Raw genomic sequence first — 288,358 nt, 5'->3', positions numbered from 1 at the left:
TGTACTGTTTTTCCATTTGAGCTAAAATCTCAAATACTCATTTTCCAGCTGAGTGAGTTTGGGTACAACTGGGAGATTCATTGTTAGAATATTGATATCACAGTGTGAGACCAGGATGTGAGCTGTAATGTGCAGTTTCATGTGATATTGCCCACATGTATTGTCCTGCTTTTAAATATTGCACTAACGTTAAGTGATACATTTGTCAGTTGTAGCTGAGTGTAATGAAGAATGAATGCCTCTACTTGCTTGGCCTGTATCTCACTTCTAAGGATAGCCTTAGATTAGTTTACATAGTATGAAAGCGGTACCAATCCTCAAAATGTTATCACAGTATCATCTTTGGTTTGATTTGGTCCATACAAACTACCAATTTAAGTGCATGCCTGTGAAGAAGTCTTCCCTTCTCCCATCATGACCCTGTTTATATCAGTGGAGATAATTTCAGTCTACAGCCGTTTGTTATTATAATGAGTCATACTCAGTAGCTTTCATTTTTTCCTCAGTCTGATGCTATGTTGTGTCCTTAAATGCCAGGGTCAGTGCAGACATACGATGACGCTTATGTCAAAATGGGTTTTAAATTAGATTTTCGTGGCACAATCTCCCTACCCAATTGCTGGGACCTCGGGTGGCGTTGTTATTAGAACATCAGCTGGCCTGTGCTTTGTAACACGCTGACTCGCTGATAATCCACTCCCCTCTCTGATGCCCTCCCTGTGTCATGGGCTCTGCATTAACACAGAGCGCTGATTGAATTCCTCTCCTGAATATTCCCGAAACCTGTCTCTCCACTCCCTCCCCCTCCCTCGGTGTATATAGCTGTATACCTTTATATTCCCCTTGCAAAACACACACACACCCGCACACAGACCTGTACTGAATATTTCCATGGAGTGTATGCTAATGTGGCATTAATTTGATGGCTTCCACTTGAGACAGTAACCAAACAGAACCTCATGTATCTGCTCATCTGTCTGTCTGTCCATACGCTGCACCTACCACCACGACACCCCCCCCCCTTCTCTACCAGACTCTGGTCTTGAGGATTAACCCCGCCCTCTGCACAGTGGCCTGCCTTGATTATGTCCAGGGATAAGAGCTGGCTTAATTGTAATCACTGGAGCTGTCCTGAGGAGCGTCAACACAAGAGCACGGATGAGCCCAGTCCGCACACTGGAGGTGGATCTACTATACTAACTGTATAGTTCTACCATACAGTAGAACATGGACATTTCCCTACCTGCTCACTAACTGAATATCTCTTCTGTTTCAATCCCATTTGTCTATTTTCTGTTTGTTGTTAAGGAGGAAACCACATGTACCTATCTATCCATTTAAGCATGGCGCAACCTATGTGATATACAGTAGCATCATTTTGAACTGTATTTAGCAATTCCGATCAAAGTTAGGTGACACATCAACTCTAAGGGTGCTCCTCCTAGATTTAATGGGATCGTCTGATGCTCCTTAGTGACAATGTTGCCACACTTTGGTCAAGTTGTGTCTCACTGACTGACAATAACAAACTATTTTGAATTCATTGGCATATTTTACAGTAGCAGCTCTTCAGGATGTGTCTGCAGCGTTTTCTCGCCAATAATTTGTGTCTTTGTTCTTATTTGATGTTTGCACTGGAGCTTAAAAAGTGTTAGGCACCTGAACAGTGGCAGGCATTTGTTTACTATAGAAGGAGGTTACTGCTTCACAAAGAAAGGTTTGGGGAAGTTGACAAGATAGTAAAATGCTTAACTATTTCTCAGCAGCGTCTGTTGTGAGAATTTGTGTAAACTGGGGTCACCATGCCGAGGTCTTTGCCTTCCCCCACCATCTGGCAAACAGAGCACTGAAGTCACATGCCCCTTCTCTTCGTGCTGAGCCCACACTGAGAGGATAACAGTGCTTTTCCCTATTCCAGTTGAGACTCTGTCTGTTTACAGTTGATTCATGAAGGTTTTTGAATCCCCCTCTCAGTCAAGTGCAGTCTTGGTAGGTACTGGACTTTGCCAAATTTGTGTTTTAGTGATTTTCCTATTAAATAGAATAGGATAGAATCTCTGTGCTCATCCCTAGAGTGGAGAGCATCCATCTTGGTGATCAGGATTACATCTGTGCTTTTTTCTTTCTGGTTTCATTGGATGCAAATAACCAAAAAGGACATCATGGGACGGTGGTCTGCAGTGAGATGCAGTGTGGGAAACCACTGTCCTCTTGAACTTTCTTCTGAGTGCAGGGCCGGCCCTCAGGAGAGTACAGCTTGATGTCTGTTCCACTGAAAAGGACATCTTTATGCCAAAAATCCTCCAATGAAGATTTTCAGGGGAACAAATAAATTGAGAAAACCCTCATGTTAAAGGCAGTCTAGCGGAACAGGTTGGCCATCTGGCATTTTAGTCATGTCAGAGCTGAGGTCAAATCTCAGGCGACCTGTCCTTGGTGCACCACACCATCAGAGCCAATTACTGCCATCTTAGAATCCCCCTCGAATGTACTTTGTTCCATTTTTCCTGTATAGTATAGATGTTAATACCAGGAGGTGGTCACAGTGACTGGTTCAGTAGGTGTAACATTATATGTATCTATTGTGTTTATGTTTTGTATGTTATCACCCACTAAGTTCAATATTTTGAGATGCGCTTCACTCTGTGAAGATGTGTCTGTGTCAGACTGAGCGCTTTTAGAGTTCTAGACTCTGTTTCACAACAGAGTCAACAACGACATGTAAGTCTTTCTGTCAGGATGTCGTAAGGGAGCCCAGATGCAGCAGCAGTTGTTTTCCACCGTGATACTTTACAGGGATGATCAGTGGTCACACCCAAGGCACCCTGTGTCTGTCAGATCGTGCTGTTGTCGGGTTGATGTCATGTTGTCTGTAACCGGCATAAGTCACTTAATAAACAAAACCCCAGAGTAATTGGCCATAATCAGTCATTTCAGTTTCATCTAATTCAAATAAGAAATAGAAGATCACCTTACTTCCTCTCGGTACATTTTATTGAGCTTTAAAAATGGACATTGCGAATCTTGTTGTCACTATCAAAATCTACAGGCACACTGCCAGCTGACAGCATGGGTTTCCTGAAACTGTACTGCAAAGGACTCACAGAGAAGCAGCCAGCAACAGTTTTAGTATAGAGTTATAGTTGTAAATGTATGCAGATATGTGTGAACCTAGCTGTTACGTTCTTTCCTCTGACTGCATTAACGCCCGCTTTCCTGCTGTGCTGAGCAAAGTTATTTAGTTTTTCTGAGCGTTCACAGGAGGTCTAATTGAGGTTTGGAAGGTACGAGAGAACACGTTAATCAGTTTGGGGGATTTAACTGAAAAATCATAGCACAAATACTCAGAGCAATTACATCCTTAAGAGAATAATAAGATCAACATATTTCTTTTTTAAATGAGTAGTGAGTAATGCCTTACTTTTGATGGGCCACAAAGACGGCTATTAGTTCATTATAGGCCCTTGTTTTCACAGTAATAACCTGAACATCCATCACTCCTTGAAATGATCTGCACATTGTAGAAGCATTGATTTTACACTCGAGGGTTGTTGCATTGTGGGATATGCAAGTACCTTAAATAAATGATTTGACATTTTAGGAAATGCATTCATTTGTTTTCTGACTGAAAGTTAAATGAGAATATTAATACTTCTGTCAAATCTGTCGTGCAGCTGCATTGTGCAGCACGTTATGTTAGCTTAGCATAAGGACTAGAAACGGGTTGCGAAAAAGCTAGCCGGACTAATGCTAAGCTAAGCTAACCTAAGCTAATCATCTCTTTTATCAGGTGAAAATGAGACAGATATCAGTCTTTTCATCTACTTCTTGGAGGGATAGTAAATAGGATAAGTGCATTTCCCAAAATGTCAAACTACTCCTTTAAATCAAAGTAAACAGACTGAGAGAAATAGTAATCGGGTTGCGTTTTGAATAAGTGCAAATGACATTAACACTGAATTTTGACCCTCCTATACATTAATTGAGAAATCAGTGATGAGTACTATTTAAATTTTTGCATCCAAGTGGAAAAAGACTACAGATTCTGTGTCCATTTCCATGTTTGTCTCTGTGGCCAAGCACCAACGTGACAGCTAATTTATGCGGAGGTCATGCGAGATGGCCTCATGAAGAGGCTGTCAAATAAAGACAGGAAAATGTTTTTCTCCCCTACTTAAGAGCTGGCAACAAATATAAAGGGACACTGTCAGAACATGAATGTGGCGGAGGAGATGCCAGCGAATTCATCAATGCTGGGCTTTATGTGTGGGAGGGTTTTTGATGTGCAGGGCTCGCGCTGCAGCGGTCTTCTGTGGAGGGTGAAAGCCAGGAGCTTTGCCCAGCTGGGACTGGATGGTGGTCGATGCAAGCTGTCTTTCCTGCCTCCTATAGCAGAACATTCTTCTAGGACTAGAGGAGAAATGAGTAGAGAGTGGAAAATAATAGTATACCATCCCAGTGCAAAGGATTCTGGCGACTGGAGGAGACTCGATTCAGGGTTGTGACAACTTAATTGGGAACCTGTCTTTTTGGTGCTTTTTGGGCGCTGGCTCATTAATAAAGCATGTTTTCCCTCTTCCTATCCCTCCCTCTATTTGAAGTGTAGATTTCTCTGATGCAGAGCTCTGTGTACCGTGGAGGAACACTGCAAATGAGGGTCTCTGTGCCACCCAGTGTTGTGGTAGTGATGAAATCAATTCTGGCTGCTGCAGAGCTTTGCAGCATAGAGGGCAGTGCTGCAGTGTGTATGAGGCTCCTTCAGCCGTGGAACTGGATGTACTGCACTAACATACATGCTGCACTCACTCTCTCTCTCTCTCTCTCTCTCTCACACACACACTCACACAAATACAAATTTCATAAGCAAACGCATCATCAATGGGACCAATCAAGCTTACTCAGCACTAGCATCCACAAACCGTAATTAGCCTAAATTTAATAGCTGATAATTCTCTGACAAGAAAAGCTTGGATGAGCCTTTTTGTGCCCTATTTTGACAAGTGTATTGAATAAATTCAACCACTTCACATGCCCTCTGTTGTTGCCATGCTACAACTTATCATCATCATATTTGCGGGGAACACTGTAATCCTCTTATCCCCACTGCAAACTACAATCCATACAGGCCCTCACCAAGCTCCTGTTGCGTGAGCCTCTGTGTGGAGGTGTCAGGCGTACATTACCTCTGCTCTTCAGCAAGTTCGCAGTACTACACAGCATCATGGGAGCCCACAGGCACCACCATGGCATGATATGATGTGGATCGATCTGCGCAAGCCAAATGCACATCTCCTCCATAGCTCTGTGGAAATCTGAGCCCCAGTGATTGAGCTGCCCCTGCATACAGCCTCCTCCTCCATCTGAGCTCTTTGATAGTGCTGCAGGCCCGCGGGTGGCTGCTGTTGGATGGGCGAGGGGTGTTCACTCTGCTGATACAAGTCAGCCACACAGACCCGGCAGGAGGCCTCAGCTACTGGAAGTCCATAGGGAAGGAGGGAGGGAGCAGGAATGAATGGAGGAGAATAGAGAGAGCACTTGGCTATACTGGAGCTAGGATTGATTTAATCATTCAGAGCCGGGGATAGTGTAGCGTGTGCGTGTGCGCGCACTTGTGTGTGTATGTGTATATGTTAGAGGAGTATGAAGGTGGGAAAGCTGGCTCTGGGAAATAAAGGTTCACTAATAATGATAAGAGAGGCAGTCAGCAGTCTCTGCCTCTGTGGTAATCGAACCTCTAACCTTGGCAGAGTTGGTGCTGTGATCCCTCCGCTCTAAAGCAATTCACTGGCTGTAAGCTTTAACTATGGATGAACTCCACTGTACATTGAGATCTGAGCAGCAAATCCCTTTCACTAGTCTAACCTGTTATACATTAAGGAAGTCCAGTGAGGAGAAGGAATAGTTTAGAGGTCAGCTCCCTCTTAGGCACCGAAGCATCATGCAGACAGAGTCATTCCTATGACTAAGACTATTTATTTAGAACTTCCATTCTTCTAATGTCATAATATTGCCTTATTGTATTAGTTTGACAGTACTATGATTATTTGACTGCTCATGATTCTTACCTTGGTGGACTTCACTCTAGCAATGTTGACAGACCTCTGCAATTACTTTAGTGATTACAGTGTCATCATAAATGATTAACAAATGATAGATGATTTCTTTTGGCCAGTGGAACAAGCTGTAAACACAGCATTTGATTTATTATCACCTGGCCAACGTGTTGGCAAACAATTACCCGTTGATACATCCAGCAGACACACAGCAACATTAGCATTCATTTGGAGTCGCGATTCTGGCAAAGTGATGAATGTAAACAGACCAAAACCAAATAGTAATTTGCTGGCCATAAAACCAAAACAATTATCCAAAAGGCGGAAAAACACTTGATGTGACTTGTGGTGTGACTACAGAGTGAGGCGGAAATTCTCTGTGGGTTTGTTTCTACCAGCAGCCGCTTTGACAAAGTGGGTTTACCTTCCACCACTTCATGGCTAATAAAATAAAATAACCCCTGGAAGAGATTAAAATGTCTAACTGAAACAAACATTACAGCAAATTATGTTACATTGCAAGAACACTAAGTTTAATTTCTTTTAAGCTGTATGAGACAATGCAAGCTACATAATAAAGAGTCCACAGCCCTGACTTATACTTATCCTCTACATATTGATATCAATACAGTAAGTCATAACGCCATCAACACCCCATCCCCCCTTTTTCTTCACTGAATCACCTCAAACAGATGCTGGCACCATGAATGACAGTACATTGAGCAAAGGGAATCATGCTCTGCGGGAGTGAGTGGTTGGGAAGGGGCGGGTGGATGCAGGGGCTGATGGGATTGAATAGTAACTGATCCCTTGGTGTTGCTGGCATGGCATGGCAGAGGATGAAGGCATCCCCCACAGGGATCTAGTTAGCCCAAAACATTTGTCATGGTGTATGATGTAATGGGCTTTGTTAAAGGCTTGTGTGTGTTGATTTATTTGTGTGTGTGCACTGACATACTGTTATGGCATATGCCCAAGCTCCCCCTCTTTAGGCTGTGAGATCTCATCACTTTGTGTGCTGGATCTGGCTGAATTCATTTAAATTTCTAGCAGCATTTCTACTGTATCTCATATCCTCATGTTACTTATCACATGAGCCATGGAAGGAGATTATTTTAATTATGTATCTGCTCCTAACAATCTATGAGAAGTGAGCAGAATCTGTTCAGACCTGTCACTTAGTGCAAATCATCACGGGCTGGATGAGCAGAGTTGTCTGTAGATTTCACTACATAACGAGGAAATCCCATTTCTCATATACACTGGCTTCGATGAGATCTCTCTCACTCTGTGTTTGTGTGTTTTGAGATTGACTAAAGTAGGAAGATCTGTGGTGTTAGAGACCCACAAAATCTGTGTGACGAGAGGCATCTGAAACTTAAGTATTCAGATACACATGTAATCATAACTGGACTTAAAAGCTATACAATAGAACAGGACATGTTTTTTTTCAGTGGACTATCAAGGAGTACTAATCATCGAGTGCTTAATCATCTGTCAGCTAATTGTTTTGTTTTTTATGGCCAGAAATGTACTGTTTTGGCCTGTTTTCCTATATCACTTTGAATTCTAATGGTGCTGTGGGTCTGCTGGATGTGATAATAGGCTAACTGTTCGCTAACACATTAGCCATAAAAACTTTGTAAGGTGATAATAAGCCAGTGTTGTGTTTACAGCCTGTTACGCCAGAAAGCTGCACCAGGCTTTCTGAGACTGACACGAAATTTGATTCAATCAGGGGAGCTGATATGAATTGAGGCCACGATAAGGCTACTTTCCCCACTTTCCATCCCTTTAAATTACATAACTAAAAGAAAAAAAAAAAATCAAACAACCTTTTTATAAACTGTTAAAGATACCTTATTTTCCACTAATAGGATTTAAAAGTCTTTTTGACTTCATAAGAAACATTTTCTCTCACGAACGAGACAACATTTACTTTTCAAATAAGCTGTCAAAAAAATTAATTACCACTCTTTGGAACTTGCGAGTTTTCCAGTAACAGTTGATGGTTAAAATCAAAAGAAGTGTAAGACTTTCTTTTGAATGAGTGAAAACTACTTGCACAGCCTATCCATCAAACTAATGTGTCCCTTCCAATATTCTCAGATGTCTCAAATAGTTTTCTTTTTTGAAGTGTTACCCATTATTTTCATTATGTTTCAGATATGCATGACACTTTCAAGTTGAGCTCTCTTTAACAAAGTAATTTAAAAAAAAATATGACAAAAGAATGAATAAGGCTTTTCCTAACTTTTGTGCACTCCTTATTTTTTCTTCTTATTGGATAGTAATCTTTACTGAGATCTTCAATTTTTGACCTTTTCAAAACTTGAAAGAGCAGAGATTAGAATAAAGAGGAGAAATCGTGATTTTCATGCAAATGCACCCGTGTTTGACCTTGGGGAATGCATTAATTTAAGCTCCACAGCCCCAATGTAATAATCCTACCCCATATGCTGGGATTTTACCCACTTCTATCACAAACATACACTTAGCTTCATCACTATTAAACCCCCAGATCTGACTCTGCCAGCACTGTTTAATATGCAGAAAGAATCTGAAAATAATTAAACTCTACGACAAGTAATACGACCCCTATTACCTCATTCTAGCTGTGGTAGCAGCGCGGACAAGAATAGTGCACTGCACTGTAAAGCCTGGGCACTGCAAATGTCAGGATCTTTGCAGAATCACAGCATGTTTTCCCTAATAAGGATTATGCACTCAGGCACACAAGGTGTAAACAGCTCATCAGAAAAAAGAGAAGAAACCTGTTCTCTTGATGCACTGCTCCAATGTGTAGCTTTTGTTTGTCCGTCTCTTATTGGCTTGCAGAAAATATAGCCGGAATACAAGATGGTGTAGATTAAGTTAATTCTCTGAAATTACAGTGCAGTCAGCTGTTTAAACAAGTTTCTAAATATGGATTAATCCTTTAGACTGTCTGTGTAAAATGTTTCAGGCAAGAATGGTCACAGCCTGAAATGGCCTCAAATAATCTCCTGTCTCTATATAATAGTGTATGTTAATCTGTTGTTTTCTGCTGCTCTCTGACTGTACTACATTGCCCACAAATAAGCAATACTCATTGCACCAGGGGGATTTAGGATGTATTTTACAGCACTGCAAATCAATTGGTTGACCGCAGGCAACACAGATATCCGAGTGCAGTTTGACACCAATTCCAAATGCCATGCCATCCTCTTGCATGTTTCTCCCCTTTTGTAACTAGTCCCGCTGGGTCTGCACTCTGCTTTCAGCTGTTCGGGACAGGATATGAATATTCTTAGCAGTTTGTTTGCATACACAGCAAAGCAGAGCAGAGCAAAGCAAACCTCCCAAAAAGCTTCCTGTTAATCGTGACATTTGGTAAAAGATGCTGAGAGGCAATCAGTTGTCAGAGGGCTCACTGTGTAAGGAGATGGCCCACATTGCACACCCATGTTGTGCCTCCACCTAGGGACCCATCTCTCCGCACGAGTGATTGACAGGGCCTCAGCACCGTAACTGCCAAGCCATGTTCCATATTTGTGATGAAAAATCGCCCCCGTCCTTCTCCCCCTCATCTCCTCCTCCTTCTTGTTCCATCCTAATCTGCTCTTATGGGTCTCAGCCCGTGGCGTCTTAAACCCCTCCGTCTCCAACAGCTGCTGAGGACAGGGAGGTATAGAGAGATTAAATGAGTCTTTGCAGCCCCCTGAAGGAATCCCACATGCCTCTCTGCCTCTAGCCTCTGCTAGTGTCTTTGATCCACTGTGTTTGCAACCCAGTCGATTCCCACTGGGTGCAAGGAGGTTCCTACACATGCCAACCTATATACAGACCTCTTTGACTTCATGGTGGCTGGTGAGCTTATTAGTGTTGTTTAGTTCAAGGCAGATAAAAGACTCAGCGGCTTTCAAATTCATGGTGCTGGAGCAAACCAGTGCACTGGGAGCTTCTTGCTTGTGCTCCAGATTTCATAAGAGTTTTGGCACCCTTTTTCACGATGTAATATGCTCCCTTTCTCTTGCATGCGTTCTGCTGTTCATCGAGCCTTTTTTTGAAACCAGTCCACTGTTGGCCATCTCTGACACTCACTTTTGACTTCTGTGCATATACACGTTTTCCATATGAACATGAAAATGAATATGAAGCTCTGTCAATATCAACAGGAGTCAAAGTATGTTACCATATTATTGTGTTATGTGACACATTTGTAATATCTGGTGGCAACATGATTGAGTCTGGCAAGCAGATAATATAACACTGCAATCAATCGCCAGTCTGCTCGTCTGCAGAGATGATATTTAAGTCACGAGATGCAAGACATTTCTACATAGAAGCAGAGCAAAGCCTCACTAGCTGGCACATGATGGAAATTGAAGCAGTGCATGTGAAATCTCAGGGCTGCTGTAACCCTGGTAACGTTCAGAGAGAATTTGGAGGATGGTTGATAGATTATTCTCAGTGAGCATCCACTGAGCTAATACAGTCTGTCCCTCAAGTGTGTGCAACTTTCACATTTGGTCCCCGTACAAGCCTCCTGTGGATTTTAATTTCAGTTTACCAGTACTGATGTGAGCCTAGATACTGAGGAAAGATTATGTGGTAATTTAGTAGTCAGTGTGTTGCAAACTGTCACAGCTAATAAACCTTCTAATATGTAATATGTGATATTTTTTCTTCCCCTCTAATATTGTTATCTCTCTCATTTTAGCCTCCCTGGCTGCCCGACTACTTTGATTTGTTGAAGTTTAATCTTTTATCTCTGAATTGATGTTTTTATTGTAAGTAACACACCTGGATGTACCTGTGTGCAGCAAAATAGCGCTCTGCCACTGTGCATGTTGCATGACCCCCCAGTTATGTCTGGGGTATCAGAAATATCATATCTGCTGTAGTTTCATATAGGGTTCAGTACCATGGCATGCTTTTTTCCTCTTTACATTTTTACACAACTATGTAAACAAAAGCCCATCAAAACCCCCTTAGTATGAAGCATGCAGATCTTTATCAGTTCATAACATTTGTGTGGTCCATGATGCTATGAATGAGGCTTTGTCATGGTAGCTACTGCTCTAGTCAAAATAGTAAGTTCAGTCATTTTAATGAAAGTGTTAGCATGGATTTGCATGCAACCTCAGCTTTAGCATTATGTTTGGGATAACTGCATTGAGGACTGCTGTATAAAATAAACCTTAACTGACTGATTTGGGTCATGTATGAACTTGTTGTATTAGGGAGTAGTTAGCATCAGTGAAATATGTTTACTGATGCATTGTTACATTACACCCTCTTAAATAAATCCAAATGCCATTTTTCAAATAATGTCTACAGTTTTAAAAGCTGAACAAAAAGTAACAACACCACTGCCCTTTTAATCTTTCTTTGGTAACAGAATATGATATATTGATTGTCAGCATGAGTGTGAAACAATGCCATCATTTGCTGTACGTTTGTGCCAAATAAGATGTTAGGCTGGAGTAGAGATCTTTTCATGTTCGAGACAGTTTGACAGCTCTTTTATTTATTAGGAGCAGACATGCTGCTTTGTAGTCCTGAGGATTACATGGAGGTGAGGCTTCCCTCCGCGCTCTGCACTCTCCTTGACACCATATCCTGTGAGTTAGCAGGCCACCGGAGCCACTGACCCAGGGGTGCTTCCTACTTTCTGCCTGGTTTCCCTGGTTGCCAGTCCTCAGACTCCAGAGCACCATTCGCTTGCACCATCATGACCATCATTACATTGAGTGCAAAAATACATTAGCTCTCACTAGGAACCACTAAGCTCACAGCCATCTGCTGCTTCCAAGGGATTAATTAAATGATTCTGCCTGGCCTATTACCTTGTTATACGTTTTGTCATTTGCTTGGAGAGGATACCAAAATTTCAGTGTGCCACAGGCTTTTTTCTGTATATTCGTTTTACTATAGGTTCTATTTATGTGGGAGGATTTAGTTTATGGCCATTTTACTTGGGCTCCTGGAGGGTAATGAATATAGGGTGCCTAGGAAAGCATTACTGAATGATAGGGAATGTGATTCATAAGGGGCAGCCATTTATTATAGTTTGCTGTTATGACTGAGACCTTATGGAAGTCAGTAGCAATCATGTTTTTTTCATTTGAGTACATTACACGCTCCATGATGTCTCTGTGTGGTCTGCACTTTGTTCCATCACACTGAGGACTATAATCAGTCATCGTTATGTTTAGCAGCCATGTTCTGCCAAGACTCAGTGTAAGATTGCATTATCCCCACACCAGTGCATGTCTACAACTTGATAGATGTTATACGGGAGCGAAACTAATACCGCAAATTAGTTTTAGGTGCACACTAGGCTGTCACACCTACAATTTGTTTCTTTGGTCAGTAGTTTACTTTTTAGGTTCACACGGCACAATTTCAAGTAAAGCAGTAAGAAAGGTCACAGCACAAAGCAAACACTGGTAGCTAGCTAGAGCTTTGATAAATCAGGCAGTGTAGAGTTTTAGGCACCAGGAGAGAGACAAAAAGCAAATTCCCTAAAAACTAAAGGGATTGTTTGACATTTTGGGAAATTCATTCATTCATTTTCTTGCTGAGGGTGAGATGAGAACATGGACACACCTCTAGTATCTGTCCATTCAATATGAGACAGGAGCTAGCAGCCAGTTAACTTAGTGTACAATGCCAGTCAATGGTTTTTCTTTAACTTTTATTATTTTTCTATATTGTAGATGAATATTGAAGACATCCGAACTATAGAGGAACACACGGGATTATGTAGTAAACAAAGAAGTGTTAAACAAACCAGAATGTGTTTTATATTTTAGATTCTTCAAAGTAGCCACCTTTTTCTTTGACAGCCTTGCACACTCTTGGCGTTCTCTCAGTCAGCCTCAAGAGGTCGTCACCTGGAACGGTTTTCCAACAGCAGAGGTAACTCGTGGTCTTCCTTTCCCGGGGCGGTCCTCGTCAGAGCCAGTTTCATCATAGCGTTTGATGTTTTTGGCGACTGCACATGAGGATGCATTCAAGTTCTTGAAATCTTCCAGACTGACTGACCTTCATGTCTTAAAGTTATGATGGACTGTTGTTTCTCTTTACTTAGTTGAGTGGTTCTTGCCATAATATGGATTCGAATAGGGCTATTGACAATAGAGCTGTATACCAACCCTACCCCTCAAACACATTAAGAAGCCAAGAAATCCCACAAATGAACTGTTGCCGAGACACACGTGTTGATTGAAATCCATTCCAGGTGACTTCTACATGACGCTGACTGAGAGGATGCCAAGAGTGAGCTAAGCTGTCATCAAAGCACAAGTCGACTACTTTGAAAAATGTCAAATGTAAAACATATTCTGTTTTGTTTGTTTTTTGTTTACTACATAATTCTGTCTTCCATCATAATTTTGATGTGTTCCATTTAATCTACAATGTAAAAGTAATTAAGAATAAAGAAAGACCACTGAATGAGAAGTTGTGTCTAAACTTTTGATTAGTACTGTAGTCACAGCAGGAAGCAGGGGAAACAGCCCAGTTCCTTCTGAAGATAACAGATCTGCTTACCAGCGGCATAAAGCTCACTAATTATTGCAGTATATCTTGTCTGTTTAATCTGCATTAAAAAATGCAGTGTGGGAATGACAATTTGCCAGCTGTTTGCTTCTGCTTTCAGTCGTTACGCTAAGCTAACGGATCACTGTCTCTAGCTTCATATTCAAGTGACAATCCTCTCAAGAAAGGATTATTTTCCAAAATGTGGAAGTATTCGTCTAAGGTACATGTGGTGGACTTCACTGGAATAGGAGTAACAGTCGAGACTGTGGTTTGTCGTGGTTCTGAACATCCTCTGGCTTTTAGATCTACATCTTTGTCTCTAGGTCCATGAAGGTTCATGTTAATGGAATTATTATATAGTTCTTTATTACTATATTGTGCTAGGATGTCGGTTTGGAGTGCACTCACTTTGAACAGGACTTATATCAACTCTCCAGGAATTTTACTGCAATTATTCCATGGACCGTGTTTACACATGATCAAAAAAAGCAGAACTAAAAGACATCTCCAGAGGTTGCATAAGCTGCTTCAAACAGTGTTTACCTGAAAAGACAACCGTCTATCTGCCTCAGTAATATTAACAAGACATGAGGCTGGACGGATGGAGGAGGAAGGCTGATAGTGATGCGCACAGCAGAGAGAATTCTGGTGGATTCAATCTCAAAGCACCTGGGGAACATGGGCATTATTCAAATGACTTACAGGGCTGTGATAAGAGAACTTAAAGGGTTTCCAATTAACACAGACCCTTTCTTTTGGAAATCTTGTGATCAGATAATTCTGTTCTTTGTGACAGCAGCCTTTTGGTCAAAATGAAGATGCTGATTTCCGAGACAAGGTCCGTTTTATATTTGTTGCACCCTCCATGATTGTGGGTGTTCTTGAAGCAAATGGAACAGAGATTGGCACCAGTCCTGTAGAACATAATGGTTTTATTTTGAGCACATCATTCCTTTTACATTTAAACGACTCAGAAAATGGTCAGACCAAAGGGAAAGAAATACCCTTCTGGGGAGATGTTTATTGAGGAGTGAAGAAACACAATTTTACAGTGATGGAGCTCAGTATTTAGATCCACTGCATCAGAATGCAAGCGTGCAATTCTAATTTAGGCTTAATTTGATTTGCATTCGTTTGGAAGTCCCAATGCTCCCAAGTGACTGTGTCACTGAGCTGCTATATAGACAGACGATGCTCCCAGCCTGCTCCTGTAGACCTCATAAGAACCATTATCCCCTCAAGAAAATTAGTTGACTTATTAGCTGATTGGTTCATTGATTGATTGTGTATTAATAGTGCCAGTATTCTGGGAATTGCATCCGTTTTAAACAGTTATGCATCTCTGTAATTTATGTCCAGTGCCACCATTTAGCACAACACTGTCATGCAGGAAACTGGAGATGTGTGGCTTTGTTATTAACCAGAAGCATTACCCTAACCCTTACCTTACTTATGTTTTTTTTTTTATTTGCCTTATACTAACCATACATTAACAGGAATTTATTTTATACTTCCTTCACTGTTACCATAGTGTAGTTTCCATGTGGAAATGTGCTCGAGAGTGAGAATTTTCTCACCCCAATCAATGGTTTTGCGGAATCTTTTATTACATGCTGTTGATAGAAGCTTTAGAGTAAGTGTGGAACTCAGGTCGGTCATGTACACACACGTACAGCATCACTCTGTGTTCGTATGTGTCAGTGTGTGTGTGTGAAGTTAGAGCTCCTGTCCAAGTGTTAGAGATTAATCAGTTTAGTGAAAAGAGAGCTAATTATACCTGGGACCTGCTCTCAATGCCCAGATCACTGTCTCTCTCTCTCTCTCTCTCTCTCTCTCTCTCTCTCTCTCTCTCTCTCTCTCAGACACACACACACACACACACACAGGCTCTCACACACACTGTACATATAAATACAGAGTAATTAAATAGCTAATTGAGACCTCAAAGCCTGCTTTCATGCACGAATGGACCCACACTGGACGTCAGTGTTGCGGTGTGAGTCACATGGAAAGCAGTAATGCCCGCCACCATCGGGGCCCCTCTGTATGTGCATGGCAATATTGCGATATAGGTTCAAGCCATATAAAGAGTATGGTTTCATTTGATTGAATATTGCTTCAAGACACCTGTTTAAACTCTCCAATTTAAAAGAGAGGCAATTTGTATAAACATCGTAACTGGCAGAGAGGATGAAAACCAAAGAAAGGTGTGAGACAACTCTACCACTCACTTGTTGTATTTATGGGATTTTATTCCCTTCGGGTTGCCTTGGTCGATTCCTCAGTTTGGGTATGGCTTACTCCATATGCTTGTTTAGTCTGTCATGATGGGAGTCTGGCCTTTAAACTCCCTGGAGGCCCTGTGGCCATATGTGCTCTGTGCTCAGGCCTCCGTAGTTGGACTGTGTTCTCTTGCATTGGCTAACAAACACTCAAAAAACAGATATCAAGCTCCCCAATAAAATCACAGTGAAGAGGTGCTACTTGCGTATTTGGCTTTCCCTTTAACTATTCTCTTCGGCGAAACATTGAAGTCAATAGAATATTCATGAAGTACAGTAGAATCCTGTATACTCCTGTATCACTCAGAATAGGGGATAGACGCTCACAAAATGTATGTAAGTGTAGGTATTTCTTATACTGGGAGCCAGATTCAGTGTGTGCAAATACTCCTTCCTTTTTTTCAGTATTGGGCTATGTGTTTCTGTGTGACCTCTGTAATCCTAAAGCTGTTGACCAATCCCCAGCGTGGCTCAAAGCCCACTCCTTTGCCCCAGCCCCTGTTGACAAGTCGTTTAACAACACTGAGTCCAACCACGGTCCCCTGTTTGCCCGCCAGCCATCGATGTGGCCTGTCTGGAAATATCGAGGTCAGGCTAAGCCACTCTACAGCGGTTTCTAGGGCACGACACATATCAGAACTGCGATAGAGTTGAAATCTAGTTCAAACAGCAGCTGGGGGAGGTAGGGGAGGTGCGTGACGTCAGTTAAGTCCCCCAAATACAAATGCTACCACCTCCCTCCACCCCGCCCACTTCATAACCAGCGTGTAGGCACAAATGGCTCAGCCAGGTGGGGTCATTTTCTCCAACATGCCGGTCAGCTGGACATGCAGGAGGCTGCGTGAAGTTACTGTGGATAAGTGGTTAAGCTGCACTATGGGATTGAACCTTCCACAATGCTGTTTGACAGCACCCTACAAGTGTGTGCAAATGAAAGCGAGCAGCCAGGCTGAACCCTCTTCAGATCCACATATGGACAAGTGGTGCCGTGCCTCTATGCATTAGCCACTCAGATTGTTCGTCGATTAAAGCTCCTTATGTGCCTGCCCACATTTTGATCCTACACTAACACAGCAGTTTTTAAATAACACAGAATCTTGTTTTTTCATGAGCAGGAGTTCTTACGCCGTCAGCTTTTTTTTTTTTTTTATGGTAACAGAAAGTGTTATGTAAGGACCTTAACTGCAAGGAGAAATGGTCTTCTCCCTCACTACTATTGCTATTTTTATGAGGAAATGAAATGGCTAGACACTTGTAAAATGCCTAAATGTTCCTCCTAGCTGAAGGTGAAAATACAGAACGCACCATGGTGTCTCCCTCTCTTTTGTGTGGCAGGCGTTAAGGGACAGCAGCTCACAGGTTATCACTCCGTGAAAGGCTACAAATCAGTTCTTGTCATGACAGCAGATTCCTCATTTTTTCCAAGTACAGCTCTGCTATAAAATGAGAATCTCTAATCTGTTCCTCCTCCCCTCCTCCTTCAAAGCTTCAAACATAATAATCTGACAGAGAATCGGGGTGATAGTTTTTTCCCTTTCTCATACAGTATGTGGATTTTTGGATTTGTGGATTTGTGATATAACTACAGTCTGGGTACAACGTAGGACACTGACAAAGCAGATCTGTCTAGATATCGGGTGTAGTGATTATCTCACAGTATTTGGGTGTAGTGAGTGTGCCAGCTGTAGTAACATACAGGACTGGATCAATTTTAGATGGTGATCATTAAAAAGAAAAAAATAAATCAATGTGTTTGCTTCAGGACACAGATGTGTGTAATGTTATTGTATGCTATTATACGGTTTCATTCATAGGGCAGTCCTCTGTCTATTCAGTGTCATCTGTCCTTTACTCAGCAGCAGATATGCTGAGGTTGCTATAACACTGTGAGAATGAAGGGGAGAGACAGTTTCACACCTCCACCGTGCCTCTCATGTCCCCCGTGCCTGTCATCTCTCCTTGAGTTTCTCCGTCCTTTACTCTTTACTCTCTCTTTGTCTCATGCTTGATTGTTGCCATAGCCACACTATCAGCTGTGGAGAAGCTTCCAGCGTATGGGAGGTGATCGCTTTTAGAATTATCTCGCTAAGATGAAATCTTGCTGCACATGGATTTTCTCCTTAACACAGTGTGAGGATTTGCTCTCCTGTACAGTAGCTTCTATCCCCCATTTCCTATTCCACACTATCAGTCTTACTGTAGATTCTCTTAGGTTCTTCTATCGCACTCCATTTTCTCCATCTCTTTTTGTCAGCCCTCTCTCAGTGGAGATTTTGATGTTCTGGAAGGTGTTAGGTTCAGCAGGTATTTTGTGGGGTAACTTCCTCATCAAGGTTAGCTGATACGCTTTGATGGGAGGTGCTTTCATGTCGAGCTTAGCTGGTTGAAAAAAAGCAGGATCAGATGTGCCCAACACATGAAAGAAACATTTTAAGCTTTTAAAAGGTGCTTGAGATATTTTGGACAGTCTTTTTTGTGGGCAATATGTTCCACTTTCCTTTAATAATCTTGAACTCTTTCCTGAGTAATTTCCTCTCTTGCGGAGGTCTGTTGATTATAGTGTTTCTGCTCGGCTTAGAGCACAGGCCAAACTGACAGGTGTAGGAGTGTTAGGAAAGCCTTGGCGGAGTTAATTTGGATTAACTGCTTTGCCGCCGAATAGGAGGTGTTTTCACAGTGGGCTTTATCTTCAACGCAGCTCTTACCGCAGGATTCAGCCCTCCCTATCTGAGAAAACACCAGAGCTGATGGCTGGGGTCCGACGGGTACCTCCTGCCGCTGCTGCTTATTACGCTTCTGCCCCAAACTGGCACATGTCAACGTGTGATGTTGTACAGCTGTGACAGTAACACGGTCATTGATGGGGAGTAGTCATAGCAGCGTGCTCCGTGACTGACAGGCTAAATGGGCAGGACTGACACCACCTGAATTAATCTTTACGGTGTATACAGGGTGTCTACACGGTGCATTATCATTTATTTGCATGCTCTCATATATTTAAATACTTAAACTTGCTCGCCAAGAAATCTCCTGCCACTCAGATGTAGCAGGACGTAATTGAAGGTTTTTAATTTGTGCCTTTAATTTTTTTTTGTGTGGGACCAGGTAAAGCCTCGACAGCTCTTTTGGCCTTGAACATCCATCCATCCATAGCTAATGATTGCAGAGTGAGTGAGGCTCGCAGCAGCCACTGACTCACCTCGCCTCTCTGTACTCCCATGAAATGCCCACAGTTACTTTCACCTGCATTCCCGTAGGCCATGTGCCTGTTTGAATTTGGTGAGGCATGGGACTGTTTATGGGCGGCTATTTTAGGAGGTGCCACCCTGAATTCATCATACTTCGTGATACTTCAACTACTAGACTGGTGCTGATACGTGCAAAGACAGTAACATGCTAAAATACCATTTTACAATCAGTTAAACCTGTATTGATTCATGATTTTGGCCTCTTGGGGACAGAACAAGCCCAAAACACATTTATATAATGTTTCCTTATAAAGTTGATATAATGGTGGTGGATTTGTTAGCAAACAGTCGCCTATTTACACATCCAGCAGACAGACAGCAGCATTAGCATTCTTCTTGAGCCATGCTTTTGGCCATCTGATGAATCCTAATATTCACTCTCTTTTTAGTTTTGGTCTCCACCCACTCCTGAGGGACACATCTGGCTCTGTAGCAGATAAATGTTCCACCGTGTTCACCAGCAAGTCGTTAACTTTGCTGCTGTCTGCTGCCGTGCAGGTAGCTTACAATGTATTTGTCTTTTATGTAGATTTTCATTCTAAGGGTGGGTGCAGATAAAATGTGAGGCAAATTTCAGACACAGCATGATGGCATTTGAATCCTTTGGATGGATGACATAAACTCGCCCTGGGCTGCACAAACTGTGCTGAAGATGAGTCCTTGCAATTTGAACATGTTTTGAGCAAAAACCTCACGTTGGGGGCTTTATGAATCCAGTATTTCTTCATGAATAACCAGAAACTAGCGGGAAATAGAGACAACAGGAAAATAACTGAATGAAGCTCTGAGATCAGTTAGAGACTGACCTGCCACACAAACACACACAGGCACGCAGCAGCCATACACCTTAACTTACAGCTACAGCTACACCTTAACTTGCAGCTACAGTCTTTACAGTCAGCGCATTGGCTGGTCAGCTGCCTACTGCGTCTGTGAACGAGGTTCATGAGAGCGGTAGGAATGAAATAGAACTGTAAATGTCAGGCCATAACACCCACGAAATGAACTGACATTAAAATGCTCCAGAGCTGAGGGGAAATACAGACTTGTGTGGTGTTTATCCCTGCAAGCAATGCCATTGACATTAGACAAAGTCAATCCATTGTTAACATAATAATATTGATTAGCACAGCTTGACGGTTAAGGGCTTTCCTCGGACAAGTGTGACACTGATTGATACAATACGTCATACATTTGATACTGGCTGTAACATTTAATTAGAGAAGCACCACTCTGTTTTAAAGGCCGATATCAATAACAGCCAAAGCTGCTCATTCCATTTAGTGCTCAACTCAAATGGTCACATGGTTTACTAGCAATTATGCGTGAAACCAAAAGACAGTGATTCATATAGTTGTGACTCACCTGTCTGAATCTGAATGAGTTATTCTCCGCAGAACTGCTCTGCCCACCTGCTCATGTGTACACTGAAACAGTGGGGCCCTGAGAACCAGCTTTACACACTCAAGACATCTGGCAGCTTAACAGGTTCAAAGCCATATCAGCTGTATACTGTGCATGTAAAGCTAAATTGTCTTAACATAAGTGACCCAATAATGCTTTGTCACTAATGTTTTTTCTCACACTGAATTGGCTCCAGTTTTACATCAGGGCAACATGGGCTAACAGGTTGCAAATCATTCAGCCAGCATTCGTGTTGGAAAACGTGCATTCATGATCTCTACCATCTGGAGGATCTTAGTCACAAGCAGAGTTCATCATTTGTAAATATGTAATTCATGTATATAACAGGTGGTCATCGGCTGATCTCTTATGTGAACTGTGTTTAGTTTAACATAGAAATAGAGAGAAAGTCTAGATATCCAGAGATGAAGGTGTCAGAGAAGGCAGGTAGGAAAACAAAAGGCAAGGAAAAGGAAAGTTGTGTAACATTATCCTTCCACAGGTTCTGTTAAATGTGCTAACCCTCACAGATTTGACTTTCCATTTGAATCTTTAGAAGCAATTAAAGCATGGTAAATGGGAGGATCATTGATGGCTTAAAAGTATTCCAGAGTTGCTGATAAAGAGTAGTGATCATTTTCCATAACTTTTATGTTAAGTGATGCAGGTCTGTGATGAGCGTGTCCTTTGAGGAAATATGTGCAGATGTTGCAGAGAAATGGCTGTAATCTGTCTGGGTTTAAAGTGATTCTGCAGCAGAGATGTGGGGTCTTTGAAATACAGAATAAATGTTGAGAATGGGATGAAACTTATGTGCCAACGGATGATTGCGACATTGTAGATGAAGCTTCGGTACCTTCGGTAGATCTGAGGTGTTGATTAAAACGTCAGTTTGATTTCATACTTTCAATCTCAAATCTAGAAAGGACAGACACAATCCAAATATGAACATTATGAAAGGTATGGAAAGGTTTTTTTGGCCAAGAGGTAGTAAAATATTTGCGGGATGACTGTTGGGACCCCTTCAAAGTAGATATTTTAGGCCAAAGTGTTGTTTTAGCCACTGGATACTCTTTCATTGTTGAACTTGGAACATGCCTCTGCGTGTTTCTGGAAGAAAAATACAGTAAATAAGATGTATGTTTTTCTAGAAGCTATGTAGTGTAGGCTCTGGTACTCTGGTGCTGTAGAGAGGCATTACATTGAAGGTACTGGCATGTCATTAGGAATGTCTACATCTAGACGATATCTCGAAATGATATCCGAAAAGGAATGTTGATACAGTTTGTGGTTACGATTCTTCTACATTTGAAAAAAACGAAACAAAAAATGTTCACTGTATTTCATCCTGGATGATGGTAATGAAGACGAGGCAGCAATAAACATGTCATCTAACACCAGTGATGCCTTTCTCTCTGAGCTGTGTGATGTACAATGATACTCCTGCATATGTTCAGCTATTGAAATACTACTGAAACTCTCTTTGTGGGGGATAATTAAGCATTAAATGAAAGGCTCCCTCCAGTCCAATCACTGTGTCTGTTTTTTGAAAAACACACCTTTATGAAAGGATGACATGTCAGGATCTCTGAATGACTGTATTGAGAAATAACACAAAAATGGCTCAACAGATAAGAAAACATGAAGCTTAAATTACCTTAGCTTGGAAAATGGGACATTGCAGCAGCAGTCGTAACATGATACAACAAAAAATGGCTATAAATATATTAAATGTGGGGTACATTTTACAGTTACTTAGTTTTTCTCCTATTGGCCTACTTAAAGTGTCCCCCCCTCTGCCTTAGTGGGTCACGTTCCCATCCAAGTACTTGTCATTCATCGTGATGAGTTGTGTTTTGAGCCAGTGTTTGAGGTAACCTGTAAAAATAACACACTGAAGCTGCAATAAAAAGTAAATCAATGCTCATAATTGTATTTCCAAATAGACTCCATGCTTCTTTCTTTACTTTCACCACTGTTGTTGCTATGGCTTCCCCACCTTAAAGGATTAGTGCTGATATTCTGTATTTTTATTATTGTCAACAAATCCCATGAAAAGACCAAAAGCCATGTATTATATCTTATATCTCTGTGCTATAGAGCTCCATTGTTGTCCAAAAACTATTAAAAACACATCACTGAGCCACACTTTTACACTGCTGTTCCTTTATTACAATGAGTGCAGGCACTGTAGTCTATTTTAAGTTGATTGTACTTCTAGTACACCGCCCTGCTGCTGTATGTACTCACAAAAGCACTAGATGTGAGTATCGCTGTCTTAAAACTATAGTACACAGCGGTACAATAGTACAATATTTCCTTGAAAATGGAGGGTATTCATGACCTGTCTTGTAACATTAATGTCTTCAGTTGAAACAAATGGGGCCGAATGCTACAGACAGAGTAACAGAGTCAGAAAACACTGAGAAACCAACTACAACATTGTTAGTTTTGATCTTTTCATTTATTAGTCACAACCGATAAAGGTATAAAAACATCTTAAATGTCATATTAATACGAAATGTCAAAAAGACTATACAAATGTAAAACGTCATTAACATGACAGTTACTCAGAACTGTGAATGTCCACGGTGTGTGGTAGGTACTCAACTGTTGTAGTGTCACCTTGTTAAAAGGCACTGCAAAATATTCAGGTTCATGTGCATTCTTAGAGTAATCAAACAATGTGTTCCTCTCTTTGTGAGTTATTTTCTTTTGTAGTTGCACTCCTCTGCGGATGTGGACATTCAGTGTGTGTTTGTGTGTGTATGTTTGTGGGTGAGTGAATGAGAGAATTGCTGAGGGAGTGTGTGATTGAGCGAGCTAGTCGATGAGCAAATGAGTGAGTGAGCAAACGTCTGAGCAAGTGACTTTGTCAAGTGTGTGGGTGAAAGACTGAGCAAACGAGACCGTGTTTGCATGAGTGTGTGAGTGATTCATTATTATTGATACAGTGTGTTTTCTCTCAGTGTTACTGTCAGCGCTGCTGCAATGTGTTTAATGTTGTCTGGCAGCCAAAGGTCTCCAATCCAGTATATTAGAGCGTGCTGTTGCAGGAACTGGTACAACAGTCTGAGTTGCTGCTCTGCCCGCAGCCCTTAGCCTTGCTGCAGTGATCTCTGTTCCTCCTCTCCCATGAGACATACTCGGCCTTTCTCTGGCCTCTGCTAGATCTTTACCATGCATGGCAGGGCAGGAGGAGCAGCAGCCAGGGCAGGTCCTCGTTCTATTACTTGACTCCTGCAAGTCTAATGGGGAAGTTTATGCAGCCTTCCTGACACTGGCGGAGGGCATTTGCTTCATTTCTGTGCAGTTTGATATGTAAAGTGGTCTAGAGGGGTGCCAAAGTGCCAACGTATATTACAGCTGTGCAGGGAGAACACAGCATAACTGTAGTCTTTTGGTGTTTCTCACTTAAATCACTCACCATACTATGTTACATATTATAATTAAGATGTAATTACTTTTATGTATGTTCACATATATTTCCATACCTTACTATTATGTGAATTGCAGTAGGGTCACATTACACTTTACAAACTTTTCTCATCCAAATTTCAATGCAATGAATTTTCCTTTCTCATTAGCAATGAATTCTTCTCATTCTTTGCTCCATCGTCTTGTCACCCAGCACTGAACTGTTCAAAGATTTGGCTGTTTGATCACCAGGCTGTATGGTGATTGAGCCCAAACTGAAATATTGATGGCCTGCCATGTCGCTTTGTGTCTCGCTGTAGCTCTCAGTTTTCAAATGAGGCTTTCATTGTATTTATGTAATACTAGAACAGTGGCTCTTTAAAACAGGCCTGTCTGGAACAGGCCGATTGCTCGGACTCCTAACTATAAATAAGAAAGAGCACCGAAGCTCAAAGCTCTCCATACATCATTGGTAGTATGTTGTAGATGGTTTCTAATACAGCCATAGAGTTTGAGCTGTACCCAGCATCCTTTTTAGTGGTGTAACAACAGTTGATAGGGATCCCCTCTCAGTACACTACACAAGGTGTACTTCTAGCAGTATGAACACACTACTAATAAATATGCCTCATAGAGCTCAAGAGCTCGCCTTTGACGCTACTCTTCCTTCAGTCCTTAGCGGTACACCTGCCAAGTGTGAAGTCGATCAGATCAGGTTGTCGAGAAAAGTGAAGGACATACGCAGGCTGACAGAGACTCCCTCCATTTAAGTTTGATTAGGATGTACACTGCAAGCATCAGTGTTATACAACGTAATATGGATTTTGTGTCTTTGTGAAGTTTCTGAAATCAATATATCTTAGATCTGAGATGAGAATTTAGCTTCTGGAGTAATTCGCAGTTTAGCAGAACGGATAGTTAGATGTTGTGGTTGAGATTTGAGATTTACTTGGACACCATAAAAACATCCCATTTGGTCTGGAGGAGTGACTTAAGTTTTAGAATAACACTGAAGTAGAAGCAATAGTCATGTTCCAGCTTTTTTCACCATCACTAAGACCATGTCCATTGACATTACTAGCTTTAGTGTTTTTTCCATGAAAGAAACATCACATTTTCTCTAAAAACCACAACTTGCCCAGCTTTGACATGGTAATTAATGTTTTCAGAGATGGAGAACTTATATATTCCTTTCATCTTCTGAGGTCTTTGCAGGATCACTTCATAGCATGTTCGGTAAGATCAGGGGAAGACCTCTGAGTAGCTGGAAGGATTCATGCATAGCCTCCCTCCAGAGCTACATGCTTCCTAGATCTCCAGGAGTCTCTTTGGTGCAGCAGAGAAGCCGGTCGACTTAGAAATATGAACCGCAGCCTCCTCTGGTTCTTTAAATCTCAGTCAGTATACACAGGCCCATTTGTTTGGGCACTCTTAATAAAATCTATTACCAGACCAGTCCTGTGTGTTTTCACCTTTTTTATGGTTTGTATTCTCAGCATGGGACAGTGAGGACAAAGCAAAGATAAATAATGCCTGTCTTTGTGCTATATTGAACTTGGTACGCAGAATCACAGAATTTGAAACTGGAGATACTGTAACCATGTGTGTTGGGGGTTGAGAATATATTCCACAAGCATAAAAAATGATGTGAGCACATGTCACATGCCTCACATTCCACAGGAGCAAAGTACGTTGTACTACACTGAGAAATCCTCCTTATTTTCCACCCTGCTGGAGCAATGCTTAATGACTGTAAAACATTACCAAGATAATTGGTGTTAAAAAACGCCTGAGCTCCAACATTAGCACCTCTCTGTTTCTTCCATCCATGATGCAGCAACAAAAGGAGAAGGAATCAGAGCTGCTTCTCTGCCAGTGTGTTGGAATGTGTTCACACCCATAGAGGGCAGCTGTGCTCTCCACAATCTAACCTCTCTGACTAATAGAGCAACAGACAGAGAGAAAGACGGAGACAACACAAGTTATTCGAAAAGGTGGCGTGTGTTTCCTGTGTGACTGGCCTGGCTTACTCATAGTGTTCTGAAAGAGTCAATATTTTTTGTCTTGTTTATGGCTTCAGAGGGGGTGTGGAGCAGTATGCTAGTCCCTAATGAAGTCAGGCATCTGCCAGAGACAATACAAGGGCTTGTTTTGATGCTGAGCTCTATTATACTTACTTTGAATCTCCCTCTGCCCCCCTCTATCTGCATCTCTCTCACTTGAAAAGCTTATTAAAAGTCTGACTCATCAAAGCCATGACTGAGTTCACAATGTAGAGGAGCAACCAGTGCTCACTACTGTCTTAAATGACTGTGGGTAATGAATCATAACACAGTGAATGGTCGGCCCCTGACACTGAGGCATTCAATGCAGGCTGAAGAAAAATGGCAGCTCCTTGCAGAGTGTGGCTACAGCTGTGCTGTTTTTCTTTGGCAATACAGTTGGTTCAGGAAAACGACTCTTATAGTGCAATATGTTTTTGTCAAGTGGCAGAGAAAGGGAGAGGCAGAGCGAGAGCTGGCATGAAATCAGCTCTCTGTAGTCAGGGCTCTTGCTGACACTGGACTGTAATAAACCAAACAATATCACATTAACACTCAAGGTCCAACATTAATGGGCCCAGCTTTGGCCAGCAGATGATATTGAACACAGGCACACTCACACATGTTAGCACACACATACCAATGTAAGTGCCCACTGTCTTTCCACTGACTATTTAATTCCGCGGCTGATAATTATAACTGTTATCTGTTGCCTCTGAAAAATTATTGAGCTTGTCAGCACCCATTAATTTACTCTGTATCATAAATTAAGTGGCACGGACTGTGTTTTATCCCCCCACTTGCAGAAGTAAATGGAGGCAGTTTTTCCAGAGGCTAAGTCTGCATTACTGTACAGTACATCACACACGACAGACTTTTGTTCTGCTTTTCCGTTGTTTAAAAGCCGGGAGAAAATGAGTCGGAGATAAATTAGCCACAGTCGAATGTGTGCAGCTCCAAAATGGAGTGAGGATGTGTCATCTAAGCTGAATGTTGAAGCTGTGGGTTTACATGTACAGTTGCACTCAAAATTATTCAACCCCCATTACAAATTAAGTGTATTGGCAAAATTAACAAACTTTTAACTGTGTTCAATGAATATAGCAAACAAGAACAATTGAATTAGCTCAACACAACTGATATTACAGGTGTTTTCTTCAAATTCAACACAAAATGCCACTTTTAATGACTACGGCTGTCTCAAAAAATTCAACCTCCTGAATAGAATCCCAAATAAGAGCACTCATTTGCAAATCAGATGTAGTAGTACACCTGGTATAACTAATCAAGATCCTTATTAGTTGCATCAGGCTAGGGGTTTGTTCGCAGGGACATTTGGCTGCATGTTAGAAATAAGGGTAAGTCAAGAGAATTGTCCAAAAAGTTAAGAGAGGAGATCATTGCCCTGTAAGGATACAAAAAGATAGCAAAGGCAGTGAGTCCTCCTAGAGATACTGTTGGAAGCATGTTTAAAGCTAAAGGAACACTGGCTACACTACCTGGACGTGGCAGAAAGAGGAAGCTGCCACCAGATTTCTGAGGATGCAGGTGGCCAAAAACACTGAAGTGACTACAAAAGACCTGCAGCAAGACTTGGTGGCAGCAGACACTGAGGTTTCAGTTTCTACAGTCAGGCGCATACTAAATGCTGAGGGCCTCCATACCTGAACTTCAAGACGTACACTATTACTGACCCCAAAGAACTAGACTAGTCGGCTCCAATATGCTTGAAACCGTATAAATAACCCACAGATGTTTGCGGATTCTGTGGAGCGATGAAACAAAAGTGGAACTTTTCGGATTGCGTATAGTGAAGCATGGTGGTGGCTCTGTGATACTCTGGGGCTGCTTTAATTCTTCTGGCACTGGAAAACTAGCGTTTTGATGACAAGATGGATTCAATCAAGTATCAGCAAATCCTAGGAGAAAAGGTTAGGCCGTCTGTGAGGAAGCTGAAGCTTTGGCGTCATTGCACCTTCCAAGAGGACAATTATCCCAAACATACCTCAAAGTCCACCAAGGCTTGTCCTCAGAAAAAATACTGGAAGATACGAGTGTGGCCGTCACAGTCGCCTGACTTGAATCGAGTAGAAAATCTCTGGTGGATTTGAAGAGGGCGATTGCAGCATGCAAACCCAAGTCAGAGATTGGAGGCTGTTGTTCATGAGGAATGGGCTCCTCAGGAACACTGTCAGAACCTGGTGTCTGTCTATGCATGACATTTGCAGCAGGTCATAACAGTAAAAGGGTGCTTACTAAGTACTAAAAATGCTTGTCAAGAAGGGGTTGAATAATTTTGACACCGCAGTAGTCATTAAAAGTGGCATATTGTGTTGAAACCAACCTCCATTGAAAATGAGGTGTATTGGCAAAATTTACAAACTTTCAACTGTGTTCAATGAACAGCTCAAACAAGAACAATTGTAAATTTTGCCAATACACCTAATTTTCAGTGCAACTGTAAATGAAGAAGCAATTCACTTCTTAACCATACATTTATAGTGCAAGAAGCTCCAGAGACCTAAAACTGTCTGCTTTACGATCTATGTCCTCATGTTATGGTAACTGTGGTAGCCTTTCTTTGCCATGTGTTGGAGCAGAAAAGTTGCAGACCAAAACCTAAGCTGCAGCAACCATTCATCAGCAAACCATTTCATACTGCCGTCACCATATGTTCCACCTGTTGCTGCAATGTGACTGGTGCTTGAGCTAAAATGAATCATGTACTTCAAATCAGCCAGTGAACAGCAGCAGAACCAACAGGATAGAAAAGACATGATTTATTGGCTTCCATTGTGTATTGTACTAAGGCAGCACATTGTGCATCCACATCCGTCTCCGAGAGTAGCTGTCAACCAAAATGCCAATGCTCACTTCCTGTAAATGCTGAATGTCTCAGGTGGGGAGGGGACAACAATAACGACCTCTTTGTGCCCTGTTTATCTCAGAGTTTAGCACATCAGGACAACTCAAGTTCCAGGCAAAGTGTTATTAGCACACAATATTCAAGTCTGTTTACTTGCCGTGACACCCGCCTCAGGGCGGTCAGACGTCAGCCACTGAAAAGCACCCATTGAGCTCAAAGGAATCCAGCAACTTGCTCAGTTTTCAATTACATTTTAGCAGGATGGATTGAGTGTAAGAAGTGGAGTGAGAGTGTAAGTGTGACGGGTGAGAGGTGGGGTCCACCCTGTGCAAGTCATAACTTATCATTGGGGTGGCAATTTGGAGTATCCACTTACCCTTCAACTAACTTGAATGCCTTTGGGCTGTGAATAGAAAACCATAGCACTCAAACGCAGACCTGGGGAGAGCATGCAAACTTAACACAGAAAAACCATAGATACAAATGTCTACTACTGAGCCACAGCGTCACCCTACTCTGTTTGCATGTAAGCAGCAAAACTGAAGACTTCCCAACATTCCCCTTGATAGAGCAAAACAAAATATTCTGATTTATGAGAGGAAAATTTGTTTGGAAAAACTCAACAGCCATGAAAGGTGTTTTATACTTAGTTGTGTGCATATCTTATCACATCATATCATATGAATCATCATCATATATTAGGAAAGTGGCTTGAAGTTGAATGACTGATGAATAATTGTGGTCCATTTATTATTATTTATAAAGATAAGCCTCATTTGTTCAGTTGTCATTGTGATAAATGTTCTACATTCATTTATAGTCACAAGCCAAATAACTACCACCTTCTAACTCTGGCCATCTGGCCCTCACATTTTGTTCCCAGGATTGTGCATCATTTCATTCAATAAAGAGTTACTGAAGAGGGAAGGAAAACTGAGTTAATGAGCTCGGACATTTTATTGAAAAGACATATTTGAACCATCAACCTCTGTCACAGAACAGCAAAATGTTCTTTTGGGGGACAGTTTGTACTCTAACAGAGGAGCCTGAACAAAAGTAAAAGGTGCAACAAAGGTAATAACCTATGAAAGCTTCCACCATTTGCACTCTGAGGCTTGTCTTCAAAGGTCAGCACTGTCAAGACGGCTTGCTGTTGGTCAACGGCACAAATTTGAGGGTCAAAGTTCACCAAAGTTGAATGAGACCTGAAAAAATGTACATGGATTTAGTTTGCCCATGCAAGATAATGCACAAATTGTGGCATTTCCATGGGAACGCATGGATTTTCCTGTGAAATTTCACCATTTGAAATGCTGATGTGACCTGGCCTTAACTCTATAATTTTGTGCAATCTAATTGCTCAGGCCTTTAGAGCATCTTAGTTGCTGAATATCTAACAACTCAACAGATTTCCTTTGTGTGCCTCGTTTAGGTTGACAGGTAGTGAACAGTCATGTAGGCTTTGGATGGATAAACAACCACAACTCTTGTTTCCAGAGAGGAGAGCGATGATGCTGTTTGACAGCAGCACAGACAGCCTGCCACACAACTCCCTCATGAGGGACAATGTGGAAGTCCACTACTGCTCCCCAAATCCCTATCAACACTTCCTCTACCTCTCTCTACACACTTTCATATCCTTCTTGTCCGTCTCTACTTTTTCCCACCATTGTTTCCTTTCTATTTCTCCCTTCCACTATCCCTGCTTCCACCACTATATGCTCTTTTCCCACCCTCTCTCATTTTAAATTCCCTCTTCTGGCAGCCTGCAGACACCATTTAAATTGGATGGAGCTTGTGTGGCTGATACAACACCAACAGAAAGTGAAAGTCATGATATTTATTTCTCTGCCTGCAAACAGACAAGAGTGTCACATCCTGGCAATGGGGGGGGGGATGTTGGACTGTTAAACAAGTGTTTTTGTGTGCCAGTGTGTGGGCCCTTTATCCAAACTTGTGAGGCTCATTATCAGAGCAACGTTCTCATTTCCCAAAAAAGGTTTGACAGCTATTGCATTGAGACATCGTCTACTATACATTACTCTACAGTGTGGCTCATTTTGTTACCCAGTAAATAGTCATTGTTGAAGGACTAAAACTTCACTTTGAGCCGCTTGGCCCATTTTGTATATACTTCTGCCATCTTTCTGCTCCTGATCTGTTATTGTCTTCTCTTTGTGCTTCCATCTCAACAGTATTCAGCCTGTGCTCCGCCACAAAAAACATTATTGTATCATTTGATGAGCAGAGCAGCCTTTGTCAGTTTATCCACCTGCTGCAGAACAGAGCTGATATGATTCTGCACAATATGGTTCACCTTTATATAATAGTTTGGGCTGTTTAAGCAGCTTTAAGCTGGGAAGCTGCCACTCTGAGTACCAATCTCCTCCGTCGGGTTGCAGCACCTCTACCTCTGCACGGGTATTTACTGCTGCTGGATGGGTCCCAGTCTCAGGTATATGGCTGGAGGCTTAAATAGATGCCAGAGAGCTCTGCACTTGCACTTTCTATTGGGAGAATTTCTATTAGTGTAACTTTGTTGGGTGAGAAAGGAGAGGTGAGGTGAAAAGGGGACCGTGGAAATAAATAGAATGTGCAAAGTATTTTGGCCATGATATTGAGTTGCAGACTCTTTTGTGCAATTTTAATCTAACTCATGTTCCCACCTTGTGTGACAAGTATAGATTTTCCGAATAAGAAGGGAAAAGGCATATTTATTCATTTGACTCGGAACTCCTGAACTCCACCTAAGTATTCAAACCTCAAATCAGCTGGGGTGGCATGTAAATTAAACACTGACTCTTACATGTAGGAAGGAAGTGTGTGAAAACAGTACAGTAGATTTCTGTTTGCATTTTTGATTGCCACGGATTGGGGGGTCAGGGCGGGGAAGAGATTCCATGGAGCATTAAGTCCGTCTGAATGGTTTCCCTCTGTCACAGCACGCTGCGCTCCAGTTTTCATAACAGCGTTGAATCACCATTTCCATTTCTCTAATTCTTTCCATCTTGTGTTGAAGGCAGCAGTCTTGGCAACTATTGTTCGACACATTCCCCCTGCAAGAGGAAGCTGTGTGTGTGTGTGTGTGTGTGGAGGGGGGGGGGGGTGACTGGCTAATCCATAAACCATAATATGAGACTGCTGCTTTAATGCTATATCAAGTGGAAGTGTCCACATTTCCCTTTGTCTGTATCCATTTTCCAGCCTATCAGAGGTGCTAGTGGAGGTTAAACGGAATCCCTGACGGGACTCTTTTGTTTTAGCTCCTTTTGGATTGAATCAAAAAAGTAAAAGCATTATTTTTCAGATTTACAATCCTGCATTTTGTGTTTTTATCACGTGTTGGGATTTGTGAGACCCAAGAGTCAGAAAATTATGCATATGAAACCATGTTAATTTAAGAACAGAAAAATGGAATGAGTTTTTTGAGGATTTTCTGCAACAGCAGCAATAAGCTTCTTATTAATCTGCGCACCCAAGATAAATGAATATTTTATGTCTGAAGATGGAGCAGGAGACAATAGGTCATAAAGTCAAACATAGACGCACCTGTATAAAATCTGTTCCATAGTTTGAAGAAATTGGATCTGCAGTCTACAGAGAGTCATTTTTACATCGAAAGGATTCACGCCAGAAACTTTTTCACTTCAAAACCACTGAATCCAGCCTTTGAGGCACTTTTACTAGTTTCCATTATGCCTCTGCTGAATTATTTCTTGAGGAAAATCAATTCTATCAAGGTGAGCCCTGGAAGAAGTGCTTTAGTATTAACATTCATACGAATATCAATCAGCCAGCCTCTCTGGGTGGGTGAAAAGACAAGGGAACAAAAGTTCTGATGGGTTTTCCTTTCTCCCCAGAGAGGCTTTAATTCGGGTTGTTTCTCCTCACTGAAATCCAGTAAGACCCCCTCCACCCTCACTCCCCCACCCTCACTATCCCTTGATCCCATTAGCAGTGAACTCATGGGACCTCTGATCAACCATGCAAGGTCACTGAGTCATTGACAAAAGACACCGGCTAAAGCGTTCTTGGCTGCAAAAGTCTGGTAGTCTTTAGATAAATGATGGCATTAAGTTTTGGAGCCTCATTTAGAGGCATATAATGCAGACTTAAATCAATAGTTCAACATTTAGAGTTAGATGAGACGATAGATACAACTCATACCATGTCAGTGAGCTAAATATAGAGCGAGAGCTAAGCTAAGCTTGACTAGGACGAGAAAAAGGCAAAAAACAAATAACCCTCTGACTCACAACCTCTGGTTTTTAATGAATGAAGCCATTTATAGTATGTTCACAAGTGAGGTGGTTGGCAGATTTTCCAGCTAGTTGTTCCCCCCCAGTCTTAATGCTAAGCTAAGCTAATGGGCTTCTGGCTGTAGCTTAAGATTTATTGTATATTTAGAGCCAAAAGAGCAATATCAATCCTCTCATCTAACTCGGGGCAAAAAGGTGTAGTCCAAAAAATGCTGAACTATTGCTTTAATGTGATATCATTATAAAAATGATTAAAGCAGACATTAAGTAGGCTAGTTTAGTTTATGCTAAAATGAAAGCTGATAAATATCACTTTAAACTGAACAATGTTCATTTACATAATTTACAACTCTGGCAGGGATTTAGTCATTAGGCCTCTAACAGTGTGCATGTGGGAACATGAGCCTTCTGTACAGAGTCACATCTGTTAACTGCCTCCCTCCTCCTGTCTCTGCGTGTGAGGAATAGCGTCATTGATAAAGAAGCCAGATCTCTGTGCAAATGACTTCCACGTTATGTCATCTGTCAGTAATAATTAACCTCCAGCCACTAAGGCTGAAGGGGTCTGAAGCCAAGAGCTGCAGACGGTGTGGATGACGAAGTGTTGCAGAAAGGCTAGAGAAGTAGAATCTGGGAAAATCAATGCAGTGAGTATGGAAGATGAGAGGGCCCACCAGTTAAATCCCGTAGTAAGTTCAAGTTATTGTTTAAAAATGACCACTGATCCTTTGTGTGATGGAGCAAGGTTTCAGGTGAAACAACCATGAATTCCTCCACTGTGCAGTGTGTTATTAGCTGTACACTATCTCTCCACTACCACCACCACTTACGACATGATTTCCTATGGTAACAGAGAACATGCTCCCTGGGACTTTATACCTGTGTTTATTTGTCAGCTCTGTCAGTGATATGCTTTTGCAGTAAAAGCCTTGTTGATGGATCTTGATCTGAAATTTCTACTATTAAACGATAAGTGTTTCTTAGCCACAGCTATGATACTAATGAAAAAAGAAGCTCGTCTCACAAGATGTGGAGTCTGTCTCAGTTTAGTCAATTGAGATTTTGTACTCTGTTATCATCATTGACGTAAGATTCACCATCTCCCGAAAGGAACCCCCATGCAGCCAGCCAAACTGTATATCCAGGGCCCATATGGTCCTGCCTGCCCTCCCTCCTCCCCTCTTGACCGAGCCTGTGTTCACAGCAGGCGATCAGACACACACAGCAGGTTTGGGGCCAAGGGTTGGACTGAGTCTGTGTACTTATACTGTATGTACAGGAATTCGTGGTATGGCTGCAACTACTGATTATTTTCATTATTTCTGAGCCTGCTAGATCTTGTTTTGTAAGTTTACTATCATATAAGGTGAAATAAGGCAGCATATCCTTGTGTTTGCAGAGTATTATGCGACCCGTGTTTGGTATGTTCCTTGAAAAATGAGTGGGTCTGAAAGAGTACCGAATCAAATTAGTGGCTCATCTGAGTTTGTGCTGTGCACCGTTCTGCACCTTTTTACCCTAACTGGCACTCTTGCCTCTACGTCACCTTTCTCAAATACGCTGTATGTTAGAACAAAGTCTAGATTTTCTGTCAGACCAGCAGGGGCTGCCTGGATGTTTCTGCCTTGTCGCTTTCCAGGTGCCCACCAGACTGTGACTGAGGCTCAGGCTTGGGAGTGGAGGCTCTGCGTGTGTGTGTGTGTGAGTGAGGGCAATGGTTCAGGCTACTGGAGATGTAGTGGCAGGCAGGGCAGGCTGGCTCCTCCGACCCCTCAGAGCTCCATCTGGACCATGGGGGGCTGTGGGAGTGCAGGCCCTTAGTGGAGGAGCAAATTGCTTTTTAATCAATCAAATTCCCAGTAAAAGCCACTCCCAGCACCCACATGCCTACTTTCCACTCTATTTATGGAAGCTCTCTGCCTCTGACTACTATATATGTGCTGTGTGTGTGAGAGGAAGGAAGAGAGAGACGGTGGAAGAGACAGTGAGGGTGAATTTTGTTGACCATTTCAAGTCAAAAACAGAATCATGTTTTCCTCTCTTCTCTTAAGTCTAGTCCTGTGTGTGTATGTATTTTTGCTCATTAAAATCAGGACTACAAGGACCTTGTAATACTCATGTGGTTACAGATAATATGATGGCTGATAGCAAACTGTTTTGATAGCAAGCTGTTCTTTTGTATCTGCAGAAAGCTGTGATTCCAGGGCAGTGAAACATGAGCATCAGACAGTTCTCCATTAACAACAAAGAAGAAAACCCTCCCCACCATTAAACACCACCGAGCTACAGTCAAACATGTCATGTGCTTTTATAGAACGCAACAATGCTGTAATGTGATTGTTTTCCCGGCTCCAGTTTCTTGCATTTATTTTGAGTCCAACGCCCAGTGTTGAGTCTCGCGCTAACATGTGCTACTGTGCAGCGTGCATGGGTAATGAATAATGACTCAGCCCAATGTTGCTGCTGATTGTTGGATCCATTTTCCGAGATGCCGTTGTTTCTAACTAATCTGCCCCTCGGGGCTCTTGAAAAGGAAGTTTAAGTCTGTATTAGCTTGCTCTGTAGAACAATTTTTTTTGTTCTTTCCATAAAGAATTGAATCACTCCCTTTGTGAAAACCAAAAAAGGCTTCAGCTGTAATGGTGTCACATAAAAGATCCTGCAGAATTAGCAATACCAGTGAATGAGGCCGCAGCTTGCAAGCACTCCTGTCACTTTTTTCTTTGCAGGCCTCCCAGGAATTATAAATGCCGTCACATACTCAACAAGACAGGTTTTTCCCATCTGCTGAAAATTAGCTTTTGGGTATGCTTTTCTTTCTCTGCAGTGCACCAGAAAACGTATAACTATTTAATATGACTTTGTAGAAGCGGCAAAGACAACCTCAATTAGAGGATAGGGCAGTTATGAAATCTCTGTCATGATTATTTGGAACCTTATCTACTTTTTTAAGTCAGCTTTGAGAACTCCATGCACAGCAAAGTCAGACAGCACAATCATATACAGAAATGCACAGCGTTCTGTGTTTCTGTATTTGGTTTAGATTGTGTTTGCAGCCTTTTTTCTTATGCTCTATATCTGTTGTCACATTGATGATTGGTGGAGTTCTTTTGTTTAGTGTAGTTGCAGTGCGCGGCGGGGCTCCCAGAGCTACCGTAGTGTTTCCTCTCACCGTTGTGGATGTCTGCAACATCTGGCCTCCCTGGATTCTCAACATGTGACAGGAGTGTGACCTGTCACATGTTAGCTGTTCTGCTCAGCTAGCACAGTTATAGGAGCGGGAGATAGAGCTCAGTTAGGACAGACAGAGGAAGGATGGAGAGGTATGACACGCACTCAGCGGGAGCCTCTGTATTCTCTCTGTCAGTCCAGCCCCCTAACCAAACAGGACACGAGTCTCAGCGCCCCACGCTGTGGTCTGGCTCTGCTGCTGCTCTCATGTACCATTCTGAGCTTTTATTTAGATAGTTCTCTGTTGTTCAACAGTCCTCCTCTCCATGTGTGGATTTCAAAGGTGCTCCAGCATCACCTATTCAGACTAGTGGCAGACTGATACAGTCAGTGTTTGTCTTTCATTATAAATCTGATAGCTGCCAGTCAATACTGTCAACCTTTAATATGCTGGAGCTTCTTCTTTGCTTGTCAGTATGTTGATGGTATTATTAATGTAATATATATGGCTAGAGAAAGTCCATGGAAGGGTTTTTTTCTCAGAAGTTTCAGGTTGTCAGTCTGTAAGATAGCGTTTCTGCAGCAAGCAAGACTTCCTATTATTCTGTATATCCAGCTATATATATATACACACACACACACACACACACACACGCTATATTGGGTGTAAAAATGATAATTAGCCATTGACCAGGACAAGTTTGCAGGAAAAAGCTGTGAGTCCAGAAAGGTACTGGTCCTGCTTCCCTTTAGACAGAGCCAGGCTGGCTGGTTTCCCCTGTTTCTAGTGTTTGTGCTAAGCTAAATTAGCTTCATACTGAGTTTACTGTTGATCCACAGTGGGGAAATTCTAAAGCAAGCAGTTTAGGTTATAGATAGAAGATTGGTATCAGTCTTATCTAACTCTCAGCAAGAAAGAAAATGAATTTATTTCCCAAAATGTCAAACCTTTCCTTTTAATGCATCTATTTACTCGAATTACACAGACGTCTAAAATGTTTTTCACTCTGTTTTTCAGGTGTAGCATCTCAAGTGTTGCAGCTCTGATGTGATAAATGTCAACCTGTCCTGATATTTGTATGGGTCTTTCTCCTCAACCAAAGGTGAGTTCACCTTCTTTTGTGTTACGGTGTACAGTTACCAGTGGGTTTATATAACAGGTGCTGTACTAACAGTCGTTTCAAGTACTAATCTCATCTGCAAGTCCTCAGAAAGCTGTAAGAGACAGCACATCAAGTCAGAGTCAAAATGATGGATTGCAGAGATGACATGTGGTTTGATGACATGGGCTCATAAAACTTTACAGTGTGGACTAGGTGACTTTGATGTCATGTTTTACTACAGTAGGTCCAAAAGTGTCGTCCGTTTATAGGTGAATTTCAAAACACTTCAGATGCAGTTGATTTTTAGCATGGATTATCTGAGTAACTGATACCTCTTTTGGCACAATGGATCCCAGTCTGCCATAGAGAGAAAAGTGAATGAGATGATCCTTTGTGCTGCCCCATTTACGAGTCCCCATTTACATTCATAAATCAAAGAATTTTAAAGCAATAGACACGATCTCTGCCGTTACATTTTACTCTGGGATACACAGATCCTCTTTATGTGTCCTTTATATGATCTTTTCTACAGCTTTCTGGGGTTGCCCTTGCTTTCGCTGTCTTCCAGTATTGATGTACCTCTTCTTGTCAAAGAGGTAAAGTTTCTTTGCCACCTGGCAAACAACTCAGGCCTTGATGTTGGTTGCCTGGGAGCTGCAAACTAAGGTTGAACCTATTTGTGGAAGCTCTGCTCCCCCCCTCCAAGAAAAGATTAGTTCAGCAAAACAGTCAGCCTTTTCTTTGGATAGTTTGACAAAAGAAGCCTCTTTAGCCGCTGATTTACGAGAACGCTGAGTCGGGACAGCATGTTGTTCCTTTTTGCTAGTGAGGTTTATCTTGTTTCATTTGCGTAGTTTGGCTGACAAAAAGTAAATCCCGACTCCCGGTCATGTTTTGTTTCTGCCTTGGTGTTGAACTTTTTGTTTAATGGCACTGAGCTACTGTGCTGCCTTTTCCTGAGGGAGCAGTACATCACCAGATCTGCGTCTATGCACCTATGCAGCCAGGAGTTACAGCCTGGCCTCCGATGAGATATCAGCTTTAAGACTTGACATGAGAGGAAGATTTAAAGACTTGCAAAAAAAAAAAATCACACACAACGGTGAAGACGGCCTGGCTCTGACATGCAGTTATTGAAGGCACCGGGACAGGAGATTAACCCACCTCCACCACCTCCCTCAGGCAATGATTCTCCCCCTTCTCTTCCATCCCCCTGAGGGGCAGGACTGCTGTGACAGAGCCACTGGGTGATACCTCACTATCTACTGCTTCACTGCCTGCTAGCATTTTACAATGTATGACTAAAAGCACAAATATTGTTAGCTTACTTTTATGATTACATATTTCATTTCCTATCTCTCCAAAGCCCTAAACAACCCTTCCTTTGTGATTCATCAACGTGGGAATAAGTGGTCATCTGTGTACAGCAGATTGGTTATAAGAAAGGTCAAACCACAAACACACACTGACTTTCTCCTTAAGCACCCTGCAGTTCAACACGGAGTCATTTCTGTGAATGATGTTTGAATTAGAGCTTGTGCAAATAATTTATCAAAGCAATTTTTATTCCTTTCTGGAGACAGTTTATATTATTCCAAATAGAGTTCACACAAGCAAAGTAAGTATTAAGATTGCAAAGCACATCTTACATGGTTTCATATAAGATATGATTTCAGCAACATCTTCTGTTTAATCTCAAAACCAAAGATGAAACAGAGCAATCACTTTCTTCTGTCCATAATTATTATTAGAAGCCCAGCGCCTTCATGACCCCAGGTCAGCAATGTTACTTTTTTACAGTTGCACCGTGACCTTTAACCTGCTGTTCCTTCTGTTACTAGCAGGCATCACACAGCTGCTGTTTGCATTTGAGTGCCGTAAGTGTGATCACAGCTGATTGGAATCTTACCCAGGGAGATTTTTCTCTTTAAATACCACGTTCAGTGTGACCTTTCTCTGTAAAACTTCAGCAACTGCCCTTCAGATATATATGTAATGGTCATATTAGCTTTCACTACACCTACAGAACATTTTAGGGTACAACTGCTCCAGCTTCTAAACCTAACTGAGTAAATGCTAGTAAGAGAAGGTTAAGTGCACTCAAGTGCAGCTATCCATCCACGAGCCCCACCTGTTGAATCAAGGTAGTTTTATCCTTGAATCCTTGGCCCTCCAAAATGGCATTGGTTTAATTAACTCTCTGGAGCCTCACAAAGAAAAGCCATTTTAATAGAGAGGGAATGCGTATTAATCTACTGGCAGGGGACCAATTATGGTTGACTGTCACTGTGCATGCATTAGTTATGTGGACTCATATGACCTCTTCAAACCTAAGCTCAGCGATTAAACTCTCATGTTCTTAGGTTTTATGTAGTTAGACTTCAAAACATGCATGCAGCAGCTCTTTCATGTTGTAAATTCAGTGTAGGTTTATTATACACATAGCATGGCAGCACAGTGTAAAACTATATTCTAATTCATTCTTTGTTTTTAACCAAGTTTAACAACAGAAGAACAGAAAGTTTAAAAGTTGGACCATAGCTTGACAATGTGTTTACTTGACTGGAAATGCCTGAATTCCAAACATTTGCTGGTCTCAAATGTGATGATTTGCTGCTCTTATTATGTCTGATTGTATCTGACTTTGGGGTTTTGGACTTGAGTAAAATAGGCATGTGAATACCCGTGAATGGGCTTTTGGAAAGTAATTTTGACATTTTATAAACAAAATGATTAATTGAGAAAATAATTAGCAGATTAATTGATGAAAATGATGAATGAAAATAATTGGTAGTTGCAGCTGTACATATTAATGTCTTCTGTATGAACATGTTAGTGTTGTCACTTATTGAAATACCCTTTGCCATTAGAAAAATGCAGTTTTAACTTCCGCTTTGGCTTCAGTTTTCGGGACCTAGAACCTAGAATGGTGTCTGTCTCACGATGTCAAGGGGCCATTAAAGACATTTTCTGATATACTTACATTGTGAAAAAGTCGACTGTAAGAATCAGAATTTGATCCATTTGGTCAGATAACATTAATAAAGCCTAGAAGAGATTCACGCTTCTATCGACTCCACGGAGCTCACACTGCATGTCCGGTACGTTTCATCCATTAATTTCCGTACAGTGGGAAGTGGCTTTTTGGTTTCATGCACCACTGAGCAACTTTCATAGGAATGAACAGAGGCCAGCCTCCAACACTGTATCCAGGTCTCTATATACAGCCAAAGGTGGTCAGCCAACTCTATCACTGACCAGTACATGTAAAATTTTCCTCTCCGTGTACATACGTTTATGCTCCTGTATTTGTTGTATAGTTTTTAATGTGAGATAAACCTGAGCCAATAGATAGCAGCACCGTAATAGAGGCATCATTCACCCAACACAAGTCAACTCAGAGTCAAACCTGAGACACTAACGAGGGACACTAACAAGTCTTGCTTGCGAGCCAGTGACTAGCTAGCAAGACTGTCTCAGGTCTCACTGCTTATACTACTTTGGATAAAAGTGTTCACCAAAAAGGGATGTTCTTCCTTTGTTTTTACAAGTAAACGATAAGCTTTGTAATGATATCCGTTTGCTGTGTATCTTGTTATCAGGGAAGGAAAGGGAAGAAGTAGAGATGATGATAATGTAATCCATGTGTTGGTATGTGATGACCTTGTGTGCTGATTGCAGTCCTTGTCTCTCTTTATTGCAATCTGTATACTTGATTGGATGGATCTTGTGCTGACTGGTTCCTTATTTTGTTGTTGTTATTTAAAATCTAATAAAATATTGTTCAGAGAAAAGTGTTCACCAAATAGCATACATCACAAATGAGCTCAGCTCTGACTTCTTCAGCTGAATGCAAAGGAAAATGATACTTCTCTTGACTGTGGTGTTGAATGTGCAGAGTCACACAGACTGTCTCGAAGGGCCAACAGGCCAGTAGCCATGGACTCCAGCTTTAATGTACTCTATTCTCCCACCTTTCAGAAGACATCTATGTTTTGTCTCCATTTGAGGGAAGAATGACTGCTGGCTCCTGGCCCAGTTATCCGCCATGGCCTGTTTTCCAAATAATTAAGATAAAAGAGAATACGATTACTTATTTAAAGCTCACTCAGGCTTATTTTGGTCCCCTTTCTGCTTCTTTCCCATTACATTTTTTAAATGATTCTTAAAAACAAGTCCATAAGAAAACTGCTGACCCAAGTGACATTTAGGCCATGTCGCCCTTGAAATGAATTCTTGTCACCCAGTCCCTAAGCTTCACGAAGTGTGCAAATAGTGTTTATTGCTCTCTTTGATTCATTCGATGTCGGAATGAGTTTGAGGCCTCTGTTTATCATTTTAAACACAGAGGGCATATTAATAGGCTTGTGAAAACGCCTTTAATAAGTTAATGTACACCAAGTGAGAAGAGCTTTTTTTATGACTGGATCTGGCACCATGAATTGGTTGAGACAGAGGGTGAAATGGGTTTGCAGCTGTGCAGTCAACTCCAGTCCACAGTCACATTTGCAATCTTTCAAGGGAATTAGAGGTTATAATGATAAAGCCTTCAAGTTCTTCCTGTGTGAATTTACTATAATAATTTTCCTAACCATACTCATAACATGCAATTTCCAACATTTCATCTGCAGCAAAGCACTTACGGTGGAAAAAGAGTTTTTCAGCTTCCTTAGAATATTGCATGTTTAACTTCAGATAAAAAGCGAGTGGAGCTGCAGGTGTAGCTGATGTCAAACTGCTATTTGCAGAGGCTCCAGACGTGTATGTGTACAGCATAGTAGCATGACAAATCTGAACGCTCACCTGTTGAGGCGGCACGGTGACAACCATGTGGTTGGTGAGAAATCGGAAGGTTGGATGCTAGTGCTAGCACAATCAAGAACGTGTGTGTGTGTTTTTAAGCTACTTTCATGCCCTTTTAAATTGCCCCTTGGGGACAAATAAAGTATTCTGAATCTGAATCAAGACAAAGATGTGGTTCTTAAAACTTCTTCCAGCCACAACTGAGCCACAAATCGACAATCGATTATGGCATCTACACCTGGTTTTATTGGGACTTTTAGTAGCAGTTTAGTTGAAAGCGATGTCTTTTGCAACATGATAAATACTCAAGGTTTAAAATATCAAGCAGACAAAACTTCACTGACAAATACGTGCCTACGTTTTATACCATAGTAAAGACCAAAGCTAAACAAAAGCCTTGTAATTCAGAAGGAGTGGCAGTAACGACAGACGTCTGGACCTCTTGCACCATGGACTCTTATGTGACTATCAGAGTGCACCACATCACTCCCGGCTACAAGGGACATGGCGATTGGAGAGATCATGAGGTACAAAGAGCAGATTCCTTTGCCCCTGAATGAAAACCCACCACAATGCTGGAAAGCACAGACGGACTTACCACTGCTGTGATGTATTGTAAAGAAAATACCTCTGTATACCAGCCATCAGTGTGGCATCAGAGTGTTCAGCACTGCAGGAGATATTATCTCTGCACAACACATTGAACTATTTAGGACACTGCATAGTGCGGAGAAAATATTAATATCACCAGGCCTTGAACTATTTTAAATAGTTCACTGCATATTTTTTCATATTTCATACAGCATGGCAGTTTTTGTTTGTGTCAACACAATGACATGTTACTCTGACATGATTTTTCCATGTTTTCTGTACAAATAGATTCAGATTACATCGAATTGTATTGTATTGTTTTTAATCGTATCGTAGCCCATATATCTAGATGTGCATCAGATTGGCACAGAGATGCACACTCCTAATAAATATGGTCCCGTTCTGTCTCACATTAGTAGGAGTACAGAAAAGCTTTGGGACCAATTGTCCTTTTTCAGTGGAGTTGTTTGTATAGCATTGAGGCATATGTTTACAGCTGCTCACAGTAATAATTATATCCTCCAGAGTAGTGGGGGGAGAGTGCACTTAGTTCCAGTGTGTACAGCTTCATGGGGCACGATTGTGGGTGTTATTAAATGGTCACGAATAATGTTGCCACCTCAGGAGGACTGTTGTCTTCAGTTTGTGACATTGCCACACTCCTTTTTAATTTTTTTTTACTGTGTTGCACTGAAGAGTGCCAGGGCCAGTGTTTCCCCTGAGCTTTTCTTCTGTAGTATTGGGATGGAAAGTTTGGATTCTTGGTCTGCTGGCAGAAAAGGTCACCGTTCACCCTGACTGTGTTTCTAATTTCATCTTTCTTCAGGGCTTGTTATATGTCTACAGACACTCTTGCCAATACTAACAGTAATGATAACAAAACAACTCAAAGCAGACATTTTATTTAGGTTAAACAGCTGATACTGTCACTACACGTTTCAGACTGCTCAATGAATTTTGTAAACTTTTGTCAGCCTCTGTCACCAGGTGACAGCTGATAGAGGTGGCAGGCTGATGGCTTTGAATGGAAAATGCATCTCATTGTTGCAATATTTCAGAAAAAGAAAAACCACAAACATTGCAGAGTCTCTTGATCTAGTGAGGCTGGTAAACAATGCTTATTGACAGAGTTGTGAATAAAGTTTGGGCTGTATACATAGGGCATCTGAGTTTTTGCATAAATATACTATATATTCAGAAGATCTAGTGTCTGATATATCTTGATGGTGCACAGGAAATTTGTACATGTTGATACCAAATATTTGGAACCAGGAGGGTCCTGTGCTTTTAACTTGTGCTGACTGTTGATGGTCTGGGCATCATAATATTAAGACACAAGAGCTAACTTCACTATTTGGCTTCCCATTACCACTCCACTGGTACTAGCTGCCATTTCTCACTGGAATTCCATGACACATCATTGTGGAGTGTGCAATACAAAAAGTTTAGGAAAAACTTTTTCTAAAAAGGAATTTTTCTTGTTTCCAGCAAATTGCTCCATTTCTAGATACTGAAAATGTCAATAACACACTGTTAAGACATTATGGCAATGTGCCCCCCCCCCCCCCCTCCTATGTGCAACAGGAAGCCCGTCTATGGAGTACAGCAGTGCACTAATGATATAAAATGTCAGCAGTACACATTTTTATAAAGTTTAATAAATATATGAACTTGTTTTTATGAAATTACAAAATCTAAACTCTATTTGATATTTTCCAGATGTTGCTGTTGACAGCTGTTAATTACGACACCATTCAGTACAAGAATCAGTATTAAAAGACCAAACTCCATCAAAGCAATGATGTTTTTCACACACTGGCAAATATTATTTGCGTCATATACATTGGTTGCTATGTTATTTGTGATAATAATTAGTGCTGTGGCAGAGGCTGCTGTTTATATCCAGTGTGTGCATGTGATGGTGGGTAGTGTAGTGCAGTGCTGCCCTTGCTGTGGTGTTTTGAGACTGTATTTGGATGCGTGGCAGTGATGCAGCAGAGGGGGGCAGCGGCAGAGAACCGGCGAGCGTGACTAATCCGGGGATCTCCTCTGGTGTGTGTACTGCTGGCCGTCCTTCACGCCTCACGCCTCTCGATGGGGACCACACACCCACGGCCTCACACACTGATGGAGAGGCGGCGAGATGTGTCGCATAGATCTCATATATTATCACCATATATAGTGTAGTTTAAACTTTCATCAAGGGGCCCAGCAGGCTTATTCTTGTTTTCGTTACCATGCACTCCATTTTGCATCTTTTGTTTTGACTCCATGTTGGCAACAGCTGTGGTATGATGTTTCTGTCCGTCCATCCGTCCATTCATCCGTCCCATTCTCGTGAACATGATATCTCAGGGGATCTCAATTGAGGGAATCTCATCCACTTAGACTCAAGGAGGAACTGATTAGGATTTGCTGGGTAAAGGTCAAAGGTCACAACTCAAAAATGTATACACTAATTATGCTAACTTTTCACACAAATGTTTAATAGGATAAAATGATAAAGTGATCATTTTTTATATCCAAAAGGTCAACATCACTGTGACGTTATGATGTCACAATGAATGCCTTTCTGGCCAATCAATGCCATAACTCTGGAACAGAAGAGGAGACTGTGATTAAATTTCACATTTGGTTGGATACTGAATTGGTGTCACTGATCTCAAGTCTGGAAAGACATGGACATGGAACTGAGATACTCACCTGTCGGGTCTTTTGCTCGACCAGGTGTTCCATAAAACACAATTGACACTGTTTTTAGGGTGATGGGAAGCTGGTGAGGGATCATGTTAGATCTTGCTGTTAGTGTGCAGTGCCCTTCAGGGGAATCTCCTCACTGACAGGGGAGGAAGTACTGGCTGGTGAGTCCATTATCAACACAAATATTATTTTTCAAGAATATTTGACATTATTTCGAAGGATTCAAATTTAAAACAGATTTTTAATGCATCATTCTTTGGATTCATGAAAAAGTCTTTAACCTCTTTTCACTGCACAGCCTCCAGATAATATGAAGTCACTGTTATAGCTACAGCCCTTTAGAGACCTGCTAATTGTGTTTCAATTTCGCTTGTCATTACAAAAACGACAAAAATGATAAATGCGACCTCTGAACAAAGCTTCACCTTCTTACTTGCCGAAGGATAGAGATTGGGAATGTACAGTTCCTCTGTATTAATAGGATTTCTTTATCATTATTCAGTTACAACCAGGGAAAATCAGGTCGTCTTCTTCTGACTGCCTCCCAACCGGCTGGAGCTCCTCCAACTTATGCACTGGTCTCGGACTGCCCATATATTCATTGGTTGTATGTAAAATGAAAAAAAAAAAGAAAAAGGGGGAAAAACACTGCAATCCAACTGAACCAAGTCTTTTCACCCAAACTGTTTTTGTTGCCAGAGGCATTTAGTTGCACAGAGACAAAAAAAGACAGATAACAAAGATCCAAAGCTTAGTTCAAATCCAGCATGTCAGTCACAGCTGATATGCAAAATCTTTTGAGTTGAAAGACGTTTTTGTGTGCTACTATTATTTTGCTAACATATAGATTATGATAAACAATAACTACAATTGGACACCAACAATCACAAGTTACAAACCAGCAGATATACTTGTATACAGAAGGAGCGTTGATAACACAATGGTGTTTTTCTTCAGCAGAAATAGTTAATTTAAAAAATGAAACGTTTCATCTATAATATCAGAGATCAAACTGACTGAATTATGTTATGAATTATTTGATAACATGCCATTGTATTATGTATCAATCAATCACCGACATAATTTAGTGTATGAGGAATACTGAAGTACTGAAGGTGAACACACAGATGTCTGTGAAGTGTGAATGAATTTGTTGCTTTTTCTTGGGCAGCAAGGCTCCTTTTAAATCTTCTACCAGTAGGCCTAGCTCCATCTGTTTCTCTTTTTCACTGTTTCTTTGTAGACAGAACGACCCAGTGAAGCCAGGCCAGAATAAATCTCTGTGTGCTGACTCTGGCCGTGCTGGCTCCAGATTCAGCCTGCTACCTTCATCCTTCTTTTTATTGTAAATGTGAAACCCAAGTATCACTTTCTTCTCCAGCTGAACACTGTGTGCTTTCATCTCTCACAACAGCAGTGTTTCTTTTTCATGTGAGTGCGTTATAAATGCACTTTTTAATAGAATTTTGGTATCATTTGCTACTCCTGGATGCATGCGCTCAAGCATATATTCAATTTGTATGTGTGTGAATGCCTGTGCCTTTTGAAGGAAAGAAGGAAGGAAAGAAGGAAGGAAGGAAGGAAGGAAGAGTTTAACCTCCTGATCTCAGGCTGCAGAAACACCGCACTGGAATGTTAATTGGTGTGACTGGTCTGCCTCAAAGACACTTTTGATAAACAAAAGATCAGGATGTCTCACAGGCTCTCCCCTTTGAGACAAGGAAGAGGAAAAGTGTGTGTATGTGTGTGTGAGAGGAGGCATGGGGAGTGGTGTTTGCTGGAATCTCTTCCTTTCCTTTCCTTCCCTTTCCTGTCTGTCTCCCACACATCTCGTTACCTCATAACAAATAGAAAAACTGATATATTACAGAGCGTGAGGCGATTCGCAGAGACTCAAAGCGTGTGCATTATTAAGACAAGAGCAGCAAGGTTTCAGACACATGCTAATGAGAAGCCTTTTGGTGTTACAAATCTAAGCATCATTTGAATCCTTTCTTTCCCTCCTCTTCACCCCATCTTCTCATCTGCTCTTTCTTCCTTCCATCTTTTTATCCATTCCACAAGAGCAACACATTCAAGGACGCAGCGTTGGCGTGAAGCCGCACACATGCTGTTTATGGGAGGTGATGGTAGATTAGACAGCTTCTCCTCTCACATGTAACCTATGATAAAGAGATCATTTTCTGTTTACCTCCTCCTCCCTTACATATACACATTTCTATATATAAAACGATTTAGAGATCCACATGAATGTATGGATGGCACGTACATTCTGTATGTGGCACACACACACAACCCCACACAACCATCCCTTTGCATCCTGGCAACATGTGCTGTAGAAGAACAATATTCCATCTGTGTGATGTTGCATTCGTATTTGTGTGTATCAATATGTAACATTTAATCCCGTAGACACATTAGTGACTCTTGCATTGTGAATTGAAGCTTTAGAACAATTTAAGGGCAGTTTCAAAGACTGAAAATAGCAGAATATTACCTATATTCTGCTAGACTTTTTAGACTGGCCAGGAATGCTGTCAAAACGACGTTAAGGCACTAAAACGCTCCAGGATGATACAGTTACTACTACTGAATTATTCATGCATACTTGTGTAGAGTCTGATCAAAACATGCAGTTAGATTCAAGTTAAGAGCATCAAAACAAACTGCATCATATACATCATACCAGAAAAGGTTGATGTCAGCCAGCAGGTAGCCAGTACAGGGATGCCAGGATCTGAACAGTACTGTGTGTTGTCATCTCTTTTTCCTTGGTGGCTCAGTTTTGACTTAACTGGATAGAGATTTTTTTTGCACATGGCAGAGAGCAGGAGTTACAATAGTGAGCAAGGTTTTTTGCATAGAGGCAATCCTTGAAATGTTTCTAAGATGAACCAGATGAACCATGATTGCACCATATATTTGATGTGTTTATCTAGGTAGAAGCTGCAGTCAGAGATGACATCAAGATACTTGCAGCATGGAGTCACAGATGGAAACAGCAGCCAGGTTTCCATCCAAACGTGCGCAAATTTGAACAAAAGATAATGTCAATTTATACACGTTTGCATCAGCTGCAGAATAGGGGCAATTAAATGTGCCTAAAAGAGTGCCAGTCAAACCTCAAATGGTGGACAAAATGTAGAAAACATGGTAAAACAAAGCATTTATGTTTGTTTCAAGTTTTGATTCGAGGAAAGTTACAGTCTCCTCACCGCACCACACAGATCTAATATTTCCATATACCAACATTTTTCATCCCTCCTGTGGTGCCAAAAAATCAGTAGATATATAAGTCACATGTTTAATGCATGTCATGAATAATTCACTGAGCCTGTTTGTGTTGGACATTTTGCTTTTATAGATACATTTTTTTTGGAAAAATGTATATTTACATATAAGGTGATCTAAAAGAAACATGAAAATAGAAAAACAGGATTGGACCAAGCACAGAGTTTTGCAACACCCCACAGTGCAAACCTGCTGCGGCTGACCTGGTGTCAGCAGTACTTACACAGAAACGCTCATCCTTTAAGTAGTGCCTGAACCACTGAAGAGCAGTTGCATCAATATCTACACAGGTTTATAGATGGCCAATGAAATGCTATGATCAATACTATCACATGATTGTCACCCTTTGATTTAGAAAGACAGATTCAGTGACGGCCCGTATCAAGTCAGTCATAACTTTGAAGCAAAAATAACAAGATAATAAAAGTGTGAGTTCATTTCCAAGTCACTGTTGTCATGAATGTGACTGAAATGAGAGATATTCAATATTTATCTTAATTTACCTTCCATGACTTGTGCTAAATCGTTGCTAAGTTGGAGAATGTTGCTGCCCCATGATGTGTCAGCTGAATGCTTTAGATGCTTTCCGACAAAGCTGATCATAAAATGCTTTGGGAAGCTATTTTGAATATTGATGGCAAAATATGCAAACAACATTTGGACTTGGATTTTGGGAACTATATTTTTCTACTTTCTTTCTGAGTGTTGGATAAGAAGATTGATATTATTCTCCTGTAAATATAAGGATACAGCTGGCAGCAGTTAGCCCTTGTTCAGTCCAAAGCCAGTGGAACCTCCAGTGCTCACAAATTATCACATTATATGTCTTTTGTAAAATCTCTACAAAAATGCAAACAGTGTAAAAATGACAACTTGTGATTTTACCACCACAAGAATTATGTGTCAGACTTGGCTGGCAGCAGTAACTTCCTGGAGTCTCTACCTGTTGCCTGGCAACTTCGCAGTGACAACAGGACTCCATATAGTGTTTTAATTAGTGAGTGTTAGATGTGCTGCTAGGTGGATTTTGCTACCTTAGGACAGAGCCAGGCTAGCTGTGCCCAGTGCTAAACAAAGCTTACTGGCTGCTGGCTTAGCTTAATTTGTAATGGACAGACAGAGACACACACAGTTGTGTCGACCTTTTCATCAAGATTTTGCATTAAGAAAGCAAATAAGTTTATTCCCCTGAATGTCACACTATGTTGACAAGACAATATTAGGGCAGCATCAGTTAAAGTTCAACTGCAAGGAAATCTGCACGTGTGTATGTGCTTGGTTGTGCGTTTGTGCCGTGTCTTGTCACCCTCTCTGCTGTAATTGCAGGGAACAGAGAGGGAGCCCCTCTCAAGTACATGAGCTCTAATTTCAACAAGCTCAACACTGAAGTGATCTGCAGAAAATCCTCCATCATCTTCAGTGGAAACAACACAACAATGCAAATGAAGAGCACTTTGTGTATGAGGGGGGCACATATGGGTCAAGAGGGACACTGTCACAATGATGTATCACGTGACTCACTGCAATTTGGCTACGTACCTGACAACGCTGATGCAGATTTCTGTAAATTTACACTCACTGGCACCGCACTATACAGCTCCACAGCTGCAGTTGGAGGGTACAGAGTGGAGAGAGAATACTACAGTTTATTCCATCCCTCTGATAGAGTCTTCAGTTATTATCTACCATCTGATCTGTGGCTCCATACTTTTTCAACAGACAAGGGAGGATCAAATGTAACACCATGATGTTTCTAGGCAGCAGCTGATTTTGTTTGATTGCTGACGGGTGACAATTTCTCCCTTCACTGACTCCCAGTATGGGCACACAGCAAGACCTCCGGGCTCCAGAGAGACCACACATGGAGGCGGAAAGGGGAGGTGGAGGTCGGCAGAGTCTCAGCCTCACAGTCATTGATCTCTGACATCCTTTTCAGGTGGCTTGAAGGCTGCCTGTTGGGCCAAGAGTCATATCAGACCATCAGACACTGTACAATTTAGGGCTGTTCCAGGTGAAAGTTGACAATTAGGAGAGAATAATTTCCATAGCTTATTTCCTTCTTTTGGTCAAGCTCTGAAAAAATACAATCTTAGTTTGGAACATGGGGTTTCCATTAAAGATGTATAGTCTCCCATCCTGATGACATCATTAGGTTATTTTGTCAGATTGGACAAAGCTCATCCAAAGTCATGAAGACATTTTTAAACTGTTTTCACAGGGGGAGTAGTAGATCAAGTGAATTTAACTTTATGTGAAAAATCGGTGGAGTGTCCCTTTAACGGTACCTTTAGAAACAGAAAAGGAATTCCCATAGACAACCAATGTAGTGATGCATCATGTTATTTCCGAGGTGGTGGCATCCAATAGATGTAGAAGGGCCAGCTGTTATTTTTATAGGTCTAATCCGCAGCCAGCTGATAAAGAACAGTTAGAGAAGAGAAACTGAGAGGCTGTTCTGAGTGAAATAGAGTGAAGTAAGGCTGAGGCCCTCTGACTAACGGACCCCTCTCTCAGTCTCTCGTTCTCTGACTGAGGGAAGCAGAATCGGGCCAGGGTTGACTGCTCCGTCTGTTCCCCCTCACCTTCATTGTCCTCGCTTTGTTCTCTCGCTAAACGTCGCTGACGGCATCACCGCTCACATAGATCCACCCTCTGTTCTGCGCGTCCCCAAAGACCCAGAGTGGCCACTGAATGACCGTAGCGTCAAAAGAAGAGGAAAACAAAGTTCGGAAGTATTAGTGTTACTTCCCCTGATCTCCTGGGATACAGAGGGAGAATCAATAGTTTTTCATTAACCTGTCTTCCTCCCTGTAAACGAGTAGCCTCGGGTGGCAGTAAATGCTCTAGTGATAGTCTTGCGGGGTGATATCTCTCTCTTTCACACTCACACACATTTTACCTGACACGCAAGCACTCTCTTTCTCTAGCAATTCAACTCACTTTTATCGACATGTTTTTCAGAAAAAGTAGTGTCCTGTATAGAAAAAAAAAATCTGAAGAGAGTGAATTTTCAATATTCTAACCACACTGCGATCTCATAAAGCCATACATACATACATACATACATACACGCTGACAAGCTGGTTGGTTTTACTTGCATTTACAGCCCTTCTCTTACCACAAAGATGCATCATATAATCACATTTGAATCAAAGTCTATTCATTTATTCAGAACACCTAAACATTTTCTTTGAATTTATCTCAGTGACGCTGAATGTGCTAAACTAAAAATCTGTATCTGTGTCAGTCTCATGATTACAAGCCAAAGTTGATGGGAATATTGGTGACATATCCATATAAACCCTATGTGAGTCTATGCCTGTGTATCTGTAATAATGTAAAAACTTGAAACACAAGCCTGAAACAGACTGGTGTTAGCAGCATCTTTATGCAGCTCTGTGCATGGCTTTCTCATTTAGTCCATTTTTTTCTCTTACTGACAGATCAACAGTATCTCACATCTCTGTCTCTCAACACAATGTAGCCACTGTTTGGGAATGACCTTGCTCCTTGCATAGTGCCAGCCTCCCTTCTGTAACAGATTAATCTCTCTTTTCCCATGTGTGCCTGCTCACTGTGTCCCATGTGTTGCGAACACAAGGTGATACTGTGCAGCTTTATATTCTCTAATGTTGTTTGTTTCGCTCAAGGCTCTCTTAGACTCAGAGTTAACAGCCCACTAGTTCGAGAACAACATCTGTCACACCTGAATGCGGGGAAGCGGTATGTTTTGCTCACGCACACCTGCCTGTTGCGGCTGGCATCATCAACAAGTGCTGTGGTGATTGAGGTGCAGCAGGACGGGTTTTACTGGGGTGTGTATGACCACGGCTGCTTCTGCCTTGTAAGCATGTCTCTGCTGGTGCAACAAACATTTGAAGTGCTGAACAGGAAGGCCAGCCAGATTCCCTCGACTGTTTCATAAAACCGAGGAAACAAACAAAAAAAAAAAAGTCTCACCGTGATGAGAAGCCAAACGTGGAAGCAATGTAGAGGCTGAATCATTTCTCACAGAGAACAACTGGTGAAATAATGAGTTCAAATTATCCAAGATGGAGAACTGATTCAGAGGAGGTGATTATCGCAGCCAATGAAGGCTGAAATTGAGCAAATGATTAGGAATGAATGCATTATTAATGCTTATACAAGTGTGTGCAATACAGGGAGTTATGCTGCTTGTACAAAACGTCAGTCTCAGACCACAATGGCAACCACCATAACAAGAGATCACGAAACATGCTTTGACATGGCGCTCACAATGCAGTCGTGTAAGGATCTACACCAACTCATCTAGCATTCAAAATCTATACCCCAAACTTTCAATATTTTGCCATCTGACTAGATTTTCAGAATACAAAAGCACCTCCGAATGGGGTTGGTGACCTGCCAAAGTGACTGGTAGAGCAGACAGATTTACCGGCCGCATCCAAAATTTATCAGCATTTGGCTGGTGGTAATTTGCTGCCCTGAAGGGGAGATGAAGGCGGGATGGCTGCCATGGCATCGCCTGGATCCAGATGGCCCAAGACAGAAGGGGATGGATGCAAGCACTTTATCAGCAGCCTATGTTCCATAAGCCACTCAAAGGCTCAAGTACAAACAAAGGCAACTATATGTAGGATTGCCAATGTTTCACCATTCATTTCACTCTATGCTCTGGTCCCTGTATGACAATGGAATACTGCCTGTTGAATGGTTGTACATAGTATTACATCCTTTGACTGCTGCCTGTACTGGGGACAGAACTTTACTTTAGAGGTAAACGCTTGATGTTATTCTGGGGGCATTTCTTGAGCAATAAAATAAAACACTGGCAGGCAACACTAGGTAGAAACTAATTTGTACCACTAATTTGTACCGCTGTTTAAATGAATCACATGCTTCACTTACTTCTCACTGGAGGAATCTGGGAATATTGTGTACAGATGAGTTTGGAGCCCACCACATCTACTGCTCTGTGGTCCACCTTTTATCCACAATATTTGTTTCATTATTTCATGTTGATACAGTTGTATGTGTTTGGCTAACATGATTTCTACCACTAGTTGCACGGAGCCAAGATTTCCTCAAGCCTCAGGCTGTGATTTATGATTTTTTTTTTTAAATGGCTTCATTGCTCACTAAAAACACTGGAAAGAATTTCACAGTCATAGCCTTCCAACGCATTACCCACAGTGACCCATCTGGCTCAGCTGTCGAATTTCTTTATGCATATTTGACATCTCAACAAATACATTTAGAACAGAGTGCAATGCAAAAAGGACCTTCTCATTATCTATGTGTTCTTTGTAATTCACAAGCATTTAAAGAATGGTCAAGGCAAAGCAGATTTATTTATGTAGAGCATTTTAATGGCTATTCAGAGTGCTTCACATAACACATAAAAGGGCATATAAGATGAAATAAAGCCTGAAGTAGAGAAATTAAATAGCACGGAACAAATATAGGCCAAAGTGCAACTTGAAGTTGGCAGAATTTTCTGTAAAAAAAAACAGTGAAAAAGACAGTTTTAAACATGCATTAATCAGATTTGGAGCAGGTGTCAGATCAGGTCGAAGTTTGTTCCAATCATATGAAACACAGGAGGAATACACAGAACAAAATGAGGAGATTTTAATGCAAAAAATAGTGAATTTTTACTCACTTCATTGATTCTTATAAAATAAGCAGTGAAGTGGGAGCAAAGAGCGCATGATGCTCATCAGATTATGCGATAAGATGAATCCCTGTCGTCCAGTCCGACTCTTTGAAGAGATTCATTATGACACAAAGCAAACACATTGCACTTGTTGTTTAAAACACTTGTTTTAGTCTTGAGTGCCTGTTCATTTCTGACATTGTCATGTCATCTGTGGTGGAGGTACTCAGATTTTCTACTTAAAAGCAATTATCACACCATCAAAATATTCAAGTAATGTTTTGCACTCAAAATCTTACCTAAGTAGGAGTGCCAACGTATTATCAGCTATGTGTACTGAAGTATCAAAAGTAAAAGTGTTATTTAGCCAAACTTCTGCAGTCAGTGGAGTTTTATATATTATTAGATAATTAGGCTCATTTTAATTTTATGCTGTCGGGTAGTTTATACAAATACAGACAATATATATACTGATCACATGTTTTGTTTGTAACATCTGAAAAGTAACTATTAACTATAGCTGTAAAATGAATAGTTAGACATTTTAGGAAACACACTTACTTGCTTTTACCAAGAATTAGATGGGCAGACTGATACTGCTCTCATTACTGTGTGTTAGGTGTAAAGCTGGAGCCAAGAGATAGTCAGCTTACTTTAGCATACAGATTGGAAGTGGGGGAAACAGCTACCCTGGATCTGTCCGGTGGTAACCTCCCCATTGTTTCTCCCGTTTTGTAACTTAAACAGTCTCCTGGCTGCAGCTCTGCCACACAGGCTGATTTCTGTGCTAATACTAAGCTAAGTGAACTGTCTCCTGGCTGACAGTTAGCTGAGCTCCTGGCTGTATTCAAGCTTGGCCGTAGCGCAGATATGAGATATGGTATTAATCTTCGTATTTTGTCTCAGCAAGACAGCAAATATACCGTATTTCATATTTCCCAAAATGCCTGAACAATTTCTTTAAATAAATATAGAGGATTAAAAGTACAACATTTCCCAATTTTGCATAGAGTAGAAGTAGCCTAATGTAAAGTACCGCAAAATTGTCCTTCAGGATAGTACTTCAGTAAATGTATTTATGTCCTTGTATGCCAGTATTAGCTGCAGCTGTAATCATCCTCACACTACGTCCTGAATGTTTACAGTGCCTGGTGATTAAAGTGACTCATGTTTCTATTTTAGATTTGTCATTTAATACAATCGTGGAGACCCAAGGAGTCTCCTTGTTTTAGGATATGTTGCCAGTAGGAGGGAGAGAGCGGTATGACTCAGCGGGACATCCTTAGGGACACATGCAGCATGAACTTGCCTTGCAGCTCCCTGTGAGGTGAAGCCAGCGTGAACCAGACTGCTTATCAGTATGGGTAATCTTCAGTCATGCACCATACTGCTCTGTGTGGTGTCGTGCCCTGGAGGTTGCCCCAAAATAAGACGCCCGAGTGTGGAAAACAAGCAAGGGCGTCTGCACTACTAAAACTTTAGAATGCCAGATTCAACCTTGCATGACTGATGCTGAGAAGCTGAAGGAGAACTGCATCCTCCGTCAATTCACATACCCTCTGTGATCTTAATGCTAATTAGGAGTTCTTTGTTTGCATCAACTTACATTTGGGATTCACACAGTCTGAGGAGTCTGTTGCAGATTCAACTGTCAGCACTCTGATCAAAGTGATTAGCATGAGGCCTCCTGTCTATGTATACACACTCTCACTCCTTTCCAGCTAAGATATGAGCCTAATTTGTGTTTTGTTTTGGTGAAACTCTACAACTGCTGACTCTGAACCAGCTGAAGAGCCTCACAGTAACGAATGATTCTAGCTGTTGGGTTTCAGCCCTGATAAGGATGCCGTACACGCATCATTTTGAAATCGGATAGCCATGTCCTTAGTTTGCCGATATTTCCCCAGACACTTCTGTAATTGCCATTCCCAAAATGCTCTTTGATTCCTGTTACCGTGTCGGGCAGCTGTGTGCTATTGACTCCATGTCAGGAATCATTCGGCTCATTTACTCTGCAAAACAATACAATCCCATATTCCAGAGTAAATTGTCTGCCTGTTGTTTTTGAAGGCATTAAGCATATCTATCTTCGTTCAGACATGATGGTGGAAAGAAGATGAAAGCTATCCATTTTAAAATCTGTTCGAACTTTATCTTTGTCATCAGAGGCATAACTCCGCTCCCGTGATTGGATTTGTCTTGTCTGTGAGTCTTGAATGATGTGTTATCTCTGCTCTGTTAGACCTATTTCACTTCCATTTGCACCACAAAGAAGCCTGTTCTTACTAATCAATACCGTACATTGTGTGTGTAATCACATTTGCTGTAAAACATTGCCAAAGCGTTGAAGAAGAACTTTTCAAATCCAAATGTGGCAACAAATGGCCTCCTTAAGATTCTGTCAGTATTCACTACGCAACATAAATGTAAATGTTTGATGCTTTGTGTTTTGTTTCGTGGGATTTAGACCCTTATTAAAAAGTTTTCACAGGTGTTGCTGGGATTCGTGCTGCCGTTGCTCATTCTCAAGACACACCGTCCACAAGCCCGTGGCTGGTTATCCTTGTTTATGAATGAGGGCGGACAGGCACTAGTTCAATCAATGCCACTTGTGTCTCGGCTCATTTCTTTCTCCTCCACCTCCTCTTCCCCCTCCTGCGGGTTTTCTCCTCTGTCCTCCTGCATGTGCAGGATAACAGTAGCTTGGCTTATATACGCAGAGTAAGCAAGCTATTGGTGAAGGTTTCATTTGGATTATGCTGTTTACACAAATCTTTGATACCGTGTGATTGGGTCTCACAGTGGCCATAAATAAACCAGTTATTGGAGTTTTGCCGTCCACCCTTCCCCCTGCTGACTGGTTACCTGCAATACACAGAAAATAAGTGATCGTCTTTATCCTCTTTGAGACATGCACTGTCATCTGTAAACATTCTGGCAATTTTACTTTTTGGCTTCAGTCCAGAGTCATTTTTCATAACAGTCACTAAGGCAATCTTTAAACTGCTTTAGACTGATTCCACTATATTTCTAAAAGCCTTCTGTCTGTCTGAGCATTTACAGCAATTTAGAGCCGTGTTACTAGATAATCTCAGTTGTTTACTTGCTCATTTTAACAGTCGAGTGTCATAAAATTTAGCCCCTTTCAGTGTAACGTGTGTGTGTGTGTGTGTGTGTGTTTGGTGCCAGGGCTCCAACACAGTCCTTCAGAAAGAGCAGTGGTACATTTCATTCCAGGGGTCTGACCCCAGAGGGGAGCCGAGGCAGTGCGGGGTCAATCGAGATGTACCGCCTCAGCTGCACAATCTGACAGACCTAATGAAGCTATTTGTAATGGGATTCTCTCCCTTCAGCTCCAGCGCTGTTATTAGTGGCCAAGCAAGCTCGCTGCAGCAGGGCTGAGGCCAGCTCATCAGTACACTGTTCTCCCACTGTCTTCTGCTGCTGAATAAATGATCACATTAGGCTCAGTGCATTGTAGCTGTAGCAATAAGAGTGTTTGGTACAATACCAGATCGATTATATGTAAAGGACGTAGCTGTCAGTGTTACAATCAACACATCTTTTGCTCTAGTTTGGGACAAGATGCACATGTTCTTACTTCTTTACTTCAAAATACATCTGCATGTAAATAACACCATATGATTTATCCAGGTAGGTCACACAAAACCATGTAGATGTCTCTTACAGGAATAGTTTTCCTTTTTGTATAACATACACATTTGCTTCCTTTTTCAGTATTCGATGAGAGGACTGATAGCACTCTCTTGTCTGCACAGTAAACATGAAGTAACGGCGAGCAGGCGATTAGGTTAGCGAGCATAACCTAGATCATCAAGAATCAACTTCAGCAATAAATCATTTTACTACAGAGACTGCAAGAACTGTGACTGGTCAGCACAGGCTGCTGTTTACTCCTATAAGTTTCTGAAGCCAGGAGACTGTTGATAGTGAAGACAAAATGAAGCAAGACTCATTTATCTGCTTCTTTTCTGTAATGCATGTCCAGCAAAGTCATCTCCACTGCGAACCTTCTGCTCTCTGCTGTCTCCACTCTTCCACAGCAGTGGTCTCGTAGTCAGATGAACCCTCTCATCGTCCCTCTGTATCACAAAGTGCAGGAAAGCAATGCAAACCCAATTAATGTGTGTTGAATAATTAAAACGCAATATGGCCTGATTTCACCTACCTCATTTTATGATGTTATGGTAATAATAACGTGGGAAACCACCGAAGGATGAATCCAAACCTTCCAAGTACAGTGTAAACAAATATCAGAAAAGGCTGTTCCCTCTCTGTCATTCTTCCTGCACTGGCTGTACTAATAACCAGACTGTGGGTACTAATTCTAAAGTAATTCTCAGATCAATGTGTCCTTTGAAAGGGTGTTTTATCCAATTGAAGAACATAATTCAATATTTAATAGCTTTAAATTACCTGAGATGCCTTGGAAGTATTGATTCACATTAACATATCAACAACCTCCAACTTCTAACAGGTAGTCTGTGATATTAATGTTTGTGTGGATTGAGCCAGGACATTGCCAGTGTTTTTTTTTCCTGCGAGGTCTGTGCTCCATGAGGCTCTGCTCATCTCTTAGATATTAATTGCAGCTCCCAATTCGTCTGCTTGCTCCACCCCATTGCAGCAGAGGAAGCACTGCTTAATCACCCGGATAGTGCTAAGAGAATCTTCCGGGCTTTGCACAGATTAAGAGGACATTACTTAGAAACGAGAGAGAGAAAATGTTCTATGGATTTTTAAAGACTCACTGGAGAGCCTCAATCTTATGGTCTTATATTTTGGCGATTTTCCATTCGCCTTTATTTCTCCACTAACAGCCGTTGTATATTCTGACACCTATGAGCTGGCCCAGAGAAGGTGCACTAGTGTTTTTTAGCTTCGGTGCCTTGCTCAAAGGAGTCGTTGAGACAGGAGTTTTGCAGGAAAAATCTTTCACCTCACATGGTTGAGAACTCCGAGCATTATGGCAAAGCTGGAGTACAGTAAGATGTTTTTGACCTCCAGCACTGACAAATTCCCTGAAACACGTTTTCTTGTTTCCTGGACATTTTTTCCACGTCGATTTGTTTAGTGTTGATTTAGGATGAATTTCTGTCACGCACTGATGCTTCTTCTTTTTCCAGAGTGCTCAAGGTTACTTCAGGTCTCTCCCATCAGTGTCAGTGCGTGTTGGCAGCAGAAATTGCGCCTGCCTGCTTCTCTTCCTCGCTGTTATTGACTTCTGTTTGTCTCTCTCCCCTCTTTAATGTTGAGTTTTTTTGTCAGCGTTGATACCTGTTTGTCACATGATGCCTATCGCGCGGCAGCGGCCAGTTTTCTATCCGGCCCAATAAAGCTGTAAACAGCAGCCAGTGGGCACAACAAAGGAAGGATGCAAATCTTTACAAAGGGTGTTTTTTTGGATGCCTCACTCCTGACTCTGGTAAACACGAACAACAATAGCCCCTTTGTAAACAAAAAGGCTGGTAGTAGCTCTTTACCAAAAAAGACAGCATTTTTTTCCAGAGTAGGTAATCAGTCATTTGGGTAAACAAGACATTATTTGTCTCTCATTGTGCAGTCTTTACAATGATGTTGAATTATAGCCATAAAACTCTGGGCAACTCTAAGTGGCATAGACTGTGAGACCTTTTCAAACCTAATATGGACTGCAAGTAGGCAAGACACAGTGATCTCACTGACCTCATAGATTCAATAGGAGATGAGGACATTATTGTTTTTCTTTTTCTTTTTGTAGCTGGAGGTTTAAGAAAAACCTGTAGTATAACACTCAGAATCAGAACCCACATCACCTTTGTTTGACAGCAGTGACATTTAGATTCTGCTGAATATAGGTTAGATTGATTTGAGGTGTGACTCTACAAACACACTCAAAGGTAAAAAGGGGGCGCGTGCAGGGTTTTGGTCTGAGACTTTTTTTATCAATAGTGAAGGCGCAGAGCCGAGCCGAGCAGGCAGGGCTGTGCTGAACAGTGAGGAGTGATGGATTTAGGCTCTCCGAATTGGAGAGTGACGGCACAGAGACAGTTTGCGTTAGCCGTCCATCAGCCCCGCTCTTTCTCATCAGCCTTCCTACTTCCTGCCACCGGCCCAGCCTGCACATTGGGAAAGAATATCGATACAAGATAAATGAGATCGTCTTTGCCGTTCTTCACACTTTGCACCTCTCCCTCTATCCACCTTCCACCTCTCCAAACTGTCTCCTACGTTGCTACCTCATAGAAGCTCGAATGTAATTCACACAAATGAGATATAACTTGTTTATCAGGAAACTTTAGAGCTGCTTCAGGCAGATTTAGTTAAAAACTACAGGACCAAACTTCCTAACTGTATATGAAGCAGTTAAAACTGGCTCCACTGATATTAATAGTACTATAATGCAACTCTCACAAGGGCCATTTTCTGAGGCACAGTTGCTTTCACTTTTTATACTTAACATAAATTGTGCTTCTATACCTCTGTACTTTTTTGTACTTTTACAAGGAATAGTTCAACATTTTGGGGAGTTGGGGAAGTTTGGGAACTTTCTTGCTGAGAGTTACAGTACATGATAAGATTGATAACACTGATGTCTGTACGGTAAATAGGAAGCTCCATCTACCAGCCAGTTAGCATTGCTTAGTGTTAGGGACCAAGCAGCAAGAGCAGGGACACAAGAGTAATTTTCAAACTTCAAGGCTTTATTTAGCCAAATTAAACAATCAATAGAAAAATCAAGGTTGCAAAAGGTTAAAATACATTTAAAAAAAAAAAGAAAGAAATAAAATAAAGAAAAAGTATCAACAGAAGGTCTAACTATGGGCCCCTTAAATAAACTGAGGTAAACAAACCAATATTGCAACAGAAATCTGAACTGAACAAACCTGAACCAGTGAATGACACAAAAGAAGGGGTATATATACACATAGGCTAGCCTACAGACAAACGAGGGGGGGGGGATTCCAACTCCTTACCATTAAACACCCAAAATAAACCCAACTGCCATTTAAAGATATAACACAAATAATACCACTATATACTAAAACTACCCAAAACCCAAAGAAACATCCATACTACATAATACAATACAACAACATGCTACTTTCTGGAAACTTCTGCAACTCAGAGCACCCCTGCCCAGCACTGGGAGTTGACACCTTCCACTTCCTGTGCTCCAGCATAAAAGGGTGCCTTAAACTCCGCCTCCCCCTTTTGCCAGGAACTCAGCAGCATGTGGAGAAACAAAGAGAAGGTAAAATGTATTAACTCAAAACCAGCTTGATAAATTTATGATAACTAAATGTTAACCAAAATTCGTGCACTCAAGTTGGAGAACAATATATTATTATTAACATTACTACATGGTGCCAAATGCTGATGGGTCCATCACACTTAGCATAACCCACCTCTTGGTATAAAACCCAAAGTGTTAAAAACAATATATAAACTGGCAGATTGGCACAGATTAGAAGATACAACATGTTATTAAGTGAGCAGTGTTAGTTCTCATAGGTGGGCAGGATTGTTACATCGCTACATTTACATAAGGAAGTAAGGAAGCAGAGGAACTTTTCCTCCACAACTGGCATTTGAGCACCTAAGAGTCCATCATGTGTGAAATGTCATCGTTTAACAAGGTTTCTTTTTCAGGAGGTCTTCATATAGGCTACCATACAGCTTGTGGTAATTGCAGTGCCGACGATATGAAAATAATGCAAAATGAAATCTGTTATATTGCCGATTTCTTTTTGAACCTTGGATGAGAGTTTTCATGGTTGCAGTGAATTACTTCCTGAAAATGGAAATATGCAGAAGTCAAATAATTGAATCCAAGGCTACGCAGATGTTTGCCTGGAAGTCTCATGAGTGGGTTTTTCTTCTGCAGTAATGCAAGGTGGTTGTGGGTTTACGGTGTAATCATCGTTGACTATAAAACAGACAAGGGCCCCTTGTGAGATGCTGTAGCCGTTACTTTGGTATGTTCTTCTAGTCTCCAGTGGCCAGTTCAGCTTTGGTTGAGCCAGCCACTTCAGGAAATTGGGCCTTATACTGTTTCTAAAAATAGCCGCCTTATTTCACCAGAAATGTGGCGGTGGCCAGTTTCATTTGGCCGAATCCCGAGGGAAAGGGCAGTCGTTCAAATGAGGAGTGATCGTGTTCTTAGTCCAGAGCTTTCTGAAGTACTTTAGATGTAGATGTTATATCTTGAGATGTAATAACCCCTCCATTTTTTGGGGACAGAAGTTAATTATCAAGGCTGACTTCAGGACGAGAGGTGTCACTGCCAGCGTGCTGACCTTCATGCTACAGGCCCCCTCTACACACCAATGTGGGTTCAAGACTCACCTCACGTGAATGGCTTTGTTGTTGTTGCATTTTTTCACCAGTTGACTGCAATTAGATTTAGGATTGTCAACAATTAATCAGTTGTTCTTCCCTGGAGTTTTCATCCGCTTGCTACTGCTAACAATATGTCCTTCTTAATTACACAGTAATCAGCATAAACAAAGTGGTTATTGCTGTGTAATGAGCTGTGGCTCATAGCGAAAAAACAAGAAAAGGAGGCAAAGTGGGAAGCATCTTGGTCACCTTTCATTTATTGTTGTTAGCAAGGATGTAGTGCATCACTTAGACACACTCAGAGTCATTTCCATGTTTAAAATATCTTTCATCAAACATTTCAGGCTGACATAAATGTTAATAGCTTAAAGCCTTTGTGTATCTGATCTGAGGTCTTATCAGTCAGGGTTCATTGAGGGAAATGTCTGTAAATGAATGCTTTTCTGAAGGTGTAATCCATTTTTATCCATATCAGTGTATGTATGATGATTTCAGTTCAAAGTTTAACCACGTTTATATATATATATATATATATATATATTCAATTGTAAGACTGTGACTTCTTGGTGTGACGGTGCTTCTCGTTGCCACTGCTGCAAATAGAGGCAGCTGATAACATCCCAGAATAATGTTTCATCTCCACACAGCTTTTGACACCCCCAGCACACACACACACACACACACACACACACACACACATCCTCCTTCCCCACCATCTCACCATCCCTCTCTCCTGCTTCTCATTCTCTGATACTTCAGATAAAGTCTTCTGCTATCTTTGTAGATACCGATGAGAGGCGAGTGTTTCGCCAGGCTGCGGTGATGCACATTACATAATTGACGAGTGCAGAGTTGAGGCTGCCCGTCATGCGCAAATCCCAGCACGGATCTTTTATTCAAAGCAGCAGTGCATAAAAAAACTCCTCCTTGCCAGGTTCTGTCGTTCCATCAGGGAGACTGATCCTCCATATGTTTCATAGGTTGCTGAGGGTGATGGAGTTGAATTCACAATCACCCTCCCTGGGGAGGACCTGTACTCTCTCTCTCTCTCTCTCTCTCGCTCTCTTTCTCACTCACAAACGCACACTCCTAAAAGAGTTCCAAAAATCTATACTCTGTGGTTTAATCAATTGTCACCTGGATCTTATCAGATTATCTGATATGTCAAAGTGTTATCATTCAAGGGCTTTACGTTACCTACCATTCATCAAACTGTGACAGGATTTGTTTGGCTTGGTACTATTAATCATTTTGATGAAAAGGTGTCAGCTTTTTCCACCAAGGTTGGACGACTTCATTTGTACTGTACTTTTAACAGCAGATTGTTATGCTCTTTATGTGGGAAATTGTGATGACAGATCTCCTGTAAACAGAAAAGCAAGAAAGAGCAGAAAAGCAGAGACTCATAGAGTTCCAAGTATTACTACTATTGCTACTCACTATTCTTCTAACAATGACACATCAGTGCAAACTTACAGAAGGTAAAACATTACAAATTCCTACTTACTTCCCCTGGCCTGTCCAATTCTGAGTATCTGCCCCTCAGCTGACAGAATTATAACCCTGTGTCAGAGACGAGACGAGTTGACTCAAGCAGCAAACTGAGACGGTATCTGTGGTAACAGATTTCTCTCTGTGCCACAGGTCTTTTTAACCCTTCTGCTCTGACCAGGGCATCGGCACCTGCTGAGATGAGAGGCAGAAAGGTACCTCTGTATACAGCAGGTTTCTTTTACTGCTTTCTTTTCCAGGCAGAATGGACATGGACTGTGATGAATTGGCCCACAATAAAAAGAATTAGACAAGAAATCTGCTGTACCTATGGGGACATTTCAAAGGATTCTCAACCAGTACTTAGAGAAATGAATATCTATGGACTAGCTATGTAGAAAATTAACACTGTGCAACATCTTTACTGTAACTTCACTTGAAGAAGTCAAACTGTGTAAAGATGACATGTTTGAATACGCTTTCAACATCAGTAATCAACTTCTTCAGTTACTTATGGAGGTTTATTTTTAATTGTGAGATTGCAGATGGTTGATCAACGACCTCATCGACTGCACAGCAACATATGGATATGACTTTATATTGCAAGACAATTTAAGCATTTTTCATACTTGATCATTCTCCAGCTGGTCTCGCAACAGTAATCTCAGTGGCTGAGTTAAACCACAGTTGGTGGAGCTGAAGAAGTTATAAAGTCAACTGAGACCTAATTGACAAAGTTGAATAGCAAAGAGGGAAACAAGGCAATGCCCCTATCATTCCCTTTTAATGTATCAATATGGTGTTGATGATCTTGGAAAGTTAGCAGGCTAACTAACTAGATTACCTGGATAGTTACAGATTAGTAAAAGTAGTTTAATATTATATGGCAAGACCACATTCTATAAAAACCACCAGGCTACATGACTGACCCTCCATCTGCCTTTAGCTTCACATCACTCTCCATTACAAGTTAAGTGAAAATGAATGACCTTACTATCTATAACTAGTTAAATTTCCCTCACTTCCATGAAAATATCCAGATTATGGGCTTCAGCTGAACAATTTAACAAGCTAATGGGGTTCTACAGGCATTTTTTATAAACCACTGTTGCTAGTTTAATCAAGGGCTGTATGCACCATTGTGGGATATGATTTTACTCTGAACAGAAGTGGAGGCGTCTCCTGTTTTACTGTTTTCTCAGCAAGCTATTGGCGTAAATAATAGCAACACAGGGCAAAGTCACAAGGTCGAAGAGTGTAGCAGGGAGATCCAACACTGATGCACAAAGCAGGATGGTTCATGCATGTGTTGGGTTTATAATACCTAAGCCATCGTTATGTGATGATACCAAAGCCGTGGCGTGTTGATTGCATTACTGATCACAACCTGCCTGTAATGAATCTATAATGAATTCAACTTTCAAAGTAAACTGCTGAAATATGTAAGAGAACCTAAAACTGTGCACAGCCCAAAGAACAAACAAGCCAATCAATTTCTCCTCCTTCCCCTTATACCCTTCAAACTTCTCAGAGAGCTCTGTTACTTTGTTTTGGCAGGAAATCTTTCTCTTTTTGCCAGGGTATTTTTTTTGACCAGTCTCTCTTTATTTACATCTTGAGAGGCGGTAAATTCTGATGGGGCTGATCATTTCTTCCTGCCTTAAATTAAAGGAGCGTTTGCCAAGGTCGGCTCTCTAGGATGAGTGCACAGAATCCTAAAACCTGAAGCACTCTTTTTTTTTTTGAATGGACTAATGATGATGGACTATAATTGATGGACTATGTTGTCTTGTGGAATATGCAATTAGCTGCCGCTTTCTGCAGACACATCCTGCACGTGCAGGAGGAGCATTTGCACCGCAATACAATGTGTCTTAGCCCTGGTTTCAGTTGAACAATTACCCAGAAACACAGAGTCATCAGGGGATTCTGTTGGAGCACAGTGTGCCCCAAACAAGTTGCAAGTTTTTCTCTTTTATTCGAGGATATACTGAGAAGAAATAGGAGAGAGGAACAAAGTGAAAGAGAGATGAGAATGGATGACATGGAATTTGAGTCATGTGTAAATCTGAGGCACAACAATATCCATTCCACTGACTTGGATGTGTTCACATATCATGTTTGATAGATGTATGTGTGAAGTGTGGTTTCCCCCATTTCTAGTCTTCATGCTAAGCTAAGAGAGTAATATATTTCTCTAATATGGATATTTCCCAAAGTGTAAAAACCATTTCTTTAACTATGAGCGCATCGTCCTCTGACCTTGTACATCTAGTTTTAGGTGCCTAACTTACAAACCCCCCTTAAAGAGGTCAGAATGTAGTCATGTGAATCACTGATGTAATATGTTTTCATGTCTTTTGAAAGGCTGTTTTGTCATTTTGGTTGGAGGACTTATTGATGAAGCCACATACACAGTAGTCTTACATAATTTATGCTTCCACTTACATTTTAATTTTCATATTCACATTTAACATTTCATTTAGTTTCCCAAGCTATTCAGCAAGTCAGGTTGCTCACTGGATTCACAAATAACACATATACACAGCGGACATATGACATGACACCATTTTGCATGCACAGATGCACTCAAGCAGTGTCTGCTTACTCACTTGGTCATTCACACGTGACTGCAGTTCTTCAGTGTGCAGAGGCACTGACAGCTGAGGAAAGACCTTCATCAGTGTAGCATTCCCTAGACAGTCAGCCCTTCAGTCAGTCAGTCAGTCAGCTAGCTAACCCTCACTCTGCATTCATAATTAATCACAGAATTACACCGGGGCACTCTCAAAACGTTGTGGGTTGATGGGGGACAAGTCATGATAGAATATGCAATTGTCTGCATAATGCACAGCAGGTGAGGTATCGTATGCTGAGATGAAGCACAAATATTGCATGAGGGTTCTGCCGCTATTACTGTCAAGTGATGGTGGCAGTATCAGGGGCAGTGGTGAAGACTGTCATCACCTTCCACAGGACCGAGCAGAGCAGAGAAAATGTATCTGCTTGGGTGCTATGTAAATATATCTGATTGGGTGTGGGTATTGGTAGAATGAGACTCTGTAACTCTGTCTATATGAGGCAGGCCACAGCTATTTTATATCTGTTCATTCAGCAACTGAACAACAACAAAGTCTTGTTATCCAGAACTGCCCAACACGGGTGTTTGAAGCATTATGATCTCCAGTACTTGGGCAAGGTGTCAGCCCTGTGTCAGAATTGGCCATTAACCAACACCTCTTTAGCCACAGGAATCCTCGACCACCACCCAGAATAATCACAGTCTCCTACTATTGACCTTTGATCAGCTCCACAGGATCTGCTGGGAGGTTAAGTGCCATTAGCTGAGGGTGGTGGGAGCATCATTCATTCATTTATATTCATCACTGACCATCAATCTTCCCATTCCCAAACCTGTCACACCAAAGGATGAACTCACTTACAAGAGCATTGCATCACGTTAAGTAGGTTAAAATGTGTATTAATCAAAGTGCTACTGTGAGCTGTGACTGTGTGTCAAGATAATCTCCATTCAGGAGCGATGTGAGGACATGTCCAGAACCGGAGAGAGAGACAGAGAGAAACGAGGTGATAACTAATGCGGCCGGGCTTAGCTTCACCTTTGATGTTTGAACCAGAAATCCAAGGTGCTCAGAGCCTGTCTGTCCTTGAAGTGAGCGCACCCAGGAATCCCTGGAGAGGGAGAGATATTCTAATCCCAGAGCCAGCTAAAACCTGGAGAGGAAAGTTGACTTTGTGTCGATTTTTTTATTATTTTTTTTTTTAACTCTCTGTGGGTGTCTTCTGATCATAGTTAATGAAACATTGCATGGCTTCACCACTCACTGATGCATATTTGGCCTGGAGTCAGAGCTGCATCTGGAGACACTTATCATGTGGAGATTTGCCTATACATTAAAGTGTAAAGCAGCTTCTCGTTTTTCTTACTTTAAGCATGAATTCATACAGTCTAAACTAATGAATGGTCTACTGGCAATATTTGGGTAAGGAAACACTGTTATAAAAATGAGCTCCACTTCTATCTCTGCACAATAGTAAAATACATTTAAATGAACTGCTGATGAACTAATGAATTAATGAATTAAAATTTTTTAATAAAATAAATATTCCACTAAAATTAAATTTTGCTTGAAGTATTAGGCAATTTTGAAGGAACTATTACATCCTATGAAACCCATGGTCTTGTAATGAAAGATGGCCTGCGAGACTGCATGTGTAAGGGTGCGTTTGATTTCATCATCAGTGACATCTTCAAGGGTGCAGTGAATCCAGCAGTTTTGCTGCCAGGCTTTTGTTTTCTCAGCCATCAAAGGCAGCAGAGCCTCTGGACAGGTTGGTGTGTATGGCAGAATGATTCATCCCATGGTATGAAGCATCAAAACCAATTTGCACTGATGTATTGGACACTGCTCTTTTCGTTTCTGTGTGCCTGTGATGTCTATATTTCTGAGGTGGTGCAGTGTGAATACTAAGGTCAGGCTGACATATTGGTTTGTAGAAAGTATCGAGTAGGTGTTGCCTCATTATTAAGAATCAGAAATTGGTCAGACAATCTTCCACCTCAGATTAAGTGAAGAATTGATCAGTTGACTATTTCTTTATGTGAAGTTATGTGAAGTATTACTGTAGCACCACTAATAGCCACTGTATTTCTTCTTGCATATAACTGCATGTTTGCATAATTATTATCCTGGGTTTCCTTGTATAATGTTAGTTTCTGGAGACATATTGATTGAATGTTTTTATTTTTGGACATAAGCACCCATGTGAAAATGCCTGTCTGAAGATATATACGAAGTGACTTAATGGTTGACAGAGCAGAAGCAAGCCAAAGTCAAGCAATTCCAAAGATGGGGAATGTGCACAGTGAAGGCGTGTCAGGTTCATAAAGGTTCAGGACTTCACATAGATATTTTAGGGCTAGACCTATTTTAGCCTGGAGATAATTTTGAAATTATTTCTCAACTGGGAATGAATAAATAGTGTTTATGGTTATGCAAGATCCTTACTGCTGCATTTTGGATGAACTGCAAGAGAGAACTCTTGTTTACAGTGTCCAAACAGCATGAAAGAAAGCATGGAATACTTTCTCCAGATCAGAGGAAAGACAATATCTACAGGCCATGTAAAGAGAAAGCAGTAGTGGACCTAAAACCGAGCCTTGTGGCACATCACAGTTGATTGGCAGTAAAGGGTGACCTACAGCTGTTAAGAGGCTACTATGGTCGAGAATACAGCACTATCCGTATATTAAAATTGGAACCCATTGTAATTGTTCTATATATGTGTCTCTGCATTATGTAAGAGCCAATTATTTACAATGCATTGTCAGTGGGTTGGCTTAATACTTATTTTCCATGTCCTTGTTTTTTATCCACAGATCTCCCCAGGTGGATTGAACAAACGAGTCGAGTCTAACACAGCTACGTCTGTCCTCAGTCTACTTGTGGTCTGACGGCACTCACCGACATCAAAGGTACACCAGTCTCTCTTTCTCTCTCTCTCTCTCTCTCTCTACACCTCCAGCCTCCTTTAATCACTTTGTTCAGCTCATCATTGCAGTAATTACATTTCCTGACAGTTTTTTTTTGGTTTGCAAATCCAAGACTTCACTTTCTCTGTTATCTCTCCTCGAGGGAGCTTCACTTTACTTCACTTCACTTTGTCGCTGTGCTGCCTTGTATGATTGTATTTCAATACATTCAGCTTTTTCCTCCAGGAAATTTGCCTTGATTTCAATAATTCACCCAGTTGAATCAGCTCAGGTAAATGTCATTCGAAAAGCAGTTTTAGTTCTCTTGGCATATTTTAGTGAGCTTTAGAGCTGAACAGGAGAGGATGTTTGTTCTGATTCAGTTTCTAAAGACAGACTCAATTGTGTAATGGAGTGTTTGGAGTCTCACCTGTTATTAGATGCAACCTGTCACACCTAATTGCAATTTGGATGTCTTATGTGCTGCATGCCTTGGTTTTAAAACTTGGAGACACCCTTTTGTGCCTTTGAAGTAGGACAAAGAGAGTATTTGGGCTAATTGAAATGCTGTGCAATGCATAGTGTATTCAAAGTAACCTCTTTGTTGCATCTTTGATTATTTTTAGAAGAACCGACTTTCCTCTCACAAATATCCAGATACTACTTGACTCTGCACCTTGACCCTCTTTTCGTTGGCTGCTTGTAATGTAGGTACTAAAGCTTATTATATAGTTCCTGTTGAAAAATTGGGTTAAAACCTCAGACAATGATGCAATGTTAAATTTTGAAGAAGGGGTATTTAAGGCAGAGCTGTTTTTGGAAGCTTTGTTCAGCCCACATACAGCATTCTGTAGCATGTTTCTGACATTCATTTGCATGTAAAAGTAGTGTGTGTGTGTGTGTGTGTGTCTCAGTGTTTTCAAGCCTGACATCCTCCACATAGTAAGGCATTTCAAAGAAAAATGATGAAATAAAATATGGATAGTAAACAACAGCTGCATTTCTTTTCTTCTAGCTGTGAAAATGATCCACTACGGACTCCATGCACCTTGCTAAGCTTTGCTTATCCTGGCATCACTCAGCAATACCCCTCTGGGCATTAACCCTCGCTTTAATGTTCCTCAAAGCAACAATGACTAGAATCCTAGATTGGAGGGACTATATCATTGCTGGTGACAGTGCATTTCTTTTTTTTTAATAGTCATTTACTGTATCACTCCAGTGCTTCTTAGAATATTAGATATTTACTGGAAATGACAATCCTTTTCCAGTAAGCATTCATTACTTGGTGGGCCTGCTGAATATTGTGAGTTTTACTTATACTCTGTTGTAAAGCTGCTACTATGCATTAGTGTTTTATTTCCTTTAAAAAGCAGTTAAGTGATTAGTGAAACACATGCCTTCTTTCAAAGACAAATAAAAGCATGGCTTGGCTTTGTTACAAGGTTACACTCTTAAAAACATCTTGAAAAATGGCAGGACTTCATTATTACATTACATGCAATTGTCTTGTCTGTCATTGTGTGATGAATAAAAGCTTTGTTTTTCTTCGTAAATCAAACTGACTTTCATGTTTGCAAGTAGCTCTTTTAAAGAGTTGCAAAAGTCAAAAAAACTTGTTCCTGTTGGTGAGCAGAAATTCCCAGTACAGCACACTGTCATTATGATGAATCACATAACTGCCAGTCACTCTCCATAAGAGCTTTGACATATTGGACAGCTAAGACAAGGGGAATAATTGTCTTAAGAGCTGAAATTAATACCCCCTAATACTGCCAGTTTGCCTTTTTATTGTATGAATGTACTATCACCAACAGCAAACACAGGTAGATTGAAGACTGCTCAAACCTCCACATTCATGCACACACAGTAAGAGGAGGAGCAGGTGTATTTAAGTACCCAATTGTGCCACTGAGAGCTGCATCCTCAGATGGGCATCAGATGGGTTTAGACAAGGAATTAATTTGAGCTGCAATTACAGCCTCTGGAAAGGGGCAAATTGGCAGTGAGGGGAGAGGAAGGACCCCACCACCCACCTAGTCCCTAATCAGGTGAATGTTTCTAATTCAATATGGGCACTGATGGTCACACTCAATTATCCTCCTCTTTTACCTCCCAATCTGTTCCCCCATCCTCCTAATAACCCCCCACTCAACCCACGAGCAAAGACACGCGCCACACTGTACTCTGCTCGGGGCAACCTCCTCAGTGGCTTCGTCTGTGCTTTGATTCCAACGAAAGTTAAAGCAGTAGGTTACATTTTGGGAAATATGTTCATTTACTTTCATGGTGAGAGTTAGGTAAGACGTTTAATACCCCTCTCCTATGTGTCCTCTACAGTAAATATGAAGAGGCAGCCCCTTTAAGTGAATATTTGCACTGACATTAACATGGCTGAATTCCCGTTGAAGAAAACGCCACATAAAAAGACATACAGTACATTAGCTATTTACTGATAAAAAAACAATCCTAGGTTGATCATTGGTGCCCTAGAGGTGAAGCTTACCTATACTTTAATACTGGAGAGTTAATAGCTGCTTGTAGCTCTTGCAGAACGTTATTAATCCAATCTCACAGTAGATTATGATAAGTGAAATGGACAACCACCGCTCATGAATGCTCTTTGGAAAAGCCCAGACTCCATCTCTCAAGACTCTCATGTCCGATGTTTATTTGGACACAGCCATCGTCAGTTGGGTTTGATTTGGATCTCCTTTTCTGGCAAGTCTGTCATGTACCACTAACAATGACTTCACCAATGACCCGATGTGTTCTACTTCACACGAACTACAGTGATATCAGTTTATTAACATTAATGTCACGTTATGTGTCTTTTTTTATCAGTAAAATTTGTTGTTTCACATTATGGCAGGGACTTTGAAAATGGCAACCTGCAAACAGCCGAAGGAGAGGAGAATTCCGACTGAAATAGTCAGCCAGGCTGATACCCGCAGGCTGCTGGCGATAGCTTTATATTTAGCATACAGAGAAGAGAGTCAATCAAACTTTTGGCAATAAAGCCAGCTAGCTTATTTCCCAAAATGTTGAGCTATTGGTTTAAGATCAAACTATTGAAGATGTACAGTATGGCTATCTGCACTGGGTATCGCCTCATTTGACTCTCCTTAAAATCACAAAATACCCATGATGCCAATTCCTCAGTCTAATTACAGCTTCTCTACAGATGTAGGGTGGCTAAAATTGTATTTGGCATCTTTCCATATTTGGTTGTTCTAAAATAGCAACAAGATGCGAAAGCAATAAATCTAGTTGTATAATGTCAGTTGACTGCACACAGCAGACTCATAGCAGCCGGCCCAGTTTGTGATGCTTTTCACTAGAGGATACCAAAGGAACAACAGTCACAAAAGATTTTCGAAAGTTTCCATACATACCAAACAAGACTTTCATCTTGGCAATGGAGTAATCACCAAGCTTTCGGTTCAGGCAGATAGGGCATGATTCTCCCTTGCAGCCCTATTTTTGTAATTTAACGGTGGTGTCACATAGTAAGATAACCAGACCTCTAGCTGCTTGCTCATTTAAAAGTGTTCTTGAGAATAACATCACTTAAATTCTTGTGACTGTACTACAGAGAGGGGTTTAATGGTCAGAGTGTCTTGTCATTAGAAGATTTGTTTTGTGGGAGTCCAATGGACTTGATGAATAGGGTGCCAAGGATTTATTACCAGATTTTCCAGCAAGCCTTTGAAGTGAGCGAACGCTGCATCTTCTCTGCCGATCCACACTCAAAATTGTGGCCGTGTGTGTGTGGATATATTTATTACTGGGCTATTTTTAGAGCAGAGAGTTTGTGCTGAAGCGCACAATACTTGAAGAAAAGCCTTGCAGCAGCTGGTAGTGAGGTGGCACATGAACTCTAACTCGTGGAGTTTGAGCTTGTTTTTGTCTTTTGATTAAATATGTTTATGCCTTAAGAGTAGTCAAATCTAACACCTTCCCTTTGTGGAATAAATTAAACATTTTCCATTTCATTTTATCTCATCTCTTTGATTAGTGAACATCCTCTCCCCTCATAAACTTCCAACAGTGGCTGCCTCCAATGACACTCCTGCCCTTGGAGTTGTACTTTGATAAGTTTCCTTTAAATAAAGTTGGAACTAATTAGGGCGTGTGTAATTGAGGAAGGGGCTAAATGTGTAGGCCTGGGGTGTGTTTTTTTTCCCCTCTGAATCTGGCCATTAGCAAACGTGCTGAACCAAAGCTTTAAAAAAACAGGGCTGTCATGGTGGCAGAGGGGAATTCTTCAGATGCCCCTCCCTGTACTATTTTAAGTAGGCCCAGAAGTTGGTGCTTAATGATAAGCTGAGGGGCGTAGCTGACATGCCTGCCATATTATTCCCTTTATGACTCAGGAAGCAATGGCTATGTTGCCCCCCAACCCTCTAGGGGTGTGAATCATTAGAGTCCGTCATCAAGTATGTCCAATCAACATGGCTGAGGGTACCCTATTGCTGTCTGTTATCTCAAGTAGTTGATAGCTCTGAAGACAAGGATGCTATTTTTGCAAGTAGTCATTACCCAGCACTGTTTCCATTTTGAAACTGACTTACCAGCTGATGACAGTAAACTCATGCCAGCCAGGAATATTTTCGTGTTTCACAATGGCAGAGTTCTGATTTGAGAATGAAAAAAGTGGTTAAGTAATGACAGATCGTATTCCCGTATAGAGTAAAGAATGAAAAGGAACCTTTTCTTATATTCACATGGATGTGGAGCTTAACTTTGAAACCAGAGGCTCGTCGGCATGCATTGCTTTGTGAAGAATAGTGAGGAATGAGTCACGTCAGACGAGACTCCATCCAGATAAATAAATGATAAGCATGCAACATCAAAGAGGAATTGTGTGCTTCAAAGAGAATGAGAGTCTCAAACTCACTACGTCCAATAGTGAAGAATCAATCTTGTGTATGCACATGCTTAGACACACACACACACACACACACACACACTCTGTTTCTGTAATCCGACCTGTTTGAGATTCCAATGGTTTCAGCTGCATTGATCATCCCCTGCTGAGTGAAAGCATCCCTCCTCAGTCTTTGTCTGATTCAGTGGCAAGATCGGCTAGAAATCGTCCCAAATACCTTGATGTAATGACCCTCCTGACTCAGTGTCATTTCCTGGTTTTTATTAAGTACCTTCTTGTTTAATCGTCTGATTCCTGAATAAGTACTCACCATACAGTACATTTCTTTTTTAAAGCCTTATTCCTTATCACAATAGTTGACACATCTTGGACACAAGGATTCATCTCACCAGCATTACTTTGATTTTAAAACGATGCTGACTGACTTAAGCGTACCCCTGGATGACATGGTGGCCCTAGCCTTGTGTTGTGTTTCTTTGGTTGATTGCTGAACAAACTTGCCTTTCAATCTCAGGTTAAGCAATCAGGTCCAAGTCCTTACATATCTCTAAGATGTGTTTCTGGCAAAATAGTAGAAAGTAAAATGTTTTGTGAAGTAGACATGGCCAAGATTTAACCCCCTGAGGCAAAATGCACTCCTAGTCAGTTCTTCTGTGTGCAGTATGTAGTCTGAAAGTAACCATGTCAATTAAATGTAGATGTATTTTGTAATATCAACCATGTAAAACTAAGTTTTGATCCAAACCTTAACTATACTGTCGTGGCCATGCACAGATGCTACTGAAGAAAATGATTTGAAAAAATGCTGGCAATTACAAAATGTCAATGAATGCAGTCATTTATGTTTCAGAATCGTCTGATATCAAAGTTACATCTGGTGGTTTACAAAATTAGGTGACAATGCAGGATCCAGCAAAGGGCCCACATCATTTCTGTTGATTTTGTTTTCAGAGGTGAATATTCTCAAACAAATATTCAAGTAATGTAAAGGCTAACCTTGAAAGGTACGATGCAAAATGCACTTTGTAATGCCTTCTCTACATAAATATGTATCCCCAGTGTGCTGGGAGACCACCAAACTCTGAGAGCAGACCATCCTCTCCCCTCTTGCCTTGCTTCATCTTTCAGTGAACATGCGAAAATGCTCAGTTTAGATTCGGCACCCTTATGATGTCATAAGGGGATCTGTTGATCATGAGACCTCCTCCAGCCGCAGCAGCCATGTTTTGTTTAAGAAAAAGAATGTGTTTTTTGAACATTAAACCATGTAAACGCATTTACAAAATGAGCCGAATATGGGACCTTGAAAATCAAATGTAGGACTTTGAGTAATGAAGATTTATGAAAGCGGTTTACAGATGTACTTAGATGATAGTGTGCTTATTTTCTAATACTTTGTGCACCTGATTCATTAGATCTGTGTTCACCACATAGTTAAACACAATCAGCAGAAACAGAAGAAACATATGGTATTTGTTGCTTGTCGTTTCTGTTTTAACCTCTGGCTTTCTCTCTTTTGTCTTCCCTTTGTTTTTCCTTCCCCTTCCTCCCAGCTCTGCGTTCTTCTTGCTGTCTCATCCTTCTGCTTCTGTAAGAGTGGGGGATGTCTGTTTTCTAACACCTCTCAGCCTGCTTATCTACTAGGTCTGTATTGCTGTGCATTGGTATTGGTCCATTTGTTATTGTGCTGTCAACCCCCTTGATATCATGCCATCATCAGTTATGGATATCAGGGTGTGTGAGACAGTGATACCCAATGTGGCTTGCAACTGTTATCTATAAATCATGATTGTTCATGATAGACAGTATGCGTGTGTGATACCAGGCCCGAATGTCCGTATGGCTGGCTGTGGGAAGCTTGCATGTGTTGGATTTGTGCCTGCAACAATGCTCGTGTGTCAGAATGCATTATGGCTCTGTGCATGACTATAGCCAATGACATTCCTCCATGCTGGTTATTATTGTTCATTTGTAGGAATGAGATCATTCCTTTCCACCTCTAGGATGTCCAGAAAAGACAAGAATCTTTGTTTTTGTGAGTGTGGACTGTGCTCTTTCATTCCCTCTGCCGCACTTGGAATTGGTGGATCCATTTTGCTGCAGTGATGTTCCAGCAAAAGTGTTCTGAATTTTATATGTGGTGCCAGGATTGTGTTAATTACAAGAAAGAATTAAACTTCTGAAAGAAAAAGCATAATTGGCACCCAACAGAGCATGCTCATTAATGTCTTGTCTTCAAGTAGAGACTTCCTCATGTAGTCACCCTCTGTGGGGAGAATTTGAGCCTATCCCTTCAGGGAAACCAGTCTGACTTAACAGACAGACTTTCTGTACCATGACCCCCCCCCCCTCCGTCGTCCAGTGGGCCATCCTAATTGCACCATTTTGATGTGTGATGTTTGTCTTTTGTTCATGATAATTATTTAAATCATCAGTGTCCCATCTTGGTCAATAAAAAAGTCTTGTATTTGACCTTGAACTTGAGGAATGCGTGAGCCACTTCCCAAGCCCGCAGGGTCAGGGTGTCTTTAATGACCTGGTGCCCCCTCCCCCCTTCTCTTTCCTTCCTTCCTGACTTGGAAGATCTGTACAACTGTGACCAACATTGGACATGGAGGACTATGATGTTCGCTCGGCTGCCAGCATCCTGGCCTCAGTGAAAGAGCAGGAGGCGCGTTTTGAGCAGCTGACCCGAGCTCTTGAGGAGGAGCGTCGCAACGTCACCCTGCAACTAGAGCGCGCCAACCTGCCTCCCAACCCCCCTACCAGCCAACCACTTCCATGGCAGCAGGTGGTGATGCAGGTAAATGATGCCAGCATGCTGGCCAACCCCCCCATCACTTTTAACCACCAGTTTGCACTATCATGTGTCTGCCTCCTTGCCTACAACGTTCTCCCGCTCGCTCCTTTCATGTGAGCAAACTCATTCCACAGCCATGTTTGCTCATGGTCATTGCTTTTCATCAGTGGTGAAACTCAAAAATATCTCTGTTCAATTTGTATGTGATTTGGGGCACTTGTTCCCTTTATCTGTACCCACTGTCTTGGATGTTGTGCCGTAATGAGATGAGATTCAACCTCTCATTCTGTCTTCCTTCGCATCCTCCTTCTACGCCATTGCTCGCTATCCAGTCCTGTCTTCTTTCGCCCACTGGTCTTTGATATTGTCTGGTGGTGCTGCTGATTGGATGTGGCCTTTCGCCCGGCTCTGGCCAGCATCTGAGGGACATTAGAGTCCTGGCCAGCACTCCTGTCAATGCTGGCTGACTCTGCAGAAGCAAAAAATGTAAGATGTAGAAATGAGACGGCTGTAATCCCCTACTAATGTCAGCAGTCACAGCAACCCATTGATTTACACACTTCAAACTGTCAGCTGCAGCATTTACTGGAAAATATTACAACTACATACTATTGTTGAGGGTATTTTCAGCCCAGTCTATCTGTTCTCCTGTTATTAATCTTGGGCATAATTACTTCTTTGAAAAAACCCTTTCGGAGTGTACACATGTTTTACTAACTAGAATGTGATAGCACAATTTGACCTAGCATCACCTGTAGCCCTTAGATACATCACCTTTAATCTTGGTAAAGGAGGCTGTCTCATTTATTATTTATGTAGCAAGACTTGAAGAGATGAAACTGTTTTGGCTAAATTTGCCCGCATTTGTATTTGTCTGCAGTCACATTTTGTTAACAGTCGGTGTCAGTTTTCATTTTTAAAGGGCTTACCGCCAGTTTGGACTGATGAAGGAGTAATGAACATGATGCAGGAAAAGTATAGCAGGGTAAAGTAAACTTGTCATCCCCTCACCTATCGGAGAGTAATCCCCCCACCCTGGCTGTTTGCACACTGGGGGCCCAATTGAGTGTAAGGGGATACCGCTCACGCAATCATGCCTCACTTTCAGATGTCAGTGGATCACCAGACATTGGATCATCGGCTTTATCATGAACACCTATAAATGACAAAGCAAAGTGGATGTGGGGGTTCAGGTGGGGGGTTTGATCAGTGTCTGCTTTTGGGCAAACAGCCCATGAGGAAAAGTGTTCAGTCGTGAGCCAGAAGGTGCTGTGTCATTTGTAAGTGTGTGTGTGTGTGTGTGTGTTGCATCTGGAGACCCACTCCATTCATGATGAGGTGTGAGCAATGAGGAATGCATCAGGTTGTTTTCTCTCTCTCTCTATCTCCTCCTTGCTTAGTTTCCCCCACACACTCACACAGAATCTCCAGGCTGCATGATGGATTAAAATGGAGCATGGATCAGTAACTGAAGATTCAGATTCACAACCCCAGGGCCAGACGCTACGGGGCCAGCCATTAGTTAAAGTTGGGGTCAGAAAAGGAAAAGTAGACAGTCTGATTCATGAAATCAGATTCAAGTAGATGCCTAATGAGAGTGATAAGCCATTGATCTAGATAGCGTCCTTCTACATGGTGCTCAGATTGGCTCTAAACACCAGCGGGCAGCTAACACTTTTAACTGCCTTCATCATTTAGATCAGTATTGTCAGCATTTTAACATAGGCGAGCTTGAGAGAACGGGCCCAGTGGGTAGAAAATAAACATGAGAAAAATTATCTTCAGTTCACAGAAATTGGGGGAGATTACTTCGCACACATCAGCACAGCACCCTGTATTGGTCACATCAAATAGTTGCACTGAAACCCTCAACACTAGTTGCTTTTTTCATCAAGCCCCAAATCTCAGTTTGTTGAGTTTAACAGAGCAGACTCTTGAGTCCAGTACAGTCTACTACTATGGATTGTCATGAGGTTTTGTGCAGACATGCCCAGAGGATGAATCCTAACGACTTGATGATGATTCTCTTACTTAGTCGTAATCTGTCACAAATCCATTTAAATATCTCAATATTCATGGTTGCCAGACTATAAATTGTAATTGTTGAGTTTACTTTGACCATTATAAAGTCAGAATTTTAATTTTTTAAATACTTAGTTAATGACCAAATACCATGAAATTACCATCAGTGACAGCTTCACATTGTGTTGAATGATATTTACCAAATGGTATCATGCTAAGACGCTAAACTAAAATGATGAAAATGTTAAACCTTACCTGCTAAATGTCAGCCTGATATTATTGGCATTATGAGCATTTTAGTTGCAGGAGTTTAGCTCAGAGTAGCACTGTGCCAAAGTCCAGCCTCATAAAACCACTACAGTAGCATGGCTGTAGACTGTTGGCCTTGATGAACTTTTCGAGAGTTCCATGTTGTTTTCTTGGCTGGTGCTGCACATGGCTCGCTGTTTGCTATGATTTATATTTGTGGAGACAAAATAATCCCAAATAAAGATTTAGTCCCAACCATTAATGAGTCACCCTCTGACATTAACCCAAGCCATCCTGCTCAGCTGGAGGTGAACACATCTGAATAGGACTTAAGAATAGCATGTTTAAACATGCTCCAGATATAATTTTGTGATATTATGATTTCTGGCCCCGTATTATGTTAACACAGGGAATGAAAGGGTAGATCACCACACGATGCTTTGACCATTGTATCGGCACAATGAGTGTGGGAGAGATTCTTGTAAACAGCACTACCCTACTTTCTAAGACCTTGCTAATTGAATTCTGATCCTCATTCACTTCAATATAACACTTTATGAGTTGCCGCCAAGGAAAAGAATTAGATTGTTTACGCTGCGCCGTCATGTGGGAAACAGAAGAACAATGCTATCAGACACTCCATTAGCTTTCCTGATGTAATTATCGGTAGAGATTCAGTGACACGGACCGCCTTTGAATCTGCGCCCATTGACAGCCCCAACATGTGACCACTCACATGCTAAGATCCTACCCTTTCTTCATTTGATATTGCCCTTGCCTGTGGTAATTGATTTTTGCCTGAAGGAGCGTTATTGCTAAGGCTCTGAAAGGTCAAGTGGTGCATGGTGACAGTTCTATGTGTGGAGAAAGGCAGACAGCACTCAGACAACTATGTCTGTTCGGAGCTAAGGGAGAAGGTGACCTCATTTCATATACACCAGACGCCTAATCTATCTGCCCACTGCCGCTGCCCAGCACATGCACAGATCCCATCTCGTGCATACAATCACCCGGCTTCATTGAAAAGGAAAGTCAGGATAATTTCTTGCACTCTGGGTATCACTAAATGTTGGTGTTTGGTATTCAGATGCTATATTCAGTGGGCTTCTAGCATTGCAGAGGCATATCATCCCCTTGTGCAAATGTTGTGGGAAGTTTTCAAAGGCTTGCGAGCTTTAGAGAGAGGGAACAGTGCAGCCTTTGATCTGTGCTGCTGTCTGTGGTGAAGATGTACAGGCCCGGGCTCTGCGATGGCACTCCAGCACTCAACCAACAATCGCTCCAGTCGCCCTCCACCCACTTTCATCCGCACAGCCCCCCAGCCCTGTCTAGGAACAATGGACACAAAGGGCTGAGGGTGCTATAGCGACAGAAGATCTATCCCTCCACTGGCAGGGCCCGGGAGCCCCTGTACCCTCGTAAATCACCTGCCTAACAATGAGCCTTAGTTTGCCCCCCTTCCGCCCTCTATCTTTCCACATCTTCCTCCACCGTGCCATTAGGACCCCTTTCTCCTCCCATAAACACACTAATTACCTTGATGTGAAAGTGCCTCCTTTGTTTATTTCTGTATGCCACACTGTTCCCGTACCCTCCTACGCCACTTTCCTCTTATTTTATAGTCATATTTAAATTCTATCATGTTACTACTTGTTTGTAAAGAAGTAGCTGGTTCTTTGATTGATTGATTGATAATAAACAAATGTGCCAATAAATACATTTGTTTGGAAATAACAAAAAATGAATTATATTCAGGATCAATAGTAATCCTGGTATTGACAACATCTTGTGTGACTTGGCAGTAGAGAAGAAACGGCAGACACAGTTAACAGGAACTGTGAAGTAAAAGTAGGCACTTACAACTAATTTTATTTTCATCCGTCTTTAAACCAATGCAACATGGCCCATGGAGGGAAACTTATGCACATATCCAGGAAGAGTGGGAAAGCCAATAGAAAACAATTTAGACCATTTCTGACTTCTTCTTGCACCCCCCATTCTAGGGTGAATAGAAAAAACATATAAAACATACTTTTTTGTGACATGAACAGATACAGACACAGCATGCAGCTTTGCATTACATCCTTCCTCAATATGACATTCTTGAGCTGCAAATAATTCAATTCGTGTGACCCCTTGGCACGAAGTTTCATGTGACTCCTCATCACTGACGGCATAGTCTATATCTATATCAAATCTAACATTTGTGAGGGGTTCACTCAAAAAACAAGTTTTTCCTCTCCAATTATTTAATCTATAGAATTATCAGAGGCCCAAATAGAGGTGTCCAAAAGACAAACATAAATAATCTTTTTTCCTGTTTTCAACCCCCTTGTGAGGGCCCAGAACCCCAGGTAGGGAAACACAGCTTTGGAGGCAGGTGTAAATGAGACAGAGGAGTGGATTTTCCAATAATCTTGCAGTTGTTGGTTCAGTTCTCAGCCTCTTCTAACAGCATGCCAAGGTCTAAAGGACTCTAAAGGCTTCTTACTACGTTTCTTAAATTTAAGCTGAAATGTGCAGAGCGTGCCAACTATATTCCAGGTTATCTTTTATTCACCCCACTCCAACATTAGGAGTCAAGTTTAAGGAAATGGCCCATGAATCACACTGCTAACTGTTCAAGGTAGGAGGAAGTCCTTTCTGTGTCTCAGCTCGGCACAAGGGATGACGTGGAAGGACAGGGATCTTTACTCAAGGTTGGGGTTGTGCATATTCTTCTTGTTAAGATGAACATGGAGAGAGAGGTTTGAAGGGGAGGCAGCAGAAAAGCCTTTTGTACTGTGGTCTATTTATATTCCTCAGGGGTGGCTCAAACCTTCATCCTTCAAATCAGCACCAGCGCCAGTGGACTTAATACCTGTCCTGGTACACCCACCTGCTATTTGATCACAATCCATTAAACCATTATGCTCACTAAAAGCACTAAGAGGGGTATCTGAAAACTGCTTCCATTTCTTTTACCAGACATCCTCTCTGTGTACTTGCATAGGTGAACAGACAGGGTAAATATCTCTGAAGGGCACTGCCGCGGTCGGTTTGTGGATAGTCCGCATATGCACTTGAAGATGACCATGGTAGTCTAAACTTGTTGTTGGGCCCGGCCATTAAGTTCAGAGGCTAAATTGTAGCCCATGTGTTAAAAATAAAAGCCCTCTCCTTCACAGGACCCCAGTGCCGCCCGAGGAATGTGACCTCACCCTTCCCAGTGTCCAGCAGGATAACCAAACAAGGCTGACCCCTTTCACCTGAAAAAAAATCTAAATTGGAAACAGTCTCAGAAATTCATAGTTGGCTGGAGGTGCTCTTCAAAGTCTTGATTTAATTATCCTCATGGGTTTAACATACTGGTGCGACATTTTTACTACATGAACTACAAGCATGTAAATGGTCATCAAATGAGGAACAGAAGCAGCACGGAGCCTTGTTTTTAGAGGTTTGCAGGGGTACAGCCACACTTTACTGGACAGAGAATTCCAGCTGCCCTGGTGGAAAAAGGGACTTTAAGTTGAACATTTCATTTCAATTTCACCCCAGTGTGTTCTTTAATAAAGGTTCAGGTCTGTGTTCAAGTAAAGCAAGTCATTTCAGCAAGGCTCTCCACACACAGTATAAGCTGCAAAAGCATGCAAACATGTAAGCTGGCTCTGGGATCTAATGTTAATTAGGAAATACAAATGGGCATTTGTGCACGGTGTTTGTATACCAGAGTTGCATTCACAATTCAGAGAAGCTCAAACTTCGAATTTAAAAACACAGCTAAAGCAAATCAACTACCCCCCCCAACCAAAGCTAAATAGAAGATGAATCAACTCAGAAGGGGCAGCTATAACTCTCAGCTGGGTACTTTCCGTGGAATTGGCCTAAAATCTCAGTTCTATTTTATGCTAGCAGAGGCAAACCCCTTGGTATTTGTTAGTTCCAGTAAATCCTCGCCCCACCTGTGTGTATTGGAGGGATATGCAGCAATAGTAGTCTACTGGTGGTATACCATCACATCATAGAAATTAGAAACATCAGTGTGTTCAGTGAATGTGGAATTTGCAAACCTTTGCTGTTTTGTGTCTCAGCGTTGCAGACAGAAGGTAGGCTGCTCTTTATGTGTTGGACCGTTTCAAAAGGGTGAAGTGGAAAGAAATAATGATTTGCGTGTGAACTGACTCACACGGAGTGTCTGAGAGTGATTCTTGTTGTGTAGAGGTTGATGGTAATATCGCAGGAATGTGTGACAAGACGGGCATTACTTTTTACAGTCTTTCTTCAAGCTGATCGTTCCAGACTGAGCAAGGACACATGTACCAAATGCAGCCATGTTCAATGTATAGACACACATCACATTTTAACTTTATCTTTCTTTATGAATCACAACTACAAATGGAGCGGATCTTTATCATTTGTATCTATAATAAAACCCATGACACAACTATGATTGTCAGATAAAGAGGCTAGAAAATCTGCCAAGAAGCTGTGGATCATGAGCCAACATGTAAATATACTAAAAAATTGAATTTTACCTCTAAAAAGAGATATTTTGCCAGTTAATTGGCCCATCTGTCAACAATAAATCTCAAAAGGATAAAAAGAATCTCTCATGAAATTTGGCAGATAGGTGGGCATCAGGCCATGGAACAACTGATTAAATATTATCATTTTTAGATATAACCTTGAACAACCAGAAGGGACTGCATTCCAAATCCGAAGGGTATGTTCAGCTTATGTAAAAAGAAGTTGAGAATTAGCTGCATGTCAGCCTCAGACTGATTCAGATTCTGTTATTTGTGCATTCATTGTCCTAATTATGCATGACAAGATGAAAAACTAGGAAAAGCCTAATCCAGTTATAGTTGTATAACAAATCTTGCTGTGCAATTACAGTATTGCGACATAAAAACAGAAAATAGGACCTTTTTATCTGAAGGGATGTCATTTAAATAGTGCTTTATTTTCCTAAATGAAGGGAAAATTGCCTTTTTGCAAGACAAAAGCCCCAATAGATTGGATGCTAATCCTCTGCATCGCTGAGTAGCCATTTTTCAAGGGGAAAACAAAAAATCATAGTAAGAGTCATTAGATAAGGGCTTTTTTACAAGCTGTGCCATTGTTAGAATAAACAGCAGTCAGCCTGTAGCAAAGCAGATCATCTTGGCCCTGTAGACTCTCACACATGCATTATGTTCAACAGCGTCCCTACAGTGCACTGCACACTGCAGTGTGATTGTCCTAAAGGACTTAGAGCAGCAAAGTTGGTATTATTGTTAAAATCCTTTTTTTATGGACCTGTTTTGTGTATAGTTTGAAAGTTGAGCACTGTTTCCCAAGAAATGTAATCTTGGCAGAGCGAAAAACCTTTTGAAGTACTATTGAAAATTAGATGGCATTAAAGTGTCTTTTGAAACTGAAGATTATAAAACCATTTTTTGCAATGAAACGTCATATTTTTAAACTGCTAGTTGCTCTTCCCTTCCACTACTTTTTGTATCTGCCTCTGCGTCTCGGTCTTTCTGTTTTTCTATGCATCTGGCAACTTGAACGGGAGAGAAAAACATGATTTTAACAGATGTAGCTTCATTGGAGGTGTCTGGCTGTCAAAGTACACCTTGTTGCTGAACATGAACCTTTTTACCATCTGTTTCATATCGTACATCCTAACAGAGTATAGCTGACTTCTAGAGCTTTGATTACAACTCCTCGGTTATTCACACACCTTGTACATTTATCTTACAAGGCACATTCACAGGTTGGTTAGACCCAAGAGTGAATAGCTTTTGTCTGACAGTAGCGTGTATTCCTGCAGTATATATCACCAACCTGTTGATGTTGAACACATTCCAGGAATCATTTTCAAATAGAATATTGAATATACTTTTATGGATATGTAGTTTACTACAGCCTGACCTCTTTATTTTTACTTTATTTGGCAGTTTCCTACAATTACTATTAACTTTTGACTATTTGATGGATTACCATCATACATTCATGGTCCCCAGAGGATGTAGCCTAACGCCTTTGGTGATACTTGACATCTTGTGCCACTAGCAGGTCAAAGTTTTCATTTAGCCAGTCAAATATCTTAACATCTAATTGAATGACTATGCAGGCATTTTTAGTTCCCAGAGGATGAATTCCAATGAATTTGTAGTTGAATTCTGTAGATGAATTCTAATGACCTGACTTTATCTCTTGGAATTTCTAATGAGGTTGGAAATTGTAGGTTTCAGTGAAATGTCAACAATCGGTGAATGGACCATGGCCATATGGAACACAATTTCTCGTTCCCTTCAGGGTGAATTGTGATAACTGGGGCCATCCTTAAACTAGTGCCATCATCAGCTCCAAATTGTAATTTGTAACTGTCGAAAACTGGCAAAAAAAATAGGCACAGGTAAAACACGCACGTAGAGATTTTTAGAGAAAATAAAGAGGAATACGTCTTCTCTCATCTGCCCCCATGAGTATTCCAAAGCACTTAATGGATTTTTAAACAGGGTTATGAAACGTGCTCAGCGCATAAATGGCTTAAATGGAATGTGATATTGCAAATCACATGGGAGAAAGAAACGCACCACAATTAAAGTTACGAGAATTTTTTTTTCAAACCACTTTTTGGAGGTTGTGTTGGTTGGATGAATTCTTAATGGTACTGCTGAAAGTAAATAGATCTAAAGGTAATGGTGCATGGTGGGCCAGGTCCTTCATTAAGAACAAATGGAGCAGTAACGGAGATGAAATGCCAGGCTTGTGGAATGCAAAATCTCAGCCGTTTCCCCACCATTTGGGAATTCTCCTTTCTCTGTTGTCTTTTTTTTTAGTCCAGTCATTCTTTTTCCCTCCTCTGTAAGTCCAGACGTCTCTCAAAGTTATCCTTAGCTAAGCTTCCATCTACGTTATTAGATTAACATTCCCTCTCAGTCCTGGTCACAGTTAGATAGTTGAATGTGAATTCTTTCACGTACGTCCCACCCCTCCCTTATATCAAGTGCAGTGAGAGGAACGGGACAAAGAAGAAGAGAAAAAGAGCTGTGTGTGTGTGTGTGTATGGTGTAAAAATTTGCAGAGTGCTGGGTGCCTTGGCTTCAATAGGGGCAACTTTTGTTTGGTGTGTGAGCCCCTGTTCCCCCCTCCTCTTTCTCCTGGTTTCTCTCTTCTGTCTATGCCAACAAGGGGGAGGGGTTGAGCGCTTGACAGACAGACGCAGCTGGAGTGCTTAAAGGGAGCTGGTCCCACCCCACTAAGATGCCAGACATAGACCCAATGAGGGAGAGAGAGAGAGAGAGAGAGAGAGGGAGAGAGAGATACACTTCCAGCTCCTGCTGCTGTCTGGGAACCCTCCTTTCTATTAGCACACCTCCTCTTTCCCCCCTTTCACTCAGGCCTGGAGGTTTTTGTTCTCTCTCTCTCTGGCTAACTTTTTTTTGTTGAGTGAGTGTTTGTGTGTGTGTGTGTGTGCAAATGCGCACACTTTAGTTCAGCTCCATTCCTTTTCTTGAATTCCTGCTTTCGTTAGAGGGGGGGGGGGGGGGGATTCTGCAGGGGCCTACGTCTCTCTCCATTCCATACATACATACATACAGCATCTCGGCAAAGGAGAAAGAAGGATCCCCCCTTTTCAGCTGTCTAATCATCCTTGAATCTGCAAAATTACGCTGGATGTAGGGTGAATTTACTTTCAAAATAAAAGCATTAGTTACCACAAAAAAAGCCATACGCAACCCCTGCCAGTCACTCAGCGACTGTGTCCTGTCAAAGAAATACAAGCTTTCTGCTTTGGTCATGAATCCAAATCCCTCCGTCAGTTTGACATTCTCATATTATTGGAAGGAATGCCTGTTGGCACGTACGGCTCTACTACTGAAATAGTAATATACACCTAGTAACTCACTTTATCATAGGTGTGTGTGTCACCTGCAGACCTCCAATATATCCAGCAGAAAGTATGACTGTAACGGACATGCTTAATTTATACACTGAACTGTAGCATCAAACTGGCCCTTTATTTGAAGACGTTTGTGTAAGTTTGGCAACATAGGATGTACTTAACCACAGGTGGATTACGGGATGATGGGATGATGGGCCCCTGGGCACCGACACAGGTGTGCAGAAGCTGAGGGGATAAAAACTCAGTGAAAACGATTGATGATGGTTTCTTTCTTGTGACATCTTCACAGTAAATGTTTTGGCCATTCCTTCTGTTTTTCAGTACAACCTTTGAGGCTTTTGCTATTGATGTAAATGACTAAGTCCTTTGACTATGTCACAGAAAATGCAGTTTTAATTATAGCAACTTCCCACAAAGGCTTTGGTTTAGGCCCGTGCTTGGGAGGCAGACGCTGTATTCCACCATTGTTGCACTTGCACTATTAACTACTATTAACTGCTGCTGTATGATTTCGAAGCAGCCAAGCTTGGTTTGTTGCTTGATTTGTTCTGCTAGGTTAACATGGTCGAAGTGTTGGAACATGGAAAGTAACAGCAGCCTCAATACCTCATTGGACAAGTCTCAACCAGTGTTTTTTCTGTGGTCGTTTCAATCCTGCCATTGTTTTGTAGTTGCAAGGAGACGTGCAGCACATTCGTAAAGCTGCCTCTTGCGAGCGGTCATAACGGCGGCGCTTTTATTTTGAAAGGCAATCGGCCGCACGTCCTGTGTGTGCGCAGCTAACTGCTGGTGGCTTGACAGAGCCGAGCAGAGGATGGCTGCCTGCGTCTGAGCTGCTGCCTCTGCGCTCACAGAGGGAACACTCAGCGTAAATAGACCAGGAAAGCGCGAGGAGACGAGAGGAGGAGAGGAGGGAAAGGAGAACTTTTCCGAAAGGAGGAAGTAGTTGTCACACGTTTTCCCCGGGAGGTTTTCATTTCTTCGGGAACGAAAGGGGGGGACTTTGAACCATGCCTGCTGAAGTGAAACAGGTTAGTGTTGCTGTGTCTGTCGGTCTCCTCTCTTTCCTCCCATCGTATCTTCAGCCCCTCTGACTCTTCTTCTCTCTCTCTCCTCCTCATTGATTCCCCATTGTTTGGATTTTGTTGCGTGCCTCATCATTTTTATCCGGGAACGTCGCTTTTTTGTTTTTGATCCAGTTTAATACATGAGAGCAGAGAATCTCTGATTTATCGATGTCCTTCAGGAGGTGTGTGTGTGTGTGTGTGTGTGTGTGTGTGTGTGTGTGTGTGTGTGTGTGTGTGTGTGTGTGTGAGTGTGTGAGTGTGTGTGTGTGCACATATGGATGTGTGGTGTGTATGTGGTATGGCTGCATGTGTACAGGCTGATGCACGTCATCAGACACAGTAAGGACAATGTACTTCTACCACTTAGTGACCATTTCATTCTGTAAATAGTCAAGACCATGGGATATGTTTAGTGGTGTGTGTGTGTGTGTGTGTGTGTATCTATCTATGTGTGTGTGCTGAGGCAGCACTGTGACTTATGAGTTGCCTGACACATTCATGGGCTCAGATGTGTCAGTACCACCTATAGAATGACCGGTGTGATCATGGGACAAGCAGTGAAGTATGGAAAGTTTGTCCCTGATCATCGCCTGCGAGGCTCTGAATGAGCCCAGGCCAGGATTTATCGCCTATGGGCTATAGTGCCAATTGTGTGAGAGACATGGCATTAAACTCTTTTGTCTCTCGCTTGCACAGATACCGCAAGAATGTGCTTTTGTTAGCTCTTGTGAGTGTGATACTGTCTGTGTGGGCGTGTGCGTACCAGGGCATGATGTGCATACATTATTGGAAGTCTTCCCCGTGTTTGAAGCGCATCCACAGGCAGCCTACACCATCACAGCGCTCTTTTCGCCGCCGAGTTTGGCAGCACTCAGACGCACGATAAGGGAAGACAGACAGAAAGTGGAGGAAAAAAATCTGATTGAATAAGGTCAACTTCTCATCAGCGCCGTTCTCTTACGCTGGGCTGGGAGGGGTGGAGTTTCCAAACCCCTGTCTGGCAGACAAAAACATTCTGTCAGCCCTCTATGTTGCTCCGATAATAATACATTAACAGTTGCCCCAGTGGATGAGTTCCACCAGATGACTGGAGGAGCCTGTGCCAAAAACAGAAGCTGTTTCTCTCCCTCACACACTGTTTGTTCTTTTCATCCCTTGGTTTAGATAAGTTTGAGGGCTGCGCTCTAAGCACGAGCTGATGGAGCAAAACCAGGAAAATGCAATCTGCTGGAATCCTGGCTTGCATTATGTGAATGGGATGAAAGGCATGTGAACAATTTGAGAGTACGTCCTCTCAAGGTGCATCCCAAAATGGGTCAGGGAGGTGCGGGTTACCCCCCAAGCGTCCATGACCCCCGTAAGACTGAGATACTTGGCATACTTAAGGGCAGGCCGGCTTCATGGCGCGACCTTTTCAACTTGGCTGGACATTCCTCCGCTAGGGAGCACCTGCTTGGGCTGCAGGGAAAAGATGGTCCATGTGTGACCAAGTCACACTTCAGCCAAAATGTTATATGGATTGATTCCATGTAGTTGTTTTGGATGCCACTGTGTGTGCTCATGCTTAGTTACTGCTGTCGGGCCTTTAAGAACAGTTTGGAGCAGGAAGTGGGTTGTCATTTGAACCTCCTCTAGCTGCCACTTTTGGTCTATAATGTATTCTACATGTCCCCAGAGTGTTCAATAACTTAAAATAACTATATATACTCAATAAAATGTAGATGGCAGGCAGATAAGAGAGATGCTGGTCTGTCTTGACCTCATCTTAATGCTGCAGCAGAGCTTACGGTAAATGAGTTTTAGCCCACTGAAGATTACTGCATAGCCCTCAATTAGTGGGGGAGCCTGCACCAGACCATGTCTGAGTTAAATATAAACTGTCTTTTATTTTATTTTTACACCAGCATTGTAGCGCCCATGTCCTCAGAATTGAGTTTCAGAGGCCGTAGCATCTTCTGCTCATGAAAAATAGAAGAACCGATTTGTCGTAAAGGAGAAAGGAAAACATTATGAATAATCCAGTAGTCATCATCTTGCCAAGGTCTATCAAAAAAAAAAAATGGCTTAACTTCTCCTCCGCAAGCTAGAAGGACCTGTCTGAATAACAAAATAATTCATCAGTGATTCAGCCAGAGACTAAAGGAGGTCTTGTCTCCAGACTGCGGGTTACTGCCAGATTCCTGACAGCTAGCGGGGCTTTCAGCTGCACTACTGAGCGTTCCCCCCTCTCTGATGCTGTTTGATTTCTTACTGAAATTAAAAATCTGCCAAACTTGCCGCGTTTTTTTTCCGTGGGGGTGTTTTTGTATGACAGCTTTTCTGGTCCTTTCCTCTGGCTCCCATAATGTGACTGCAGAAGATGTGCAGATCAATATTTGAAGACATGTAGAGCATGAGGAGTGGCTTTGTTTGGGGAGCGGAGGTCACAGAAGAATAATGGCAGTGACCGGAAACATATGAACAGTCATTAGCTGTGGAGACTGCATCAGTGGTAGGGGTATTTACTGAGGGGGGGGTTGGGTGCAGGATGGGAGATGTGGAGGTCACGAGTGCCTGCTGTGTTTTGAAGGCGAGAGGGTATGGTCATATGGTGGTAGGTGCCTGGTGACTGGTGACACCAGATGGCCTTCCCATCACACAGCCTGGCCATACTCCCCATGTTTTCCATACCATTCCCATGGCTGCTCTCATCGCACGACCCATGACACAACATGGCTTGACATGTTACAGTATCTGCCACCCCGCCCACCTACTTCTTTCACTGGGTGCCCGTTTTTGGTTTTAAGTAACCTGAACTGAATTTACATGTGAACAGCTGAGACCATATATGAACCTCCACACGGCACCCTCAGCACCCGACATGTATATACGCCTCAGTCCAGCATGTACAGCAACAACATATGGAAGAGCTCAGTCAAATAGTTTGGAAATACTTGATTGTGAGTACCAAACGCATAACAAACTGTTTTATTATACATGGTGTCATAATTTGTCCTTCTCAATATCACATTTTTCATTACCTCTGTGTGCTTACGATGATTTTCTTATTTTCATCTGCTTACTACTATTCTTTAAAGCCATAGTAGGCACAAATGCCCACAGCTTCTTAGATACAAAGATTTTCTATATTTCTTTGGTTCCAATTTACCTTCGTAACTAGTAAATTATATAGAAAAAGATGAAATCAATTAGTGTTTCACCATTGTTTAACATGCAGTTTATTCTTTTGATTAAAACATTAATTGTTTTGTCCACGAACTAGTAAAAGAACCAGAAAATAGTAAAAATGCTCCTCACAATTTCCCAGAACCCATTGTCATATTTAATCTGCTTGGATTATCCAACCAACCGTCTTAAGCACAGTCTCAGTTAACAATCATAGAGGATGAAGAAAACCAGCAAATAGTGACGACAGATAAGCGTGAACCTGAGAATTTTGATTAAGAGATTTTTATCACAAAAAAAAAAGAATCCTCATGTTAATCAATACTAAAAATAGTCACAATCATGTCCCTATTTTATCATATATTGTGATAGACAGTTCCCGTTCTTCAATGCTACAATTATGAATCTTTTAAAAGACAGTTCGGTTTCCTTTATCTGAAATCTCCTGATGTAACATTATACCAAGCATCTGATCCACCAAGTGGATTTAAACAAGCACGTAAAAATATGTGAAAATCCTATTTGACCCCAGCAAGTATTACACATTACTTCACATAGTGCACTGCATGTTCTCACACCGTATCATGTGAACTCACCCTCAGGTTTTGGTTTTGGTTTGGTTTTGTTGTGTTCTGTGGAGCATTAGGGGTCTATGGCACTCAGCCCTTGACACTACAGATCGCCCCCTCCTCCCCTCTGCCTTGGCTTCCCCTCTATCTGTCCTAACCCATTTGGCTGGCTGACAGTGTGACCGATGCAGGCCTGCTCTAACTCACTCAGTGTCTGACCACTAGTGAAGACACTCTAATGCTCTCTCAGCTTTCATCATCACTCTGATGGAATTAAAAAAAGGTGAGTGGCAGTAAATTGGAAGACTGGAGGGGGGGGGGGCAACGAATGTTGGAGATGGATGCCTTCATACTGCTATGTTTGGAAACGGCATTGGGGAGAAGAAGTAGCACATTAATGAGATGGCAGCTTATTATCTTGCTGGAGCTGTTTTTATTCTTTCTTTTTTTCCCTATTCAGCTCTCCAGTGTGCCTGTTGTCAGAAACATGTGCAGGGTGCATACAGTGTGAATCCTGAGTGCATGCATATACTTCATGCACATCCTTGAAAACATTACATTGTTTTTTTTCCCCCTGGTTTACATTTTGTACAATGAACTTCTGATCACCTCTCAATGACAACGTGGTTGATTGAGAGTTTGTTGTGCTTTTTCTTGCTGCTAAATACATTACATTCTCCACAGAGTATAGACATGATATCAGCCCACTCTCCTCTCAGCACACACACACACACACACACACACACAGTGGAGGCTACAAGGCAACATCAATTGGATCCCCGGCTTATTTACTCAGTGTTTGTCTGCAGGCTACGGACAGGGTAGCCCTGTTTATAAGGGAGTGGGATTCATGGTTTCCCTGACTGTGTCCAATAAACACCTTTCTATCTGGGCTGCTGGAAGCCAGCAACAACAGACATGTTTTCGATCGGGTTGATAAGAAATACACTCGCCCAAAGAAAGCAGAGGCTCAGTGGCACATTGATAGAGGCTGGCCAGAAAGCTGCTGAAGTAGAACTCATAACACTTTAGATAATGTTGTGCTGGCGGCCACATCATAGCTGTAATTATTGTAGTGACAATATTTACATGATGATCTCATACCCTGATGGTGTTGTGATGGCATAATTGCAGCAGTTTGTTTATTACACAACTTGATGCTCTAATTTAAGAGACATAAACACCTCTCTCCTGTCTCCTGAAACCATGATCAGCCAGGTCTGATTATTAGTGATGACGTCAAACGATGGCAGAAGTGCTAATAATGGTGAAAATAGAGTTACTGAATAGATTATAAGCAGCTTTTTACAGGAGTGGACTGAAAGTCACCGAAGTAGAAAAGCACTCTTTCTCTTAATGACCCAATGTGCTGTCACAGTGACCTGCGTAGTGTGGGTCTGTTAGTGTGCGTGTGCAAATGTGGGTAGTGGATATATGCTTATGACTGTGTGTCTTTGCATGTGTTACTGCTGTAATTTGTTTTGCTGCAGGGACTGTGGTTAAAGTTGCACACATGACAGTTCTTTGGGCAACATCGTGGACAAATAAGGACCCCGGTGAGCCTTAAAGCCAGTGATTGATGACACCATAGGCCATTGGCCCTTTTCCAAGCATTGGTACCTTAGAGAAACAGCTTGCAGCATGAGTGTTGATGTATAGAGGTACTGTAGCTGACTTTGATGCCAATTGACAGTCAGACCTGATTGTAACTGTCACAGTATAATATTGATTAAGAAGAAAACATTTCTGCTAAGGGAAGAACACAATCATTCAAGTGCATTAGATGAACTGCAGGAACGGTACTCAAGATAGCCCATAGGTTTAGTGTATTATGTGATATGAACTGTATTTATCTTGGATGGAGCATAAGACCGTACAGTCTGAAATTCGTTACTCTTATTCGTTCCTCCCTTTTCCCTTTGTGTGCTCCATACTGGGAACACTGCTGCCACCCAGACCTTCATTTGGAGAGGGATCTGGTTCTGGGGCCTTTTCAAAAGAACTGGGGCTTCTTTGACAGTTATGTATAGTTCATATAAGCTCCACCCCCTTCGTCCTGCAGCTGGGGACCTCTTAGAGGGGCCCTGAGGGGGAAGGTCAAAGTCCTCATAAAGCTTCCCTCAACCAGAAACACAGGAACAAACACCCTACTTCTGCCTTTCTCCTTTTAACCCCCTCCAGTACCATCCACATTGTACAAGGCAGTACATACAGAACTGCTGTGGGGGCTGGGGGAGCGAGAGATGGCTCAGGCTCCTCTTGCGTGTTTAGTCTGGAACTTTCTTTTGAGGGATTAGCCCACTTCCTGCCGCTGGGCCGGCCGCTGGAAGCTGTCGGGAAGCCGGGTAGAGCATCGATCCTCCATCATCATACCATCTGTCTCACGCTGCCTTTTGGGATTAATGATTCCCTCTGACAGCTCTTTAGTAGAGCTCTATCAGTGCTGGCTGACCATTCAGATTACACTGACATGTGGCAGTGCGAGGAGCTCGCACAGGACATCTTTGATTTATTTAGTTTAACTGCTGTAAGGAATCATCACAGTTGTTGGGTTTTTGAAAACTGAGTGATGCTATAACAGATTTTTTTTGAAGGTTTGATGGGAGCTTCCAGCTACAGATATGTACAGTAACAGTGATGCATTTCAAATCAAAGTGCAGAAAAGTAATTTCAGTAAATCCACAAATTTGTGGCTCATAATTGCAATTGTTGATGACATTGGATCAGTGTAGATAATCCTAATGTTTCAACAGTGATAGACACGATTTTTTGATTTTAAATTGTGATCCTGTTCACTAGCTTATGTTGTATCTGAATAACTAGACCTAATAGATACATGTTTTGCTTACTCAGAGCTCAGTCACAAAGCCTGTGGGGAGCTTGACGTGAGGCTCGACCGTTACTGACTTGCTGGCAGTTGAAGTGCACTGATGAGGTCCGGCACTTCATTAGAATGCTGCTCTGAACCTCACAACACACAATGGTGGCTGTTACCGCTGATGGCTTGGGTCCAGGGAGAAAAATAAAAGAGAATGATAAAGGAGTAAGAGGGAAAGTCCAAACCACTGTAAACTGACAGGCCTTGGGGCCACAACGGCCCCTGCTACATGCAGCCTCCGCTGTAACAGCCACAGCTCCGGCTCCAACGCAGTCCGCACACAAACATTATGCTAACCAGTGGCAAGAGTTCAGCCAAACCAGGAACACAACCTCCTAAAATGGGAAAGATAAACGAGTTCCTGGCATTCTCAGCACTGCCGATTCTCCACGCAGTCAACGGTTTGTACAGTTCAATGGTTTCTACAATAGAGGCATCCAGACATTGGGCTGGCTGTCATATGCCATTACATTTGATGGCGCAGCATTGTTACTCATCTCCTCGTCTTCTCTTGATATGTACTCAGCCCATTCCCAGAGGAGCCACTGGTGAACAATGGAGTGATGCGCCTCCTCGCGCATTCCACAAGGCTCTATTGAGCTGTCTAATGAACCTCTACCGCATGCGTGGCCTGCACTGGCTGCTGGGGCTCCACAAAAATACCATCTCGCCCCATCACACCCCCTTATATTTAATTTGTTTGGAATGTGTAATAGGCTGTGAAGTGGAGCGTGGTGCAGTGTTGATTTGTGCCAACCAGGTCTGCGGATATGGAGGGACAGGTGCCAGCCATCCATGGAAGGTGCTGTACTTAACACTCTGCGCTGGGTTGGAGAGTGTACAATCCTGGCCCTGTGGTGTAGGGATTTAGAGCTGCCAGTATCCTGTTGCTCCAGCCAAGCAAGCTTTTAGTTTGGTAACATCGTAGCTGTGTGTTCTTTTTCTGAAGAGGGGGCAGCTCAAATTTGGAGGGAAAAGGTTGGGCCAGGATTCAATCATAGGTCAGTAAAGCCACAAGTAGACATGAAACACAGCCCAAGTTACTTTGTTTGTGCTGTAACTGAGTCCTGCACGACGAGAGGGAAATCAAGACAGCAAGACAAAATAATTTTCTCAATAATGGTCCCATTTTTGTGCAGCTATTATACTTTACTATCAGACCTAAATGATGAATTGATGTAATATTTTACATGTTGCAGCTTAAATTACATTTTTGCTTTATGAGTTAATAATATACTGGGAGAGTGTCAGTGTCTAAAAGGGAGAGCAGTCATGACCTGATGGCGCAGGTACATTACCTACTTATCCACTGCAGACCCCTTGTTTTCCATCATTATTTGTACTTGAACACGTTTCAAAAAGGCAGATAGTGACTCAAATAGCGCCAGCCTCTGTGTGCCTGCCGGTGTCTATGGTTTTAACTCTCTTCGTAGACTTTGTGGAGGAGAAAACAGTTCAGAAGATTAATTGTGCATGTACATTGCCTCTCTAACATACCCAGTCCCAAAGAATCGCAGCCTATGTTTTCCTAGCTGGACCTTTGGCTGCCATCACCATTGCGCTCACATGGGTATTTATTTCCCTACGGCTGTTCTAAGTTGCTGTTGGTTACCATGCTGCTTTCCTGGATCCTTAGAGATTCAAAGAGGGTCTCAATTTAACACCCTGGTTGGTCAGCATCTGTACGAAGGCATGTTTTTTCTTCTTTTTTACCTCCTCAGATTTAGGAGCTGTGGAAAAGAGTGCACTAAACCATGCAACGTTCTCAAAGTTAAGCAAACAAGGCCTGTTGACACAGACCTCCTTGAGTTCCCGAATTCTTTCCATCATACTCTAGTACAGTTAAGAGGGGCTTAATCCAATAAAGCCCACTCTTCACTTGTTTTGTGCACTGTCTCTCTTGAATCTGTCTCTGAGTGTGTGTGTGTGTGTGTGGGGGGGATTGAGTAAGTTCCTGTGAAGGAGTGGCCAGCTGCAGCCTCTGTTGTTCAGGCCACAAGGGAACACAGGGAGTGTTTTTGGGGTCATGGAGCAGCTACATTCCAGATTCAAATGCTCAGATGGGAGCACTCTTTCGTCAGTCTGCCCCAGGCCACCTCCACTGTTTTCCCTGTGTCACTTATCTGCAGTCCTTGACGCATAATGTCACTGGAGCCCTGGTGCTAATTAAGGCTACTGGTGTCTGTAATTGGCCAGCAGAACACGTATCAATGCTATCTTTGTGCAGTGCATAAGTGTCACTTACTGGTGAGCCAGAAGTCCCAGGAGACCAGACTGAGTGCTCTCTTTTCTTGATCCTTCATGTTCTCACACCGCTCATGTTGTGACTTTAAGAAGACCTTGTTATGGACTTGTACTGTTCATGGCGATGAGAGTGAAGTGCTTTACTACCTTGTGTAGTTATCTGCAGTAATGAACACAGGCGACAAGTAAACTGACTTTAGTCCTGTGGTCTTAAGCGAAAGACACACCAACAATGTCATATAACATTGTGCATAAATGCATGCAGATGCTGGCAGATAGGACACTAAGGTAACTTGACACACGTGTAAGCACCCACCCTGTACATTCCACGTCCTGTACACTGTACAAACTAGCCATTGCCCATTTCAATAGTCAGCACACAACAAACAAAGGGCCCTGCATTTTCTATCTCACAACACAGCCAACCCTGAAATCTACACACAGCAGTGGGCCCATGTCATCCTTTTAGCCCTGAGCCCAACCACACCCACAGATGAGGGCCTTATCTAGCAGTAGCTAATTCTCAACACAACCAGAGATGCCACAGGGATAGCTACCTCCAGCTGAAAAATCTATATGTTTATTGACATATACCCTAAGCCTCCCAACTGGATAACATGATTGTGAAAGTATTTTATTATTTGCGTGAGTGATGAATTAAACAGCTTTGGCATTGCCAAACAAACTAGGTGGCAAAAAAATGGTTTAGCATTCTCAATGCCCGAGTACGGGGGTCAGTTTTACTTTTTCACTCATGGTTTAATCCTGATATATTGATTAACATTGTGCGTTTCAGCCTTAAATAATTTATTACTGCTGCATTTTTGTAGTGCTACAGTTTTACAAGTGATGAATATGCAAATGTGTTCATGTTCTGCTATATTAGCGATGACAAATTGCCTGCATTCTCCAAAGAGTCCAGAATTATTCCAACCAGTCACACTGAAATATGGTCATCGCAGCGGGGGCAGAGAGCTGGATACTAAATCTGTGGGATGGCCTTCAAAGGGAAATCTATTGTGTCCCCAGCCACATTGTGGTGTGGAAATCACAGTGGGCACATGCACAGAGACCGATCTGAAATTACAGGCGTCCATCCATGCTCCGCAATCTGAGGCTTGCAGGCAGCAGGACTGGCATGATGTCTCCAGCCCTCTGACCCTGGAGCCCTGAAGCCACAAGCTGCTGCTGTTGCACCATACTCCAGTCTCTGTGGCAAACAAGCCTCCCGTCTTCTCTATCCGACATACACCAACAAACCTAATTAACTTACCCTCTCAGCTGAACACTCTGGTGCCAGTTCACGGCACCAAATCTGTCTGAGGTTTGTTTCTAAATCAAACTTAGGCATATGATGTTCGGCTTGCCCTGTTTTAGGTTTGAGGGGGGCAGAGGTGTGCAGTGTCTAGAGCAGGTGCTACAGAGCCTTGTCACTACAGATAACCTCTCCAGGGAAGAGATGAAATCTTTCAGTGCATCCAGTGATTGTAGTAGGGAAGCACAGGGGAGACTTTTTTTTTTTCCTCCAGGAAAAGTTGCCAGCAAAATAACACACAGGAACTTTGCATTGTTCTTGGGAAACTGCAGCCTTTATCCTAGCAAACTCTACATTTACTGCTTTACAGTTGAATTTGCTCTGCTTACACTCATTGTCGCTTTCCCTGTTGTCCGCTCTCTCTAACCTGCCTCACCATACACTTGCCATGCATCTTACACCTTGAATGTATCAGAAAGGTAGAGTGAATTGTGAGTAGAGCCACATATATTTTAGTGCAGATGTAACTGAATAACAGTAAAAAAGTATTCTGGAAAACAACTGCTCTTATAAGATAAATAGGATTTATTTGAAAAATTACTCAACTACATGCAACAGTATATGTAACGCATTACTACTACAGAGCCTGTGTGTGTCTGTGTTTTCGCCCACTGTGGATGCTGAGTGATTGTTACAGATGCTCCAATGTATGAGTTTCTGTGTACTGTGTATATTTCTCAGTATTTAGGAACTTTGCTAGAGGCAGCATTGCAGTGTTGTGCAGGGAGGTTCTGAAGTGGGTCAGCCTCTCTAACGCTGAAGCTCCAGTTTACTCTCAGAGGAGCGAGTGAGGGAAAACGTATAGCCAGAAGAAATCTGCCATTACCATCGCTGTGACTCGACACATTTCTGTCCCCTGTGGACGCAGAGAAGAAAAAAAATATGATACAAGATACCTGCATACTGGATTAATGCTCCCTTGGCGATGTATTCAGGAAGCTATCCATCTGTCTTTGCCATGCATATTAAAACATTGGATGAGTGTAGTCCTCCACTACTTCTCACTGGTGTCACAGTAGGTCCAATTTGTGCAGCCTTCCTTTCATTGGAATTAGATTATTAGTTTTGGGTTGCCTATGAGCATTTTTCATAATGAAGCAATTGTAAATTTGCAGCAGAGTCAATATGATTTTTTGTTTTTATGTGAATATTTTCTCTCTACAAGTTACATCTTTTTCGCTTGGGGTTTCAGCTTGGCTGCTTTGAATGATGAGCATTTGGCTGCTCATGGATCTTCCAGCCCTCCCTGGCAGGCAGAACTGCCTTAATTGTTGCATGCCTCTGGAACGTGCTCCGCTAATGGGGCTGTTGGAGTCCCAGTCAGCCAGCGCTGTGCTTTCTCTTTTCAATATCCCAGCCTGCACATGCAGGGCAGCCTTGATGATGCAACAAACTCCTTTGGTTTGGTGACACCTCTCAGGAGACTGTGGCCTGAAGGAATGATATCTCTTTCATGCCTCTTTCAGGCCGTCGATGTCAAACTGGGATCCAACATAGATTACATTATATTAATGTCTTCTGGGTCTGTTTTTGTGTCTGTTGCCTGGCTGGTGTTGTGAAACAGCAGCTATGATGAAATATGACAGCGATGCACTCCGACAGTTACACAGACTAATTTCTCAGACTGTGACTACCTAATTCAAGCTGGATGTGCAGAGAATCTGTTTTGATGTTACTTCAGAAAAGCCTCAACAGGAGGGCTTGTTTTGTTGATGCCATTACAGATGCTGTTATATTATACCAGCAAGGTAGCTCAGTAACACTCAATTATAGCTGCTAATCCTCTTCGACATCAATGAGCACTTACTCAGGTACAAGGGCCTCTATGGATTGTAGTCCGGGTGGGTCTCTTCCCGTAAAACTCTGGAGATTTGCACAATAGGAGATTATTGCTCATTCCCAGGATTCATTGGGGATTGAATAGGAAATGCCACCATCTTTTTATTTAAAAGTGTCCAAGGGGTGACTCATTATGTGTTGTCCCACAAGTCTATAGAGGTGATTTGGGAAACTGGAACAGCCATAATACCTCAAATGAGTCATGATCCATGTGACGTGCTCCTCCCCCTGGCCCTCTCCACCCTCCTTTACCTACTTTAAAGTTCAGGGCCCAGCGATGAAGCAGCCGATGAGAGGGGGGTTTAACCATTCGGACCAAAATGAGACTCATTTCACTACACTGGCCTTCTCTTTGCTCTTCTCTGTTGCTTAATCTTTATTTTGGCTCTAGAACAAGTACTAGAACTCCTGGCAAGGAACACAATCCTCTAATATGGGGAGATGTGAGCACCTTGTCACCATATGGGGCTCTGAATTCCACAGAATTGCTCTCTAATCTCCACAACATGTTAGGAATTTGAAGCCCTTGTTTTTCCAGGAGAAAATAACTGTCCGTTCACCACGTGGCTCCTCTTTTTGCGTGCAGTTTGGAAGTGGCATTTGAAGCACCCCTGTAGCACTTTGACTTTTGAAACACGCACATGCAAGCACATGGGAAATCTCTTGTGTCTGTGTTCTTGCTTATGGGACCTTCCTCTTTAGGTTTGTAGTTTCAACTATTTTCAGCTCCCTGTGTGTTGCATGTTGTAGTCACTGACTGGACAGAAACCGATGAGAAAACATGGTTAGTTATTCTCTTGCATAGACCCAAGAGGTCTAGAACGGGCACAAGTGGACGGAAACAGGGCAGAGGGAGTGCTGACAGGGTTTCTGATTTGTGGCCTTGGCTGATAAGGTGTCTCCTCTGATAAAGTAAAGTGGTTATGTGCCAGATATGATTGCCCTGTTTCTGTGATGTGATGCATTGCTGGGCAGCTTTGCTATTGTTCGCAGAGGTCCTTCACTGACTCGCTAAATGGCTGCTGGTGACTCAAGGCTGTCTGCTTCCCAGACTAACTGATGTCCTCATCTCTAGTTTGATTTTTCCTTTTCCCAGCTGGTGACTGGAGACTTTAAGTGGGATGGAACAAGTCAGAACAATTAATCCTTGATTAATACGTGATTGTACTTTATTTTGTTAGTGTTTTTACAATTTGTACATTAAAGCTAGAAAACAAGTTATAGTTAATGCTGATTAAACTGGGTTCTCTGAACCTTGTTAGCACCATGTACCATTATAGTTTCATTGTCAAGTTGGTGACATATGTGTTGTATTCAGGAAAACAAACATTACAGTGTTTCTTACCTAAGGAACAGTCCATGAATACAGCTCCTGTTTGTGGTGCAGCCTAGAGTCACCACAGATGACTGCAGTTTATGTGATACAGCGTCGCTCCTGAAGGGAGATTTGTGTGGGCATCAAATCTGGAAGAAATATTTCTCAGGGTTGTGTTTTTGAGGCGTTTAGGGCGGGAGTCTGTTAGGCTCTTATTACATGACACAGTGAGTTATGTGTAAACAGTGAGAGTCATCTTTTTTTTTTTTTTTACCAGTGTGTGAAGAATCATTTGTGGTGGAGTTGCATACAGTTTCTCTTTGGTTGGTCGAATCATAATCTGGAACAGGCTGTTCCCTGTATACATTCCTCAGGTTTAGCAGAGGTTTTCAGATATCATCCTTCTTCAGTCTTCACTTCACTGCATCACTGGCCTGAAAAAGTTGTTTTCATCACTTTGAGATATTGTCTGGTTCCTTCCTCAGGCCAGTGGACTAATGGGCTTTGGTCTGTGGAATCCACTACAGTGTTTTCTCCCTCATTGGGCCATTTGCTGAGGCCCCAGTGGGGCAGACAACAATAGGCTTCATATGAAATATTCACCATGACTGGGCCATTCCAGCGAGCAGTCGATCTGTTCACAACAGTTTAGTGGTTAGATAAAAATCTGCTCCGATTTGAAGAGAAAAACACAACTTCAGTGCTTCCAGGGATCCCAAATAAGATTGAGTGTTCATTTTGTTATTGGATGGTGCCTGCCTGCTATCTATCTAACCACTCTCTGGCACGCAGTGCTTATGGCTCTGTCTCGCCTCCCTTTGTCTCAGTCAGAATTTCAGCCTAATGAAATGAGGATGCATCCAGACCCCTGAATTACAATGAAACAATTGTTGCATATTTTATTCATTTGCTGAAATTGCTATGGCAGAGGGACCGGTCCCGCAGCTCTACCAGTTTTAGTGCGAGGGAGATGCTCTTCAGGGCTCAGGTGCTTGCAGCCTGGATACTGTGCAGATGTTCAAAATAATTGCAGTGAAATCTGAGGATGTCTCAGGGAGGAGAAATGGTTAGAGTCCCCTTCAATGTCAGAGTTGTCTTTCTCTGTCTCTGTGTTCCAAACTCTGCTGTCAAGCACAGACCTGAGTCCTGATTAAGGAACTGCCTGCATGGCTGAGCTGATTCAGACCGGAGAAGTCAGGTGTTGAGCCAGTGCACAAAAATGCTGCAAAAACACTGTGTGGCGGCTTTGATGAAAAACCCTCTTACTGATGTGGCTTTGAAGGGTTTAGACGAGAACTGACTTTTGAAGAAATCAGCTCTGTGTCACGTGAGGATATGTATTTGAAGACTTACAAGACTGGCTTGACCTATGTATTTTTTTTCCCCAAGACAGGATTTTGTATTGGGAGTAATTTTGTTCGCAGCACGGTAGAAATCATCTGTGACATCATCCTACAGATGCATTTGGGGGGTAGAAAAGAAATGAATGAGTTTGAGGAGAGCAACATGAGACGCTGTTTTTAACGCTGATGGTGCGGGACATACAACATGAATCTCATTACTTGCCAAAGCTAACTTAATGTAGTCTGTTTTAGCATTATCACTGCTACTAGCTGCTGCTTGTCATTGGAATTTCCTGTGGCATGACACCTAGTGACAGACAACCAATCTGACAGATTGATAGATGGTCTGTTGTGTGTAGTAAAAAAAGGATTTGGAAATGTGAGTTCCACATACATTTACCTCTAAACTGTAATTTGACTGCTTTTCAGCAAGTTACTTCATTGTCTAAACACAGAAAATGTCCAAATGCTAGCTATCACAACGCTGCAGCAATGAGTTTTTCCCCCCCTGCTGTGGTGACATCCACAAACATTTGCAAAGGGGAAAATAGTCTATGAATTAACCACAGTGATTTTTAATAAAAGGACAGTGATTTGTCTTTGTAGTTTCCCTTTTCAAGGCTTACATGCGCATCATGCATTCATATATGAATGTCACCTCAAGAATGCAGTATTTCAGAGGGCAGTGTTTTTTCCAACACAGTTTGTAATGTGTGCATGAAGTTCACCCCCCTGCTGAGGTAGAAAGGAAGAGGACAATGCTAAGGCCACAAAAGCACAGGATGTTAGCATGTATTGTCGTTCATGCTGTTGGTGTTGGTCCAGCCTTCCAACTCAGTTCTTACGCAGTGCTTTTGTAACCTCTGCAATCTTGTATGAAAAGCTGACTAGGACCTTTTGAGAAACTTGCATATCTGCCTCTTTTCTTGCAGTGTAAAGCTGACAAAAAGCCCTGTGGTTATACTCCGTTTTCCCAGAGAAAGATTTGCTTTCGATTGTGTGCCTGCTTTTCTTTTGCCAAAGCTGGCTTCTTACAGCTCTTTCTCAAGGAGGATTATTGGAAAAAGCTGTCACTGTCCAGTAATTTTTTTTATACTCTCAAATAAAAAGTGCTGTGGCAGTGGTATGTGTGTGTGTTCTTGTGTGCATGGCTGTGTGTGTGTGTGTGTGTGTGTTTGAGAGAGGAGAATATTGTTCCATTTGTCTGCTGCTAACAAAAATATCTTGTGAAAGAGAACTTTTCATTTGTTAGCCCATATATTTTGCCTTTGATTGAAAATTAAATTCTAAATGATTGGCCAGTCTGCCTTGCTCATCTCTGATATGAATGCCATTCTTCTGTGACCACAGCTACTAAATGTTTTTATAATTCTTATGCTAATCATAAGAAACAATGTCTTACAGGACAAAGTATTCTGGTGTGGCGTGATTCTTAGCTCGAGAAGTCTTGGTCTGGAAAATGGGCAGTGAAAGCAGCCTCAGTCTGCTTTGAGGAGCTCCTTATACGCTTTACACAACTGTATTACTCTTATTTTATTAGAAAATGTTAGTGTCAGATTTGGTAAATGCTGTGTAGGAAGATTTTCCAGCCAGTCTCCCTCTAACAATAAAGAATTTGTGAGTGTCTGAGTCTGTGCAGTAGCGCTGGATCTGGATCCAACATTGTAATGAGGTATTTTTGGGCTCCACTCACATACTACAGGACTCATTACACAGCAGCAAGTTGTTGAATGCAGCACCCCCGTCTCCTCCTCCTCCTCCTCCTCCCACACCCCACTTCTGACAAAACCTCTCCACACAGCCGGTCTGGCTGCAGTCATCTCACACCCTCCACTCTATTTTAAGCCTTCAGACAGAGGCCCGCTCCCCTTGAGTGGACCCCACTCTCTCTGTGTGGGCCAGAGCATGGGCCTCTGCTGACCCAAGACATTTACACGCACACACAAAGCAGATCCTGCCAGCTGGTGCAAAGGTAACGGCCGAGGTAACTTTTCCTCACTAAACCCCTGCCCTGGCTACGTGCTGAAAGTATGAGGACGATGCTCATTAAAGTTTGCTCTTACACTCTAGTTGACATGTTTGTCAGGGCTGTACCAGTGGGTCAGCACACACTAGCTCATTCCAGGGTTTACTCTCCTTATTCAGTCCATGAATTTTGACTGAAATGAAACTGCAACAGTCGTGAACTGCTAAACTTATTCAGAACATCACCAATTTTCTCTGACAGCAACAATGAATTATCTCATTCTATTCCTGCAGTTTTCCTTTTTTTTTTTGAGGCATAAAAAATATCTGCAATTGTAATAATGTGAATCCCACAGTTGGATAACATCTGCAGAGCTGTACTATTTAGCTCCTGTTTCCTTATGAATTCATCCTACCAGGGTGGGGTTGGATTCCACTGTGGGCAGACAGCAGGAAAGCAATGAGCACTCGTGCTTCCTTCCCGTCTGCATACAGTTTGCCAAGCTCCCACATTGCTCATAACACTCTGCCAGCAAGACGCCACTTACCATTTCAGTAAGATAAACAAGTACCAGGGGTTAAGGACATTGTCTGTCCACGCTCTGTGGACATTAGTATGAGCTGGCACAGCCTACTGGCTTGGTACAGCAACTGTTTCACATTCTCAGGGTTTTAAATTGGTGTACAGTGACTTTTAACAACAAGTTCTTAAGTAAATCTGATTTTTCCATCCACAAATACAGTACACTAGAATGAGTAACACACTGTATCCTGGTTTCAGGTTTCAGCAAAAAGTCTTTGAGCATCGATCCAGAGAAGTACCCATGTTTTGGTCAATTGAGAAAGGGAGATGAGGTTAAACTGATTTGGAGTGGCTGCACGGTATCAGAATTGTGGGTAATCAGATAGCTGGGGCACACCGGACATCCTCCGTCTGACAGAGACAAAAACACACAAGCTCCTCAGTGTTCCTGGTAATCACAGTTGTAGACAGCGAGGCGCAGGCGCTCAATCAGCTGCTGTTGCAGTCGCTTCATCTGGTATTGGACCAGCCTGAAGCACCACTCACTCAAGTGTGCAATGATGAGTGTTGTTATTTGCATAATGACTATTAGATTACCCATGTTCCCCTGGGTCCAAACAGTAGTGTTGTAGAATTATTACCAAGTGGAGTCTGGAGATCTCCAAAGGTCCTTGAGGAGGTTCCAGGGGTCCCCAGCAACATGAGCAATAGTTTAATGTTTTCATCACTTACTTCCTTCAGTCAGAGCAGTAGACATTTCAGCAAATTGGTCCGACACCGAGTTTGGGCTGAAGGTTTAATCAAATGTTATTTTCAATTAGAATTTTGGCTTTGAACAATTATGAAAACAAGATGATCATGATGAAACTATTATTGTCCATCCTGGACAGTGGTGTGCTGTCACCCATCCCCAAAAGCCCAAACTCACTCAGTGCTGAGGACATAGTGACTGCCTCACTAGACGCTTAGTGATTTTATTTCTTAGAAATGACTGGCAACAAATTTAGCATCTTATTCAGGCCATCAGGGGAAAAGCAAGAAATATGTGCAAATATATTATAATGTCATTTGCTCCCATGCACGCTGCTCAGAGTAATCCCAGTTCATGGCTCCTCTGCCAATAGCGCCGGGGTCTCTTCTCTTCTCTTGTGCTGTGTGCAAGTAGGTGTGGCGTGTGGGGCAGGCAGGGGAACGCAGCCCACAGCAGAAGCCGGAGTTCAGTTGTAGTGAATTTCTATGGTTACGGTAATGCTCCCACTCTGAAACTTTCTCTCTGGATCTGAATTAGACCGTTCCTATAGCTCCTGAATATGTAAAATAGTTTGTTTGGTTTTGTAAATATTGAAATAGTTTTGTAGAGTTATGTGTAGTGTTTGATCTTCTCTCTCCCTTTGTACATTTCAACGTCCAGTTACATGTCCCTGTAGTGAGTTAGTGATTATTTGGCTAAAGATTTCTCTACCTACCTTTTTAATGGCTTAAGATGATCTCTCTCTTACATTTAGTCTTTTTGTTTTTGTTATTATTTGTTTTTCAGATGAATTAGTCCATAAATGGATGATGTTTCTAAAGTCAATGAGTAAATAGTTAAATAGTCGTTATCACAATATTGACCAAAATAATAGTGATTATGATTTTGCCGTAATGGTCCTACACCGAATGTTTAACATAATAATAATAATAACGTTTTACCACTCTACATTTAGAATGTATGTTCATTTCTGCCACTGTACATTTGTAACATGGAGTTTAACCACCTCCAGTTCAATTTAGTGTACGTCACATGTGCCTGAAGTTGGAACTCATGCCTGAACTCGTGGCCTGTCTCTTCTGCTTCATCCACTGTTGATACTTTTGACGACAGAATGTTATCTGAGAGGGAAAGAGTTTCGGGAAAAAAAACGTATGTCTTTTATAGGATAATACTGGTTTATTACAAATTGGGTGTTGCGTTAATAGTTTTTGCCATCGTTTCTATAATTCTCACCAGAAAACACAAGCATTCAGACAGTCAGCTTAGCATCAACTTTATTTGAACTCTAAACTGGGAGTCACTGCATCCTAAATGTTGGTGATTGCACAGGAAAATTGTGCTATGAGGGCAGAAACTGCCAAAAATAACTTTATTTTGTAAAAAGTCAGAATTATCCTTAATGTAAATCCATAGCATGAGTAGGTCTAGGTCATATCTAGGAAAAAAAAAGATAGAGAGTAGCAGATTGTAGAGCTGTGTGGGTTTAGGATAAGGAGCAGCTCTGGCTGATGTCCCAAAGGGCTCTAAAGGGTTGGGCTGAGATTTCCTTCCTGTAGGGAGTCGTGTCTTCACAAGGGTTTGGATGATATCTGTCATCCGAACTAACGTGACCCATCTGTTAATAGGACAGTTTACAGTCTGTGGGCTGTCATCACCGCTCTTCCAGTTAACAGCTATTTTGGGTCAAGATCCTGTTTACTGGATCCCTAAATCTTCAGAAGTCAGCATTTCCTGTTGTGCAGAAAGCACTGAACAGCAGCCACTGATGCAGGGGAGGGGGTTGTTTCATCAAGGGGGGAGATGGATAGAGATGTTTGTGTGTGTGTTCGGTTGATTAAAGGCTGGGCGGGGGGTTAGCAGCCAGATGCAAGGCCTGCAGCTGGCTGGCTGAGTGGGAGGGGAGCTACATTGAAAAGCAGCGGTGCCAGCAAAGTGGGGCTTAGCCAGACACTGAGAGGAGATAATCCATATTTCATCTGCATCCTCCTCTTCCTCCCAACCACCTGCAGAGCAACAACACGGACCCAGTGCATCAATAGTGCATGACACAGAAATAAAATTTGAGAATTGCTAACACTTGAGTGGAAGAAAGAGGCGCCCTTTCATATCCAACACCTTGGGGAGCTCTTCAGAGCTCGGGAATGACTCTATTAGACAGTGAGATCCAAAGTTACCCCACCCGCCAAACAAAAGACAAATGCTCCACCCCCACTCGCCCACCCTTCTTCTGCAGCAGTGCAGCAGGCGCCTCTTCAGTTTGGATCCAGCCAAAAGGCTTTACTGTGCATTTATAATATGTGCTCTCTGGAGAACCCTCCTGATCATTCAAAATGCAGTTTTTCTGATATTTTTAATTTATCCAACAAATGTTTGGGATGAAAACCACACTTCATAGTGAATGAGCCACAGCTTCAAAGACCGTATTTATTTTAATACCATGGCTCTTGCTCAAAATGTACTCTATGCTTATTTAGCATGTGAAAAAAGGCACGGTGCTAAGACTATATTTCAGATACCTGCCTAGTTTTAAATATTCATGATCAGCTTGTAGCTTTGAAAGTAAGCTTAAAAGACTCACTTACTCGCTCAGCCTCACGCACACGCACACACAAATGCACACACAGTCACATCGCACCATAAAAAGGACCTTGTCTCTCAGCATTTTTACCCCCTGCTCAATATTCAGAGGAAATCAGGTAGACTTGTTTCCATTAGCTTGTAAATGAGCTGTTGTTTTTTTGTGGCGCTATTAATTTCTGATTAAAAAATCTTAACTGCAATACATTGTCATCTGTAGTTAACCAATGCAGATCCTATTCAGATGCAATTTAGCCCTGTTTACCTCTACCAGAGGCAGTGGAATAAATTATGTATAGATATGGTGGCCTTGTTTTTGCTCCCTCTCACTGAAGTTTATTGCTATTATGAACCTTGTCTTGAAAAATGCTATTTGTGCAAACTCACACTCTGTTTATCCACTTCCAGCATTGCGAGATGAAAGAGAGTTCTGTCTTTATTTTGAAGTGATGGTGGGGTCATGGTGTCTGTGTACTCCTGTTGACCCTCAGGTTTGTGGTAGTGTTCAACATTAAGCTCCAAACTGCTCAGACTCTGAGAGTCTGTATGGAGGGCAGCTCCACTCCTTTGTCATTATCTAACAGTAAATGACTGTCTGTCTATACGCTATCAGAGGCTTAAGACTGCTATTTTTGCTGTAACTGTTACTTAATTCATAGACAAAAATGGATAATAAAAATGATTCTTCAGGATTCTTGATTCTGAATCCTTCATTTTGAATTCTTGAATCGTTGGTCTCTCTCTTAGTTAAAGAGTTCGGTCTAGACCTGCTCTTTATGGAAAGCGTCTGGAGATAACACTGTTATGAATTGGCACTATATAAATATAAAGATTGATTGATTGATTAGCTACAGCCCTAACTGATATTGGTCTTCCCTTGAAGTGAAGTATGACAGGAGGTTACAAAATATGAACTTATCAATACTACAGCATATGTGCGTATGGTTAATTTTGTGCTTATCATGTAGTGGACTATATCTATAAGATAATTCATAAACAAAAATCCATGTTGGTCCTTTGTAGCAGTTTGAAAATATAGTTGCAGAGTGAGAGACACAGACAACAAATGCCAAGAGAGAAACATGAAACATGAATAAACAAAAGGTTAAGAAATAAATCTCTTTCATAATCTTTCAATGTTCCTTTTCGAAAATGTGTTTTTCCCAGAAGGAGCACTCAGAGTTAGAGGGCAATGCTCCTGTGAGGGTATCCTCCTATGCACACCTACTTACCTACTCACCCCTGCACAAGTACACACACATTTACTACACAAGGCCATTTGTGGAGAGTAATATCATATTTCTTTACATCTGATAGAGAGAGAATAATAAATAAAGTAACTGGGCCGTACCTCAGGCCTCCTGATAGATTTATCCAGCTGCACAATGGCTCCTTTATGAGACGCATATACATCCAGCTTCACCTTATCTCACGACCCATTGAAGGTTAGCGGTAAACTGGCAGGGATTTTCCCATCGGCCAGTTTTTGTCGCTTGTTCTCTGCCTCTGGCTCTGACGCCACGCCAGTGCCCTCAAAATGAGCCTAATCCTTTACCAGGCGGTTGGCACAAGGCCGTAAAAATATCCCCTGGGGGGGTTAATCGTGTTTGACTGAGTGCATATTTGAAAAGTGGTCGCAGTTATTGTGATGGACTGCATTAGCTTGGTGAGGTGTTATCTACGTGTGCAACGGCGTTTTTCAGAGCAGGGTTCTGGTGATAGCGCTCATGCCTTGGTGTTCCAGGCCTCCTCCTGAAACTTACGGGGCTCTCCTGTCAAGATGAGAAGTAGTTTAATTTGCTCCAAAGTATCCTAACTAGTTTCAGTCGCACCTCTATTTTTTCCCAAGGGGTAGTGTAGACATTTATATAATTTGAAAGTAAATAAGTAAAAGCACAATTTGCCAAACAAGTTCCTAAGGTCTGTTTTCAACACATGAAACAGTTTTAGAAGTCTTAAGAAATACAGCGCCGTTTTGATGACATCTTGCCCTTCCCTATACATCCCCTATACACCTCACCACCACAGTACAAGAGGGAGGCATTTAGTGTCGTTCCTAAAACAGTGAAAGCGCCCTGCTAAGCCTGTTATTAGTCCTCTATTATAACAGCCCAAGGGCTTTGCTGTTTTCTACACAAGGGAGACAGCCAGAGATGGAGGGGGGAGCAGGGATGGCGGTAAATTTCTGTTAAATGGTAGACCCTGCGGCTGCACATGCAGACGGTTTTCGGAAAAAGGGTGTCAGGGGGGACAATAAGTGTTGCACAGGACGTGGGAACATATGTCCCCTTTCCAATTCCTTAAATCTCCAGTAGACCTCACATGAACTGAGCTTCTGGCAAAGCCTGTCTCATAGGCTCCTCCACACCACCCCCCTTCCTCAAATCACCAGTCCTTTGACACAGTCATGCTGACAGTGATCCAGAGGGGATGAGGGGAGGGGCACCACAAACAACCCACCCACCGGGAACCCAGAGTTATGCCATCACGGCAAAGGCACCACCACCATGCACTCCGCCCACCAGCCATGGGTAGCTACTGTTAATCTGCCTCCACAGTGCTGAATTCTTGATTTCCCCCCTCTCTCTCATGGCCTCACCCACTGTCCAAACAATCAAACCCTGGCCACAAGCGCTGACCCCTCTACAACGCTTGTTCTCTTAGTTTTACTCTTCAGGCTCCATGTGGTTTCTCCTCCCTTTGTTTTTTATTTATCATCCTCCTCCTCCTCCTCCTCCTCTTTGTCTCTTGGGCTGAAAATGTGCACAGCTTATTTACCTCTTTGGTTGCTGAGTGCTGCCATGAACTCTATGTCCAGAGCGACTTTCTGCATGTTTGACTCCTAATCTGACTCCAGGCCTTGAAGTGTGAAGAAAACATATGTGGTATGTGACGCCATGTGTGCAAGTGTGTTTTTATGTACTGTGTATAATTGATGGCATATGTAAGAAATTACCCAAGGTTTCAAAATATCTCCCTTCCTATTTGAATGGAAATATCAGGTTTTTCAGAGATTAAGGTGGTGTTGAATGTTGCCGAGGGTCGATTGTGGGGTTTCCATCTGTCACTAGATAGTTGGTTCGCAGTAGGAAAATGTGTTTGCAATGCCCTGTCGGGAAGCAATCAAGCTCTAGCTGCAGGGTTTTTATTTGGCCGTATGCTTGATTGTGAGGCTCGGAGGTGGCCTCTGTCTTTGAGGGTCTGAGCCTGTCGAGCGGTCTGGCTAACCCGAGTTTTGTCTAGACACTGGTGCAAGGGAACAAAAGGGTGTGTCGACAGAGGGTGGTATGTGCGGGAGTAGACGGGGGCTTCATGGAAGAGGTGGAAAAGGCAGGACTCGGCTGGGAAATGATGGAGGCGTCTGAAACCAGGAGGCCAAGCGTGAAAGAGATGAGAGAGGGAGAGAAGCCCAGATTTGGCCCAGGATCAGTCGCCAGAGAAGGAGAGATTAAGGTCCCATCATTCCCAGCTGCATCATCAGGGCTTTGGCCTTCTCCCCTACAGTGTGTTTGTGTGCCTGTTTGTGTGTGTACTTCCCCGTTTACCCCAGCTGACTGGAGGATTTTGAAAACTGAAGCAGGCGCATAAATGCACAAAGACAACACACCCCAATAACAGGTCAGCTGGTCCTCTAATCATTCCAGGGAGCTGGGACCTCTGCCCCGGCTGTAACTGAGATGAGGCCTGCCTGGCTGGCCTTGGATATGAGTGAATGCCCCCCATTTTCCTTTTCACCCTGGGAGAGCATGCTGTTTTGGGCTTGAGCCATGCATTGTCAGCCTCTCTAGTTCCCCTTCCTCTACATGACTTCCCTTCAGCCTCTGTGTCATTCCACAAACAAGCCTTGTTTTGGCTTTGGATGTTTGGATCACACGGCCACGATTCACAGTTGTTTTTTTACGGGTCACCCAGTGCACTACGCTCTCACACGCTCCTTCTTTCTCTCTCATTCTCCATTTGAACTTCATCATGTGATCCTTGGCTGTGGAGAGCTGCCGAGAGGGCAGGTGGTAGAAACAGAAGGGGCTGATGGGAAATTGGACGGCCCAAGGTTAGCCAGGCGATCTTTGCTAGAGGATTAATTGTGTAAGAGCCATGTAATGATCGCTGGCATGTCTCCGGAGTGAAATCCTGTTAGTCACTGCACAGGGGTCAGACTAAGACTGAGCATGTCTTATATGGGTGCATGTGCATTAGGAAGGAAGGTGACTCTAATCAGGCTGGTATGCATGACCAGGTGGCGATCTGACAGGTTCTGTGGTCTCAACCTGAAAGTAACTACAGGCTCCCTCCTATCTGCGTTCAGACTGAGAGCTAGATATTTGATTTCTGCTCAATGAAGACATGAGAGGGAAAGCTGTCCTCATGTATAACTGCAATAATTGCAGGAAACAGGAAACTTTTGTGGTGCTGGAATTATTTCTCGTAGATCATTGCTTTCTCCTTCTCTTTTGATTCATCCAGTAGTTTAAGCTCAAATAAGAAATATTTAACTTTGTGAAGACCTACAGACTAGGGATAGAAATTGTGAGGGTTTTATTGACACCAGTGCCATCATCGATTCTGCTGGTCGGTCCAAATCTTTATCAGATCCCTTATTGATTCCTGATCAGTTTTCTGTGTGGTAAAAAAGTAGAAGTTTTTAGCATCATCAATCAATCCTCATTGTGTCTTGATTCTGAACACAGTGTAAACCTGTGATCATTTTCAGTGGATGAAATTAGGGCATATTTATAAAGCATTTGTTTTCATTTAGGTTTTCTCAGGCAGACAAACCTGCCAAGTCTGCCTGAATTGCTCTAATGTTTATAACATAAGATATTTACCCTCTGTAAAAGCCATGCTGTGCAGTTGGGAAGCAGTCACACCGATGTTTCAGCATTTTGCTGCTGTTAGCCTTTTCTGTTCAACCTACCACTTCACCTTTCCAGGAGTACCAGAGCTTTACATTGTTCTTGGGAAGCTGAAGCCTTTATTCTGAACAAACTGTACATTGACTGCTAAACTTTTCCACTGCTACGCTTGTAATCACTGCCACTTTCTCTACCGCTTGCTCTCTCTCACTTGCTCCACTTCCTCCACTCACTTGTACACCTTATGTAATTTCTCTCTACGTCCTCACTTGAAATTATCACACGTTATAACTAGCACTGTTGTCTTATGTCCTTGTGGAATGAAGCCACACTTCAGATATTTTCATTATATCCATCTTGACTCCTTTTTCAGATGCAAGACTTTGACATTGCTGTTTTGCAATGCAGCTGTCCACATTGTTAAAGGAATTGATAAGCTTGAAAGCGTACTATTCTGATTTATCGGACAATTTGGAGCCAGTTCTCAACTTTAAGTAGTTCTTGATTGCCATCCCTGCTAGGGGCTGGTCCTAATTATTACTCTATTCTACTCTCCACAGAGCTTGGTATTGAAGCTCAATACATTTTTGGTACAGAAAAGTGCACATGTAGCCTGTCAAGTACTGAATGTTGGTACTGAAACATTTGGCCAGATTCTTCTCATTCCTCACTCATTCTTGGGTTAAATAGTTCTTGATATAAATAATAATCTGCCAGTTTAGACTGTATTTTAACTCAGCTTGAATGGATTATTATATTAATATAATATATAGGTGGATGTTGGGTTGGAGGTGGAGCTAATGGCATGGCTGGACAAGACCACACAGCAGCAGCAGTGGCGACAGCAGTCACATTAAGTGACAGACATGCAGGGATGGTAAGAAAAGACTTAAGCTTAAGTACATTAAGTTTGGTTTAGGCAACATGTAACATTAGGGAACTATCTTTTGTTAAATGAATGGAAAATGAATGGAATTAGTGCTGAAAAAGTGCCCAACCCTTACTTTATGGCAGGAAATGATTTTTTAGCTTTTTTAGTATCAATGCCAGAATGCTTAAATAAGCATATGTAATTTTTTTTTTTGTCTTTTTGGAGCATTTTGTCCTCATAAGATAGTGACAGTGTAGACATAGACAGGAAACATGGTGGGGTAGAATATAGAGCGAAGGTCCCCAGCCAGAATGGAAATAGGAACATTGGTTACCTTAGATCTCCAAACATTTTTCGAAGGTTAAAAGATTAATTTTAAGAATGACTAATTTTCCTAACACCAACTGAAGGTTTCTTGTTGTAATTCTGCCCTGGGAAGCCATTTATTTGCCTATGCTCTCTCCTTTTCCACAATTTTGGTCTATCTCTCCATCCTCAGACAACACTGTGCAGCTTATTGAACACAGATGATGAATGGGTGTGGATTGATAGCAGATAGCAAGCCTTTGCTAATTGACACCACTGTATCACTTAATCTCCTGCCTTTGTATTCCTCCTACCCCTCCCTCTTTTCTTTTCTCAGCACAGCAATCCATTATGGTTCAGATTAGTCGCTCTTAAGGAGCTGTACGTCCCGGCGTGATCTATTGTAATGAAATATACTCCACAGGAGATTCCTCAAGGGCTCCTTTCAAGGGTATTGTTTTTTAGAGGCACTGATCGTGTCATACGTTGTTGAGTTGTGGAAGAGTGTGACTTCGTATGTCTCTTGACGTTTTTGGCCTGATAGACACAGTGCTTTAAGGTAGTTTAATATAATGTTGCAGGAGAAATGTCTCCTTAATCCATTGTATTATGTTGTGAAACTGTAATTCACTACTCTTGGAGGAGTGGCGCAGGATGAGAGAGAGCAAGAAGACCAACGGAAGAAGAAAATGTGCGTGTGTTGACACTGCAGTGAATTAGTATTGTGGTGGTTTGACTTGCTGGCATACAAACATTTTCATGGCATGCCGTTCAGTCCAGCCATAGTTGTCCCAGGGGGCCAGGTGTGTTGGGGTGCTGTGCTCAATGGATCCCTGGTTGTTTCTTAGCTGTAAGAGGCTTTTCCATTGTTTTTCTGATCCAGCTGATTGGCAATTTTAAACTACAATGATCGGATCATAAGTTCAAAGAGCCAACTTTGAGGTTAACACTATTCTTTCACTAGATTTGCTTGTGCTCAAACTTCCCACTCTTCCCTCTCCACATTCTCTCATGTAACCTTCTGCAGCTTTATCATTCATTTCTCTAAGATCAGCCATTAACTCACTGTGCTCCACTTCTCCCGCCCTTGACTAAAGGGTATGCTTTCCTGAGTATCCTCGACTCAGAATCAGCCTTGTATTCCCCTTGGACCGGCAGACAGCCGTGCTAGCCCATAGCCAGACGGCTTTTAATCATTTATTTAGGGGCTGTAATGTCGAGTTCAACTCCACTCTCTCCCTTAGTGCATGCAGAAACGAGAGGGAGTGAGCAAGGAGAGTGAACGAGAGACACCGCATTAAGCCTGGATCAAGACGCCAGTTTGTCAACGAGCCTCCAAGGATCCCTCCTTCCTCTCTGTCCACTATGTGTTTTAGACGAGTTCATGATGGTGCTGCTTTTATTACATATTGCTGTTTTGATGGCACCTCCTCTGGGTTCATACAGTGAGCCTTCAAATGAATGAAACATCATAGGAATGCAGTTAATTTGTCCATATTTCATTAGCAGAGAGCCGAATGTTTATAAAGTCTTCCTTACTAAGTCAGCTTAATCAGTGAACACTGATTGCTTCATCCTGCAGATGACCAGATAAATCATGACATACATACATGTTTGCATACATACAATTACATAGCTCAATTATCTTAGAAATCTTAAATGTATATACATAGTGAAATACTGTCTTTGGTAACAATGCTCAGTCTTTATGCAGTGTTAATAATGGGACACAGCGTTGAGAAGAAATGCTTCCATGCATTTCAATGGAAGAACGTGACTTGTAGCAGTGTGACAGGGTGGGGCAAGGGTGCAATGTTTCAAACTTCGACGCTACTGGATTACCTGTCAAATTACAACAGGCGGATGAAGAGTGACAAGGGACCAGACCTTGCATTTTTAGTGAGCTTTGTATTTGTGTGTCCAAAGCTTTATTTTGTTTCTTAAATTGATCGCAGCAATATGGCATTAACAACATTGTACATTTTTAGATTAGTTTTGTACACACACATACACTTTGCAAATAAGCTATTAACCAGTGTTTTCAGCACCGGGTGCCAAGTTAGAAAGGTAATTCCCATTTATAATTGAACAGAACAAGGATGTTGATTGGAGGCAACTAATCAGCACTGACCTTTTCTGAATACCATTAGAAGGCCCCAGCAGAGCCGTGCTGTTTAGCCTCAGGTCAGGTGTTTTCTCAGCACAGCAATGGTTGCATGTAAATAAATGTGTCTTTTTCTATGCAGATAGCCCTCCCAGTCATTAACCCTAATAATGTGGCTTTGAAACCTTTCTCCAAGTGTAATGACCCAACTCAGATCAGCTCAGAGTGCTAATTGACTCTTAAGTTACTGTATAGAGTAGAGCAGGTAAATAGAGAAAAATTTCATTTTCTTTGTGTTGCTGAAGGAGATTTTGCATCCATCCAAAACAATGGCACTGGTCTTTTCCCAGCAGTAAAGTGGAGTCTGGAGGGTTCTGGGATTAGGGGAAAAGATCCTCAGTGTAAAAAGTGCAAACTTTTGACTGATCAGCAAAAAGGACCAGAGATCAATGCGGACTATGTGGGTCTTTGAAGCCTGAGAGGTGTAGGCCAATCAATGAAGAGCTCTTCACTTGTTAGTGTCTTCCAAGACATGAAGAAAACAAGCCGTCTCCCTCCATAACGCGTTACTTTTACTGTTTCAACAAAGAACGAGACTAAAACTTTTCCCCCTGCTCTCTCCTTGGCCTTCACACTCTCTCCCTGCAGCTTAGTGTAATTGGTCGGACAAAAATAGTCTTACTTGGTTCAATTGTTTTTCTACGTGAGGTGAATTCATAAAAAGTTGAACTTAATGTTTGGGGGGGGGAGACACTGGGGAAGATTTTTTGTTTTCCATAGCTCTGATCTTTTATCTTTGGATTAAGATTAATGTGGATCAAAAAGTGTAAGACTGCATTTTGAACATACATTGGTTAGTGTTTTTTCACATTCCTGTATAAAATGACACTTCCAGATTGCAGTTGAAGGAATAGGAAGTGCACACAATAGAATTGGCATGCCAAACACCCTTAAGGACAGTTAGAGCTAAAATATACAGCCCTCCTGCTTCCTCTCTTTCCCCTTTAAAAGAGACTTGAGTTTCCCCTACTCCGTCCGACTCCAACTCTCCGCCCTCTTCATTACTTTTCATTTCCTCTCCCTCTCTTGGCTTCGTGCTGTTTTGGTTATCAATGATTGCCTCAAATGCCTTCCTTCCCCTCTCCATCACAAGAGCTGTAATTTTGTCACACTCATGGGCAGCAGCGGGCCATGCCAGGGCGTTGCACCTCTAACCACTTGCTTCATATCATTTTCCATCAACAGGAAATGCAGCAGGAAGCACATTTTTCTCACGCATTCACAGAGGGTCAGGTGGGATATGAGGGATATGAGATATGCTCACTTTCATCCTTTGCCCATTTTTCTTTAAATCCACGGCCTCTCAATGAAATATGAACCACAAACAGTCCTCCAGGCTTTTGCTTGCCTTGGAAGATGCTTTAACTGGTGAGGAGTTGCTAGCTGACTCAAGAGAACTTGTCTGAGCAGAACCAGGATTTTCCCCTACGTTAACAAGTGTTGTACTTCCTTAACCGTAATAATAGTTCTGCCATAATCCAATTCCTCTTGAAGTTTTAGGTGCCTAACCATAATCACACCCTTAGCAATTCTAAATGTGTCACATGCAGATATTGTATTACTGAATCATTTTGATACTACTACACACACATTGGTACTGAGTGTAGAAAAATGTTGATTTTCATGCTGCGCTTGTCACATTTCTGAACAAAACATTCAATATCATAATCACTTTTCGTTCTTCTCCTTGTCTCAGTATATTTTAGTGCCATTATTTACCACTGATTATTATTCATGTACTGTCTTTCACACTTGCCATCCCTCTAGTTGATGCTCAAGTGTTGCATTGCAAATTGCAGGTGGTATTATATCTAATACCTTCATTTGCAATGTTCTTATTTATGTTCCATTTTTCCCCGCTCATCTCTAACATAATTTGCAGCAGCAGCGGTCCAATTAAAGTTTCTTCTCATCGTATAGCTAATGGAAGATTACCTGGATGTTGTGCTGGTGTTTTTTTCCACGCTGTCTAATGACTGTGAAAATCTATCCTTTAACTCCTGATTCTCTGTCCCCCTGTTCATGCAGGAGCAGAGCCCCAGTAACGCCACATCCCTGGCTATGATGCAGGAGCCCCAGGAGGTGGTGGAGGAGACGGTCACCATAGAGGAGGACCCCGGAACCCCCACCTCCCACGTTTCGGTGGTCACCTCTGATGACGGAACCACACGGCGCACAGAAACCAAGGTAAGATGCAACAGCGCACTAAGAGTTACAGAGTAGCAGCAGAGGAGGCACTGATCCTTTAAAACGAGTGATGGAAATATGATGAATTAATACAAGAAAAAAAGCTAAATGTATATTTGTGGTCATTTCTAGGATGTTTATTAACCAAGTATTTCCATAATATAATGATACTAGACGCTATTAAATAATGTTCAACTTCTGAATGCTGCTAAGCAGTTGACAGACATAGAAAGTTAGCTGTGACCTGCAGATAAAACTGGTGATCCTTGTTTAATCTACTGCACAGAGCTGATATCCAGCCTGGTCCCTACTATTGCACGTGAGCAGGACATTTCAGAGCAGTTGCATTGCTGTGGCAAAGAGATCCCGTTGGGCTCATAGCTGCAACAAACCCAAAAGTCCTTTTGATCCATTTCACCATTGCTTCAAATTATGGTTATGAATTACCGCTTCCAAACATCACAGTTCTATACCTCCAGTCCCAGACATAGACCCTGAAGAACTCTAAATCCCATAATCCTACAGCTCAAAGTGGTTTCATCTCCCTCTCATGGCTTTATGTATTTGATTATTGTGTTATTATAAGCCAGCTCCCCTTGTATTCCCCTAGTTTGGTGCTTCTTTTGTTGATTCGTCCTCTACTGTGTTCTGTTGTTTTTCTGTAAGGACATGTCAACTAACGTGAAGGTGAGTGGACCTTTATACCAGTATGGCTTTTCCCACCGCGCCACCATTTTATTGCCCATACAGGCTACAACAGCAGTATGCAACACAGTCTGCTTCATCACAACCCAAATAATGCTGCAGTCTATACTCTAAAGTACTTTTCAGTTCACTGCTTGATGCTTCCTCCTTAGGGGATGAGACCCATTCTCTTTTTCATTATTTTTTGCATGATCTTCTGTCTCTCTTTCTTTAATTCGCTCTTATGAATTCTGTCTTACAACATCCCTCACTGACAATATTAGAAGATTAGAAGAAGTTAGAAAATACCACTGTGTAGGCCCAACAACATGTTATACATCTTCATCGTAGGAATGTTGATATAAGATAGAAAGTGTCTATAATTTGGTAAATATAATCTTAGAATTACATCCTGAGGATACACTAGAAATCCCTGCTTCAGGATTTAGAATTTCAATTACTATATATATATTTATATATATACACACACACATATATATATATACATATATATATATATTTTACGTGGCATCAGTAATGTGCAATTGCTTGAATCATAACATTTTCGTCTTGGTGTCACGTTGGGGTTTTGAAGAAAGAAAAAGAAAAGTGTGCACATGTTCATTGTGTTTTGGAAGACAGTCTGCATTTCACTTTTAAGTTTGATTTCATCGCTCTCTGTGCACAGTGAAGAATTCTCACCAGACCCCACACCAGATTTCCATTTGAGAAAATCCAGTGAATCTATGACAAGGAGAGGGTTGGAAGTGGTTCCTTTTCGCTTCTGCACTTTGAAAAATACCCTCAAAGATGAGCTCATATTGCAACATTGTGCTTGGGATTTGGAGATAAAGGTAGCTCCAGTTAGCTGCTGCTGCTGCTACTGCTGCTACTGCTGCTGTAGGCTTCCAGAGGCGTGGAGAGCGCTGTGTGGAGCTCCTACTCTAGGGACTATGAAGCTGTAATTAAAAAGCCCAGTCTAATCCCTCGTCAGGGAGGCCCATTGCCCTCCAGCCTGTTTACTGCGAGGGGATTGGCCACACACACTCACTCACTCACACTCACATGATTTTATGAATTCATACACAGAACTTGTTAGGGATAACACACACAAACGTGCAATAAAACACCACACTTATCAAGGGCTTTGCTGGTGAAGAAGGACGCGCTTTTAATGGGCCCGCACCCTGCTGGGAGGATGAATCGGATGTTTTCTGGAAGTCACTTTGAGGAGAAAAGCAGATTAATGGTCAGGGTGAACTTCTGGAAGCCAACTTAGCTGCAATGGCAAGTGGATCCAGACCCATCTGAGAGTTTACACAAAAAAAAAACCACTCCTCTTGTCTTCCTTGCTTCCCTTTGTCCTCTTTCCCTCTCTGAATCTCCTCTCTCTGACTCACTTTCATGTGTTGTTTTTCACCCTCTCTCCTTTTCTATTTCTCTTCATTTCGCAGCAACTCACAGCTTTCTAAATGTGCTTATCTGTTCTTTTGAACCAAAGTCTTGCCATACTGTATAATGTTAACACACTCCTTTTCACACTCACACACTCACTTTCCCTTGATGGTTATCCCTCATCTGACTGCCGGAAGATGAAACACAGAAGCTTCTGTCTTCCTTATTTGCAGGCAAAAAAAGTTTTTTCAGTTTCAGTGATTGAGTATCAGGAATATTGGTAGGTAAAAAAAAGACGCTAAGAAAGAGCTACTGTTTATGAGTATATCACTGAAAGGAGACTGGAGACATGTTGTATACTCAGGTGTGTTTTTGTGCTTTCAGTTAATGTAAGAAGTTCTTCACAGTTGGAAAACTAAAACTCAGTAGCCTCTCAGTAGCAACCCCCTGTTCTATTTATTTTTTCAATCAATTCAACTCAAAGTCGATTGTCCTGCACCCTGAGTGTGTGTGTGCACATGCACACACACTCAGTTAGATCCATGTTTCTCCTCCTGTCCTAGCATGCCATGCTTTCACTTGGCCATCATCCAACCCTCTTTTCCTGCTGGCTGACACTCTGAATGGAACACCAGTCATGTAGGAGGAAGAGCTCAGTTGCGCCAATAAAAGCAGCATTCCTCCTCTTTCCTCTGGATAAGAGCTAATGAGAGTTGAGGCAGACCACACAAACAAATAAAAACACTTTCACTACCGTGCACACACTGGGGAGCCAAGCACGTGTAGATAGGAGTTAGTTTATCAGGTACAGCTGAGAAACGTGTGAGACTGTCACTGTTGAGTGAAACAGAATAAATGGCAGACACATTTTGTTCATTATTTATAGACTCTTTTGACTTCAGGAAGCTGTTAATAAAAATAATTACAGGAGCACAGCAAGAACTATGAACTGTATCCTCTCTCCTTACCCAAATTGCATACAGCTATATGTAGCCCAAAAGGGAGCAAGCCATGTGATTTACAGAGCTAAAACAACAGGGTGGATGTACATCCATGCACAATAAAATCTGATGCTGTTTACTGAGAGCTCTATCCACCCATCCACCCATCTCCAGGTGACCAAAGTGGTCAAAACCATCACTCGCCGCACTTACCACCCAGTGATGGTGACGGACAACTTGTTAGTGGAGTCCAGGCCTGCCACCCGGACCCCAACCCCCGTCTCCATCTCGAACCCCACCCCATCTGAGACAGAACCAGTAAAGGACGCTAGACTCTGTGTGATTTTTGCTGTGTCCTCTCCTCCCCCTGCTTGCCTCCATGTTCTTCTAACACCATGTTTTAAAGAGGTCCAAATGTAGCCACTTAGACCTCCTAGCATAGCAGAGAAACTAGTCATTTCTACTTCCGTCATCTCTGTAGATTCTCTCTGATATCACAGACCTAACTTAACAATCTGAATTACTACCTTACCTCCTCCACTAACCCCTGACCACACAGTCCATTTAAGCTTTCAATAAAATGGGTGCAGCAGAGGTTGTGAAACCTCTTATAGTGCAGTAAAGTGGACAGTTTGACGCCTACTGCCTTTCCCTCCATTTTGAAGACTTTGGTAAACAGCTCAGGCCTGTGTCTAACTGCCTGTGGTTGTTTCAGCCGTGACTTTCCAAGCATGCACACATACAAATCTATAGTAGTTCTCCACCATTTTAACAATTCCCTTTCAGCCATGTTTACCCCACTTCAGCACATTTCAGACGCCCCTCTTGAAACGCAGGTCCCTCATCTCCCCTCATTTCCCCTTGCGTGGCGGTTTAACGCCTTGTGAACTTGAGCGTACATCAAAGAGTGTTTGAAAACTGTGTGATGGTTCCCTTTGCAGCCCTTGCAAATCACCTAAAAAGCTGTATTAGTACAAGGCAGCTGAGCATGTTAAGGCTGGGAAGCATTCACTGTGGTCTATTCTCAGCTCCGCTAGCAAGAATAGAATAAAATAAGATATGTTGATAAATAACAGGTGTTAAAATTACCAGGCATGACTGAAAGCTTTTTGACATTATCCTCCCATCTGGAAAGCTTGGGTTCACTTTTGAAGCTATATCTCTCAGGAAAATCAATAAGGCGTATCAAAAAAGTGAAGTAAAAATGATATTTAATAAATGGCATTTATCATGCCAACATAATCACTTCATGCAGGGGATGACATTCAGCCCTGGCGTCTACAGTCCCCTTGAGGCCACGATATGAACACCAGAACAGCCTACTTTGAGTTCTGTCATGGCGTATCGCTGCAAATCAAGAGAATGGAAGTGATCTTGTTATTCCAAGGTCATACATATGGTTTAACTAATGTGAATCAAGCAAATGAGCTCTTTATTTTTAACTGCAGAAAAGCAGGCAAAGCCAGGGAGGACTGGCATTAGACACAAATGTAAATTACTAAATAATTACTCAGAACATGGAAATGAACCTTGGTATTCCTGAAATAGGCTTTGTTATGTGGCTCACAGTCAGGGTGTAATCAAGAAACAAGGCCAGTGAAGATTTCTATTTGTTTCAGCCAAGTTAATGAGGATACCGTGTTGAACAACCAATATGCTGTTTGTGCTTTTGCTCTTGGCACCCTCCTCTTGCGAGGGTTAATGCTCCAATGTGGTTCTTGATATTGTTACAAGCCTTTCCTCGCTCCTGATTAAAATCCAAATCGTGGCATTGATGGGAAATTAAAGAAAGCATATTATAATTAAGAGGACTGGTGTTGAAAATTAAACCCATCAGATGTTGGAATGAGTGAAGTATTTTTTTTTTCTCTCACCAAGAAATTCAGACTGACTGCCTATGCTCGTCAAGTGGGAATGAACCTCTCTGCAACACCTTGTCAGGCACACCACGAACTGCATCAGACCTGCGCCCCTGCAGATGACGATTAATTTTCATCAACCTCATTAATTTTGAAGATGAATTTATAGCCGCGGACAAAATAGCCAATTATCAGCCACAGCAGAATTCACTGGGCAGCAAATTGGTTTCTGTATGGGCGGAGAGCCCAGGGAGGGAGGGGGGTTGATGTCTATAATTCTCCAGTCAGACAGCCTCAGAGACAGCAGAGTAGTTATTTAGCTATACAGTAGGAGGAAGTGAGCGTAAGTGATAGATACATACAGGTCTGGTTGTCACTGTCCAGCTTTAGTGCGATGCTACCCTGCTCCCTTGGGGACATAAAGGATTCAAGGTCCAGTGGAGCTGTAGCACTTCAAGATGGCTCTGTTACAGCACAATCCAAGAGACTGTCTACCAAACGCTGTATATGTGTATATGCAACATTCTGGGTTTAGCATTGGATAGTGTTCAGTTAGCATCCCGTTCCTCTAGAACAAAGGTTTCTCCCACAGGACAGCAAGTATATGTCTTTATTAATGCAAGTTTTGGATTGATAATCAGAAAAAAAGTCCCAACCAATTTCAGCATCTTCAAGAACCCATAATTTTATGAAACATAATTTTGTAGCGTTATAATGCACAATAGTCTCCATGGTTGAAAAAACTAAAAATTAAATGACTAAAACTACAACTGACTCCAAAGTTTGATTGAATTAACATATATGGATGAGTTTTCCTCAGCATTACTGTAGGTTTGAAATGCATGTTTTAATATGGACACTAAGTCACAACAGTTATACAGTCATTTATTTTAAACAGTTATCCTGTTTATTTGTCTGCGACTGTGTAGTCGAGACAAGCAGATATCTTTGTTTAGGGTACTGCATGGTTTTCTGTGTATGTACAGTCTGAGGATGACATGTCCACATGTCAGTTGGATCCAGATGAAAGTTTGTTTTGATATAGTTCTGTGAAGTCATGCCACTCTCTCTGACAGGCATATCTGTCCCCCTTTTCAGGTGACTAAGATGGTGAAGACGGTGACCACACGGACAGTGCGTCAGGTGCCCTTGGGCCCCGATGGCTTGCCCCTGCCTGAGGGATCGTCTCCACTAGGCAGCTACACTGACTCCATCGACAGGCGCTACTTGAAGAATGGAGGTGACCGCTTCATCACGCCTCAAGCAACCTCCACCCTGACACGCTCCTACAACAACTCCTACAACGATTCATATGGCGAGACACCTGAGAGCCAGTACATTCGCCACTATGGCCTGCACGATGGCTACACCGATTTGACAGACAACTACGGCAGCCTGTCACGTGGCGTCAACTTCCGGCCGCCACGCTACCCCTACTTGCCCAACAGCTACCGGCCAGAGAACAGCTACACGCTGCCTATTCGTAAGGACGACTATGGCCATGTGGCCCAGCCCCAGGTGCCTATGGGTAGCAGCACTGTGGATCTGAACCGCTCACAGCCAGAGCGGTTCCAGGCCGAGCCATATGGCCTGGAGGATGATCGCCGCAGCTTGGGCCCTGAAGAGGAAGAGCCATACGAGCTGGAGCCTGACTACTCAACTGCCAACCGACGCACTCTGCAGGGGGCCAACCGGGGTCGCACCCACCGGGAACCTCTTCGTGATGGGCCCAGAGTCAGGTGAGGAAAAATGCAAAAAAAATGCAAGAGAGTAGAGGCTTGCTTTTCTTTGTTCTACCTCAGAACAACGATAATACACAGATTGATTAATGTTTTTATTTATCATTACCTGGTGTTAAAACTTAGACCTGACAGATTGTGTTGAAGGATTCAGGCTACAGGAGCTTGCAAGATATAATGGTTTTGTGAAGGTGTGCAAGTTCATACAATATATGTTGTTCTTTTTACATTGGACATTGAGTTCCTGTTCATATGCATGAGCACAGACTTTGCTTTGACACGAGAGGAGATCAGGCCTGTTAAGATGAGAGAGAATAAAGAATGCTTGTCTTGTTCTTGCCATAAGAAAGACTACATTACACCGTGCGCAAGTAAACAGATGTCTCTTCTCCTTGAGCAACTTGCTTGGAGAAAGGAAGCAAGAAAAAACGAGTCTTTGATTGCCATTTTCCTGCAAATGGATAGTGAACAAGTGTTTTTGTCAAAGGTAAAGATGTGGGAACGATTTGAGACTTAACAAGAGAGGGAAGGGAGTATAGAGGGGAGGGACAGTAGGAGAGGGTGGTAGGCTTTTGTCAGTTCCTTTTTTGCACAACCTGCATTGAGGGGAGTAGAACCGCTGGCTTCAGTAGGCTGGAAAAAACGCCTGATAGCCTCCAACAATAAGTTCCCAAAATGGGCTCTTGTCTCCTAATAGCTTCCAATCATTTCATTGCTGCCCAAAGGGGGGGGGGGGGTGGGGGGTGGGGGGGGGGGTTGAAGTTGAGTTGGTGGGAAGTGCGGTTTAAAGACTTCTTTTTGAGCAGTGATCTGTAGCAGATATTTTTAAGTTCTCTGCACTTTTCTTTCAATCTAAGGGCAAAATGTTCTCTAATCTAAAAGAGTAGAGCTAAAGGGGTCGTCAGGTAGGAGAGAGCAAGACAGGAAAGATTGTGTATCTTAGTCTGTGTGTGTGCATTTTGTCATGATCAAAAGTGCACATGCCGAATCCAGGTTTGTCAGCCTCTTGACAGCAGAGTTTTGCTTTTGAACTCCTCTTAATTAAGCTTATGTACACACACACTCGTGCGTTTGCAACTAGCTGTATTTAAAGGCCCCTCAATTGATGTGCAAAGGGCACGAAAGAGCAGATGCCTAATCAGACTCTCTGTCTTTAGACACTTTTGACTTCACTCTGACACTAAGAGACGCAGTATCACTCCCTCTAACACATACACGCACACACACACACACACACATACACACACACACACACACACACACACACACACACACTCAATAAAAATCTACAGCTTCAGAAAATGAGTCACTCCCCCATCCGCCTAGTGAGAGGAGCTTGCTGTGACAGGCAATTTGTAGCCTGCCTTACATGTGTCACAACACAGCCCCAACAGCCACATACACCCTTCAGACACACATCCACACGTGCGCGCACACACACACACACACACAGACATGTACACACTGACAGCTGCTAACATGAATGCCCAAATACACACACATGTTTGAAGCCGCTCTTGGCTGTTTGGCTAATTGCAGCAGAAAATAAATCCCAAATATTTCCTTCTTCTTTCTTTCATTTTTCCTGCTCTTAAATCAGCCGACATGAAAACACCTTAACATCAGTCTACTATAAGTGTTTTTTTTCTCTTGGGAACGGTGACGATCAGCTCTCCCAGAGTGCCCACGCTCCTCTGTGCACTCATACTGCGATTAGTATTCTTCCAAGAAGGGAGAGGTGACTCCAAAGTGCCGTAATGAATCTGGGAATTAAAGCAGTTTAATTACAGCTTATCATTCTCAATAATGCCCTGACAAAAATGAAGATGTTTAGTACTAAAACAGCTCTGTGCATCAGCGGTGAGCGCTCATATTGTTCACACGTTGTGTGTTGTGAATGATAATGTATCATTTGTTGCTGGAGTTCCTTGGATCTGTGAGCATGCCTCACTCTTGGACTAAAGTTTCAACATTGCTGTACTGCACAGATGCAGCAGATGTAGCCGAGAATCCACAGGTTACCTGGAATAGGCCAGCTGGAGGGAAAATGTATGGGTTCAGGTTCAGGCGCTGGTTCAGATTCAGGTATATGAGGCTAGAACAGACAAGTGAATTGCACTGAAATACACATTTACATGATGTGGACAGCTGTGTTTTTTCTTTAATTGAAACCTGTTTTACAGTATCTACTCGCATCTACTCGAGTTTTCTCATTGGTCAGCTTTTCTTTCTTGGTATAAAAGCACTTTGAAACTTTGGTGCCAAAAGTGTTACATCAAAAAAAGTGAATAACCTGGACTGTATGTGAGTGCCTTGCTCGTGTAGCTACGGAGGGAGAGAAGGGCACGTTTTCCTATGTCGCTGCTCAGGTTTGCAGATAATGAACGTGTCTGTCTCCTCTCCCCCAACTGTCTGTCTATTCCCCCATCCCAACTCATATGTGAGTGTGTGTATGTGTCAATGAGCACCTTTCTGTGTGTGTGTGTGTGTGTGTGTGTGTGTGTTTCCTCGTGCCAGCGTGATTAATAGCTGCTTTTGAACTCAGGGGCATCTTTAAGGCAATCTCTAATGGTTCATATCTCCTTGGGCGACCCGCTTAGCTGCACCTGCCCACCTGCAGTCAGGGGTCAGCACACACACACACAGGCATACAAAGACACACATGCATACTTGAGCACACACACACTCATTCCTTAATTGAGTGGGGGGGGGGGTGTCTCTTTCAATCCAGTGGTGTCTGTAGGGAACAGCCCGTGGAAATGATCTGACACCAGCCAACCCAACCCCCTCTGCCCAGCTTCCCCCCTCCTCATCCTCGATCTTGCCAAGAGGCGTTCACTGAGAGTTAAATATTCCGTTTAATATCATACTTCCCCTCTGTCATGTTTGCGTTTTCTCCGAAGCATCCCCTAAATTATAGAAGAAACTTCTGAGCAACGTCACTCTGTTAATTGAAGGAAAACAAGCAGTGGTGACACTGGATAATGGCATCAACAGCCTGAGAAATGAGAGAGTGGCAGGACATAAACACTCCAGCTACACGGTTTGTTTACCTCCTTTCTTCTTTGTCCCACCAAGACTCTTGTGCATCATAAAACAATAATTGCCCATGATTCAAAAAGAGCAGTCCGCTTGGCAGGAACAGACAGTGAAACGTTCATAAATGCCAAAGAGATGTTATGTGTATATCCATATGAGATGCAAACATCTTCCTGCAAGTGTAATCCTTTTCAGTTGATCTCCTTTTATGGGCCTGCTGAAGAAGAGGGTCAAGACTGGCTGCGATAGAAGGATGATGAAAGTAACTGACAGAAGAATAGAAAGGATGTGCTGAAGATAATGGACATGCATGCGTTTCTTATCTACTCATCTCTATCTACCCATAACTACTGCATCTGTTCATCATGTCTTCTATTCTTTGTGTCTTTAAATTTAAACAAGCACACGTGCATCTGTAGACGAGGGCATTGATACACATAAATAGCCTGGACATTTAGCAGCTACATTAGCATGAGGAGAGTGATCTGCTGTAATCATGCTCGGAGCATCGCATCTTGCGGCAGAGAGCCCTTTCACATCCTATGAATATACCCCTCCCTGTACACACAATGGCGCCAATTTAAATGCAAATCCTGACATTCCCATCAGTCAGCCTCGCGACGCCTGCTTTACCAAAAGCCCCGCCGCATCGACCCAGATCTAAATGAGCCACGATCTGCACAACTGTACATCTCATCTGTGTGTTGAAGTGTGTGCGCGAGAGAAAGTGTGCGATAAACATAGTGTGACAGATAATGAGAGAGAGAGAGAGCGAGACTGTGCTTGAAAGAGATTGTGGTTATATATGCAGGTCTATGCAACGGTGATAATGCTGAGATTGTGTACTGCTCTTTCTTTAGGGGGGTTATTCCTGCCTCCCATTGCCTTGTCATGTTCAATATCCCACCGCAATCGAAAGCGGGATGATGGCCTCTGAATGTGGAAGTGTGAGTTTATATCTTGGTGTACGCAAGGAAGCATTTAGTAACCACCAGCACGTGCACACACTCTCAAAAATTTCCCTCTTTTTCCAGGCAGTCTCTCAGTGCAGCTCTGTGTTTTTGCCAAACCCCAGAGCTGCAGTCATTTTCCAAATGATGTGCTGTAATCAGGGTTGATTGGCCCCTCCTTCCATACTGTGGTCACAGGCTGCCTATAGAGGTCTGTGGCACTCCAACATGTTCCACAAGCTGGAAAAACTGCCTTTAAAGGAAGTGATTGTACACAAGATCCATGCTAGCTTAGGTAAGCTGTGTTCAAGTCAGTGTTTTCTGTTTTTCGTGTGGAAGAACACCCCTTTGAAAAGACAGTCACAGCTGTCCCATGACATCCAAAGCTCGTCCAGCAAAGCTTGCCATAACCATTCACCACCGTGCTTCTTTGAACTTGGTTCACGTTGCTCGCAGCATGTGGACACAGGGTCGTACTCGACTGCGGTGGTGCCTCTCTCCATCTCTATTAATCCTCTTTCCATCCATCTGAATAGGGGATTTAGTATCTCATTACATTGTTCGCCAAGAGTTTTTCACCCAGTTCATCTTGCATCGATTTCCCTGACAGGGAAATGCAACAAAGTCATGCCATAAAAGCCAATATGTTACTGTGTGGCTTGTGTAAAAGAAAAATCAACAGAGGAATACACCAGAGCCGAGGCGAGATGGCATGCAGGGCCCCCCTCCTTCTCCACTATGCCTGGGAAGAACTGTAAAAACACATAATTAACATAAAACTCATTAAAATTAGAGCTCGGTCTGGAATTCCCTGCCAACCACGAGCGTCGGCCACCATTTTGTTGCACCACCATACATCAAAGATGGTGAGAGGAGGCCAGCTGGATTATGTAACGAGGATAAACAAGTCTCAAGCTGTGGGGTGGGTGGGGGGATGATAAAGGCTGTGCATAAGTATATAACCCTAATTAAATTCCTTTCTCCATGTCATAACTTTTCCAACCAAACATTCTCCTACCCTTTTAGACAACTTACTGTAACGTGTTGTTTTGTGAAAGAAGTTTATAAAAATATTCGTAGTAACTTTTCTGTCAGTGTAAAGTGTGACTCCATCCTCCATCCTCAGAGTTGCAAGTGAAAAATCGTTCCTCTGATTAATGATTCTTAAGTAAAAATAAATAAGTAGCTAATCTGTAATTGGAATTCAGCGCTTATATTTTCACTCATGTTGTGTTAGAGAGTTGAGGAGGCTGCCTTTGGAGTAAAGAACACAGTAAAGATCATACACTGTACACTCTCAGAGGCTGGGGTAATAGAGATTCATTTAAGGGAATTCCCCACAAACCCCAAAACTTAACTCCACTCTTCCTCCCCCAGAGGACAACACTTACTTCCCTCTCCAAAAACGAGCCCCCAGCTCTAACAGTAGTAATGCTAATGAGGCTAATGCTAGCAGACAAGCCCCAGAGAGATGGTCATTAACATTTTAGCAGCTGCATGTTAGTGTTCAGCGCTATGAGCAAAGGGTGTCCTGGGGGCATCATAGGGGCTCATAGTCCTCCCTGGGGAGACAGCACAGCTCTTTCCTTTGTTCCCTGGGGGAAAAGACATCAAATCCCTTCTGTACCGTATATGGTGGCTTCATAAAAAAAAAACATCACAAGACTCTCCTTCAAAGCTCATTCTTTGGTGTTGCCTCTGTCTCAGTTTCTTTGTGAACTCCCTGTTTTTTCTTTGTGCAACATTTTCCTGTCTCTCAATCACTCTCTCTAAGACTTTATGAAGTGTGACATGTTTGTTGCTACACCTCGACAGAGAGGAATAATAAGCATAATGCTGCTTACTGTATAACTCTTACTGCACGAAATCGCCATCAGAGTCCCTCTGACAGACCTGTTAATATCAGATCCAAACCACAGATCACCATGTCTCCCCTTCACTCTCTGTCCTGCTTCCTTCCTCCATCACTTGCATCTTTTCACCTCTCATTCACCCTGTCCTCTGCTTTCCCTTTCCCCTTCATTAGTCAGAGGCTCTCACCTCAGTTGGCTTCTCTCAAAGTCTTTCCCCCGTCTGCCTAATTCTTCTCTCAGACAAATCTGTCTGAGTCACACCCTCCATTTACCTCGTCCATCTCCGTTGTCCTCACCGTCCTCTCTTCTTTCGTCTTCCAGAGGGTACCCAGATGACCCCATTGAGGCAGAGCTGATCGATGAGCGCCACCCTTATATCCATGGCATGTATTCAGCACCACTGGCCCAGCCGGAGAGGGGGAGCATGGCCAGCCTGGATCGCATGGGTGGCCGACGCTCACCATCTATTGACAGCATCCGTAAGGACCCGCGCTGGCGTGACCCAGACCTTCCCGAGGTTATTGCCATGCTGGGCCATCCCATTGATCCGGTCAAGTCCAACGCCGCTGCCTACCTGCAGCACCTGTGCTACGAAAATGACAAGATTAAGAAGGATGTGCGTCAGCTGAAGGGGATTCCTGTTCTGGTCGGGCTTCTGGATCACCCCAAATCCGAAGTCCACCGCAAGGCTTGTGGTGCCCTGCGCAACATCTCTTACGGCAAGGACAATGACAACAAGGTGGCCATCAAGAACTGTGATGGCATCCCTGCCCTCGTCCGCCTGCTGAGGAAGACCAACGACATGGAAGTTCGAGAGCTCATCACCGGTAGGAATAAACATTTATACTAAACACAGCAAGCAATAGATTCTCAGGATAATGTCTTGAGGCTCAAGCAGAATTCCTGAATTGTTGGGAAATGGTCTTGAAATAATGTTTGTTATGAATTAACGCTACATAAAGAAAGATTGATTGGTAAGTTGATTGAAGCAGAACGATCTACCAAAATGAGACAAGAAACCGTAACAGAATCTCTATTAAAACTGTTGACTAATTATTTAATCAGGCAAGAAACCACCTATTTAAATTCATGTGTGATTGATTTTGTAACAAGTTAAAACAGTCAAAGCAGATGGTTGTTGTCTGACTTCTTGTAAAGCCACTTTTCTCTCACGTCACCACATCAAAAACAGTTTCTGAATGTAGCAAGAATGAGCTCTATGTTTGGAGATGAAATGGTACATTAGATTAGACTACCGTGGAAGGAACGGCTAGCCAGTAATTATGGTTTATTGACTTTGAATTGCACAATATGATCAGATCATATATGATAAGCTTTCCCTATCATGATATATAATGTCAGGAATGTTATATATATTCTTCCAATATCTTTATTTGTCTTAACAGCATCTTCTAGTTTTACTGCAAAGCTTGTAATCAGAGTATTCATATATAATCTCATATGCATTCATATTTTCTGTCAAACTACATAAAAGATGTGCCATGTGGGTGGAATGAGTACCATGGGTATGTCTGATTGCATTCCTCAAGTTAGGCATCATTCACAATTGCCCTGCTGCAGGTAAAGGATTCCTATATAATGCAGAAACCACCTGCATGGCACTGTTGCAGCCAAGCCTGTTGGCTGTCTTCTCCACTAACTGTAGGATTCCTCTTTCTGCCGGCCTAATTAGTCTCAACTCTCTTTCACGTATGCAGTAAGTATTAAAGGGCTGCTTTGAAGCCTTTTAAGCTGATATGATAGTACCTAAGTATGCCAGTCCTCTCCAATCACTGGCTACATACTCCCCATCACTTACATATTCCATCCAGGAATATATGAGTTGGCTGCCATAATCCCATACTCTGCATAGTGATGCAGGGCTGAGTCATACTACATTAAGAAGTAGTTTTGTGTTTTCCACTATTCCACCATTTTTGCAGCAGTATTCACACTGTGCTATTCTATAATTTTAGACCCCTCACGGTATTTGATAGCTTTGTTTTCCAGGCATTTCATATGGAAAGATACAATAATTGCATCAAATTGTGTAGCTCCTGATGTACAAGTGAGGGGAGATAACAATGCATTCAAAGCTGTAATTGGTCATTCTTTTTGTTGTTGTAAAGGTAGATTTTGAGCAAATTGTCTTGGAGATGGCTCTTCTAACCACTTACTGTTTCACTGGGTAAAAATGTCGGTGAGCCAATTAGAACAAACATTGTGATATTTGATTTGTTTTGCCTTAATACTGTACTGTACTTAGAAAGAGACAGCAAGGACGTGGAAAGACTATCCATAGAAAAGCAGATGACAGATGAAAAGCCATTAGCTGCATTCTGTAATGAAATATGTTTTAATTCCTTTAAGAGGAGCTATTGATTCAAACACAGTGCTAGGTGTGTGTGTGTGTGTGTGTGTGTGTGTGTGTGTGTGTGTGTGTGTGTGTGTGTGTGTGTGTGTGTGTGTGTGTGTGTGTGTGTGTGTGTGTGTGTGTGTGTGTGAGTGTGTCTGTCTTTCCAAGTGCTCAGCTAATCCCCAACATGATTGGTTTGACCTGACACACTTTGGCTGGTATGCATGCTTTGCCATCGGAGAAGGGTCCTTTGTTTTCAGTGCACACGTGTGAAAAATGAGAACAACTTTAAAGTGAGACACTTGATCTTTGTAAAGTAACACCAGGACATCAAGGGGGTTACTTTTTAGGTAATTTTACAGTTTAGCAAAGAGAAATTGTTTTGGCAGCTGTCAATGGTTTCTATCTGCATATCAGGCTGTGTAGATGTTTGAGGCTGTGGCACTAAAGAGTGAATATCAATACAAGATATAGTGACAGTTTCACTCCAAAGATAATGATTGTGATGCTGGTCCTTAAAAAAAACCATGCTTGTTGAACTGTAGAGTGTTTGCATGCGTAAATGTGTGTGTGTGTAGCTTTCCTTTGCTGTGACAGAGATGTCGTGGTGAGCGATGACTGTGCCGCAGCAGAAATGATTGCCTTTACAGCAGCGTGTTGCTCCCCATCGTAGCTAAAAATAACCCTGCACCACAAGACAAGGAGGACAGAATAGAGGGAGGCTTTTTTTTTATTTTTTTGTCCTCTTTCACCCTCTCACTCATTATCCACCCTCCCTCGCTCAATCTAATTTTTTTTTTCTCCATTCATTATCTACACTCTAGCTGATTTTCTCTCCCTTGCTTTTTTCACCCTATCCTCTCTGTTTGTCTGTCTGTCTGTCTATGTCTCTGTCTCCAGCTTTAGGTTTCCATCACCGCTGCTCTGGCCCCAGTGAAAACAGACCAGTCACAATGCAAGCTCAGCTTTCAGCCTCAGTCCATGTGGCTAGAATTGGCTGTGTTTTTCTACAATTAAATATGGGTTTTAAATATAGGCCCCTTTTCTTAGTCCATGTGTTTTAAGAGTTTACTGTTGGACTTTTTGCTTCCCCTGTAAAACCACAGAGAGCTCTGTTTTTTTGCAGGGGGAAACAAGTGACGTGGAAGGAACCAAATGGTTTTATTTTCCAAGACACAAGACAGACAGACCAGTGGTTCATATTTTTAGAGCTTTGTACTGTTCAGAGTAATTCTATTTTCCCTCCCGGTAGGCTCTGGGCTGTTTGTGCCCTACAGCAATTCCCACCCTGGAAATATAGATTATTAAGCGAATTTGTCTCCTGTTTTTCCTGCAGGAGATGTCTGAGTTTTGTGGACTGACATTCAGGCAGGTGCTTGGTGTACGCCTTTGTAGAGAGAAAATGCGTATAGAGAAAGTTGGCAGGCCTTCAAGCTAGAAGAGAGATGTTGTCTAGACACATGTGTATACCCGTGCCAAGAGTCTGTTGGCTTTTTCTGAGTTTAACATAATATATACAGACCTGTTGAGTAGATGATTTGGTCTAAAGCACCTGAATGTTTTCTAAGTGCATTTCAGTTTTAACCCCTGAGGGCCTCAGAGGACCAAAACCTTACACAGTGATGAGCAACTGCGAAGGAAAAGCAACCAGCAAACAATGTTTTCTTAATTTGTTCATTTAAATGAAAATTCTCTTAAATCTGCATCAGTTATCTTTTTTGACCACTTGTGGCCAGTACAATGAGCTGTAAACACAGCATCGTCATGTTATTACCTAATTAAGATGTTCTGGCTGGTGTGTTAGCGAACAGTTGCCTGCGTACACATGCAGTCATTTGAACGTTAGCAGTCATTTGGAGCCGTGTTTGTGGCTGCCAGACGAAAGTAAGTCTAATAGTCATTCTCTGTGTAGCCCTGTCTGTGGTCTCCGCCATTTCCTGCAGGAAATATTTGGCTCTTTAGCTGCAAAATGTTCCACTATGTTCGCTGATTTGCTTTGTTTGGTGCAGGGCAGGTGGCGTACAGTGGGTTCATGAGAGCTTTGCTGAAAAGAGTTACCTGCTGCAGCTAGTAGTGGGGTTGTTAAGAGCAAGACTGAGCCAAAACAGTAAAGTTGTGCAGCATAAAGCCAAAACAGTGATCTAAAAGACAATAAAACACACCAGAGAGGGGAACTGCAATAGTCAGGTGATTGTTCTCTATGGGTTTGTGACTATGAGCACCCCCTTTCAAATCACAGAATAACTAAATATGTAACCAAGCAAACTATACGGTATCCATCACGCCCAGAGTGCCTGATTGTACCTGGACCACATCAGATTTTTAACAACAGGATAGTGTTGGCTCAATATGCTGGACATTTTATATGGTGTGTTCTTTGGTGTGCTGTTGTATATGACGCGCACGTTCAACTCATGGACGTGGTCCTTGTGATGATGCAGAATATAGTGAAGTCATTTCGTGGAGGAGCAACATACCTGTGGTTCCCCACTATGATCCACGAGACAACCCGCTGAGGTCGTCATTGCAACTGCTGTATATGAGCGTGTGTATCTATATGCGTGCATATTCCACTTTTTGCCAAGACCTCCCTACCTCATTTCATTAACTGCTCTCTGAGGATCGACATCAGTGCAAGCACACACACACACACATACACACACACACACACACACATAAATCTTCCATTTTAAGTGGATGTTTGCGATAGCAGACAAGTCCACGAGTCCACTTACTGAGGCCTCCTCCTTCTCTTCCTCCTCCCATGTCTCTCGCAGGCGCTCGCTCTTTTTTTCTAAACTGTGCCTCCCTCCTTCTTTCCCAATGAGAGTGTGATGGATGGCACAAGGGGTGAGGAGGAGAAGGACCGGAGGGAGGAGGAGGAGGAGAACGGTAATGGGCAGAACTAAGTTAATAGCCCAGCTAGAAGAGCAACATGCCTGCCAGTGGTGCCTGGAAAATGTAATCAGCTTTAGCCTCAGCTGCAGTCCCATTCCCAGTCCCTGGTCCGAGTCTGTCCAGCCCTCACATGAGGCTCTCAGAGAGAGCAAGAGGTAAAGGAAAGAAAGCAGAGTAAACAGAGCAACAGGAGCTAACATTCGGTTTATAGTCAACTCCCAGCTTGTCTCCTTTGCTCCTCATCTTGTCATGCACTTTGACAAATAAACACACACTAAACATTGTCACGTTTTTTAAAGTTTTGACAACCATCTGAAAATCCAAACTGTATGTCTGCGATAATAATTGATTGAAAAGGCAGGTAGTAATAATGCAAACATTCATCTTGCCTGGAGGCTGGATTGGATTGAAGACAAAGAAAACAAAGGCAAATAACAGGGAAAATCCCCCAGACAAAGTGAACAGTTGTTGCTACACACATATCAGATCACAATGGTTTTCTTTATAGGCCTTTTCTCCCTAGTTTTTTATTTAAGGAAACTGAAGCATAGCATATGTATACATACTTCATAGCTGAATGACTTCTGTTTGCAGGAATGTATCACACTATACAGTGGGGCAAAAAAGTATTTAGTCAGCCACCAATTGTGCAAGTTCTCCCACTTAAAAAGATGAGAGAGGCCTGTAATTTTCATCATAGGTACACTTCAACTATGAGAGACAGAATGAGAAAAAAAAAATCCAGAAAATCACATTGTCTGATTTTTAAAGAATTTATTTGCAAATTATGGTGGAAAATAAGTATTTGGTCAATAACAAAAGTTCATCTCAATACTTTGTTATATGCCCTTTGTTGGCAATGACAGAGGTCAAACGTTTTCTGTTAGTCTTCACAAGGTTTTCACACACTGTTGCTGGTATTTCGGCCCATTCCTCCATGCAGATCTCCTCTAGAGCAGTGATGTTTTGGGGCTGTCGCTGGGCAACACGGACTTTCAACTCCCTCCAAAGATTTTCTATAGGGTTGAGATCTGGAGACTGGCTAGGCCACTCCAGGACCTTGAAATGCTTCTTACGAAGCCACTCCTTCGTTGCCCGGGCGGTGTGTTTGGGATCCTCTTCTGGATCATCCAAATGCTCTCTAGCAAACTTCAGACGGGCCTGGACATGTACTGGCTTAAGCAGGGGGACACGTCTGGCACTGCAGGATTTGAGTCCCTGGCGGCGTAGTGTGTTACTGATGGTAGCCTTTGTTACTTTGGTCCCAGCTCTCTGCAGGTCATTCACTAGGTCCCCCCGTGTGGTTCTGGGATTTTTGCTCACCGTTCTTGTGATCATTTTGAGCCCACGTTGTGAGATCTTGCATGGAGCCCCAGATGGAGGGAGATTATCAGTGGTCTTGTATGTCTTCAATTTTCTAATAATTGCTCCCACAGTTGATTTCTTCACACCAAGCTGCTTACCTATTGCAGATTCAGTCTTCCCAGCCTGGTGCAGGTCTACAGTTTTGTTTCTGGTGTCCTTTGACAGCTCTTTGGTCTTGGCCATAGTGGAGTTTGGAGTGTGACTGCTTGAGGTTGTGGACAGGTGTCTTTTATACTGATAACCAGTTCAAACAGGTGCCATTGATACAGGTAACGAGTGGAGGACAGAGGAGCCTCTTAAAGAAGAAGTTACAGGTCTGTGAGAGCCAGAAATCTTGCTTGTTTGTAGGTGACCAAATACTTATTTTACCGAGGAATTTGCCAATTAATTCATTAAAAATCCTACAATGTGATTTCCTGGATCCTTTCCCCCCCGTTCTGTCTCTCATAGTTGAAGTGTACCTATGATGAAAACTACAGGCCTCTCTCATCTTTTTAAGTGGGAGAACTTGCACAATTAGTGGCTGACTAAATACTTTTTTGCCCCACTGTATCTTACAACTTGTTTTGTACATACATTTCATGACAAGCTGTTTTTTAGATGGTTTTTGCTTCATGACCAGCTCATCCAGACTGTTTACCCCTGTAGAACTTTTCTCAGCAGATAAACAACATTATTAAACCAGACAATAATAACATTTTAAAATGATGAAAGCAGTTTGACGTAGTTATGAAAGGTCATTGTCTTGGACTTTTATATCATAGCCCTGCTTGGAATCCTGACTATATACAGAAACAAACTGGGGGGTTCATAATTTACTGTTTGAACTTTTGACTCCTTTTTCCACTAAGTTTTCTGTGATTGACTGTATCTAGTGCTGATGCTTTTTAAAATCAGATGTTTATATGATCAAACTAATTAAACACAGTCCAGATAGAAAGATAGTCCTGGTGTAAAAAGAGCCTTTGACATCAAAATTGCATGGTATCTGCCTCAGAGACAGGACAGGAGGACATCCCCAACACACCCAACTCTGGCAAGCTGACAGAGGACAGCACATGGAATAAACCTGATTTAGAGTCACTGGCCTGAAACAGTGGCAGGATGTGGGATGGAGATCGTCACTTCCACAGCACTCTGTCATCTTAAATAACATTGCGTCTGTGGGCTGTATGCCTGTCGTGCTTGATGGATCACAGCCATGTCAAAGACAAGCCTTTCCCTACCTTCTAGCATATGTGATCAGTGAAGGGCTGGCTGGATCCACAGGCCTGAGCAGAGTTTACAGGAAGTGATGGTGAACAGTTGGAGGGGGTGGTACAGAAAGTTTGAATGGTTGGATGGTACTTTTTGCATCAAGGCTCAGCTATCTTTCTTTACTTTACTATACATTTTAATTTCAAAGTTTTATTTTTTTTGCTTATGTGCTTGCCAAGACAAGACTAGTCAAGATATACACTAGTATATTTTACATTTTACATACAGAAACACATTTCCAACCCTGTTGGAAGTGGGCTGTTCAATCAGTTTTGTGGTGATGTAGAAACAATAATAGAAACATTAATCTCATAGCAAGGTGTACACAAAAGGCTTTTACACCAACTTGACTGTTAAACTAAAGGATATGTTTTGTATTTTTTGGATAGATGTATTATTTGGTTCTTTCTCTTCAAGAGACATGCAAATATCTTCATCATGCATGTGTTAATGCTGTGCTACACCGCTCACACAAAGCTTCATGATGTCTTTGACTGCTACCAGATATAAATTATTAATGAGTAAACTAGTTTTAATGTGACACCCAAGGTGTCAAAATGAATTGGACCCCTGAATTTGTACAAAAAGAGGCAGAACATTATAGGCCTCATCAATTTAGGATTTACTATAGTACCGTTGTATTAGACTACTTAAGTTTTAGCTAGGTGTACCTGATAACCTGGCAGCTGAGTGTGAGGTTGGCCTGCATCACACTCAGGGTTTGTGTGTGAAAGCAGACTCTCACTTATTTTCACATATTTTTAGAATCTGTATGGCTTCAACTTTCTGAGGATAATGAAATAGACACATACATTCGCTCAGAATTATTAGGAAAAAGGAGGCTCCCTATAACTCCAGAACTTCCCTGACAATTATTACATTTTTAGGTTTTCTTCCAGTGTCAGTACATCCATGTGTGCATTGCAGACAGGAACTGCAGCTAATGTGGCATACATGTATTATAGTGTCAGACGTTGCAAACCCTGACTTTGGACTAACAAATCACTTGTTGTAAGTTGCTTAAGATAAGAACGTTAACTAAATCCCTGAATTTAGAATAAAAAAAGAAACAGGGCAATAAGCGAACAGAGACGAACACAGAGGGGCCATCTGCAGGATGGGCTAACAAAAACAGAAACTCAGACTCTGTGGAACATAGACCTCAAAGTTTTTTTGTCCCTTTTTGGTGTAACATTTTTGTCCTCCTCAAACCAGAGCCTGCCTCGCTCCAGAGCTTGTGTCTGTGTCTGAGTGAAAACCCATCTGATGCTGATGCTTTAACACAGTATTTTATATTTGTGGAGCTGGCTGTGCTGCCAAAAATGTTCTCCTCTCTGCTTTGTCTGCCTGCCTGCATCTATTATGTGAGCCCACAGGATGCACATACGAGTTTAATTTAGTTTACCTTTTTTGCAGTATGAAGAAGTATAAAATAGGCTGCCAGTTACAGAGGTGTGCAGGTAAATAAAAAATGGTCTCTCTCCTGCTTAAATTGTTTGAATGAGGAAATTAGATACCTATTGCCACATCGTGAAAATACTATAGAAATATCATTACAATATCAATAATATGTCCTCTCTAAATTCTATTGATTACACATATATATATGTATATATATATATATGTATATATAGTGGTAGTCAGCTAAGACCTCATGGGAAAATAATAAAACTGTTGGAGTGATTATTTTATACAGTCAGCATGGAGCAGTTGACATCATGACATCTGGCTAATGAACAACCAATTCAGTTTTTCTTTTTTTAAACATGATTTACTGCCAATTTAAACGTGGTTTTCACTGCATTCAACAGCTGCAATCAAAGTCTGCAGTACAGATGTTTGGGTGCTATACAGCTGTCGTTCTATTATATTAATCTTTTAATTTGTCTTTTATTCCTCCCTCCTCTGCTCCTTACAGGAACTCTGTGGAATCTGTCATCCTATGAACCCCTGAAGATGGTGATCATCAACCACGGCCTGCAGACCTTGACCAACGAGGTCATTATCCCCCACTCTGGGTGGGAGCATGAGCCAAATGAGGACTCTAAGCCCCGGGACGCAGAGTGGACCACCGTCTTCAAGAACACCTCAGGCTGTCTCAGGTAGGGTTAGCCCAAAAGTGGGTTACACATGGATCAAGCTGATGTTGATTCATTAAACAGAGTTTCTTAATTTAGTCATGGATTTTTGAGAGATGGAAGATTTTTTTCAAGCATCTTGAATATATCAGGAAAGAATATTAATGAAATGTTGTAGTCAAGTCAGAGTTGGTTGCTGGGAGATGGACATTATCTATTCTGATAATCTGTTAATCACTTCAGTCATTTTTCAAGCAAACATACCAAACGTGCCTATTCCAGCTAAATCTGAGGGTTTCATAATTTTCTCTATTATGTATGATAGTTGAGTGTATATCTTTGGGTTTTTGACTCCTGACTGGATACAACAAGTAATTTGAAGACTTCACTCTGAGCTTTGGAGAATTAAAATGGGCATATGGTCACTAAATTGATCATCCAAATAATTGAAGAAAATAATCTGCAGATTAAGCAATAATGAAAATACAAGTTAGCTGCAGCCCCACACTGAATGTACCCTGATAATAAACGTCTTAAGTAGGAATTGAAGAAAAAGCTTTGTTGGCTGGCTTACTTTTATTAGATGGATGAAATCCCAGAAGCTGCCTTTTGGAGCTCAGGCAGATTGAAATCTTTTGGACAAAACCAGTTTTAAATCAGGAAGGACACAGATAGGCAGGCTGTGGAGACAGATGGCAGATTTATTCGGGTTAAAGTCAGTTCGGGTTTACAACATGTGGACACACTTCAGAGATCATCCTGGATTTCACAGAGGGGATCCTTGGCATGCCCAGGGCCTTGAGAGTTTGTTTTTACTAAGATAGCAGGTGTAGATGAGGACAGGTGTGAAGTATATGTGACCGCACATGTGCTCTTGTTGACTGTGGACCAAGGTCAGATTTAAGTTCTTTTGGCACTAAGTGAGTATCTGTATGTATGTGAAGTATGTTGGATACCTGTCAACAGTATGACTGCTGGGTGACTTTGGTGTGTGGCTTTAGGACAACACAAAGCTATTAATGACATACCCCAAATATCGAACTCACTTTTGACCGTGCATTACCTCTTAAGAAGTCAATCTACGTCCATCTGTTTCTCTCTTGTCTCTTGTCATTCTAATGTGGGCAGCGTAACTTTGTTACCACTCCACCCCGAGGCCAACAAGTAATGTTAGTTGCAAAGTAAACAAGTTACAATTAAATTATCATACAAATGAAGTTAGTCCCCAGCTTGTTTGGGTTGAGTGAAGACAAATTAAGCCCACGGTGCAAATTGTTGCTTCATTAGCATTTTTGTGAATCAACATGCAAACATTAGTATTCAATGGGAAGAAAAACTTTTGAATGAGCGTATCATTAACCCTTATATATGAGCTGCAGTCATTCCGATCACTGAACTTGAAATGACTGCAGCTCATACAGCCCCATTGCTCTGCTTTGACTGTTGTCAGTGACTGCAACCAAAACCTTGAGTTGTGTTTAGGTCAGTCACCCAAAATGGTGCTACCTCCTCCATTTCCACAGTGACATACCTCACTGTTTAAGTGGTGAGACTCACATGGCCATGCTGCTGACCCTTTCTGGTCCATTTGCTTGAAGAACTGAAGCTGCTTTAGTCCTGGGAGGCTCCAGTCTGAGATAATAGCGTAGATGTGCCCTTACCTAAGCCCCTTACATACCCGTACTGTGGAAGAAAACATATCAGTTGTGGCCTTGATGGCCTTTGCAAGCCAGTCACATCGCTCACGGCTGATGAACAAAGCTACGGGATGATTGTTTGGCTTGAACCTGTTAGTCAGCAGGAAAGTGCTGCCACACGAGGAAATGCTGAATCCATTTTACCTTTGACATTCAGCCAAACACTGTCTACAATAATGTGAAAAGTAATGAAAATATATGTCAGACAGGGTTATACCTAAAAGTTTGTGGGGCTCACTGAAGCACTGAACAGTACATCAGACTGGAGGTGGAACAACTCAGTCAATTCAATCTCAATCATTTAATAAGTAAGTAATAAGTAAATTTCCAAGCAACAATAAGAAACATTCCCTAGTTCCAGCCTGCAAACTCTCAAGATTTGCTTGCTTCTTGACAAGCATTTTTAGTACTTAGTAAAGCACCCTTTTGCTGTTATGACCTGCTGCAAATGTCATGCATAGCCAGACACCAGGTTCTGACAGTGTTCCTGAGGAATCTTAGCCCATTCCTCATGAACAACAGCCTCCAGCTCTCTAATATTCTTGGGTTTGCATGCTGCAATCGCAGCAAATCCACCCCAGATTTTCTATGGGATTCAAGTCAAGTCAGCCTCAGATGTGCTTGAGCCAACACCTGATTTGTAAATGAGGACTCTTATGAGGGATTCTTTTCAGGGGGTTGAATAGTAGTCATTAAAAGTGGAATTTTGTGTTGAATTTGGACAAACCACTTGTAATTGTTCTTGTTTGAGCTGTTCATTGAACACAGCTGAAAGTTTGTACATTTTGCCAATACACCTGATTTGCACTGGGGGTTGAATCATTTTGAGTGCAACTGTAGCTAACATTTGAACCATGAAATGATTAATTGATTATAAAATAATCATTAGTTGCAGCTCTACATCAGAGATACTATATCTCAAAACATCCCTGTTTCCAAATTATGCACTAAACAGATTTTGTGAAAAAGAGCATCGGCTGAGCACCTGTAATTCACATTCAGCGCAATTTAAATGTGAGACAAAAATCAGGAGCACTTCAAAACCTGCACAACTTCAGTCAAACATCCTCCCTGCCTCAGTTTTTTAAATGCTGGCGTCAACTGTGGATGACAACTTGAGTGAAACAATGTTAAATTCCTGTTATTAACTTCCAAGTAGTTGTCACTCTCCAAGTATCTCCTCTCTTCTACCTTCCCTGCTGAATCTGTCATTTTGGCTTCAGACTCAAAATGACAGACTTTAGTAAATTGTGACAGACAGAGAGTGTGTATGTGGGTTAGCACGCCTCATGCCTGGCTGTGCTGTCTCCTCCTGGGCCGGCCAAACCCATCTAGACTATAATCCAGGGTAGAGCGTCTCCAGGAGTAGATGCTGCTGGTTGACATCCAGAACAATATAACATCCAAATCCAGCTCAGACAGAAAGCACCAGAATGTATTTCACACATTATTGCGTTGCATTAGCTCGTTTTCTGTGGCTGCATAAAGTGTGGAAACTTTAATTTTAGAACATTTTCTGCTGAGCTGATGAGCAGCATTAATGAATCAAGAGGGAATAAATGAAAGCACTCTGTTATAGCTGAGGAAAGTCATAGAGAAGTCATGGAATTTTACATCAGGACCACAGTGGGAATCCTCCTCTCACTGCCTCTTACTGTTTCTCATTGTCTTCCTTATTATTTCTTTCTGTCATCTGTCATAGTCTGTCTGTCTTTTTGTGCAGACGCATTGCATTGTTTTTTCATCTTTTTCTACACCATATCCAAACCTTGTCATCCCCGATGCCACATATCTCATTGCTGTCACATATCACAATATCTCCCCGTCGCTCTCACTCCTGCAACCCTCGACGTAGGCACTGCTGACAAGAATAGGTCTCCATGGTAACTGTGACCAAGCCCACAGTTGCCTAGACACAGGGTTTGTGCGCTGGGGAGAAGTGCTGATGTCAGGGAGAGTCTGTTTACTCACGCCAGCAGAGACGCAGCTTACACCTCAATAAAGCCAGGGATAGTTTTATTATAATGGTCTCTTCTGTCGATAAGGGGCCAGCTTATTTACAGTGTTTACGCTGTGGGCTCAGTAAAGGGGAAACTCTGTGTGTGTGTGTGTGTGTGGTAGTGTTGATGGTCTGTTAGGGTTACGTATCAAGAGCTTGTTCTTCTGAATTAGAACTGGTCCTGGTACAAAAATGGGAATAAAAGTGCTTTTCAATTCTACAATTAGCTGCCGGGGTTCCATGTGCATCAGTGCTTGCACTTGTTCAGTGTGCAACATATTTTAATGTGAGGAGAAGTCTGTGAAGCAGATGTAATGTTCATGATGTCCAACTCAAGTAAAAACGTGTTCACGAGCAAAAGCTCCACTCACCCATGACGAGACAGAGTGCTCATATTGGTCTTTTTAGCTTTGCTGGGAAGGGAATTTTGGTCTGTTGATGAAATGTGGCACAAATATCCAGGTTATCCAAGAGGATGAATGACTGCAGTTATGCAGTGACATCTAGTTCATTACATTCGTTTAACACCGGCATGTTGATGATCACTGGTTTTGTGCTTCTTGAGGGTGTTTCCCGAAAAAGTCAACCAGAGCTTTATAGGCCGGATTAACACAACAAAACTGGTGATCCAAAACGTGACACAAAAATGGAGAGAGGCATGGATGAGATCGAAGCAACTGTGCAGGTTAGGATGACTTACAGGAATTACAACTCATCATATTTCACTGATCAACATGACAACCTCCCAGCAGCTGCTGCAGCTTCTCTCTGAGATCTTTGAAATCTTTTCCACATGTCTGGCTGTTACAGACATTTGGCTCTGTTCTATTTAAGTGTCCAAGGAAGCCATGGCTGTGTGACAGTGAGCCAATATGCCAGGACCCTGAAACTGTAGCAGCTAAAAGGAATTTGGTCGTCATTAATCTTATTAATGAGTGAAATAGGTCTATGAAGTGAGTTTCTAGCTGCTGACATCTGCTGACTATAAATTTGAATTTGGCTTTTTAACATTTAACATAGTTTATGTATTTATAATTATATTCAAGATTGGCATCTTTAGATTTCTTTCCTTTATCAGGTAGTGACAGTGGAGGCAAACAGGAAACGGGAGGGAGGGGAATGACGTTCAACAAAGCTCTCCAACACTTCTGCTGTAACCACTCGAAGTTTTAATTTATTTTCTTGTTCCAATAGTACAAGATGAATTTGAACAAGGATTAAATAAAGAGCAGAGCCCAAAAGCTGAATCAGTAATGAAATCAGTATTGATAAAACCTAAAGGACACCTTCCTCCAGGATACACATATGGTCCTTCAGTGCGCCATTGACCTTGCAAGACGATAGCAGAGGTCAGCCATGTCTCCATCCATCTCCATCAGTCTCCATCAGTCCTGCTCCAGTCTTTTCATCCCAGCTGCTCTATTGTCCTCTGATGGCCACACGACTCTGAGTGACCTTCACACCCACACTTCATCTGATAAAGCAGACACACCAAAGACACGTCCAGATCACAGTGACAGGCTGTACAGACACAGACGGACCTCTGAATGCACACCTACTTATTCTTTCACCCTCCAATAATATAATACTCCTCACAGCTGTCACTGGTGCAGGTGTAACAAGACCAGAAAAGGCCAAATTTCCTGATTTGTGAAATGCCACCAAAATGGTATACATGAATAATTTCACGACCTGAATACTTTTAAAGAGAGGGCCTTTTATGAAATGGCACTGATATGTTGTGGTGTTGGCTTTTCTTACTGACATTAAAAAAGAACAACACGTGCACGGCACATAAAAACCAACCAAGTCTAAAAAAAACACATTTTTCACAGAGCTAACTATTTCCTGATTTATAAGACTTTGTGCTTTCAAGAGAAATGTATTCCTTTGGTTTCTGCACTTGGTTGTTGCAGAAAAGAGAATGTCCAGGTTTCTCTTTGAACTGCACTATCATTGTATTTTAACATTTTGTCATTGTATTCTCAAAATGTGAATAAACATAATTTAATTGGATTTAATTCTAATCTATCAATCCATCTGCTGTTAAAGGAGGGAGAAGTCAAGTGTTTAGAAAACAAATACACCAGTACTGCTGATATTATCCTGAAAAGAGCAAATAAGATAAATGACAAAGACTTTGCACAAACACACAAATACATGGATATCTTACACGCTGCCTCATCTAAACTACTATAAATGTGTGGATTATGAGATTTAGTCATGATTTGTGTGAATAAACATCTTATCCTCAGCAATCTTCCCTTAATGGGTGCTGGGACAGGCTAAGGGTGACACGAGGGCATGTGAATAGTTAGTCATTGATGAGCAGCTTGGCTCCTTGCATGGTATTAGTCTATGAATGGTGTGTGAAAGTGAATGTAGTGTTACAGCGCTTTGAGTGGTTGAATAGGGTAGAAAAGCACTACACACTCTAGTCCATTTATCCTTTACCAACTGTGACTCTGACACCAACTCTCATGGTGACACTAGAGGAAAAGTCAAGGGATCACCAAAGTCTTTTGACTTTCTATGCTTTCAGCAAAAATCAGTTTGACTTTTACAGTGGGGCAAAAAAGTATTTAGTCAGCCACCAATTGTGCAAGTTCTCCCACTTAAAAAGATGAGAGAGGCCTGTAATTCTCATCATAGGTACACTTCAACTATGAGAGACAGAATGGGGGGAAAGAATCCAGGAAATCACATTGTAGGATTTTTAATGAATTAATTGGTAAATTCCTCGGTAAAATAAGTATTCGGTCACCTACAAACAAGCAAGATTTCTGGCTCTCACAGACCTGTAACTTCTTCTTTAAGAGGCTCCTCTGTCCTCCACTCGTTACCTGTATTAATGGCACCTGTTTGAACTGGTTATCAGTATAAAAGACACCTGTCCACAACCTCAAACAGTCACACTCCAAACTCCACTATGGCCAAGACCAAAGAGCTGTCAAAGGACACCAGAAACAAAATTGTAGACCTGCACCAGGCTGGGAAGACTGAATCTGCAATAGGTAAGCAGCTTGGTGTGAAGAAATCAACTGTGGGAGCAATTATTAGAAAATGGAAGACATACAAGACCACTGATAATCTCCCTCCATCTGGGGCTCCACGCAAGATCTCACAACGTGGGGTCAAAATGATCACAAGAACGGTGAGCAAAAATCCCAGAACCACACGGGGGGACCTAGTGAATGACCTGCAGAGAGCTGGGACCAAAGTAACAAAGGCTACTATCAGTAATACACTACGCCGCCAGGGACTCAAATCCTGCACTGCAAAACATCACTGCTCTAGAGGAGATCTGCATGGAGGAATGGGCCAAAATACCAGCAACAGTGTGTGAAAACCTTGTGAAGACTTACAGAAAACGTTTGACCTCTGTCATTGCCAACAAAGGGCATATAACAAAGTATTGAGATGAACTTTTGTTATTGACCAAATACTTATTTTCCACCATAATTTGCAAATAAATTCTTTAAAAATCAGACAATGTGATTTTCTGGATTTTTTTTCTCATTCTGTCTCTCATAGTTGAAGTGTACCTATGATGAAAATTACAGGCCTCTCTCATCTTTTTAAGTGGGAGAACTTGCACAATTGGTGGCTGACTAAATACTTTTTTGCCCCACTGTATATACTTCGGCTTGAACCAAAGTTGTAAAGACTGAGACAACAACATTGCTGTCATAAATGTGCTGTCGGGGCTTGGGGACATGACTCCTCAAGGTTGCTGGTTGTTATAGCAACGCCATACATTTTCCAGCACGTGAGTTTTACTGGCATACAGCACGCAGAACCAGAGACAGTCAGAGCAAGGCATGCAAGGTCTCTCTGAACAGCACCAAAGGAAATGCTGCCATGAGCCCTCAACACAGACTCAGTCAACTGAGTGGGTTCACCAGAAGAGCTTAAAAAGCTGCCCTGGATGTTACTGGGCTCATGGCTTCTTATGTGCAGGGGAAGCTGGCTGTCCCGCACCGCACTGCCTCGTATGCAGGGAAAAGCGATTAGATGCAGAACGGAATCAATGCATGATGTCATGTGTGTGCCTTTGTCATTGAAGCACTGAAACAAAAGCTACATTTACTTTTAAACACAATCAGATTTATTTTATATGAATCTATATTTATATTAGTTTAAAACTGCACTTTTTTAAGTTGCTTAGAATATGACCACGATATTATGTCACCATTTGTTTTGTTAGTTTATTAAAATAAATTCTTATAGTAGAGGTCTGTTCCTTTACCTTATTATTAATTAACAGTGATGTCTTGATGTGTGATTGAATTAGAACTTTACTGTGCAGTAACACAACAACAGATGGTAAACCCCCGGATAGATCAATAATCATCAGTAGCTACAGACTTTAACCCCCACTAAAAACTAAATACCACACCACCAGATAACCTGTCCAGTGACAGCAGCACCTGCGCTGTCTGCACTGACAGATGCACGGTCTATAAACCTTCCACTGAGACAACTGTTCGCTGAAAGACTCCTGGAAATGAAACAGCTGACAATAAAACTCTTCTGTCTGTCTGCCCCGAAACACACTCCTGTCAAATAAATCTGAGGCGGACGCTCCTCTGGATCCGTTTACAGGGGAGATGGTGACCATTCTCTGACAGCTGAAGACGGATGGGTTTGGTTTATGAGCCGATCCAGATGGCCGGTGCTGTCTGCCTCGTCCCCACCAAAGATTAGTTTTAATTAGCACAGACTGCAGGATGGTTCTGTGGGTCTCCACTTCATAGGCAAATGGCAGAGATACTCATACACTGGCCAAGAAGCTGACAAGGTGTAGTGCAAGTGATGTGGTTGTACGTGTGTCTCTGGGTGTGTTTGGCAAATTTTATTCAGTATGTCGGCCAGTGGGTGGACGTGTACACCCACTGGCACACCACATGTAAATTAATGAGTGAGCACGTATTCTAATGAAAATATAGCACAATTAGGCTTTGCAGTTGTGTTTTTTTTTTTTTTTGTAAAAGCAAAGCATTTGTAGCAGCGTTTGATGTGATATGTGTGTCACTCCACACAGCACCATACAGCTCTCCGGCTATGCTTACCTCCACTAGGCTGCCACTCTTCCACAGGACTAACTGGGGGTCGGCTAATGGGATTATGTGGGTTTGAAGCCCTCATAAATGAAGTCCCCAGTGAGGAGCAGGGAGCCCCAGCTATCCCTTAACCCTCTTTAAAGCCTCGCCTTTCACAGTCAGTCAGACGGCTGCACTAAAACTGCAGGAGCTCTGCTGCTCTGCTTATAGAAGCTGTGCTCAGGGCGCTGGCTGATGTAACATGGATGGCATTTACCATTGGAGAAAAAATTGAGTTTATATTCATAATTTTCTTAAGATTATTCCTGAAGCAGTCTGGCTTTATTATGTTCTACTTTTGGGGCAGACAAGGAGGATAAAGGCCACTGGTCACATGCGAACCAAAGATCACATGGCTGGGTTCGACTCGTACTGGTTTGCTGATATTGGGCTTTTTCAGTACATCTTTTCCATACATCTGCCAGACATTGTCATCCGGTCTTTAATGGTGTTCAGGTTTTTGATTGATTCATACAAAGGTCTTTATCTTTTGTCTTGATGTTTTTATGACTGTTGTCCTGTTTTTAATTATGGCAAAGTAAGACTTCCTGTAAAATAGTAGTAACAATTTTACTACTAGAGGTTGTAGTAACACTAGAAGTAAATATAGTAAGTAGAGAATTGCTACCTCTTGCTTCAATTGTTTGTTTGGGGGGTTTATGTGTGTATACTGTATTTTATATACTCGCAAGAAATCCTTTTAAATGATCATTTTAAATAATACAATTCTCCCCACACAATCTTCCCAAAACTTGAATCGTCTGCCGCAGAATGGCTACAGAAAGTAAAGCTGCTGCAGCAGAAGAGCTTGTCTGCAGGTTTTATATAAAGTTCAGAGCAATTACATGTCCAACGGTCAATGTGGTTCATGCTCCTCTACATGCCTCCCTCATACCTACTGACAGTGTGTGTCTGACTTTTTTTCCTATAGAAATGTGAGCTCCGACGGGGCAGAGGCTCGGCGCAGACTGAGGGAATGCGAGGGATTGGTGGACGCCCTGCTGCACGCTCTCCAATCAGCTGTGGGGAAGAAAGACATGGACAACAAGGTAGGACACATATTAGTTAATGCAACTGGACAGTATGTGGCCTCAGTTGTCCTCCACTTTGTGTCTAGTAGTCAGGGAGATCCTTATTGAAGTACCACACAGGTGTACTTGTAGATGATAACTTCTCTGTCTGTCTCTCCTTGTAGTCTGTGGAGAACTGTGTTTGTATCATGAGGAACCTGTCCTACCACGTCCACAAAGAGGTGCCAGGGGCCGAAAAGTTCCAGGACCCCTCGGCGCTACAGGCCCCTGGCTCAGCAGGACCACAGAGGAAGAAAAAGGACGACGCTGGCTGCTTCGGAGGAAAGAAAGCCAAAGGTGAGAAGGAGGAAGGAGGGAGACAGATGCAATTTGATTACCAGTAATTACCATCGTACATTTGAGAAATTCCATAATGAGATTTCTGCCTCTTCAAACACTCGTCAAGCTACCATTGCAAAATGAATCATACTAGAAAATTAAAGTATAATAAATAATAAAAATTGTGATTTTTATTGGACTAATAGGAAAAGTTCCTCACAAATGTAGAAATAATTGCTAGAAGCTGCATGTAACGTTTTGGTATTCCTAATTATTCTTTTCACCTTTTGCCTTTTAATTATTTTCTTCATAAAATCTGTAAGATGTAAAAAATAATTGGCAGAGAGCAGAGCTGTTATTCAAACAGCTGGATTGCAGAGATATGATTCTTTGCTTTGTTGTCATCCTGCTCTTTGTTGTATTTCAGTTCATTTCTGGTTTTGTATGAGCGCTGGGCTCACACAAATCCGCTTTGGCTATGACAACATGCTAGAAAATGTGACGAAATCTGTCACATCTATTGTGCATCTAGACTATGTATTTCAGATGTCTCCAATGCAATTCCCCTCTCTTGACATTCTCATGAAAATAGGGTTTCAATTTTACATAAATTAAACTTTTCGCTCGTTTGATGAATGAGCTAGAAAACAACAACAAACATGGAAGTATTTCTAGTCCATTGTTTAATCCTTTCATTTTATCAGTTACTTTATCACGTTCATTTGTTGTTCCAGATAATATTTGGTTTGTATACAGTATTCATAAAAAGACATGGCATACAGGGACACTTACCAGCTCAGATAAACAACAGATCAAGGCCACTCCAGTTCAGGCAGTTTGAATTCAGTACATTTACTATCACGTCTTCAGTACAAGGCTGTGATGACACATTTTTGTTCAACCACAATGGATGCGTATCATGGCACCGTCTGCGTCAGGAGCGTGCAGCCGTTATCGACTCTCCTTAACAGATGTGCCGTGTACACGCGTGTTGTTAGCCACATCCTAATCAGCATTCTCCCAGGCTGTTAGCTAAACGACACTGTTATCTCCCCGCTGTACAACAGTAATGGCTGCCATTAATCTGTCAGCCAATGAGGTGTGACCACCAGCCAGTGACCCTCGACTTCTAACGACTCACTGGAGAATCCTTTTGGTTCAGGGGTCAGGACAACACAGTAGCTTACATGTATCCAGAATTATAAAGACACCAATTAACGACGCAGATACTTTCACACATGCACACTCACACACATTGACTAATGAGACGTGTTTATCTGCTGCAGACCCTGAAGGTGTTCTTTCACAAAACGAGGCTTAGGTACAGAAACATTAAAACGCAGTTATAAAGGAGTGTGGAGGCGGTAGTTAAGCAACACTCGGAAAAAAAGCTTGGTAATTTGTTACCTAAAGTTGGTTGAGTTTGGCCACTTATTCAGTTTAATGTCACATTCTGCATGAAATATATTATTGTGATCAACACGTGCACAGCAGCTCCAGCTTTGTTTTAACTTTAAGCAGTCTGTTATTTCCATCTCTTTGAGCTCATTCCTGTTCTTCCCATTCGATAATTTTAATGCAGCATTAATGTGTTTTATGTACACGTTTCACTTTGACTCCCCTGTGCTGCCACACTGTCTGACAGTGGAAGCTGATTTCTTTCTTCTTTTACATTCTTTTCTTTCTTTTTCTCTTTTTAGCTTGTCATCATATCTTTTCCTATTTTACTTTATGTTTCACACTTTTCTGGCTATTTCACTTTCTCCCTAAAAAGCCATTCCACTGATGCCAGCTCTGTGAACATGCTTCCCAGAGAACACCTATGGACTACTAATGGGTTCCCATCTTGCCTTTTTTCAGTCTCAAAAGCACTTCTCTTTTCTCTCTTCACTCTACTTCTTTCTTTATTTTGTTTTTCTCCTCCTTCCCCTTCGCTTTCTTACCTTCCCTGTCCAGTAAAAGATGTCTTCTTTTTGTGAAAAACTGTTCACATCTATTGCACAGCTACTTGACACACGCACACGCGTCTTTTTCACCATGCCTCTTCTCTCTTCTCCCTGCTTTGTGTTTTTTGGCATTGCTGCTGCTTCCTTGGCTAACTATAGAGGAATGGTTTAATCAAGGTGAGTGTTCCCCCTTCAACCCTTCTCACTTCAGCTCTCCTTCTACTCCCTCCTCCCTTCCCCCTGGCTGTAGAATATAGTTAGAAGTAGTTTCGGATGTCCTCCAGAATCCAGAGAAATTTCCAAGTACTTCAGAAAATTGGGCTGTTTCACTCATTCCACATGCTTTCCTTCACCATATCTACCCATACCTACAAGTATTATAGACTCCATCCCTCCCAGTCTTCACAGTCTGTTACAATTAGTAGTACCTTGGTCCTCAATGATAGGTGGAAGGTAAAAGAAGTATATGGTGAAACAGGTAAGTCCATCGTAGTCTCTCAAGGTGTAAAGTAGAGCTTGACTAATAAGATGAGTCAATGACATTGTAGTGAAAATTAAAACAAATTTTTTTTTGCCTTAATCTATGATTGAACCGAGGTGCAATGCCTGTTGGACTCCAGACAAAACTCATTTCAACATCTACATATCCAACTTGAGCCCTTTTTCTAAAATCTCTTTGTATTGAGCATAAATGTCATATGTCAAGCTCTGCTGCAGACCCTGTTAGTGTGTGTGTGTGTGTGTGTGTGTGTGTTTGTTTGTTTATATTGAAGCAACCAATATTCAAGTATTTCGCTACCCCTAAATTTTGGTGGTTTCCCTGCAAACATTTCAAGGTATTCATAGTATTACCCAAGAAACAGTTCTTTGCTAGGTACAATAGGAGTAGTTTGATATTCTGGGAAATACTGTTATTTACTTTCTTGACAAGAGTGAGAGTGGTAGTAATCTTCTAAGAGTTAGAAGATTGATACCACTCTCACATCTGTGCATTAACATTGAGCCAGACCCAGAAGTCAGCTTGAATTAGCTAAACTTCTATTAGTAGTGAAAACAGCAAACCTGGTTCTGTCCAATGTGTTTTTTTTTTTTAGAAAATATGCCTACCAGCACCTGTAATGCTCTTCAGTATGTGTACACAAGTGAACAATGTGTGAATTAGGGTGGTGCTGATAGGCAGATTTTGTTAGTTTAATACAGAGCCATGCTTGTTGTTTCCCCCTGCTTCCACCTAAGCTTGTCTGTAGCGCCGTAAAGCGACGTGACAGTGATATTATACTCTCAGTATTAGTGAAAAATGGATTTCCCAAAATGTCAAACTATTCCTTTGAGATACTTTCAGGCAGCATTGTTGGTGTTCTAGGTAGTTACCAATATGATTCAATTATTATAGCAAATTTTGCTAATAGAGCAAGCAGCGTTTATTTGGCCAGACTTCATAAGTTCATAAGAGTTTATTTTGCCACAGTGGATAGTCAAAAGTTTGAGCGGATGTTTCAGATGTTAAGACAAGTAAACCATTCAAATTTTTTAAGAAAAAAAGGAGAGGTTGTCCTTATTCTGAAAAGAACTTAGTCTGTGGACGACTTGTCCTTTCTGTCTGTACCTGTACCCAATTGGGGCTTGATGGGCACAATATCCACCTTTCGTGCATTTCATTTGTTATACTAAAATTAGTTCATGCACAGTTTTCTTTAGTTCATCTATCAATTGGTTTGCTCATCTTCTCAGTTTCACTGTTGCAATCGAAAGCACTAACTAGCTGACAGCTTATTTCAGTGAAACCACAACATTCTTTAAACCTGATTTAGGGAACAACTGCAGTGACTGGAAATTTCACTTCCATCTAGTTGAGGAATCAGCCATTTTGTCTCCGTGTCTCTGTACTGTCCCATGGGCATGTCCATGTGCATGTGAGATGACCATTAGCCAGCTGAGCTGCAAACACCCACACCCCTCCTGCTCCATTTCCTCTTCTCCACTGCATTATTCAAGGAGTGTATTCACTTAGGAATTACTGCTGTTACAGTGGGAAAGTTTAGTGTGTGTGTGTGTGTGTGTGTGTGTGTGTGTGTGTGTGTGTGTGTGTGTGTGTGTGTGTGTGTGTGTGTGTGTGCGTGTGCGTGTGCGTGCGTGTGCGTGTGTGTGTGTGTGTGTGGTCTTGCAATCATACATTTTTGGTTTTTATGGTTCATCTTTGTGAACATACTGGTGTTCAATAGAAAATAGTGGGGAATGTGTGTTTGAACATATCACGCTTTTAGTTCTCCACACTGTGTATACATGCAAACATTCATGCTTTGTGGGTGGATGTGTAGATCTGGATTAGACCGATATGTCATGCTGAAAACATGAACTTGGTTCAATTTGAAGACACTGAATCTAAGCTACTTGCAGCTTCAGTCTAAAAGTATTTTTATCAGCATTCCCCATATCGGTCTAACCCCGGTGTCAGCAACATTGTTTTTCATAATACAGTTGTCTTAGGATATGACACTGACATCGTCTTCCCTCCTCTCTACTCTACCCAGGCAGAAAAAACGGTGAGAATGACAAAAACTACGACACATTGGATCTGCCCAAGCGCGCAGAGCCATCAAAAGGTAGGCCTCGTCTGTCACAGCATCCCTCTGTGAACTCTTTCACTCCTGGGTGAGAGTAACCCGGAGAAAAGCAAGTCTGGAAATCGCTCATTTAGATGTGATCCTGCAGAGGAAGACTGGGAGGAAATAAGTCAGATCTTGAGTAGCAGTGCTGGTGAAGACAGGAGTGTGGATCGTCGGTTGGAGGCAGGTCAGGTGTGTTGGTCAAAAGAAGCGTGGGAGGCCTTTTGATGGAGAAAGAGGCGGTCTGGTAATTTAGCTTTGGTTGATGGTTTGTACTTTCACTTTGACAGTCAACTGTTATTAGCGTGTGAGAGCATCAACTCTGTGAGCCGTCTTTATGTTACATAATGCAGCGATGCACTGGGACACAAAGACAATACAAAAGCAGCCGGTTATTATATAAAGAGCTCTGTGAAGTTTGTAGCTAATGGGCATCCATTATTTTGTCTGTTGCATTGTACCATGTTATAATTCATTAGTGACTGAGCTTACGAGTGGGCGATAAGGACAACTTTTTTTTGTTAGTTGATGGTCATAAATTGGCTGCTTTCTTGATAATCAATTTATCATTTCAGCCATTTTTCAAGCAGAAATCCATCATCATCATATCTCTGACTTCTCAGTTGTAAGGATTTGCTGATCTGTATTGTTGCTTAAGTTTATAAATTGAATATGTTTGGGTTTTAGACTGTTGGTCAGACAAAACAAGACATTTGAAGATGTCACCTTGAGCTTGAGAAAGTTTTACCCAATTGTCTGATACTTTAAAGAGCAAATGATTAATCAGCTGGGTAGCTTGTTCTGGCAGAAACACTGGAAGCAGGTAGCCTTGTTCTGTTCAAAGCTCACAAAATCCACATACTAATGTGCACCTGCAGAAAGCACCTGCGGTTTAAGCCGCCCTCTTCATGTAGATTGATAATGACAGGTCAAGTAATGTGTAACGTCATTAGCGAAGTGGTGCATTTCATCACTCTATATTCATGTTATAAATATACAAATGTGATTTAGATAGTAATCTGCATGAGAAATGAAAAATAGAAAAAATGTGGTCATGATAATCATCCACTTAGGGATCAATTTGACCCAGACAGATGTGATCACTATAAGCAGTTTCCACTGTATTTCATTTACTTAATCCAGACAAAACAAAACTCAATTGGCAATTAACCATTTTACAGTGGGGATATGTGCTGAATTATTTAGAAAGAAGATGACTCCAAGAGATAGTTCGGCACTTGATCCCTTTTAAAACGGCTAATCATCGTCATGTTTATCTATTCAGTTTTTGTACAGATGAAATGTATAAGACATAAGCCTGCATTGGCTTCCTAATTACCATACAAACATTAGAGTGGTGTCAAAAGCATATTATCTTCATTATCTTTAGCTGCAGCCCCAGTTGGGATACGGATATACTGTATATCAAAAGGTAGCAAACTTTCCGGAAATGCAATTGACATAATCTTTGTATAATGGATAAACTAACAATACATGTGTTTGCCTAATGCAGAGAATCGAATCAAATCCCTGACAAAGCCAGGTACTTCCTCACATTCCCCATAAAGACGGCCAACTTTTTGATTTGGGTTAACCACCTTGGAAAGATTAGGCACATCTATCTTGGTATAAACAATACAGACAACCAGCCGGTTCATCTTTGTCGCCCAAGCCTACAAGCCTTAGGCAGTACTTCATCTGCAGCTTTGCACTTGCTTTGTAACGTATGATGTTACAGAAAATGTATGTCAGTAACACATGCAGAAAAAGTTGTTTTGATGTTATTGTTATTTGAAAATTTACATCCTCCTCTCCTCTCCTCTCCTCTCCTCTCCTCTCCTGATTTGTGTACCTCACTAGTATACTTTTCCTGCTTATCTACCATGTCTATAAATATCATCCTATAACATGTCATCAGTGATATGGTTGAGTTAACTTGGCAAACTCACCACGTGGAGGCTACAAGAGCAGAGTTTTTCCCCAGACTCTGAGACTGGTGTGTGACTAACTGTGTGTATGTGCACTCATTTTCTCTTTGCTTTAGCTTTTTGGCACTGACAAGCGGTTGTAACAGTCGTAAAAGCAAATTAGTATGCAGCACACACACGGGTGCATCCGTACGTTAGTAGAATACGTATTTGCTTGTGTGTGAGTCTGTATAATACCTTCCGCTTTGGAAAGGTGTGTGTGCAGCTGTCCATCTGTCTAGTGGTGTCTGTGGAATTTGCCTGTGCTTGTTACACACCCTCATGCGGTATTTACACATCAGCACCTTCATCAATGTCTAGTGGCAGGCACTCAAAGTCAATACCACTTCCTGTTTGACTGGTAATTAGCCACATTAACACGGCAAAATGGGCTCTCATTAAACTAGATCACAATTAATTGCTGCGCTTTTCAAAGTTAAGCCGATTTTGCCTTTTTTTATCACTCCTAAAGTAAAGGGAAGCAGATGAGCTCCAAGGATGATAATTAATATTTTCCACTCACTGGGTTTTCATGGGTAAAAGCCAAGCTGGCATGCTGCAACTGTGGATCTATAGCGGTTACAATTGTGGTGCGATTACGTTACACAATGTGCTAACAACACCCTTTGGAGTTTTGAATCCAGTGAAAGCAATTATCTTTATAGGCCTAAATGTCATGCACAGTTGAAATGTGTGTGTGGGTTTGTGTTGGAGAGAGGGCTCGCAGACGGACAAATCATAATTGACGTTTATTAGGTCAACACACAGGCGAGTAACAACGTTGAGGTGCATGGATAATAAGCTTAATCACCAGAGCAAAACCCACATTGACGTTTAAAGTGCATTTATCATTTTTTTGTTTTTGGGAAACATCGGAGGTGAAAGTGCTGGTCGACTGCGAGACCATAAAAGTCATCTGGGTGGCTTGTTTGTTTGTCTATGAAAATGTATGTTTGTATGAGTTCAGGCATGCCCGCCACCACCACCGCCACATCCCCTGGTCATCTAGGGAGAGTGTGCAGGAAGAGATAGAGAGAGCAGCTCCTATTCGATGGTGAAGGCTAAGGAAGATATGGGAGATTACATGTGTATCCAGCTCCTGATCTGATGTCAGACACAGAGAGGTCAATGCCTGGATGAGGCTGGACCTGCCAGTGGGCAATGATTAATGTTTTTGTTGGTGTGTGGATGTGTGTGTGTGTGTGTGTGTGAAAAGAAAAAGAAAGATGGAGAACAAGACAAGAGAATCAGGCCTGATGGGTATTTTAACAGTTTTGCTTTTTGTAGTACATTTTGAAGCTTGCAGCCAGTAGTTTCAAAGTTTCCAGTAGTTGCTTATTTCCAGATCCAGCAGATACAGAGTAACATGAGCATGTTTCTGGTCACCTGATGAATGTATGACCATTTACTCTTCTTTTGTTCTCCAACCACAACATCTGTCTCTTTAGCTGGTAAATGCTCCATTGTGATCACTCGGTGGTCCCTAACTTTGCCTGATGTTAACAGTAAATTTGAGGGGGGCCATAGAAGCAAAACACTGAGCTGAAAGAAGCTCAAATGCTCTGTTCAGCTGAGAGGAACTGCAGAGTTGGGTGACATTAATCTGTGGGTTCATCACTATGAGCAACCTCTCTAACATTACATGTAGTCAATCTAGTTTTTTCACCAAGTTAACTTGTCTCCAGTCTCACCAGTTTCTCAGTTTCGTTCTCCAATTTTCATTCTTGTGCCCACTTTGTCCATTCACTTACTCGACTAAGTGAGTTATTTTGTCCACGTATTTGCACCCGAAAAGGCACCTGCTGCAGACCCATACATCAGTAGAGAAGTTCAGTGTTACTGGCAGTGCATTATTCATGCTGCCCAGAACAGAGGTAGAAAAAGAGAGAGGGGTGGCTGTAACAAAAGTAATTAGGAAGTGTGAAAAGACGTATTTCATTAAAGAGCTGGTGAGTGCGGACACCCCTGAGATGATGAAACATTTTCCCAGCAGTTAATTGAAACCACAGCGTAAACCTTTCGATTGGAGAAAGGTCAGGTGTGGAGAGGAAGGAGAGGAAGACAGGAGAAGGTCTGTGGTGTGATGATTGAGTGTGTGCACGTTATTCTGCATGTGGAGGTTAAAAAAAGCTTCAGTTAAACCTAAAAGTTTTCCTTTTGTTGAGGTTTCCTCCAACCTGAGGAGGAGGTTCAGCGAGACCGTTGTTGGCTGCCCTGAGAGGAACACTTTGCCTCAAATTAATTATTCTTTACTTTTTATGCAGCCGCCAACTCTTCCTCCCCTTTTCACCTCCCCACTGTGTTGTCAGAGCAGTCATGATGCAGGAAAGTGAAAAGAGCCTCCCATCCTCTCTGAGAATGTGGGTGTTTTTCCAGTGAGCTCCAGCAGCTAAAATAAATGAGTACAAATCCTCAGATCTGAGCGAAAGTAAGACAGGAATCATTTGACCTTGGCACATGGGGAAGGCTGGCCTTGGCCTCTTTAGACGTGCGTACAGACAGTTCAGTGTAAAAGCTGTTTCACATGGGTTAAGATGACTTATTAAACGGTAGTTGAAATATTTCTGTCTGGACCAAAGTGGTGAACTGGCTAACTGACCTGCCAACTTCTCCATCCCTAGATCCTCGGTGCTAGCAATGGTTAAATAGAAATGAGTAGTGGGTAGAAATGTTCCTTTCTGACCATGTTAAGTTCATATATCAAACTACCCTTGATGTGGCATAATAGGGATGTCAGTCAAAAGTATGCATTCATTGTCAACTTTAAAAAGTCCACATCAGTGAACTTCTGATTGTCTTTTACCTTTGGCCATTTGGCCGCTAGCACATTTTTTTATACAAGGAGGTAATTGGAAACTTTTGGAGTGAAAGCCCTATCCCCTGGCAGAGGTTGTTCTCACCATGATGAATCTTTTTGTCAAAGTGCTCGTAGTTTTCAGTGAAGCTGATTGATCACAACTGCATTATGTAGTGCTAATTAGTCATATCTGACAATAAGGGCAATCTGACTAAGCAATAAAGGCCTCGTGTTTGAAAAGCCTCAGCGCTTTTCATGAGCTTGCCCTCTTGCTCTCGCTTTCTGCCTCGCTTACTAATTCTCATTTCTCTTGCACTCTGCCACTTCAGTGCTCTCTCCATCCCTGGGAGATTTATTGTGCTCCCCTTGCCTCGTAAACGCACACTGAGCAATTGAGAAAATGGCAGCGTTTACCAAGATGACAACTGTGTAACGTGTCTCACTGCTTTGTCTTGCAAGCTGAGCATTTAATTTGTGGAGAGGTCTTAGCGTTGACAAACAACACTAGTGCAAGCTGTTATGTATTGCATTGTATAACCTCTTTGATATCATCCCACTGGAGATCTCTATTTGTAGTATAATGAACACTGACTGTTTTGCTATCGGAGTCATCTCTGTCTCTGATGCGTTGCAGTGCTTGAAGTCTGAAAAGTCAGAGACTCAATTGAATTAAAGGAAATGGAGCTACTCGTTCATTGTTTGTTTCTGCTGTTGTCCCCACACATGGAGGAGAAATATTTCACTTAATGGCTCTGTGGCATGAATGTGATTCTTCTAAACCTCCCCGCAATATCTCTATGGTTCATAAGCCGCGGCACGAAAAACAATGGTTTCGCCTAAAGGCACGATGAACGTCCTGCCGCAGTGAGCAAATATGTTCAAGAAGATCCATTTTTTAAGATAAAGCGTCTTTGTGTCATTAACCGCTGCCAAGTCTGCTTCAGAGTAGCACAATTTAAACAGTAGGGAAAGTTTGGGCCTGTTCTACATCTACTTTACCCCACGCTAAAGTAGAGTGTTATAATAACTTAAGATCCATCCAGAATTCCAAGCAGTGGTCTTATGTAGGTGCTCTCCATTTTTATGGCTGTGGAATTTAACGCCCAGACAGATAACACTGACTCATGGACTTGCTGAGTTCTTGCACCCTGTTGACCACATTGGTGTATCTCTCACCCTTTTGTTCAGAATAAACACACCACCCAGTTGCTCCAGTTGCGGCTCTCCTTCACCCCCTGCTCCTTACTTCCTGCTGTCACATTTCACATTGAAGTGAGACCCACGAAAGACGATGGCTGTATCATGTACGTAGAGACACAGAGATTGAATGTCACATGTTCAGAGGGTGTACACGGACAGTAAGCATGCGTACAGACATAAAACACTTGTGCGGGCACATGCTCATGCACATTCACACCTACTTTCTCACTCTCAGCTTTTCTGCTATCTTGACACATAGTGTCCACTACACACAGGGTTGGATCCAGACTGTCTGGCACCTTATATCACTCTCCGTTCCTTTGTGGCCTTTGGCATAACGCCTTCCTTATGCCAAATATAAACTGCATTGCACCGCCTCTACATTTTTTTGCACTGGATGCCATCACATCCAGAGGGAAATCTATCCTCCTCCAAGAAAAGGAGACTAGTGTATAACAATGTGTAATGAGTGACTAATTAGTTTTATATTTGTCCCATTTCTGCCATAACCTTCCAGTGGAGAGGCAAAGCTAAATAGGATACAAACAAACCAAAACCAAAAAGAGGTATCGTATCCCTTCCTAGTCCTATTTCCTCTGAATATCAGGGTGCACCAAGTGGCAGCAGAGCATATTTGATGCCTGTGAGTCAAGGCACAGATGTTATATTATCTCATTCACTCTTACTTCATGCTCTTTGGGCAGATTGGATAGCAAATGTGATATCGAAATAGTCAAGAAGCATCGAGACAGAGTGAAATTAGATTGCTGAGATGCATTCTGGCCAGATGTTGAAAAGATGTGAATTCATCCATCATTTCAGGTTGCATAAGTAATGCAGCCTGTCAGCTGTAAACTATGTCAGCACTGTAAAGAGGCTGTGAAAGTAACTCCTTACAGGGTCTTGTCCCAGTCCTAATGGCAGCTAAAATTACACAAAAGCTAAACAGAGATCAGCCATCGTGACAGCAGGAGAGTGTCTCCAGCAATTTTGGTTGCACAGAGGGCATGAAGCGGATACGTAGCATTAGTCTGATCCTTGTTTAGTGAGACAGCACAGTGATCCACAGGGTTAAGAGAGCAGTATTGAGTGAGTGCCCATAATGGCCAGCAGAACTTCTGACCTAATTGTTGGCCACCTGTGTCAGTAATAAGTAACTTTATTTCCATATCACCTTTCATGAGCAGAGACGTCACAAGTCAAGTGCTTCACAAGATAAAATATACATACAGACATAAAACACACTAACACCATAAATCGAAAAAACAGAAGAAAGTGCACAAAGGCCAGTATAAACAGATGGGTTTTCAGCTGCTTTTTAAAAGTGACCACAGTGTCCACAGATCTTAAATCCAAAGGAATAGAGTTCCAAAGTTTCAGGGCAAAAAGCATGGTCCTTTAGTTTTAAGCCTCAACTGTGGAACAACTAGCACTCTGATCAGTGGATCTCAGACACCTGCTGGTGACTTAGGGTTTGGACCCAAGACCATCCATTATCTTAGAGACTTGACCAGGTTGAATAAAATTTAGGATTTCTGTTATGGTGAGTCGCTAGCTACCAAGCCAAACTGTATTTTTCTACTTCTGGCATTTTTTGGCAACAAATTCAGACACCACATTTTGGACTGGGGTAGGGCCAACCCAGATTTGCATCAAATGGTGGGAAAGCAAGTTGAAGGCAATCAAATCTGGCAAACAGAGATGGATATACAACAGACAGAACATTTTTCATGTTAACTCGTTTTGTATGAAATATGAATGCAGTAAAATAATTTTGAAAAAAGAGCGCATTTAATGTACACAACTGAAATTTCTCAAGTATACACCCTGCTGAGTCAGTACTTGGTAGAAGCATCTTTTGCAGCAACTACTGCTTCTGGTCTTTTTGGGTAGTTCTGCACAAGGTAGTCACCCTCGGGTTTGGAGATCTTGCCCCACTCCTCTTTGCAGAACTATTACAGCTTGGAGAGGTTTGTTGGTTTCTGCTGATGGACAGCAAGTCATTTTACAGATTTTCTATTTGATTTGATTTCTATTTGTACTTGAAGTTTAACATCATGTGTTTATAGTAACATGTTGAAAAGTCGCTTCAGATGCTAAACGTTCCACCCCTGCCTTACCACCTCAACTGATGTAAAAGCTGAATGCCACTCTGCTGCACCAGTTGTTAGAGCCTGGTCAGCTGGCCACTGCTAACCTGCCACTCCTCATACGCCAATCACTTTACCTCCTTTGTTGTTGATAATAAAACTAAGCACAACACTCAAAAAGGGCTAATTATGTGAACAGCCAGTGGCTCGCTGCTGACATTTTAGCTACTGCAAGCGCCCACCTTTCCTCCTCCCCAAGTCTCCACCGTCCTCTCATGAGCTGCTTCGTACAGTGATGAAAAGGAGTGATAATAAGGCAAGGAGGAGTAAAAAACAAATGAGGGGAGCGAGAGGTTTATTTAAGTGGGACCACCTTGTGTTTTGTTGGAAATACAAAGAGGTTTGCATAATAACGCTATTCCTAGGAGATCTTGTGGAGAGTGGCTGCTCTACACATCATTAGTGGAATGAAGTCCTTCCAAATTAGTTCTTGTTTTTATGTGTGTGTGTGTTGACGCATGGCAGCATTTATCCACCTGTTTTTGGCAAAGGATAGTGGGGTGCCTAATTCCCTGCACTTCCACTGTGGCAGTGCATAAACTAAACTGCTCTTCCACCTACTATGACAGCAGTGATCAACTGTTTCTCAACTTCTTTAAACTTTCCCTACCCCTAAAAAACTCTGTGCCCCCGATCGGTGTTCCTCCTCCTACGAGGCTCAGCGGGATTCTATAAGGTGCTGGGAATCCACAGTGGCCAGCAACGTGAAGCTCTTCAGATGATTAACCATGTCATTCGCCTCCCCCATCTCACCGAACCTGAGCATTTGGAGCAAAGTGATAATTTTGAAACAAAAACAATTCTAGGGAAGTAGGTGGAAGCGCAGTGAGATTTACTTGCCAATTGGAGCCATTGTTTGGCCCCGTTTGAGGCACAAGAGCTCTGCTTCCTGGTTCTGCGAGAGACGCTTTAATCTAATTAAAGGCAGATTAATGGCACGTTGACTGGCATCGCTGGAGCTACAACAGAGGCTTAGTGAGGGGGAAAAACTCCCCCCTCCAGTGCCACTGCCCTCTTACTGTTAAACAGTAAATGAAATATTGGTCATAAACAGTCTAGACTGTTGTAAATAGGAGCACCTAAATGCACCCTAAGGACTGCTGTCCTTGTATACAGGAGAGGGTCAGATGGAGCAGAGAAGAGTTCAGCACTGGCAGACGTCCAATCAAACTGTCCTTCTGCTGAGGTTTTACTCTGCACATAAAATCAGCCAGAGTTACACTCTATATTCGATGAGCGCAATGCTTCAGAAAATATTTTAGGGATTTAACTGATGTTTATATCGTATGCAGCGTACAATTTGTGCCCTCCTGGTAAGCAAATAAGCAAGAGACTGGAAAGGTCAAGGTCTCAGTGCTTTAACACTATTCCTGTGACTATGCATCAGCCATGAAAGAGAGGAGTGGCAGAGGTATAAACAGTGTAAAGAAAAAGATGTAAGCTTCTATTTATGTAAGGGAGCGAGAAGAGTGGGAAGAGGACGACATGAAACGCTTCTTTGGTAGTGAGTTTTTCAGCATCCATAGCCAATCTGTATGACTGGTCTATAATCACAAGTATTTTGGATTTTAATGTGCGTTTGATTCAACGATGGGTTCAATTAAGCCGGCGGGGGCAACTCGTCTCATCCTCACTGCCTTTCATTTGACTCTTATAAGCACATGCTAGCACAGGCGAGCACGCATACATGTGCCACACACACACTAATCCTATTTCATACATCTGTCCACAAACACAGTCACACACGCGCACGCACACACACTCAAACCCATTTACACGCACAAGTGCTCTGTTAAACTCTGACCATGAGGGTGGTATTATGTGGTTATTAGATATGGTGTTGTTTGTCAGGCTGTTGCAGAGACAGAGAATATTACCTGGGAACATTGACCACAGCATCAGCTATGTGTGTGCTGGTGTGAGAAGGAAAGCATAGACTGTCATCCTCCGAGGCAAGAGTTAAGAGTATCCATCACATTTCAACGTGCCATTTCACAGAGAGGGGGCAGGCGAGGCTAGAGGGAGCATTAAATGAGAGATGGGTGCTGACACCGACCCAGACACAGGAAATCCCTCCAACGTCAAGCACCATCACACCCACCATCACGCATTCCAGATGCAGCTCTAGCTGGAGACAGAGAATGCACTTGTTTAGGGGCGACTTGTCTGGCTGTGGTGCACCAGTTCAGGATTCCTTTTCCCTTTTAATAGGTTTGAATTAAAGGTGAAACCACCAAGAATGTATATTTTCTTGTATGTTGTTTTGTGTTATTGGGGCCCATGCTTTTCCATCATCATTCAGTAACTCACCACCTGTTCCTCAGTTTGTCACAAGAAGGCGTCGATGTATACCATCACTGTTGAATTATTGCCTCCAAAAATACTCACCCTCTGCTGGTGCTAGCAAAATGACACGTGCAAACACTGAGCAGCCAGAGCAACTTGAAGGTCACGTGCACCCACACAGGTCATTTCAATGAAAAGAGGAGTGAGCTGCAGTGGGAATTACCTGAGATCGCCAAACTGCATATATTAATAAGAATCATAATGCTGCAAAAAAATGCGAAACCTGTGTGGGTGTATGCACGGTATCACTGTGGTGCAGATGCTTTAGTGAAAGCTTTTACACCAATTAAAATACAGGGAGACAAAACAAATGTGGAGCACTAAACTAAGAGGACCTCCAGGGACAAAGAACAGAAACAAAGAGATGAAAAGAAACACAACAAAGCTCTACTGTGACACAAAGCCACAGACTCTTGTCTCATGCTATCACAGGTATTGGCACCAAATATTGACTACTGCTATCAGCAGCTTTAAACCAAAAATTCAGACATTAGTGCAACTCTAGCCTGTGTATGTGTGTGCTTGTGTATGTTTAAGCTTTATTCCTCATCCAGCTCATCCAGACTGCCGACCAGCCCCCCACACCCCACATCTGCCTCAGTCTAAGGCCTCTATCTTCAGTCCTCATTCCAGTCACTATCTCTGTTAACCACCCACATCACCCCACCCACCCGCTGGCCACACACTCACACTCACACACACACACACACACACACACACACACACACACACACACACACACACACACACACACGAACACACCAGCAGTCCACAGGATTATCTGGGCTTATTCCCGGAGGCTGGACACCCAACCTCCAAACCCCCATCCCAAACAGCTAAGTACATCATTTAGCTTGTGCTGCAGTGCATCAGTTTTTCTTTCGGTAGATTGTAGATGCCCCCCCCACTAGTGTCTTGTTGCCTTGACGTGATCCATGCATCTGTGTGGACCATTTACCAGATAGCTCTTACCTCCGTGCAACATTCATAGCTCTAATCCACTCAGTCACGATTCCCTCTTTCTCTCTATCCATCGTTTCCCCCTTTACTCCTTCTGCCTTTTCCTTTCCTATCCCTCTCCCACTATATTATTCCTTTCCTCCCTGCCCCCTGGTCCCCTGTTCCCTGTTCCTCCTCTCTTATTTTATCCCCCTCTCTTTCTTCATTCTCCTCTCCTATCGCAGCCTTGCATTGTCTTCTCTTTTCCCTCTACTCTCCCTACCTCTGTTTTTCATCCAGCCTGTTCCCCCCTTCCTTCTCCTCATCCTCCTCCTTATCTCCTCAGCTGATGCACATTTTTCATGTGAAATCCCTGTCAGATGTAGGTAGATGTAACATTTTGGGAATCAACTTGGAATTTGTGGTGAAAGCAAAACACTGACAACTTAAGTTTGTTTTTCAGCCTTACAGGCTCAGGTGAGTGACTTAAAACTGCCGAACAGGAAACATTGTCCATGGTCCCCCCACAGCTTTTCTCTGTGGGCCTAGCCCCTCTTTTTATTTTTATCTCTTTCCCTCTCTACCTATCCCTTCCCCTCTGTCTCTTTCTCACTGGCAGGCTCGTGCTATTGCCTGAGTTTCTAGTTTCGTTTGTGTCTGGGTGAGGACGTGACTTGCCTTTGTAAAGACAGCGGGCACTCAAGGTGATGCTGAGGCACATCCACTCTCACAAATGCATACGCACACGCCGAGGCATCCACACTAACATGCTCAAAAGCAGATACGCACGCCACTTTGCACTGAAGCACTTCAGCATCTGAGGGAGGTGTTGCTGCTAAGTGCAAACTTAGACAGAGCACAAGCAAGGCTTGGCCACTAATTTCAGCCCTCGGGCTAGCATTTTGGCCAGTTGCTGTGGTATTATGGGAATTGTAGGTAATGTTAGAAAACATCTCCATTTAAAGCTACTTTCGTTACCAATTTGACTCACCAGTCACTGTCTGCAGCACACCACCTGAAAATGAAGTGCATCACCTTGATGACCAAGTCGCAGTGTGCTGCAGATTAAAAAGCAGTCCTTTCCTTGCTTTGCTGCGGCTTGACCAACTGCCTCACAAGAATGTCGAATGAACAGATTTGTTAGTGGATGGAGGAGGGTTTCCATAGCAACCCAAGTACTAGCATTGGGTACTCTTTAATCTCTCCATATTTTCTACATCAGTAGGTAGAGCAGTTTTGGCATGTCTGCTGCATTTTGTCGGTGTGTCGATTGTGAGACCGACAGTCTGAGAGAAAAGAACAGCACACTGGTGGGAGAACAGGGACACGCAATACATTTTCTTGGCACAGCAACAGGCTCCTCTGTATCGGTTCTCCATCTGCAGCCAACTTAATAGCATTATCTAGACATATATCTGCAATGTGTGCATTCGTATGTGCGGGGTATGTAGGATGCAGAGTAGTCTGGCAGTTCCAGCTTCATGGCTGAGTGTATAAACTGCACAGTAGTGTAAGACAGGCTCTAAAGTTGGATTTACATCGTTTGGAATGGAACATAGCAATGGGAATGATTCCCATGTTAATGACTTTCGAGGGCTCACGTCAGACAACATACACTTGACTGATAAACACCAACACTTTTTTGGCCCAGGTCTCTGTGTTAGTGGGCATTCGGACTGAAATCAGTGCAGGGGGCTGTGTTGGTTGAAGCCTGTTGCTTCAGGTGAGACATGAAATTCGATTTGTGAGCCATGAACTTTAAGGCTTGCCAAACATCACAACATTTTGCAACAATGGAGAGTTAACAGGCAGCATTTATTTTATTTTTCATGTCATCAATAGCAAGGTAAGAAGTAGAAATACAGATCACGTTACAGAGTAATCCACTAGGGCCGTGTGTGCTCTCATGTACAGGTGCACTCAAAATGAATCAACCCCCATTACAAATTAGGTGTATTGGCAAAACTTACAAACTTTCAGCTGTGTTCAATGAACAACTCAAACAAGAACAAGTTAAATAGCTCAAAACAACTAACCTTTAGCTGTATGTTAATAGTCAACCTTGCCACATGATGGATACACTCTTAACGTGGTTATGTTGAGTATATAAGCTATACTTTTATATCACTTTTAACAGATTATAAAGTGCTTGGTAACAATGTTGTTTCAAGGGCTGTCACCAGCAGTCCATTTTGTTATCATTTCCCATTAAAAGCACCTGGATCTATTACATGCTGCTTTTACCTGTGCCAAACATGGCAGTAGCACCACTTGCTCACATCATAAAACAGAAAAAGAGCTTGTGCCTCACAAGTGCTCTCTGCGGCTGTGTGCACAGACAAACCATCTGTATTACCTGACAACTATGTCTACGGATAAGCCGATATTAACTTTGAAAGCCATTTGTTGAATTGTGGCAAATTGGTATGAAAGGCTTTTTCTTCCTTGCCGCTACTTGAAAAGTGACATATCTTGTCAATATGTTTTTCATCCGAAGGGAAATAATATCTCCATTGGACAGAGATTCTAATATAAACTAACACCTTCACCTCAGGCCCTGAAACACTATTACATTAGCAAGAGGGACAAACAACCAGAGCATTACCACTGTTGATCCACTGAGAGGTTGGATTGCTGCAGGCACATTCATGGGCGAACCACAGAAAACCTAATACAGCTATGGCTCAAGAGTGAGAGACCCGCTGGCTCCGTGTTTCTGTCCAAAGTTCAGGGGTTGTAGCAGGAGAGATGGAGAATTTCCAATGGACTTGGTTAAAAGACTGCTCGGACATTTCAGACAATTTAGTGTCCGTTTGTCAGCATGTTCTTGGTACCGTTGTTGACGTGTCCTCTCTGGATTAAAAGCCCACAGCAGGACTTTACTGGCCTGTCAGCACAGGAAAGGAGGAAACGGAGGAAGTACTCCCTGTCACTGTAGAAACAACTTGCTGAAAGGGTCCTATTGTGTTAAATGGTAGGAAACAAGCTTTCATGGACAGACTTCTGATAGTGCTGGAGCAGGACCCCTGTAGTGAAATGGCAAAGATGGAGGTAGGGAGTGACGGTGGGGTCTGTGCTGCATGTTCGCTTTGAGCCATCAGGGATATCCCCCCCCCCCCCCTTTCCGTCCACTCTCTCTTTCCCCAACTCCCTCTCCCTTCTCTTAAACCACCCCATGGCGCCAGGACATGTTTGTGGCTCAAAGCTGATGGGTAGCTGTCCAAGAGATGGGCCAGTTGCCACCCTCTGTGTCTCTTTGTCAACCTCTAACCAACTAAGGCCAAACCACCATGTGGATATGCTAATGTGGGGAGCCCTGGGGCTGCCCATAGAGATGCCAATCTGTGGCAGGGGCCAACCGGGAATGAGAGGAGAAAATGAAGCTTTGACTCCTGGACCATGTCAGTCTGAAGGGGTGACCGGGGGGTGAACGGCCTTTGCAGCCTGGCAGTGCACTCTGTTTTGGCTTCGCTCGGCTCCAAGTCTGTCAGGAGGGCTGTGGAAAGAAAGGGAATGCAAGCCTCTATCACATGTTCTTGCTCCGGCTTAGGATGAAGACACTTGTGTGTTTTAAATCAGCTGAATCAGACATGGGTTAAAGCGTGTTAAAACAACAGTGTTTATTTTCAATGTAACTTGGATGGAGTATACTGGAAAGAGAATTTAAAAGTCAAGTGTACTTTCCTGTGATATATATACGTGGTATTGAAAGGCATATATATATATATATATATATATATTTCTTACTGGAATAGCTTCATTTATTATGTGTTTCACAGGGGGAGGATGATGACCATGTGTTCTCTAAGTGTCTATCCTCTCTTTTTTTTTTTTTAACTCCGTCATCCATGTCTCTGTCTTTCTGTGACTCTGAAAGCCCCCTCTCTTACAGTACTGGACATTACCAGCATGTCAATTAACCTGAAGTCAGAAGCTTAAAGGTCAGAGGCTGTGAATTTTTGCAAAATTTCAGTGAACGAAGGATGACTACTTAAGAGGGAAAACCTGTTAGAGAAAAATTAGCAAGGACTTTTCTTACTCTGCTGTTTGTTTTCTATTTTTTTCCGTCTGCCGCTTTCTTTATCTTCCTCCATCTCTCCATTCCTTTCACAATGCTGTAAAACTCCCCTATGAGTTGTAGAAAGTGATATGTCATCATGTCCCCTGATTCGATGGAACTGCTGTGCACTGAAAATGGAGCAGTAAATGAACGGATCTGGTACAGCGCTTGTAGAAGGAGGAAGAGACCCTGTGCGTGTTGAAGGCAGACAGGATCGATGAACATCACTTTTTGACATGGTGTTTTGTGAATTGTGTGTGTGTACAGAGGTGTTTGCAGGGGTGTGTATGGAATTCTGCACAAATACAGCCAGCTATCCTAGAGTACAACAGATGGCTGAGAGAATTGCGTCAGTGAGGTGTTTGCTTGAGTGCGAGTGTCAGAGAGGAGTCCTCATCATGGTCACACGAGTGTGTATGTCCCTTCCTCACCCATCAGATAATCCATTATCATTTAACAGCCTGTCACACCGCTACACCTCACCTTTAATTGCAGCCAATGGTGAAGTTACATGAACCAAATCATTGCTATAGCTCTGCAATGAGCATCACTCAATGACTTCAACTTAACTTTGTCTCTAACCCAGTTTTCATGCACTGCAGCACCACAAAGTCCCTTCTCTTCAGTGCCCAGATACTAATTGAGCATCGCCTCGATTGCAGGAGTTGTCTCTGTCGTCTTCCCTTTGAAAAGTAACCTGCTGCTCCTCCCCTGTCACCTCATTTAGGGATGAGCATAGATCCCCCAAGCATTGTGTGTCTGTGTCTCTGTCTTTGTCTCTGTGTGTGTGTGTGTGTGTGTGTGTGTCTCTGTGTCTGTGTCTGTGCGTGTGTCTCTATGTGTGTGTCTCTGTGTGTGTGTCTGTGTCTCTGTGTGTGTGTGTGTGTGTGTGTGTGTGTGTGTGTCTCTGTGTCTGTGTGTGTGTGTGTGTGTGTGTGTGTGTCCGTCCCTCAGCACGGGACATGAAGCAGAGCTCAGCAGGGAGCAGACGGGAAATAAACAAATACTGGGCTCATCTCACTCAGAGTTGGCACAAACACTTGTTACACTATAATGTATTAATCCATAGATATTCTTTTCATTGACTTGATGTACGTGTATGTATGTTGAATGGTTGGAAGAGGTCACTGGCTCAGTTAACGTTCCACAAAGTCATGTGATCCAAACCTACAACACTTTCAATACAGGACTTTCACCTGTAACTAAGTATTTGAGTGAGTAAACGATCTGAATACTTCTTCCTTTACCGGTGCCTCAGACCATCCCATACCATAGTGTGCTTACATACACTCCAGACTGCACCACTGGATACATACCGTATTTAAGTAATCTCATCATGTTTGCAGTCTGTCACAGAATATAGGGCTGTGGTGGGCCCCGAGCAAAGCCAAGGTCACATCACTCTGACAGCTCATCTCCCCCTCTGAATTGTACTTCTGACTAACAAACTGACAACTAGCAGGCCAAAAGGCTAGCAGGAGATGACTGATGACAACAAAAACAACATCACAGTATACGATGCCAACAGAGCTCGACCTGGCTTGTGCTACTAAGAGAGACCTACGGCACTCTGTGCTGACATTAAGCCCCTGCTAAGGACATTGAGTGAAAACTCCGGCAGAGATATTCTCTGGCTCAACAGCAAGAAATTCTGCTTAGGATAAAGGAATTAGCTTAAAGGCCCAGTGAATTTGCTTCCACTCTCCTCCTTTGTTGAACAGTAACATGTCTTTTTTTTGTCTCGAATCCTTCATTTGTAAAATGCCAATTTCCTAAGTCACTTCAGTTGGTTGCCAGACCAAGACCACAGGAATTAGAAGATGGAGGAAATGTGGATTTGCAGATTATATTACAGAAAAATGCTGCCACAAAAGGCAGTCTAAGAGTGCAGGCGAACTTGGCAACAGAGCTTTCAACATGGCTGACGTTTTGTGCAGAGAGACTCTGCCTTGGAGATGAAGTGTCTGTCAACAGGACTGCCTGCAAGATGGTCTCCAGTTTGCTGAGTGTGCACCCAGTAGGCCCAGAAATGTGACGAGTGTGCAGAATGTTGCTGAGTGTCTGGTTTGCAGACCCTCCCCTCTTGCGTAGCCTGTGAGGAAACCTATTGATGTGATTCATGTTTTAGCACATGGCTACAACCCGGGTCTTGTGCGTGACGACTTCTGCCGCTCCTTTGAAAGTAAGCTCAATGTATTTCAAGCAGCACCTAAAGTAACATGCTCTCGACCTGGCAGTTTCTCCCACACACATTCTGGAGTGGGGCTTGGCATGATATTGGTGGGAAACGCCGCAGGGATGACAACCCTGCTTTTTTAGTGTTAACAACTATGTAGCTGTGTCTGGATCTGGCGGTCTCAGAGCGGGCTCAGGCTTCCGCTCTCTGCAAATTACGGGTGTGAGATGTGGATTTAGACGCATAAATGTGAGTTTGTTGGTTTCCGTTGTACCTTACAAGCGCACAAATGACACTCTTCCCTCTCTCACTGTTTTTTTCTTCTACTTAAAAATGTAAGTCAACAAAAAAAGGAAGCGTTACCTTAAGATGCCCTCTTAAGGGTATTGATTCATGCCTTAATACTTAGACCCAAAATATCACTTGAATTGCAAAAAAAAAATCTCTTTTTCTAGAGCTCAAAAATATACAGAGGGCCTTGTCAGCCCTTGTGCATCAATCAAATAGGGTTTCTATATATCCCTGCCCACATAATAAAGGGGTTTTCAAATAGAACTACTGGTCTCAGAAGAAACAGTGGGTTATATTTTCTTTAATTTGAGCCTGCAGGGCTGGAAGAAGGATTTGAAATTGCTTGTGTGCTGTTGTAGGGGATAGGAAGGAAGCTGCTGGTGAAGTGGTATTTCTGTAAAAGAAGATTTTAGCCTCTAGTCTCAAAGCATCAGCTAACTTGCGATCCTTCAGAAGTCTGTTAAGGCCTCAGTGAGTAAGAGCAGATCGCACTCCATGTTGAAGCACTGTAACCTTACTCCTGGCTTCGCGATGATTCATTACTCTAAAGACGTTTACTCTCCACTTTTGCCACAGATTAACAGACTGTAAATGTGACAACCAAACATGGATTTCACATCAGAGTGTTTTTTACGTGACTGCTTCTTAGAATTAATGTAAAATAAAACCCGAACATGTATGTGCCTCCAGGATCATCAAAATAGTAAAGAGGTTTTTTTTTCATCAAAATCTGACAAGATGTCTCCCCTCTGGGGTGGTGTGATGGATCCATAAAAGATGCAAGACTTTCCTCCAGAGATGTGAACAGCTCAAAATGACCTTGGCAGAAGATATATCCTCACTTAACTCTCTACCTATTACCTGAATCATTGCGTGTCTTGTTGATCCCTTGTAAAGCACTTAGTGTAGAACCTGTTTGTGCAAAATATGAAAAACCCCTTGGTGAATAAATTAGATTTGATGTGATTCGACACCCCTCTCTCTCCCTGTGCCTGCACTGTCTAATAGCTGATAATGTAATTACGTTTCCATCATAGGGAGGCCTAATGATTGACTGTAGTGGAATGCGCCATGTGCCAGTGAGATAAACCTCACTGTCAAATACTCTGTATTTAGTCAAGGCTGTTGGATCAATAATTTCTCATTCTTGTATTCTTCTTCTTGATAATATGAAAATCTACTCAATCATAATGCTTGTATCACTAAGAGTAAAGATACTACTGACTGAAGCTATAGTTTTCAGCTGTAACCAGGGGTACTGTGCATTTTGGTAAACCCAAGCTTCTATATCCTGTTTCCTTTCGCAAAGGAACTCCCCCTATGGTCCAAGATAAACCCCAGCACTGTACTGCCGATACCCACAGCCTAATTGGCCTGTCTGTCTTGCCAGAGAGTCTAACCAGTGTGTGTGTGTGTGGTTCTCTGTATTTCCCTGCAGGCTTTGAGCTGCTGTATCAGCCGGAAGTGGTGAGGCTCTACCTATCTCTGCTGACGGAGAGCCAGAACTACAACACCCTGGAGGCCGCTGCTGGAGCTCTGCAAAACCTCAGTGCTGGACAGTGGACTGTGAGTCCAGGGTCGGGGAGGGAACAACAAGCAGACACAGTGCTTTGTCTGTCTTTTAAACTTTTTTACTTCTGCATTGCAGTTTTGCAACTTTTGTCCTCATCATTGCCTTTTTAGTAGTGTCTGATGGCCTTAAAAGGAAAGAATACCTACCTCTAGAGGTGCTTAGAGTCACTTTAACAAGGGGTAGATGCACTGTCTCTGCAAACCATATCACAACTGTGTAAACTGAAATCTATCTCAAGACACAATTGAACTAACCAGCAGCGCAAACACAGTCTTTTTGATACTACCTTTCTCTGTCAGGTCCTCCCATCTCAGTGGGATTACATGACTCAGATAACATGTACACCAAACTTTCATCTCTGTTAATTGCTTCCCTCTGATGACGGATGACGTGAGAATCGCTCCAGCCAGAACCAGACATTTATTCCAATTAGAGCGTCTGAGGAGCTGCTGAGAGGCTGCCTGGCTTGCGGGCAGCAGTGAATTATCAACAGGGAAGGCTAGTTGTCAGTTGGCAGTTTACGCTCGACACCTCAGGCAAGAGCGGTCACTTATGTTTTTCAGCAGTCTGGCTTTATTCAGCCCACGGCAGCATTATCACGGCAGCGCTTCTCTTAACACCCATGTGTCAGACTGTAAACACATCCTTCAGTCCTCTGAATTCATCAGCAGCACCAAGCCTTTCTACCTCGACTGGGAAAAACACCTCAACTTTTTAGAGTTTTCTTTTTCATTAGTTTCATGAGTTAACATCCAGCCCCGACTCTTACATTTAATGTTAATAATTTAGTAGTAACAATATTCTGCTAAGGTAAACGTTTTGAGGAGAAATCCTTCGTTCCGTTGGTGTATTTTTCATGTTGAAGCTGATCAGGATGCCTGGCAAGGCTCAGGAACCTGTGGAGCCTCTGACCCATCACACTGTCACATCTGCTAGCTGGACAAAGCATGTCCCTGCTCCCTTGGAGGATATCAGAGCTTCTTCCTTAAATCCTCTTCGTTCTTTGCTACTGCTTAGTTCTGTACCACTGGACTGACCTGTTTTTGTTAAGGCTCTCTACTGCCACCTGGTGGTTCAGCTGTGTCCGTCCTCTGGTTAATTACATCTCTTGGGGTACTCGCGCTTAGAGGAGAAACCCTTTTATGTCAAACTTAATGTTTCATGTTACAAAAAATGAGAAGTAAAATCTACTGATGTTTAAATTAAGACAAATCATATCACATGTCCATTGGAAGTCCCACTGTGTAATGCTGTGAATTAGTCAAGCCCTAGGAGCTGTGCTGTGCCGTCTTGTATTTAGCTGGTGAGTGATTGAGTGTTTGTGCATGTGTGGATTGTTTGCGTGTGAGAGCATGAAGGCCTATATCAAAAATGCCCCCCCCCCTCCCTCGACTGGTGTCATGGGGGTGACCTGGACACCTCCAGTGGAGCTTTCCCAGTGGTCAAAAGAAAAGATGTGTTGTCATGTTGGGCAGCTCCCAGGTGGGAATCTGAAGGTCTGCCTGAATGTCAAACAGGATTGTGCTGATAGTGCGTGCACACTCAGCCTAATCTAGAGGTTAAAGGTTGAAATTATAAAAAGCAGTCACACAATGCCCTCTGTCTGTCCCCCAGTGGTCCAACTACATCCGAGCCACAGTGCGGAAGGAAAAAGGTCTTCCCATCCTGGTGGAGCTGCTGCGCTCCGACTCTGACAAGGTGGTCCGAGCAGTGGCCATCGCCCTGCGCAACCTGTCCATCGACCGCCGCAACAAGGACCTGATCGGTACAAATACTTCACACACCAAACTAAGATTTCATCAGAAAGCCTCTTTGTTTCGAACAGTAAATAAATAGTGGAGCGTTACTGTTTTTGCATGACCACTGCAACAATAACCCACATGTACACTGAGGCTGTCTGTATGTTCAAGTGTCAGATCATGTGGATATCTTCATAGGTTACTGTTTTTAGTTTAGTCCGTTTTTGTTAATATCCTCTACCAAAGACTACAAAAAAACACTGTCCATAGAAACGCTAAGTTTGAAAGACTTTCAGACTGCTGAAGTCTCAGCTAAACGTTAGAATGCACTTTTGCACAAGAAGGAATGCAGATTTTGTTCCCCATCTAAAATTGGAATCGCACTGGGATGATAACTCCTCAAGTCTGGACAGAGAGAATAATTGCATTGACAAGGCCTTTTCAATAACATACCTGACATAATTAGGTAACATTTTGAACTTCACCTTACAGGAAGTTATGCCATGCGGGACTTGGTGAGCAACCTGCCCAGCGGCCAGCAGCGGCCAGCCAAAAACCTGGAGGAGGACACTGTGGTCGCCATCCTCAACACCATCCATGAGATCGTCACTGAAAGCTCTGAAAACGCCCGCTCCCTCATCCAGGCCCAGGCCATTGAGAAGCTGGTCGCCATCAACAGGACCAGGTAAGATTATGTATAACTGTTTCTAGGTTGCGTGCATAAGATGGCAGGCTGTCCTATTTGGATTAGATGACAGCTAATACATAAAATACTTGTAGAGTATTTTATGTATTAATTAGGCTACTTTTACACATTAGCATGCTCACAACACTGGGAGAACTGTTCACCTTTTTATCTCACAATAATAAAGAATGCTTAGTTTTCCAATTACTGACTGTGTGCAGTAAATTGTAGCTGACTGCTGATTTCTTTTGTGTTTTTATCATCAATGCTATGCAAACAGAGTGTATTACAGACAGGGAACCAAACAGAAACTATATCTTCATACTTATGTAATCACGGCAGAAGTGTGGGTATGCCTTAGGGACACCATACATGTAATAATTACAATATGACCTTGAATGCAATTTGCATCGTCAACCTTTATATTAGTATTCATGGCGGATAATGTAATGTGTCTCTAATGGCCCAAGCTTGGCTGCCACAATACTATACTGTGACGAGCCTAAGCCCACAGCACATTCATTAAAATGCTTTTAGAATTGGACGGCATCGTTACAGGGGGGTGCCTCTGAAGCCGCTGCTTGTGCAAGTGAGTGAGTATAGTCGTTCCTCTAATGCCTGAGTTTCCCTCAACAAAGTGGAAATGAAAACCAACAGATAATAAAGCAGCTATTCAGCAGGTGTCTTACATTACCACAGTGTTAACCATTGCAAAAGTAGCGCGTCTGATTGAAAAACAAGAGCACTTTTCAAAGGGCTCGTCCTTGTGTGGTGAAGTATTGATCATGTGGAGAGTCATTCTCAGTAGCATGAATATACATAGAGTTTACTGAGACCAAATAGCTGTGTTTCCTCTCAGCCGCATGAGATTAGCTTTCTTTGAAGTGAGCCCCCCTCCCCCCCAACCCTCCCACCCACCCACATGTAATTAATACTGGTGGCTCAGAGGTAGCTAATGAAAGGAAATGTGCACTCATCTGGCTATGAATTAAAAACTAGACCCTGGAGCCACTCAGGGGACTCAGTGTCTTTGAATAAAGAGATTGATTGCGTGCTAGCCTATCCAGCCGTCACTGTTTGGAGGCTAGATGAGGTCTCTGACTTTAATTGTTATTTCTTCATGGGTTTCCGCCCTCTTGTGGCCCTTCAGCCAATCAGCTCGCGAAACCAAGGCGGCGTCCCACGTGCTGCAGACCGTCTGGAGTTATAAGGAACTGAGGAACGCTTTGACCAAGGACGGCTGGAACAAGAGCCACTTCCAGGTACACATGAGCTTGTCTGTAATCTTGTGGAAGTTAGTTTCACATAATCTTTAACCTAATTATTATTATTATTATTATTGCTGTTGTTGTATTATCAGGTTCTCAAAGAATACTATTTAAGCATTGAGACAGAAACTTTTAAGAAGAATCACTTTGCCATTTACAAAGTGATCCACTAAGAGAGTATCATCACAAAAGGTATTAGTAGCATCATAAGTCAATCTAGAGAGACACATTTCCATATAGCATGTCTATAAGCCAGGGTATTAAAACATAGAGGCATCACTAACTGGCACATGCAGTCCTTATATTAGACTGATGTACACAGACATTTGATGTTAAACATGTCAACTTCTATTTAGTTTGTCAGCCTGTAAAATAGCAAGAATCCTCACAATCCTGACATCGCATTAAGAAAGAGAAGGAATTGTCTCTGTTCTACATGTGTGTGCGTGAGCTGTATGATACTATGTTCACATGCTGGCTGCTCTGCCTCCTCTCAGCCCACGGTGGCCACCCCGAAAGCAACCAAGAATGGCAAGCCAGGCTACGATGACACCACACTTCCCCTGATGGAGAAGAACCAAGGTCAGCTCGTGTGTGTGTGTGTGTGTGTGTGTGCGTGTGTGTGATTATTGCTGTTTTCGCCTGTTTAGAGGACAAAGTGGGTGGGATACCTCAGAGTAGATCACAGGCGTCTTCAGCAAAATGACAATTTAATGCCAGTATTATCTGATTCATTTGTGATTTATCTTTTTATCTTTTATCTATTTAAGGCTGGTGATAGTCTTTTTTTTGTTATTTCCTAAAATAGTCCTGATAGCTTGTTTTTAGTAAATGCTACTTAAAGTGAAGCTAATAAGTAAAGAATGTATTTTTTGGGACTTTTTTCAGCCACTGAGGAATTTTTATCAAAGTAGTCCTGGCATGTAGTATCCCACCTGTATATTCCTCAAAGCAGGTTAAAAAAAATACCAACAGTAACTTGAAAGCAGCGTGTGATGGCATGTGAGGTTGTGTCTGTTTTTCTCATGGCTGTATTGAAGCGCTGTGCTTGCCACATTACTACTCTCATCCTCTGTGTGGTGAAGCTGTGGTGTTGTTGTGTGTTGCAACAATGCAGTCATAGGGGTGAAAAGATGAAGCACATAAAATGGGAGAGAGAGCACTGAACAGCACTTTGCTGCTGTGGAGTTGAAATCTTCAACCCTCAAAAAGTTTTGAGGAAAAATAAAGATGTTCTTTTTTTGAATGCTGAACTCTTTTCTATTTTCATTTTGGGTTTGAAATTGACGTAATAGGGTCATAAATAATGAAAATGTCCTCACCCATATGTGTGTATCCACAGTCAAAAAGCTGGGGTGGAGGTTTTCTGTAACAGGTGGGGGGCGGATTTGTGCAGTACATTGGCCCAGCAACAAACATCTCTTTGACAGAGGAGTCAATAGCATAGCAGCAGTTTAATGTCCTGATTTTTGGCCTTGTGCCCCATTTTTTTTTTTTTTTGCATCCATACATGCACATGAATCGCGGCACTCATGCCTGCCCACTCTCAGTTTTCATTATTCAGTCACTGGCCGAGAACCATTACCCTGAAAAGCAGCAGCGTTTTGGCTCAATTACTCAGTTTGTGTGTGTGCCTCTTTTGTACAAATGGCATATGAATGCTTTTCAGGCACCAGGAAATGTGGCAGTGGTGATATGATACCTATGGATGAGCTGGGCCCAGGTAAGAGCCAGACTGCATGATCGTCCCTAGCCAAAGGAGAGCTAGCTCTCCTCTAATCTCTCTCCAGTGTCCAATCGTGCCTACTTTGATTGGACTTCTCTTCTACTAGTTATTTAACTCTTGCCAACATGTTATTTTTAATCTGAAAATTCAAAAAACTGAACAGTTTGATCTTGGTATGATGGCTTTGGACCAGGCTTCAGTCATGACGCTCTTTGATGCTGTATGCTAGACCCCTCTCTTGACAAGATGTTTGTACAAACGTGGGCCTTCATTAGAAGCTCAACACCAAAAGATGTGGGTGGTTCTCCTCTTCAATAAATACACTCTCAATATATCGTAGGGCAAATTTCCTGTGCTGTTCTTTCAAAGTAAATAATCCTGCTGTTGTTCGAAATATAGAACTGCAACTATGATAGTCACTCTTTTATTAAGTTCTTGAAATCAAACATTTTCTGAATCATGTGGGTGGTACGTAGAGGAATAGTTTTTGTTATCTTTTTAGAGGTGCTTCAGGTATGTTTTTTTCACCCTCTTACCCAATGATAGCCTTATAGGGTATATAATGCTGGTTTCCCTCCAAGCCTCTGGGCCCATATTTATCAAGCATTAAGAATCCCTCCGAGGAATTGTGCTGAAAACACTTCTACTATAAAGTGGGACATGTCTGAAGCTTCCTACACTGACTTTCAACAAGGAGAAGGACTCCAGTGACCGTTTTGCAAGCTAATAAGCAGAACCTTATATTGCAGTTTTCTGACAGTTCAGGTTTGAAATATTTAAAAGTTGTGAAATTCAAAATGCATAAATTAGCAACATTTTCATTTGTAGGCTTGATGTGTCTTTAAAAAATAGCTCTGCAAACATTTTGATTTCATGGAAAATTTATGAATAGCAAAAATCCCTTGATGAGGTATACCAATAATTCATTTCCATAGGTAAACACTGGAAGCCACTCGTGCAGCTTAAGCAGTAAATGTATTTGCAGTTTAAAATGGAGATTTAACTGAAATATCCTGGACAGCTCATGATATTATGACCAGATTTTGCATGCATAATGTAGCACTGCTTTCTGAGTGAGGATATTGATTGGGGAGAGACTATTTGTGTAATCGCCAAGTGTTGAAAAATAACACAGATACGCAGATCTGTCATCTGCAAGTATCAACTATGTGAAGGAATTCATGAATCAATAGATAAATAACCCCATGAGTTTTATGAATGCACTTCAAACTGTGTGGTGGAGAAATGATGCTATTTGAGGAGCTGTAACTGAAACTGTTGCTTTAACAGACCCAATTCATCCCTGTCGCAAAGCTCCATTAAAAAGCTCCATTAAATTTTGTTTTTGCAGAGAAGACATGAGGTCAGTCAAAAAATGAGCCAATATTTAACACACCTCCAAAAAATCATCAGTGAATGTTTCTCCTCCCACAAAATGTGTGTTCGTGTCTCTACAGGTAAGTTTAAGATGTTGATAAAACACTTGAACTTCTAATGGTAAAAGTAGAGTTACAGTATGCACCACTCTTGAGTTTCTCCTCTGAGATGCTTGATAACTATGGGCCCTGAGCTGAGAGTATGTGAGGCTGCGTTTAAAGTTTAGAATAAGGCCACGGTCAAATACCGCTTGATGGTAAATAATGTGAGTGCCAGAAAGTTTAGACTAGCACAATTTAACAACATGGAGACATTGTTAGTCTACTTTTATGTGTCCAACAACTTTGTGGCACTCTCATAAGTGTTCCAGCACAAAGAACTTATCATCCCGTTACTCCACACAGGTTAAAACAAATAAGTTGTCGCTGTTTTTATGTAAGCGTGGACAGAGAGGAATTGACCATTGTTCTCTGGCCTCATTAGATGGTTACTCCACCATTGACCAGAGGGACAAGGACTGCAAATACAAGACACCCGACAGCTCAGTGGATCTGACAGAACGGGAGCCATTAAAGGTACGGGCAGACCTCCTCTGGCCTCCTGGGTTGTTGGAACATAGAGGATGAAATAATGATGGCTCACTGAAATGGTATCACGTGTCCTCTCCCTCTGTGTCTCTCTCTTTCTCTCTCTCTTCATGTTTTCTGTGGTGGGCCTCATTAGAAGCTCTTAATCCTATTGATTTCTTTAAACAGGCTGGAAGTTGTCATTCTCTGTTAATGTTGCCCGCCACAGTTCAGGGCTGTGGATGGCCTCAGATCTGCGAGCCACTAGTTAATTGAGTGTAAGCTTCTGGTGTCTGTAAAGTAATTAATCTGAGACTGATTAAAAGAACCGCCAACAAGCGCTCCTCGCGGAAACAACCCTTGCCTTGGCAATGAACAGACTGCTGCATTATCAAGTGGTCGCCTGCTGATTATACAGCCGCCAAAGTTTGTTTATTGTTGAGCTGATTGGCAATCCAGCCTCAAAGAGGACTCACAGGATAATGGCCTCAGAGGATGTTTCACACGTGTCAGATGACTCCCAAGTGGTCTTTGTTGTTAATTTTTGATCTACTTCAGTGCCAGATGAATAGGATTCTCCCTGTAGGGTTGTGAAATAAACACAACAAAGAGTCCAATAAAGTCACTTTAGCTTTATGTATGAGTTAAAAATAACTCTTTAAAATCTTTTTAAGAGTCAAGCTGGAAATTTAGTTTGGACAAGAGCCAGTAGTCCAGTAAACGGCCTATAGTGTTTGAATTTTAATCTGGACTACAGTACATTAGTTTGCAGTTGCTATGAAGTTCTTCATATTTACCAAAAATTGGGCATAGTGTCTCACTTTTATTAAGACAGGAGTGTAACAATGGTCATATGAAAAAAGCATCTTAAAGTGAGCCTATGTAACTTTGTCAGTGTCCATTGTGGCCACAAGTGACAGGTATGAGTCACTGGTAAATGTTAAAATGTGGTGTAATCGTAGTGCAAGAAAACAGGAGCATAATTCATGACTGACTGAGTAATGTCTGTTAAAAAGCAATATCTGCCTAAAGTGTGGTCACGTCAGCATACATTAGCTACCACAGTGGTCACACTAGACCAAGTAAGATGTAGCAGCAAACCCAGTGAGTTTACTGAATAAGGCAATATTAAGAGGAACACTGTGTGATTTATTTCTTCAAAAGTTACATAGTCTTGCTTTAATGATGAAAGCCGGGTCATTAGGTCTCTGTCGTCTCTGTCTATATCAGTAACACGTGAGAGACTGTAGCTCATATTGCTAGGATGCCTATCCTGTCTGAGTCATTGAACATTAATTGAACAACTAATTTTAAAATTCTATTGTTGTAACAATGGTAGTTCATTATTCGGACAAGGGTCAACTTTATCATTCAACATTGAAATCAACCTGACATGTGACAGTGAGCTCTTTTGTTAAAGTGGGAACTTAAAACCAGGCTGAGAAGTAGTGTTTGACCACCCGCTCTGGTTTAAAGTTTCAATTTTCTTGCTCCTCTGACCTTTGGCTTGTCAGAAAAGTGTTGTAACTTTAACCACACCCAACTGTGATGTCATGGTGCACTGGCCACACCCTGGAGTACACTTCTGCATCACTGCATCAACTTAAGAGGTTAAACTACTGGAGGTCTGCACAAGCAAAATGTTCCTCTAGTGTTGAGTTGTTCATACATTTTTATTTTCCGTTTAGATTTGTGATAACTGATGTCTTTTCTACACTGATATCATGTCAGAATAATTGTTTGTGTTGAGATAAAAAAAATGGACGCAACAAATGGACGTAAAATTGGCCTCAAATTTAGGGCTGAGAACGGTGTACTTTTTAAGAATGTTTGCATCTTCCTCTTCATACACAACTTATGAGTAGGTAAAACATGTAATATTATTATAAGGCATGTTTTAGGCTAATCAGGGAGGATTTTACTCCTCACACAAACCTGTTTCGTAACACCTGTTCTTAAATATTTTCATTCTTATAGTATAGTTTTAGTATCACTTGATATGTCACTGTTCAGAGGCTTTAACATCAAAACAAGTGCAAATGCATCCAGTTTAAAGACAGAATACAGCAGCCTTTTCAGCAGCAAAATATAGCAGCAAAAAACCTGCTATTGGCAGCCTCATTACTTAGCAATGACCTCAGGCTTCAATAATCCATTTTGGTCGACACCTACTCTTTATTATTTTTAGGTTAACTGCTAAGCCAGTTAGAGCTGAAGTTATACTGTCACATCTTGAAAGGGCAGACACTTTAACCAGCTCGGAAGCCACAGACAGGAGTAATCACAGCAAACAGTCGTGTTTGTCTTCAGAGTGCACAGGCATTACTCTAAAGCTGTCCTCTTAGTCTGCTGTCTGAACTTCCCAGAGGTGTTTTGCCTGCTTTGAATCCAACATGAAACCGCTCTCTCCCTCTTTCATTTGCATGGTTTGGTTTGCTGTTCTGTAATCACTTTGACTTCTTACCAAGCTTTCCTTAAGGCAGGGAACTAACACTAGCTTCTCTGATCGTGGATGCATGTGTGTGTGTGTGTGTGTGTGTGTGTGTGCGTGCGTGCGTGTGTGCGCGCACAAGCGTATATGTGAAATGTATTGACCTCTTTGTGTTTTTTTTTTTTTAACCCGTCCTCCTGTGGCAACAGAATGACACAAATAGGAAACACTATATCAGGAGTAACAGGCCTGCGGTCAGTCTGGTGGACGCTTGTGATGTTAAGCCCCAGCCTGTTGACTCCTGGGTCTAAATGCATGCATGGTAGGTCTGAAAAACAAAAGCACAACAAAAATGACAACCTTCACCTTTTGGGTTGGATTGCAGCATCCTTTTCATTCCCTGTTTGTTCATCATCTCCGCCTGTGTTCCTGCCACCCTCACACTGTATCATGTAGACCTGCTGTCACCCTGCACCCAGAGCGTTTGGCTGTAGAGGTCACTTTGTTCTTTTCATAGAAACGCACACAATTCACTTGAAGCTCAAGTCAATACCATTTTTATGGTTTAAAGGCTTTAGATTTTACGTAGGATTCCATAAATCAACACATACTGTTTGAATTCTTCATATCTACAGAGGCTCCTCTGTTCTTGTCTTCCTAAATGAGTTATAAATCTGCCCCCATGATTAGTGTCAACTGCATTATGTCCCTTGTGACAACAGAAAGCTTGACAGATTTAGCAACAGGAACTAAGAGGGGCGGGGTTTACAGGGTTTAACAGTCATTTAATATAATCACATTGCTTTCATGCATCCCATAATTGTTTTATCACCGTTATGTTACCACTCAAGGTGATCGACATAGCATTGTCAAAAAGGAAAAAAAACAAAACAACAACGTGACTTCGCAGCTCTGTAACACTCGTAGAAAGTAGACTGTTTACAATTCAGCTCCACCTGTCTGATTGAAATGTACGCTTAGCTTCACTCACTGCTTCCCCTGGCAGCCTTTGCTGAAATTGGTGGCAAATGATGAAGGGGAATCATTCTTCTTCTCTTCAGATGGATCCTCCAGGGGCTCAGTTATCCTTTAATGAAAAGCAGTAGGGAGAAAGAGGAGGATATGCGCAAACACACACACACACACACAGAATCTCTTCTGTCTACATTCACCGCTCACACTTCTTTGGTGAAAGTAAGATGACTTCATATAAATAGTTCATAGAAATTGATGATGGTTGCCAATGTATGTAATGCACACATATACAAATCCACGCATTGCTGACTTCCACATAATGTCTCAAAGGCAGAGATACACATGAATACAGTTACATGCAGTAGCTGATTTGAATGTTGTGTGTTAACATTCACAGCATGAATGATGAACTAAGTGTCTTCTTATGTAACGTAGACGATCATATGTCCTTGTTAAGTCACTGAAAGAAATCAGCCCCTCCTTGTGGTTGAGAAGATGTCTTTTTTTTCAAAGAGAGAATCTCTTTGTATTTGGGCAGAAAGCTCTGACCAGTTTCACTGAACAGAGCTGCAACTAAACGCACTAAAACCCAATGAAAGCTTTTCAGACACTTGCTTTTCTTCTCCTTTAGAAATATTATTTCCCCCTGCATCCAAGAGCAGCTGAATTTCGTCTTTGTTTCCAATTTTCTATGTCCATGCACCTTAGCTGGAGCAGCAGCCACACTTGTTACACAAGGAAAGAAATCTAAATGAGTCCTTAAACCTGTATATTTTATGTGCAGTGCATTAGTGACTGTTTGCCTTATGGTGGTTATGTGAATTCCCAAACTTACCCACTCTTTAATGTCCCACTAAATGACTACTACAAAGCTGCAAGCTGATCCGAGTGAGCTTCAGTAGTTGTCGTTATTGTCTCTCAGCACTGCGTCTCTCCTCCTGCCTTCACCTCATCGCTGCTGTCCTCTCATCCGACTTCACTGTCTTCCTCATAGTCATCTTCTCATTGCATCTCATCTTTGTCAGTGGCCACCCGTTCGATTCTTTCTTCTCCATCCATGTCATTATCATAGGAAAAACCTCACAGGGTGACTCTTGAGCCACAGTGGTATGATTTATGGTATTCATTGTAATTTTGCCGCTAATTTCTATTAAGAATGAACCATCAGGTGAGTAATTTTCCCTTCATTTAGCACATTATTTAGCTGGATTTCATCCAGCACATTAAGCATCTGTTTTTGCACCCTCTCACCTCCATTTGTCATCTGCTCTGATATGATTGAAGCATTTGTTGACAGTGATGTGATTTGTCGAGCACAGTGACAATGCCAACCTTTCTTTCTGACTGAAAAGCACATCCGGAGAGTTTCATTCTAAATTCACATCCGCTGACCACTGGCTAAATGTGGTTACTGCTCTGAAATGATACATTTTAGTCTGAAAGATTTAAGGAAAACGCTGCTGATTCATTTTTCTTATTGTCAACAAATCCCATGAAAAGACCCTAACCAACAATGGGTTGATCCTACTAAATACTGATAAAGCTTATTCCTCTTTGCCAAAGACGTCCACTTATAAGCATGCCAATTGTGTGTTAATCTGCAGCTGAAAATAGACTCCAATGAATGCGCTGTTTATTGCTGTTTGTGACTTTTTAGATATCGTGGGTGCACCAGTAATTCCGGTGCTAAAAGGATAATGCCAGTATTTTTAAACCTGGGCCCTATTTTTTACATGTTTTGGGTGCAAAATGACTGGTTGGAACAAAGGCTGTCAGTGTTAAAACAAACTAATTTAGTAGATGTACTTTGGCGGGTGAGGTTGCCCGGAATGATTACATTACAGCCTTTGTAGGAGTTATCCTTTAAGTTGCTTTCATTGCATTGATTTATTTTTTGGCCACTTGGGCGAAGCTTCAGAAGTTGTGAAAACAGCTCATGACACTATATCTTATAAAGTCGGGCAGACTCCACAACAAGCTGAACATCACATTTGATATATTACACCTATAGAAAGTTCCTACGGCTAATGTGCTAGCAAACAATTGTGTATTTATTTGCACATGTAGCTGAAACGGAGCAGCATTAACATTTAACTCTCCTTATAGGTTAACTTTGGTTCCCACTAACACCTGAAGGGAAATTGTGGCTCTTTAGCTGTTAAATTCTCCACCTTGTTCAGCAAGTTTCTAGCTTTGTTTCCAATTTCCTATGTCCATGCACCTTAGCTGGAAGGTTTCTGTCTTTGAATGGAATTTGTTGACAGTAACAAAAAACAGAACAAAGCCTTCCTTTAAATCCTTTAAATCACAATACAGCATTTCTGTTACCATTCGTCATGATGGATGTCATTTTTTTGTAGCAGTTCATGTATCATGTATTGTGCCTCCAAACTGTGCAGGTGATTCTTCTAATGTTCTTCTCTCATGTCCACGTTCTTCAGGCTTAATATAACGTCAGCGCGACGCCCCAGCTAGAGGAGGATCTCTCATATCACCACTGCCATTTCACACAGAGGGCATCTTTGGAGTTGGACTTTGTACAGAAAAGAGGATTTAAAAAAAAAAAAAATATCACAACAGATCACAACAGCAACTACCCAGCAGCAGCCAGCATTCTCATGCTTTTCAGAAAAAAGATTTAAAAAAGAATAAAAAGTGACTACTCCTACTACTTTCTCATATCTACATTCCCACTGGACATCATGTGAATTTTACAGTGTTGACTCTTTTTGAGCTCTACCGCTGACGAGGAAGAGACAGGCCAGTGCTGGTGAAGGAATGGACGTTATGACGGGCGGACAAAGGAAGGTGGAAGGAAGTGAATGGAAACGGAACGTATATTGGAAGGAAACCTGTAGGAGAAGAGATGGGAAATGGAGTTCTTTTCCATTTCAGTTTTCACATCTGGAACAAGTCCATGCCTCAATCTTGTGGGTTTTGGAGAGTTTTACTTGAGTTTGTCAGGCTTTGGTGTTTTGATGTGAACAGGTATGGACTGGTGTGTTTGAAGGTAACTGAATGTTTGTTTTCAGATTGGCGGGGAGGACACGAGAAAAGAAAAGTAAAAGGAGAGAGGCTGAGCCTGAGAAGAGCTGTAGTTTAGCGGAAAAGCACGTGCTCCCAGCAGCCTGCTCTCATAGACTTGTAAGTCTATTTATTTGGTTCACTGTGTTTTTTCAACAACAACAAAAAAGTGCACTGGGATGCTTTGAATCAAAAGGGGTTAACAGGCGACCGATGTCCATTTTATAACGTGAGGTGTCTGCAAGTTGCGGTGTGGAGGTAGGAAGGTGGCATAGCGTGTACACCAGATGGAGTTTCTGTTCACACTGCATCGCAAAAGTACGCTAAAGTGGAAACAAAACTTTCTGTTTATGAAAGGTCAACACGTGTGAGCTGAGTGGCATGTTGACCTTGAGCTGTGGTTACTCGTGTAACCACTCAGGTTGTAGCGACGCAGTTTCCTGGCTGGTTACTCTTTGTCAATGATGTGTATTAAAGAGGATATAAGGCATTTTGTTTATAAGTGATTTGTGTTTTTGAAAAGAGAGGCAGACGATTGTTCTCTTGTTGAAAGAATAGATCTAAAAGCATTTTTTATTTTTGTTGGGTTTTATATAAATGTATATTAGGATCAAAAGGAAAAAAATGGAAAAATGAAGGAAAAAAACGAAACAAAAATTACCGACTTCTTAGTTGTATATTAATATCACTTTGTTTGGAAAGCACATCTCATTTGATAAAGGCTCACCATGTTTGTAAACAAGAAATAACCACATAACTTCAATGTGTGTCAAATATTGTCGAGTTACGCCGACGATCACCTATTTATATTTTGTATTTGTCAAAAAAAAAAAAGTTACAGAAAACGTTTATCTGCAGTGTTCTTTCTAAAGGCGAGGAATCACATTTTGTCTGACAGCCCCTGCATCTTTGAAACAGGCACTCTGGAGGAGTCAAGGGGTCAGAGGTCAGACTAAGAGATGGCATTGTTAATAAAAGTCCCTTCATTTTTTTCCCCCCTGATGCATTCAGACCCAAGTTACCACCAACCCTGAACCCTCCTCCACTGGTGCATCCTAAAGAGAAATATTCAGTTGTTAGCATGAAGAAAAACTGTACAGATGTTTATATTCTATTCTTTCCAAGTGCCAGTTTTTTGTGGTGTCATTTGGATATTAACTAATTCATTCACGTGCAGGAAGACGAGTGGATCTGGATGTTCAAGGCAAAACAAGAGTTGCATCACACTGTACAAAACAAAACATCAAGTTTGGTCATATAGTATATATTTTTACAACAGTTAAGATGTAGAAAAGCAGAGAGATACAGAATCATATTGCCATTTTTTCTCTTGCTTAGTGAGACTGCACACAAAATCCAGAGATGAGATGTGCACAGTCTCCTTTCCAGTCACAGTCTGTCTCGTGATTCACTGTGGAGACAGAAAGAGAACCCAACCCAAGTTGGTATCACTCATGCGTCATCAAGGCGAACGGCATGTGCCTGCGTTGAAGTCTGATTTTTCTTTGTGACGTATGTGACTTTATAAAGCTTGCATATTTTACACAGTGTTTACAAAGATGTATGTTGTGGTAAAAATCAATAAACTACAAAAAAAACTTACCGTATAAATTTTAATTTCAGATGTTAAAAACGTTATAATAATACCCAGCATCCCTTTTGTGTGTCCTCAGAAGTGTGTGCTTTCATTGGACAATACTGAACCCTTACAACAAAGACCCACATAACTGCATATTCCTGACTGCGCGTTGCAGTGCCACTACCAAAGGATCTGGAGTTGTATTTACATGCATTAGTAAAGGGGGTCGTTGGTTTTGTGGATGTGCAGCACATTGTACATTGACAAAACAAAGAGCCATGCAACTGTGCGGTAAAATCAATGCAGGACACGGACACACATCGAATCAAACGAACCTACCTGTGTAGATATCACTGATTCAAGACCGTCAAAATAAAGTTAACTGTAACTCAGTAGCAGATGTGTTTGTACCTATCATGTGCCTTAACCTTTTCCATGGTAGATAAAGATAGGTGTGTTTATATAACTTTATTCCTCCCCTCTCAGCTGTCATCTCTCCATCCTGTCTGTTCACCTCTCCTCCCTTCTCCTCCCGTGTCACCCTCCCTTCGCTTTTTCCTCCACACAACTCACTCATTCATTCATCCTGCAAACCCCCTCCCCCAACCTCCCACCCCCCCAGTAGTTTAGACTGTTGGTAGGTTTCTGCCTTGTATTACGTTGTATTATAAACTTTTAAAAAGATAGAGTCATTCGAAAAAATGGTTTTGATTTCCTAGAGGAGTAAAGTTGTTAATGCTTTCGTAGCGAGCAGAAGCAATGCCACAGTGACAGAATGTATGTATGTTAATTTTACTAATACCCAGAGGCAAATATTACGCTTGTTAAACATAACGGAAAAAATACTGGTTTGTAGAGTTTAAATTTGGTGTGTTTTCAATAAATCATGCCTGGAAAGAAGGTGTTGCTCGGCTCTGTGTCTTATTTTACATTCAGTTATTCTTTTCCATTAAGACTCGAGGTCTAAAGCCATGATAGAAGCCCCGACAGGCTACAATGTTCATTACAGCCCACCCTAGAATTTTAAAGGGTCAGTTCACCCACATTACAAAATTGGAATTTCATTTTTGGGGCTTTCATTGACCAGTTTATACTGGAGCTACTTTTTTTTTTTTTTTACCAAGGAAATAGACCTTACAGAAAATGCTGACTGTGGCTTGTGCAGATTAATGCATATCTCAAAACCTTTACAAATAAACCAAAGCTATCCGCATGGAAGTTTACCACTAGAGGTAAGTGAGAAAATGCATCTTTTCAGAATGATCTCTGGAGGTATTGTGGGTGTGGGTTAAATAATCAACTTAGAAAATATGATGAAGCCATATGAGGTGGTGGGGTTGTGTCATAACCCCTCAGAGCCTCAGTAAAACAGATGTCCAGGATTCAAGGCTCGTTGTTGGAGAGCATCAGCACCACTGAACTATCTTGGAACAGGCCACCAAATGCACTCTCACTGCTGTCTGAATCTGTTGCTGCCTTATTTCTGTATTTTGGCATGACAGACTGAAGTGTATGATCGAAATAACTAGATTAACAAAACTGTATTTTCTGGAAAGTGTATTGAACTATCACAGTGCCTTTGTATCAAATTGTGAACATGTGATTTGGCATAATTGAAGGATCAATTAGCTTATTTGATTCTTTTCAACCACACTAGTCTATATTTGTACACTTGCTTTATATATTTACATTTAATATACATTACATGTAATATAAGGGAACAATGGGAAGTATTCTCATTACCAAGGTAACTGCTGTGTGTATGTTTCACATGTACAACATGGAGAATTTGCATAAACTCAGACTTCCCCCATTATATTAACTGAGATTAGATTTTTCAAATTAATATAAAACACATTATTTATGGGCACATTTTGTTCAATAACCTATTGGAGGAAAAAAGAGTCGGTTGTGTAAATGAGTAACGCACGAGTCATTTCTTCTCAGGCACTTCTCTAGGCACCACACACCCGGCCAAGGTCCTTTGATAACAACAACATGGCTGCCCTCTGTAGGGGCAGGCACCGGTGGAGGAGGACTAACTGTCTGCATGTTTTCACCAGAAACCTGACAGGTAGCAGTTTTTTGGTTCGAGTATTTTGTGTAGACACGGAGGGCGGAACAGGGTGAAGTTAACAGCCGCGAGCTTCGGTCGGAACACCGCTAGCTTACAAACCACTGTGATGTAACGTTACCTCTTGTGTAAGCTGCTGGTTATTTTTATCCTGTTAATTAATGTAAATGACTTTCACCTGGTGAAGTAAGAAGCAGACTAACGGTACACTTGATAACTGGGCTCCCTGGTTTTATGGGCCACGTTAACCTGGTTACTGCCCAGTTGTGTCCACAGCTGGACAAACAGACATGTCACAGGCATTACACAACTTTATGAAGCTGTGCTGATGAACTGCTGTTCGCTGTTGCACTGGTATGTTGATATATGAGAGATGATGATGATGATGATGATGATGATGATGATGAGGTGACGCAACATTAATGGGTTCATCACTGTACCATCATACCTTTTCACATCAACCCTACTGTGCCCACTGATCCTCCTCCTCTGTGCTCACACAGGGAAGTATGACTATGACCTGGTGGTTATTGGTGGTGGCTCAGGAGGCCTTGCCTGCTCCAAAGAAGGTGAGAGGAGTTTCTGAAAGTTCCTGTTACTCTGTGAAGTCTCTGCATGTAATAGTGTATCTTATAACACAGTGACTGTACATCCATACCTACAGCTGCACAGCTGGGGCAGAGGGTTGCTGTTTTAGATTATGTGGAGCCGTCTCTTAAAGGTAAAATACACACTTTTCTGAACCTGCTGTGCCAATTTATTACCAGAACACACAATTTGAAGTTTGAGGATGTAAAGCCACAGTTGGTAAGTCCCCTGAAAATGCTTTTTCCAAACAGGTACTAAGTGGGGTCTGGGTGGTACATGTGTTAATGTTGGTTGCATCCCTAAGAAGCTCATGCACCAGGCCGCTCTACTCGGCACTGCAGTGAAAGATGCCCAGAAGTACGGCTGGCAGATCTCAGGTCCAATCTGCCACGACTGGTAAGTCAATGGAAACCCTTCTATTTTTCTGGTTTGATCAGCTTACAGGAAAAGTATTAAGCAAAACAGATGAATGGTTGTTGATGAGCAGCTAAACGGTACCATCTGGTGGTGTAACTGAGTAGGACAAAGACATCGAAAATGAATTCTTTAGTGCATATGTGATTGATGCTATTACTTTTTAAAGGTACAAAAATAAGATTTCACTGTGTTAGTGATCACTGCATGTATTACATTTTGGGTGATCCTCTCCAAAAGTTATATTTCAAAATGCCAAAAGAAAAGTGCCAATACCAAAACTTTCAGTAGTGTGAAGAAACGAATTGGCTAAAATGAAAATGAATGTGGAAAGACATTATTATGCTTGTACACCAACACGCCCAGTGGCTCCTTGTGACCTCGGGCGCAGCTTGAGGCAGGTTTTCCTCTGTCAGTTTGGTGAGGAATGTGATGGACAGGTGTGTTTATAGTGTCACCTCTGCTGTGTTCTCCAGGGCCGCCATGGCAGACGCTGTTCAAAACCACGTCAGGTCTCTGAACTGGGGTCACAGAGTGCAGCTCCAGGACAAGTGAGTGACGCCTGCTCTGCTTGCTTTATTCAGACTTATTTATCTCAATGGTGATGTTTGATTTAATAATTGAATGTCTTCTAAAATCCTTAGGACCACGTACAATAAACACAATTTGTTGCCCGCCTATCACATCACTATCATCGCTGTCACTGTGTCATTGTTTACTTCATTTTCCATGATGAACTTGCATTTCATCCATGTTTATGGCTTGAAATATTGCTGAAGGCCGTACTGAAGGACTGAGAGTCAGCGGCCACAGGCTGATTGAGTAGCTGACCGGAGGGCAAACAGGTGTTAACCTCTGTGAACGTGCCCACGCTTAACCTTGGACTCAGCACATTAAACATTCTTCTAGTATGATTTAATTTCCTTATTAATTAACATGTAGTCTTGAGAGACTTTACTAACAGAGTTGTTAACCGCAGCGCAAAGCAGTGATTTCACACAAGTACATCAATTACAACTACGATAATAAGGGAGCACGAATGTTAAATGTTAAATTACTGTCCCATTTTTAATCAGTAATAATTAAGTTTGATTTTCATGCAGGCAATAATGTTCTATTGGTGTGGGTAGTAATTAACAGTTAATGCATGGATATATAAAATAGCAGCAGAGGGATTTGTGTGTGCAAGACTATCTTTGCTTTGTACATACTAGAATTAGCCAAGCTCATATTAGTTAACCAATTTGAAATGGTGGTTTCATCATCCATGTTGTACATTCATTGCCAATGTTATGTTGAATCTAAAATGAATTTAAATACATTTAAAACAATTTCAAAATCTGTTAAAAAAATAAGAATCCAACTAAATGAATAAATAGATAATCAAATAAATAAATAATGAATAAAATGCTTATTGTGCTGCCCCTGTAGACTAGAAATGTGGCTGTCAAATGTTTTTGGTTTGCTTCTTTTATCCAGATGCTCAGTTTGTATGATGCAGATCTGCATCCCCTCTCCTCCTGCTGGTAGAAAACAGAGAACATTACCACACACAAAACAAAGCCAGTAACGAACATTACACCACCTCTGTGTACTTTACAACTTGGCCCTGCCTCCTCTCTGTGCAGCTAAGTCATGGTTGTGTTGGTGTCTATTGAGGAAACCTTGCAGGACTTCCTTTGGGTTTCAGGGAGCAGACGGTGGGAATTAGCAGGAAACAAATGTGAGAAAGGATGAGCACATCTGATGCACCACCAGGAGCAACAAGCTGTTCATTCTCTGTTTTGCAGGAAGGTGAAGTATCTGAACATGAAAGGAAGCCTGGTGGATGAACACACTGTTAAAGCACTAACTAAAGCAGGGAAAGAGGTGGGCTGCTAATTCACATGGAGACATTTCATCATATATTCATTTAGTTTGATTTCAGTTATTTAGATTACAGTAAACATGTACTGTAAAATGTATGTACTTGTTCTTATGTCGCTGGTTTTATATCATACAAAAATCATGTGTGCTGTCATGTTTGCACACAGTTCCCTTATATACATATTTATAATCACTCCACTCTGCATTTTACTGTTTCCAGTTTTTTATTCTCTCAATAGTACAATTTAAGATTTGCATTTACATGATATGTTTCTTTCTGCTTCTTGATAAATTATTATATTCAAGTTCAAAATCAAAGGGATTCTTATCTATATGGACACCTTCACCTCTCCTGAGAGTGAGAGTGTTCCCACCATCACTGCAGTGCAGAATGCTGTGGAGACCCCCTGCTCTTATTTGACATGTCCTTGTTTTTTCGAAGGACATGAACAAAAGCAGTTATGTAGCATGTCTCTCCTCTCCCACATAGACCATCCTGACTGCCAAGAACATTGTGATCGCCACAGGTGGACGGCCCAAGTACCCCACAAACGTACGTAACATCGCTATCATCATTCCCCCAAGACGTCTCTCTGTTTCTCTGCCAGCATGTGATGTTCTGGTTGATTGGTTACCTGGTAGTCAAACAAATAAGAAAGAGATGCCCTACAGCAACAGTGGAGTCAAAACCACTAAAGTGTGCTGTGGAGGCCTCAGCAAACGAAGATGGCAGGTTTTAGAGAGCAAACTGTTTGTTGTGTTTGACATTACTGATAGATCTGTTACTGATAGATCCCTGGAGCGATGGAACACGGCATCACCAGTGACGACATCTTCTGGCTGAAAAAGTCGCCTGGGAAAACGTGAGAACACACTTCCTACACACACACACACACACACACACACACACACGTTACATTAGATTGCATTATTACACAGATATGAACTAGTCAGTGTCCTCTACAGCTGATTCATTGCTGTGACGATGGTCTTCATGCACTTTCAGCTATTCCACAAAAAGTCCAAGTCATTTTGCTGATTTCTTTTTTTTTTTGCATGAAATGAAAGGCAGTGAACATTAACACAAATATTTTGCTGCTGCTTTAGATCCAAGATGATAATGTCACCACTGAATGCACACATTATACATACAGAACTGCTGCCGTTGTCTCCTATACACCGAGCTACAATGGAAACAGAACCTCTAACCTCTGCAGTATTAATGCCTTGCTCTAACTCATCACGCTACCTTGCTTGTTGACATGACACATCCCACTGTCACGCACTGTAATCATTCATCAGTGACATGAAGTTTGTTTTTCTCCCTTCCTGTCAGCCTGTCTTCGCCTCATGATTCAGATTAGCATCGTGCATCCTGACCTTTACAGAACAAGCCCTTTAATCCAGCCATTTAGCCCCTGTCATCACCTGGTTAATTGGTCTTTCCCCGATGTTTCCTCTTGGCACCACGCACAGATGGTGACTAGTGGTTGTGGTATACCTGCGTTGTGGTTGTTGTTTGCTTCGTGGTGAAAGATAAGCGGAAATAGTTATTCCAATATTTGAGCTTCATAAGTTTTAGGCTGTCTGCACCTGGGGCATGGAGTTTTTAATTATATTCTTTTTTCCGTTTTGGCTTGTGATTCGTGCTTGTCTTTTTTGGCAGTGGGTATTCAGCAGTTAATTCATTTTTGGTGTTGTTTAAGAGCGTCAGTTTCTTCGTAATTTTAGTTCTAAAATGAGTGAATTTCCAGTGTTGTATGCTTCTAGTGATATCTGTTAATAGTAATATGTGTGCTATTCAGACTTTTGACCACTTGGTGGCAATACACAATCATTTATAGCCAACAAATCAGCATGAATGCACTGTAACCACTGTAGCATTCACCCAGTCAACAAAACACTTTTGTACATGAGACAGAATTATCCACTCAGAGAGAGCACTTGAGCACAGGAAGTCCTTTGATGTGAGAGTGTGATGGTTGGTGGGGTCGTCTACCTCCCCGCAGGCTGGAAAGGGTTAGCTGTGGGTCAGCATTAGCTTTAGCTGCCCCTATGAGGTACTGAAAAACACACACTAGCTGGATCCAGAGATGTTGTGCTGCCGAGCTGTCAGCTGTGCAGGTGAGGTCCGAGAGGCTCTTTCTCCAGGCGGGGCTCGTGTTGGAGGGGGTCCAGGCGACTGATGGCTGTCTAATGGGTCTTGGAGCATATACACACCTGTGTGACAGGCTCGGCCCTGGGGCCCAGAGCCGGCTGCCATCATCATGCTATCAGGAGAGAGCAGTGAGCACGTGCCAGCAGGACTGCAGTATGCAGTGTGAGGAGCTGACTCTGCGTTGTGCTTTATAGTGGACGAGGACAAAACTTCCCGGGTATATCTTTCAGCAGCTTATTGCAAAGCACCACAGATGGTTCCAGCATAACTTCCCAGCATTTGTACAGAAACCAAACATTCACAGGCTCTCTTCTGCACTCTGGGCCTGTGTAGTACCATGAGCAGCATGACAGAGTGCCACAGCAGCTGTCATGGTCTCAGCAGCACACAGCTCTGCCACACATACAGTGCTTAACAAATGTATTAGACCACCACCCAGTATAAGGTGTTTGCCTCCCCTGCCCTAAAAATATTGTTTTAATTTCTGTAATGGTTAACCCACCAGCATGTGCAAGCTCTTTAATCAAAATGATGTATTTGAAATGATGTAAAAGGAATCTGGAGTAGTGGAACTGATGGACTGGCCAAGTCAAAGTCCAGACTTGAATCCTGTCGAACAGATCTGGGATTTATTGAATTAAAAAATAGATCACACACACATTTAATCCAAAGCAAGTCTCTGGGAACAGCTAGGAACTATTTGGAGCTCAATAACAAAAGAGACGGTTGAAAAGTACATGAAAACAATCAGGGCCAAAGCAGGTCAAACTAAATATTACGATTTTTGGTTAAAATATGTGAATAAGGACTATTTAGTTGTTCCAGTTTGTTATTTGCCTAATAAATAATAATACAATGTTTACTTTGAAACAAGTTTTTGACAGATTTCTAAAATATTTGTGTTTTCTCGTTTTTATGACAGGTGGTCTGATACATTTGTTAAGCACTGTACCTCCCTCTTACTTGGCAGATTAATGCATCAAAATGAATTCCAGTCTGAAATGTAAAAATATGAGTACATTTACCTGACAATTACTGACAAAATAATTTAGTATCACACCAAAAGAAATGTGTAAAATATAAATCCTGTTAAATTCTCCTAGAAATATATTTGCTCTCATAAGAACATATTCAGAACTCTTCAGGAAGAGTAGAAAATAAAACAGCAGAAGTGTTTTTATGTACCTGTCAGTATGAAAGGATTTACAGGGACTTGCAATGTCCCGATCATAATGTAGTGCCATACATTGGTCTAGCAAATGCCTTTTATGAAAACCGTATACAGGTCAGTTAAGCATCTTCCAATTCAGATAAGTAACTGGATGTAACTAGATCATTGATCAGTGAATCACTTGCCTATCAGTGTTTGTCTTCTGAAAGCTTCATCAGTCCGACTGGTTCTTTTGTTTTTCTAGCAGTTGTGTCTGCCATGGTCTAAAAACAGGTTCAGAATCTTTTTTACTCAGATTACAATATTTAGGAATGACAATGTAAAAGTAGGTTCAGTGCAGCGATTTTTTTTCTTTATCTAAACATTCATGGACAGAATAAGTACATTAGTGATTGTGTTTAGGATTTAACAGTTAAAAAGTTGGTTTTAAGCTACCTCACTGTTGCATTGCCATGCGCTCCATGTAGCTTTGGCAAGACTAAAAACCAAAACAGTGACTCAAATATGTGTGGCCCATGGGACTTTGGGCAAACTGAAATGCCTTCAGGAATTCTAATTAATATTTAATAAAAATATCAAAGTTGGATCCACATCAAGCCTTTGCAGCAAAACCACCCACATTCTAGACAGATACAATATCCAGCTCTATTGTTTATCAGTGTTGGACCTTCTTAAGAAGTGCCCAAGGTTACCAGGCTCCCACAGACATCCCTCCTTGGGAGATGTGTGTTGCTTGAGCTCCCAGTGCTACAACTCCACCGACAGCAGCCAAACCTGAAGAATTTTATCATTTCTCTGTTTTCTTGCTTGGCTCCTTTTCTACTTTGTAACTGGGAGTGCAGTTTTGTATAAGACACTAACCCCACATGAACTAGGCAGACTCACTGTTTCTCACTCTCACAGTGACTCCCTTTATTAGACACATTTCTAGTTTTGACCTTGTTGTGCCTGTTATATTTTCTAGCATGGCAGTTTGTCCAGAACATGGACGAGAATCTAAGTAGGGAACCGGAAATAGATAAACGTGGTCCCTTCATTTTAAAATCTAATTGTTAAAGCAAGGTTGTCAGAAATAAAATCCTCCTTAGGCCACTTACAGTGTACTTATTGTAATATAATATAGGTATGTGCGGTACATAATCTGGACACAGTTATCACCCCCTTTGAATAAGGGGCTGGTTGTTTCACAACATGTGGTATGAAAACGGATGTATAAACACACACAGACACAGAAAACAAAGCTTTATGGGAAAAGACAGACAACAAAAATACACCACGAGCATAGTTGATTAGTTCCTTATTCCATTATTGATAGGCTATATTTCTACATCAAAAAGCACATTAACTAAATATGAAGTGTCCCCATATTTTTTGGAATGTCTGTGGTGGCCTACTGTAATTTTTCCATGTGCAGGCAGCTTGAGAGGATATTCAGCCGTTGATATCTCAGATATCTCAGCTGGTGTCTCAGATATTTTTTTCCACTGAAGAACAGAACAGTATTTTGTCTGTAGGATACAACGACGAATGGATGAACTTTTTCATTCTATGCTTCTGTTTATCATCCCTGCCAGCATGTCCCCTAAATGTCACCATTGTTGAAGGGGGTCAGAAGGGTTGTAAAGGATCTATAGCATCATCTTTTAGATGAAAAATGAAGCAGCTCTACAGACTCCAGACCAGTCTATAATGTGAAGGAAGAAAGGCTATGGGGAAGGAGACAGTTTCTCAGCGATGAAAGTGCTGATTCAAGCTGAAGCTCTCTGCCTAATCTCATTTAAGCCACTTCACAATATGTGCTAAGTGCAGCTGTGCATTACACAGACAGAGAAAATGGGCACCGTGGCTTTAAGTGGTTAGTGTTAGCATGGACAAGGGCAGGATGTGCCGCAGGCAGCCCGAGCTGTCAGGTGGAGCAGACCTAAAGGAAGTAGGTCTGTGTTGGAGGGGTAAAAACAAGGGAAAGAAGGGCCTCATCCATGCGGCTGACGGGCATCACTCAGCTGGCTGATATGTGGACTTGAGCCCTGAACATGGCACACCCAGTCTGCAGGGATTAGACTAAATGCTGGAAATTAGCCTTCCTCAGCGGCACAGATCTCAGTGCTGTATTAGAAGTGTGATTCACCTGGACCACACACACACATACATCAACTAACACTGACAAGTGCATATGCACACACACACACACACACACACACACACACACACACACACACACAGCTTTTACTGTCCCCATTTTCTACATTTTCTTCACACCTCTTCACCTCCCTCTGAGGTTATGACGTTTTGTAATTCATCACCTCTCTAATTCTAGGATTTAAAGTAAACATTTTCAACTTTGGACTTGCTTTATTTTGTTTGGCCAAAGTGTGCTGCACATATGATGAAATGTATTTGTATTGTATTATTAGTTGGGCTAAGAGCTTCTCTTTATTTGTGTTTTGCAGGCTCGTGGTTGGAGCCAGCTGTATCCTTTGTCTGCCAGAGAGCTTGTAGATGGAGCCACTGTATGAAGTCTTCTGGTATCAGTAGAGAAATAGTGAAGTTATTAACTTGGATAAAAAAGTAGCATTGGTGTATTACTGAATAACTCATGGCACTGGTTTTTATCGAGACCCTTCAGATAAGTTTTTAGCCATAGTAACAACAAACATTGTGACATTTGTCCAGTTCTAGTTTAACCATCTTGTTTAAATGAGATGATTTCCCCTTCTTTTTAAGCTACCTTCTTGTTGTGCAAGAGTGTCAGTCTTTATCTGTTATGGCCACACACCAGGGGCTACTGTACATACAAATCAAGAATCCTCAACCTGGTGCTCAGATGTGGCTCTAGAGTGTGCTGGGTTCCTCACCGGCATCGGCTTGGACACCACAGTGATGGTTCGCAGCGTCGCCCTCCGGGGGTTCGATCAGGTATTGCTCCCTGAACTACGGTCTGCGTATCCTGCACATCATGGCGGTGATCTTTGTCACGTTTGAAGGTGATATTCTCTTCTCCTCATGCAGCAAATGGCAGGTCTAGTGACAGATTACATGGAGGCTTATGGGACCAAGTTTGCATGGAAGTGTGTCCCAAAGACAGTGGACAAACTCTCTTCAGGAGCCCTGCAAGTGACCTGGACTAACACACACACAGGCAAAGAGCACAAGGACACCTACAACTCTGTGTTATGGGCAGTCGGTGAGTCTGTGTGTGTGTGTGTGTCGCTGTGTGTGGAGCTCATCTTGGAATCAGTTCACTTAAGTCTTAAAAAAACTGAATTCATGTGATAATGAAGTATGAAATATTTAAGTTATATGCTTTAGGAACAGGTCAGAGGGTCGGGTTTAAATAGAGACCAACACCCTTGAAGTAGTATCAGAATTACTTTAATAATCCCCAGGGGGAAATTGCTTCACACCAAAAAATTTGACAGTAGGGGCTCATTGTGCCGCTCATGAGTAGAGGAACTGCCAAAGTTTTAGTTAAGTCAGACAGTCACACATGTTTGTGACGCAAGTCAGAAAAATTAGGCCCTTAAGACTTGACTTGTACTTGACTGTTTGAATATATATTTGAATATCAAGTTTCGGTCTGATAAAATCCAGGACTGATTAGAAAATAGATAAGACAGTGTAAGAGCTTTCATAACAACATTGAATATTACACTGTTAACATAGCTTTGAAAGGAAGATGTTAAAATCTGTGTGTGTGACTTGCAACTGACTTGATATGCTTAATACTTGTCACATACAATTGACTCAACTTGTCTTGGACATAGATATTAAAATGCCTGAATTAAGACTATTTCTGCTTTGCAAATGTGTTAAAATGATAGTGAGTGGATCAGTTCACAACACTGTACAATACAGTCATTTCTTATGCTAACTTCTTATCTTATGTTGCAAAGCCTCTCATCTCCCATGCTGGTTCCCATGTCCCTGATATAAAACACTGGTATGGCTGTTCTCTCTGCCACTATCCATCCATTGTCATCATCAATAGAGTGCAGTGTCAGCAGATAGCAGAGGAATCAAGGCTGAAAACAAAGTAATAAAGCGTGAGTGATGCGAATGGCCAGGGGAAGTGTTAATCACCCACCGCTGGCTCTCTGGTTGCAGGGGGGCAGGACAGGACATGGCAGGATGCACCCAGGCACAGGGTCATCACGTTCCCCTCTTTGTTCTCCATCTCTGGGCCTTCCTGCCCATGCCAGCGCTGCGGAAAGCAGCTCCGCATCTGTCACTGCCACCCCTGCCCGCAGCCCTCTGCCTGCCATTACCACCAGCGCTCCTCCTCCTCTTTCTCATCCACCCATTCCCTATTCAACCGTTTCACTTCTCCCTTTCCACCAGCAGTCTGAGTAACAATGGAGGGAACATCCGTCAGGACCACTGCCACCAGTTTGTTTGTGTTGAGTGGTTTCTGAGACACGGCAGCACTTCTCATAGTCTGACTTCCAGGCTTTTCCAGTGGCGCCTTCACCACGCTGTCTCTTTATGTGAGTGCTGAGGGAGGAAGAGAGGGGAGAGGGTCCTCTCTTGCTCTGTGCGTGTGACAGCGACAAGGATGTGTGTGACCCTGCTGCCTGATGACGTTTGTTCTTCCCTCCTGTGTCTCAGTTCCCAAATTGTCTCAGTGTGACACTGCTGGTGAGAAAGACATTTGCACTGAGTGCATGTATCAGTGGGTATTCTGACATGCATGAAATGCTGCACCCCTTATGTTTCCTACATTCATTAGTGTGAGGTCTCACCCAGACTTAGCCAAGCATTTGACATTTTGGTACGTAGCAAAACATTCAGATTATTTTTCGATGCCAGTCCACAGTGCACAAAACTATCAAGTATTTTAGCCTGATTTAGTCTTTTTCACACTACATTTAACATTAAATGCAGAAAATTATTTGTTAGTTTTTGCTGTTTTTAGTTTGTCCAACAGCACCACCAGCTTAATCCTCACAACTTTAAGTTCCGTTATCTTATATCAAACAGTGTTGCATATCAAAAGGGTTTCCTGAAATAGACATAACACCAGCAGTGAAGTTCTTATGCTAGTGATACTAGCTAAAACCTTGTGAACACCCAGCCATATCCATGACAGCTTTTGTTCCCATACAGTTTAGTGAGAACCAGTAACAATGTGGCCTCTGCTCTTTGATGTATGCACGCAGGAGTTATGAGTACAAGGCCACTTCCCTTTACTGTGACCTTACACTAGGGGCCAGGCAGGGTCCCAGGCCTCAGTGGAGTTATTAAAGGCCGGAGGGGACCGGGGGACAGTATCACCACTGTCTGCCACATCCTTCTGCACAGCCCTGTCTCCCTCCACCTTTCCCCTGCTCCTTCCTGGCCTCATGGCCGCTCCCCTGTCCAGGTGTGCCCGCAGAAATACACCAGGAAACACAGCATTTCCACACTTCCTGTCTGCATGCAGACAGTGGGCACATTAGTCTTCCTTCTCACTGCGCTTTACAGTATTCAAGGATGCCCATTTTTTTTAAAAAGTCGTTTTCCTGTGTCAGTTTCATAGGTTACTGATAACATCTCTGAAATTTGCTCTTCTTTCTCTCTTTCTGTCTGGGTTCACCAACACTAAAGTGGTGTGCAATTGAAAAATAGCATTTGAAGAGACCATAAATAGACTGGTATATTATTCCTGTTCTAGAGATGTTTTTGGGTTACTGTGAGACACCGAATGTCAGCTCAAATACTGTAGCAGTGTCAGCATTCAAAACCAAATAATGGTTGAACACAATTCAGTATTCCTATTTCTACCTTTCTGAGCATTTTCATTATCATGCCGTAGCATAGAAATGAAAGTTTTCATTCAGTTTTATCTATAAAGATAAGATAAGATGAACTTTATTCATCCCGAAGGAAATAATTTTGCCAGAATACAAATACAAAAATGAGAGCAGTATACACAATTACAAAAAGGAGCATTGTCACTTTCCCGTTTGAGTGTACATCCATGCACAGTTACACACTCGCTCCATGAGCCTGTGTGAGCTGATCTTGCTTAGTTTTAATAACAATAAAATGTCAAAGTATGTGTAACGTAATAAAAATATGCATCAGTAAATAAGCAATTGGTTAGTGTTCCAAGAAAACACTTCTTAATGTATTATTTAGTTTAATGGTCAAAAACTCAGCTAATCTGCTTCATCAGGACCATGTGGGCACGGCTTGATCTGATTGGATGGACTGGTTGCACACATCTCATTTGTGATGCTAAAACTCACCAAGCTGTCTGTAGAATTAATGCATTGCTATGACATTTCCCATCCCTTTGATATCTTTTATTATGCACAGACGCTACTTTTTTTTTCTACAGCTAATGAACTCCTTATCGATTTGCATCTTAAAATCTTTCTTGGCCTGAAATTGAACACACACACACACTGCTCTGCCTTTAGTCTTTGTTCATTTGATTGATCAGATAAGCCTCCAGCTCTCATTCCAACTTGTGGAGGGCTGTTGTGGCTAATTAGCCTAGCAGTCAAGAGGTTTCCTCTTAATGTCACAACAGGCTTTGTTCAGATTGGCCTGTGTGTGTGTGTGTGTGTGTGTTTGTATTTGTGTGTGTTCCAGCTCCAACCAAGCCTCTTATCAGCCAGTTCACTGTTTTTGTGTCCTCGCCATACAATGGAGCTGTGGTCACTGCTACAGTACAGCAGTGATTGGAGCTCCAGACAGGAAAGCCAAATATGTAAGAGAAAGTCTATACTTCCCAGTCAGATCCTACCGATATGGGTTTTTGTCAGGCAGAGTGATATTTTTGAAGTAACTGATGCTGAAATTCAATATTTTCAAAGCAGAAAATATGGAGTACTTAATGTTTCAGCTGCAGAAATGGATTCTTGACAGGGAGGAAAAGCCTCAACAGGACTTAGATGATTCCAGGACACAGACGGCAGTGAAACACTTAATTTAGCCTTTAGAAGTTATATATGTATACACAAATAGTTTAGGACACACAATAATGTGCTTGTCAGCAAGTGTTTATCAGTGTATTTGTAATCAATAATGACTTCTTTGAAGCAACTGTAAGTAAGTGTAAGTGGTGTGTGAAGGTAAAATGCATTGTTAGTTACCATAGCTGTATCATATATGTTTAGACACGTGAACACATCACTCACATCTTCAAGATCTTAGAGTTCTTTATGGCAGTGTCCCCCACCGCTCATCCAGTCTACGGGGGTGTTGTTGTGGATATACTCCTGCTTTTGAATACAGAATGGACTCAACAATAGATATTGGAAAATTCACTTCCATTGCAAAACACACACTTCAGCTAACTATGAATAGTTAAATTCACTAGAAATGATGCCTGTTAGAGAATGTCACGTATATGCAGACCATTCCAGTGTTGTGGACATAGAGGACAAGAAAATATTTAGAAGTCGTGCTTTAGGGAATTGGTCATGACTGCCTAACTTCCCCTCTCTCCTGCATCTCCGTGCTGTCCATCGCCTTCAACCACCCATGCTGTGTACTAGACTGGTCCCTGTAGCCCCCCTGGTCTGAGAAGAGGGGGGAGGACGTTGTTCTTTGGCTCCAGCCAGGAAAAAGGGTCTTGGGGGTTTGTTATTTTTGCTGTCCGATAGCATCTACATGGGTAGCTCAGGGCTGGGTGTTTATTATGCTAAGCAGGCAGGTTGTGAGGAGCTATGGAGAGGATGGGGGAGCCAGTGGTCCATGCACTATCGCCATAGAGACGCAGTGTCGACAGCATCAGTCAGCTGTCCCCCAGGAAGTGCCAGAAATCGCACCTTGGGGTGTCCCAGGGGCTGATGGGATACCAATTCCCAGCTGCTCATCAGTTTCTCTCTCTCTCTGTCTATCTGTCTGTCTTTCTATTTGTGTCAGTCTGTCTCTGTCTCTCTGTCTCTCTCTCTCTCTGTCTCTCTGTCTCTCTCTCTCTCTCTCTTTGCTGGCCAGATGTTGTTTTCTAAATTAGGAATACTAAATTTGATACTGGTGTTTTTATGATTTGACCTGGTAATAGTTGATTAGTAAATGCTTGTTTTATCCAAATTCAACAGTCCAAACTCCCCATCCATTTAATTTATAATGATATAAAACAGTAAAGCAGTGAATCCTCACTTTTTAGAGACTAGTACCAGCAAATGTTTTTGCTATTTTTAGCCACATTGCATGGCTCTAGTAATGGCAATGACAGTCCATCACTTTGGTTCAGCATCACAACTATTGGATGGATTTCAGTGAAAATGTGCTACAGGCATTCAGTGACTTATTCCTGAAGCTACCACTATGATGTTGACAGTTTTGAGGAAAATATCTTGGAAACTATTGGATGGATTGCAGTGAAATTTGCCCCCCAGATATTCGAAAGCATAAATTCTAATGATTTTGATGATCCCCTGATTCTCATTCAGTGCCGTCATTAACTCAAGGTGTCAACTTGTCCAATGTTTGTGCTAGTGACCATAACCATTACTCCTGCTAAGCATCAGCTGCTAACATGGCTGTAGACTCTTACTCTTGTTGCTTGATAAATGACATCAATTAATTTATGATCAGAATTGCTGGCTGTCATTTCACCGATACTTAGCTTGTTGTGTTTTGTCATCAGGGCAGAAAAGAGCCTCTCATTGAAGACAGTCTGATGAAACAGTTCTTTACTGTCAGGTAATTCCTGAAGGTAGGTAGGGAGTTCAGGAGGCTTCATCACAGATTGTCACCCATGAAGGTGAATCAGGGAACCTTTCTGTTTTAGTGCGTCCTCACTCTTAGTGCTCTTAATGCTACTGTAAGTGTTAGGACCACTGCACAGACACCCTCCCTCTTTGCAGAATCTACTAGACTTTTGTGAACGTCTTTAGTTTTTCTGTTTTGGTTAGGCAGTGGTGGCATGTGCCATTAAACCTCAGCAGAATGTGTTGTGAACTGTACAGAGAGCCTCTCTCTCCTCTTCCACACCTCTCTGTCTCTCCAGAGTTGTAATCAGATATTCTCCTTGTGTTGTTTCCTTCCATTGGCTTCAGGCAGAGCCCCTGAAACCAAAGCCCTGGGCCTGGATAAGCTCGATGTGCAACTCAACAAGGAGACGGGGAAAATAGTTGTGGGCGCTGACGAATCCACCTCGGTGCCAAATATCTACGCTTTCGGTGACATTGGCGAGGTATTCAACACTAGATGGTAAAACACTCAACATCATTGAAACACAGTTTAGACTGTAGAAATCAACGTTGCGCTCAAGTTGCTGTAAGTCCACACCCACCACAGACTCTGTAAGTGCTTTACATAGTTTGAGCAGCTGGCCCACAGGAAGTGGGAATTAAGCTCTAACACATATGAGCTCTGGAGAATCTGTGCAGTACCATGACAGAAAAGACAGAAATTTGCAAGTCATTAATTGATTAGAATAAATTGTACTAAGCAAGACACTTGAGTCAGATGTGTAATGAATAAATGTTATACTCAACTTAATTCAGATAGGTAGACAGAATGTTGCATGTCTTCCTCTCGTTCTCACCCATTTCCAAAGGGCCACAGGTCGGTGGCTGCGTCAAGGCCTAAGCTTTAATGGTACACACTATACCAAGTGAGCCGCCGCTGTATCCGTTGTCATGCTTCTTTTGAAAGAGTATATCCATTTCTTTACATTTGTGTTAAATGTAAAGATAAAGACAAAGTACAAACTGCAAAACTAACCCCACTGCTATATGTTTAAAGCTTAACAATAATTGTAAAGTCAACCATTTTATTCCTTTTCTTTTCTTCTGGCCTTATTCAAACCCAAAAGTGGTAACACATGCCTTTGCCACAAATGAAAAATGATCTTTGCACAGTTGATGAAAGTGACAAAATATAAAAAGAATTTGCATTGTTACTACACCAAATAATGATCATAATCTTAAAGGTAAGGCATGAACTTGTGCACACATGTAGGACATATTATCCACCAGCGGGAGTAGTGAAGCTACTCTACCCATCCTTCACATAATCTCTGGCCTTGCCCCTCTTTGCTCAAAGCTAAACCAGCCATGTTAATACTAGTTGTACCTGCTGCATGCGATGCAGTGTTGTTTTTTTCACCGTGACCAGCTGCGTGCTTCCTTCCTGCCTCCCAGGCCTAATGACACACACACACACACACACACACACACACACACACACACACACACACACACACACACTCTTTTTGACTGACAGGTTGCTTTGATGAGTCTTGCTTCACCCCAATCTGTCTGTCAGCTTTTCACAGCAGCACGGACGCTTTTTTAGTCTTCCCTTTTTCAAGGGCTGATATCTCAATTTGCTCAGTGCTTTGTTTTTAGTTTTTTTTTTTTCCCATCTCAGAAAAGAGTGCCAAGAAATGCATCATAATGACGAATGACAGTTACTGGAATAGCAGAGCACACATCCACATACATGTAGAGGTGTAGGAGATGTTTTGGACAACAGGATGTGCGGTGGTAATTTAACAGGTTTAAGTCATGCCTTTAGAATTGCCCCGCAGCCCTACTGTTTCCTGCAGCACTCTGCTGTGTGTCTAAGACTATGTATTTGTCTGTTTTGGCAGACATCATGAGCAATAAAGCAGGAATTTTGTTAAGTTTGTTAGATGATTTAAATATTATATACTTGCCACTTTCATCAGTCACTGTCTCATGGTCCACCTTGTCCGTGTGTTGGTAATTACACTATTTCAGCATGGAGTGTTGATTTTTATATATATATATATAATATATATATGTGTGTGTGTGTGTGTGTGTGTGTGTGTGTGTGTGTATATATATATATGTGTGTGTATATATGTATATATATATGTGTGTGTGTGTGTGTGTGTGTTTTAAATAGAAACGGATGAGCAAATGGTTTTAAACTTCAGGCTTCTGTTACTTATAGCAAAGAAAACACATTTTTTAAATGATTTGCAGCCTCAAGAACTACACATAGATCTTATGTGCTTAGTTTCAGTGTGTCTGTAACTCAGATTCCATTGTCTCTTGTTTTAGGGTCGTCCTGAATTAACCCCAGCAGCCATAAAAGCAGGAAAGCTTCTTGCTCGCAGACTTGCCGGTCACAGCACTGAGCTGATGAACTATAGAAACGTAAAATGCACACACACACACACACACACACACACACACACACACACACACACACACACACAGAGTCAGAACCTAATAATTTCCTGAAGTGTGCTGTGGTTGGAGCCAGGTTGAAATCAGCATACTAGAATTTTCCAAAATGTCACTATTCTTCATCATCCTGTGTATCTTATGTATTATCATACTCTATAGTTACATTCAACTCGGTTTATTGCAGTGATGAGTATCTTTATATTCACATACTAATATTTGTTTAAAATACATTTGGAGCTCCATCCATGGTGTTGAAATGCAAAACAAAAACTTACTCAGAAAGCTTCAGAAATTAATGTATTAATTAGCTAATTGTTTGAAGGTGTGTGTGTGTTTGTGTGTCAGGTGGCCACCACAGTGTTCACCCCTCTTGAGTACGGCTGTGTGGGTCTATCTGAGGAGGAGGCTGAGAAGAGGCATGGAGAAGACAGCATAGAGGTGAAACAAATGTGGTAGACATGATGGTGTAATGCTATATATATCTATCTATCTCTGTCTATCTCTGTCTATCTCTGTCTATCTCTATCTATCTATCTCTCTATCTATATTTTGTGTTTAAAATACATTAGAAATGTTTTTTTTTTTTTTGCATTTTTGCAATATAAATTTACTCCAGTTTTTAACATTGTACCAAAACCCAGTGGTAATAAAGAAATACGTCAAGAAAGCTGTAGACTCCACAATTGTGACTTTAACTTTCTTGTATTATGATTTTTGATAAATGAATAATTGACTAAATGGCTACATGCCACACATGCACAAAGAAAGTTACACAGGCAGTGTTAGCAGTTTGTTACTGCCATCAACCTGCATGAAAACCACAATGTCCCATAACCCCTAAACAAACATTGACACACGCATACAATGCAACAGCAAGCAGCACTGCATTTTCCGTGCATGCGTACGTGAGCAGAGTGCCAGATGCTAGCCAACACCTGCACGGGGCGGCCGATAAACGGTTTAGCCGGCGAGGTGGGGCTGCTCGCTGTGAGTGACAGGCGAGCAGGAGGCCTGATTGAGGTGTGTATGGGGTGATGACAGGCGCGCTGAGATCTGAGGAGGAGCTGCAGCACCGGCCCCCGACAGCTGCACGGACCTCACAACTTGTGTCGGCACGTTCGCCCATAGAATAAAACATAGCACACACACATTTTCAATGAGTCAGTCACTATCATGAGTGAGCATAGATATTTTTGTTCTGGTTTTATCCATCATGTTTGATTTGGTGCTCAGACATTGTTGGACAGAGACGGTCAATAAATCAGAGCGTGGTCATAATTACACAACATACAGTGTGGAAGGACCCATGACCTGATTCTCGATTGAATGCATTATTGTGTCTCCAGCTATTGTAAAAGGAAAAAGTATCTCCAGCATTAAAGGGCTTTTACTTTGCTCATAAAACTAATTGTCTCATTAGTCGTACTTCAGTGCATTTTTTGTTTACTGTCCAGATATTCTTTTAGTTGCTATTTTCAGAATAAGGTGCATCACTTTGCACTAGAAGAGATTGTTCTCACTGCTGGAAACTCCTTCACAGTTTTTGTTTGCACATTAGTAAGCTCTGCTGGTTAAACTGCTCTCATTTGAGGACCACTATAATACATTCAACATCATTTCTCCTGCTGATTTGATTTGACCTCTGTGTTTATGCCTGTGCAGGTCTACCACGCTTTCTACAAGCCTCTGGAATTCACTGTCCCAGAGCGCGACGCCAGCCAGTGTTACTTAAAGGTAGGGTTAAACTGTGGGGATTTAAACGTATTTTGGGGCAGACTTTTGTTTGCATTTTATATTTGTAATCTACTTCTATGTATTTGTATGAGAGACACTACTTGTGCATGCGTATAACTGAAGGACATTGAGGGGCGTCCTGCAGCACGCTGGTCGGGTTCAGCCTGCTGTTCAAAGGACATGTTGAGAGGGACTGACAGAATGGTGGAGGTTTGACAGCTAAAGCCAAAAGCAGACGAGGAGGCAACGATATAAATGTAGGATACACAACACGTACAAACAATTCCTTGGCTTAAATTTTCTTTCTACCTTCTTAGGTGATATGTGAGCGGGGTGGAGACCAGAAAATCCTGGGTCTGCACTTCACTGGTCCAAATGCTGGAGAAGTCACACAGGGCTTTGCTTTGGGCTTCCAGTAAGTTTCATAAATCTACGTTTTTATTGACTTTGCTGCATTTGTGTCCTATGTAACAACTATCCAAAGGTTTACAGTATTGAGTCTTTTAACTCTCTCAAACTTACTTTTGTAGGAGTAGACTGTCCCTGATTTTCTTACAGTAGACCTGTGTGTGTGTGTGTGTGTGTGTGTGTGTGTGTGTGTGTGTGTGTGTGTGTGTGTGTGTGTGTGTGTGTGTGTGTGTGTGTGTGTGTGTGTGTGTAACACTAGACTATCTGGTAGTTTTACCAAGAATACTTGAATGAATATCTTAAATATGATCCTAATCTGTAAATTAGAACAAATAACTCCTGATTCAGAAGGCATTGTGTAATCAGGGGATTGCCTTAATGAAACTATCACAGAGACAATTTAAAACTGGCTCCTTTCTCAGGTTCCCAGCAGACACAAGCTTTTGTTTCAAAATAAGATACAGGCCATATGGAGGACAAACTGATTAGAAGGGTAGTAGATAACTTGTCATACAGTTGTCATGAGAGAGTGTGGAATAACTTCTCTGTGTGTTCGTATGTATCTCAGGTGTGGAGCAACATATTCCCACTTGTTGCAGACAGTAGGCATCCACCCAACCTGCGCAGAGGAGGTGATGAAGGTCAACATCACAAAGCGCTCTGGCTTGGATGCCACAGTCACCGGCTGCTGAGGTTAAGCACCTCGGTGTCTGAACACCAGTGAGCACACCGGGTCCCTCTGTGACGGTAGAAAGAATTTAGCCTGGCTTTATCCTGCTCTTTCTCCTTGTCCCTCTCCTTCAAACTGGCCCCATCTGGGATTTTGCTGCTCCTCCTATGTGACAGGGTCCCTTCATAGGCCAGTCATGCAGGTCATCACTGGCTGCACAGGCTAGTGTCACTGACATGTCATGTGATAACCAAGGCTATGATTAGCCCATATGCAAGCATGTTGTGAGTTTATGCTCTAAAAGCACAGGGCTTTAGATCAGGTTAGTGAGAGCCCTGGCTGCAGAGCGAGCGTCCTTTAAATAAACAGGCTCATCAATCAGGATTAAGACCTGCGCTCAGGGTTTTGTTGAAATGGTACGAGAACCGTGGACGGAGCCCTAACATTTTTCTGAATATATATTCTGCAAATATTGTTGTTTCTCTGGCTGTACTTCCTGTCCATTAGTCTTGGAGGTGACACATACCATACACCCCCACAACCCCCCCACCCATGACACTGATGGATGGCCCCAGGGCCGTCGCCGCAGCGACACCACCCCATTTCCCATGGACACACACAAACAGTCGGTGGGCCGCCTGTCAGTCAGCCAGCTAAGACCTGGCCAGGGAGCCCCGGCTTGTTTAGGGCCCAGCAGACCTTCCTTTTCCTCCCATGCCCTCCGTCCGATGCATGAAAGAATACAGTGAGAAACGTGCTGTCGAAAGCTGTGCGGATACCACAGCCCAGGCACTGGGCAACTCTACCTATTGATAAGGCTGCTGTGAGAGCTCTGCTACAACTGCACTACTCTGCCTCACCCAAAGGTGGCACTATTGCCCTCCAATTCTCCCCTTTTTCTGAGCTAAGAATTGGAAGACAGGATAAAGTAGTCACTGGATAAAACATAAGCCTGAATACATTTAGGTTTCACATTTAATCCTTTTAATCCCTATAAAAGATATGTGCTTTTGGATGGTGTTTGGAAGCAAACTGGCCTTAGTGGTGCCAAACTGATAAGGGCTATCTGTTGTGTATTTACATGGATGGCAGGTTAGGCCTAAACAGTCATCACCCTCCCAGATAAGGGAAGTTGTTTATACCAACAAAGCAGTAATAGACCCCCGCAGTTTGCCAGAGTGCTCAAATGTTCAAGTGCTAGATGTACAGGACATCTTGGGTTTATTAAGCAGGGGAGCGAGGAGGAGGACTGTCAATAAAGTGGGATGCTACAGAAATGGGGAGACCTAAGAGGAGCCTGCTGGGTGTAGTTTATTTTTATTTGAAGTCTAATCTGCCCAGTCTGATTAATGATTTTGATGAGGGGAGTGACAGTGCCAGGAGATGGAGAGAGGAAAAGGAGAGAGAGAGGTACCAGGTTTACTTGGGCCTGGGCCAGAGGAGAGAGAGCTGAGTTTCAGCCCTGTTAGGGAGGGAAGGGGGATTCCTGTGTGCTCTGTTCAGGGCCGAGGTGCTGACTGAAGGACCCTGACCTCCGCTCAGCAGGAACAGCTTGACTCTATCACTCGGAGCACAGAGGGCTCACATGCTGCAGCGCTGCACGGCATGGGCCTGGGGGGCTCAGGGTGGGGGGGGGGATGGGATGGTTAGAGGACAGACAGAACCAACCGACCAGCCAACCAACACAACAGTGAGCGGTAGCGGTGTGTTTGCCCAGGGTAATTGAGTCTATGTTCCTGTGCTTAACGAGCCACTTCAGAGACCTCAGGGTGGGCCCAAGGCAACGTGAGGGAAGTTATTGAGGCCATCAGTGTAACTGTAATGTCTGTTTGCTTTTTACCCTCTACTTCCCCTCTGCCTTCTCTCAGCCGCTCTATTAGTATTATTATTATTATTATTATGATTTTATACACAGTTTAGCGGCTCATGCACAAAATGAAATAGTCATAGTATTCTGAATATCTGTTGATTGTTGTGAATCAGTCACTCCAGGCCCAAGACTTGACCAGTTAGCCTCAGCTGTGCCCCTCGGGGGGGGTCAGGGTTCAACTTTCAGGTCGGCCAGCTAATGATGACCTGCGCTAAAACCCAAAACTGGGGAGTGCAGGCCTGATGTCACCTGGCCACCAACTTTAGTAATTGTAAATAGAGAGTTGCAATTTTCCATTAAAGCTTTGTTATACATAATTTATATGAAAAGTAATAACACACTGGAACATGCAGTGTCGCCATTAAAGTAATGATGCTCACTGATTGAGTGCTCTGTGTTGTGCATAAATGACTGCATGGTCACTTGCATCTGTATTGGATTCTCATGTGCATGAATGTGTACACGTACACATAAGTATAAAGAACGTTTGTGTGAGGAGTTCCACTTTTCAGTGGGCTGTGTTCATTTTGCAGATATAAAATATATATGCTTACTTAAAGGAGCCAAAACTGATGAAGACAAAAAGTAAAAGTAAAAATATTCCAAATCCAAATAAATAAATCGAAATTATAGATAGAATTGTTGGGAAAGCACTGCGTTACAAAACAAGATCAGAGAACCACTGACAGTGTCAATGTAATAATGCCCCTCTGTGGATCTGCACAGGTTTATCTCTAAATATTCTACATGGCTCAGTCTTAATATTAAGCAGTGTCACAAGAGGTGGTCACACTTTGACCCGGAGTCGTCTCTGCTGACAGGCAGCTCTGCTATGCAACCCTGTCACTCAACCCTCTGCACCAACAATGGCAGAAATTCCACTGTGTTTGTTTGGTTAAGGACAGAGCTCTCTGAAACCCCTGAACCTCCTCAGGATCCACAGCAGCCTCACTCACCCTGAGAAAGAAGCCGGTGTCAGTCCCTACACAGACAGCGGGAGTAAAGTTCACCCGCCATCTCAAGAATAGTCAGACCCATTTAGCAATTGTGTCTCTTCTGTCCCTCCACAATAGAGCAAACAAGCTAAATCCACCTTGAAATGCACTTAGTAGAACATGTCAACATGTCAGGGTGCGCTCGGTTCTACGCTCCGTCTTAATCCAGCCCATTGAACGCTGACAGTTGTCTGTGAGTCAGACATTCACGAGGCCTTTGTGACTTCAGGTCTTGAGCCCTTGCAGCCAGGATGGAAGAGCAGAACCCTGAGACGCACGTTAAAACACACATGCAGGGTATACAGCCCCACAGCCAGAGCGAAAGCCTCAGGAGGAGGAGAAACCGATACATACCTTGTGTAAACATTAGCGAAAAAATGACGCTAGGAACAGAAAAGGATCAACCTAGGCGAGGATTATCCCTGAGAAATGAATAGGGGCCAATTATGACTGCTCTGTTGTACTGCCAGTATCTGGCTCAAGAGCTGTCAGCCTGAGATGCCTGCAGGGCCCGGACGGGGTGCGGTGTCTGGGGAGGGGGTCCTCAGGAGGCTTGATGTAGAAAAAAGGGGGGCCCTCAGACTGGCAAGCCAAGGTGAGTCTCCCAGCTAGATTTTCTCGATTTCTCCCTCATCTGGCCCCCCAAGTTCAAGACAATTAGCTCAAAGAACCCACTGAAGCCACGTCCTGAGCCTAATGGTAGGCTCACAGAGACGAGGTACACAGTTCACAGACACCACTTTCTTCTGTCAAGACTCGGTCGAGAGACATCTCGATGCTGGATTGTGGCTGCAGCTTGAACACTCCCTGTTAAGACGGTCATGGTCCTGTTTGTTTCAAACATCTAACGACTGCATATTTAATTTTGCTACAACTGTTGCTTCAAGAAAGATTCAGTCAACAAGTTACCCCCCCCTCTTGACATCTCATTCAGCCCCATCCATTGAAAAAAAGTAGATGAGGTCAGCTCTTGTCAGAGTTGGGGTGCTGTTGGTAGCTCAGTAGAGGTGAGGGCCTGTGAAATGAGCTTATCTGACCCCTGATAAGAACAGGATACCCTCAGGAATGGACTAAATTCAATACACATGGCTGCCACAGTGGCCTTTATCTGAGGAGATGTGGGTGTTTGGAAAGGAGCTAGATGTAGCACTGCGGTGAGGCTTGGCCTATCTCGACCGGTCCAGCAGACCACAGCCTTGGATAGAATACCAGTGTCTGCAAGCCAACGGTAAAAAGAGCGTGCTCCAGTGTCATAGGCTGTGGTTTCGATTCAAAGACGTCACTAAGAGAACTATTACAATCAGCAACCTCAACTCCTAAATCATTTAGTCAGGTCTTTTGCCACACAGGAAGCTGCCTTATTACCTCTGGAAGCTGCACAAAGATTTATTGAGCTGATGTTTGATGACGGCATACAATAAACAGACAGTGTTTGTGTGTATGCATGCCAAACCATATCAATTGGGACAACAGCCGTCTGCATGCAAAATCAACACAACACACTCTGATGTTTGGATCTAAACAAGACATGTCTGGTGCTCTGTATTGGGACGCGCAGGAATTAAGATTATGTTTTCACACCCCTAACAACCTCTTAATCACTGTCTGTTTGATCAGCTACACTTCTTTCATCAAAGCAGATGGACAGATTACTAACTCAATTAACTCCACGTTTGTTCAGTACTGCATTGTTTTGTAGTATTTATCAGCACTGAAATAAAACACAGCCTTGATTAGGCTTTAAGGTGTTTGATAAAGTGAACCTAAAGCTTCTGTCACCAGCATCAGACAGGTAATAAATCATTTATAGCAAGAAAGTAAAGAGATGAAGAGCTGAAGTTCAGTGTGATCATCAATCGGATCTGAATCTGAATATTTTCACTACAGGGGCACATCAATGGGTAACAATTTTTTTATTTGTATTCAGATGGGACTAAAGCAAAAGTGTATATGGAAACACATAAGCAGACTAAAGGAGTAGTGTGCAAATAAAAAATAAGTCTATCAAAATTATTGTAAAAACTGCTGAAGTTAAGTCAACCAGCCTGAATGGGAACAGGATGGTCTGCGGGGATACGCTCTCATTTCAGATGAATTATTTAAACCTCCTTTATGGAACACAGTTTCCTGAAGTGTGCCTGGCTTGTGTTTTTTTTTAAATCTTCCTTTATGACACAAAAATATAATTCTGTGCCTTTGGTTACATATTCATTCAAAATCAAACCAGTATTCAGAAATGATTCTAATTCTAATGGCTTCCTCAGTTTCCTGGTTTCCACTAAATGGTCCCAAAGAAGCAAATCCAGACCAGAAACTCCATCAGGTATGATGCAATTATTGCCACTTTCTGGTAAATGTAAAAATCTCTATCAAATATCAGTTATTGATGCTCAACTTGAAGCCGAGCTTTAACATTTAAAACCTCACATTGACGACACCCTGGCATTGATGGAGATAACTGACTTAACACGCCTCTGCATAACTAACTACTCCCTTACACTTCCTACAGGGTTGCCTGAACACTACCAGATTGCAGAGAGCATCAGTATCAACACTGGCTTGACATTTCCCTTCTGAGTGTGTCTGCTCTGGGGCTCTGGTGTTATCAGTCTGAGTCACATCACATAAATCAAAGTACCTTCCAGGGCCATGATGCTTCCCACTCTGCAGCCAAAACATCTGCCTGGAGCTTTAAAGAGCTGCGTAGGCCTGCACTCAGCCAATAACTGGCATGGATTACAATTACTGCTTGTTATCCTCTCCAGAAATATGCATGTAATAAGACTACACACACACACACACACACTCTGAGATGGTCTTGTTAAGTTGCAGATCCCTTTCCTGTGTAGCCAATGAGATCTCCCCGTGGTGGGATGAGCAGCTTGCAAACGAATCACACACACATGCACATACATTCTGCATGCAGCGTGTGTCTCTTAGCTTTGCTTGTGGAGCTCACAGTTATGCCGGCCTGTGTTTATTTGTTGGTCACTGATCTGATGAAAGATGGCTTGCATGGTATGCTTTGTGTGTGTGTGTGTGTATGTGCATGAGGTGGTCAGGGTGGGGGCAGGTGGGAATGTGAATGCGTGGGTGTGTCGGCGACGTGAGCTCTCTTGTGTGTGGCCTGCATTTGAATGTCCACACACACTGCATGTCTGAATGGCATGGTGTGGATATACTGTAAGCCTGCATTCAGCGCACGTTAACGGTGCCTAAAAATAAAGCTGTGGAGAGCTATACGTCTGCTCGGTCTCTCCAAAACTAATTCAACATTTTCAGATGCTTCTATAAGAGTCTCTGTCACAACCAAACTATGGTCCAAACATACACACACACACACACACACACACACACACACTCAGACCAGTGTATATATAACCAGCTCAGTAATTAGCCTTCAAATAGTAACCTTTGGCCTGCATGTTATCCTGTGTGACAAATGAAGTAGCAGCAGCGACATGAAGAGTGGTCATTACTGTATGTGAGGAGGAGGCATGGATGAAAGCTATTTTAGCCCGTCTTCATCTTTGTTCATCTTTGAGTGAGAAAGTCAAACCAGATACAAAAAAAAAAAAAACACTTTACCTGAATTGATGTATTGGATTTTATTTAAATGGAACTAGCAGTGTTGGTGGCTTTGCAGGCATTTTGTTGACACATCTACATAGTTTTTTTTTTCACCAACTTAGCTCAAAGTGGAATTACAACTAGGCTGATGTGAAGAATATTTATAGACATGGGACTGGTACAGATCTTCTCATCTATCCCTCAGAAAGAGTTCAGTAAATATCCCAAGAACTCAAACTACTCCTGATGCTTCTCCTTTTTTTTTTTTTGTTCCACAACCATAAAATGATCCAGATATTTTCTTGTGGTTCAGTGTGACATCGTAAGCTGTAAGTAAGCTGTTAACCACACCTCAGTGCCTTTACCTGAAGTTTAGTCTAAGCCCACAATCACTGTGAAATCTATTGTAGAGTCCATATGTGATTAAAACAAGATAATGGAAGTAAATGGAATGGCTTGCATTGAAAGAAACAGTTTAATTATTTTCATGAATGTGTGCAGGATGTGCTTTAAAAAATGACTTACTCCTTAGTTTAATATAAGGAGTCACAGTGGACATGACCATGAGAAACAGAGTCATCATTGCAGAGGAGTTTCAAAAGCAACTGATAAGAATATTAACTTTAGACACTGGGTGCCTCCCACTCTTCACTATTCTAAGGGAGGATGGTTTAGTGGTGCTGATAGTGCCCCTGCATCTGCTTTTCCCTTCCTGCTGCACACTGATTTATTACAGTTGTGTTTTGTTGTATGCCTCCAAGTGGCCAGTCACTCCTCACCCTCCCTGAGATCTCTCCATTCACACCTGCAAAGATGCGCAAGGAAAACATGAGCAGGGGAGGCTTCACCATCACATTTTATACCTGCACATTCAGCACTCACCCCCCTGCACAGTATCTGCTCCCTCTGTTTGGATAACTTAATGCGTACTCATTCACTGACACGCAGAGAATTTATAAGTTGCACAAACACATTAATTTTGGAGTCTAAGAGTAAAGTGACATATTTTCTCGGACTGTGTGTGTTGCAATCTAGCTGAGTGTCAGATGAGAAGGCTTATACCACTCTAATGTCTGTATATATATATATATATATATATATATATATATGTATATATATATATATATATATATATATATAGCCAGGAGAAAGTTAGCCTAGCTTAGCACAAATACTGGAAAAAGCTGGCCTGACTCCATCCGTAAGTAACAAAATCTCCCCACCAGCACCTCCAAAACTCACTAATTAATATAATATTTCTTTATTGGTGTATTTGTTTATGTGTTCATTTATTTACTTATCTATATATGTATTCATTTGTTTGTTTGTTATCTGCACAGAAAGTATATAGCAGATCAGCAAATTAACTGTTGAACTATTCCTTTAAAGGGCTTTTGGGACATTTGCTTGATTTAAAGTCCAATATATACAGTTTAATATTGAATCGACTCTTTGTTGACAGCAAACTTTTTACTCATTATCAGGCAAGTTATTGTTTCATATCTTGATGTTTGTATCTTATGTTGCTTTAAAGGCCTGCATGTCAGAAAAGAAAATCCCTCATGCTCATCAGTCTCTTGGTACAGTAGCTCTCTGTGTCCACACTACGTATTCATTACTTTACGGTCAGTCTTGGGAGACTTAAAAGCACTGTCTAGTGTTCCTGTCTGGAGTTCTGCCCTGTACGGTGTAGGCCTACAGCACAGTCCTCTACCTCTCACGATGAGAGAGGAGCGCCAGCAGACTGCACCGGAGCACTGCCATCTATTTCTATCTCTCTGCGGCCTGGCTGCTGCTGCCCAGACTGACCCGCTGGCTTTCTAATTTGGTGATGAGCTGTAAAGTGACCCGCCTGCCCCCACGGCCGGGCGACTGGAGCGAGAGTGGGATTCCAGGGATTTCCTTACCGGGCAGTCTCTTGGGTTGGATGGATGATACTGTATACACACCCCAGCCCTGTCACACCTCCAGACCCATGGGAAGACCAAGGCTGTAGCTCTCAAGTGCACCCTGGCATTGTCCCGTACACCCTCCCTGCCCCCGGGTAAGATGAGATGCCAGGAATAATTGATGATGATGTAGGCCATGGTATCTATCAAGGCAGGGCAGCAGACACTTTCTCCCACCTCCTGCTGAGGGGTGACCATCCTGCCACCTCCATTTGCTCTAATTGGTTTAAACTCACTACTGCTGCCTTTTCATGTATGTCATTAAGTGCTTATGTATTTCATCTAGCTCATTAGTGAATTAGATACACTGGTAATCCTCCTCCACTCTAAGTCCAAAATATTGTATGTCTCATTTAGTATAATTTGAGTAAGGTATGTCTAAGAGGTGAGAGCGTAATTTAAGTGGTTTCATGTGTGGAGTAAAATTCATGCCATGCACCCGAGTAACACACCAAATACTACGACTGGGTATGTCCCAGATTAAGGCCAAAATAAATTCAGGTGTATGTCAAGTATTTTCCCTCCCTTGAATGAGTGTTATTCTTAATCTTTCTGGGTTTTTTCTGTTGCTTGGACCAAGAGATTATTTCGGTTTCTAACCTGCTGTGCTCTACATGTTATGCACCTTCTCCCACTGAGCCACCTGTGCTCCGTATTGTTTCATTTCAGGGTGCATCAGGGGGACTGGCTGACTCTAATCCACGGCCACAGAAGAGGTTTAAAACACTCTGGTTTCATCTAATCTTCCAGCTCAGACCTAGCCGAGCTTGAAACCCTCTTTCTCCATGATAGGAATGGACAAATAAAGGTCTCTCCCAGCACTCCCATGAAAGGGGCCTGTGTGCTCTGTGGATTAGGGCCCTGTGTTTTCTCTGTCTCTCTTTCTCCATTAGACTGAAAAGGATGAAAAAAAATAAAGACTCTCCTGTTAGTGCAGTATTCTAAGGCTTTGAGAGTTCTGTAGTTATCACTCACTTTCTGGTGGGTTTCTTTAGGTAGTCAAGAGTGTTCAGTAGCCCGTTATAGAAGATGTAGGAATTTAACAGAGCTTACTGGTAGGCTATATCTATTTTGTTGTCTGATTTATTCAATCCCTTCCTTCTCTTGTCTTAAGTAGAAAATACACATGTTAAGTGACAATCTAACAACACTCATCCTAACCAGATTTTAATTATATGCTGGAGTATTGTGCAGCTTGTTTTTTATCCAATGTACTCCTAACTATTTATGTTTATATATCCATTCAGTACTTTCATAACGAGAGAGAGGGAGAGTGAGAGTGTTGACTCTTTTTGTACAGGCACTTTGCTGGGCAGCTCACCCGCTGTAAATAGAGGTCCTTCAGCACCGGCGCATGTTTTGTATCTCTTCCTTGCAGAGCTGTCCGAGTCCGCCTGACATCTGTGGAAACACCGGTGTCTCACTCAAATGGTATTTTGTTAAAGCTTCTATTTTACCAGAAGGAGCCCGCTTTACCCTGACATCACGCCTACCGTGTAGTAACAACATGTAGCTGTTGTGTGTCGTTTTTAGCTGTTGTGGGTAGTTGCTAGCTTGTTGCTAACCTTCTTGTAAATAACACGAGTGACTGTGTAACCTAAGTGCTCCTATTTATAATCTTATCTTTTCTGTTTCAACATTCAAGTTTATGCTTCAGCCTCTGAGAAGTAAGTAATGAACACTGACAATAACGCAGCCCTGAGTTGAGTCGCACAGAACATAACATTACCAAACTGCATTCAAAACTTTGGCGATTTAACAACATTTAACTGTCTAGCTGATCCACAATTCTCAGCTACACTCCTTTTCTCTCATTCCCTTTTTGACACCCAGTCTGATTTAGTATTTTGTCAGTACTTTAAATCAGACTAATCCTATTCTAAGTATTATCATAACTTTATCTAGGCTGGTGTATTTAAGAGGGCTTTACATGCAAAGTAAATGAAAACACCAGTGTATCTCCACCAATACAATCCCAGTTTTATATAAAACACTGAACCACTAAGGCCAGCCTCACAGCAGGAAGGTTCTAGGTTCGAATCTGCTGACCGACTGGTTTACAGTTTGAACTTGGGGTCTTTCTGTGTGCAGTTTGCATTAAATGGTCGCTCTAAATGTGTGTGAGTGTGAATGGTTGTCTGTCTCTGTGTGTTGGCCCTGTGATTGACGGGTGACCAGTCCAGGGTGTGCACCGCCTGGCCCATGACCCTTAAGGATAAGCGGTATAGACGAGGGATGGATGGACTAAACTGCTGAATACTAAATTACTAACTTTCATAACTAACTCAAATATTAGACCTCCAATCGTCCTCCAGCAGTATATACTCCAGAGAGACACCGAACAGTGTGTTATTGTGAAAGTTTTGCTTTATTTAAAATGAAGTGCTGCTTGTGGGTGAAATGGGCCTTCTATGAATGGCTTTCACTGAGGTGTGTGTGTCTGCCACTTACCAACACAACAGAAACTGCCTGATTTTTTTTAATGGCGTTTGGTATGACAGTTCATAGATAAGCTCATGAACTGGCTGTAGTGCAGCTTTATTTTGGAAGAAAGCAATGTGTGGGAGACCTGGGAGAGCTTTAAACATTTCAGCTACTCTTTTGATTGTCAAGAGTATTTTTAAGAAAACTTAAATCCAGATGCAGTTTTAATATTTCTTAATATTTTCTATAATAATTTACATGCTGTCATCTTTAATATGAAAATATGGAATATTGAAAAGGATTAATACAGCCTTGGTGGAGTTATGTACTCATTGATCATGAAGCTCCTATGCTAATACACATTTACAGCCTAGGGTTAGGGTTAGGGTTTGTTCATCTTGCCAATTGTTAGAGCTTTTTAAATATGTCAGAAGAGTTCTCACTGAGCTCCGGAAGCTGTTCATAACATACAGTTAGCACTCTGTCAAACCTTTCACTGTACACTGCTTAGTCTTCATGCAGTCACTCATCACACACCTGAAGATGACCGACAGGTGTAACACTAGGGGATGTGCTCTTTGACAAAGTGTAACATCTTGTTGTTCTGTTTTCTTTGTCACCTATGGCATGATGTCTTATTGGGATTATGGCACGGTAAACATTTACTTGTTCTCATATCTTTGCTGTATGGACAGCAAAATCCCTGCAGAGCCAATAGCCCATCACACCCGTAACGTGTGGAGATGTATGATGACACTTGAGCTGTCGACCCTCTTGTGTCCCTTTATCCTTTAGTGTCCAGGTAAATGACCTCATGGAGGAAATGGGTGATAATGCAAACAGATAAGGTCCTGGTACCTGTTGGCCGCAGTCAGGGCCTCCTAAAACAGGACCCTCTGACACAGTGCTCTATCAGTGCCTGGCTCAATGACACCCACAAGGCATTTAGTTCTTATCTGCAATGGCCCCTGTTTAGCATTCACGCCATTCACACGAACAATACCACCTCTTCCCACTCATTGGATCTGTGACTGACAGTGGGTGTTGGTGCACTTGTGTCTGACTTCAGCCTCTATCTGACGCTGGGCTGTTTATCCAGTCCAGATAACCCCACCAAGACACAATAAAGGGTGTGTGTCTTCCTCGCCACTTCCCATGTTGTTTGTGTAACTGGACTTTTATAATGGACCCCGCTCTTTATTTGGCAGGTTGGTTTCCTCCTCAGAAGGATCTGTATTGGTTGGGGGAGGGTTAGGGCAGAAAGGCTGACTAATGATCATAGCACCAGCTCACCACCCACTGACCAGTCAGCGAGGTGGAAGTGCCCCCTTGGCGAGACAGTGAAAAGCAGGGAAACGGCAGATAAGACCACTGCCTGTGATAAACAGGAGAATGACTTATAGCTGGGGTATGATACAGCAGCACCAGCTGGATTTGGCATCTTTCTCCCTGATATCTAAATTTTTTCAGGCTGGCAGAGAAGCTACAGAAAAAGATACTATTAGTTTGAAACATTATGGAGTTGGATTTTTCATTGGAAGGCCTATCTAGAATGCAGGCTTTGAGTTATGTGTAATCTACTTTCAGTTTTCATCATGCAGCTCAGATCTCATATTTGACGAAGCTGATATCAGCAGGGGATCTTGGGATCCCATGCCTCCATAATGGCTCCAGTGAAGCTAGGGCATTATAAAGCTTCTATAATAAAACCCCTGTGATCAGTATATCCCTCCCTCCCTGCTCTTATTTATGAATGGCAGAATTTGACAAGGGGGCAGCTCAGGTAGGTAGCTGCCGATCACATGATACCAGCACTAAAGAGCCAAGCGAGGAATGTGGACAGGACTCCCCCCTCACCTCTACTCAAAAAAACCAAAAAAACTTTGATGCCCTATATCATAACGAATACCCTCTCTATCCCCTCCCTCCTCAAGCCCTCATATGTGCAGCAATGCCGAGGAGGGGAATGGGTGCTGGAGTCGAGGGAGAGGATGGGGGGGGCACAGATAGTGGCTGCGTTTGATCTGAAGGTCGCCAGCCCCTTGCTGGTGTTGAGAGATCCTTGGCGGACGAGGCTGGCTCTTATTTAATAACATGAAGGGGAAGCAGACCTTTCTCTCATAATTAGGCCTAATTACCCAGTAGGTGTGGACAGACGGCCCAAGAAGAGACAAACTGCCTTTATCCATGGACTTAGAGTCAGATTACCCCAGAGCTGTCTTATCTGTTTCAGGGCCAGCAGGAGCCTCAGTCCTCCTCTCTTGCCTCTTCCCACTGGCTCCCATATCCAGCTCAGGTATATTAATCAGTCAGTCTGATTTATTATGCTCTTTCCAAGACGCACAAGTTTAATTAGGCAGAGCTAGTTATCCATATTGTGTAATTTTTCCTGTGTAATGTGCGGCATGTGTAATAAGAAAGTTCCCTGACCTGTTTTTTTTTTTTTTTTTTTTGTATCTATTGCTCAATTAGTTTGTAAGAGCTTCTTAGATTCATTAAAACCGCTGGGTGCAGTGACTTTCTGAGCAGAGCAAGTTAGTTGAAAATTCCTTGAGAGTCCTTGAGAGTCTGTGACCAGAGCATCTTACCCACCCCAGCTCCATACTGCCGCTACCGCAGCAGTTCACCAGAGATGTTTTGATGTCAAACACACAGGCAGGCCTGACAAGTGACTGGCTCGATTGTTTGCTCGGCCTCCTCTCTCTGCAAGCAAGGAACAATTTAAGGGACCTTGCAAATAGATTTGAGTGACATCCTGCCACTGTCTTGTTTGTTTACAGTATCCGTCTCTCCCTTCCTGAGCTGCCTGCATGTTTGTATTTGGGTTTGTGGGTGACTCACTTGCAGCCGCCACAGCAGACCTATTGTTGGGGGCAGTTCAGACACTGGAAATGCTGACGCCTTGAGAACAGACGCACTTGGCTACTTAGGAAGATGTGACAGGGGAAACTGGCCATTATGCTCATCTTTTGGATATAAATTTGACTTTGCAGACCCACAGTGACATCTCCATCACTGTCCCCAGCTGTTGTGTGTGTGTGTGTGTGTGTGTGGTTAACAGTGAGCTGTGATCACTATTGGAAAGTCTTACAGGCGCTGGCCACGAGACAATGAAAACAGCCAGTTCCAGGCTGCTGTATCCGTGACTTCACACAGCTCCATGCGGGCCGGCTGTAAGAGGACAATAAGGAGTGCTTAATCCACCTGTTATCAGGGTGAGCCTCACCCTGTCACATACTCGCACAGGACTCAGGAATGCAGCCTTACCCACCCGTTCACAGCTTAACTGACAGACCCTCACAAAAACACTGTTGACGGTTTTTACAATTTTCTTCATACCACAAAAAACAAGTCTGTACAGTTGTTGGCCGAATGCTTTCCTGTCGTTTTGTATGAGTTGAGTATGAATGGTCATTCCACATTAACACTAAGTGTTTATTTTTGTCATTTTACATATTTGTATGGGTTTTAGGGCCATCTTTTCTATGGTGAGCACGGAAAATGCTCTGTTTTGCTTGCAGGCAGTGTGTCTCTATGGTAAACCGATAGTAAAGCTGATGTGTTGATTGTGTGCCTGTGAGCCCATCGAACTGCAGCATTGTGTCCTTAATTAGGCAGGCTGGTCAGGGGTCTCTGTCTCTCCGCTTCACAGACTCACATGGACAATTTAACCACTAACCTCCTGAAATGAGTTGCTCCTGAATGCCTCGGGCTCCAGTTTCAGTGTCCACTGATTGCAGGGAGCAAAGGTTATGATAAGTAAAAGTGGAGGAGGGGGTGGTGAGGTTGTGATATATATTAAACAAATGTGATCTCTAAAGTGTTGCTTACTGATATTTAGAGGTGCTGCTAGGTGGAGATCCAGGCCAGCAGTTTCCAGCCTTTATACTAAGCGAGGTAATTGTCTCATGGCTTCAGCCTTCTATTGAACGGAATGATACCTTCTCATCTATCTCTTGGCAAGAAGGCAAATAAGCATCTTGTCCAAAAATGTCAAATCATTCCTTTCAGCTTAAGACAGCTTTGTGTGTGTTTTTTCTCGCTACTTTAGATCTAGAACTTTTAGTAGTGTGGTTTGGCTGATTTTTGGAAAAGTCACATTTAGTAATTTAGTATTTGGTGTAGGTGAACATGTTATTGCAGACAACCTGGTAGAAAAAAATTATTTCGGTGTGGTTGGGAAGGAATTTACTTACCAGCCTGAGGGGAGACAGCCACCGAGCCTTTTTATTTTAATTAGTAGGTTAATTCTTTATTTATATTTGAGTGGGTTGTTGTTTTCACAGGTTTTTGAATGTTCATTGTTTCCCATAACACTAAGAGGGTGAGATGTGCCATCCTGAAATTATGAACTGCACATACATATATATAATACATATAGGTATAAAAATGAGCCCCCTGTGATTGTAAATACAATAAGCAATTCACAACATGCATGGATAGGTGTATATTGGCTATGCAAATCACTAAGAGTCACTTATAAGTGATTGTGCTGCAGTTTAATGTTGACGCATCATTTCCTTGCAGCATACCTGCGGTCGGTTGGGTTTCCTCAGCTGCCCAGCCTACAACCGACATGAAAGCCTACGCTGTTACCCCTGCCTCTGGGACAACGGCTGTTGATCACAAGAGGAGTGAGAAGCCTGAATCTCCGTCTGTTTACTGTAATTAAGCTGTCAGGTGCTGTGATTTATGACGTATTGAGTAAGAGAGGTTTTATCATGTAGACTAGAAGCAGGGAGACGGAGAGAGCCACAGGGTTTGTAGCTACTAACAATAGAGAAAATACAGACGATACTTTCAACACAACTGTCTGCTGTGTGGAAGAGAAATGCTTCGAGGCAAAGTGGAGCTGCTTTCTGACGATCTTTGCTCAGTGTTTGTGCAAAAACAAAATGAAACGACTAGGTTTCTGAGATTTTGGATTGTAGGCCCATACTATCTTTTACTCTTAAGAGGAATACAATTAGCCTGTTTTAACGGGAATGCTCATCATTTCTGCTGAAACGACACATAATCGTTGGAGGCTTTTGCTGTTTCTGTCCAGCCTGTCACAGAAGTAACTCATCTCTCAGCTCACTTTTCTTGTTGTTGTTTCAGTGGATGTCATGACACGGGCTTGAGGCCTCCTTGCATGACCCAGGGATGTCTCGTCCGGCTCCGTCCCCCATCTACACCCTGAGGGGGGCTGGCGGGCCCCTCAACACCCTTCACTTTAGCTGCCGTGGAGGGGACACTCCCCGCCTATTTTCTGGGTGAGTCATTAATCTCAACATTAATAATTTTGACACCTCATCTTCCTCACACAGTGAAGATGTTTTTGTTCATCCCCTCCTCTTCTCACTATGATGGTGCCTTCAGTAGGTCGATCAAAAGACACACATAGACAGGTTTGTTTTATTATGTGTGATAAGTAGATACCGAGCCAGCATAACACGATTCACTTCAGTTTTTAAAACAGGTCAAGAGTTGGGATGTGCACGACCAGCTACTAAAGCACCTCGCACCAAAAGCTTCAATATTATTTCATTATTTGTAAGTTTGGACAAGAGCAGATATGACCATTGACGAGAGCTGAGCAGTGTTGAATGGTATGTTGTGTATATCCTGTATGAGGAACATAAACAGCCTTCATAAGTGTCCTGGTGGGTTTTGCAGTTCAGGGAAAGGTGCCATCCATATCTGGAACCTGAACACCAGGAGAGCTGAGAAGGTTCTAGAAGGTCATTCTGGTAGCTCGGTCATGTGGGTCAGCACACTGCAGGCGACAGATGCCCTCATCAGGTGAGGATGACGCCTCTCTTTGTCTCCTAACCTTCTGATAAGATGGCTCACCCATCCTTCTCTTACTGTTTCTGTTTCTAAAATATTATTTGTACTGAAAATGTTGTTAATTACAGAATTAGTGGTTTTCCTTTTAACTAAGCTTTAATAGTAAGCTTCCACTGTCACACAGCTTTTGAGATGCCAGGAGTGTGTTTTGAAATAGGCAAATAACTGCAGCTTTTGTCTGGTTTTGTTCTTGGTGTTGCTGGAGCAGTCAGGGACGGGACACGCAGGTCTGTGTGTGGGATCTGAGCGAAGGTCGCAGTGAGGTGGTGGACTCTGTGTGGACTGGCAGTGTTGGATTCTGTCAGTGCTCCTTGCTGGAGACGAGCCCTGGAACCCACTTGCTGGCTTTTGCCGGACAACAGACAGAGGAGGTTAGACACCATGAATGGAGACTAAATTTTTCTGTTGGCGTTCCTGTGAGTGCAATGTGTTTGGCTGCTGTTTTATAAATTAGGCGACCAATTCATTTTGTACACTGCCTCTCACTCAGTGCATGCTGGGATGAGCTCTAGCTCATGCAACCCTGAAAAGGATAAGTGCATGTACAAAACCAAATGCAGGAATGTCACCTTTCATGCCAAAGTTTTCAGTGTTTCCTGTGAAATTTTAGTTGAATTAATGGCATGTTATCATATGTAAAAATAATGATCTTACATATTGTTATTTATTAAATCAAAAAGGTCATGTGTATTCTACCACCAGCTAAATGTCTGTTAGGTTTGGCTGTGGCTTGTGACGTACTATTCTCTGAATCCATTTGTCTAACACACCTAATAGCTCTGTGAGGTCCTAAGAAAGCATGTTTAATTGTGCTTTCCTGAAGGCGGCTGCTACTTTGGCTGATGAAATAATCAAAGTGCATGTTACCATTTTCATCTTAGACTGGTCCATTAAAAAGAAAATTCCCAGGCCTGAGAGATTGTGCGCTGGAATGAGATCACAGTTCCGTCTGCATAATATGTCTGGTAGTTAATGCTCAACACCCACAAACCCTGTAGTGTTTTGTGTGGAGTGAGGGAGGATGGGGAGAAGGGCAGCCACCGATTCAGCCATCTTTTATTGCCTCCAGATTCATGTTACTTGCTCCGCTGTGGAGGAGCCACACTTGAAAGGGACGGAGCAGTCACCTGATCCAGCCAAACGTGCCTCTGCTAACCCCAGTCCAGCAGGCCAGGCATCAGGGCGCCTGTGACTCCCTGCACCTCAATAATGCCATTGTCCCAACAGACAGAAAGACAGACAGAAACACACACACACACACACACACACACCCACCCATACAAGTTGGACCAAAACAGGCCACAGCCGATTTTGTCATTCTGTCTCCCCACCCCATTCCTCAGACATAACTGGCCAAGCCAAATTCTTATCATGTATCCACAGAAAAAACACCCACATGGATAAATTCCCTCAAGAAACAATACATGTGCACTTGCCACGAAACATGCACAATGGCATGATTCCGTGCCATAGGCAATATGAACACAGAATACCAGTTTCCTTCTTAGCTATTTCAGGTGGTTTTACTGTTTACTGCTCACAGTTAGATTCCCGGCAGCAGGTTGCTGCCACGGCAGAAACATTAATTAATAGTGTGGGTGTTTTATTTATGGGCAGTGTGATGCCACACAAGAACAGTGATCACCTGAGGCACAGAGAAGTCCTTAAAGGCCCTCTTTGTCAGGCACGCAGAGGTAAACATGCAGGACAGATGTGGCCTAGCGCTAAAATACAGATCGCTCCCTTAAAGGACTGTTTAATCTGAGGCCTAATGAGGATGAATATGCGGATCATAAGCACAGAGGAAGTCGAAGGAATGAGTTTTGGTCATGATGTGGGTACACACATACAAAGGTACACACTTTATCATTGGCTTCATTAGGCTGTGTGAATCAGTGCCAATGTGTGCAGGAAAGCACCATTCATGTCACGGGGTTGGGCTTTAGCAGGATTTATTATAGACAGTGGGGCGGCTGCTCTGCACTGATGGATGGTACTATACTGCTGGTTGGAGGCACTGATCTGTGGTAGTCCTGAACCACAATGTCAGGTTCGGGTTGCTGCTTTATTTGAATTCAGAAGACAAGCAAATCATGACTTGGCAGACAGTTTGTAGATAAATATACGTACGGCTTTAATTTGTGTGTGTAAGTGTAACTCAATGATGAGAACAACATTAGAGCAGGTATAATGAAAACAGACAAATGAAAGCAAAAATACTTGAGGATATATTTAATAAATTCATAAAATAATTTGAAAGAAGACACTTTTCATATGCACGCCTGCCTACCAGTTGGATTTAACCTCAAACCTAGAGTATGAGCCTGATAAAAGTTACGTACTTTGAAGCTGTGCAAAGCAGTTCAGCATGACACCTGTAGAAGTGTAGAATTAATGAAAAGTGATGATAGCAGGCCGCATACCACAAGGTGCGGCACATGAACAGGGATGACCGTGTCGGTCTGTGTGTCCACCATTTATTGGACGGATTGGCATGAAGTTTGGGGCAGATATCATGGTCCCCAGAGGAGGAAGCCCAGTGACATCGGCAAACCCCTGACTTTTTCTCTAGCCGGATGCAATTTTAATATCTCTTCTTTGTGAAAACTTGGTGTCTACCTCACAACAATGTAACTCAGCTAATGACAGTCGGAGATTAAGGTGTGGTCTCGAGCTGCTTGCCTCAATCAGAGATGAGGCAGCTTATCAGTTCTTCTGTGGGTCCACAGGGAACCCCACAAAACTCAGCCCCAGTGTGTCCATAGCTGCTTGACAGGCTGTAGAGTGCAGAGGGGAACAGGTCAGTTGTCTCCTGTGGGTTTTATAATCGAATTGTCATTTGTTTTCTGCAGATCAGAATTATTGAGCTACCCAGCAAGACCCCAGTCTGTACCCTGGTGCCAGACGCTAAGCTTGGGATGGTCATGTGTATCAAACTGTGGCAGGTAAGCACCAGGAAGCTGTCTCAAATGTCAATTTAATAGAAATTGTTGTATTAATTTTACCTCAACTCCAAAACAGTAGCATTGTATCTCTCTGTAGTTACGTCTCAAGTTCAACGAGTTAACCTTGGCAGCCATTATCAAAAGCAGGGGTTTCTGTATCATCTTTTTCCTTGTTTTAAAGGGTACTTTTTCAATACTTACCTACTTTCTTCTGATTGGCCAGCAGCCCATAACAAGGCGCAATAATAGAAAAGTCAACAAAAATGCACTTGAGAGACGTGGCACATGATTTACAGCCCAACAACTCGTCCTGGGCCATTTTTCCAAGCATTTTCTTCTCAGCTGGCAGCGAGCTCCAACACTGTAATTAGAGCGTTTGGAAGGGCCGGGGGTTCACAGCCATATATCAGCCTGCAGCTGTACATCCAATCTGATCTGAGCAGAAAGTTTGCTTTCTATTTTGTAAATGCTGTCGAAAGTTTTATTTTCCAGCCATTTAACGAGAGCCTGTAATTATTTTCATGGTTAATTATTAACTCTTGGGGCTTTGGGGGACAAAGTCGGGTTTTAGACCTACGCAAGACTGTGGATGGTTGGAATAAATGCTGCACAGTTTACAGGCAACAGAAATCAAAACACAGTCAACAGTTCTAAAGTCAGACTATGGTTGGCTGCTGGCTTGTGCCCATTTAGTGTCACAGGCCTATATTCCAGTAACATTAATTAGTTACTTAAATAAGGCAATTACAAAACATGACATTACAAAACTTAAAGGGTCACCTTTATTGTGTGTTGTGAAATTATTATGTAGACAAGTTAGAGTCTCACAATGCATGCTGACAGTGTGTTTGTATTTGTCTTTCTCTCCCTTTGATTTCACTGTTACACCCACCTTTCATCATCTGATTTATGAACTAGTGCTGGTTCAGCGTTGAGTGCCAGGAAACATAATGATCAATTATATCATTATAAATTATATAATATCATTGTAATACAGCACAGGCAGCTGTCTGACTTCAAAGCCAAAGGGCCCAGGTGAATCTAAATCATTTCAGGCTGATGCCTTTCAAGGCCGAGGCATGTTCATCTGTTACACCGAGCGAGTCGAGACGTCTGTGCAGTGGGAAGAGACTGGAAACAGTCCGCTGCGTGTGCGTTTGTGAGAGTGTGTACACCGGCTTTCACACACACACACACACACACACATGCAGGCTGGTTGGAGACTCCACCCACACATTCTGTCTGTCTGTCAGTCATACGTAAAAATGCACATGTTGCCTTTCACATCAAAAGCTCATATGCTACCCACTGTTTCCTTGACCTCACACAGCAGGAGGCAGCAGCTGACACCATCATCCCCTCTCTCCACCTTGTCTCTCTCTATCACACACACACACCATGAAGAAGCCACTGGCAACGATCTCCTCTCTGTCTTCTTCCCACCGTTGGGACGAGAAGCGATTATGCTCCATTATTTTCAAGACAGGCTCACCAACAGATTTATTGTCGGCCTTCAAGCCCTCTCTGCTGGAGTTTATGGAAAAGATTAAATGCAGTGTTAAACCGCTCTTTCTTCTCAATTCAGTATCCCTTCAGCAAAATCCCACCCAGCATTTAGTTCATATGCTGGGATATGTCTGAAAGGTGACAGAGCTTACTATCTGATTTCTCTAAATTTGATTGGCTGTGAAGCGGTGAACAGTACAGCAGACGTGGAGGAGGAAAGTGCCTCCACATGTGGGCTTTGACGTGTGTGTGGATGTAGGGCTTGGCCAGGGGGACGGTATTGATGTATGATGTGCAAGGCTTTTAATGTGAACAGAGGCTGGCGGGGAAAAGGAAATGTTCCTATACAGATATCCATCACTCTCAGCTCATCACCTTGCTGCCTCGTGGCCATGACATCATGGTGGACCAGGACAGAAACCGGAGGAAACGATTGGTTCCTTATGTTGAAGCAGTGCCTGCCTGAGGCCTGTGGCGACCACATCAGCAAACAAGCTGTTGGTCTCACGGATGTTCATAATTTTGGAAGGACTTACCACATAAGGAAATGACATACAAGTCTTTGCTGAATATACAATAAATTCAGTATGTCACCCACATACTTCTCTCTAATTACATTTAGATTATGTTTATTATGTTATGTTTTGTATTAGTTTATTTAAGGAAGACAGCGCTCATTGATCTACTGTAAATGAGCCAGAATTAGCCTAAAAGCTTAATATTCAGCTATTGTTCCTGACCACATGTTAGAGAGACAATACATTTAAGGCTAAATCCTATAAATCCTAAATCCTATATGACACACAGCACAACTATGCTCAAAATCCAGGATTACTGGAACAGCATGAGAGTGCTCTTATTAATCATTTAAAATATTGCTTGAGCTGTTGTATTGTACAATGACAGCCGCCTTTTTGACAGTTTTCATGTAATTAGAAAAATAGCAAAACCCTCAGTGTGCAAAAAAACATGACATTGTTCTTATGTGTGCATTAAGCCCACACCATAAACTGAACTGGGCTGTGCTGAGAGGCTGCGGCCGTGCGTTCCTTTTCCTCCTCACATCTACTGCTAGAGAAAGTTCCCTTTCAAAACAGTGATCTAATCCAGGAGTGCTTCGATCAGGATTTTTTGGGCGAGTCACCAAAAGCGAGAACTAGCATTGGCCATTACCGATCACCGGGTCTATTTGAGGCCTTTTATTTATCATGTAGCAGCATTTATTTATTAACTGTTCTTAACAATGTTGTGTATTAATAATTAGAATGAATATATGAGCAAATATCATGAACCGACAAATATTTGTTTATTAGCAGGCAACATGTGCAACTTGTTCCACTCTCTCCTACGCTTGGTTAGTGAGAACAACTTCCAGCTTAACAAATATAATAAATACTATTTAATGTATTAGAAATAGTAAAAGTAAAATCTAAATGTGCACAGCACACCAAGTTAGAAGAATAAATTGCATATACTGAGTCAACAAAAATCAGTTCCAATAGAGAGAGCAAACCTGGGGATTAAATCAATTTACTCCAGTTTAAGAGACTATAAAAACTACAACATAAAAAGGCTATAGCCAAAATATTGTTTCAAGTCAGGCATTGTGTTTTTATTTCTTACAACAACTATTCAACTTAATTTTTCTTCTTCTAAGGATTAACATCAAATTGACATGTAATTTGAGTTGAAGTCAGCAGCCAGTGTTTGGTTCTCCCAGCTGATCTTTGATTTAGCCTTGGAGTGTAACATGTGTGCACAGGGTCCTAAGACCTCAGTCTGCTTGTTTGTTAGTGTTCAGGTTTTATCTGCTAAAACCTCTGTTATTACTGGAAAAGACTTCAGATGCTGTGTACACACAACAGATACGGGCCTCTGAGGCTTAAAGCAAAGCTCACCAAGCCTCTGCTCACCTCTCCTGCAGGATGCAACAGCTGTCTGCTTGTCACTGGCCTCAGTCAATCAAACCAGACGTGTTTTGTGTCATTAAACTACTAAGAACAAATTAAGGTCACTAACGATTGATGGTTGATTGACCCTTGATCTACTCTGCCCACAGGCCTGACTTAGACTATCTTGTCCTAGTGACAAATTTCACAGAGATCACTTTTTAGAAAATATCTTCTCAAAATGAAAATTGAATTTCAGTTAAATCTCCGGAACAAAGTATATCTCTCTTGTAATGCTCGGGCAAATGCTTGAAATCACGTCTTTCTCATTTTAATCAAGATCTCTGGTCATGCACACAGGAAAAGATTGAGATCTGATAAACATGTTGCAATAAAGTTCAGTTCAATTCAACGGTTTCTAATTAAAGACAGGCGTAGAAGCATATTGAGCATGTAAATCTATCGATTCACTGAGTCCGAGAAAATTAATGTGAGAAAGAGGAAAGACATGGTTTTTGCATAGATGGAGAAATGGTAGGAAACTATTAGCAAATTAACCAAGTTGATTGTCAGAAATTAAACTAGTTACTTATTTGATGATTAATCCTTTAAGTCGTGTTTCAAGGATTTTTGTCTTGTGACAGTATTTGTTTTGAGTCGGCTTTGGACTGTCAGACCAAACAAGCAATTTAAAGATGAGACTTTCCGCTTTAGGAAATCGTGATAGGCCTTTTACACGTTTTTTCTGACATTTAATAGATGAAATAATTAACAGATTAAGGAAGTTTCAGCAAATGAATAAAATAATGACAAGATTGCTACAGTTTCAGCTCCAGGAGAAAAGCTGAGTATGGAGTTGATTTCTGTACGTGCAGTGAATTTCTCTTGAGCTGAGCACTCGGAGGAAACACTTATTTAGATCTAATGATTCAGTAATTTTAGTGATGGTGTGTGTTTGTTAAAGTTCGTTGTAGTGCCTCCATAGGTCGTATCCTTGTTGCCTCAGCATCAAGGGGAAATGAAAACTGCTTGAGACACAGGAGAAAATGGGTAAAAACTTGAAGTGTGAAAGCCCCTAACTCTTGGCCCAGGGTGGTCTGAACCAACCGCCTGGACGACCAACAGACCGGACTCACAGCTAAATATAGGGCTGTCAGCCCACTGGCTTGAAATGAAATTGATGCATTGCTAATAATGATAATGATGTTTACACTTGAATGAGCTCTATAAATACAGTTTTGCAAAAAATGGCATGGGGTCATCTGATTATTAACAAATTGAGGCCCAACTAGTAGCCGTTCTCCAAACGGCCCGGCTTCACTGCCCTCTCCTGCCTCTGCAACCAGCTTCCATCCATCTGTCTTTCCAGCTGTTCTGTGGTGATGAATCTCTACCCAGATCCCCGGCCCCACTCCAGCAGAGAGCCCTCTTGTAGAAAGGCCTGTGGAGGATATAATGAATTAGGTGTCTACCCAGGGTTCCCCGACCTCTGACCCATGACATCATCAATCAAGGAGGTCCTACACTTAAGTAAAACGGTGGGCCCCAAGCCTGGAACGCTTAGCCCGGTCCCTGCCAGCAAGCAGCAAGCGGGGGCCACTGATTTTCACTTGTTTTTATTTGTTTTCATAATCCCTCAGTGTTCGTCCTTGCTGATGTGTTTGGAAGGAATACACGACTCTGTCTACAATTTGTTTAAAGCTGGAAGAAGAGAAATATAGAGCGTTAAGTGAGAAGAGGACTTGAAGATGGATGAAAAAATGGCAGACGAGGCCCCTTGCACATATGGAAAAAATTTCTTTCCCTCCCTACTTGGGCACAGTACTGTTGCTGGGGACCTGACATGGTATTTTAAAGGAAAGGCCTGAGACAGGACAGGGTTTATATATGCGCCATGTATTCATAGGACTGCTGACATGTATTATGAAATTTTTAAGTCATTGTTTGGACTACACTCCGGGCTTGGGTGCATGTGAGGGGATGTGTTCTAGTAAGCGACAAGCCTTCATGTATGTACACAGAGGAATTGAGGTCAGATCTCACCAGATGTCCCTACCTTCTTCTCTTGATCCATTCCCCGTCCTCCTCCTTGTCTCTTCTTCTCCTTTTTTCCCTCCAGTGTTTGGTTGATATACAGTAGGAAGCCCCCGTTTTTATCAGTTCACCTTTATGTTCTCGTTCACAGAAGTGATTTACAAGCTCGCTGTATACCTCCACACAACCTCTGGGCCTGTTTGAACACACACACTCCTTCAGAAAAAGCTAGCGCTGAGACGTTATCTGTGACTCCCCAACAATGGGAAGCCACCGGTTTATCATTCCTTATATATATCATACTCCTTCCTTTCCTCTTTTTTTAATATGCATATAGGTACATTTTGTACTGGCTACAGGTTGCTCTATATATTTAACAGAGGTAGTGTGGTTTCAGTTTTGTGCCTGTTGCTTGTTTGTTCACCTGGTTTCATTTCATTTCATTTCATGTGGTTTGAAAGATTTACTCTGATTGTTTCACCAGTTGTAAACATTGCGGCTCGATCTGCAGTGTCCTGGGGTGAAATGCAGATGAAGCAAGACTATAGTGTGTTTTTTGTGCATAAGTTTGTTTTAGTATGTTAGCATGTGCAAGGCAAGCTGAGCTAATTGTCAATTGACAGAAAATTAATGTGCATTAATAAATAATTGTTTGTCATTAATCAAGCAAAAATGCTTGATTCCCAGGTTCTCTCTGGTAATCAGCTTTTCTCTGTTTTGTATGATTGTCTAGAATTTTGTAGACTAAATGATCAATCAATCATCTAATAATTGAAAAAATAATTGATGTAACGACTGATTGATATAGTAATTATTTACAGCCCAAATGGTGTGCCTAAGAAATATTATTTATTTATTTATTTATTTTCATAAAAATCATCTCTGTTAAAATTTGGAATTTGCAGCTGCAATAATTCGTATAGAAAATAGTTTTAAGAAATTGATTGCTGATGAAAGAATGAGGCAAATTAACGCATGGTGTGTAATATAATAATATATAATCAATATATGGTTATATATAACAATAGTAATTTACTTTCCTCCTGAGAAATAAAGATGTAAGAAATATAGCTACATAGAGGTATGGATGAAATATACTTAATCAGTGCACATGTGAAGTGTATATATATGAAAAAACTACTAAATAGCAGTCAAAACTACATGCAACAGTAGCTAATGAATTTGGGATTTAAATGATTTAAATAAAGCCAGGCTTAATTTGAACAGTAGGTTCTGCAGTTACTTGACTATACGAGTGTCGGCAGCGAGGCCTGTGGCTCAGTAATATGGATGAGGAGCAAAGTGAGGAGTGGTGTAATGGAGGGCTGGAAAAAGAGAGCAGCAGGCTGACGAATGGAGCCCACAGCGTCTCTCCGAGTGTCAGCGGGAGCTTCCAGGATGATAACCTCTGCTCCGCTCAGCTTCCAGCACCACTCAGCGGTTCCTGTGGGTTTTACTCCACAGCTCTCATCTCACGTCTTCCCTCACACCACTCATTCTGTGCTTTCTTCCCATCCCGCTGTCCCTCCTCCTTTCCCTTATCATCCTCCCTCACTTCCAGCCAGACTCGGGTCCCGGACCCCTTCTGTTGGCTGGATACGAGGACGGTTCCCTGTTGCTGTGGGATGTAACCCAGAGGTCCAGGCTGAGCCAAGCCAAAGCCCACCCTGAGCCTGTCATGTGCCTGACCTTTGACACCAAGAGTCTGAGAGGCATATCGGGCTCCTCCGAGAAGAAACTCTCCTCTTGGATGCTGGACAGACAGAACAACCTGCAGGTCAGCAGAACTTAGAGAGGATAGTGGTGTTGTCTAATCCTGTGGTTCCAATTTTTTTGTCTAATGAACCCCCACAGTCATATCATATTCCAAGTGTAGTCATTTGTTTTTTATTTAACACTTAAACACAACATTTCCCACCACTTATCCAGTACTTTTAACTTTTCATTATTTATAACTTCATAGCTTTTAGCTTTTCTATTACTTTTAGATGTCATTTATTTATTCATTTTGCTAATTTTAGCAATATATTTTTATCCATTACTTTTAGCTAAGTATTTCAGTCATTTATCCATTGCTTTTACTTGACTGTTTAAATGGTTTATTTAAAATGTTTATCCATTACATTTAGCTAACTGTTTAGACTTATCTGTTCACTTGCTAACTACTGTAGTGTTCAGGTGTTACAGCTGACGATGATGATATATTTTTTTTCAAATCCGTGTACCTGTTTTTTTGTGGATGTAATTTCCACGTGTGCCTTGTCAGCTGCAGAAATACCAGGTGAGGTATAAGTTCCCTGGTTGAACCATTATAAAGTTCATGTGTCCAACTGAAGTGTCACTGGTTAAGGTCCTGAACCTCTACCTGTTAACTAATTGCAGCTCAAGGAAGTCAGCCAAAAGCCATAAAATATTATAGAAAGTTAATGGTGGAGATGGGGGGAGAGGAGTGTTACCTTTCTCCAGGCCCTCTTGGAAAACATCAGGGGCCAAAGAGGAACAGGCTCAGCGGGGCTCCGGGGGCCATAAATCAGCTGCTGGTTACACAGCGTTGGCAGGGCCAGGGGCCAAGGGCTGGACTTAGGCTGTCACTCCAGAATCAAACCACCCACACACAGGCTGACATAAAGTCACACATTAGGCCTGGATAATATATGTTGTTCCAGGTGAGAAACAATTACTTGATATTACATAGTAATGCACAGAAGAAGTATGTATACTCTCATTTAGCAGTTTAAAAAGCAGTCCCTCTTGGCCAGGCTACTATTGAGAGGCACACTTACCTTAAAAACACAGCTCACACACGCACGCACACACACACACAAATACTTGAGGATAGTTCAAACTACACACCAAAGCCCATACCAGAGCATCTTCTGCCACACCAGAAGAGATCAGCTTAGTGCCATAATTCATTTTACATAACAGCCAATGCTTCGGAGACTAAACGCCTCATTTGAAGCTATATATTCTCTTGATTTCATGAGCAAAAGGGAATGCTCCCATTTTGCAGCCAACTCCCATGAATCAAAGCAGAAAGGAACCTGAGGCTGATATAGTACACTACTGCTCAGTGAAGGGGTATTATTCTTTCCAAGGCTTTTTACAAATGAATGCTTGAATTAGAAATATTTGCATAGCCCCATTTTTTTCCCTGAAAATGCGTCTACAAAAACACTACGAGGGATTTGATTCAATATACCAAAAACAGGAGGAGAGTGGTTATTTGGTTTATTTTGCTCGAGCAACAAAATATTGATTCAGCATGTAATCCAGGATGAGGATGACAGGAAAAAAGCACAAGGAGAGGGAAAAGATCCAACAGGGGCTTTTAAATTATCCTGAAGTGCAGCTCAGTGTGACGTCCAGACAGCTATCCTCAGTTCTTCCCACAAAAGTATTTTTGTGTGGCAGCAGTAAGGGGGCGGGAGGACGTGCCGGGTGGCGGACCCCGGCCCTGGGTCCTGACGGACGACCCGTGAGAGGTAATAAAAATATCAAAACCTCGGAGGCCCCTTAACCAAACAAAAAACACATCTGCAGTAAAGGGAACAGTAGTTCACAGTGGGAGGCTGCAATAAAGGCTGAGGAGGCTATAAGTGCCACAGCATCCCACTTCCCACAAATTACTCCTGCGATACAGTCCAGTGTAGTGGATCTGGCTGGCAAGGAAGATGGATGCTTTCTGTGAAATGGAGGGGGAAACTGAATGTGACACAACACAGTGCAGTTATGATTTAGTGAAGCTGAAAGGCTGTGAAGTGAGCTTATCAAGGCCAGATAAAGACAGATAGCCTCGGGAAAGGAGGTTAATGTATTACACATGGCTCCCAAAGGCCTTTATCTGCTGTTTGACCTGGCTGGCCTGATATCCTCTCATAGTAATGAGGCATCATCTTCAGCTTTTTTTTCTCCTTTCCTTCTAGAGTGCATTTTCGGGAATGTGTCAGAGTGAGACTATGAGGGCGTGGGTGTAAGGGTTTACAAGCTGTTAAGCCAGATCGACATATATTTAGGCGGCCACTCAAATGTATTGACAAGTGCAGTGACGGGCTCCTCCAGGACAAAGACAAAGACAGAGGTCACATACTGGAAAGAGAGAAAGCGGGTAAAGACAGAGGAAGATTAGCAGTGTAAATCAAGCATGGCTGACAGCACGCTATTTCTGAGACTGATGACAGTTCTCTGCAGGTGGAACTCCTGCCCCTCATCTCCACAACAATGTAAAGATGTCTGCGGTCAGTAGCCACCTGCATGGTGTCTTCTGTGAATTCTTGCATCCCTCAGCCAATCCTGATCTGACCTGACTTATGGGTCAGGTCATACCTGGCACAGTCTGCCCTTGCACTGATGTATGTATGAGCTGCTGTCATAAAAAATTATGGCTCTCTGCATTGAGCCTCCCCTCTTTCTTTTCTGAGTGGGACTGCTCACCTGTTTGACACGTCCATCTCCTGTCAGCCAGAGCCAAGCTCTGACAGGCAAGGTGACAAAAGGCTGTAATCTCCTCGCTGCCGAGTGTGATTCAGGGACAGGGTGTGTCAGAAATACCTGTGAAAAGCCTCCCAGCCGCTAGGCTCGAGTGAGTGAGCGATGATGGGACGTTTCAGTAGACATCCGTGAGCGCCAAGATCCGTGCCAAGACTGAGGGGAAAGACTGGGAGAAAAGTGGAGCAAGGCCTGAGTGAGACCTGCCAAGTGGACGTGCCTTTTGAACGTCTCCTCTGTCGGTGAGATGCTAGAGAAGAGGATCCTGAAGTGTGAGTTTGTGTTGGATCTGTCGTAGGCCACAAAAAGTGTGGTGGGCCCAGCTGCTGAGCAGGGCCGGCATCCTCCTGACAGCTGAGAAAGCTGGCGTTGGACAGCAAACCTTCTCTGTGTGTCTGCCTGCTGCAACACAGGAAAGAAAGGAGTGATCACAAAATAATAATAATAATAATGATAATAATAATAATAATAATGTAGCCCAAAGACGAATTCTGTCTACGATGAGACAGTAAGGAAGCAAGGGGAGAAAAATGGGGCGTCAAATGGAACGAGCCAAGACTCCCTGGTTAGAGCTAATGGATTTCATTATAGACTGAAACCTGCTTAATAGTCGCACTGGAAGTCAGCAGCTTTTTCTTGGTAATCATTCAGCAGTGGTGTGGCTCCACAGCAAGAACAACAATGCTGCTGCTGCAGAACATGGAATTAAAGTGGCCGCGCAAATTTAGTTTCCTTTGTAAGAACAAGGAAGACTTATCCTAACATCCAGAAATAATGTTTTACTATCCATTAATCTGCTGCCTGTTTCACAATCAACAAGTCATTTAGTCCATAAAATCATTGTATTTTCCTAGAGCCCAAAGTGGCAACTTCAGACTCCTTTAGTCTCACCAACAGTCCTAAATCCAAAGCAAATCAAATAACTTTCATAGAAGACTAAGAAAACAACCAAATATGTAGATTTGACAAGCTGGAACCAGTGTATTTTGACATTGTTGGAAATATGCTTTTTTGCTCCCCTGCAGAGAGTTTGTTGACTTTAGTGATCATGTCTGTGACGATGTTATAATATTGTTGTTGGTTACTTTTCTGTCAATCAACTAATAGATCATCTCATTATCCCAACTCTAATGTTTTTATCATCATACTGTATCCAAAGAGCCTGATTCTTGTGCTGCATTGTTAATCACAACATAGACAGATGCTGCATGAGACCAAAACCAACATTACTGTCGGGCACCAACTTGCATTTATTTTCATGATTGATTCATCTGTTGCTTGTTTTGTGATTAATGGATGAATTAGTCTACAAAACGTCAGAAAATAGTGAAAAATCAAATCCCAGTTTTTTAGAACCCAAGTTGACGGCTTCTAATGTTGTTGTTTTTTTGTCCACATAATAATCCAAACCCCAAAGATATACAAGATATTACAATAACATAAAGCAGCAGAGTCTGCACATGTTTGGAATTTTATTTGATAAATTACTTAAAACAATTAATTAGAATTTCAAATATTTAGCAATCACTTTTCTGTGATTGCTAATCTAATCAATTAATCCACCATTCTTTTCAGCGCTGTCATCGTCAAGCACCACCAAAATCACAGAGTAAACACGGCTCTCTGGCAGCTCAGGAGCCGGCATAGCTGCGCATGAGCACCATTAATTTTAAATTGCAGCACGGGACAGCCTTTTTCTCACCACTTTTCTCTCTACTTTCTCAGACTGTACAAAGTAAAAACAATTAGCCAGCCAGCACTGCTGAATGACCATTACTGCACCATTACCCATTTAAAGCTTACAATTGACCCTGTAATGAAACAAATGACTTTTCCTGACACAAACTATGGGAAGCAAAACAAACAAAAACAGACACTTAAACCCATCATTATCAGGCCTCTAATGCAAACCAGATGGAGAGAGGAAGGGGCATACCAACTTCTTGAGGTAATAACAAAGCTCCAAACAATCTTTCACCCTCCAGGTTTCTTTGTATCAACGTATCTGGCTTGTTTGCTCTAACACTATTTCACACTGGTGGTACCAGCAACAATCCTTTAATTTAACAAAAAAAAAAATCACGAAATCACATCACCGCTTGTTCTGAGCGTAGCTTTCTCGCTCTGTTTTGATCAATGACATTCCTCCCTGCTCCCTCTCTCCCTTGCATTCCACTTTATCCACTTGGGCTATGAGTACCTGGCTTATATCTTCCACATGCAGCTTGCGGATGGTTCCTGCCCGGAACAGGAGCTTGCAGATAAATTCTCCCAACGTCCCTTTGCATCCAAGGCCATTAGTCTCCCTGGACACAACTTATGAAGTCAATTTTACGCTGTCCAGTTTGATTTCAGCTCCCATATCCAGATGTTTGTGTCCCGTCTAAAAGTCCAGCAGAGATCCCTCGTCCGCAGGAAGAGCACGTTCGCTCCTCAGGAATGCCCATCACAGCAGGCCCTTTAGATAGTGATCTTAGCCACCATTCATTATAATATGTCAGAATGTTGCCCATTTAGAGAGATTGATAAAGTCCTTGGGACACTGTAGATCACAGGCAGAGGGAGCTGTGGCTAATCTTTAGCAGGCAGACGTTACAACAGTATATTTATCGGGTCTCCCGCTGACCGGACCTTTCAGTGTGAATGTAATTCATCAGAGGCATTTAAAGCAACAAGGCCTCTGCAAACAAGCGTTTCAGCGAGATGGTCCCTCTCTTTCTTGCAAACTGTGACAAAGGTAACACAAACCCCTTCATGCTTCCAAAATACGACTTGCTAACTCCAAACCAAATAATGTGTTGCAGAGAGATTTGCCTGCGGCCCTCGTGCCATAATGTTTTATGGCTGATGATTGAGTCCCAGGAGTCCACAGCCAGGCTCAGCAGACATCCAGACTCACACTTGGACCTCAGTCATCGGATCAGCTGATCAGTCTCTCCCCGTCCGTGTTTGTGTTGGCTTCAGTTTCCTAGACGACAGTGATTAATTGACTTACTTACCAATTTAGTCTGTCTGATTATATTTTTCTCCTTATTTGCATAAACAATAGGCTCATGCGGTTTTAGATTTCTCTGACAGTTCTCACAAAGACTACCACCATGCATCCTTGGCCTTTGCATGGTCTCTCTGTGTGGAGGTCCTAGTAATATGTGAAGGCATGCATGGTTGATACATGGTTCTAAACTGCAAACACCTGCTAAGATTCTCCTCCTCTGTGGTTTTACAGCTCCAGGACTGTGTGATGCTGGTCAACCCTGGGGTTTCACAGCTGTGTATCAGAGGGGACGGTAAACTCCTGGCGTCGGCGGGTTGGGACCATCGCGTGCGGGTATTTGGATGGAAGAAGCTGCGACCGCTGGCAGTGCTTCAGTACCACACTGACATGGTGCAATGCGTGGCCTTCTCTGACCACCAGGAGCCCAGACAAAGACTGCTTGCTGCTGGATCCAAGGACCAGCGGATCAGCCTGTGGTCAATATACAGTGAGGGGTCTGACACTGGCTGAGCCTCTGAGCCTTGGGAGGACATATAGACTTAAAGGCAATTCTTTCCTCAACCTCATCTGCACTGATGGTCACTGGGCCAAAATTCAGACATATTCCGGAGCAAAGGTCTGATCCCCGGACACATGAACTGTCTACATTATATTTAGCTATACTTATGTTTTAATATTAATGTCCTGCATTGACGTCACCATCTAACACCAAATGGCATTGGTGGGTGGAAGCAATGCAGGGGCCTATAAATAACAATGGCTAATGTTTTTTAATTCATGAGTCAGTTATTAAATTGGGGTTTTCACCCGAACTGCTAAGAGCAAGAAATATACAGTAGGTAGATAAGGGAAAGACATTTATATGACACATACACCTCTGTGTCAGTTCTGCTAAAAATAGCATCCACATGGACCCTGGACCTTGACTTCAGCTGTATCTGGATCTAGTGACCTGGTAAATAATGCTTGCTGAAGTAATGAAATAAAAGAAGGAAAAACTTCAAAGTAATTTTGTTCATGTTGAGTTCCAGTTCGCCCCCCCCCCACACAGCGAGCCCTTGTATGTTAGTATGTGACAAGTGAGCACTTAAATAAGGACTGGTGGTCGAAATCAACCTTAACTTATTTTATTTAGCTCTTGCGTGAACTAAAATGACACTAGATCCAAAATGCCATTTCTCAGACAATGTCAGCAGTTAAAAGTGTCTGTAACACTTTAACTGCAATGCCTTGTTAATTTGGTTTTTTTTCCTTGATCAACTGCAGGACCTAATGAGTGTTACTGTGGACACAATACAGTATTTCCATTGTGTATATGAATGTAAACATTCATGTATACCTGTGAGAGCCAAACAGGCTAACTCAAAATGTGAGGCCAGGTAAAATATCTGATCAAATACTTAATCAAACACTCGTTGACTTCTTCAGCCCACTGTTTGCTGAAGCCTTTCTTGACGCTCTGTGCAGCTACGTGATTGTGTTGACTTATCTGATGGGAGATTTGCTCCAGTGGATTTGAATTTGAGGAATACGGCGCACCTGAGCAGTTCTGAAATCTTGTCTTGTTATTCTAGCAGGTCTTAGCTCAACACACAGGCTCTCCAGCCTGACCTGAGCTGTGTTTGGCAAACAAGGTTAATCACAGCGGGGACATCGAGAACATAGAGCTGTTGGTCTAGTGAAGGTGCTGATCTGCAGATGCTCTCCTCAGTCAGCATTTTCTTTTTCTTAGAAAGTATTATCTTGAAGAAATCTACAATAAGCTAAACATCAAGCTCATGAATTTCAAATAAATAAAAGATAAAATCAGTGGGTTAAAATGTTAAAATAAGGCAATTTCTTCTACTTTTTCTCCACATGTAATGCCAAATACAGATGTCTTTTTAAGAGACAGACATTTGTCATGAACAAGGCCAGGGGTCTTGTTGTGAAAGTCCCAGCGAAAATAGAGAGGTGTTGTTTTTCTGTCCACTGTCTCTAATAATATCTGTGTGAGTCAATGAGCAGCATGGGAGCTCATGTGTTACAAAACGGCGTGCCGAGAGGCCGAGGGGGGGGGGGCAGGCCTTCAAACACTAGACGTTCTGCTTCATAAAGGCCTCGTCTCCTGGGATGACCCCAAGTTGAGAAGCTCTCCGTGCTGTACAGGAAAGGCCTGAGAAATCAAAGAGCCAGACAAGCATAATGGCCACGAATCATCAGTGGACGGGGGAAAGATGAGGTCACTCGCCAGACGAGCTGCCTTCCAGTGACGCTAATCTCTTTGAAAAAACAATATGTAACTGCAGGTTTGGTTGCTTGTCTTGCTTTTATATTCCAAGTTTTGTTTTGGGTGTTTGTATCCTTTGACAGCGTTTTAAAACTACATGGAATAAGAGCTTTTATTTGCTTGCTTCTTTTTTCAGGTGGCTGCTTTTAATGACATGTTTTCCTTGTCCCCTGCAGAGCTCCATCCTTACCTTTTGTCCCTGACCCCGCTGGTGACATCTTGCATTCATAATAGCTTCCTAACTCTGCTGTTGGCTTTGAACAAACACGAGAGGTGGCGTGGGCCAGCTTCCGTCCGTTCTCTGATAAATCAAATACTGCGTCCATTGGTGGAGATGTGCGCTGAATGGAGCAGACAGCAAGCCACCGGCCTTAGAAGTGCCGGTCGACATGGCAGTGGACCTCGTAAATCACTTCATAATGGATCATTTAGGAAGTCAATAAATGGACAGGGAGGCTGTCTGCACAATAGGCCCTGTGCTTCACTTATCACCTAACGTGTGTCTTCCTTGGCCTCGATGGTCAGAGGTCAGCCTGGCTTTGGGAGAGGACATAATCCGTTGGGGAGTGTGTGTGTGTGTGTGTGTGTGGAGTTGATGCTGTCACTCACTGACCCTTTGGGTGCATTCATGGACATGCAAGGCGTCACAATGAGCCTGATTATTTAGAAAACAGAAATGGTGGAAACGATTTGAAGAAAATAGTCCCTTCGATGTAAGCCATAACCAGTGCTCTCCCTCACTGTTTTATTTATTTCTTTTACATGTGACTTAATGCAAAGGTATCAAGGCTCCTGCCCAGCGGTGCTGGTGTATTTTGATGTTTCGCATAAAATGTCCGTCAGCAGCCTCGTGCACGCCATAAACTGTGGCACCTATTCTTTTAGTCGAGAGGCCACAGAGGGGAAAATGTGAAACATGTGCTGTGTTGTTTAGGTGGAGGTCTCCGGTTGGTTTACCTGGCTTGTTTTTAATAAGTTGTCCCCAGATACGGCAGACGGGCGAGGCTCAGCAGCAGAAATGTACACAGAGGCGAAGGGAACGAATGGAGGCCCTAATAGGCCTGTCACAACAGATGTTCCAGATGCAGCTGAGTGTCAAATGATGCCTTGGGTCACATTATCATCCATCCTCCACCTCGTCATAATTCAATGGCAAGTCCTTGGCGCTGTGTCTCCTGGAGCCTGAGACATCTGGGCACATGAGCTGTTCTAACTGGACCTGAGCAGGTTGCTCTCCTGCTCCGCGTGAAGTGAAGGGTACATTGAAATATTATGCTTGAAAATGGCAGAGACCTGTTGAAAGCATGCTGGAGCGCACTGAGGTGCATGTGTAGAAATGTAATGTGGAAGATATTTTCCAATACAGGCATCATACTCCCCATTTTAGTTGGTATTATGGTGCAGTTCTATATAATTCCTCCAGTAGGCGCAATTTCCCTGATTTGCTACAAAAAATCTCTTATTTAGTTTGTAAAGTTTTAGAAAATCTGTAATCTCAGCCTGTTAAAATATATCCTTTTATCTCAAGTCAATAAAACTGAGCTTCATTAACACAGACTAAGAATGGGGGGGGGGGGGGGGGGGGGGGGGGGAACATTGGTGTTCCTTATCTTAACATGCTCTTAAGACTGTAGGGCAGGATTACAAAATGAGAGCAGCCTCAGGCTTCAATGTCAGGTTTCCCCAGACTGACACGTTCTGCACCAGGGACACTATTTATTAAAAGCACCTCATATGAAGAACATTTTCATGTCTTCACATGGTTTGGTACAAAATAGCACAGCTGTTAATAGCATGATGCTGATAATAATAGTGCAGGCGTGGAGAACACATGAGGGCTGCTTCTTCATTGCAGCACTGAGGTGATGATACATTTACTCCAGCACTGCAATAAGCTATAGATTTGAACCACTTACTACATATACGCTGAATTTTTCTTTTTAATCTGTACTTTTAATATTTCACTACAGTTCAGTGGCTGTCATCGTATTCTTATTAAGTTTGTTTACAGATTAAAATTTCACATCCAAGATATAATATAGTTATTTATTAAACTACCCAATATTAAATGCACTATATGAAATAACCCACATGAATAAATGGCAACGCTAGAAATAATAATCCTATACTACAATTATGATAGCAGCTACTCTCAGCTGCCATTTTTCTGAATCACTTGTAACCTACTTTTACTGTTGATGATAATAATATTCTCTTCCACAGTATTTGCAGATATGTTACTTTATTGCAGAGCTGCTAATTTCCCTCCCTCACTGAAGGAGTCTTTGCTTTGGCAGGGGGCCGCTGCAGCTCCTAGTTTACAGTGTTTTAAAGTGTTTCAACCTAATTGAGCTTTTTAGCAGGACACCTCTGCACCCAAGTGTCTCGGTGGAAATGAAGGGAGCATGATAGTTTCACTAATTCAAAGAAGTAGAAGTAACGGTGGTTTCCACGCTGAGCTGACTTATTTAGACAGCTTACACCAGACTCAGCCTGCCTCATCAGTCTCACTGGTGTTTCCTCTCTGTTGGGAAACCCGGAATTAACCGGATGTCGCCTTTTGGCTCTTCTGTCCCCGCGTGCCCCCGCACCCCGAACCCCGGCGGCGCGTGGACACACCGGGTCGTCTCGCGGTGATCTCCCGCAGCAGGCGGCTTCCTGAGCGGACTACACAGGAACAGCCTGCGTGGGCTACCTATGAGGCGAGTAACACTTTAAAAAACTACATTTCCATCAGGCCTTGGTTTTATAACCAGACTTTAAAAAAACTACTTTGATAGCATATGAGAGATAAAATTGCAATAAAATATTATAAAACATTTTAATAGTCACTGTATTTGAATCCCTCCGAACTTTAAATAGTTTAGACAATTATAGATAAAGTAGCTTTAGCGAAATTAGCACTTTGTCATATATCAGCTATTTAAAAAGAGGCTAATTAGCGAGCATAGACCTTCCGAGCTAGCTTAAAATTAATTGTTAAGACGTCATTGTCCGTCCAGGCTTCATAAGAAAGTCAAATTAAAAAGCGTAGATGTTTTAGTCCCCCCCAAACAAACAGGAAAATTATCCACCCAATTAGTCGGCGTTTAAATGAGTGGAAACATTATTTAACCTTTGACACCTTTACAAGCCATTAAACAGTCAGAGGTCAGGCGCCCTCGGGCATCCTCTTCCCTGCTCTGCGCTCATGGCGGCTGGCTTCAAGCAGAAAAACTACATTATTGACATGAATCATTAGGGAACGTTTCCCTTTGGATCGTGACAGGCTCAAATCCCAAAGCAGGGTTTTTTTTTTTCCAATGAGATTAACCTTGACAACAAAGCATTCCTCATAGGACTTCAAATAGGAGATGGAAATGGCTGCGCAGATAGGAGGGGTGACATTCTTAAAATATCACTCAACTGTCCCATTAAATATGAGCAATGATATCCCTTTGGGCTGAGGGGAAATGTCAGTGCTGTCTTTTTCCCCCCCAGTTTTTATGACATGAAGTGGGTTTGTATTTTCTGGTTGGAAGTTCTTAACACAAATTTCAGAATTTAGATTAAAATAATTTTTAACAGATGATTTGTGCAATAGTATGATAATAAGTTGTATAAATAATCCAGTTACTTTAAGTTATTATCACCTAATGCTTTTTTTAATAAAACTTTTCATGGAAATAATGCAGTCTTGCTACAGATTTTAGTCAATCAGTGGAAGGCTTGAATAGAAAACTGCAGTCTGTAATGTGACCACAGCTATTCGTCAACTGCACACGTGGTTTATCCAAACTAATAAGGAAGTGTGTGTTGAAGTAGGAAGTACGGTCGATGAGTGTATTTATGTGTGTATGTGCTATTTTCATTGATCCAGGTGCAGGTTTCAACATTTGAACTGTGGAGCAGCCTAATGTTTAGACAGCCCTGACTACCAATGACACCTCAACCCAATTCAACAGGGCAAATCCGGTTGGACCTGAACAATGCTATCAGTGAGGTAAGCTTTTTTTTTTTTCCTTTTATAACCCTCCTTCTTCAGCAGTACAACAGCAACCAGAGCTTTGAATGGAAAATCTGCTCAAAGACCATTTTTTTTTATGAATTACAAGAATTTAATGTTTATTTTACAGATACAGAACAGTCATTCTGCTTCATTTATTTACTTTGAATTGCTGCAAGTCAGTGCCAGGGTACAAGCTTCTCAGAGCGGCTCATGATGTTCAGAACGTTTCAAAATCAAATCTTGTTTTTTTCTTTTTTTTTCGTCAAGCAAAAACATTTCATTGTGTTTCAACACCCTCTCTGATAAGCTCAACATGCAAACATCTCGTCTACCTAAGAGGTTGATGGACTATATAACATATGGCTTTTTTGAAAGCAATAAAAACAAGGTAAATCAAAAAGTGCATCCAACACAAAAAAAGAATTCAATTCCAGTCTGTGATCAAAGGTATTGTCCGTGTTAAGGAGAGGTCCCTCCTTTCTCCTCTGTATGCTGGCTCAATGTCTGCACCGCTCAGGTAAGAGGTGCCCTGCTCTGAAGATATTGCCATTTGGATTCAAAGCAGACCCCTTCAAGGCCTCAGAGCAGGTGCCCGTGCTTAACGCAGAGTTGCATTTCCTTTAAATAAATACGGCAGGGTTTATCCAGCAGAAAGGAGTTTCAGCCTGTGAATGCACTCCGTAGCTTGCGTAAGCCATCAAAAGACAGGACTGTGTTGCCCTTCCATTCCCACAGTGCTGTGTGGCGCTGCTGGCGGACAGCAGTCATTATCTGGGCCCGTAGTCATAGTTAGAGGGGCCACTGGTGGCTGAGTACATGTTAGCTGTGGCTGGGTTCATGTGGGGGTGGTACGTGTGTCCTCTGATACTGGGTAAAGGATAGGGCGATGGCCTGGTCTTGGCTCCCAGGTAGTGTTCATAGGTGGTTGGATACTTGTAAGGGTGGTGGTGCAGGGTTTCCGGCTGCAGAGGGTGGGGCTCTGACCGAAGGTCATGGGGAGGGCTGGGTCGACCGCTGGTGAGTGGGACGGCATGGAGGCCTCCCGGGACGGGCAAGGCAGGGCTGAGGACGCGGGACATCAGTTGGTGAGCCGGGTCGGCGTGTATGGGCGTGCCGCTGGGGTCTCGCTCGTACTCCCGCCTGCCGTCCTCTGTGCAGGAAGAGACATGAGAACAGTCAGAGTCAGCCTTTGTGCTGTGAATACTTTGTTATGTAGGTTAATATTTTCCTAAACAGCGAATGTGTTCAGTCGTGCATTCCAAACTACAGTACATCATGACAGAGGCGGCTTTCTGAATGCTCATACTGTAATGTTTTTGCATAGTTTACACTGTGCACTGATTAATAATGAATTATCATTTTATAATTGTAATACTCCCAAAGTGAGCTGTGTTTATTACATTCTTTTAAAATAATGTAATAATTTAAAGGTCTGCATTTGAAACCCAGAAAAAAATTTAAATATTAATTATCTATTATCATTAAAAATGTCCATGCATGTGCAATTATATATTTCAGTCAAAATGTTGCAGAATATATTGCAATTGGAGCTTCAACATTAGTTACATTTAACATGAGTTATACAATTCCTATCAGAAGTTTTTTTAACACCAAGGTAAAACTGTAATAAATATTTGATTGACCAAATAATAATAATAAAAAAAGATGAATCATCATGTTGAAAAAAAAAAAATCAAATTGTCATTGCAGGTTTTACTGTTCTATGAAACAGTGTTCAGTTATATAATAGCATAAGAGCGTCTCCTATGTCAACAGTCTGGCTGATATTTGATGTTTAATTAAAAGCCAGTATTGGCCTGATACTGCAAATGCACCGCTGCACTTCAATTAAGGACACGAAATTAAGACAAAATGTGGTGAAATACGGTAACAGTTAAAAGAACAGCATTCCTCCCAAAGACTGACCAACTTAATGTTAACGTAATGTTAAAATTCAACAAAGAGCGAGCTGCAGACCTTTCTCTGTGCCGTTCTGCTGAGGGGGAGACGACATTGGGTTTCTTGTTCTGGCAAAGGCACTCATTATTGGCAGAGAGCCTGGCCTATGATTCCTGGGCCTGGAGCAGGGAGAATGGATTCAGTTACATACTCATTTAATGAATGTCAAGGGCACAATTTCTTTATTATGTATTAAAATGATGAATGCACATTTTAAGAGTTTACACTGATGCATGTAATGAACATTTGTACATTGGCAGGTCCCCAATTTACAATGAATGACATGTGAGGCAACTTATTACATGAATCAAATTGGCCCTGCTCTATAAAATTATCAAAAATCCCCATAAGCTTAACTGTTATCACTTCAGGTAATGCTTTAAAGAAAAAAGAAAAAGCATTTGGAATAAGTCTTTGCGTTGCTTTCAGCTGCCTGAGTGAACCAGATGGGTGGAGTTAATTCATTGTGTCAGTTAGGACAGTGTCTGGTAATCTGTCAGTGACAGAAAAGCACAGTCGATTGACTTTCAAACAGTATCCAGTGATTTCTAAACAATATCCAGTGATTCCTAAACTTCGCGGCACTCATTGTACTCTTTTATGTGACAAACTCCGCCCATCTGGCACCTGTGTGGAATAAAACTAACAGCAAAACTATTTTGCAAATGCTGTCCTACATTTTTACCCCATGTGGAAACATGCCAATAAGACTGTAGTATTTAAACGCTCACCAGTCCTCTGGGTCACAGTCCCTGAAGCCCTTTGCAAAGGGATTGCTGGCTATCTTCAGCTGTGTGATCTGAAATCCAGGACACAACATTAAATACACGTCAATGCTGCAGACTGTAGACATACACAAAGTCACTGCTTTTAATTTCTATTAGAAAGGACGGCAGTGACAGCCTAGATGGAAAATCTGCTCCGACTTTGAAAGAAATCCCATTTGAACACACTGCTGTCTTTAATAAGATATCTAAACAGTTACAGGTCTGTTGTTCAGCGCTACAGCATCATCCAATATTATTTAAAACACAAGTGCATTCATTTTACCGCCAGTTAATACAGAGCTCATATTGTTGCAGACTGTTTATGTCTGAACTCCTTTGTAGCACTTACAGCTGCCTAGTGCCTCATCTGTAGATTCCCCTACAGGGACAGAACAGCCCTGAGCACAACTTGGACATTATCATAACCTGAATACGTTTTTTACCATCATCATCATTTCACTAGATTTCAAATTCAGTTCTGCTCATTTATATCATTTTGTCTCCATCTCACATTATAATGGTGATGAAATACACACTGGGGTGTAAAAGTATGTAAAAGGCTACAAATCTGTGAGGGACGCCTGTTTTATTCCCCAGCCTGATCCCCATGTGGTCACGGGATCATCACAATCTCAGTAACGCACCGACTCCCACTCTCTGCGCTATTACTTTTTAATTGCTGATGGGAGCCGAATTTTATTCTAATATTTCACTCCTTCCCAGATGCTCCGAATAAGCCATGAGCGTACTGATGAGTGAATCTAAACAGACGCTGAGGCTGATGGGAAACAGCAGGAACACAAGGCACAGTTGTGCGCACATTACGCGCAAAGTGCGCGTAAAGGAGGAGGTTGTGTTTTACCCAACTGAAGACAACTCATTAATTCGTTTAAGCTTTTGCACATTGTAGCGCAGCAATGACAAAACTAAACTATTTTAAATCCTCACTTACTGATCGATATTTGACTTGAAAGTGACCTTGTTCCAGGCCTGCTCTAAAATAAAATCTCACTGTGCCCATAATGTTTGAACAAAAATACAGGCCGGATTTATATGCGTTTAGAATCAGACCACTTCCCCCGATGGAGCCGCTGTCAGTCAGTCTGGACACCACACCATGTGAGTTTCATGCAGGGTAATAAACGCGTCTTACCCGGTGGTTCTGGTACGCTGTGACCGCCGTGAAGCGGGTTTCCTCAAACACAAAGGTTTTGTAATTCTCCTCGGCGTATTTCTCGCTGTCCTTGCGGGGGTCTACGTAAACCACATGAAACCTGGGCTGGTAGCGGTGCATGGAGTTCAGGATGATCTGTAACAGCCAGAGGGAGGATTCACCAGCGTTCATACAGATTCCAGAAGTCAGGTTATTTTATCAATAAATCAATAAAAACATACATAAAATAAATAAAGAATGAGACTGAGCAAATGAGAAAATAAATGATGGTTAGACAGCGAAAAATAAATTAATGTAATACCAGAAAGACAAAACGAGGCAGTTTGTTGAGTAACATTAGAAATGATCTTTTTACTAGATATTAAAACCCTGCCAACCATCTCCAACACACACATTAGTGGACATGAGCACGTTTGATAAATGCCATTAAATGTAGAAACAACCTGATATTCCTGCTGACTGCAGAGAGAATACAGAGAATTAAGCCATGTATAAAGGCCAGTTAATACCGTTGTGTTTCATCCTAACCGTGGAGCCGTAGTGAAGCTCCTCACCACGGCACGTCTCATTCTTTTCGATAGGTTATTTGCTAGAAGATTTCTCTAAATTGGAAACTCCCCCGTTTTCCCTCTGATTTTTACAACTTATTGCAAAGGCGCACGGAAACTCTCGGGCAGAGAGCTGAAATCATTTCCAGTGGTGAAATATTCCACTATCGCGCCGTCAGTTTTGGACTACAGCCCGATGAGCTGTGCCATTTTGTGGACCGAAATAGTCTTTTGGCACCATCTGAATATTAGTCAAAACATCAAGGTTTATGTACCCATCAATGTGAGGGAGATTAAAATGTTAGAATGCTCACCGTGTCCTGAACGGTAATAATCCTTGTGCTGGGACCTACTGTGTCTAACTGGTGAAGCGCAGTTCCCAGTTCATTTTATTTAGATGGTTTTTGAGCCCTTAAGGTGTCAGATTTTACTCCTTGTTCCTGTAATGCAGCTCATTCCACTTCATGTATAGTTTTACTAAATGTCTGTGGCTTTCTGCAGCCGTTGCTCTTGTTAGTCTTTGGGGACTTACATGGCCGTTGTCATCCAGCAGGTTGTTGGTGAGTTTGAGTTTATCAAAAGACACAATCTGCTTCATCCACTGGGCGCCCTTGGCCGGAGAGTCCGGGTGGTAGTGGACCCTGCCCGGTGTGGCCGGGTCGGCTTTACCGGCAACCAGCCACGATGAGCTGTGGAAAGCATACCTGTAAGACCGGAAAGAGTTCATCAGACACTTCAGTGAAAGTCTCTCCTCACGCAAACAAAATGTCCATGTCCACTAAGGACAGTAAATAACATGATCAGAAACAATATACTAGTAAACCAGATCTCTCATATATATATATATATATATATATATATATATATATATATATATATATATATATACACACACACTATAGATATCGTATAGATTAGTTAACTGGAAATATTTATAAATGTTCATTCTGAATATGCAATGCACTAACACGTATGCATGGATTTACATAAATTAATAGCATATGATTAATACCTATATTTGTTAATTACGTGTATGTATATTGTAGTTTTTGACTATAATTCTGTCAGAGGAATTTAACACTGCAGTGTGTGTGAGTTGTGCACCGCGGACCGGACTGAGTGTTTTACGGAGCTGCAGAGACGCGCGTGTGTTTCACTTGTGCAAAGGTTACCTGTAACGTTTGTCGTCTACAGGCAGGAAGTCCATGAGGAGCATGTAGTCAGCCATGGGATCCATCCCAAATATTTTCACTTGGAACGTTGGAAACATTCTCCTGGAAAAGAGGGAAAGAAAAAAAACACGAGGCAACTGTTAAACCCGGGCTTAGAAAGGCTGCTGCTGCTGCTGCTTGTGTTGGTGCGCATTTAATTCTTCTGCTCCACTTCGAATAACAGGATCGTGTGTGTGTGTGTGTGTGTGTGTGTGTGTGTGTGTGTGTGTGTGGACGGGGGTGTCCAACTTTTTTGAATTAATTGGAATTCGTTGCAGGAGCCAACAGATGATTCAGCCCAAATATGTTTCACAAAGCCAGCATGTTTGTGGAGAACACGCCGCTCCAGGCCCACGGAGCGGCATTTGGCCCGAGTTGGAGGCAACAAGAAGACGGAAGCTTCAGGCGATTGGAAATGACGTGATTCAGTCCGTGCGTAACCAGATAAAACTCTCCCTGATCTCTGTTCCACTCTGCGTTTGTTGCCTTTCAGCTCCGCTTTTGTAATTTCTGGCAGGACGCTTTAACTTCTCCTCTGCTCTTTTGATGAGTTCCAGACACATGAAGGTCTCCACACGTGTGAGTGGAAATACACGCGCATAGGTGTTATTTAGGTGGCTTTGACTTATTATTAGGACTTATTATCACTACAGCCACGATGAGAGAATGACCAGGATTGTATTCGTTTGTGAAAAAACACAACCAGGGACATCTAGAGGCAGTGTTCTCAGCAGAATTACACATTAGTGACTTTTATTAACTAATTTCTCTGCTGCGTCGCTGGAAAGTTGAATTCAATCGCTTTTGAAATTTTTGCTGCAAGTTTTGTTTTTGGTAAAGTTCGGTCTGCGCCCATGATGCACAAAAACATTATTATTCTTTTTTGCCTCCACCGCCTGTAGGGCAGATCCATTGCCCCCCAAAAACATCAGATGAGAGCTGAGTAACCCCCCTAGTCAGTGAAAGGGATCCTAAAATCAACGCTCAATTAACGTCAGTGTTGTGGCTAGGTGAGGCTGAAGGAGCCTTAAAGTGATCTGCTGCAGATCTCCTTTCTCCTGTCAGACAGCAGAGAGGGGAAACTCAACCCTCACTTTCAGGATTAAATCCACTGTCTCATGCCTCTTTATATTACTACAGTGCGGCATTAGGGACCTCTTATATTTACCACCTATAGTGTTGACTTATTGAAAATAATGCACACTAAATATTAGTGTAGCGTTTAATTGGTTTTCCACAGGGTCAGAGGTCAGCGCTGCTAACAACTGCGTCTAGTATAAAAGCAGAAAGAAGCATTACTTCTGCCACTATTACTGGTCTAAAATTAGGAAATTAAAAAAAGCAAAATCGAGAAGTCAGTTCTTTATATCCGACCATATTCTGTTTTTAAATTAAAAACCAAATCCGAACCAGATTTTGGTGTATTAATGCAATTTCCGCTCCCACAATGTGTTTTTGTGAGACTGAAGAGGAGAGGAAGGTGGGCAGACACTCCTTTAATGGACTAATAAGAAAAAACAAAGTAAACACGTGTTGAGGCCCGAATAAAAACAAGACTGTAACACTGCAGTCACGTTGTGTAAGAGCTGATCTCCCTTAACGAATGTAAAGACTCCAACATTAAAGGCCACAATATTCCGCGTGACAGCGGTGCGTAAAAGTGGGTCTGACGGTGAGGGGAAACCAGCCGACAGTCCCAGGTATCCTTACTGGGTCTATGAAGGATCAGACCAGCATGCTGTTTACAGCTGACACACGCACAAGCCTCGTCTTCAAAATGTCTCCAGCAGCAAGCCCGAACTGCTTACCTGCACAACTTTGAATAAAATCTATTTTATAAAAAGTAAATAAAGTTAAGTAGCGCAGCTCCGCTCACAGAACAAGGTCACAAGGGGCTTTACCCAAAGTAAAAAAAAGTTTTTTTTTTTTACAAAGCCAGCACAGGTTAAGTGAAGAAACACTTTAGGTGTTAATGTGCAGGATGGAGGGTTTCTGTTAGGTGTCTAGAATACAGCAGTTTTACCCATAAACAGCCCATATGAAGTAAGGAAAACGGCATATAGTTGAATAATGAATTGTGGAAAAAGGTTGTTCATTGTGGACTCTGGAGAAGGAGAGCATATACAGCATTATTACTGAAACTCCTTAGTCCTGTCACTGCTATTTGCACTGATATATTTTCAAATAAAAACACGGATTAGATCAAAATGTGCATCCTGCATGTCCGATTTGCCTCATAAGCAGAAATGCACAGCAATGCCTGCATCTAATATTGAAACACGTCAGTCTTTCGGTGCCGTGGTTCTTCCTCTAATCGGGTAGTTCTGTGTTCCAGTGCAGCTCGGTCTGATCTGGATCGTCAGTCCGGTCTACCCAAATGTGCACAAGGAGAAAAAGTAACTTTGCTCTGTTTCTACTCGGAGCTCACCTGCCAGCCTTGGTGACGATCATCTCCGTGCCCAGCTGATTAAATTCGTCCCATAAAGCTTTCATCTCCAGCTGGACGTTAATGTTGGCCACTTTGGGGTTCTTCTTCACTATAGTTTTGCTGTTCGGAGTGGAGTTGGAGGACGACGAGGAGCAGTTGGGAGTCCCGTTGTCACTCGGCGGGGCCTGGCCCGGGTTAGACCCCGGGTAGTTGTAGCTGTGCTGAGCGGCCGGGCAGGGCTCGAAGTGGGAATCATGTTGGCTGTAGGGGTCCCCGGGGGACGGAGAGAGGTGGTAGCCCCCCGGCGTGTTGAGGCTGCTCAGGCTGCTCGTCGTGAAGGCTGCAACATCGCAAAAATGGGACAGCTGCGTCAGCCACGGACTGGATATGGCTGAAATCATCCCAAAAAACTGGATTTACCAAATATGCCTCGCACTTTAAGTCGGTTATAAGACAGATAGTAAAAACAGAAGCAGGATTCAGTGATCTCCAGATGAAAATGTCACGCACAAATTCAGCCCTTTCGGTTGAAAAGTTTCCGTCTCGGCTGCTTATTAATCCCTGCGGTTGCATCCACTGCCAGCATGCTACAGTCTTCCTGATCTAAAATAGCAAAAGTCCGAATCGCGACGAAATGTCTCCAAAACGCTGCTGTGCTCGCGTAGAATCTCTCAACTATTCGCAGGAACGAGTGCGTGTGAATGAGTTTTTGCGTTGGACCGATTGCGCTGTGCGCGGCCTCTGCTGCGCGCTGCTGCAGTGTGTTACACTGCAACCCAGTCTCCTCTCTTATCTGACGGAGAGGGCCTCCCCTTTGCGATAAAACCGGTTCTTATTTCTATTTAGATAAGGAACTGCAGGTAATGTTCCTTTTCCTCGCCTTGGGACGAGACTGATTGACAGAGAAGTGCGCCCCTTTTTAATGGGCTTTCCGGCACCCATTTAACTTTTGGATAAGGGTATCGCCCACATCACCCCGTTAGCAAACAATAGAGGAGCTGGCCTTCAGAGAGGAGTGTAAACGGGTTACAAGGTAAACACACGCTGATTTGCATGAATAAACAAACAGGCAGCAGGTGACTGTTGCTTTCTCGTTATGGGACAGAGATCTATGGAATGGACATACACCCCTCTCGGAGCTGGATATGCGTATTATGGTCTGTTTTTACCATTACGCGCAGGGTGCCCGTGTAAACCCTCCTCCCCTTGGCTTCATTTTCAATGTATGTGATCCTGTCCACGAATTAAAGTTGACTCTTAGTACAACGCTTTGGGGTTTTGGAATTGGAAACTTTTTTTCCACTCTGGCTGCTTTGTATGCAGACTTCTCCACCCCGGTGGCGATCACCAGGACTGAATTTGCATTATTTTTCATAGTGGGCCAGCTGTGTCAGAATTTCTATTTGCACTCATTTTATTCATATATTCAAAACAATGGAATCATGTGTGGTTTTGCGCGTTGAGTTCAGTTATGCGTTTTGGAAATGTTACTTAATCGAGCAGGCGCGGGGCTGTTCTGTCATTTCAGGGCAGTTGTATACATGTTACAGCAGCTCTATGGGCATCAACAAACAGATTTACCTTCCATTTCCCGGGTGACAGTGCTGTAGTGCATTTTAAACGAACTGTGGTTGTGCAGGTCCGGCTTGTCCAGGCCGGTGCTCTGTTTGTCAAACGCTGCGCTTCCTGCTTGTTCTGCAGCCGAAATCAGAGAGGCAATACTGAAAGCATTTGCCTTTGGAGAGAGGGGACCGCCGTCGTCCATAGGCAAGAGATCGAGTCGGGAAAAGCCGTCCCTCCTCCTCCTCCTCCTCCGCTTTCCAACCGCACAGAAAGCAGGAGAAGGCTGCGCACAATGGAGAAGAACATGCGCCAAAATGGGGTTTTCACATTCCGCCACCGGCGCTCCGTGGGTGCGTGAGTCTGAGGCTGGCGCTCCTCAAAGTATTCCCACGGCTATTGTGAGGACGCGGAAAGCTCCCCTGTGCTCAGATTGATCTGATGAAGCCCCAAACAAGTCCTGGTGTCAAAACACAGTTCATCCGCAGAGAAGAGGGAGAGCTTCCCTTGCTTCTCCTCCGGTCGGTGGCGGGGTGGTGTCATCTGAGTCCTGCCTTGAGGAGAAGCTACTGCTGCTACGAGAATGTCAAAAGTGAGCGAGATCCACGCCTCCCCTGCACCACTAGGAAAAAAGTGTCTGCGCTCTGCACTGGATGTTTTATTTCAATAAGACCGTGTCAGTCATTTGAATTCAAGCCCAACGTCATTGCAATGTCCGGCTTCAAAGTGCGCCACTTTTCCAGTAAATTATGGGCCTATACATGCGTTTGCATATTTTAGCTGTCCAAGCCCAGATAGAGCTGCTCCTGCCCACAGTTTGCCTGGAACATCGGGGGGCTGCGGGGGGAAAATTTAAAAAAAGGCATGAGGAGAGTTCATTCTGAAAATGTAGTTTTCTTTCAAACACACTGATAAGACATAAAAGACTAGAACATTTGGTCACGTTGGTTACCACAGTGTCAGATGTCTGGATGTTTTTCAGTCAAACAGCACACAAGTAAGAATATTATTCTCAGTTAACGCAAAAAAAGAACATAAGGATCCATGAAGTGCAGAAACTGTATACAAGTGAGAAGGGGCACAGATGGAACTTTATCTGAGGGATGATTTGACATTCAGGTGCTGTCTTCAGAGCTGTGGTTCTAATTCACACTAACATCCATCTAAACGCTTGTGTACATATACATGCGCGCATCAGCGCACTTTTCCAGAACAAGTATTAAGTGTGGCCTAAATTCACACCATTTAATCTGAGATTTCCGCAGCTCCTCGCCTCTCACACACCCTGTTACACACACACACACACACACACACACACACACACACACACACACACACACACACACACACACATACATACACATTTTACAGAACCAAACGCCTTCCCTGCAGTCAGTAAACGGGGAGAATAAACACACGTGGCACCTCAGACCGGAGCTGGACTTGACCTCTCCGCCGCGCGCTTCAGCGATCGCCCTGTTGCTTCTCAGCTTATCGAGGTGCAGCAACCAAAGATGTGTTTTGGTGCTGCGATAGTGAGCGGATAGTCTAATTTACACTGGAGCCATTGAATTAAGCGTGAAGGCAGCGGCGGGGTTCTAATGAGATAAAGCAGTTAGAGGATTAGTCCTGTTTGTTTTGGATGTTACTCAGCGGGAGGCAGTGCGCATAAATACACTACTGCGATCTGTTGAGATAGATGGATGGATAGATGGATAGTGGCACTCTGTTTATTCATAAAGTGGTAAAACTCCAACATGGTGCATTGATTACTCTATAAAACAAATCAGGCCGGGCGCAAACTAAACTATGGCCCAGATGACGTTTTCCCTCCGTGTGTTTGCCGGCCAGTTTTATCAGATATGATGCCATCGATACCGACTCACTTCATCATTGCCAAGTCGGAAGCCTCCCCTGTAAATACTCAGGTGATAACAGACAAAATACAGGAGCAGATCAAAATGGGAAGAGACTGTGTTGGAATTCGCTCGCAGGCCTCGGCAGCGGCCGGAGCACAGCAGAGGCATTCAGCTGTGCACCTACAGGGGAACTTTTAGGTGAAATCTTTTAATGGGGAAATACACTCTTATTGTACAAAGTGCAAAACATCACTCCCCCGGGAAAATATCCGAACGCGCTTAATTATATTAGTTACGGTAAAGTACTGATTTAGTGCGTAAAACACACTTTATGTCTTCTAAGGATGTATTTGCTTTCAGTGCATGGAAACAAAATCTGTCAGTAACAGCACGGGAGGAAAAGGTTTCCACAAGAGTCAACAGTAACTTTCTATTAATACAACAAGCACATTTGAAAACTACCTTAAAAACTACCGCAGGAATTGGACTTTGTTTTTCGTTCTAGCATTTCACAGGAGAGTTGAATTTAATCTGATAAACGTGACTTTTATGTTATGTTATACGTTTTTTACGTACACACTTGGCTTTATTTGAAATATAGTTCATACACGTAAATATTGTGATGTTTGGCAGACTGGAGCCTGAAGAGTTACACGAACACTCGGACCCAAAGCTGACAAGAAGGAGACAAAGTGAGCAAAGCATGTCACTGATTAGAGGATCCAGGCCTGAACACCACTGATGGACAAACACCGTACAGTCACATCTGCGGAGCTCTTCACCGTGCGTGTGCTTTACTGAAAATGAGGCGAAGTTAAAACAGTTTTAGAAAACACTCTTTATGATGGTATGGCCTCACACAGTCCACACAGAGAGAAGCTGCCTTGGATTCCGTGGTTACGGACAGCTCTATCATAAGCTGCGTAAGTTATCTTTTTAAACTTGATTAAATGCAACATTTTATTATAAATTCCCAGAAGAACAGTTTAATTAAAAGCCTACAGTCCCAGTGGCCCCGCTAATATTACATGTTAATTCGTTGTTTGATGTGATTAATCAGTGCATCTGCAGAGTAAACTCACTTCCCTGGAGTCAGATTCAGTGGCAACACTTGAGCTTTTTTTCTTTTTTAATGTCAAATTAAAACGGTGACACTGAAAGTACACTATTATTATTATTTTTTACAGGTTTTAAGTATTTTTACGAGTTAAGATGATGTCATTTTTTACACTTTAATTTCACCTGAAACTAGCATCAACAAGTATCATGCTGTCATCCTCCTGTCCCTGAAGCAGCGAGCTGACACACAGGCCCTCAGTGCGCATGGACGCATGTAAATGTGACAGTAATATACATAAAAGCACCAGTATGGACGCAGATGTAACTTATTCTAAGTCTGGTTTGACGGATTTTTGACAGAGCTCCCCGTGTTCTTGTTGTCTGCAGCAGGAGAGTGACTGCAGGAGAGGCCTGTGTGGTCCTGTGCGTCCTGTTGTGGTAACAAGACAGATCACCAAACCAAAAAACTCCCACCCATGCCTCATTAAACGGCACGGATCTCGTAAACGTCAGGGCTCGGCGGCTCCCATTTTCGTCTTCTTATTAAACAGAGATGTGATTAGGTCATCTATATATCTGCGCCTTCTCCTTCTCCCCCCCTCAGACACACTATAAAACAGCATCAAATCCCCTTTGATGCTTTCATGATCGTTTTGTGGAGATATTTATTCCTCCAGTCTTTAATTTCACGAGCCTGTCTCTGCTGATAAAATAATTAATTACAAGCTCGCATCATTTCACAGATGATAAATCACGGATTATCCCACTGATCATAAAATAAAAATGATTTTCACGTTAGTGTTGCGTGGGTGAAGCTGTGGGGACCGGTCGGCGCGCTCCACGTATAAAACCCTATCCTGTGTAAATATTAGTTTAAATCCCAGAATAAGGAGGAGAGGAAGTGAGCAGTTGACCGCTGACAGCGCAGGGCCCGGGGTGTCCCCTCTCTCCGCGGGGCTTTAGGAAACGCTCGGAGAGGCGCAGGTATGCAGGAGGAAGTGTTCCAGAAGGAGCCTCAGCCATCCACAGGACCGCCGGCCGCTGCCCATCAGGAGGCAAAACACACACCTCAATAAAACCCATTTTAGAACCACAGGGACAAAGCAAGGCGCCTTCAGAAAGTCATCAGTGAGCACTGAATCCACACCCCGAGAATAACTACCAATTAAGGGAAATGAGAAATTTAGAAATCTTCTCGTTAAAAGCATTTTTTTTTTTAAATATGTGGGCTATAATTTCTTCACATTTATATTATATATTATTTATGTATCGACAGTAAATGAAAACCCCCTATAATATTACTATAAGCTAATATTCCTCGGTGGTGACCTTCACAGGCCTTAGAAATAATACTAAGAATAGCTGTTTGTCTTCTAGCACCGCCATGATTAACTTGTTTTTTTAGGAAGAGCAGCTGTTGGATGTAAAATACAAACTCACCAACAGTATCCAAACCTTTTAAATGCGAAACTAGAAATGTCAGGGTTTTTTTTTCTGTCTGTGCAGGTGCAGGTATTCTGCTGCCCCGAAGCACCAGCAGTGCTCTCCTTTAGTCTGCTGGCTAAATTAGTGAATGCCTTCATTCACTCCTTCAGTTAAAAAAAAAAAAATGTCCACCTTCTTTCCCGAAATGAAATGTCCACATCAGCGCGAATACTAATTGGAGTTTTTCAGCCAAAACGTCCAAACATTTTACCGCAGTGATGAATATTTGTCCGATGTCTATCAGTGTTTGTTTTTCCTTATTTGTAATTTCATCTCTATCATCTGTCACTGAGTGGCCAGTTGGATATTTAGAGGGTTTTTTCCGTGGCGTTGGTTGCCAGCCATCATGAATAAATAAAAAAATGTCGCTGTTATGGCGTAGATGCTTATTTTTGCGCAAATACGCACGCCAATGTTGGAAAGAGATTATTACCGTGAAAATTGAGTTAATTTGTGCATTAGCTCCTCTTTGCAGCGAAGTAGATGTAAATACTGATGCCAGCTTGCGTTCACTTTGTGCTACAGATGTTTGTCCTTCAGTAGCCCTTCAGTCATGCGTAAAGGCAACGTAGTATATTAATCCAGGCCGGTTTTAATAGATAAACATCACAGCAAAGCTACGAGCCATGAAAGCAATATTACAGGAATTATTTAATGAGGTACTATAAAATAAATATAATACTAAATACAATAAAATAAATAGAAGTTGTTTGTATATGATTTAACAAATAGGTCAGAGCTTTAAGGGAGCTGAAGTGGGAATCCTGTTTTGTAATTTAGAGATGTGTTTATCTACAGCCATAATAACTTCATACATATAACGTGGAATTTCTCTATTTTATAAAGAAAAAAACAAATAAAACTGAGCAGAAACACATTTCCTTGTTGGCATATAAATGTGGTTTTCCTGTTCAGCCTTGCTCTCTTTGTATTTTTTGGGAGGTCATCACAAAAGAACGTGTGCAATAAAAACACAATGGAAATGAACACAATAGCTGAGCAAAGGTGAAAATCATGATTCCCTGGTGTCTGTGTCAGGAAAATTCCAACATATATTCCCACACAATTTGTTAAAACGTGGAAAAACAGGCTGTAAACGTCACCGTTTAATTTTATTCATTTGAAGATCTCTTTAGAAAGAACATTATGACACCGTGGAGTATCGTGTTTTAAAGTTATACTATAATACATTTCAGAAAATGGTCCTTCTGCTACGACTTTTGATTTTTTTCAGCTGCTTCTTACATTATAGCCCAGAATGTTAAATATATGTTTTGTGGTTGCGCCCCATATTTTTTATCTTTGTCTTTATGTGTTTTGAGGTTTGACAACTTCACTACCTGGATTATTTGTCCAGGCCGCCATGCAGAAACAAAAAGAGACAAAGAAAGAAAAGCACGATTTTCACTTTCTCCCTCCCGCTTTTGCAGTTGTCTGAGAAGATGTGTGCCACTGCTATTTGTTTATTTTTGGAAGGAAGGCCCTCTCTCCTCATGTCTTCTCTGAGTTAACGAATTTAGGCCTGACAGCTGCCAACTGTGCCCTTCAACAGGCTCTGTGCAGCCCGGTGGATGCAGGCCGGCCTCGACACTCGGCTCCCTTCAGCCCCAACACACCTGAAGCAACACTGTGAAGGAGGGAGAGGGGAACAGGCAGTTATCATCTATCTACCAGAATACTGAAAGGTACAGTCCAACCTAGACCGTAGCATTGGAAAATTCCTAAAAGTTTGCTTCTTTATGTCATCAGGACAAGAAACTCCACTATATGCAAGTGTTTGTGTGTATTTACAGTATGTGTGGTGCTGTTATAACACTGAGAGTATTCCTCTCATAGTTGTTATCAGTATTAATCAAGCTGAATCTCTCATTGAGAGACTAAGAGAGAGCAAAAACAGTTTGGAATGTCCGTGTAGGACATAGGAAGGGTGGGGAGGGGAGAGGAGGGGGTTTCACTGAGTCAGATCCCTTTTCAAAATCACTTCTTCTCTTTCCCTCCTGTCTTTGTTTTAAAACTGGGAAGCTTTTAGCTTTTGAAAAGTATCCTTTCCCTATCTGTTGCGCGGCGGCCCCAGTCGTCATCACCTCGCCTCTCCCCGCAGCCCTATTGGAGCGCCGGTAAATAGCTGGCATTCCTGCCACAAAGAACCGATGATGTGGGCCCTGGGCCTCCGTGATCTCCCCAAATTAATTAAGGCCTTTCTTCCCCTCCCGAGCAGGATCTTCGCCCTTTGTCTCTCTAATACATCTTGAGCCCGGTATTAAATGCTAGGCCAGAGTCTACGCTCATTAGAAATGTGTCCCTGCCTGCTTTGCTCTTCTCGGCCTGGCCCGTGATACTAAATAAGCTTGAGTGTAGCAGAGAAACCATCCTCCAGTTTGGCTCTCGCCCCTTACCTCCTCCTTATCTACAGCCCCTCCATGCTCCCCACTGGCTTGGTATTTATTTGAATACGAGAAGGCCTGCTTGTTGTTTCTGGCAGAGGGGGCTCGAGGCTGAGACCTCCTCCACCACCACCTCATGCCCCACACCCCCCCAACTTCTTCCATCTCTTGGTCCCCACAGCCTTTGCTCCATCTGTCCCTCCTCAGCCACCCTAACTTGTTCATTCTTCACCAGCGTCTGCTTTCGTGAACTTGAACCACTGTGTATGAGTGTATTAGTGTGTGTGTGTTTGAATGCATGAGTGCATATCCCATTAACAATTTTCCCTCTCGAGATGAAATTAATAAGTGTGTTAGAGGAGATAATGAGGAAGCCAGTAGGGTGGTCAGGGTCTGCTCCTTTTCTTCCAAATAGTCAGCTGAGTGAATAGTTCCTTCAAAGTCACACTGGTCAGTAAATGCACCATTCAGAGGCTGCTCCTTTTTCCTCCTCTCTTCCTCCTCCTCGTTTTTGTTTGCTCTTTAACTCTGTCACTTTGGCCCATCTGAAGAAAGGCCCCAACCTCTGGGGTCGGTAAGATGATGAGTCCTCCAGTAGGTCTCCAATTTGAAACGCTAAAGGTGTTTAGTGGGGTTTTAACGTGGTAATTCCTTCTGTGACAGCAGACTCAGGATCGCCTCTTATCAGCAGCAGGAAGTGGGTAACATGTCCATTAGAGCCGCCCCCACACCAACCCCAGACAGTGAAATTAGGGGATCAGAGGCGTGCAGAGATTTGACCTTGAGGAATGCCAATGCCACACCCCCGGCTGGAAATGTGCAGTGGAGGAGACAGGAAAATGAGCTACAATGTGGCTTTTTGTTTGGGTGTACAGGAGATTTGGGTTGAGGGGGGACTATCGGGCCTTCCTGCTCCTCTTCCAAGATGAAGACGCAGGAAGTCACACAGGAGGTAAACAATGTGCATAATGGAGTCGATACCAAGGACTGGAATTTACGCCCCCATCATTCCTGTTGGCATGGCTCTAGTCCAGTTGATAATGGACATGGCGCCCACCAAGCACCCAGCCTCCATGTTGCAAATATTTCCCCACCTCACAAAATGTTTGCATTCAGCATAGTTCAGTGTGACCTTCGGCGGTGGTCATACCTCAGGCCTTTGGCTGTGCTTCAGGTCGCAGATCTTGCTGTGTGTGTCTTGTCACTCAGTTACTCAGAGAATCTGTCGAAAGCAGCCTCCACCAATCAGAGCGAGCGCTGGGTTGTCTGATACTGATTACAGCGATTCATCATGTCAGGCTCTCCCTGCCGCCACATGTTTGTTTTGATCTCTTCCTCTCCAGCACGGTGACAGTGAAAGATGAGGGACCATGTGGCCGGGCCGGCGCTGTGCCATGGAAACCAGCAGCACAAGCAGCAGCTCTGGGTCCCAGCGTGGAGTTCTGCGCCCTGGCCACTGACTCAGGTCGCTGCTCCATGTTGGGGTTGGAAAAGAGCAAGCCCAGTAGGGCGTGAGGGAGATTTAACCGGCTGGCTAATTGCAGACTCCAAAGTGTAACTTTAGGTGATGGGGGGATTAAGGCATGTTGACTTGTGTTCACTGGGGGGCTAAACTGACACTCAGTTCCCCCAGAGCGGACAGTTCCTGAAACCCCCTGGAGTTGGTTGGGGGGTCTGGGTCACATTAAGGGGGTACTGTGTGGCCTGCTAGGGCAGCCCACATGACCAGCTCCTCTAAAACAAGCACTGCTGTGTCCATAATGTCAAACACTTCCTCCATCTGCATCCATTAGCCAGCTCTCGAGGTGGCGAGGAACATTTGAGAGCCGAAGGAAAACAAAGGGTCCAGAGATTACATGGCCATGCTTAAATGAAAAAGTTCCCTCGCCCATTGTACTGAAGCAGTCAAAGAATTTACTCAAGGAATACATTCATTTTGGAAATACTGATAAGCTTTTCTCTTTGCATGAAGTAGTGTTTTTTTTTAATGGAAAGTAGAGTATTATTTGGTTATAATATTATTTATAAAATAATCACTGTTTCTAACATTTTAACATTTGTGGCTATATTTAAAATACACGGTTTAAAACCCTATTTCTTAATTAGAAGTTTAGATTTGAACGTATTTACTTACATTACTTTTAAACTGAATAAATAAGAAAGCTGAGTAAATAAAAATATATTATAAAATTTAGAATAATATTGTACTGAAATCGACTTTACCATTAAAATTGATAATGTCATCAAATTGTAGTTTCAATTCCAGATACTTTTGGATCAGAATTATCAGAAATTATTCTTCCATAAAAATAATATGATAAAATAAGACATATAGTATGAAATAGAAACAAATGATAAAATATAAAAAAGTATGTAAAAATAATAGAAAAATAAACTACTATATTTTAAAGGGAAATGTAAGTCACATGAAGAAACAAAAGCTGTATCCTAGCATATCAAAAAATACATTTCATGAGAAAATTAATTTATCACACATCTTCCAGATATTTACCAATAATTTGTTTTATTAAGTACACATAAAACTAGTGTGTAAAACATATATAAAGTAGACCTACATACACCTTAAGCATATAAATCCTGGTATACTGTACAGCCATGAGACAAACAAATAAATCCATTTCTAATTATTTAAAAATAGTGTCAAACAAGACATCATGTTGCCATTTGTTTTGTAGTTTTGAAAAGTGACCATTGAACCTCAGAAATTGCTGCTGATCACCTCAAGAAACAATAAAACTCTGAATGCATGTTGGATGCTCTTTTACTAATACTGCTTCAGATAGTCTTCCATAGTTTAACCACCTTTATCTACACTGGTATTACTCTACCTCACTCATACTTTCATAAAGGTATTCAGCATGCCCCTATCGTTCTCTTGCGCACTGTAAAATATGGGTGGACCCTCTGACAGATGAACCAAGCAGCTCAGACGAGCTGAAGTCTTTCTCGTCAAGCGTCAAGCAGCAACCTCCCATGTGGCTCACGCTGAGAGGGCCTAAACACTGGAGTGTACTGGATGTGAAAAAAATAGCCCCTGTGTTTGGGTCTGATTTCTCAGCTCATTAATCTTGACTGTAGTCCTACAGTGCGTCTCGCAGGCTGGCATATTTTCAGCCAGCTTGAATGTAATGATATTTATTACAACATGTCCTCACTTGCTGGATGTCTCTTACCGTATCTGACATCATTGTCCTGGATACCGAGTTGTGTTTACATATGACTAAGAGGAAGAGGGTGGAACATCAATATTGTTCACTTTGTGTTTTTTTTTTTCTTTGCAAAGAATTTCTTTAATTCAACCATTTTTTTGTCTTGTTTAAACCTAAATCCCTTTTGCTGCTAATAGAAATAAAATGATTTAAAACTTGTATTGAAAAGCCACTGTATGTACATAAGCAAAACTAAAATGATATAAACAAAATCTAAATAATTTTTACACACTAAATTAGTCCTGTTGAAACTTAAAATCACTGTTGTTGACTTATCAGTAAAAGCAACTTGATATCAAAAATAGCTGTGTATAAGAATGCAACCTAAATTACATTAGATCAGAACCAAGATTTCCATGGTACATTTAGCCTGCTTTTATATTCTAAATGGAGTACACAAGATTATTTATACATCTGCGATCAGTAGCTGGTTTGACAGCCATCACCTATTTAGTTCACTCATTAAAATCAAGGGACAGTGTTAAAAAACAGAAAACAACAGATGTGATGCTCGCATATTGTTTTTAAAATGTTGTTCCTCTCCTGGCTGCAAAGAGAAATCACCGCCTCTCTCGCCTCCAGCGCGACTGCTGATCCGTGCTGAACCCTGTGCAGTAGTATGCCTGAAGAGAATGTTTGGCTGGAGAGACAGTGTGAGTGTGTGTGTGTGTGTGTGTGTGTATATATCTGTGCCTATGTATGTGTTTCTTTTACAGGACTTGGAAAAAGCAGTAGCTCCCCTGTGTGGTTTGCTGGTGTAAAAGCACCTGGCACCGCAGGGGGAGAGGTGGGCATTTGGGTACTGAGACTTAACCTGCATATCTCTGCTGGCATAGCAAGCGGCAGGACGGTGACCCCTGTGGTGATGCGCTGTCATTAATAACTCCTCTGCTCTCTCACTCTGCTGTAACATTCATTGATAAAAACAGCCTCTAAATTGGACGTGAAGCATCGCAGGTAATCTCCACGATCTCGTCTGCTGCAGTGAGTAAGCATGAAAATATACATGCATCTCTCCCTCTGTGTTTAACCCTCAGCCTGCCCACTTGTTGTTGAAAACACACCTAGAAAAGGCTCTGTCATCACCTGTCCCTCCGTGTGACATATGACAACAACTCTCCAATACACACACACACGCCTGCTTGCACACATGCCCACACAGGAGTTACCAGAGCTGAAAACAATTACTCAACTTCTCGTTGCCGGTATCTATGTCCTACAAGTTTCTATGGTTTGTAGCTATCATGTAAGCAGGAATACACACACACAAGTCAAGATGCAAGCTCATACACACACGGGTGATTTGGCTCTAGAGGTTGCTTTGGTTCAAGTCGATATTTGGGGTGAGCCGTGTTATTGCGTAGCTTCAGAGGCGGCCTAATGCAGGATCAGGTGTCTCCGTCCATATCAGATGCCTGCGTGGAGTGGATGGATAGCTGCAGATGGCATGTGCCCTCTCTGGACACTGGACACTTAACCGGCCCCCCACCCTCCAAATATTTACCTGACATGTCTCCGTGGGTGGCGGCCCATCTAAAGAAACATGTATACACACATTCACATTGATGGATTTTTCAGCATACAGATATACACACACCAGGGTTTCACTGATTTGTGTTTTGAAAGCTGATATTGATGCTGTTTGGTCTGAAGCTGCCAGTAGCTAGATAATATTCAGTATTTTTACTTTGACCATTTTCATACCAAAACGTGTAGAAAAACCACAAATCTTTTTAAAAAATCACGATGATGTGAATGTTACATATTCTCTGAAATAGCATAAAGATCATTATGTGAATCTGTAACTGCCCACTAAGTTTAAATTGAGTTTCCAATCACAATCAGCGTTGTATTCATCAAATATTCTCCAATTCTCAGAGAGGTATTCCCATGATACAAAACCTAATGTGCCGACACACACATACCTGCACACATGCTTAAACACAAGTCTATTCCCGTGTCAGGCCTCATTGGTGTCGACACTTTGAAGTTGTCAGCTGCTTGTTTACCGATACAAATTAGCAGGTAGGGGACCTTCAGGGGAGCAGAGAGCGTGGCAGCTTTGTGGGTGGTGGGTCCTCCTTCTAATACTGCACCCCAACTCATCTTCTTCCATCCACTCCCCTCTCTACCTCTACCCCCCCAGTGATGGAATGCTTTCAGCTGGACTCACCTGGTGTCATGCTGCTGGAGGCTGAAGTGAGTGGACTTCAGCAGGGCTGTCTGGCCTGCAGCAGTTTGGCCTCTTGGTGCTGGTACGTATGACTTTTGATTGCTATATTTTTGATATAATTTGTACTATACATCCAGTGGCAAACCATGCATCACCAATTGTTGTGATTTCAAAATTTTCAGATAAAGCAAAGTGCAAAGCAGTTGTACACGCATCACATAGGTGCAAGACTAGCAGCAGACAGCGTCAGTGACAAAGAAGAAATGCCCGCACACTCACTCCATGCCACACAAATGTTTTTATTACTGACAGTGCTTCAATCCTTTCGACAATGTGTCTCTTATGTATACAATTTCTTTTTTTGTACGTGGCTAAAGTAACAATAATTAGAGAAATCATTAGTTACCATTAAACTTATCTCACTCCCTCACTTGTATACTAACATTATGAGTATGAAAATGGATGTTGGACAGCTATAACGTTGTAATGTAATGTAGAGGCCATATATTAGGAATATTTTCAAATTTGAGGTATATTCACACTTAACCTGTAATTCATGGTGGAGGAAAAAACCTGATTTATCATATTTGTATTAAACTACTATGTGTGGTGAGCAGCATATCCACAGTGAAGGTAATAAACCTACTAAACTTTTTACACTTTAGTTTGGACGTTAACCAAGGAAGTGTCCTGGAAGGATTACAGGACACAAATGTTATAAAGGTAAAAAAGTCACAACTTGCCCAGATTGTATTTTATTACATTTGAGTTATTACATTAAATGTTGCCAAAAAGCAATTACCCACTGTTTTCCAATTTCAGGTATTGTGGTTGTGCCGGGCAGAAACAGGAAATGGGAATGAGCTTAATACTGGGACAGAAAGCCGTCTGCTTGACCAAATAAGAAGAGTAAACAGGAGTCAGTCCGCTGGGATCCCTCTGCTGCTGCTTTCAATGGTGAGAACGACACACTCCACCTTTTCCCACTTACTGACCCAAACACACTGCCCTGCTGTGCACAGCTAGCTGCATTGTGTGCATGGTGAATGTAGCTGTGCGTTGTATTTACGGTGTATGAGTCGTGTTTTACAGAAATGCATTCTTTTACTAAGAAATTGTGACAGCAATTTTATTTAAGCATGTTTTGTGTAATGCTAACACTTTCTGATGAGTGTGTTTGTGTGTGCAGCTATGGTGTGTAGAGAAGCAGGTGATGACTGATGAGCTGTTGAAATATCAACATATCCTCAACAAGAAAACAAACTTTGCAGTCCCCCCTTCGAACAATGACTAGTGAGGTGCATCACAGCATCACATTTTGGGAGTAATCAGTGGCAGACAAGGTAGAGTGTGTGACTTAAATAAATATCCTAGCACCCCCTTTAGGCCAGTTGGTGTAGTATTGAAACACAGACTGGTTTTCTGATTTTGGACAGTTATTGATGTACAGGATTTGTGGATTATGGACCCACAGTGAGGTTTCTGAATCTGTATGAATGTGTGTGCGTATGTGCGTGAAGCATTTAAGCAGGTAGGCACATCTGATTTATAGTAAGTAGTTGCTGACCACATCAAACCTCCACAGTTGTCTGAAAACCAAACATGACATGCAGGACACGGTATGCTCTGCATAACTGCAGGACTGACAAAAGTTGTTTTTTTTTTCTGACCTTTGAGTTAAAGTGAATGAAGTTTATATATTATATGTTATCTATACATATACATTCCCATGCTAATTAAAGTGAAATAGTGAAGACTCCCCCTGCATGAATCATTCATCCAGAACCTAGCCTAATTTCACACATGATCCATGCTGATGGAGATACAGAAGAATAGAAAAGCATGGCAAAAAGAGCATAATGTCAGTATTTTAGGGATCCCCTAAACCATGTTTTCAGGGCAGCTTAAAGTGTTCCCCTGTAGTTTGCAGGTGACCCTGTGTGTGTGTGCGTGTGTGTGTGCATGTGTGTGTGTGTGTATGCCTGTGGGTGGAGGAGGATTTGCTCTGAAGGTAGGTCATTACTGTGGACAGGGATTATCCCCCCAACCTACTACTTCCACCCCCTATCACCCTCCCCAGCAGCTTGTGACAGCCGTCAGTGTCACTCACTTAATGCAGTGTGTGTGTGTGTGTGTGTGTGTGTGTAGGATTGTTTGCATTAGGGTTGGCTGGGTAAACAGGGCTCAGGTTACCTCTGAAGGCTTTTCCATATCATTCGTTCCAATTTAAATGTGGAAAAATGTCCCATGGGTGACAGGGGAGTGCATTACTTGGTAGCACCAGATCGCATTTGTTTTCACGTACAACAACAGATCACATGTTGGCATGTGATGAAACTCTTCATACATCCATGGATGGAACTCAGCATGCAGTCTGGGTCTTTTAACAGCTTTGATATGCACTTCAACCATCCCTCACATTTGACAATATGATACTTTGACTTGTATTTGCCCCTTTGTACCCACATTGAATCACAAAAACTGTCTTCTGTCCACATGTACTCAGAATCATCTTTTTCTTCAAAGAATTTGCTATCCACGCTAAAAGTTAAAACTAGGTTAGCAGCTTCCTACCGTCTCCTCCAACTCTGTCTTTGATTGTTTGCGTGTGCCGATAACTCAACACAAGTGTTCTTACAGGTGTCCTTTTGTTGGACGAGTATTAAATCATGATGTGAACAGTGTGCTGCTTGCTAACAAATGGCAGCGGCAAATCCTGGGAGGCTAAAGTGAGACTCATTATCAGGTTTTACACTGACAGACACAAATCTTATATTGTAGTGATCAGATTTGACAGAAAATTAGCTTCAAAGTGGAAATACGTCAACTACAACTACAACACTTTCTAAAAGAAGTTCTGCTCTCTATGTTTCTGGTGTGCAGAATAACATGCAGAGAGAAAGGACATAGGCAGAGGGAATCCAGGTGTCATAATTCACTCTATGCATGAGTTCAGATTGAATGCAAAGCAGATTTTAATAACCCGAATTTTTTCATCTTTTCCACTTTATTCAGCTGGACTGGACCACTGAGGTGTTTATGCAGTCTGTGCTTCTTGCTTATAACAGCCGAACATGGCGAGATGTTTGGTGTAGCAGACTAAGACGTGCTTAACCATGTGTGAGAGAGAACACTTGGACACATTTTAAACCTTATCAGGGACTCTTGCTGTTTCTCATATTTTCCTTCACAGCCCCTAAAGTGCTGCTCCTGTTGTCTTTGTACATTCATTAAGTCACACAACTTTTGAGTAAACACAAATCCAGTTGAAATATTTCCAGTTTGAGAAAATACATCTTCGCCTCAACTCTCACTGCCAGTTTATCTTTTCAAGCTGTTTATCTTTGCGCCAAATATTAAGACAATATTATTTAAGTTTATCTTGTGTTCACATGGTGCATATTCCTGAATAAATGTGGGTGGGGGAGTCAATAGGGGCCCAACAGCAAATGTTTACGAGGCCCCTAAACTCATGGTCATCGGTCTAAGTGCTGTAACAGACGTCCTTATGGTACAGCCCTACTACCTATTATCTAATCTTCTTATTCCCCTTTCTTTTCTCTAGCGTCTCTGGACTTCCCTCTCACTTTTACTCTATTTCCCTGTCTCTCAACCACAACCTCTCTCCCTCTCTCTCTCTCTCTCCCCCTCTCTCTCTCTCTCTCTTCTCCAGTCGGTTGATTTATTCCCTGCTCTGTTTTCCCTGGACCACATGGCCCGGCAGTTTGCCCCAGCTCCACTCATCCAGAACCGATGTCATTCGGATCCAGTTAAATAAATGGCCCTATAAATTTCCTCCAATAATAAGCCCGGTTGCTGCTGGAATGTGCGGCAGCTTGTTGGGGACGAGACAGCTGGGGGGAGGGGGGGGAGAAATTCACGCAGCCCAAAGACCCAGACAGCTCGGGCCAGTGTGAGAAAGCGTGGATGCTGTGCGGATGAAGAGGAATCTGGGTTGAGCGAGTGTGTGTGTGTGTGTGTGTGTGTGTGTGTGTGTGTGTGTGTGTGTGTGTGTGTGTGTGTGTGTGTGTGTGTGTGTGTGTGTGTGTGTGTGTGTGTGTGTGTGTGTGTGTGTGTGTGTGTGTGTGTGTGCTCGCTGGGAGCCGCCGTAGGAGTGGGTGTGAGGGAAGCGGGGAGTGGGTGGGGGATTCCAGACCTCTGTCTGTCTCTCTACCTGGAACGAGACCTCAGGGACACTTTAAATCAGCCCACCCAGAGTGAGAGACACCAATCAGACCTCTGTCAGACCCGGCTAAATCAAGTCAAGTCAAGTGTGTTTGAGCGCGATTGTGCATCTGTGCACGTGTGTGTATCTGCACATGTGTTCCTAACAATGTACGTCACTAGATCTCAGAGCTAACTCATCCACAAGCCTGCATTTATAATCAACACGGTCACTGCCATCATATTCAATGAATAAACATGGAGGCAATAAATTCAAATGTGAAACTTGGACACAGTGTTAACAAGCAAAGGAATTATAAATGAATCAGACTCAAGGATCCTACTATCGGAGAATGATCCCATTCAGTAGTAAGCAATTCAGAGACAATCAAACATTCTTGTATATGATCGTGTATTCCCATATCAGCAGATGTGTGGGGATGTTGATGTAAGTGTACATCTCCTTCATTCCTGAGGTAGGATTTCAAAGGGAAAGCATTCACGATGAAATCTGCTTGTTGGATACAAATCAATTTCAAATCCCATAGTGAACCTAAGTAGGATTAGCTTACCACATTTGTAACATAAAATAGTTACAATAACTAAAACTTAAGTCAACTGAGATCTTTAATCATCTTTGGATAGCTGAATGGTCAGAAACACTAAACTTAAGAGTAATTAATGTTCACACCCCTGAAAATAACATTTTGCAGCATAAAGCCAAGTTGAGGTCATAATGTGTGTTTCCCAAAAGCCCTGTTCCACCTTTCCCCGACAATAAAGACAAAATAGAGTTTTGAAGGATCTCCACCCTGAAAAGTGTTTTCCAAAAGCTCTGTTGTCAGGGAGCCAGAACTACGCTTTCCACTTGTGTTGTGTATACGGGAGGCTAAAATGTAGAGAAAATACTACGTTTTTCAAAATATCTGTACATGTGTGGATGAGGCCTAAGAAAAAAAGTTTAGATGTGTATCATATTCGTGATACACATTTTTTTTGTTTTTCACTAAAGGCCAAACGGCTAACACTGATGTCATCTGATGGTGGCAGGACTTTTCAATGTAACAAAAGTGACAGTCGATGTTAACTAAAAATGAGAGGCCTTCTTCCATTTAAATCTCTAATTTGATCGCACCATCCACATAAGTAACCGAAAGCCTACATCATCACTTGAACTTTGACCTTACAATCCAATCCACTTCACAGAGGGTGAAGTCTGCTGTCATTTGTTGTTCTTTTTCTCTCAGTCACAGTCTTTGTGTTTACCTTCAGCTGATTTATTGGCCCTTCACTGCAGTAGCTGGCTGGTAGCACATGAGAAAAATGTCTGACCCCGCACTGTTCCGCCGCTACGATTCTCTGTGGGAAACGGGGAAACTCAATATTAGTTCTCCCACCAACAGAGGGATGCGCTTAACGCAAGGGGGTCAGATGGCTTGTGGTGAGGTGATGTTGGGAGGTTCTCTGGTTGTCACATTCATTTCACACCACAGCAGCAATGACAGCTGAGAAACAGACAGATTAGGCAAATCAAAGAGCCCCCATGCAGCTCCTCCAGTGTCCTCTATAAAGCCGTGCGGCAGCGCACAGCCTGCCCTCTACCCACCACGGAGCAAACGCCATTACCTGGCACTGTAAAACAAACACAGCCAGCCTGGCTTTGAACTGAAAGACTTTATTTCAAAGAGGGGTGAGCAACCATTTCCACTGACCTGGAGGTTCTGGAGGGGTGATGGTGGGGTGGGTAAAGGAGGTGGAGGGTGACCATCTCTCCCCCCCTGCCTCCACACTCCACACTGCCTGACTCCCTCTACCTTGTCCAGTCATGGAGCTGAGTGACTGGCCCACTGTGCGATGTCAGTGACCCGAAACCCGTTTACTGCCTTAAAACGCTGCCCCTGTCCGCCACCCCCACCTCCACCTCTCTCCAACGCCACACTGCCACCCTCCTGTCCTTCGCCTGCAGAGGATGACAAATCACCCTCAGCTGCTTAAATGGGGCTGAGACCCCGCGTGGCCCCTGGTCCCCCTCCCTGCAGCCTGCCTTGTCTGCTTAGAGAAGGGATTCCTCATCCTGGAATGAGGCAGTGGACCTGGTCAGCCCTCCACCTCCCCTTCACCCCCTTCACCCACAAGAGCTCTATCTTATATCTGTGTGTTTATCAAATCTACATGGAGAAAATAAACATTGTTTGAGCATGATGTTGACAGATTGCCTGGAAATATGAACGTCAGCCACAGTGGAAAGAAGTGGGCATTTATCACCAGGAAGATGGATACTGTTTCATGTACGTGTGTGCGTGTGCGTGTGTATGATACATCCCTGTTGCATGAAATGATCCGTCTGAGTGTGTGTGTTTGCGTATCTGTCTCTGTGTAGCTTATGTTTGCATACCTGTTGCATGAATTGGTCTGTGTGTGTGTGTGTGTGTGTGTGTGTGTGCTCTTACTACATAACCGTCTGGCTCCCATGTGAGGCAGTAAATCTATCATTCCTGCTGCGTTTACCTACCACTTCAGAGAGCTGCATGTCCAGTGTAAACAACGTTTATCACTGCATGCAAATGAGCCTGTAAGCCGCAGCCTCCACAAAGACTCCATTCACTCCCAGCATGGCGTTTTACCAGCACGCTGAATCTGATACCCCAGATTACAGGTTTATTCCCAGGCTTTGTGTGCTGCTTCACTGTCACTCTTGCTTTACAATGGTTCCCTCCAAACATCACTTTACAAATAGTATGCTTTTTCTGGAGCCATTATTAGAGTTATGACCAATACCAGTTCACATAAATGTCATGTTTCAACCTCTGTGAACACGAGAGACACGATTTATATCCTTTCCACCCTTTTCTCCTCCTTTTTTCACCTTCTATTTCCTCTTCTTGTAAGTCATATCTTCCACACACCCCTGTTTTCCCTCTTTTTCCCCTCCCCCGTGTGCATCCTTTGAAGGATGTGTTGGTATGTGGTGATTGTAGTAATTTTGCTGCTGCAGTGCACTATGCACTTCTCTCCTTGGGTAACAGCATCATGGTTAGACTGATATATCTGTCATATGTATGGGGCCAATGTGATCCTTTTTATTGAAAACCCTGTCTGATCCAATTATTCACCTCTGATGTGATGAAAACCTGCAATTCATCAGTGTTTAGATTCCACATTAATATGGTTGGTATAATAATTGTGACCTCTACCAGATTTCACAGAGTTTTAGTGTCCCATGATGATCTTGTCATCTGTGTCATAAAGTTAGAGTTGGCCATCAGCAGCCACCAGCCTACGAGTCTGCTGCTTTTACAGCAGCAGCACGCGTTGCTGTAAATTACAACTCAGGGCCCCACTGGGAGGTAAAAAAGATTTATAGGACACTAATAAGCACTATCTCCTCAGCAGATCACACTACAAGACACTGTGTGTGTGTGTGTGTGAGAGAGAGAAAGAGACAGAGAGAGCAAGAGAGAGAGAGAGAGGAACAGAGACGAACAAAAATTACTCTTGCCGACACACAGTGTGTGCGTCTATAGTTAGTTTACCATAATCTAAGATATTATGAAATTCCATATAAAACAGACTGAATATTTAGTGGAGAATGATTGGACGTAACACAAATATGTCACATGAAGTGAAAGTACATGAATGACAAATTAGAAAAAAAAGTCAGCACAGTATTATGAGGTGCACAGAGTAACAGCAACAGAGAATAAGGAGCATAAGGAGACAAAGAAATATGAATGCATATGAATTTGCACTCTGATTTATGTATGTACTTGTATGCTTATATAAATATATCAGAATGGTTAAAATATGCATTTGCTGTTAAATCTCAGTGTTTTTACATTGACCTTTGGCTGACAGATGAGATGCTGCTGTTGATATCCTATGTAATAAGTAACGCATTTGAAACGTGGTTAAAGGGGCACTACAGCAATTCCCACATGACTGAGAGACTTACAAGACAGATTAAAAGGATGAATGGTTTAAGTCGATGCAGCAGAGGCTGATATATCCCGACTTCTATTCCCTAGTATGGATCAAGCTCCAGAAACACTGGATGGATTCACGAGAGGCCGGTGAGAACGTCTGCCACTTTGTATCTGTGTGTGAATGCAGAGCTACACACAGTTTTTGCAGCAGCGCTTTGCTTGTTAAACCTTCTCTCCCCGAAAGGCCTTTTGACAGTTCAGGCTTCTCTGTTCTGAGCCAGACGCACTCGGAGGAATGGCTCTAATAAAGACTCTGCAGCTAAAATGGTTTCATATTCAGACTGTGAAGTTAGGGCATGCTCCCTGTCAGCGCTGATGTTGGTTTGACACTGCTGCCTCTTTGTGAGAGCTGCCTTTGACAGAGAAACAATACCATCCAATCTGACTGAAGACACTCACACAAAAAGAGAGAAAGAGAGCTAATATGCTGACGTTGTGAGTGTGTGTATTTGCCTGCATGTGTAAAGACACACATAAGCGCATTTTTGCCTGCATTTGTTGTGTGTGTGTGTATGTGTGTGTGTTCACCTGTGACCGTGGCTATTCATTAGAGAGAGATGAGCTCATGAGGGTGGGTCCGACAGAAGGATTGGTGAGTGTATGGGCTTGCGGCCTGTTTCAAATCCAAGGTTAATCCCGGCCTTTCACACTGGAGTGTCTAGTTAACGGAGAGCGTGGTGGGTGGGTAGGGAATAGAGTGGCAGAGAGGTAAAGTACGATTGGATAGAACGTGTTTGAAAACACAGTGAATGTGAATAGTGTATTCATGTTTTGGTTGGTTTTTGAAAATTGATTTTCCATCAGGAGCAAAACCACTACAAGCCCATAAAGTTGCAAAATCAGTTGAGCTAAATTTTAAAGTCTTTTCACATAGTCTTAACATAAAAATATTAGTTACAGCTGTTGTTATGCTTTCTGCATTTTTCACACAGAACCATATGTTTTCTTACAGAGTTCCTCAACTTTTTGTTACTGGTGCTTTCATGTGTCATTAACATCCAAGCCTGGACAGTGAGCCAACTGTAAGTCAGCTGACATTATCTATGCAGAATATTAATGGAGCTTTGTCCTTTGGGACCCCGGACACCAAGTAAGCCCATCTACTTTGCAACTCTGTTCAACTAAAAAGGTGGAAGGACTGTGGAGAAAGAGGGGAGATGGTCAGTGTAAGTGTGTGAGTGTGTGTGTTCCTCCCCCCAACAACTGCGTTAAGGCTATATTGTGCACAGTCACAGTTCCTGCACCACACACTGCTTCCAGTTGCACACAGACCAGTCATATATACACATGTCGTGCCACCATCCCCAAACCTCAATCACACACTCCCTCTCAGGATTCATATGTGCCTCTTGGCAGCAGCTGCAGCCCTTTATACTGGGTTAGCAATGTGTGTGTGTGTGTGTGTGTGTGTGTGTTCTCTCCCACTGGCACAGCTGACAGGGCATTAAACCACTCTGAGCAGCATGTAGCCACCGGCATGTAGTCTGCAGGGGATTTAGAGGGCAGAGAAAGTCACTGTGTTTTTCTCCTGGTTGCGCCACACACACTTCCTTTCTTTAATGTGGGTGTCACTCCCTTTACTGTTCTCAGACATGTGCGCACACACTTTTGAAAAAGGTGAAAATCCGCTGCGAATGATGAAATCCATCCTTTGAGGTTTACTTTCCTGCTTCCCAGACCCTCTCTTTCTCTCACTTGTCTGATTGATTGTTTCGCCCTTTTTTCGTCAACAGAGAATTCCACAGGAAACGACGGTAATTAAGAAATACTGATGCTGGATACATCTATTTGCTTTTCCGAAATGATCATTAGCAAAATTCAGCTGCAGTCGTTCATCACTTTGCAGAGGCACTTGGCATCGGACACACATGCTCGCTGCAGGCCTATCCCAGCATTTCTCTTGGCGATGACTTCATTAGAGCCTGATTTGCTGTCCTGTAAACACGTGTCTCTCTGGGAGATATGATATAATGGCTGGACTAACTGTTAATCTGTCTTCTGTACACATGGTAAAGCACAACATCCCCAAGCAATACAAGAGGGTTGACAAAATACTGGAATCAACACGACTTTGCATGCTGATAAGTTTGTGTCAGCTTTAACATGGGCCTGATGATGTGCTTTCATAGGAATATTAGGCAGTTAGTGAAGTTCGTAAGAGGCTTAACATTCAGCAGCACATCACTCATGAAAATGGAGCGAAGCCTAGAAAATTGCGACAACATGTGATACGGTCAAACAGTTGATATTCTCCATTCAAGATAAAAAAACAAACGTCCAACCAGCTGTCAGACCTCACAGCAACAAGTAAACCTACAACCTCAGCGACCTGTGAGTTACCTCCTCATTCAAACCATGTATTGGAGTAATGTACAGAGTCATAGAGTCAGCTTTTTATGATTGTGTTTAGCCACGGGCAGCACTTGGCTTATGTTAGGGAGAGATCGAGGTCTTGGTTAACCCACTATATACAAATAAAGAAAAGCCCAGTGACTTGAAGCATGAAACATACCTTTATTAACATTTAACTGAAACCATGATCTTTCCCTTAACCAAAGTGTTTCTGTTACCTAAACCTAACCACAGATGAGTCTCCAAATCTGCACCGTAAATCCTGTGCTTTGTTCCACGAGGCACCCAAACTGTTTGTCTGGTGTGGTCGATAAATCTGAAACTCGAAGAAATGTTGCCTCTGAACATAATCCAGGCAGTGATTATGTTTGTCAGCAACAATATGATTGGGAAGTCCAATGAGGAAAATTATTACCCAAACTGTCCGTGGTAAACATCCATCACAGACATTTTGGGCATGCTCACTGTTAGTTTTACCCCTAAATAACGTTCAGATCATTTGTTGTTTACAGCCTGCCTGATCGTCTCACTGCTTGTGTTTTTTTCTCCCGTCAGACTTTGTTGTAGCAACGTTGGTGTGTTTCCAGATCTCAACAATTACTTTGGTGAGTACAATGTTATCATTACGCATAAAATTGTTGGCAAAAATCATGACAAATAACACCCAAGTTGTGAAAGGAGTTTTCCTTTAAGTTACAATCTCATAAATCACCACAAAATTGAATGAACACCTCTGAGACAGTATTTTTAGCTTGCCTCCCAGACTCGTGCTCAGAGCAGACCAATCAGCAGGGAGGAGCACACACCTTGCAGCCCTGGAAAATATAATAAGACTGACTGCGCTGTTCATTTTTTTGCCTTCATCCAAACAAGTTTATATTTAGAAGCCAATTGAAGCCTTCACCCTATAATGTCTGTTGCCAACCATTCAAACATTGTGATCTGGAGAGTCATGTGCCACCTTGAGGATTTCGTCTCACCTAAAAACTGCAGCAGGTGATTTGAGTCTCTTGTCAAGGTGAGCTTACTGCTAAAATCATCTGACCAAAACTTGAAATAGGCTGACAAATCATCTCGCACACTAATTGATGCTTAGGTAAAAAGCTATTGTACAACACAGGAGAAGGCAAAAGAATCATATCCAGGCATGACAACACCACCAAAACCAACACAAACAGAACCAGATTAACAAACATAACCAGCCTGACAGACTCGCTGTTGTCTGAATAAAACAGTGATGAAGAATTTAGCTGCTTGAGCTGCAGCATACCAACAGAACGTCAAGTGGAACAACACTCAGAGGTGTTGGCACATCAAAAACCCTTTTGATCCATCTGTACAAGTTGTCTGTATTGATTTATCCCCACCACCACTGCCTCTCATTCCCCTTTGAGTTGCTGAGAGTATTGATTTACAGTCTGTTGGGGTAGTGTTGGAGAATGGATAGATTTAACTCTCTCTCTCTCTCTCACACGCACACACACACACACACACACACCCACGTCTCTGTTGCTGTTAAGCTCTGAACTCTGACCTGACAGAACAGCAAGACCTCACCATAAATTACTGATCATTCTAAGTGAAGTGAACCTGTCTTCTGTGCAAGATAATAAGTGTTCCTTCAGGTCCTTTTACTGTCAAAGTCAAGCTCATAAATCAATCTCAACAGCAACGGCCAATGTTATCTTCCAATGTCTGCCAAGTGTTAGTAAGACATGTTTTAAACCCTGATATAGATATGAAACAACACCCCACAATACCCGTCTGCATGAAGAGTGTAATGACACGGATGCCCAACCAGCCGCAGGGCTGTTTAGTGGCCGACCCTGACCTTTGACCTGCCTAAAGGCTGAAAGAGAAATTCACTCCTACGTATCATAGTTTCCAAAACTCGCTGACACTGCCTCTGCTAAATAGGGATTGATCTATATTGTCTTTAAAGGATGATGTAGGAGGATAATGGCAGTAATACATAGTAGCTAGTACAGTAGCTGCATCTATGTGCCTGCTCTCAGTATCAAAATGTGTTTTTGCAGGAATTGTGTTCTTTAAAGCACACCCATGTAAGCTGAGGAGAAGCAACTGTGGCCACAAGTGACAATTATATGATAGTGTGACACGTCAGTGCTACTGTTACATATCTGTCTGTGTAACAGTCGCACAGAAAGAGTTATGAAGTCAGCAAACTGACTCAATAAAGTCTGTTTTTCAACAGTTTCTCTCTAAAGTTTGCTAATATTAGCATCACGAGCTACTGGTCATAACAGACCGAGTAAGGCCGGAACAGCAAAACTCCTGAGTGTATTGACGTGATGCATTTTTTATTGCTTTTGATTCTGATTGATTGATTTTGATTTGTAAGAGAATGACTCATCTTTCAAAAGTTATCGAATCACTCTTTAAAGCATCAAAACAACATAAGAAATAAAAGATATAGTGATATATTGTGATTATAGTTCACATTAAGGATTTTCAGAGATTTAGAGGCAAAGTGACCACAGATTAGGTCTAAAATAGAATGTGTTGATTTTACAGCATGTTCTCTCTGTGCTGCTGAATCATTTTCCCTGTTAAGCAACAAGGACGCGCAGAAAAAAGAGAAAGAACTGTGGCACTTGTCACAACTCGCAGCATCCAGTGAAAGGAAAGAGGTGATTACAGAGCTCGATGTCTGGGCCGAACCCACAACTCTGTGTGACGATCCTGCAGTGGTTTCCATGCTTGCATCAACAAACACAGTATTTGCATTTGATAAAAATACAGTACATGTTTGAATATTTCATACATGCATATTTCAACTCAACATGCCAGTCTTTAAAGGGCACTCCACCGCTTCGACATTACACTTTAATAACATCGTTATTAAGACTACAGACTCACAATGGACAGCTCACAAAAAGAATCAAAGTCAGCACAGCATAACCACGGACATTGTTCTTTATTTCATTTCACTGGTCAAAACCTGGCACCTACATTACACAACAGTTACGACAGTTAGGTCAGAGAGTTGTTGTGCTAGCAAAGGCTAATGTAACCTCGATTTGCTAGCTCTCATAATTTAATTTTCAAACATGTAGTCTTTCCTGACGCTGACTCAAGTGACATCATTTGAGGACATTTATCTGACTTCACACAACTCTCTCTGGAGACTTCCCAACAACTGGAAACAGACAGGCGGACTTCCCCTTTAAACGCAGGTTTAAAAGCTTACTTTAACAAATAGAAAGAAGATTAAGATGGTTCATTTCACAGAGATTTCCCAGAAACTACGAAAAATTAGGCAAATATCTGCAACTGTGATGACATTTTCCCCTGATTCAAAAACTCGTTAAAACAACTAAACGTTTTCCACTTGTTTGTTTGTTTGTCTTTAAAGTTTGAAATAATTGTTTGTCTTTAAAAGGCTTAAAGATGCAATGTTGGATCAAATACACTCAATAGCTAGAGTATAATAGTAATATAGTAATAGTAATGGGATGTTTTTATATTTAATCAGAAGAAATGTGTAGGAGAACTACTTGATTCTTAGAAGTCATCAGATTTCACATTGTGCATCATTTGCAACACTTGGGGAGGAGGATCATGTGACTGATCTAAAGACCGTT

At 42.3% G+C, this 288,358-nt stretch overlaps 4 protein-coding genes across 7 annotated transcripts; 3 read left to right on the top strand and 1 right to left on the bottom strand.

The window, feature by feature from the left end:
• The first annotated feature begins 88,396 nt into the window (after nucleotides 1-88,396).
• On the top strand, nucleotides 88,397-186,214 carry arvcfb (ARVCF delta catenin family member b). 3 transcript variants are annotated; one of them, XM_070834256.1, is made up of 17 exons: nucleotides 88,397-88,595; nucleotides 119,341-119,499; nucleotides 125,477-126,117; nucleotides 132,281-132,786; nucleotides 141,754-141,937; nucleotides 151,643-151,760; nucleotides 151,907-152,078; nucleotides 154,166-154,183; nucleotides 156,538-156,609; nucleotides 175,977-176,104; nucleotides 177,726-177,876; nucleotides 178,343-178,535; nucleotides 179,686-179,797; nucleotides 180,301-180,385; nucleotides 181,473-181,526; nucleotides 183,390-183,481; nucleotides 186,113-186,214. In XM_070834256.1, the coding sequence occupies exons 1-17, from the start codon at nucleotides 88,575-88,577 to the stop codon at nucleotides 186,212-186,214; spliced, it is 2,808 nt and encodes a 935-aa protein (XP_070690357.1). In that variant the 5' UTR covers nucleotides 88,397-88,574. The 3 variants fall into 3 exon arrangements, with proteins under 3 accessions (XP_070690357.1, XP_070690356.1, XP_070690358.1); XM_070834255.1 differs by lacking the exon at nucleotides 154,166-154,183 and adding an exon at nucleotides 120,166-120,186; XM_070834257.1 differs by lacking the exon at nucleotides 154,166-154,183.
• A 7,265-nt stretch (nucleotides 186,215-193,479) lies between these two features.
• On the top strand, nucleotides 193,480-215,916 carry txnrd2.2 (thioredoxin reductase 2, tandem duplicate 2). The gene is made up of 17 exons (XM_070834258.1): nucleotides 193,480-193,555; nucleotides 194,059-194,124; nucleotides 194,220-194,276; nucleotides 194,395-194,539; nucleotides 195,034-195,108; nucleotides 196,348-196,426; nucleotides 196,914-196,976; nucleotides 197,216-197,286; nucleotides 202,203-202,222; nucleotides 202,577-202,668; nucleotides 202,762-202,936; nucleotides 208,746-208,882; nucleotides 210,723-210,818; nucleotides 211,197-211,289; nucleotides 212,514-212,585; nucleotides 212,903-213,000; nucleotides 213,562-215,916. Exons 1-17 carry the CDS (start codon nucleotides 193,480-193,482, stop codon nucleotides 213,683-213,685), a joined length of 1,539 nt encoding a protein of 512 aa, XP_070690359.1. The 3' UTR covers nucleotides 213,686-215,916.
• Nucleotides 215,917-223,392: 7,476 nt separating this feature from the next.
• gnb1l (guanine nucleotide binding protein (G protein), beta polypeptide 1-like) lies at nucleotides 223,393-247,159 on the top strand. Of its 2 annotated transcripts, none has more exons than XM_070834075.1 (7): nucleotides 223,393-223,478; nucleotides 229,572-229,726; nucleotides 230,130-230,255; nucleotides 230,512-230,674; nucleotides 233,156-233,248; nucleotides 240,239-240,454; nucleotides 246,392-247,159. In XM_070834075.1, exons 2-7 carry the CDS (start codon nucleotides 229,617-229,619, stop codon nucleotides 246,668-246,670), a joined length of 987 nt encoding a protein of 328 aa, XP_070690176.1. In that variant the 5' UTR covers nucleotides 223,393-223,478; nucleotides 229,572-229,616; the 3' UTR covers nucleotides 246,671-247,159. The 2 variants fall into 2 exon arrangements, with proteins under 2 accessions (XP_070690176.1, XP_070690177.1); XM_070834076.1 differs by lacking the exon at nucleotides 223,393-223,478 and adding an exon at nucleotides 226,734-226,767.
• A 5,366-nt stretch (nucleotides 247,160-252,525) lies between these two features.
• Nucleotides 252,526-262,301, bottom strand: tbx1 (T-box transcription factor 1). Its single transcript, XM_070833944.1, has 8 exons — nucleotides 262,086-262,301; nucleotides 260,505-260,844; nucleotides 258,038-258,139; nucleotides 257,398-257,569; nucleotides 256,297-256,452; nucleotides 255,108-255,175; nucleotides 254,395-254,495; nucleotides 252,526-253,567 (listed from the first exon to the last, which is right to left on the bottom strand). The coding sequence occupies exons 1-8, from the start codon at nucleotides 262,267-262,269 to the stop codon at nucleotides 253,185-253,187; spliced, it is 1,506 nt and encodes a 501-aa protein (XP_070690045.1). The 5' UTR covers nucleotides 262,270-262,301; the 3' UTR covers nucleotides 252,526-253,184.
• Nucleotides 262,302-288,358: the final 26,057 nt, after the last annotated feature.

Source organism: Pempheris klunzingeri, chromosome 7, assembly GCF_042242105.1.
Source record: "Pempheris klunzingeri isolate RE-2024b chromosome 7, fPemKlu1.hap1, whole genome shotgun sequence".
Taxonomy (NCBI): domain Eukaryota; kingdom Metazoa; phylum Chordata; class Actinopteri; order Acropomatiformes; family Pempheridae; genus Pempheris; species Pempheris klunzingeri.
Note: the sequence above shows the minus strand (reverse complement) of the source record. Positions and strands in the feature narration are given on the sequence as shown.

What these genes read in the sequence shown, in the direction of transcription:
- arvcfb (XM_070834255.1), top strand. Translation starts at nt 88,575, where the DNA reads ATGCCTGCTGAAGTGAAACAG. An exon ending in TCAGTGCTGGACAGTGGACT is followed by an intron (nt 176,105 to 177,725) that starts GTGAGTCCAGGG and finishes TCTGTCCCCCAG; the next exon opens with TGGTCCAACTACATCCGAGC. An exon ending in TATGGATGAGCTGGGCCCAG is followed by an intron (nt 181,527 to 183,389) that starts GTAAGAGCCAGA and finishes TGGCCTCATTAG; the next exon opens with ATGGTTACTCCACCATTGAC.
- txnrd2.2 (XM_070834258.1), top strand. Translation starts at nt 193,480, where the DNA reads ATGGCTGCCCTCTGTAGGGGCAGGCACCGGTGGAGGAGGACTAACTGT. An exon ending in TGTGGAGCCGTCTCTTAAAG is followed by an intron (nt 194,277 to 194,394) that starts GTAAAATACACA and finishes TTTTCCAAACAG; the next exon opens with GTACTAAGTGGGGTCTGGGT. An exon ending in GGTCCAATCTGCCACGACTG is followed by an intron (nt 194,540 to 195,033) that starts GTAAGTCAATGG and finishes TGTGTTCTCCAG; the next exon opens with GGCCGCCATGGCAGACGCTG.
- gnb1l (XM_070834075.1), top strand. Translation starts at nt 229,617, where the DNA reads ATGTCTCGTCCGGCTCCGTCCCCCATCTACACCCTGAGGGGGGCTGGC. An exon ending in CCGGACAACAGACAGAGGAG is followed by an intron (nt 230,675 to 233,155) that starts GTTAGACACCAT and finishes TGTTTTCTGCAG; the next exon opens with ATCAGAATTATTGAGCTACC. An exon ending in ACAGACAGAACAACCTGCAG is followed by an intron (nt 240,455 to 246,391) that starts GTCAGCAGAACT and finishes GTGGTTTTACAG; the next exon opens with CTCCAGGACTGTGTGATGCT.
- tbx1 (XM_070833944.1), bottom strand. Translation starts at nt 262,269, where the DNA reads ATGGACGACGGCGGTCCCCTCTCTCCAAAGGCAAATGCTTTCAGTATT. An exon ending in TGTCACCCGGGAAATGGAAG is followed by an intron (nt 260,845 to 262,085) that starts GTAAATCTGTTT and finishes GCGATGTTGCAG; the next exon opens with CCTTCACGACGAGCAGCCTG. An exon ending in CAGCGTACCAGAACCACCGG is followed by an intron (nt 255,176 to 256,296) that starts GTAAGACGCGTT and finishes CCTGGATTTCAG; the next exon opens with ATCACACAGCTGAAGATAGC.